Source organism: Pseudogymnoascus destructans (assembly GCF_001641265.1).
Source record: "Pseudogymnoascus destructans isolate 20631-21 unplaced genomic scaffold scaffold_20, whole genome shotgun sequence".
NCBI classification, from domain to species: Eukaryota; Fungi; Ascomycota; class Leotiomycetes; order Thelebolales; family Thelebolaceae; genus Pseudogymnoascus; species Pseudogymnoascus destructans.
Genome location: NW_020167539.1, coordinates 596283 through 799479, shown reverse-complemented (window position 1 = coordinate 799479; position 203197 = coordinate 596283). Strand labels below are relative to the sequence as shown.

At 49.2% G+C, this 203197-nt stretch overlaps 51 protein-coding genes and 3 non-coding genes across 54 annotated transcripts; 25 read left to right on the top strand and 29 right to left on the bottom strand.

Moving 5' to 3' along the window:
- Nucleotides 1-19695: 19695 nt before the first annotated feature.
- VC83_07557 lies at nucleotides 19696-19785 on the bottom strand (the record flags this gene model as incomplete). The annotated part of the gene is made up of 1 exon: nucleotides 19696-19785. It is a non-coding gene; the product is annotated as a tRNA-Phe (tRNA).
- A 1320-nt stretch (nucleotides 19786-21105) lies between these two features.
- On the top strand, nucleotides 21106-23795 carry TOS1 (target of Sbf). Its single transcript, XM_024471124.1, has one exon. It carries the CDS (start codon nucleotides 21393-21395, stop codon nucleotides 22728-22730), a length of 1338 nt encoding a protein of 445 aa, XP_024321434.1. The 5' UTR covers nucleotides 21106-21392; the 3' UTR covers nucleotides 22731-23795.
- Nucleotides 23796-24377: 582 nt separating this feature from the next.
- On the top strand, nucleotides 24378-26240 carry VC83_07555 (uncharacterized protein). The gene is made up of 2 exons (XM_024471123.1): nucleotides 24378-25778; nucleotides 25837-26240. Exons 1-2 carry the CDS (start codon nucleotides 24423-24425, stop codon nucleotides 26116-26118), a joined length of 1638 nt encoding a protein of 545 aa, XP_024321436.1. The 5' UTR covers nucleotides 24378-24422; the 3' UTR covers nucleotides 26119-26240.
- A 407-nt stretch (nucleotides 26241-26647) lies between these two features.
- On the bottom strand, nucleotides 26648-26755 carry VC83_07554 (the record flags this gene model as incomplete). The annotated part of the gene is made up of 1 exon: nucleotides 26648-26755. It is a non-coding gene; the product is annotated as a tRNA-Ala (tRNA).
- A 544-nt stretch (nucleotides 26756-27299) lies between these two features.
- On the bottom strand, nucleotides 27300-31880 carry HMG1 (3-hydroxy-3-methylglutaryl-coenzyme A (HMG-CoA) reductase isozyme). Its single transcript, XM_024471122.1, has 3 exons — nucleotides 31443-31880; nucleotides 28044-31279; nucleotides 27300-27993 (listed from the first exon to the last, which is right to left on the bottom strand). Exons 2-3 carry the CDS (start codon nucleotides 31205-31207, stop codon nucleotides 27651-27653), a joined length of 3507 nt encoding a protein of 1168 aa, XP_024321514.1. The 5' UTR covers nucleotides 31208-31279; nucleotides 31443-31880; the 3' UTR covers nucleotides 27300-27650.
- Nucleotides 31881-44866: 12986 nt separating this feature from the next.
- Nucleotides 44867-46577, top strand: VC83_07552 (uncharacterized protein; the record flags this gene model as incomplete). Its single annotated transcript, XM_024471121.1, has 3 exons — nucleotides 44867-45429; nucleotides 45481-46356; nucleotides 46383-46577. The coding sequence occupies exons 1-3, from the start codon at nucleotides 45010-45012 to the stop codon at nucleotides 46575-46577; spliced, it is 1491 nt and encodes a 496-aa protein (XP_024321425.1). The 5' UTR covers nucleotides 44867-45009.
- Nucleotides 46578-47019: 442 nt separating this feature from the next.
- VC83_07551 (uncharacterized protein) lies at nucleotides 47020-47807 on the bottom strand. Its single transcript, XM_024471120.1, has 2 exons — nucleotides 47476-47807; nucleotides 47020-47410 (listed from the first exon to the last, which is right to left on the bottom strand). Exons 1-2 carry the CDS (start codon nucleotides 47577-47579, stop codon nucleotides 47098-47100), a joined length of 417 nt encoding a protein of 138 aa, XP_024321506.1. The 5' UTR covers nucleotides 47580-47807; the 3' UTR covers nucleotides 47020-47097.
- Nucleotides 47808-57966: 10159 nt separating this feature from the next.
- On the bottom strand, nucleotides 57967-58530 carry VC83_07550 (uncharacterized protein; the record flags this gene model as incomplete). Its single annotated transcript, XM_024471119.1, has 1 exon — nucleotides 57967-58530. One exon carries the CDS (start codon nucleotides 58528-58530, stop codon nucleotides 57967-57969), a length of 564 nt encoding a protein of 187 aa, XP_024321426.1.
- Nucleotides 58531-64938: 6408 nt separating this feature from the next.
- On the top strand, nucleotides 64939-66965 carry PEX13 (Peroxisomal membrane protein PAS20). The gene is made up of 3 exons (XM_024471118.1): nucleotides 64939-65361; nucleotides 65428-65958; nucleotides 66023-66965. The coding sequence occupies exons 1-3, from the start codon at nucleotides 65301-65303 to the stop codon at nucleotides 66754-66756; spliced, it is 1326 nt and encodes a 441-aa protein (XP_024321479.1). The 5' UTR covers nucleotides 64939-65300; the 3' UTR covers nucleotides 66757-66965.
- Nucleotides 66966-67132: 167 nt separating this feature from the next.
- VC83_07548 (uncharacterized protein) lies at nucleotides 67133-68486 on the bottom strand (the record flags this gene model as incomplete). Its single annotated transcript, XM_024471117.1, has 1 exon — nucleotides 67133-68486. The coding sequence occupies exon 1, from the start codon at nucleotides 68285-68287 to the stop codon at nucleotides 67133-67135; it is 1155 nt and encodes a 384-aa protein (XP_024321480.1). The 5' UTR covers nucleotides 68288-68486.
- Nucleotides 68487-68633: 147 nt separating this feature from the next.
- On the bottom strand, nucleotides 68634-70049 carry VC83_07547 (uncharacterized protein). The gene is made up of 3 exons (XM_024471116.1): nucleotides 69460-70049; nucleotides 69103-69399; nucleotides 68634-69053 (listed from the first exon to the last, which is right to left on the bottom strand). Exons 1-3 carry the CDS (start codon nucleotides 69693-69695, stop codon nucleotides 68804-68806), a joined length of 783 nt encoding a protein of 260 aa, XP_024321521.1. The 5' UTR covers nucleotides 69696-70049; the 3' UTR covers nucleotides 68634-68803.
- Nucleotides 70050-70282: 233 nt separating this feature from the next.
- Nucleotides 70283-72641, bottom strand: VC83_07546 (uncharacterized protein; the record flags this gene model as incomplete). Its single annotated transcript, XM_024471115.1, has 4 exons — nucleotides 70283-70729; nucleotides 70779-71330; nucleotides 71387-71843; nucleotides 71896-72641. 4 exons carry the CDS (start codon nucleotides 72639-72641, stop codon nucleotides 70283-70285), a joined length of 2202 nt encoding a protein of 733 aa, XP_024321522.1.
- A 495-nt stretch (nucleotides 72642-73136) lies between these two features.
- On the bottom strand, nucleotides 73137-73457 carry VC83_07545 (uncharacterized protein; the record flags this gene model as incomplete). The annotated part of the gene is made up of 1 exon (XM_024471114.1): nucleotides 73137-73457. The coding sequence occupies one exon, from the start codon at nucleotides 73455-73457 to the stop codon at nucleotides 73137-73139; it is 321 nt and encodes a 106-aa protein (XP_024321519.1).
- A 691-nt stretch (nucleotides 73458-74148) lies between these two features.
- On the top strand, nucleotides 74149-77721 carry RCO3 (glucose transporter). Its single transcript, XM_024471113.1, has 3 exons — nucleotides 74149-74698; nucleotides 74756-75028; nucleotides 75079-77721. The coding sequence occupies exons 1-3, from the start codon at nucleotides 74577-74579 to the stop codon at nucleotides 76442-76444; spliced, it is 1761 nt and encodes a 586-aa protein (XP_024321520.1). The 5' UTR covers nucleotides 74149-74576; the 3' UTR covers nucleotides 76445-77721.
- On the bottom strand, nucleotides 77625-80083 carry VC83_07543 (uncharacterized protein; the record flags this gene model as incomplete). Its single annotated transcript, XM_024471112.1, has 2 exons — nucleotides 79503-80083; nucleotides 77625-79445 (listed from the first exon to the last, which is right to left on the bottom strand). The coding sequence occupies exons 1-2, from the start codon at nucleotides 79830-79832 to the stop codon at nucleotides 77625-77627; spliced, it is 2151 nt and encodes a 716-aa protein (XP_024321413.1). The 5' UTR covers nucleotides 79833-80083.
- Nucleotides 80084-80637: 554 nt separating this feature from the next.
- VC83_07542 (uncharacterized protein) lies at nucleotides 80638-82312 on the bottom strand (the record flags this gene model as incomplete). The annotated part of the gene is made up of 8 exons (XM_024471111.1): nucleotides 80638-80686; nucleotides 80746-80981; nucleotides 81050-81174; nucleotides 81239-81473; nucleotides 81545-81814; nucleotides 81870-81995; nucleotides 82057-82216; nucleotides 82263-82312. The coding sequence occupies 8 exons, from the start codon at nucleotides 82310-82312 to the stop codon at nucleotides 80638-80640; spliced, it is 1251 nt and encodes a 416-aa protein (XP_024321518.1).
- A 1981-nt stretch (nucleotides 82313-84293) lies between these two features.
- Nucleotides 84294-86097, top strand: VC83_07541 (uncharacterized protein). The gene is made up of 3 exons (XM_024471110.1): nucleotides 84294-84813; nucleotides 85309-85592; nucleotides 85644-86097. The coding sequence occupies exons 1-3, from the start codon at nucleotides 84552-84554 to the stop codon at nucleotides 85707-85709; spliced, it is 612 nt and encodes a 203-aa protein (XP_024321410.1). The 5' UTR covers nucleotides 84294-84551; the 3' UTR covers nucleotides 85710-86097.
- A 5814-nt stretch (nucleotides 86098-91911) lies between these two features.
- VC83_07540 (uncharacterized protein) lies at nucleotides 91912-95025 on the top strand. The gene is made up of 3 exons (XM_024471109.1): nucleotides 91912-92390; nucleotides 92440-92523; nucleotides 92575-95025. Exons 1-3 carry the CDS (start codon nucleotides 92265-92267, stop codon nucleotides 94156-94158), a joined length of 1794 nt encoding a protein of 597 aa, XP_024321411.1. The 5' UTR covers nucleotides 91912-92264; the 3' UTR covers nucleotides 94159-95025.
- Nucleotides 95026-97060: 2035 nt separating this feature from the next.
- On the top strand, nucleotides 97061-99409 carry VC83_07539 (uncharacterized protein). Its single transcript, XM_024471108.1, has 2 exons — nucleotides 97061-97681; nucleotides 97770-99409. The coding sequence occupies exon 2, from the start codon at nucleotides 97839-97841 to the stop codon at nucleotides 99306-99308; it is 1470 nt and encodes a 489-aa protein (XP_024321399.1). The 5' UTR covers nucleotides 97061-97681; nucleotides 97770-97838; the 3' UTR covers nucleotides 99309-99409.
- Nucleotides 99410-99472: 63 nt separating this feature from the next.
- Nucleotides 99473-100369, bottom strand: VC83_07538 (uncharacterized protein). The gene is made up of 2 exons (XM_024471107.1): nucleotides 100119-100369; nucleotides 99473-100003 (listed from the first exon to the last, which is right to left on the bottom strand). Exons 1-2 carry the CDS (start codon nucleotides 100270-100272, stop codon nucleotides 99666-99668), a joined length of 492 nt encoding a protein of 163 aa, XP_024321398.1. The 5' UTR covers nucleotides 100273-100369; the 3' UTR covers nucleotides 99473-99665.
- A 161-nt stretch (nucleotides 100370-100530) lies between these two features.
- VC83_07537 (uncharacterized protein) lies at nucleotides 100531-101419 on the top strand. The gene is made up of 2 exons (XM_024471106.1): nucleotides 100531-100749; nucleotides 100807-101419. Exons 1-2 carry the CDS (start codon nucleotides 100654-100656, stop codon nucleotides 101395-101397), a joined length of 687 nt encoding a protein of 228 aa, XP_024321414.1. The 5' UTR covers nucleotides 100531-100653; the 3' UTR covers nucleotides 101398-101419.
- On the bottom strand, nucleotides 101420-103816 carry VC83_07536 (uncharacterized protein). The gene has a single exon (XM_024471105.1). It carries the CDS (start codon nucleotides 103216-103218, stop codon nucleotides 101623-101625), a length of 1596 nt encoding a protein of 531 aa, XP_024321405.1. The 5' UTR covers nucleotides 103219-103816; the 3' UTR covers nucleotides 101420-101622.
- A 263-nt stretch (nucleotides 103817-104079) lies between these two features.
- Nucleotides 104080-105607, top strand: LYS1_2 (Saccharopine dehydrogenase). Its single transcript, XM_024471104.1, has 3 exons — nucleotides 104080-104335; nucleotides 104388-104603; nucleotides 104662-105607. Exons 1-3 carry the CDS (start codon nucleotides 104302-104304, stop codon nucleotides 105522-105524), a joined length of 1113 nt encoding a protein of 370 aa, XP_024321404.1. The 5' UTR covers nucleotides 104080-104301; the 3' UTR covers nucleotides 105525-105607.
- A 270-nt stretch (nucleotides 105608-105877) lies between these two features.
- On the top strand, nucleotides 105878-107736 carry THG1 (tRNA-His guanylyltransferase). Its single transcript, XM_024471103.1, has 8 exons — nucleotides 105878-105914; nucleotides 105969-106058; nucleotides 106121-106252; nucleotides 106319-106363; nucleotides 106435-106607; nucleotides 106673-106761; nucleotides 106813-106917; nucleotides 106969-107736. Exons 1-8 carry the CDS (start codon nucleotides 105901-105903, stop codon nucleotides 107188-107190), a joined length of 870 nt encoding a protein of 289 aa, XP_024321403.1. The 5' UTR covers nucleotides 105878-105900; the 3' UTR covers nucleotides 107191-107736.
- Nucleotides 107357-108037, bottom strand: VC83_07533 (uncharacterized protein; the record flags this gene model as incomplete). Its single annotated transcript, XM_024471102.1, has 1 exon — nucleotides 107357-108037. One exon carries the CDS (start codon nucleotides 108035-108037, stop codon nucleotides 107357-107359), a length of 681 nt encoding a protein of 226 aa, XP_024321402.1.
- A 2802-nt stretch (nucleotides 108038-110839) lies between these two features.
- Nucleotides 110840-111332, top strand: VC83_07532 (uncharacterized protein; the record flags this gene model as incomplete). Its single annotated transcript, XM_024471101.1, has 2 exons — nucleotides 110840-111143; nucleotides 111223-111332. 2 exons carry the CDS (start codon nucleotides 110840-110842, stop codon nucleotides 111330-111332), a joined length of 414 nt encoding a protein of 137 aa, XP_024321401.1.
- Nucleotides 111333-113540: 2208 nt separating this feature from the next.
- On the bottom strand, nucleotides 113541-114970 carry VC83_07531 (uncharacterized protein; the record flags this gene model as incomplete). The annotated part of the gene is made up of 1 exon (XM_024471100.1): nucleotides 113541-114970. One exon carries the CDS (start codon nucleotides 114968-114970, stop codon nucleotides 113603-113605), a length of 1368 nt encoding a protein of 455 aa, XP_024321412.1. The 3' UTR covers nucleotides 113541-113602.
- Nucleotides 114971-115540: 570 nt separating this feature from the next.
- Nucleotides 115541-115965, bottom strand: VC83_07530 (uncharacterized protein; the record flags this gene model as incomplete). The annotated part of the gene is made up of 2 exons (XM_024471099.1): nucleotides 115541-115746; nucleotides 115806-115965. The coding sequence occupies 2 exons, from the start codon at nucleotides 115963-115965 to the stop codon at nucleotides 115541-115543; spliced, it is 366 nt and encodes a 121-aa protein (XP_024321400.1).
- Nucleotides 115966-116081: 116 nt separating this feature from the next.
- On the top strand, nucleotides 116082-116722 carry VC83_07529 (uncharacterized protein; the record flags this gene model as incomplete). The annotated part of the gene is made up of 3 exons (XM_024471098.1): nucleotides 116082-116241; nucleotides 116282-116623; nucleotides 116673-116722. 3 exons carry the CDS (start codon nucleotides 116082-116084, stop codon nucleotides 116720-116722), a joined length of 552 nt encoding a protein of 183 aa, XP_024321499.1.
- A 395-nt stretch (nucleotides 116723-117117) lies between these two features.
- VC83_07528 (uncharacterized protein) lies at nucleotides 117118-118155 on the bottom strand (the record flags this gene model as incomplete). Its single annotated transcript, XM_024471097.1, has 3 exons — nucleotides 117118-117328; nucleotides 117404-117856; nucleotides 117957-118155. 3 exons carry the CDS (start codon nucleotides 118153-118155, stop codon nucleotides 117186-117188), a joined length of 795 nt encoding a protein of 264 aa, XP_024321467.1. The 3' UTR covers nucleotides 117118-117185.
- A 48-nt stretch (nucleotides 118156-118203) lies between these two features.
- On the bottom strand, nucleotides 118204-119005 carry VC83_07527 (uncharacterized protein; the record flags this gene model as incomplete). The annotated part of the gene is made up of 3 exons (XM_024471096.1): nucleotides 118204-118359; nucleotides 118396-118638; nucleotides 118697-119005. 3 exons carry the CDS (start codon nucleotides 119003-119005, stop codon nucleotides 118204-118206), a joined length of 708 nt encoding a protein of 235 aa, XP_024321500.1.
- A 428-nt stretch (nucleotides 119006-119433) lies between these two features.
- VC83_07526 (uncharacterized protein) lies at nucleotides 119434-123176 on the bottom strand. Its single transcript, XM_024471095.1, has 4 exons — nucleotides 122817-123176; nucleotides 122728-122766; nucleotides 122554-122676; nucleotides 119434-122500 (listed from the first exon to the last, which is right to left on the bottom strand). The coding sequence occupies exons 1-4, from the start codon at nucleotides 122899-122901 to the stop codon at nucleotides 119634-119636; spliced, it is 3114 nt and encodes a 1037-aa protein (XP_024321501.1). The 5' UTR covers nucleotides 122902-123176; the 3' UTR covers nucleotides 119434-119633.
- A 14772-nt stretch (nucleotides 123177-137948) lies between these two features.
- VC83_07525 lies at nucleotides 137949-138063 on the top strand (the record flags this gene model as incomplete). The annotated part of the gene is made up of 1 exon: nucleotides 137949-138063. It is a non-coding gene; the product is annotated as a tRNA-Met (tRNA).
- A 1880-nt stretch (nucleotides 138064-139943) lies between these two features.
- Nucleotides 139944-141280, top strand: VC83_07524 (uncharacterized protein; the record flags this gene model as incomplete). Its single annotated transcript, XM_024471094.1, has 2 exons — nucleotides 139944-140039; nucleotides 140417-141280. 2 exons carry the CDS (start codon nucleotides 139944-139946, stop codon nucleotides 141278-141280), a joined length of 960 nt encoding a protein of 319 aa, XP_024321502.1.
- A 3271-nt stretch (nucleotides 141281-144551) lies between these two features.
- On the top strand, nucleotides 144552-145781 carry VC83_07523 (uncharacterized protein; the record flags this gene model as incomplete). Its single annotated transcript, XM_024471093.1, has 1 exon — nucleotides 144552-145781. The coding sequence occupies one exon, from the start codon at nucleotides 144552-144554 to the stop codon at nucleotides 145779-145781; it is 1230 nt and encodes a 409-aa protein (XP_024321503.1).
- Nucleotides 145782-145882: 101 nt separating this feature from the next.
- VC83_07522 (uncharacterized protein) lies at nucleotides 145883-146323 on the bottom strand (the record flags this gene model as incomplete). The annotated part of the gene is made up of 1 exon (XM_024471092.1): nucleotides 145883-146323. One exon carries the CDS (start codon nucleotides 146321-146323, stop codon nucleotides 145883-145885), a length of 441 nt encoding a protein of 146 aa, XP_024321468.1.
- Nucleotides 146324-147593: 1270 nt separating this feature from the next.
- On the top strand, nucleotides 147594-148032 carry VC83_07521 (uncharacterized protein; the record flags this gene model as incomplete). The annotated part of the gene is made up of 2 exons (XM_024471091.1): nucleotides 147594-147970; nucleotides 148023-148032. The coding sequence occupies 2 exons, from the start codon at nucleotides 147594-147596 to the stop codon at nucleotides 148030-148032; spliced, it is 387 nt and encodes a 128-aa protein (XP_024321504.1).
- A 696-nt stretch (nucleotides 148033-148728) lies between these two features.
- VC83_07520 (uncharacterized protein) lies at nucleotides 148729-151057 on the top strand. Its single transcript, XM_024471090.1, has 2 exons — nucleotides 148729-148980; nucleotides 149035-151057. Exons 1-2 carry the CDS (start codon nucleotides 148837-148839, stop codon nucleotides 150637-150639), a joined length of 1749 nt encoding a protein of 582 aa, XP_024321505.1. The 5' UTR covers nucleotides 148729-148836; the 3' UTR covers nucleotides 150640-151057.
- Nucleotides 151036-153519, bottom strand: VC83_07519 (uncharacterized protein; the record flags this gene model as incomplete). Its single annotated transcript, XM_024471089.1, has 1 exon — nucleotides 151036-153519. The coding sequence occupies one exon, from the start codon at nucleotides 153517-153519 to the stop codon at nucleotides 151036-151038; it is 2484 nt and encodes an 827-aa protein (XP_024321389.1).
- A 343-nt stretch (nucleotides 153520-153862) lies between these two features.
- On the bottom strand, nucleotides 153863-154991 carry VC83_07518 (uncharacterized protein; the record flags this gene model as incomplete). The annotated part of the gene is made up of 2 exons (XM_024471088.1): nucleotides 153863-154573; nucleotides 154644-154991. The coding sequence occupies 2 exons, from the start codon at nucleotides 154989-154991 to the stop codon at nucleotides 153863-153865; spliced, it is 1059 nt and encodes a 352-aa protein (XP_024321388.1).
- A 1464-nt stretch (nucleotides 154992-156455) lies between these two features.
- On the bottom strand, nucleotides 156456-156773 carry VC83_07517 (uncharacterized protein; the record flags this gene model as incomplete). Its single annotated transcript, XM_024471087.1, has 1 exon — nucleotides 156456-156773. The coding sequence occupies one exon, from the start codon at nucleotides 156771-156773 to the stop codon at nucleotides 156456-156458; it is 318 nt and encodes a 105-aa protein (XP_024321381.1).
- A 95-nt stretch (nucleotides 156774-156868) lies between these two features.
- VC83_07516 (uncharacterized protein) lies at nucleotides 156869-157801 on the bottom strand (the record flags this gene model as incomplete). The annotated part of the gene is made up of 1 exon (XM_024471086.1): nucleotides 156869-157801. One exon carries the CDS (start codon nucleotides 157799-157801, stop codon nucleotides 156869-156871), a length of 933 nt encoding a protein of 310 aa, XP_024321380.1.
- A 127-nt stretch (nucleotides 157802-157928) lies between these two features.
- Nucleotides 157929-160420, top strand: VC83_07515 (uncharacterized protein). Its single transcript, XM_024471085.1, has 3 exons — nucleotides 157929-158832; nucleotides 158899-159485; nucleotides 159539-160420. The coding sequence occupies exons 1-3, from the start codon at nucleotides 158402-158404 to the stop codon at nucleotides 160198-160200; spliced, it is 1680 nt and encodes a 559-aa protein (XP_024321383.1). The 5' UTR covers nucleotides 157929-158401; the 3' UTR covers nucleotides 160201-160420.
- Nucleotides 160421-164703, bottom strand: RAD50 (DNA repair protein). The gene is made up of 4 exons (XM_024471084.1): nucleotides 164609-164703; nucleotides 164467-164552; nucleotides 160774-164416; nucleotides 160421-160722 (listed from the first exon to the last, which is right to left on the bottom strand). Exons 3-4 carry the CDS (start codon nucleotides 164095-164097, stop codon nucleotides 160474-160476), a joined length of 3573 nt encoding a protein of 1190 aa, XP_024321382.1. The 5' UTR covers nucleotides 164098-164416; nucleotides 164467-164552; nucleotides 164609-164703; the 3' UTR covers nucleotides 160421-160473.
- Nucleotides 164704-164849: 146 nt separating this feature from the next.
- WC2 (blue light receptor) lies at nucleotides 164850-166698 on the top strand. The gene is made up of 4 exons (XM_024471083.1): nucleotides 164850-165065; nucleotides 165135-165261; nucleotides 165315-166373; nucleotides 166434-166698. Exons 1-4 carry the CDS (start codon nucleotides 164979-164981, stop codon nucleotides 166580-166582), a joined length of 1422 nt encoding a protein of 473 aa, XP_024321385.1. The 5' UTR covers nucleotides 164850-164978; the 3' UTR covers nucleotides 166583-166698.
- On the bottom strand, nucleotides 166699-168667 carry VC83_07512 (uncharacterized protein). Its single transcript, XM_024471082.1, has 3 exons — nucleotides 168091-168667; nucleotides 167579-168029; nucleotides 166699-167524 (listed from the first exon to the last, which is right to left on the bottom strand). Exons 1-3 carry the CDS (start codon nucleotides 168171-168173, stop codon nucleotides 167018-167020), a joined length of 1041 nt encoding a protein of 346 aa, XP_024321384.1. The 5' UTR covers nucleotides 168174-168667; the 3' UTR covers nucleotides 166699-167017.
- Nucleotides 168668-169098: 431 nt separating this feature from the next.
- On the bottom strand, nucleotides 169099-169422 carry VC83_07511 (uncharacterized protein; the record flags this gene model as incomplete). The annotated part of the gene is made up of 1 exon (XM_024471081.1): nucleotides 169099-169422. One exon carries the CDS (start codon nucleotides 169420-169422, stop codon nucleotides 169099-169101), a length of 324 nt encoding a protein of 107 aa, XP_024321387.1.
- Nucleotides 169423-169937: 515 nt separating this feature from the next.
- VC83_07510 (uncharacterized protein) lies at nucleotides 169938-171384 on the top strand (the record flags this gene model as incomplete). The annotated part of the gene is made up of 3 exons (XM_024471080.1): nucleotides 169938-170011; nucleotides 170074-170122; nucleotides 170203-171384. The coding sequence occupies 3 exons, from the start codon at nucleotides 169938-169940 to the stop codon at nucleotides 171382-171384; spliced, it is 1305 nt and encodes a 434-aa protein (XP_024321386.1).
- On the bottom strand, nucleotides 169989-173783 carry VC83_07509 (uncharacterized protein). The gene is made up of 4 exons (XM_024471079.1): nucleotides 173724-173783; nucleotides 173139-173524; nucleotides 172911-173084; nucleotides 169989-172857 (listed from the first exon to the last, which is right to left on the bottom strand). Exons 2-4 carry the CDS (start codon nucleotides 173521-173523, stop codon nucleotides 171662-171664), a joined length of 1755 nt encoding a protein of 584 aa, XP_024321497.1. The 5' UTR covers nucleotide 173524; nucleotides 173724-173783; the 3' UTR covers nucleotides 169989-171661.
- Nucleotides 173784-173989: 206 nt separating this feature from the next.
- TIM10 (protein transporter tim10) lies at nucleotides 173990-174365 on the top strand (the record flags this gene model as incomplete). The annotated part of the gene is made up of 2 exons (XM_024471078.1): nucleotides 173990-174087; nucleotides 174158-174365. 2 exons carry the CDS (start codon nucleotides 173990-173992, stop codon nucleotides 174363-174365), a joined length of 306 nt encoding a protein of 101 aa, XP_024321498.1.
- A 563-nt stretch (nucleotides 174366-174928) lies between these two features.
- Nucleotides 174929-180833, bottom strand: VC83_07507 (uncharacterized protein). Its single transcript, XM_024471077.1, has 2 exons — nucleotides 177653-180833; nucleotides 174929-177599 (listed from the first exon to the last, which is right to left on the bottom strand). The coding sequence occupies exons 1-2, from the start codon at nucleotides 177871-177873 to the stop codon at nucleotides 175103-175105; spliced, it is 2718 nt and encodes a 905-aa protein (XP_024321492.1). The 5' UTR covers nucleotides 177874-180833; the 3' UTR covers nucleotides 174929-175102.
- On the top strand, nucleotides 178115-178379 carry VC83_07506 (uncharacterized protein; the record flags this gene model as incomplete). Its single annotated transcript, XM_024471076.1, has 2 exons — nucleotides 178115-178242; nucleotides 178319-178379. 2 exons carry the CDS (start codon nucleotides 178115-178117, stop codon nucleotides 178377-178379), a joined length of 189 nt encoding a protein of 62 aa, XP_024321418.1.
- On the top strand, nucleotides 178575-179928 carry VC83_07505 (uncharacterized protein; the record flags this gene model as incomplete). The annotated part of the gene is made up of 3 exons (XM_024471075.1): nucleotides 178575-178695; nucleotides 178751-178878; nucleotides 178933-179928. The coding sequence occupies 3 exons, from the start codon at nucleotides 178575-178577 to the stop codon at nucleotides 179926-179928; spliced, it is 1245 nt and encodes a 414-aa protein (XP_024321490.1).
- A 911-nt stretch (nucleotides 180834-181744) lies between the features above and the next one.
- Nucleotides 181745-183794, top strand: VC83_07504 (uncharacterized protein). Its single transcript, XM_024471074.1, has 3 exons — nucleotides 181745-182128; nucleotides 182216-182417; nucleotides 182481-183794. Exons 1-3 carry the CDS (start codon nucleotides 181914-181916, stop codon nucleotides 183582-183584), a joined length of 1521 nt encoding a protein of 506 aa, XP_024321491.1. The 5' UTR covers nucleotides 181745-181913; the 3' UTR covers nucleotides 183585-183794.
- Nucleotides 183795-203197: the final 19403 nt, after the last annotated feature.

The window sequence follows — 203197 nt, the reverse complement described above, 5'->3', positions numbered from 1 at the left end:
AACTTCTTCCTGATTTGTTTCCACGCATTGTTGTCAAAGAGCTTCGTCTGGCTAGCTGACCGTTGAAACGGTCCCATAGTGCTATTATGGGAACTGTGGGTGTATTGCTTAGTATGCTTTGCAGTAGGTCGACAGGCTAGTAATGAGTTGGTAGATCCAGTAGAATTACTACTTCTACTACTCTGTTGAAGCGTAGATGCAACAGTGTTTCGACAGTTGTTGTTCGACCGAAGCTGTTGAGTCAGGTCCAAATGACCATTCTCAAAGGATAGCGTAGTATCTGGCTGGGTAGGGAGTTGAGAGGAGGCCGCATTCATTAACCCCCCTGGACACGCTCAGTTTGAGACATTGAGGGGCTAGTTGTATTGGGTGTATCGTGTTGTAGTAACTGCAAGGTAGGTGAATTCATTGATGTCAACGGGGCTCCTTGAACAACCGAGTCTGGAGAATGCTGGCTTTGGGACAACCCTGGACTATTTGAGTCGCGTGGAAGGAGGTGGCCTAATCCATATGGGTATTGAGACCCAGAATTCCGAGCATTCTGTAGCTGGGAGTTTCCGTAGTTGTAATCCTCTTGGCTGTGGGCTTGCACTGCACCCTTAGCAATGCGTCTTGGTCGACGTGATGTCTTTGGCATAGTAAGGAACCTACAACCCAAGAATTAGCCTATCTTCTGTACATGTTCAGAGGGGGGCACAAACACTGATTGTATATTCTTATACACTCTGTAATTATACCATAATATATAGTAGTTTGAGAACACAGTATTGTGGTTGTACATGTATATTTCCAAACACTCTATTACGCGTGTGTGGAGCAAATATATGTGAGCACGTGACCCAAGATGACTAACACAGTAGTATTATCCAACTCTGTATGCGGCTCTTACTATAATATAACCCCCGTATTCAACAGGAGGTCTTCAAGCAACATATAGTGAATCATAAATGGACTTAAGCCCAGATACAACATATACAGCTGAGGATTTTGGCAATCCAAATCGTCGGCGAAGGCGCAAGTGGCCAACTTATAGTGCAAACCTTCGAAGACATGTTGCACATCGGACTACACAAATAGGCCAGGCAGAGGCTGTACGGAGACGACACCTGCAGCTTCCTATTCCTAATAATGAAACAAGTAGCATCCAAACCTGTATAATACCTCCCTCGCTAACATTAAACCAGCCAGAAGACTACTACACAATGTATGATAGTGACAGCAATAGTAGTCCTGCCTTTTATCTCCAATGATCAACCGGCCAACACAGGATCTAATATGCCAATTATGGAGCCAGGCTCTTCCTATACATGTTCAAAGGACGCTCTTTATTGTGACGATTATAATAGCATGGCTATGGGGGACAACAGCTCGGATAGTAACTCTGTAGAGAGTGAAAACACTCCCAAGATTCATTTTACAAGCAATGAGGTCATTGATCTATCTGCACTGAACCCTCGCTCAGCGCCAGTATCTGACTTTACAATGGCATTCGGACTCTGGTGCGATACACACCGGGTTACCCGGCAGACTTATAAGGCTTTACTCCAAGTTTTACGACTTCTTCCAAATGAGGAGTTTCGACAGCTCCCAGAAAACCTTTGCCAACACTCCAAAAGTGGTGCCGTCGTCGCCTTCCTTTACTACCGCTCCAAAGATCAGTTGTTGATGTCCGGATGGATAAACAGCCATCAGGCAATGCAGCAACGTCCCAAAGCTATATATACTTCTTTGACCCGCGGGTTATCGCTGCCACTATACTATCATCAACACTCGGTCAGCCAATACACCAAGGAATGGCCGAGATTGTAGACAATCCATCCGAGTTTTACCATTCCCGTGCATGGGGCTCTTCAATTCGGACCTGTGCAGCGACTTTGCCCTATATAAAGGTGGAGAGCCAATATTTCCCTCAGACTTTGTCCAGTATAAGTGCAAAAGTCAGACCTGTTGTAGCTCCACCTCCAAGCATACAGGGCAGGTAGTGTTTGTTGGGCGTGATAGACGGGAACTGTCTACTACTATCAATACAGTACTCCTTCATATCAGGCCTTTATTGCATCAGAACGACATACTATACCAGTCCCGTGGACTACAGGAGGAAATTAGAAAGCTGTCAACAAGTGAGCGCATTATTGACAACGAGGGTTTAGTCTGGGTCCAGCCAAACCAGGTATTACACCGTCGACCCGATATTAGCATCCAGTGGGGTGATGGTACTATACGGACACCCTGGCAGTTACTAAGATCTTTACCAAGGCCCATGGCATCGTTGATATCCAGAAGAGTACACCAATACGTGGGGGGCTAGAGATTAAGCAATACGGCCGAGAGTACCTTATGGCTACAGTTATGGCAGGAGTACTGTCACTGCCCCTCATTATGTTTATTGACGATTTTGGACTATACCGCAACATGTACCGCTCAGTTACTGGAGTATATATGATGCCAGCTGGGCTTGGTATTGAGCAGCGACAAAGGAGCATGAATAGTCATACTCTAACCCTTGGGCCCCATGGTTCTCAGCTTGATGCTACAGTATCGGTCCTCCGAACATGTATAGGGGCCCTTGAGCGTGGAAGCCCAATGGTTATTAGAGGAGTAAAGACAGTAGTATGGGCCCCGTTCATTACTATTCTAGGTGATATGAAAGGGCAACAACAGTCAGCTGGTTTTCTTTCCCCAAGGGCTAACCTCTGCTGTCGGTTCTGTGATGCAAGCCTTGATACAAGGGCTGATCTCAGAAGAGATATTGCACGCCATGGTCGGTTCCACTACCAAGTACAGGACCTACGCATGCAGATGGATAAACTTACCTCAAAGTCAACTCGGTTACAATTTGGTCACCGACATGGGTTAGCTGACCAGCCATCTGCCTTACAGTCTGTAATACCAGCACTTGACATTATTATAAGCCGCCCCCCGATCCAGCACACAGTGAGTTCCTTGGTATCGTTCGGAGACTATATCCAATATTATATGGGCCATTGCTAACTCCAGTTGCCCAGGTTGAGTTTACTAAACAGTTCCAGACATATACGTTCCCGCCTGGCTGGAGTCGAATCCAATCACCAGAGAAGCACATACGGTCCTGGTCAATGAGCGAGTGTGGGAAGGCGTCAATTATCGTGCCATTAATACTTCGCGGTTGGCTAAAGACTATCCATATACGGCATACGTTCCAGCTAGCCCTTGCCCGCGAATGTCCAGTGACACACCGGCCTATACATACCAGAACTGATGTAGATTTCATTGTCCGTGCCTTTGGTCATATTGCACGGAGTAATTCCTTCGTGTCCTCAACTAGCCTCACGAGTAAGGAGCGGCTAGAATTCCACAATGTCATATTGGAGGGGAGAGCTAGTTTTTTATGTCTTATGAAAGCTGCAGCGAAGTCGTCAGAGAGTGTAGAAACTAGACAACCTTCTCGTAGTAGGAGAAGCCCTGCGCTGTCTATCCCTCTATACTCGAATAGTTACGTCCAAAGTGGTTCCGATACTGAGACAAGTACGGACGACCAAGGCAACAATACTCAAGATAGTTCTTGTATTCCTGGTTATGCAGGCAGACTTCTGAATTACCATATTGCGTTACATTTTAACCAAATGATGGAGGAGTACGGGGTTGTCTGGAATACAAATGTGTTCTGGGGAGAGGATAAGCACAAGTTTTTCAAGGAGGCAGTTACTCGGACAAATCATAGACGACCCGAGCGTGACTTACTTATCCAGGAGTGTATATTCTCAACGCTACGGTATACTCTGTGTGGTGCCTTCCTCCACACATGTATAGAGATCTCTGCTCAGATTATGAGGATTCGGGACAGCTGCCCAGCTGTATTCGAAACCCTACTAACTGTTGCTGACAGGCGAGTATTAACATCACAGTCAGGGGTTCACCGGAATATACATTCTAACAACTTGCATATTGATGCCCGAGTACAGGGTGAGTTATCAAGCAAAGCATGCGTCCTACAGGAACTGCCTATCAAAGCTCGACAGTTTACCATACCCTTTTTAAATATGTTCGAAGGAACCCTTACTAAATATGGCTACCACTCGGTATTGTTTGGTAATACCCGTTTCCGCTGGTATGAGAAATTGACATATTCTATTATAGATAGTTCCCGACGGCGAACACTACAGCAGAATGATATAGTGCTAACTATTGACAGCACGTTTGGCAGGATAATTGGCTTGTTTACTTATGCCCCTAGTCCTGATCAGTTGCCCCACGTCTTCATTCTTATAAATAAGTTGGTTCAGAATAGTAACTCAGATACAGTGCTTAACCTTCCTATATTTACCCAAACCTCAGCCCGTCAAATTGTCACCCTGCCGCAACTTAAGGCAGATGAGATATATATGGTACCCTCTCCAAATAGCGAACTCTATCCAAATCAGTATATTCGTTGTACTTGGGACGTACGCTTCCAGTAGTAAGCGGATTGTCAAGCGCCCTCTATACATGTTCCATCACTTTGGTGGGGTCTATTGGCCAAATCAACCTCCGGATATCAACTCTCAACTTCTTCCTTCAACCACCACCACCAACAACAACAACAACAACAACAACAACAACAACAACATGTGCTGTCTGGCTGTTCTTTGGCCCTTGGAATAGCTTCGAGTAAGTGCAACTATCTATTACTTTGTTTATTTCCTTTTACATTCATCTTACTGACCAAACGAAGCTATCTACAAGCTGGTGTGAGGCCAACTGGCCAAACCTGGCCAAATATCGAAGAGCATCATTGCCAATACTCAAATTCACTCACTCCAACACCAACACACTGTGCGACCAACTTGTTTTACCTCATTTCCACACCAACAACCTCACTGGCGCTGTTTTGAAATTCACCCGGGTGAATTGAAGGTGAGAACCCTAGAATATCCCGAACATGTACAGAGGCATGGTTCTAATACCTCTAGAACAATTACTATGTCGACCACACCCCCTTCCAAACGCGCAAAGACGCATGGCATTCCTCAGAAATCCGAACCAAAGGCTCAAAAGGATCCAAACCCATCCGGAAGCAGCTCTGCAAAGAATGAGGTAAGGTGCCCCTCTCTGAACATGTACACGGGACTAATACAGCAATAGACTTCAAGGAAGCGCGCTGCAGCCTTGCAGTATCAGGTGACAAAGTGGGCACCGGGGAACCCACTCAACGACATGTCAAGGCTGGCCGAATCGTCAGTTGCTGGATACCTTGGCTATACCGACACCATCCACTTACGCCACCTGAAATGGTCATGGCCTGTAATGAAGGGAGCAATGGTATTCGAAACCACTCTGAAGAACAAGCTACAGACCAATGCAACTTCCATATTGGAGGCTTCAATCGACGATGCTGATGCATATGAATTTGAGGCCAATATCGACACTCTTATTTCAGCTTTCGATGCTCGAACCGAAGAGGACAACGCAGATACGGAGAACACAACCCGAGCACTTACACTGCTATTTGCTGGGATTATACACCACGTTGCCAATGCCCTTGAAGATATGGACCTATTGACCCATGACGACCCTGAGCTAAAGGCGCAGTTTACCAATCTACGCGTTCATCAGTCAGGTGTGAAGGGGTTCTTTGTCCCAGCGTTCGACATGAAGGCAGTGCTTGCCCCTACACTTGGCCCGCTTGTTTTACATAGCGAGCATGCCATGGAGCGGTATTCAAGAGCTTATACGTGTATTCGCTACCTACTTTATCATACTACAACGTCGAAGTTTGCTACGATCAAAGGCAAACTTACAAAGGGCACCTATTTCGAATCTGGAAGTGTACTTCAAGACAGGCTCCCATCTTGGATGGGCAGTGATACTGTGGTTGAGATTCCTGGAGCGACTTCCATCATTGGTCTTATGAACCAAGACAAGCACATCCCACTCCAGGTTACCCTCCAGTTTGTCCATGAGGAGGGAACAGACGATAATGAGGATCTTCTGCGTCATATGAATTCATACCTGAAGCGAAAGAAGATCCGATTGTTGAAGGACAGCGTTGACTACAAGCATGAGATTCGAGACTTCGAGATCGCACCCCAGTGGCGTGATCACCTACGCCATGAGCTTCTGCTCCCGCGGCTCAGATGCGACTTCAGCACCCTTACCTTGGTCTCAACTACTCTTCCTGATACAGACTGCGGCCCTGTACATGTTCCAGAGGAGGGCTCATGGATCATCTACGACAATGACAATCCTGATGTTGTTATACCATGGACTGATGTGCTCGACATCCTTCAATCTGGTACCTGTTTCCGCATCGACTATTCCCTCAAAGTTGTTGATGCAGATGAGGATGGGCCGTATCCTTATGAGTTTGATGGGGGCCCTATCCAGGTTTGTAGCATCAACGAGAGCACAATAGCTACAGTCAATAACGCATCTACTGGAGAGACTACTACCGGAGAAGATTTTACAGCCGTTGTAGGCCCTTCGCCTCCACTCCCTCCCACTCAACATGACATAAAGGGGAAAGGCCCTGAGGTCCCAACAGGTCCACACACAGCGAAGATGATGCGCGATAAACCTGCACTATCATACTTGGAAGGGGTCCTTTCAGGATCAAACCATCACGGGATCCGTGGCATGGTAACTCCTACGAAATTGTTTGGTGATTGCAACTCTGCAGAATCGCAAGCATGGCACCTTGGTGTCGACGTATCAACCCCAGCTGGCATTGAGGCATTTATCCGAAAGGTTATCGGTACTCTACGTGTTGCTAATGTTGCGCCAAAGAAGGCCCTAAACTTGGCTGGCCTGCCTTCAATTGTTCAGCAAGAGATTCAGAGTGGAATGGCTGCTGCCACTTCTACAACTCTAAATGCAGACGTAAGCATCCAACTCTGTACATGTACAGAGACACCACTAACGCTAATTGCGATATAGCTTCCAGTAACAAGCGAGGATGCAACAAGTATGGAAGACTTTTATAAGATGCAAAAGCTCTTCACGGGGGATGAGTCCCAGACAGGCCCTCCTCTCGAAGCCTGCCTTATAATCGCAGACGCTCATTTCGACACATGGCATGATAAGGAGCACACTCTTGCCAAATATGTTCTACGGTCACTCCCAACAGTACAAATCCGGCCTCTTGGCCACCAGGTTACCGGGTTCTTGTGGATGATCCTCAAAGCTTACGGTTATACACACGCTCCAACAAAGGAAGGGCAACTTCAAGCCGACGAACTTCAAACAGCTCGCACATATGGCGGGGTACTTGTCGATAATATGGGCTTGGGGAAAACCTACACCTCATGTTTGTATCTCGAGTGGGTCATCCAGTTCTTTACACCAGAGACGCCAGGTAATTACAGACCGCACTTGATATTGGCGCCAGCTGGGCCGGTGATAGAGCAATGGAGGCTCGACATAACAAAGAACTTCAAGGGAATCAACCTGATCCTTGCATACGGGGACTCGCCACCAGACGGAGCTTCCTCATTACGGTGGATTTCATCCAAGGCAATGCGGAGCCACCCCCATAGTCCGAAGAAGTTTCCGGCCGGTCTCCGTTTTATATTTGACCAAAACAACCGAATGGCTGCCAAGACAGTAATCCTTACGTCTTATGACACGCTTGCCGCTCGAACACTTCAGAAACCGCGTCGACAGCCTGGTGATACTACCCAGTTTAAGCCGTCAGAATGGATTGGAAGATGGAAGGGTGTCTTTCACACCGTTATTATGGATGAAGGCCACAAAGTGCGAAATCCTCTAACTAACATCCATGTGGCAGTTGCAAGGTTGAACGCGCGGCATCATTGGTTTATTACTGGTACACCAATTCAGAATCAGAGCTCTGTAAGTCAGACCACTCCTGTACATGTACAGAGCTAGGCTAATTGATAAAAGGATATTCTTGGACCTCTCAACATTCTATGACCTCAGATATCAAAGTCCCTCTCTTCGACAGAGGAGAGATCTACATGGGTAGATTCACTCAACGGCAATTACAAGGACTTCGAGCTCCTACTTCTGCCAGATGTACTGCACACGTCGTGGAAGAACCTCATCGCTACAGACCCTTATCGTGTCCGAACACTTATCAACAGTAAGGACAAGACAACTATAAACAAGTTGTACAGATGCTTGGAGCAATTGCTTCTCCTTCGTCGGTCAACTGCAACATCAATCCCTACGGACTGCCACGGAGGACGTTTGTCGCTGAAGAATCTGATGCCGCCGTACGAAATTACCACTGTCCAGCTCCGAATGAACTCAGCTGAAGCTGCTGAGTACCAGATGTTTCATCAGTCCTTTGTAAAGGATTACGAAGAAGGTCTTGCGCTGTGGACAGAACAGAAACAGAGCCGTATTGATCCATCGTCAGAGATCAAGAGCTTTTTGTGTGACTGGCCCATTGAGGAAGATGACAGTTAATGCAGTTTCGACTATGCTAAGTCGATTTCACGACACCCTGGAGAATACAACGGTACGAAAGAAGCGACTCGATGATACAGTGGCAACCATCAATATACTTCGTACACAGGGCTTTACAGGTTTACAACTGGCGCACGCTACTCTGCGAGCTGGCGATCGGTTAATCAAGGACGCTACTGACCTTCTTCGCCACCTTACCTTTGGTAGTCCGAAGCTGCGCTGGATTTTGAAGGATGTGACAGATCATTGTCTCAAACAGAAACCAGACGGAGGACGGAGCAAACTGTTGTGTTCCGAGGACATCCCAGTGTCAGCATGGTTTATCGAGACAGTTCTGAAGTCAGTATACATTCGGGCAGAGGTTCTGCATGCTGGCCTTACCGATGCCCAGCGCATTGCGCTTATTCAGGAGTTCAACAACCCCCACTCCAACCTTACGGTCTTGATTATGATGTACCAGGTCTCCTCGCAAGGCGCTAACCTGGATGGAGCATGTCATCGTGTGTGCTCGATTACCACAGCTATCAACCTGCCATCAGAGTTGCAGGTACACTATCGACCTATCAGAGTAAGTGCCCCCCTCTTACCTGGAACATGTACAGAGAAGAGGTCTAATCGTTATATAGGTGTCTCAAAAGGAAAAGGTTACAATTGTGAGGCTCTCGGTTGTGAATTCTCATGATGCCTGGCGCGAAACCAAACAGATCGACAAGAGCATTATAGATGTATTGACCAAGCTCCAATCACCTATGTCATTCCAGGCTATTGCAGACGCATTAATTAGCAGTCGGGATGAAGTGTTGGCTGCACACAATTCCAAAGAGGGCCGAAAGGCGTTGTGTGGCCGAAAGATCCTACCATTGAAGCTTCGCGCTTGGGGCGAGGTTTCTATTCCTAAGGATCCTAATTTGGTTTCACCAGAAGAGGAAGCCTTGCCAGCGGGTCGGAACATGCGAAAGCGGAAGCGTGTCCTACAAGAGCTTGAGAATACCGATGATGAAGTTGACGACCTATCTCATCAACTTGAATCTGCTGATCCAACCTATTCTCCTGCGAAATACGACACTGATAACGATTCCAACCACAGTAATGCGGTCTCTGACAACAGCGACGAGGGGGAGGGTATTACACCAGACGAATACATTTCGGACTTCAGGAAGGCCTGGGTAAAGTTGTCGCCAGAGGATAAAGCCCTTTATGATCAAGACGAACTTGACTTCCTTGTTCTCCTAAGCATGGATCCAGATCATCTATATACGGGTCAAGAGATTCAAGAGTCTCTTGACTCCGCCATCACTGAACGAGGCCTGCGACTCGTTATTGCCCACCGTTCTGGACAAACTAGGACTGGCATGAAGGTGTCACCCCACATCAAGTACAATGCTCTACTCAATCGCAACGAAGAGGATGACGGGCCGTTTTCTGCCCCAGTGTACTGCACTGCTACCGACAAGGATCGGAGTGCTGCACTCCGTCGGTTTGTAAGGGGCGAAGCTGCTACAGCAACTCCTATTACAGCGTTGGTAGAGGAGGTTGCTGCTGCAACCATTGGTGACCCTGCAGCCAGCTCTGAACATGTACAAGAGCTTGCTCTACCAGAACTGATTCTTCCGTTGGACCCTCCGGTTGTCCATACCGAAGGAAAAGTCAGTGGGGATACCACGGATATTGATACCCATCTTTCCTCTAACAGCCCTTTGAGCGCTTGCCAAACCCCTTCAGGGTCAGGATAAAGCAAACAGCAGCAGAGTACTATTGTTGTTTGGTATATGGCCATTAGTGGAGGATCAAACGGTTACGTCTGGAATTACTTCCGACAGTGTATATTAGAATACAGTAAATAGAGAAAATGGATCCGATTCTCTCCTAGAACCTCCTGAAACTGCTTCCACTGTAAACTCTATATTGTAATGATATTATAACCCTGTATTATAGCCCTAACATACGCTCATACACGCTTCTGACTATGACGAAACTATTGTGTTACAATGTCAGATCTATTTTGTTATTATATCCCCAAGTATACTGTAATTTGATTCGCTCATATATACCATTTGGTATATATGAGCTTATCTAAGATACCAATAATAGTGCTGGAATAGCTCATTGTGGAGAGGTTGTGTGGGGCAACTAGTCCTGGAATTGTGCAGGCTCTATCACTCGGCCCACATATGCCCCATACAAGATTTACTCAGCATCCTATTGGACTCTGCTAGCAGGGTCAAAAAAAAACGGCCTCCGCCGGTAAGGTGTGTTTTATGTCAAAATAAGGGGTGGTTGCTCTGACCTGAATCCTGAGGCGTGCGGTGGCTACCTACCGAGGTAGCGCACCTCACTCGGAGTATATAGATTCCGTAGATTGCTTCACTCTAACAACAACAAAACAATCACATACACCAGTGCTCTGCTGTTCACCATTATTACTTTTACTTCTACCGCTGTACTAAGATAATCCACTTAGTTCAACAGGTTATGAGCCCGGCTAGCAAAGCCTAAGAAGTATTAACTCAGACAAGTGCCAATAGAGCACATACACTCTGAGATCGTAGGTCAAGTACGGAGTACATACACACCACGAAAACAAGCCCTACTTACAGAACCGACACAATCCCTCTTGTCTATGGCTAAGACAAGAGAGGAAAGAGAAGAAGAAGAGAGGCTAAGGCAAGAAGAAGCCGTAGCATTTAGAGGTTCATCACTACATCGGTCAATCCAAGCACCGCTCAACCAAGGAGAATCCTCAAGATCATCAAGATTGAATACCGACTTACTAGAGATCGACGAAGAAGACGACAACGATCAATTCTACAATCCTAGAAGCCCTCAATCAGAGTTACAAAAACCCCAGTTAGAATCAAAGAAACCACTATACATACCACTGCTACCAAGAGTCATAATGGGTGACGGCAATGGAGGTGGAGGTTGGAACAACCTCCTAGAGAGCATGAAGCTCCCGAGGAGAAGAAAACTATACAAATTAGAAAACAGCAATGGAGGATCTAGCAGATGCAAATGACCTTGTACGGTTCATACATGCTAAAGGCAGAGCGCCACCCTAAGCTGATGAGTTTGATGAGAAAGTTGACATCGATAAACTGACTACATGGAAGCTGTGGAAATCAGGAGATGCATCCATGAAACTAATTATACAAACCAATGTAAAGAAAACACCATCACAGCTAATCAGCACGCGGTAGGTGATTCTTCAGTCTCAATATGAAGGCACTAGAGCTGTGCTTAACTTTAACGCAATCGAGACATATACTAAGATTAAGTATGAATATTATACAAGCCTTGAGCAGTTTATTATTGGATTCAAGAAAGCTATTGAGAAACTTGCCAACCTTGAGATTCCGCCACCAGAAGCATGGCATCTAATACTCTTCATAATGGACTATTAGATGCCTGGCCCATTTGGGCAGAATGCCAGCGATCGAATACATGTAGTGATTCTACAAAACTCTCACTATCCGCACTCATTGAAGATATAACAGATGAGGCACAAAATAAGGATAAGAAGGGAGTGAGCCATAGTGCTTACTATAACGGAAAGCCAAATCCAAAAGGCAATTCAAAGTTCAAGGCAACCACAAAAGCCAAGAGTGGCAAGAGTTGCAAGAACTGCAATAATCCAAATGCGAAGCATGATCCAGAGAACTGCTTTGTATGGGAAGATCGAACAGGAAAGAAGTTTACGCCATACAAACCTACAAACAGAAAAGGATCTCAAGCAAACAGAGGAAAGAAGAACAGCGGTAACTCATCTGATGAAGACGAAGGGGATTGTCAAGCAAGCAAGAAAGCTACTCTATTCTGCTGCGTTCAGCTCAATCAGTCAAGGTCACCAATCCAAACAGGGACACTTTTCGACACAGGAGCAGAAACGCACATAGCAACCTCAATTGAAGCTTTCGATAGTGGCTTATATGCTACATCCTCAACTCTACAGTTAATTGAAACAGCTGGAGGAATTATAAAGCCACTTGGACAAGGCATAAGAACACTGCAATGCGCAACAGATGATGGAGAACACACTCTATGCTTGTCAAAGGTTCAATATCTCCCATGTAAGGATGCCTCCTTACCTAGATACTCGAAGAACCTGCCTCAGAGCTGTTATGGTCACTACAAGCATGAAATCTGACTCGGTGTGGTTTCGAACCAGTAGAGGAGTGTAATGGTGGGTGCACCAGATGTGAGAATCTAGCCACCCAAGGAAGGGATGAATTTACTAAGACAACACACTGTCTTAGAAAACAGAGCCAAAGGGTCTTAGCTTAGACTATTCCACAACGCAGCAATCAGGTGTGTGATGTAGTGAAGTGGTTCAGACAAGTTGCAACAAATGTTGAGTCTGGGAACTCAGGGGTAAGTCAGAGGTTAACACCTCACTGACTTTTCAGAAACAAGGAGTAACAAGATGAATGCTTGGAAGCTTGGAAAAGACGTGGAAGTATGTGATAGTCGATTTACTGTATTGTCTGCTTGCCCTTTCTTAAGGAAAGGGCAATCCTATTTATGCTAAAGGAGTGTAGTTCTCTCATTTTCCAAGACTTTCCATGACTTACCAGGCTTGGTAACTGTAGTCGACGTAAGAGAATCCCATAGAACCATCTCTTAGGTTCGTAGCCTATAGGAAGTAAAAGGAGGTCCAAGGTCAGAGTACCCCTATAGACAAATTATGTCATAGACAAATTATGTCATAGACAAATTATGTCATAGACAAATTATGTCATAGACAAATTATGTCATAACTTAACCAATCTTGTGGGTAACTAAAGAGCGATGACATGTAATGAATTATAGAGGTTCGTAGGAGCTTTTAGAGCTATCGTTCATGCTCCTAGGCCTCTAGTTGGTAGAGATATGTCATGTGGTAGTATGAGTGATGTCATGTAATGAATCATAGAGGGTTGTAGAGATATGCTATGTGGTAATATCGGCCCAGTAACTAAGGAGCGATGATGTGTAATGAATCATAGATGGTTGTAGCAATCGTTGAGTAGTATTGCTCTTGTTGTTGGTGTGATAAGCCAAAATATGTATAGTGACTTGTAGGTTTGAGGAGGAGATTTCCAAGTTTGCTCTTGAGTTTGATAGCAAACTGAGTGCAACGAATGTCAGTATGACAAGGAGCACATAGCGAGTTACACTATAGTGGGGGACGGTAAGGGTGTAGGGTTTAGGGTCGATGCAGACCTGTTGCGGTCGAAGGTTCAGGGCTAGGGTTGGGATAACCGAGTCGGGCCCATTTCAGGTACTTAAGGAAACAGACTCAACGGGGTTCCCCCTTCATCTTTTTTGTATCCTTCGTAGTAGACCTATAGGATAGCATCCGTTTAGCCTCCGACTCGCACTCTCATATGCTATTACTGTGAGCTGGGTGCCCTGTGTCCTTACATCCCAAACTGTGGGATTAACATCTTTGGAGCAAGAAAGCTCTTAAGATGTTAATCCCACAGTTTGGGAGATATTGAACTTTTGACAAGTGTAGAGTGTGTTCTCCATCGTCTGTTGCGCATTGCAGTGTTCTATTACAGACAAGAACCTTGTACTAAATAAGAACGGCTATGCAATGTTTAGGTTTGATAAAAATATGATGATAATTGAAGCATCGCAAACTTTTGCATTTCCAGCAATCACTCACAAGAAGGAGACATCTCACTCAATTCGACTATGGCACTGCAGGTTTGGACATCTTGGACTACCAAATGTGCAGAAGACTGCAAAGCTTGTAAAAGGCATGGTTATTTCTAAGGAAGAAGACCTCAATCCACAAGAACAGGAAGATGAGGATCTCCAACTTTGCGACCCATGTGAAAGAGGAAAGGCAAAGAGACATGTACGCAAGCAAGCAGCAGACAGGAATCTCAAACCATTTGATGAAATATACATTGATGTAGTTATGATTACTCCACAAGGAATTGGAAAGAAGAAGTATGCAATTATCTTCACAGAAAAGGCAACAACTGTTAGATGGGCCTACTTTCACACCACAAAGAATGGAGCATATAGTGCTCTTCTTAAATACCAGAAGATGGTAAATACTCAATTTGACAAAGTTATCAAGAAATGAAGAATGGATGGTGGAAAGGAATACAGCCCAAAGAAGCTTACAGAACTTGCAGAAGATCTTGGACAGATTGTTGAAATGACAACTCCATATAATCCAGAACAGGATGGAACCTCAGAGCCCTCAATTGGGATTATCTGCAAATGTACAAGAACAGCCATGATTGATATGGCAATTCCACAGTTCCTCTGGCCCCTTATACTCGACTCAGTTGTACACATCACAAACTGCATAGTGACTATCAAACTGCATTGACAAACACCTTATGAAGCTCTTATGGACAAGCTTAATCCAGGAAAGGATAATTGCCCATCAGTTGCACACTTCCGAGTCCTTGGATGCAAAACATATGTGCAAATCCCAAAGGAGCGCAGAGTTACAAGTGCGAAAATCGCAGAGAGAGCAGAAGTAGGAATTCTAGTTGGATATGAGGGAACTCACATTTTCAAGATCTATATACCAACAAGAAGAGGACCACTTGAAAACAGGATTGTACGCTCCTCAAATGTCAGATTCAATGAGGGAGGTCTGATTTCAAAGCCACTCCCAGAAGAAGAAAAGGATGAGGATGATGCATCTATCTCCCTGCCTTATAGAGCCAGGGGTGACGAAATTGACACAGAGCTGATCAAGAAAGTCTCTAAGACACAGGAAGAAGAGCATCATGAAGATGAAAATGAGCTCTTAGAATCTGAATCTGAGCAAGAAAACCAAATGCTAGATACTCCTGAAATCAATGAAGAAGACACAGAGCCACTGCCTGATGTCACAACTAAAAGAGCTCGTAAGGTTTATATCCTAAAACCAGAGTTCAATAGAGTTACTTGCAATCAGACTCGCAGTCAACCTGCTCAAGCTATGAAGCTCACATAGTCACAGAATCAAAGTTCGACTTTTAATGAAGCATACATTACAGCATATACAGCAGGGGCACATACATCGATCTATGATGATCCAAACTCAATTGAAGAAGCAAAGCAGAAAGCAGACTGGCTGGAATGGCAAGCTGCTATTCAGAAGGAATACCAAAACCTTGCTCATAAAGGGACACCAAATGCGAAGGCGATTCCAGGAAAGCTAGTCCTCAAAACCAGAGAGACAAGGATGTATCAATCGCAAAGCGAAAGGCTCACTGGGCTGCAAAAGGATTTAGACAGGAACAGGGAATTGACTTTGATCAGACCTTTGCTGGAGTATGCAAGATGCAATCACACTTACAGCTTACTACGGACTTGAAATAGAGCAAGCCGATGTTATAGGACCATTCCTAAACTCTAATACAGACACAGAGATTTTCATGGAGGTCCCCCTAGATTGGGAAATTAATGGGCGCATTTTGAAGAATGCACCAGAATGGATGTGCCTCTTACAGAAGGCTCTCTACGGACTTAAGCAAGTGCCTCGACTATGGCAAAGAGAGCTTACAAAAGCTCTATACGGACTTGGATTCTTAGCATGCGCAAGTGACCAGAGCATCTACTGCAACCTAAAGACTGGAATTCTTATAGTCACATATGTGTAACGCTGACTTCTAAACGATAGAAGACACAGAGGTTTCTTGCGTAAGGTTGACTTGACAGAGGAGGCAGGGGATTAGACACAAAGGCTTTCCAAGTAACACGTTACAGTATTGTAAAGAATACTATATTGAGTTGAGCACGAAGCTCCTATCAAAGGAAATACTATCTACTTATATAGTGGCGTCTGTAACGCTGACTTCTAAACAATAGAAGACACAGAGGTTCTCTTGCGTAAAGGTTTACTTATCAGAGGAGGCAGGGGATCAGACACAAAGGCTTCAAGTAACACGTTACTAGTATATAACAAATACTGTATTGAGTTGAGCACGAAGCTCCTATCTAAGGAAATACTATCTACTTATATAGTGGCGTCGTGCCTAGTGGACTCTTGGGAACTCACTCGAGTCCTCAGAGTCCTGGACTCTTAGGACTCTTCTCATCATCCTGCGAGTCCATCACGTGCCTAGTGGACTCCTGGGAACTCACTCGAGTCCTCGGAGTCCTGGACTCTTAGGACTCTTCTCATCATCCTGCGAGTCCGTCACGTGATACTTTCGGAACTACTATTCCCCGCTGCCCCTCCAGGTACCAGGGCCAGTCTCATGCGACCTCCCTCCTTCCTGTCCTGTAGTTGGCCAGCCTTCTTGTTCCGTCGTAACAGTTAGCACCTCACTGACTTTTCAGAAACAAGGAGTAACAAGATCAATGCTTGGAAGCTTGGAAAAGACGTGGAAGTATGTGATAGTCGATTTACTGTATTGTCTGCTTGCCCTTTCTTAAGGAAAGGGCAATCCTATTTATGCTAAAGGAGTGTAGTTCTCTCATTTTCCAAGACTTTCCATGACTAACCAGGCTTGGTAACTGTAGTTGACGTAAGAGAATCCCATAGAACCATCTCCTAGGTTCCTAGCCTATAGTGTCAGGACACAGGGCACCCAGCTCACAGTAATAGCATATGAGAGTGCGAGTCGGAGGCTAAACGGATGCTATCCTATAGGTCTACTACGAAGGATACAAAAAAGATGAAGGGGGAACCCCGTTGAGTCTGTTTCCTTAACTCCCGAAACGGGCCCGACTCGGTTATCCCAACCCTAGCCCTGAACCTTCCACCGCAACAGGTCTACATCGGCCCTGAACCCTATACACTTACCGTCCCCCACTATAGTGTAACTCGCTATATGCTCCTCTACTGGTTCGAAACCCCACCGAGTCGGATTCCATGATTGTAGTGACCGTAACAGTTCTGAGACAGGTTCTTCGAGTATCTAGGTACGGAGGCATCCTTACATATAGGAAGTGAAAGGAGGTCCAAGGTCAGAGTACCCCTATAGACAAATTATGTCATAACTTAACCAATCTTGTGGGTAACTAAGGAGCGATGACGTGTAATGAATCATAGAGGGTTGTAGAAGCTTTTGGAGCTATCGTTCATGTTCCTAGGCCTCTAGTTGATAGAGATATGTCATGTGTAGTATTAGCCCAGTAACTAAGGAGTGATGTCATGTAATGAATCATAGAGGGTTGTAGAGATATGCTATGTGGTCATATTGGCCCAGTAACTAAGGAGCAATGACGTGTAATGAATCATAGAGGGTTGTAGCAATCGTTGAGTAGTATTGCTCTTGTTGTTGGTGTGACAAGCCAAAATATGTATAGTGACTTGTAGGTTTGAGGAGGAGATTTCTAAGTTTGCTCTTGAGTTTGATAGCAAACTGAGTGCAACGAATGTCAGTATGACAATAGACAACAGCAAATATCATATTCCTAGTTACTCTAAGCCCTAGGTAATACTGTTTAAGGATCCATTTCTTTATGGCCTCTGTCTACACAGTAGAGAGTAGCTTATTCTAGCCCCCTTAGTGTAGGAGCTGCTAGGCTAGTCGGCTGATACTTGACTGTATCGTTGATTTAGGCACTTTGAAAATCTGACTAGCAGTAGTTGCTGTTTCAGAGGGGTTCTCTAGGAGCCACTCACGAGCATTTGATAGAGGAGTCCCTTCTATTAAATGAATTGCATATAACGTATTTCCCAATCGAACTGTGCACCCGGTCGAACCGTGCAAAATAACCACCAAAATACAACTTTGTAGGTATATTATAACAACAACCCTTTAAAACACTCTAGCTATCTACAGTAATTGAATCTAATACCTCTTTGCACGTACGAGCATTATGTCCAACTTGATTACATGTGCCACATCGTCGTGGTTTCCCTTTCCTGCGCTGACCCTGTGTGGCATCACCACCCTCCTCCTCCTGAGTTTGAGTACTCCGTACGAGCTCATCACCTTCCTCAATTGTCAAGCTTCACCTAATTGAATACGCTTCCTTCGCTTGCTTGCCCTTCGCTTTTTGAGCACATTCGCCTGCTGTAGCGCCTTGACTTCAGCTTTAAGGAGTGTAAATGAATGGGCCATTATTTGAGCTCCTTTAGCAAGCTGGTCAAATGCCTCATTTATTGAACTTGGAGAGCTATTCTGATGTCGTACGATTCGATTCTTAAGGTGTGTTGTTTGGAATTCAACTTCAGTCGCATTCTGGGGTGTCTTTGAGGTCCAAGTCTCCTTTTCAACAGGTGGTGGGGTTGGTGTTTTTAGTTGGAGACCAAGGTGCGAAAGGACAGTATTTGGATTGTACGGAACTAACCCTATAACTAAGTTAGTAGTATTTACTATAAAGATTATTATAATTACCTGTTGCTCGAAAGCCACTCTTAATATTCTGTGCTGTAAATGCAGCTTTATACGCTTCTTTAAAGGCAGAGAGGAACTCAAGCTTTGTGATATGGTGAATACAGAGTTGTACGAGACCCTCGACCTGCTTTCCGTATGAGGGCTTTAGTGGGCTAAAACACCCAACATCAAGAGGCTGGAGGAGGTGTGATGAATGTGGTGGCATACAGAGGGTAATAATTAGGTGCTCTTGACAATACTGTTGGAATTGGACTGAAATATGTGACTCGTGGCCATCAAGAATTAGGAGACGATATACTCCTTTCGTACGACTCTGAGTATGTTTCTCAAAATGCTGAATCCACTCAAAACCAATTGCATTTGTAGTCCACCCATTTTCACTTAATGTAATCACCCAATCGCGTGGGAGTTGTACCTCGTCGTCGTTATACCATGACGAGAGGTGGGTTGCTCCTTTGAAAATAATGAATGGAGGAATTGACCACCCGTACGAGTTGATTCCTCACGCGAATCAAGGTCGAGAATGTATCGTACGATAGCTTCCTCTTCTTGAGAAGTAAGCCTTTGAGTATTTGAGGGTGAGTTGCATTGGGGAGCTGTTCCTTTTATCCTATCACGAAGGGTTTGAGGAGGTATATCGTATGCTATTGCAGCAGCTCGTACGCTTCGAAATTGATATAATTTAATTGCTTGTATAGCTAAAAGAATCCTACCTTTTTGATTAGAAGAATAAGCTTGTGTTGGAGACATATTAGTTGTATGGAAGGAAGACGCGTTTTGGTGGTTATTTTGCACGGTTCGACCGGGTGCACGGTTCGATTGGGAAATACGTTAAATACTATCTAACTACTATGGACAACTATAGTAGAGGTTTTGTTGAGGAGTGGCGGTGAACAGACGCAGGTTCCGACGATTAACCATCTATCTCAGCTAGGCGCCCCCGCCAAAAAAGCAACCCTCCCGTCTCACCCAGCGCCAAAAAGAAGTGTTCGTTAGTCAAGGTGTTCCTTGACTCGCAGTAGTTTGCGGCTTCTGTGGATCGAACACAGTGCCTCCAGATATCGAACCGAAGTTATCTTCAGTCTGGCGCTCTCCCAAGTGAGCTAAAGCCGCTTGAGAATGATTGTTGTAGGGAAGTATAATGCGGACTATTTGGGCAGTGTGTGGCGAGGCAGTTGTGTGGGTTTTGCTGGTAACTTCGGAAGAGGGTTAGTGGAGTCATTGCGATTGGCCAATGGCCGATTACCGGAAGTTACGAAGCTCCACCACGGGCTACTGTACTTTCTCGCCGGGGGCGCAGGCAGTACCACCCCAAAGTCCAGACACACACATTCTGGACACACAGACACACATTCAGGACACACAGACACATATTCTGGACATACAGACACACATTCTGGACATACAGACACACATTCCCGGGGCTCTCTCCTGTCTTGGCAACCGCCTTTAATGCCGAAGTGGGGGGGAGTGGAGGGGGAGTGGAGGGGGAGTGTGGGAATGTAGGGGGTGGGAATGGAGGGAGTGGGTGGGAGTGGAGGGGGAGGGGGAGTGGGAATGGAGGGAGTGGAGGGGGAGTGGGAATGTAGGGGGTGGGAATGGAGGGAGTGGGAATGTAGGGGGTGGGAATGGAGGGAGTGGGAATGTAGGGAGTGGGAATGGAGGGAGTGGGAATGTAGGGAGTGGGAATGGAGGGAGTGGGAATAGACGGTGGGAATGGAGGCGTGTGTGGTGTGGGGTTGTGGATATGAGTGAGATGGACCACAGGCGCCAGGTACTGAAGAGAGAGGAGGGACACGAGGGTACCTGACGCGTACCTGACGCTAACATGACGCGTACCTGACACTAACACCACGCTAGACCCCTTCGGCACCCACAGCCTGTTCACTTCACCCACACTATTCATGTTTCAGGGTCACATCCCATCCAATCACAGCTCATCGCAGCCAGGAACAGGCCCATTTGGACACTAATCTCCCGTCTAATCTTGCACGAGCGCCCATCGCCCTCATCCAGCCTTCCACCCATCCAGCCTTCCACCCATCCAGCCTTCCACCCATCCAGCCTTCCACCACCACCCATCCAGCCTTCCACCTTCCACCACCACCCACCACCCAACCCTAAACCCACCCACCACCACCCACCAGCCTTCCACCACCACCCACCACCACCCACCAGCCTTTTACCACCACCCACCACCACCCACCAGCCTTTTACCACCACCACCCACCACCACCACCCAACCCATCCCCACCACCCATCCCACTCCCATCCCACTCCCATCCCACACCCATCCCACCTCCCTCCCCCCCTGCACGGTCCAGTCCAGAGTCAGTTTACTCATCCACACCACAATCCCACTTTCCACCCCAGTAAGAATCCTCTTTAAATACTACCCTCCCCTCCCCCCCCAGTCAACCTTTCCATCTTCCACCTTTCATCACCATCACCGAAACAAAACCAGTTTTTTGCGAAGCAGGATTCAAAGACTTGGGACGAGACACCAACTGACATTCACTCATTTGATGCAATAAGACAAACCGCTGGACGACGCATAGTTCCAAATCACACTCCTTACCGCCCACGAAATTAACGATCAATCGCTCAATCAATCACTCATCACTCATCACTCATCACTCATCACTCATCACTCATCACTCATCACTCCTATATCCTATATCCTATATCCCGTAAACCACACCCCCTATCCCACATCTCAAAATGCATTTCACCATGCGCATCGCCTCCCTCATCCTGGCCTTCGCCGCCTCCTCCGCCCTCGCCGACCAGTGCGCCTCCGGCTCCATCCTCGATGGCGGCAACTACTTCTGCCAGCTCGTCGACGCCATCCAGTACTCCAACGTCGGCCACGCCGGCTCCTACAACAAGGTGACTTCCATGGGCTCCGACGGCAAGTGCGCCACCACCCCCGTCCCCTACTCCGGCTCCCTCGCCCCCCTTGACGAGGAGGTCTCCCTCCACTTCCGCGGCCCAATCACCCTCAAGCAGGTCGCCGCCTACACCAAGACCTCCGGCTCCCCCAAGAAGCGCGACACCCACTCCCACAGCCGCCACGGCCACAAGGCCTTCCACGCGCGCGCGCTCAAGGAGTCCGTCGAGAAGCGCGCCGACATCGTGACTGCCACCATTGACGGCGTCGTCCAGACCTGGGAGAACAACTACTTCGGCCCCGGCGGCGCAAAGGCTACCGACGCCCCATCCCCCGCCGCCGCCGCACCCGCCAAACCCGCCAAACCCGCCCCTGAGGTCGCAGTCCCCGCTGCCGTCGTCGCAGCCGCCAAGCAGAAGCAGAAGCAGACCGCTGACCCCAACGCCGCCTACACCCGCAGCGGCTACTACGACGCCGCATCCCAGACCCTCGACGGCCTGACCTTCCTCGGCAACTACGGCGGCTCCGGATCCGGCATCTTCGACAACGTCTTCGGCAACTCCCTCTCCTACCTCAACTCCGCGGGCACTGGCGCCGCCGCCTCCTCCTCCGTTCTCGCGGACGCCCTGATCGGCAGCAACAAGGAGTTCGCCATCTTCACCGACAAGGAGTGCGTCGCTGGTGACAGCTGCGGCTACACGCGCCCCGGCTCCGTCGCGTACCACGGCTTCGACGGCGCGGATAAGGTCTTCCTCCTCGAGTTCGGCATGCCCTCCGACGCCACCTCCGGCTTCAACGCTGATATGCCTGCTGTCTGGATGCTGAATGCTCAGATCCCGCGAACCCTCCAGTACGGTGAGGCGAGCTGCTCGTGCTGGACTACCGGATGCGGAGAGTTTGATATCGCGGAGGTCCTGATGTCGGGGGATAAGCGCTGCAAGTCTACTCTGCACACCAACGCCCCTGGTGGAAGCTCTGATTACTTCGCTCGCCCAACCAGCGGAACTGTCAAGTTGGCGGTTATCTTCAACGGCGCGGATGGCACTGCCAACATCCAGAAGCTGAGCGATGATGCTACCTTCCCCGCCAGCTTGACCGCTAACCAGGTCAGCACCTTCCTCAACTCGGTGACCGGGAGCTTGTTGAGCACTTTCAGCGTTGCTGCTTAAATCACTTCCCCCTTCTTTTCCAGGGAGTGATGATAGGCTGGTGATTGCCTGTTCCTGCTTTGCTTTGCTTTACTTTGCTTTACTTTGCTTTGCGCCATGATATTTTTGCATGCGAACACACTGCTTTTCTCCGGGAACGCGGGATGGTGGCGGACGGGCCTGGTGTCTTTGATAACCCCCACCGTCTTGAAACTTCTCCGCGCGCGCGCACCCGAAATGGGTTTTGGATACAAAGGATTGTATGTATGGGGTTGGATGCCCGAGAGGTATATGGGCCGGGGGGGAGAAGAGATGAAAGGAGGTGGAGAGGTGGTGATCTGTGAGGCTTCTTCTCGACACGTGCGAGACATGTGGCTGTTTATATCCCATGGGGAGGGGCTGCAGGTTTACTATAGTTGTGTGAGAGAATTGAGAATTGAAAAAAGGTGCAACATGAGAAAAACCGAATCTTGTACTCTACGTGCGTCTCCTTTTCACTTCAGCTCCCCACCCACACCCTAAGCAAATGCATCGTTATATCGGTGCTTTACTGCAATGCTTCGTCGGCTTCGGTAAGGCTACGCTCGGAGCCGGACGGCTCTATGTAGCTAGCCCAAACGACCCTCGTCAAGAAAAGAATCTCTGGTCGCGCCTCACTCTTGCGTGGCTAATCTCACGAGATTCGCCGACGCCGAGGTCTTGCGACTAACAACTACCACACTACTTTTTTACCCATCTCAGGTGGCCTAGACTCGAAACCAGTCCTCCTTCTGTCAGTTGGATTGGTGAAAACCAACCTCTGTAGTGCCCTATCAAAGATCTTCTTGATCAAGTATATAGCGCAATGCAGCAATCAATCCAATAATTCCATCTGTATTCCAATGAAACTATGCAGTATCTATGACCTCCTGACCGCCGAAGCCTCGTCCGCCTTGTGGTTGTAAAGTTTTCATGCCTCGCGTGTGATTTATAGGAGCGTTGGGGCACTATGGGATTACCAGAGTTCTAGGGTCCAAATCACCGATTTTCCACGTGCTCGGCCCGTTTCCCCAACATAAGGTGGTGGGAGATTGGGGGATTGGGGAAAATGGGGGATGAGGAAATCGGGGAGATGGGGAGATGGGGAATGGGGAATGGGGAATGGGGGACGGGCTGTCGGGCTGTCGGGCTGTGGGGTTGCAATAGGAGATGCTGAGACTGTATGGGCCGCAAGAATATAATCGGCCCGTGTGAAATACTCTGAGTGCGTCATTACTCACTGGACCCCCTTACAAAATGTATCACTTTTCAAAACAACACCACGACCACAGCTTCATAGCTACAACTCTGTAACAAAAAATCGCTATAATGCATTAATATCAGGTCTACTATAATCAATGCATCAGGCTATAATGAATTTGATTGTTCCACGTGGAGTTGTGGTTGAGATGTGATGTTTTTGGTGAGGGAGATCAGTATGCCGCTAACACTCACAATCGGCCCGGAAGGAAATATTATAAACGGACCGTAACAAAATATGGTAAACGGACCGCATTGAGATATTGTAAACGGACCGCGCGAGTAAATTCGAAGTTAGCACAGGCGCATGACTTCGTGCTACTCTGCTTCTGTGCTGTCGTGCTCTGGCCTTATATACCCCGCCGGTTCCCCCTCACCTGCTTGTCCTCCACCCACTTCTCATATTCTACTCCTATCCTTATCACAACCATCATCATGGGGAAAGCTGTTACAGAAACCAGGGCCGAGAACCTCAATGCGCCCGCCGATGTCGAGCGCATTGAGGCGCCAATGACCACAAAGGCCTATTGCCTATGCGCCTTTGCAGCCTTTGGTGGTTTCTTCTTCGGATACGATTCTGGACACATCGGTGGTGTTCTGGGCATGAACTACTTCGTCCACCAATTTGAGAACCTGCCATACCCCGCCGCCAATGCCACTCCCGCTGAATCCGCTTACTTCGTTGTCTCCTCGTCTCACAACTCGCTCATTGTCTCGATTCTCTCTGCTGGAACTTTCTTCGGTGCCATCATCGCTGGTGACCTCGCTGATTGGTTTGGACGTCGCACAACTATTCTTTTGGGCTGCCTGATTTTCATCATCGGTGTTATCCTTGAGACCGCCTCTTCCACTTTCGCTCTTCTCGCTGTTGGCCGTATCATCGCCGGTTTCGGTGTCGGTTTCGTCTCCGCTATCATCATTCTGTACATGTCTGAGATCGCACCAAAGAAGATCCGTGGAACCCTCGTTGCTGGTTACCAATTCTGCGTTACGATCGGTCTCATGGTTGCCGCCTGCGTCGACTACGTCACCAAGGACCGCATGGACTCTGGCTCTTACCGCATCCCCATCGCTATCCAGTTCCTCCCAGCCATCGTTCTTGGCCTCGGTCTCTTCTTCCTCCCCGAGTCTCCCCGCTACTTCGTCAAGAAGGGTAACCTTGTCAAGGCTGCTGCCGTCCTTGCCCGCATTCGTGGCCAGCCCGTCGACTCGGAGTACATTCAACAGGAACTCGCCGAGATTGTTGCCAACCACGAGTATGAGATGCAGGTCATCCCTCAAAGCGGTTACATCTCGTCCTGGGCCAACTGCTTCAAGGGTGGACTCACCAACCCAGGATCTAACCTCCGCCGCACGATTCTCGGAACCTCCCTCCAGATGATGCAACAGTGGACCGGTGTCAACTTCATCTTCTACTACTCCACCATCTTCCTGCAATCCCTCGGCACGATCAACAACCCCTTCCTGATTTCCATGGTCTTCACCATTGTCAACGTCGTCAGCACCCCGGTTTCCTTCTGGACCATTGAGCGCTTCGGTCGTCGCGCCATCATGATCTACGGTGCCTTCGGAATGGTCATCTGCCAGTTCATTGTCGGCGCCGTCGGAACTGCCCTCCCCAACGATGACAACGCCACCCGTGCCTTGGTCGGCTTCATCTGCACCTACATCTTCTTCTTCGCCACCACCTGGGGTCCAGGTGCCTGGGTTCTCATCGGCGAGATCTACCCCATCCCCATCCGTTCCCGTGGTGTCGGTCTCTCTACCGCTAGCAACTGGCTGTGGAACTGCGTAAGTTAACTCCCATAACGTGCTCTGCCTGAAATTGAAGCTAATCATCTCCCTACAGATCATCGGTGTCATCACCCCCTACATGGTTGGTGAGAAGGAGGCCAACCTCGGACCCAAGGTTTTCTTCGTCTGGGGCTCCCTCTGTCTCTGCTGTCTCATCTATGCCATCTTCCTCATCCCCGAGACCAAGGGCTTGTCTCTTGAGCAGGTCGATCGCATGTTCGAGGAGTCCACCCCACGCAAGTCTGCTAAGTGGATGCCACACACCACCTTCGCTTACGAGATGGGTCTCACTGAGAAGACCCCTGTTGCTTACCACGGAGAGAACATTGAGGTTTAAGTGGCTGAGGCGTGTCGTTTGGGGTGGAATGAAATCGAGTAGACCTCTGTTCTAGAGTCTAGACTTTCCCCCTACTGAACAATGTAATTAATATAGATATAAAGCAAATAAACCTGGTACTATTAGAGTGAGCACTTTTTGTGAATTGGATGCTTTTAGTAGGGTAGTTCGGCCCGCCCTGTAAACTCCCAAAAGTGGTCCCTAGTAGCGACATATCTCGAAAGCGAATTTTGTCAGAAAAACTTAATGACACGACAGTACAAAAATTAGTACTTTATTGGAAAGGTAAGATATTAGTATAACAGCATTGAAATAGAGGGGATGAAAACGCTCTCCGTCCCCCTTCAAAGTTGCGAGCTCATCGACGTTCCTCTATTTTACATTCGCATCTCACTACTCTTAAACGGGCAAAAAAGACGAATCATCCCATCAAGCTTCCTCAAGTTCCCCCCCCTACCAGAAAAAAACTTATCTCTCTCCCACCGTCGAAATCCCAAAAGTAAAAAAATTACAAAAAAGAAGAAAAATTTGGAGCGGCAGGGGATCGAACCCTGGGCTTTTCGCATATAAGTATCATATCCAATCCTGAGAATGGGGTAATGCAAAGCGAACACTCTACCACTGAGTTACAGCCCCGTACATTTCTAGCGTGGCGGCGCTTGGGAGTGCTTTTATGAGGTGGTGGGTTTGGTGTTGTGGGGATCCGCTGTTTGTTTTTGGGTGTGGCGATGGGGATGGGGACGGGGAAAGGGGTGGGTGTAGGATACTCTAACTCTGTCGCGCAAAAGTTGGATTCGGGTAGGGACTGCGTCTTCGACAGGGAAACCAGCGACTCGATACTATCATTAAAGGAAACCTCTCTCTGGCATATCGTGGTGACCTGACCCTTGTTCCCACTGCTCTGCCGGTCGAGGTTCTGCTGTCGGCTTGTTCTCACTACCGCCTACGTATTTTCACCGCTGCCAAATTCTCATCACCGCCTACTTATTCTCACTGCTGCTAATTCTTGCAACCTCCCACTCCTATCGTCTCCACACGGGAATATCGCTATGGATATTCCTTCAGAGAGCCTTGTCCCTCTTTCAACCCTTCTGTAGCTATCTCTCAACCATGCCCATGTCAGCGGGCAGAGGAACTTCTTCATATCCGTCATCACGCACGAAAAAAACTCTCTGAATATACTTCTTCTCTTTTTCCCATTTCAATTACATCTTATTCTAATCTACCACCCCATTCGCCTTCAAATATATAATCTCCTTTTCTCTCTCCCTCAAACGGGTGAAGTTGCCCCCTCCCTATAAATCCAAAAACCCCCCCCGCCGCGCACGCTCAGGCACACAACCGTGCCTCCTGCGCCGCCCTCCGCACCACCACCACCACCGTATCAACATAGGGTTTCCCCCAAATCCCCGCGCCTACACGCTTCGCCGGCAGGAAAAACTCCGACAATATCATATACACCCCCACCCTACCTCTTTCCCCCGGTCATCGCCAGCAGGAAAAACTCCGACAATATCATATACACCCCCACCCTACCTCTTTCCCCCGGTCATCGCCAGCGTAACCGGCGTTGCCACCCCCCCCGGGGCAGGTGTACTACTCCTCGTCGCAGGCGCGGAGCGATTATGCGCCATATGGCTCTGGACCAGATGCCCCGCCGCAAGCGCCGAGCAGAGGGACAGCTCACCCGCCAGGACACCCGCAGCGACGATGCGCGCGAGCTTGCGCGCGTTGTCGCCGGGGTTGGTGGGGTGGGAGCCGCGCACGCCGAGGAGGTCGAGCATGGCGGCTTGGGGCTCGAGGATGGTGCCGCCGCCGAGGGTGCCGACTTCGATGGAGGGCATGGAGACGGAGATTTGGAGGTTGCCGCGGAGGCTGCAAAGTGTTAGTTATAGTCTCTAGAATGAAAGGGGAGGGAGACGTACTTCTTCATAATAGTAATACAATTACTACTCTCGACGTTCTGCGCGGGGTCCTGACCAGTTGCAAGGAAGATGGCCGTGACGATGTTACCAGCGTGAGCATTGAACCCGCCAATGCTCCCCGCCATCGCGCTACCGATAAGGTTCTTGCTAATGTTCAGCTCGACCAGCGCGTCGACCTCGCTCTTGAGGACCTTGCGCACCACCTCAGCCGGGATGATAGCCTCAGCCACGACGCCCTTGCCGCGGCCGTCGATCCAGTTGATAGCCGCTGGCTTCTTATCCGTGCAGTAGTTGCCGGAGACGGAGATGATTTGCATGTCGTCGAAGCCGCTCTCGGTCGACATCACCTTCAGCGCGTGCTCAACGCCCTTGGAGATCATGTTCATGCCCATTGCGTCACCCGTGCTGGTCTTGAAGCGAATGTAGAGGTAGGTGCCGGCGATGGCGGTCTTCATGGTCTGGAGACGCGCGAAGCGGGAGGTGGAGTCGAATGCCTTCTTCATGGTCTTCTGGCCGGCTTCGGAGTCGAGCCAGTTCTTGGCGGCGCCGGCGCGCTCGAGTGTCTCGAAGCCGATACATGGGCCGCGAGTCATGCCGTCGCCGGTGAGTACGGTGATGGCACCGCCGCCGGCGTTGATGGCCTTGGCACCACGGCTGGTACTGGCGACGAGGACACCCTCGGTCGTGGCCATGGGAAGGAAGTAGCTTTGTCCGTCGATAACGATAGGTCCGGCCACGCCGACGGGCAGTGGCATGTATCCAATGACGTTCTCGCAGCATGCTCCGAGGACGCGGTCCCAGTTGTAGTGTTCGTATGGCAGCTTGGAGCCCTCGAGAAGGCTGGTGGTGTGAGATGTAGCAGCTGTGCGTGCAACAACGGCACGGCGGATCTTAACTGCGCGGGTGGTGTCCTTGAGGGTCCTCTCCAGAGCGTAACCGGGAAGCTTGCCAGAGAGGGAAAGCTCGATGAGTTCCTTGTCGTCCAATTCCGGGGCGCGCTTCTGGAGAAGCATCTTCTCAATCTGTTCAGTGGTGAGGCGTAGAGCAGCTGAGCCATTAGCAGCAGGGGCCTTTGGTAGGATAACTAGATCACCCTCATCATCGGTGTTGGCTGGCGTGGGCAGGCGCTCCGTTGGACGCAAGTTATTGTCGTACTGGTTAGCAGCTGGGGCCTGACGGTCGTCGGTGATGCGTTGGGCCTTTTCGAGGGCGATAGGATCATTCGCTAGGATAAGAGTCTCGGGTTCCTTGATGGACCATCTTGCGGCATTGAAGAGATAACCGTTGAGGACAACGCTCAGGACCAAGGCAACCATAATCCATTTAGACAGCACCGGGTCTTCAAGGCTCTTAAGCAGGCTGTCGACGACTCTGCCGCCCATTCCGTAGTCGCTGGCGGATCCACCGTACTCGATGGAGTAGGGGCTATGCTGACCATGGTGCGTTGCATAGTGGATAGAGGGGTACTCGAGCGAGTACTTGATGGGCGATAGAACGGTGACGACGGTTGGAAGGCCGCTTAGCTTGGCAGTCGCGAGGATAGCGTCGAGGCCGTTGGAGGCCACCTTGAATGGATCGAGAGCGCTGAAACTGGGGGTAGCAATGCCAGAGACGGACGAAGCAGCCGAGCTGTTCTTGCTGCTCCTGAATGGGATAGTCGCAATGTTGATAACATTGCCAATAACAAATCCAGTAACCATCAGGACCTTAAACTTTGGGACGCTGGTATCCTTGACCTTGCGGCCAAAGATGTTAGTCTTGCCGTCAGACCCCTCGCCGTCTGGTCTTGGCCAGTCGTTGCTCTGTGCCACTTTCTCGGCAAGGCGCTGGCTAAGTCCGTCATCCTCGAGAGCTCTCCGGAGTGCAACGTGTCTCTTGATCCTGTTGATCTCGAGCTTGATGCTGAGAATGGAAGTGTAGAAGGTGAAGAGAAGGATGCAGTCGAAGAAGAGGATCCAGGCAGCGAGGAAGCAGAACTGCTGAAGCCCACCTTGAACCCCAGACACGGCACCAGCGATCAAAATTGCAATCTCAATAGCGTAATCCCTGACAATCTCGAATCCCTTCTCCTTGATCGCGACCTGGACAGCATGCTGGATAGATGGTGGCGAAGTGCCTTCTTTATCGTCGTTGCTGGAACCTGGGCTGTTAGGAACAGGGGCTCTGCGGCTGTCAACGGCGACGGAGAGGACGGCCTTGGTGAGGACGATTGCCTTCTCAAAGCCGATGGTGACAACGAGGAACGGCAGGCCTTCGGATAGAAGAACCATGTTGATTGGTACTCCCAGCTTCGTCGTGACGATGAGGCCGAAGAGGAACGAGAAGCTAGACGAGAACAAGACTGTCGTTGCGAGCCAGAAGTTGGATCCCATACGGCGCATAGAGAGGAATAGAGAGACGAAAGTCAGGTGCATCGCAATATATCCCAAAACCATGATGAAGATATCTAAAGTCTCGGCGTTCTTGAGGAGGTCGACAAACTTGGACCAGGCGTTAAGAGCCCAGAGTCTGACGCTACCATTGGAAGCTCCAGGGGCCCTGGCCGCCTTCATTATCCACAGCTTCTGTTCCTGGACACCCAAGCCTTCGGCCTCGTTGTCGACATTTGGGATCTCCTGAGCCGACGCGAGGAACTCTGGAGCTTGGGAATATGGGATGGAGAATGCGAGGGTGCTATCTTGCGAGATTGACGCTAGAGGGTTCGACGTAGATGGTAGCGCGGTAATAGACAAGTTGTTGAGAAGCGGCACGGTGTGGGAGAGCGGCGCATCGGGCGAGCTCGACGAGAGAGAACCAGGGAAGACAAAGGTCAGGAGAGCCAGACGCTCAGCCTCACTCGGGATTGGCGCATCTGCATCCTGCGCTTGCCATTTCCACGCCGTGTCCTTGCCAACGTAGAGCTGTCGGCTGCCCTCCACCAGTGAGCCCCAGTCGGCCTTTCCAGCTCCCGATGGGAATCCGTCCAAGCTGCCCTCGAGCAGGCCCATGTAGGTTGTGCTGGCGAGGAAGGCAACGATGACAACGCTGTGGATCGGGTGGATGCAGGCCTTGCGGGACAGGGCCTGCAGCAGGGGAGTGATATTTTTGTTCAGCCATCCGGGCTGGGCGTTGGCCTTTGTGTCCTGGGGCCCGCGGAATCGCGCGGGCAGCAGAGAGGCGATCATGATGTCGAGGGTAACGAGCACACTATGCTGAAGGCATGGACGTCCAAATCAGTATCGAGTAGGTGGAAACTACTGGGTTGGTGTTAGCGTTGAAGTCACCTCGAGGTCAATCACTGGGGGGCGAGAGTGATTCTTCAAGCGTCGGCGTGAAATGGGCTCCGCAAGCTCTTGCTTGGCTGGTCTGGCTGGTCTCTAAGGGGCTCAGGGAAGGGGGAGGAGTAAAGGAGAGACCTACCACTACCAAGCTCTGGCGGTGGTGTTTCTCTGTCGTGGAATCGGTGAAAAATTAAGATGCTCGCGAAACTATTCTCCGTTGGTTGATGCTGGGTTGAACCAGTGGCGAGTCTTGAAGAGGGGAGAACAAAGACGGAAAGAGAGGAGGGAAGAGGAGGGGAGAGGAGAGAAAAGAGCAGTGGGGGATCGAGAGGAGAGGGAGGAAGGTGAGGTGGTAGTTGGCTTGGGAATTTTGGGGGTTCTGGAGTGGAGGTGGAGAAGGGGGGGGGAGGTGGAGATACAGGAGGAGCATCAGATAGGGAAACAATTGCTTTCGGGCCGGATGGTGGTGGTAGGTGGTAGGTGGTTGGCGGTACTTAGCGTTGGGTGGGCTTCACAGCAGGGGATGAGGTACTACGGTGGCCTGGATAGGCGAGCTTTGGTGGGAAGTGACAGCCCTTTAAAACAGCGATGTTTACATGTACTACTACCCTTACCACTAACTTAGGTAAGTTAGTGGTAAGGGTAGTAGTACATGTTCAAAACCACAGTATGCTTTGGCTTAATAGGATTCGTCACCCTGCAAGGAAAAACAGTCAATCGATATGAACTGGTCCAAGTGCTCAGCCACACAAAAGTTAAAGGGGCGGCTTAGACTTCCATCTCGGCGTCAGGCACCACCCAGTGTGTCACGTGTCGATGTCGATTACGCTGCTTATCCGTAATCGCCTGCTGTTGTAATATAGCCGACTGTAAGAACTACAGCAGAAGTGGATTGATTCGCTTTTGCTAGTTCAACAGTTATGAGCCTAGGATGTAGCATATCAATATGCTTCTTTTGCTAGACTAATAGGTCGGTCGGCTACGACAAAAAACCACTAATCGGTGTTCCACTGACCACCTTACAGGTGGTCGGCGAAAGCGAATTGCATCCGGAAAGCGAAATTGCATCCCGCCAGCCAGATATCATGAGTATGTAGAATCTAATATAACCACTATCTAAACAAGTTGTTTAAAACAACTAAGTTATACAACCAATTAAGTGATTAAATTATTAAATAAATTTGACGCTATTCTTACTTTAAAACACCCCTGAATCCAAATTCTCTTCTGTCCTGTCTGTAAATATGTCCTCATCCAAACCACTAAATCTTATAAATCCAGTCTCATCTACCTGTGATCCCGACCACCATATTGTTGAAATCAATTGAATATTGGCTTCTTCTTGAATCTCTGACTCCTGTGCAATTTTTTCGGGATCAGGAATTGGATTAAGTAAATCAGGAGGCACCTCCTGCTTTGCTTTTAACAACTGGGTAACCTGCCGCTTTCTTAAAAGCTCAGCTTTGCGGGCCTCAACACCACAAATACGAAGCTCCTTTTTGACCTTATTCAAGGCTATTCGTGCTCTGAATTTTGACTTCCGCTCTTGAGTTTCCTTCTCCTTTTTAGCCTTGTCAGCTATTTTTTTCCAAGCATCTTTAGCTGTTAATGGACCACGACAACATTGCAGCTTTTGACCTTTGCCTTTTGCTGGTTCGCAACCTTTGTAGATAGTAAATCATACTGTAGGACAGCTAACTCTCCTTGAGCAAGGACGTTTTCAATACCGCGCGCCCAAGAATCCCATTCTCGTGCCGATGGACTTGACAAAAGGTATGGTATTTTGCCTGCCAATGCTGTAATTTGAGCTCTGAGTCTACAAAATTGTCAGAGTCTGTGGAATTTGCAGTAGGTCTAGAGCCTTTTCAGACAGTGTATATACCTTCATTTTTTTCAAGGCTTCTTTAGGGTTTATTGGCCACATTCCAGCTTCACGAAATGCTCCTATAATTGTGCCTTTTGTCATACTGACATTCGTTGCACTCAGTTTGCTATCAAACTCAAGAGCAAACTTAGAAATCTCCTCCTCAAACCTACAAGTCACCATACATATCTTGGCTTATCACACCAACAACAGAAGCAATACTACTCAACGATTGCTGCAAACTCTTCTACTTGTAAGGACACAGGGAATACGGCTCTCCGTAGGTGCATATGGGAGTGCGAGTCGGAGGTGATGCTGTATTCTATCCTATAGGTCTACTACGAAGGATACAAAAAAGATGAAGGGGGAACCCCGTTGAGTCTGTTTCCTTAACTCCCGAAACGGGCCCGACTCGGTTATCCCAACCCTAGCCCTGAACCTTCCACCGCAACAGGTCTACATCGGCCCTGAACCCTATACACTTACCGTCCCCCACTATAGTGTAACTCGCTATATGATCCTCTACTGGTTCGAAACCCCACCGAGTCGGATTCCATGTTTGTAGTGACCGTAACAGTTCTGAGACAGGTTCTTCGAGTATCTAGGTACGGAGGCATCCTTACACTACCCCCCGTCGTAAGAGAGTGCTTTGTCCGCAAAGCACGCCGCCCGCCTATGGTCCGGAACCCATCCGGGTAGCGTCAGTGGCTTGGGCGTTCTTTGTCGTGGGGTTTGCGCGCGTGGCCGCATTAGTGACAACCGCATTGGTCTGATGTGCCGGGAGATGGAAAAAATAATCCTGGAGCAGTACTACCGTATCAGCTCCGTCTGGTATGCAATTACTTTTTGTTTTCTTTGTTCAATCTCTAGCTTAGTGGTGATGGTCCGAATGAGCACCGGGAGGTATCCGCTACAGGTACGCGTCGAAAGTTCCCCATCGCGCAAGGAGGGTAGCTGCGCTAACCCGATTCGGGTGTCATTGTTGTAAGCCAAATCTGAGTTCAGAGCTTCGCCCACTTTCTCGTTTTTTTATTGCTTCACAACAACAACGCCCACAAACTGACCTCCGAGACCAGTAAGTGGCCACTCCCCGTCCGTTTCTTGATCGTCTACTAACTGATTGTATAGGATATCCACAATCTGAACGAACGAGTAGGTGATGGGAGCGCGTTGGCGCGCTGGTGATAACTTGGGCTTGGCTAACGGAATCGCAGATTCCATTCAAATCCAAAGAATCGACGATGCCGGTTCCGACCCCCTCCGGGGCCCTTACGGTTGCCTTCCGTGTGCTCTGTTTGCGCTGCCTTCGGGCCAAAGCCCGTGGGATCCAGTCCCACGACTGCGTCTGGTCCTCGACCAGTTCGAAGTGTGGGTACTGCACCGCGCAGCACTCGCCTTGCGTCCCGGTAGGTTTTCTTCTGGGGTTCGGTGTTTGGTTTGGTTGGCCGTTGCTGACTTTGGTGGAAGCTGCCCTGGTTCCTCGGGGAAGAGTTTGCGGCCCTCCTGGCCGCCGAAGAGGCCACCCCCCTCATCCTCGCCGAAGTCGTCGCCGCCGCCACCGAGGCCAATCGGGTGGCCCTCCTGGCCGCCCAGAGCGTGCCCAAGTTCCGCTCCGAGGCGGAGCGTGACCTCTACGAGGAGGCACGCGCCACTCGGGCTGCCCTCGAGTTGGGGCTGGCCGTGAGTATCCCCCCTTTCCCTTGTGACTCGGTATGGTTTTGATGCTGACTCTGGGCAGCAAATTCGGTCGTCGCTGCGCCGTCTTCGGACGGAACAGGAGAGCGTTCCTGCTCTCTTGGGGGAGTTGGTGGCTGCTGTGGGCAAACTGCCCACCGCTGCCGCTCCCGCGGTCGCTCCGACTCGGGGTGATGGAAGGAGGGAGGGGGAGGATGGGGAAGTTGGGGCGGCCTATGGGGCCTAGGTGGGGGAAGACCTTGTGTCGGAGGGGACTCGGGCCTGGCCCTTCGCGTGGGGTCACTTCGACCCTTCGTCTCTCATGGTGGTAGCCGCTTGTTGCGACACCAGTGAGACGTTTGGGAAGGGTGGCTCTTGCAAGGGTTACGGTGGTGAGTGCGCCCTGGCTCGGAGGGTATATTTAGTTTAGAGTCGCCGACAGCAATGACTCTGTTTCTTCCGCTTTGTCTTTCCCTCTGTGATTGTAGTTTTGTTCCTTTCCCGTCTCCCCTGCCGTAACAACTCCTAGTAGTTCGTGAGGTGGACCTGGTAAGTCTGGGTATTCCGTATGAAACTCTCTGAGTTTCTCGGGAGAGTTCATGAAGTTTGACGCTGGGTACCACTCCGGGTCCGGATCGTATCCGACCCAACTAACCCGGTATTGTAGTTGGGTGGACCCTTACGCCGAGGATCTTTTCCACTTCCCATTCCTCTATGCCATCTATCACTTCGCTGCTAGGCTCAGGCGGATCCTGACCAGGTAGGGGATTGTTCGGATCCTTCATAAGTACGTCTGGTGAGAACACATCGTGTATTTGAGAACCGCTAGGTAGTTCCAATCGAAATGCGTGCCCAATCCGTTCCACCACCGTATATGGTCCGACCCATTGTTGGCCCAGCTTGCGGCTAGGACGAGAGTTTTTCAAATTTTTGGTCGATAGGTACACTCTATCTCCTACGTCCCAGTCGATGGCCCTGCGGCGTCGATTCGCATGCTTTGCCATTTCCTCTTGTGCCTTTGCCATGTTTTCCTTTGCGTGGACCCATGCGGTATGCATTCGGTCTGCCACCGCCTTGGCCTCCTCTCGGTTTAGGGTCTCCCGGGGGTTGGTGCTTTTCAGAGTGTTCCAATCCCAACTCGTACGCGGATCGGTTCCGTACTTGAGTCGGTAGGGGGTCATGCCAATGGATGCGTGGGGGAGTGTCATTTGCACGCGGTCCATTATTGGGATGAGCTCGCTCCAGTTATCCTGATAATAGGATACGAAGGGCCTCAGTCTCTGATCGATGTATCGGTTCATGATTTCCGTCTGCCCGTCGGTCTGCTTATGATAGGCCGTTGACAGCTTAACCTTAACGCCGATAATTCGACAGAACTCTTGCCAAAAGGATGATACGAATTGGGGTCCGCGGTCGCTTACAATCGACTCCGGAGTGTGTCCGAATCGGTATATCCATTCGATGAACAATTGCGCCATCTGGCGGGCAGTTATGGTCTTGTAGCAAGGTATTGTCACTGAACTCTTTCCGAGTCGGTCCATAAACACTAAGATGCTATCGTATCCATGCTTGTCCCTTGGGAACTCCTTGAAGTCCATGGTGAGGTGTTGCATAGGGTACTCGGGTACGGGTAGTGGGTGTAGAAATCCTTGTTGCTTAGTGACATTGGTGTGAGAAAGCCGGCATTTCACGCAGTTTCGTACATACCGCAAACAGTCCGCTTCCATCCCGACCCAATGATACTTTGGGGCGAGCAATTGGTAGGTTTTCCTGCCACTTGGGTGTGCTGACGACACTTGATCGTGCGCTTCCCGGATCAGTTTCGTACATAGGTCAGTGTGGCGATTCACACATAGGCGGCCTTTGTATAGGAGGAGCTGGTCGTTCATCGCGAATCCGTCCGGTAGGGGTTGTTTCGCGCGAGTCTCAGTGAACGACTTCCGATTGTCCGCACATAGCGCTTCTATTAAATTGAAGGGCACCTGGGGCTTGGCGGTGTCCATTGAATTAATGGATGCTATGTAGCTCTCGGCGAGTTCGGTGCTGATTCGGGGGTGTAGGCGGCTTGGACCTAACAATACCCTCGCCCTACTATCAAGTTTGACTTTCTGCTGCGTTACCAGGTCTTGGTCTCTTCGGCTCAGAATATCAGCCTTCTGATTATTCTTGCCTGCGGTGTACGTGATGCAGAAATTGAAGTCGGAGAGTAGCTCCATCCACCGAACCTGTTTCGCTGTGAGAATCTTGGTAGACATGAAATATTCCAACGAACGGTGATCAGTGTAGATGTCAACTCGGTGGCGTACCGAAGCCAACTCGGGCCTCCATTTTTCAAAGGATTTCGCGATTGCGAATAGTTCCTTGTCGTGGATCTCCCAGTTGACCTCATGTCCGGATAGGACGTGACTGTAGAAGCTTACTGGGTACCATCGCTTGTCAGGGTGTTCTTGAGACAGGACACCAGCTACCACTCCATCAGAGGAGTCGGTCTCCAGCTTCGTAGGCAATTCGGGGTTGAAGTGGTGAAGTGCCTGTACCGCTAAAAGTTGTTGTCGCAATTCCTCGAACGCATCCTCACATTCGTCTGTCCACCGGAACGGCTCCGAGGGACTAGTGATGGTGGTGAGGGGCTTTGCTATTTTGCCGAAATTACGAATGAATTGTCTATAGAAGCCACAGAATCCTAGGTAGGACTTCACACCCGTAACAGTGGTCGGTCGGATCCAGTTACGAAGGGGTTCGATTTTGTCAGGGTCCGCTTCGACACCGGAGGTAGTAAGAACATAACCCAAGTATTTTGTCCTGGTGACGTTGAACTCGCATTTGTTCAAATCAGCTTGGAGTCCAGCTTCTCGGAGACGCTGTAGGACCTTATGCACATGGTCTATGTGTTCCGTAGGGTCCTCTGAATAGATTAGGATGTCGTCTAAGTACGCGGTACAGAAGTCGTCTAAGTATTGCATCAGGACGTCATTCATATACCGCTGATAGGTTGCGGGACCGTTCGTCAGTCCAAATGGCAGCACTTTGCACTTATAGGATCCATAGCGAGTCCGAAAGGTCGTGTACTCTTCCGAGTCGGGGTGCATCCGTATACGATGGAAGGCTTGTCTGATATCTAGCTTCGTGAAGATTTTTGCTTTCGACACCCGTCCTAGTAGTTCATCAATACGCGGGATGGGGTAGGGATCGTTCCGGGTGAGACCATTTAACTTCCGGTAATCGATGCAAAATCTTAATTTGCCATCCGCTTTCTTTACGAATAGGATAGGGGATGCAAAGGGGCTGTTGCTGTTGACGATGAATCCCTTTTCCAGGTTTTCCAGCAGGTATTGCTTGGTAGCCTTAAGCTCTTCGGTGCCCTGTCGATATAACGGGGAGAAAGCATTTGGTAAAGGGGCTTCGAGCTGTATCTTGTGGTCGTATATGCGGTGGGGGGGGATTCGATCCGATTCCAACTTCGAAAAGACATCGGTGTACCTCTGGTGCATATGCGGAAGCTTCTGCTGGATGAGGCGGAGCGTTTCTTCGTCCTCTACCAACTCCTTTTCATGAATGATCTGATCGATTTCGTAGATGCTAGTTTGAAAAAACTCGGAGTCGTTTCGCATCATCTCGTGGTGGAAAGCATTTGCACTGATTTCGCATATATGCATGGGCGTAAACCTATGTATTAGGGTTTTCTGCGGTGGGGGAGAAACCTCCTGGTTTCGTGGTGGGTTCGATGGCGTATCGGTGATCTCTTCATAGTCGGAAGTTATCACTTTCATTTCCATTGAACGTCCGCCTGCGCGGCGTCTGTCTTCGCGGTGGATTGCGAAATCCCGGCGATTCGCATCCGACTGGTATGCAGGATGTTTAATGGACGTTTCGCGTGAGTGGTAGGGCAAGGTGATCTCCTTGCTCCAGCTAGGAGTCGGCGGGTACTCCTTTGGCCATACTAACCGGCTCTTTGAAGAGTCGAGTAGTATTCGGAAGCGGCTGAAAAGCTTCTTCCCAATTATCACATCTTGTGCTCCGAGGTCCAGGAGTACCAAGGGGCAGTTATATATTCGGCGTCCTTCGACTGTTAAGTGTAACCGAATATACTCCGATACGTGGCCTTGGATTTTGCGCTGAAATCCACGTATGGGTGCATAGTAGGGTAGTTTCCGTATAGGGCTCTGAAGCGCTTTCGACAGTCGTATTGCGAAAGGCTTGTTAATGACGAGGTAGCCGTTTGCTCCTGTGTCTGCTAGGGACTTTGTTTGCACACCGAGTCCATTCATACTCAGGGTCGTGTCGACTAAGAACTGGGTGCCTCCCAGGAGTTCTCGTAAGTCTAGTCCTCGCAGGTCACATTTGCGTAGACCTAGGAAGGAGCCTTCTCCTAGGCCTCGTCGTTTTCCTCGAGGGACGCATCCGATTGAAGTTCCACGGCTTCTTCCCATTGTTCTGCTGCCTCGGGGTCGTTACGGTCCATTTCCTTGATAGTAGCGTTAAGGGGGCATTTGTCCTGGAAATGGCCGGGCTTGCCACACTTGAAACAGTTTCCTGAGGGCGCAGGGACTGCGGTTCTCGGACGTTCCGGTATGGCTGGCTTGGGGAGGAACGCGGTTCAGGTGAACAGAGTGGATGTGGCTCGAGTCGGCTTCGACGCTGATGACGTCTTTGCCGTATCCGTGGTACGTGTGGACGTCCTTGCGAGAGCGGGTAGCGGATTCAATTCGTTGTTCCGGCGCCGTTCCTGGTCGAAGGCGGTAAGTTCTCGTACCATGGTCTGGTATTCTCCCTTCCATTGGTTTTTGATGATCGCAACGCGGCTGCGGAATTGAGGAGTCAACTTGTTCCACATGTACCGAAACCATTCCGACTCGGAGACTTGTCCTGTGATAGCTGCACTTTGGAAACGAGCCTTGAACTCTGGGAAGGTTTCGCTAGCATGCCCTTTCTCTCCCATTTGCAGGTCGTCGAAGAGGTTCCTGGCCTGTTCCGTCTCGTTGCCTGTGAGGTAGTATGAACCTAGTAGATCCATCATCTCCTCAGCACTGCGGAACCCATGCGTAGCGGACAGGTATTGGGGCTCTAGGTAGGTCTTCACCAGGCCGGTCGTAGTTCCCCATATCAACGCTCTTCTCAAGATGTCGGTAAGATAGTGATCCTCATTAACTACGAGTCGGTCCCGAATCGAAGCGCTCCATTGTAAGAAGGTATGTTCTACCCCATCGCTGAGAGGAAGGATTTTCTCAGAGATGGTTGATTTCTTATAGCGATTCGGAGGGTCCTCGGTGTGCATTCGTGATGACCCTGGAGTCGAGGGAGAATGAGTGTTCCTAAGAGGCGGCAATTGAACCGTCTTGGGTGTGTTTCGTGTACGAGGCGTTCGTTGCTCCGTAACTTCGACTGTGGGTATGGGGGCGTCCACCGGCGGTGTCGACGGGATTCTGGTCTGGGATGCCGACAGGATAACTAGTAGATCCTTGACCTCCTGTATCTGTGCTTCGAGGTGGGCCATTCGACTCGGGATGTCTTCGGATGGCACAGACGTCGTAGCTGCAGCGGTGGTTTGTCTGGTAGTCATTCTGGGCAGTTGACCGTCGTTGTCTTGGGGTATGTTTGATGTCGGCTTTTTCGACATATTTGCCTCGGATGTGTATCAGTACCGATACGAAAGAGCTTGACTTCCGGTAGCTCGTAGCTATCAACGCTCTTGTCCACAATTTCCTCTGTGCTATGAGGGGGTTCTTAAGGATCTCGTATCCTATTTGGCGCCAACGCGTCGGCGACTTTACCAGCTTGTTCTGAAGAATCAAACCCTGATCCACTGGCTGTCCGTGAGATCTCTGGAATCACGGCTATTTGAAGTCGTCAGGTCTCTACTCCGAAACATCACCGAGTCGCAGTCGATGGTGCAACGGTAGTTCTCCTGAGTCGTTCCGTTGTGGATATTATTTAAGTACGGCCGTCCCCGGCAGGCGTGATCTTTTTTGTATAATGTAAGGACACAGGGAATACGGCTCTCCGTAGGTGCATATGGGAGTGCAAGTTGGAGGTGATGCTGTATTCTATCCTATAGGTCTACTACGAAGGATACAAAAAAGATGAAGGGGGAACCCCGTTGAGTCTGTTTCCTTAACTCCCGAAACGGGCCCGACTCGGTTATCCCAACCCTAGCCCTGAACCTTCCACCGCAACAGGTCTACATCGGCCCTGAACCCTATACACTTACCGTCCCCCACTATAGTGTAACTCGCTATATGATCCTCTACTGGTTCGAAACCCCACCGAGTCGGATTCCATGTTTGTAGTGACCGTAACAGTTCTGAGACAGGTTCTTCGAGTATCTAGGTACGGAGGCATCCTTACACTACTACATCTGTTTATGCTACATACATCACGGCATATCATTTGGACACTCATTGAACAAGTTATTAAGAAAATCTCCTCCTTAAGGGGGTGGGCCAATACTACCACATGGCATATCTCTACCAACTAGAGGCCTAGGAACATGAACGATAGCTCTAGAAGCTTCTACAACCCTCTATGATTCATTACACGTCATCGCTCCTTAGTTACCCACAAGATTGGTTAAGTTATGACATAATTTGTCTATAGGTACTCTGACCTTGGATGTAATGGTGGGTGCACCAGATGTGAGAATCTAGCCACCCAAGGAAGGGATGATTTTACTAAGACAACACACTGTCTTAGGAAACAGAGCCAAAGGGTTGTAGCTTAGACTATTCCACAACGCAGCAATCAGGTGTGTGATGTAGTGAAGTGGTTCAGACAAGTTGCAACAAATGTTGAGTCTGGGAACTCAGGGGTAAGTCAAGAGGTTAACACCTCACTGACTTTTCAGAAACAAGGAGTAACAAGATGAATGCTTGGAAGCTTGTAAATGACGTGGAAGTATGTGATAGTCGATTTACTGTATTGCCTGCTTGCCCTTTCTTAAGGAAAGGGCAATCCTATTTATGCCAAAGGAGTGTAGTTCTCTCATTTTCCATGCCTTTCCATGACTAACCAGGCTTGGTAAATGTATTAGAAATCAAGTGCGACCCACAACTAGCTTGCTAATTATGTAGTGAACGTAAGAGAATCCCATAGAACCATCTCTTGGGTTCCTAGCTTATAGGAAGTGAAAAGGAGGTTCAAGGTCAGAGTACCTATAGATAAATTATGTCATAACTTAACCAATCTTGTGGGTAACTAAGGAGCGATGACGTGTAATGAATCATAGAGGGTTGTAGAACTTCTAGAGCTATCGTTCATGTTCCTAGGCCTCTAGTTGGTAGAGATATGCCATGTGGTAGTATTGGCCCACCCCCTTAAGGAGGAGATTTTCTTAATAACTTGTTCAATGAGTGTCCAAATGATATGCCGTGATGTATGTAGCATAAACAGATGTAGTAGAAGAGTTTGCAGCAATCGTTGAGTAGTATTGCTTCTGTTGTTGGTGTGATAAGCCAAGATATGTATGGTGACTTGTAGGTTTGAGGAGGAGATTTCTAAGTTTGCTCTTGAGTTTGATAACTGAGTGCAACGAATGTCAGTATGACATTGGACCTCCTTTTCACTTCCTATAGGCTAGGAACCCAAGAGATGGTTCTATGGGATTCTCTTACGTTCACTACATGATTAGCAAGGCTAGTTGTGGGTCGCACTTGATTTCTAATACATTTACCAAGCCTGGTTAGTCATGGAAAGTCATGGAAAATGAGAGAACTACACTCCTTTGGCATAAATAGGATTGCCCTTTCCTTAAGAAAGGGCAAGCAGGCAATACAGTAAATCGACTATCACATACTTCCACGTCTTTTACAAGCTTCCAAGCATTCATCAGTTCAATTATATTTCAATGACGATAACTAATTGTACATACCTCTGTAATATATATAGGAAGTATTACCTCCTCCCCTGGTGCTACTCCAACACGAAAGCCAGTTTCGTCAAAGTTATAGACGTTTTGCAGCTGGATATCATGTTGGATACACCATGACAAATATACTGAAAACCAGTCCTCTACCGCTGAAATATCATGAGTTGTAACTTGAACTTGAGCAATCGCTTTCATTTTAACGACTCGAAAAAGGTTAGAATGGCTTTTTATAAAGCCCTGAAACCAGCGCCATGAAGGCGCTGGTTTCGGTGGTATTTCTGCTGCCCGCAAGTGGCCAATTGCTGCAAAAACCATTGCTCTTGATGCCCCGTAACCTGCATGATACGAATCTTCGACATATTTGTATATTGCCTTAATTTGTACCTCCGAGAGTATCTTATTTTGTCCTCCGCATTTAGAAATAGGAGGCGATATTGGGGCTTTAGCGGCTTTCAACTTCGCTCGTCGAGTATAGGAATTAAGCGTCTTCGTATTAACATTATAAATTCGAGCGGCGGTGATTGGCTTTTCGGAAGGGTTCTTGCAGAGGAATTCGAGGGCTTGGTCCATTATACAGAGCAAAATTATCGCAGGTGCATAGTTGAGAGTGGGAAACGTATATATTTGGGTGTAAATCTCTGACTCGGCTATGACGGGATGCAATTTCGCTTTCCGGATGCACTTCGCTTTCGCCGACCACCTGTTAAGGTGGTCAGTGCGAACACCCGACGATTATATAAACCTCATACTTTAAGTGACAATAAGCGACAAAAGTAGCATTAGCACTCGAGATTAGACTCTTGAACACGTTACACAACAATAGCTATAGGGGGTCATCATAATACCTTCCTACACGGAGTCTAGAAAGCTAAGGGGGTGTGTTATAATATAGCCGACTATAAGAACTAATCGTCGTGACCAAACTTTTCGCTTCGCTCAAGGTTGGAGTAAGCAACATGCGCCACTTCACATGAGAGGAAGCAAGTTGCGCCAACTCACAACTTGCATATGTTCACCGCTACTCTGTAACAAAACCTTTACCATAGCCACACGTAGTATTTTATATAGTAATTTAATCCAATTTATTTAATGGAAGAGACTCCACTATCAAATGCCTGTAAATGGCTAGCAGAGAACCCCTCAGAATCTGCGACTACTGCCAGTCGACTTTTCAAGGTCGCGCGATCGTCAATACGGTCGAGTATTGCCCGAGCAGCTCGACGGCAGCAGCAAGCTCAGCAACAGCAGCTACCCCAACACGGGGGTAAGAATAAGCTGCTATCTACTACACAAATTGAGGCTCTTAAGAAATGGATACTTGAGCAGTATTACCTAGGGCTTGGAGCTACTAGGAATATGATATTTGCCGCAGTCTGCAAACTCCGAAGCCCACAGCCCCCGCCATCACAGAGTTGGCTTACAAAATTTATTAAAAATGAGCTTCAAGAATGCCACTTTATTACTACAAAGCCAATTGCGCAGCAGCGTACGAAGGCTCAAGACGAGCCTACTGTTACTGCTTGGTTTCGCGACTACCTTGAGTTTGTACTACAGCGTAGTATACAGCCAGAGTCAATTTGGAATATGGATGAAACTGGCTTCCGGGTAGGAATCCCAGGTGGTGAGCGGGTAATTGTACTGCTAGTAGCAAAAGAGCTCTACACCCCAAGCCCTGAAAATCGTACATCTATTACTATAGAGTGGGAGGACCCAATTCCTGACCCGGAAGCCTCTGAAAGTGAGGGCGAGGAGGAGTATGAGATTGCGGGCGAGTGTGGGAGCGAGCGTGGGAGTGAGGATGGGAGCGAGCGTGGGAGTCAAAGTGATAATTCAATAGAGTAGGCAGATTATGTACCTTTACATACAAATTACTATGGGCTAGTACTTACTCTCAAAATCGTGAGTTGGCGCAACTTGCTTCCTCTCGCGTGAAGTGGCGCATGTTGCTTACTCCAACCTTGAGTGAAGCGAAAAGTTTGGTCACGACGATTACGGATTGATTCGCTTTTGCTAGTTCAACACCTGCCACTAGAAACACCCGATGCAGTTTAGTCTCAATTGATATGATCTTACCATTCTAGGACTAGCTAGGTACCCTCGTACTACCTTATCGTTATCCAGCATCCCTGCAGGGACTCCGCATGATTCATCCCCATCATCAGCTCCCCGTCAAACTTCTACACAATTCAAACAAAAATGTTGCAATAGATACCCCACATTCCCTCTTATTTTCTCATAATAGCCAATTTCTTCATTTATTTCTCTTTATATATATACATGGCCTTGACATTATAACCACACCCCACAATGAACGAACCATCAAACCCCGAACTCGAGTCCTTCCGCCAGCAGTGGCGCGCCGAGGTATTCGCGAAATCGAAACCCGGCGACTCGAGCCCCTCCAAGAAATCGACCCAGCCTCCCTCGAAACCGACTGCGCGCAGGCCATCAGTTGTCCCACAGGCTCCTCCCAGGCCATCCGCGGACGCTGAAAGCGACAACGAGCCCTCCGACGAGGATGCCGACCTGGTATCTCCCGCGCCCCTCCACCCTTCCAGCTTCGAGGTTTCCTCAGCGAGGTCGGCAGTCGAGAAAGATGTCGAGAAGTTCAGTGGCACCGCGACCAAAGAGCCCGAGTCGGCATTGGAACACTACGAAAAGGCCGCCGAGCGAGAATTACAAGGCAATCTCGGGGACAGCTTGACGCACTATCGCAAGGCCTTCAGGGTATGCATCCTATTCCCGCGCATATAGTAGAGATACTGACAACCCCCACAGATAGACGACCGCGTCGACCTCAAATACAAAAATAAACACTTCCCCCCCTCTGCCGGCCCCAAACCCACCACCACCAGCACCCCCTCCTCCGCCACCCCCGCCACCCCCGCAACCCCCGCAACTCAACCCACCTCAATCGCCCTCTCCACCCCCGACCTCCTAACCTCCTTTTCCTCCCTCCTTATCACCCCCGCCCCTCCCCCCATCGAAGGTGCCCCCGCCCCCCCCTGCCCAATCGCCACCCTCCCCGAAGAAATCCTAACCCACATCCTCACCGACCTGGCGCTCCTCGACCCGGCGTCCTTCCTTCGCACCGCACAAACCTGCAAGCGTCTCGCCTACCTCATCGCCACCGAGGATCAGATCTACAAACGCATTTGCCAGGGCCACGAAGTCGGGTTCGGGGGTATGCATTACAGCTGGCAGTTAGAAGTTAGCGTCGCCCCCCTCCCCGTCGCACTCGGCACCCTCGACGGCCCCCCCGCCGACGAAGCCAGCGCGGCTCCACGGGCCCCGCTCTTACTAAACACCCTCTACCCCTCCTATGCAACCATGTTCCGCCACCGCCCCCGAATCCGCTTCGATGGCCTCTACATCAGCACCGTGAACTATATGCGCGCTGGCGCCGCAGCCGCCACGCAGTCAACATGGGACTCCCCCGTCCACATCGTGACGTACTACCGCTACCTCCGTTTCTTCCGCTCTGGGGCTGTGATTTCGCTTCTCGGGACGCACGAGCCAAGTGAAGTCGTGCATGCCCTTCTCACCGGCTTGCTGGAGGGTAAGCGCGCGCCGAAAGGTAGCCCAGTTGCCGACGCGCGGAGGGGGCGGTGGAGGCTTGGCGGTGGGGGTGAAGGGGGGAGGAGAAAGGGGGGAGTGATGAGGCGGCCCTGACGATCGAGACGGAGGGGTGTGATGAGAGGTATATTTATAGGATGGCGCTGAGGGTGAAGGGGCAGGAGAGGGGGAGGGCGAGGCTGGGGTGGGAGGGGTTTTGGAATTGGAATCGGTTGACGGATGATTGGGCGGAGTTTGGGTTGAGGAATGATAAGCCGTTTGTGTTTAGTAAGGTGCATTCTTATGGGGTGGGGGTGTAAATGATGGCGGGGGCGGGGGGAGTTGGATAGATGATAGATGGAACAGGTGAGATTATGATAGATATTAACGACGTATATGATGCACAGTTACTCGATATTTACTCAACGCTAACTAGTTCGTTTACGTTATTCTAGCTTCATCTCTCCCGCTTCGTGTCTGTGTATGCTCATGGCTTTGATGGGTGATCATTATCGCGAATGGTTACGTCGGCCGTTGATATCCCGAGCCGTTTAAGGTGCAGGTAGTTAAAGGCTATAAGTGAGTTCCGCACGGCCGAATCCACTTTCTTGCACCGCGACTTTGCGGGGTTAACTTTCGCTGTTGTATATTTGCAAATCGCATACGAAAGGACAAGCCTCAAATCCACACCTCTAAACCCCACAGACCAAAAATCAAGCCTCCGGAGCACACACCTCAAAAACCACCGCCTGCCTCCTCCCCTCCCCAAAAGTCGGCAACACAACCCCCTCCCCTCTCCCCACCTCCCTAAACCCGCACTTAACCAACACTCTCATGCTCTCATAAGTCTCCGTATCCGTCATCGCCGTCATCGTGCGGATCGTAGGACGCAATTCCCCAAAACCGCCTTACGAACGCGCCCACAGACTCGGTAGCGTAGCCTTGGCCCCAGAAGGAGGGGTGGAAGGTGTACCCTAGCTCGACGATGGGGGAGAGGCGGAAGACGCCTACGATGCCGATCATTTGGGTGGTTGGGGGGGAGGGGGTGGTGGAGGTGGTGCGGAGGAAGACGGCGAAGTTTTCTCCATCGGGGACTAGAAGACCTTTCATCTGCTCTCTGCTCTCTTCGATTGTCTTGCGGCATCCGCGTGAGCTGGGGGGGATCAGCTGGATTGTGTTTGGGTGGTGTCTGTCTTGTTCTATGCCGTGTATACTAACCTCCATCGGGTGGCCTCTGGAAGTGACCAGATGGCGTGGAAGTCGTCTAGGTTATCCTCTGTGAGTCGCGTGAGCCGGAGATGGGGTGTTTCTATTTGATCCATTTGATAAGGAAGATTGAATCCTAGCTATGTGGGGGTTAAGATGGAGATCTTTGGGTAAAGCCTCACAGAGGCGCTTTAGGCAACATGAGGGTAAGAGTCAGATTAGTAGTGCTTATAAATGTGTGGAGGTTCGTATTCAGAGCCGCGTCCTTCCTCGCTAAGTTTTGGCGACATAGCGCGAGGGCGCTTAATTATCGTCGGACTCTCAATGTGAGAATTCTAATTTTTAGAGGCTGGTTCCAGCAACAATTGCGGTTGCCATCTAGTTTTATACAGCATGCTTAATTGGAGTGGCAAACAGTTTGCTTCTCGAACCTTCTCACGCACTCCCTCCCGTCCCTTCTTACGACGACTTTCAGCCCCATCCCTGGGATGACTGAAATTAGACCAGCCATTCCCGCGGTGAGGGCTAGAGATATTTCAGTAATTCACGAAGTTATTCGGAGTTGCGGGGCATCCTCCCGCGACATCCCTGCCTCTCCTGCATATTATCTCATTTCTCCGCTCCGTCTTGCGTCATTAGAGCGATTCAACAGTGTTTTACGGAGGTGGCTTTCAAAAGTTTTGTCCTACACTAAGTAGTAATGCCAAGATATGCATAACTCGTAGATCGTCCGTACTGTTCCCCTCACCTTGTCTCACCGATGATACATCAACTACATAGGTATCTAGATTATGAATGAATGAAGTCTATTCGCCCGGCTAAGCCTAAAGGGCCCTAGTCTATATTACATAATACAATTCCTTTAACGTACTCCACAAGCGAGCGGCGCACACAAGTAAGTGGCGCACGCATCACGAATTCTAACGCGTATAGTATCCTTTAAATCAATATGTCTCAACCAATTGACCTGCAATTAATCCACAAAGAGGGTCGAATGACTCTTGCACTCCAAGCCTATAAAAACGGCCATTTTACGAGTGTTAGAGGTGCTGCGGTCGCGTACGATCTTCCTGAGTCCACTCTGCGGGCGCGCGTTAAAGGACGGACCGCGCGACGCGATTTACGGTCCGCAAACCTCAAACTTACAGCTACTGAGGAGTTAACACTTATCCAATGGATATTATCTATGGAGGAACGAGGCCTACCACTTAGAGCTAATTCCTTTCGACAAATGGCAAATCTACTTCTTCAAAAACGGACTGACGCAGACCAGGATCAGACTCCTACAGTTGGCCAGAACTGGGTTTATAATTTCGTACGACAACACAACTCCCTCCAATCAAAATACACCCGTAAATACGACTATCAGCGGGCAAAATGCGAAGATCCTATGATTATTCGGGACTGGTTTCGGCTTGTATGGAATACAATTGCTAAATATGGGATTCAAGAGGAGGACATCTACAACTTTGACGAGACTGGGTTTCAAATGGGAGTAGTCACGACCGCGAAGGTAATTACAGGTTCTGAGCGGGCTGGCAAGCCAGTTTGCGTACAGCCAGGGAACCGCGAATGGGTTACTGTTATTGAATCAATATCTTCAGACGGATGGAGCTTGCCAGCAATGGTTATTTTTGAGGGCAAGGTTCATATATCGACTTGGTACACAGACACTTTGCCTTTAGACTGGACAATTGCAGTTAGTGAAAACGGGTGGACGGATGATTCTTTAGGCCTTGCTTGGCTTACGGACGTCTTTCAGAAGCATACAAAGGACCGTACGAAGGGGGTTTATCGGCTTCTTATTCTCGACGGACACGGGAGCCATTCGACTCCAGAGTTTGACCTATTCTGTTCCGAGCACTCAATTATTACGCTTTGCATGCCGCCGCATTCATCACATCTCTTACAGCCATTAGACGTTAGCTGTTTTGCGGTTCTAAAACGGTCATACGGACAACAAATTGAAAGATATATGCGGGTTGGACTAAACCATATTGACAAACCGGATTTCCTTACAGCCTACCTTTCGGCCCGCAAAGAGTCTATGGCCCTTAATGTGGTCCGTAGTGGGTTTGCAGCTACAGGTCTAGTCCCGTACGACCCAGAACGAGTGCTGTCAAAGCTTAATACTCAGTTACGGACGCCAACTCCACCTCTGCTTCTTCCTGCCCTACAAGACTGTTGGGTACCCGAAACGCCTCATAATGCTAGTCAATTAGAGCTTCAGGCTACAGCAATTAAGGGGCGCATTCAACGTCGTACAGCAGGTTTATCAAGTCCTACAGATCAGGTGTTCCAGCAGCTAGTTAAAGGCTGTCAAATGGCTATGCATAATGCGGCTCTTCTAACGGAGGAAAACAAGCAATTGCGGACCGAAAATGAAAGACAAAAGAAGAAGAGAGCAGTAAGGAGGTCGTATGTAGCTAAAGGAGGTGTTTTGACAGTCCAGGAGGGCCTAGATCGACTACAAACAGCAGATATAGATATTGTAGGTAGGGTTGCAGGTCAACCTACAGAGCCACAAACTCATGCACCACGGACGTGTAGTATGTGTAAATCACTTGCGCATACTGCCCGTACGTGTCCATTAAGGGAGGTTTCTAATTAGGGTAGTTCTATAGGGTTTAATAAATTGTATTGTTGTGAAATTAACCTCTAGAGTTATAGAATTCGTGATGCGTGCGCCACTCACTTGTGTGCGCCGCTCGCTTGTGGAGTACGTTAACGTATTCCACCAGTAAGCCGGTAACACGCGTAAGCCGGTAATCGCGTCGAAAATCAACCCACAAACCATCCGTAAATTACAAAATGAATTGAATTGAATTGAATTGAATTGATTACTTTGGAATTGAATTAATTACAATTAAGCTTCTGAGGGCATACTCGAGCATTATGCTCAACTGATGAACATATACTGCACCTAGGGGGTGCACGTATTCGTGGCTCTTGCAGAATGCTCGTTAGCTCCTCAACATGCTGAATATCAACCATTTGGGAGCGATTCAACCCTTCTTGAACTGTAAGAACTCCTCCTGTAGCTATATATGACCTCCGCTTTACTCTCTTCTTCTTCTGCCTCTCGTTTTCGGCCCGTAATTGGCGGTTCTCCTCCGTAAGAAGCACAGCACTATGCATAGCCATTTGACAACCCTTGACTAGTTGATTAAGTGCAACCTCTGTAGGACTTGGTGGACTATGCGTACGACGTTGAATGTACTCCTTAATCGTTTGTGTTTGACGCTCAAGCTCTCGAATATTATGCTGAGTCTCAGGGTTCCAAGGAGAGCTTTGCGGATGGTTTATAGGTGGAGTTGGTGTCCGTAAAGTAATATGAAGCTTTTCAAGTACGTAACTTGGATTGTACGGAACAAGCCCAGCAGCCATGAAGCTATTTCGAATATTGTTTGTATTTAGAGCCTCTAGTCGAGTACTTAAATAAGCTCTAAGGAAGTCGGGCTTGTCGATATGGTTAAGACCATTACGCATAAGGTTTTCAATCTGCCGTCCGTAAATCCGTTTTACAGCCGCAAAGCAACCAACATCTAAAGGCTGTAATAGGTGTGACGAATGCGGCGGCATACAAAGCGTAATAATTGAGTGTTCCTTGCAGAATAAGTCGAATTCAGGAGTACTGTGGCTTCCATGACCATCTAGAATTAGGAGTCTGTATACTCCTTTCGTACGATCTCTTGTATGCTTCTCAAATACCTCCGTAAGCCATGTAAAGCCAAGGGTATCGTTCATCCAACCGTTTTCACTAACACCAATCATCCAATTCAGTGGAAGAGACTTAGTGTACCAAGTGGATTGATGAAGCTTCCCTTCGAATATCACCATTGGAGGCGTGCTCCAACCATCTGTGCAAATGCCCTCAATAACTGTTACCCACTCCCGATTCCCTGGCTGGAGAGTAACTGGCTTTCCAGCTCTTTCAGACCCGCAAACCACTCTTGCGGTTGTGATCACTCCCATCTGGAATCCCGTTTCATCGAAGTTATATATATCATCATCCGTAATCCCATATTTCGCCCGTATATTCTCCACAAGTTGAAACCAGGCTCGAATGATAGTAGGATCTTCACATTTCGCTCGCTGATAGTCATATTTACGATTAAATCGTGATTGTAAGGTTTCGTGACGTCGTACGAACTTATAGACCCAATTCTGGCCAACTGTAAGATCTTGATGGTCCGTAGCCGTTAAAGTCGAGCTCCGTTTGTCGCGTCTTTCAAGGAGTAAATTGGCCATTTGTCATACGGTATTAACTCGAGGTGCTAGACCACGCTCATCCATTGATAGGATCCAATTTATAAGGCTAGATTCCTCAGTCTCTGTGAGTTTGCGGTGTACGGATCGTAACTCAGTCTTCAGAGCGCGACCGTGAAGACGATCGCTAGCAGTTGAATAAGGTACTCCGTACACCTTCGTAGCGGCTCTAAGGCTCTTAAATTGGCCTTTACGGAAGGCTTGAATAGCTAGGAGTATTCTCCCTTCTTTTGAAGCTAACTGAGAGCTCTGATGTTGAGACATATTGTATAGTTTACAGGTTTACGGATGGTTTGTGGGTTGATTTTCGATGCGATTACCGGCTTACGGGTGTTACCGGCTTACTGGTGGAATACGTTAGTGTTTCCATTGTCTCCTGAAGCCCGTACAAAACTGCCTCCTTCAATGTCTTCCAAAGCCACTGTCTGCCTTATTCAACGAGGTCTCGTGTGTAGTTAGTAGCAAGTGAACTTGAAGTTCATTCCTCCAAGTGTTCAGTGTCCTATTCTCGGCGACTGAAGCGAGACCTGCTAGGGACACGGGGGATTTTGGGGGTTAGTCGGGGTAAGGGAAAAGAGATGACATTTACTGTTGTGGGGTGTTAGTTACTTGTTCTATCTCCATGTCGAGTTGTCCTGTGGCTATGGCAAATTTAATCGTTGCTCTAACCGCGTCCATGTTCAGTGACCATGTCTCTGGGTCAGATGGTGCCTTCCCTCCTAAGTAGAATGAGAGGTTGCCTTTCCTGGTGTCTGTCTGTTCGAGTATCTGTGTTCGGTATGCTTCCCATCTCGTGCATCGGAAAAGAAAGTGCTTGACAGTTTCCCCTGCTTGGCCACAAACGCATTGGTCCGATTCTGCTGCTCCAATCTGGTGGAGGTATCCGTTGAGTTGTGACATTCCGGTTCAGAGTTGTGCCAATATGCTCGCTTCTTTCCGTTTGAGCGTGTCGTATAAGGTACAAGTGTGTTTGCCTGGCAGCGCTGTATCCATCTCCCTCGAGTATTTGCCTATCCCTTCTGGGAGTGCCTTGTTTCCCCGCTGCTTTGCTATTTCGACGTTTATTGTTGTGGACTTGGCCTGGTGTAATTTTTCTTGCATTGAGTGCCCTTGCTCAGTAGCCTGCCGGGCTTCTCTCTTAGCGCTCTTGCCTAACGTGAACTCCTGTGTCGGAACCCATACGGCGCAGAGGCGGTTACCTCCTCTCCTTTGCGGATCCCATCGTAGACTTGTCTAATACTGCCTTGACCGGACTGATGCTGAGGCTTGCTCAGAGCAAGTAGCGCGCCCTGACTGCTGGTAAATATGGTGATCTGCCTCCCTAGGAGACCTAGCGGCAGGCATCTCATCGCCATTGCTATCGCTGCCAACTCAGCTGTGTATGGATTTTGTTCAGTTCTTGTTCCCACTGTGATCGAGTATGTGGCAGGCCCTCTGTTGGTTGTATTGCTGGAGGTGTCTTGAATTGCTCCCCCCATCCCAACTATGCCTTTCCTCACGGACGAATTTGTTGCGATCTGTATGCCTACGGCAGAATTGGCGGCTTCTATTGCCTTCTCCCTGTCCAGCTCGATAGTCGTAAGCAATCGATCCTCCCACAGAGCCACCACGTAGGGTTGGATGACCTCCATCTGATCTGTTGGTGTCTGTTGGTGCCTGCTGGCTATCTTCTGTAGTGGGGAGGTGAATCTCTGGAATACTCTGGTGCCTAGCTTCGAGAGCGGGTTTGTCGTAGGCAACGTACGGAGGTTAACCCACAGTTTTGTTGCCCTTTCAGCGTGCCGTTCGTGTACTGTCCGTATGCTAGCCTCAGCTTCCGCTATGGCCGTCGCCACTGTCCGAAAAGTTCCTGTGATTGCTTGTGCTCCAATACTTTGGACCCTGTTCATAGAGGGCATTGTTTTCCATCCACATGCATGCATCCAGACATTGGAGGTGTAATCCACCACTGGCGCTACCGTTGCCCTAAACAGTTGTCTCGCAGTAGAGGGAGACACCATCCGCAGTCGTCTTAAAGCCATGGCAGCACGGAGACCTCTAGTTGCTGCCTTTGCAATGTGCTGCTTGTAGCGGAGCTCCGTGTCCATGACTACACCCAAGATCTTTGCTGTGTTGCTTGGTGTGACTGATTCCCCTTTAATCGTGAATGGTGTTCCGCGCGCCTAGTGAAGTGTACTAGTATAGTCTTCTCCCCTTCAAATGTGGCCCCACTTCGTCTCTCCCAGTCCATCGCTCTGTCGATTATGGCCTGGATCCCTTCTCGATTCGCTTCTGGTGATGGCCCCGTGACCCATGCGCTGTAATCGTCTACAAATGCCATTGATCCCCCACTTGTAGTCAGTTTGTGTTGAACCAAGTCGGCATTGAAGAAGAGGATCAATATTGGTGAAAGTGGCGACCCTTGCGGTAGGCCTGCTGTGGCAGTGGCTGTTGTTGAGAGGTGTGGCCATTGACTAGGATGGTTGCCATGCGTTCTGAGCAGAAGGCATCAATCCACCGTACTAGAGCCGCCGGAATGCCTCTAGCTGCGAGTCTCTGCAACAATCTGTCCTTGTACACCCCATTGTATGCGCCCTTCACATCGAAGCTAACCAAGCTAAGGACCTTCTTTGATCTCCAGGCATTGTAGATGTGTTCCTGCAGCAGCAGGAGTGCCTGTTCAGCAGAGCGTTTCTTTCTGGCCCCAAAGTGGTTCGTGGGGAGCAGACCAAACGTCTCCACTGCGTGCGATATTGTTTCAGCAACCACAGACTCCAGTGTCTTTCCAAGTGTGGAGAGCAGTGAGATCGGCCTCCACGCCTTTGCGACTGTGTAGTCTCCCTTGTTAGGCTTCTTCAGTGGTATGATCTTAGCATTTCTCCATTGTGTAGGGAGTTCTCCTCCACACATGACATATCTCTATCAACTAGAGGCCTAGGAACATGAACGATAGCTCCAAAAGCTTCTACAACCCTCTATGATTCATTACACGTCATCGCTCCTTAGTTACCCACAAGATTGGTTAAGTTATGACATAATTTGTCTATAGGGGTGCTCTGACCTTGGACCTCCTTTCACTTCCTATAGGCTAGGAACCTAGGAGATGGTTCTATAGGATTCTCTTACGTCAACTACAGTTACCAAGCCTGGTTAGTCATGGAAAGTCTTGGAAAATGAGAGAACTACACTCCTTTAGCATAAATAGGATTGCCCTTTCCTTAAGAAAGGGCAAGCAGACAATACAGTAAATCGACTATCACATACTTCCACGTCTTTTCCAAGCTTCCAAGCATTGATCTTGTTACTCCTTGTTTCTGAAAAGTCAGTGAGGTGCTAACCTCTGACTTATCCCTAAGTTCTCAGACTCAACATTTGTTACAACTTGTCTAAACCACTCCACTATATCATACACCTGATTGCTGCGTTGTGGAATAGTCTAAGCTACAACCCTTTGGCTCTTTTTCCTAAGACAGTGTGTTGTCTTAGTAAAATCATCCCTTCCTTGGGTGGCTAGATTCTCACATCTGGTGCACCCACCATTACACTCGGGTGCCGATCACATTGCGTGTTTCCTGAATAAGTTGGTGTAAGTTGCTAGTTGTGTCTCGGAGTGCTTCCTCATCCTGCCCTTCAACGTACACTGACACGATGAGTATCAACCGATCTGGCAGTCGCAATATTGCTGGTACCTGTTCTGCTTCGATGTCCCTCCGGATCCAGAGCATGCTTCAAAAAGCCCAGCTTTCCTGTCGCTGGACTGTGGCGTCATCTTTGTCCAGTTTGGCTGGCCTATAGGGACAGTGGTCGTTGTGTTGTCGATTGTCCATGCGTACGGTTCAGATATCGCTATCACTGCAAATTCCCTCAGTTGATCGTCATTCATGAGGCTATGCTGCACCGTATCCTGCTTCCGGACGTTCAGTTGGAGTACCTGTAGAGTACTATGCATCCTGAGAGTTGTGAGACACTCTACAGTTCCCGCTGAGCGATTCGTGTGGTCCTCCGCATGACACGCATTTCGGTATCACTGCATGACACTCACTATGGTGATGTCCTCTTTGAGCACACTTAGCACAGATTTGTGGTTGCGTGCACGAGTATGCCTTGTGCCCTGTTTCCTGACATCTATAGCATTTTGGCGGGCCGTATCGCGGCTCGAAAACCCTGGTGTAGGCTGACTCTCCTGCAACATGGAAGTATTGGTCTTGTAACAGTTGTGCCGCTTCGCTGCCTTTTGTGACATAGACCACCATCGATCCGTATGCCTTTGCCGTGTCTTTTCTGCTAAGCCATGTGATCTTGGCTATGTGCATGTCGTTCTCTTTCCCAAGAACCTCTGCAGCCCCAAGTAGCACCTTTCCCTCCTGATCAAGAATGGCTATTCGGTTGGCATTATCCACCTTCACGGGGTATAATTGGTCCTGTAGCACCCTAACGCCCATTACCGCAGTCTTCTCTGCTGCTTTCTTAACCCTTTGAAGTTCCGTTTCCTCTGCATGTTATCCTGATGCGATCCAAGTTCCTGGCGTCCTTAATCACCGCTATGCAGCGCCAATTCTCCTGTCCTTTCGTGGTGCAGATCTCCTCCTCAATCGCCTTTCTGACTGCTCCGGTGGATCGTTCTTCCTGAACCCCCGATGCCCACTGGTGACGAGGCTACCATATCACGATTACGATTACAACGACGATGGCGACGATGATGATGATAGACAATGATAAACGGCTCTTTGCCCTACAATCCGAGAATCGCGGGCTTTCCCACGTTGATGATTGACGAGAAAACGTCTTTCCACCCGTCCGATTGATTACAGGGCCTCTTGTTGATGTGGACTAAGCCTGCCTTTGAACACCAGACTAAGTAGTTCCAACTTTGAGCCTCCTCCCAATGTCTTATCGACGTTGAAATCCCGTCATGAGCTTTCGTGTAGTAGCAGCGGGATATACCAGTGTTATACCAGTGTTAATTCACACGCATCTTGCCCCATGTCATGTCTTTGGAAAGCTATTCTATCAGAAGGTGTAGAACTCCACTGCTTTGCCCAGCCTTCATTCTCTCTGTGTTAACAGTTACGTGAACTACATATTAGTTCACGTAACTGTTAACACTCTGAACTTCTTCCATGCTCTGAACTTCTTTTAACACACGACCTATAGTAAACGGCTCTGACACTTTGGCGCTGCGGTTGATGTACTGTATAACAAATGAATTTAAGGTGCAACGAGCGCTGCTCCTTGGGCGCCGACTGATATCGAGCAACGCCTGTGGCAAGCCTGAGGCAAGAGAGACATGGAAGCTTGACACCGAATTCATTCAGGCTTACGACAATTTCTTTGTCCTGGTTGGCCTATTATCCCATGTGAACTTGTGCCATAAACAGGCGAATGTCGCGTTGTCGCGCTTAGTTGCAACCTGTTTGACCTCAGTTACTCCAAGCATCTTCCTTATCAAAACACATCACCTACAATCTGTTTTTATCGTCACCTTCTTCACCTTCTTTACCTTCTTCATCTTCTACACCTTCACGCTGCTTCAAATTCCCAATCTACCTTTCTTTCTCTTCACATATTCCTTTCTACGTTGTCATGATATTGGCCTTCTGCACCCGCACTCAACCTCTATATATCATCACAACTACCCCAACCGTCTTCCTTGTCACAATATTCTGCACCATACTCACCCTCTACACCACCACAACTGCCCCGATCATCTTCTTCTCAATATTCTACTGCTATAGCGACTCCTGCACAACAAACCGAGGTCTGCGTTCAATGCGATCAGGAGTTTGACGATTGGCAAGCCTATATCAGACACATGATCGTGAGCGGTAATCATCCACACGCTTGTGCTACTTGTGGGCAAGAATTTCAGTCTGAGGAGGGTAAACAGACCCATCAACGCCAGGTTTGGACCTCCCCAGCTCCTCTATAACCATACTGACAGCTTCAGGCGCATCCACCCGACCAGAGTCTGATCTGCAGCAGCTGCCACAAGGAATTCACTCGGTGCGGGAGTTTAGTACATCATGTTGAGATCGATGGATGTCCCGTGTTTCGCAAACTGGCCTTCGAGAAGATCCGAGATGCAAATGACGACTATTACAAGAAGATGGGCTTACCCAAGAAGCGAAATACCGCCACGACTACTGATGTCATTGACAAAGCTCACACTGCTAATGCAAGTTGTGATAAGTACGTTCCATTAATTCTCATGTATGTATTTAAGGACGATCCACCTCTTAATGTGGTGGATCGTCCTTAAATACATTGTTCCTCTCTTTTTCCCCCAACTCTTGAAGCAATTGTACAGTACAGCGTGTCAGTTATTTTGGACGGCATGGTTCCCATCGATGAGAGGGTTCGTACGTTGCTCAGCAAGCTGTTCGGTGGTGTGCGAGCAACCTCTGCGTATGATGGGGAGGGGCTAGATGCTTGGATATCGGATAGCCAGGTCTGAATCTTTTCCGTCATTTCCGTGACCTCTGCTTTGAGTGCATCAATCTGTTGGGTGAACGTTTTCGTGAGTGTTTGCATTTGGGCTGCATGTTCCTGTTTCTGCTCCTCCATTGCCTTCAGCAGTAATGTGACCAGCTGGGTCAGCATTTTGAGCTGTGCAGTGGCAGAGATCGCCTTCTCATGGCCCCATTGATTTGGTGCTGCAGCTGTCGTTGAAGGACATTCTCCTGACTTCGCGGCGAGGGCCTTAACCTTCGTCGCCACGATACGTTCTTTGAAGTGCGAGCTGATCTCCAGTCGTTTCGATTGCAGCACCGCGGATGCCGTCTCAATTACTTCGATCGTATCCTCTGAGTTGCTTGACATCGCCCTAGATTGTTACGATATCAAGTGCGCCTTGCAGCTCGAGTGGGGGTTCAGGGGTGTGGGGAGCTTTCCGGGGTTGGAGCGAAGTTTTCAGTTGTGGAGTGAATTCTCAGAATGGTCTCGCTAAAGAGAATTCACTCCACAATAGCTGTATATAGATCGAGCCACTGCTCGAGTGCTCCTCTTCTCTTTCCTTTCTTCTCTAGATTGAGTTTAATTCATAATACCCAACTGGCGCCCTATGCCTTGGTGAACCGTGACATAGATCTCCTCTTGTTCCATTCCACCGCCTTCGGCGTCTGGACACGTTCTGAGCTCGACTGACGTGTCAATCCAGCACCCTCCATCGTCGTCCCTCTATCCTCCACACCACTGGCGAATCGGCTGCTGGCTGACGTGATTGCTGGCTGACTTCAAGGTATTTCTAACAAGTCTCTGGGTTGACAAGCTTTGGCCTGGTGTGTAGGATGTAATGGTGGGTGCACCAGATGTGAGAATCTAGCCACCCAAGGAAGGGATGAATTTACTAAGACAACACACTGTCTTAGGAAAAAGAGCCAAAGGGTCGTAGCTTAGACTATTCCACAACGCAGCAATCAGGTGTGTGATGTAGTGAAGTGGTTCAGACAAGTTGCAACAAATGTTGAGTCTGGGAACTCAGGGGTAAGTCAGAGGTTAACACCTCACTGACTTTTCAGAAACAAGGAGTAACAAGATCAATGCTTGGAAGCTTGGAAAAGACGTGGAAGTATGTGATAGTCGATTTACTGTATTGTCTGCTTGCCCTTTCTTAAGGAAAGGGCAATCCTATTTATGCTAAAGGAGTGTAGTTCTCTCATTTTCCAAGACTTTCCATGACTTACCAGGCTTGGTAACTGTAGTTGACGTAAGAGAATCCCATAGAACCATCTTAGGTTCGTAGCCTATAGGAAGTAAAAGGAGGTCCAAGGTCAGAGCACCCCTATAGACAAATTATGTCATAGACAAATTATGTCATAGACAAATTATGTCATAACTTAACCAATCTTGTGGGTAACTAAAGAGCGATGACATGTAATGAATCATAGAGGTTCGTAGGAGCTTTTAGAGCTATCGTTCATGCTCCTAGGCCTCTAGTTGGTAGAGATATGTCATGTGGTAGTATGAGTGATGTCATGTAATGAATCATAGAGGGTTGTAGAGATATGCTATGTGGTAATATCGGCCCAGTAACTAAGGAGCGATGACGTGTAATGAATCATAGATGGTTGTAGCAATCGTTGAGTAGTATTGCTCTTGTTGTTGGTGTGATAAGCCAAAATATGTATAGTGACTTGTAGGTTTGAGGAGGAGATTTCCAAGTTTGCTCTTGAGTTTGATAGCAAACTGAGTGCAACGAATGTCAGTATGACAACCTGGAAGAAAGCACAACAAAGCTCGAATTACTGTTGTTATTTGTACAAATGCTTCTGGATCAGATCGGTTTCCTCTATGGTTTATTGGGCATGCAAAAACACCAAGAGCTCTTCGAAACGTTAACATAGGATCTATGGGAGGAGTTTGGAAGTCAAACAAGAAAGCTTGGATGAATCAGTTCCTTATGGTTGAATGGTTACAAGCCTTTTACTTACATATCGGCACAACGAGGAGTGTACTTCTTACCATGGACAACTTCTCAGCACATATTGCTGCTATTGAAGCAGCTCCACCTCCTTCAAATATTCGAATTCTCTGGCTTCCTCCAAACTCAACAAGTCGATTTCAACCCTTGATCAAGGTATTATTGCCTCCCTTAAAGCCCATTACCATCGACAGTGGCTTGAATACATGCTTAATGCATTTGAGAATAACATGAATCCCTTCAACTCTATTAACTTACACTTCACTATTCGCTGGCTTCTTCGGTCCTGGCATCATGATGTTACAGATACAACAATATATAACTGCTTCCGAAAAAGCACAATGCTTCGAAACCCAATACAGCTTTCAATCCAATCTCTTCCAGCACTAGACAACTTGTACAATCAAGTACGAAACTCTGGGCAAATTCATGACGCTATGGATATTGCAAACTTCCTTAATCAAGTGAAGAAAATATACACGGTAGTGGAGAGCAGGATCAAGATCAAGAGGCATTACAAGAAGTTCTTTCACATTATACTCAAGATGTTGAGGATCCTGGAGCTCAAGATGATGACGAAAGCAGTGAGCAAGTCTTGCTGCCTGTGCCAACAACTCAGTCAGCTTTAGAAGCCACACAAGTTCTGATTGAGTTTCTTGAGGCTGGGAATAGTGGCGTATTAAGTACGGAGTATTTAAGAACTTTAGAACGGCTTGAGCAGCTTGTCAAGGTTAAGCAGGCAAATGAGGGCATTCAAGGCACTTTGGACAGTTGGATAACGTAGTCACGTGTATTTGATACCGCGATAATCTTGTTAACACAATATGAAATTATGGGATGCTATCCATTGTGTTATCGAGATTTTACTGTACTTAGAAAGTCTTTGTGTTTGATCCCCTGCCTCCTCTGTCAAGTCAACCTTATGTAAGAAACCTCTATGTCTTCTATCATTTAGAAGTTAGCGTTACACTAAGGTTGTAAGCGAGATTGCTGCCACCCACCTTAATGCTAGCTCTGTTCTAATGGCTGCAGACTATACTGCTAGACACCACTCCTACTGTTAAGTCCCACAGTATTAGGAAGTCTAATGTAGTAGACCTAGTCGAAAGCCATGATCTGGTTCTTAATGATACGACTCCTAACAGATCATTAAGTCCTTCTCTTTTGACTGCTCATTCTAAATAAGGCAGTAGCAGCTTTACTTCAGTACCCCTTTTACAGCAATGTTTTATGGCGTATGGCATAGTGGAGGATTCATGGTCATGAATGGATTTACTACTGTCATTGTATATTACAAAGCTGTAAATAGGATAAAGTAATTCATATTTGTCCTAGAAGATTATGATTTGTATATGACATGTATATGTTTATACATAAGGAACGATATTGTATTGAATTACTATGGAATAGTTTTGAAACAATCCTGTTATAGTGACGCTACAGCTCTTTCCATACTCTCTCATAGAGCACTAAGTGTATTAGCTTAGTTTTGAAGGATATTAGTGACATGGATACCGCTTAAGAGGCCTATCATAGTGTTGAATACTGTTATAGTGGAGATATTGTACTAGGCAACTAGTCCTAGACTGCTTTAACGAGCATCATATAGCCTACAAATCACCTATGTAAAATTAGGCCAGCACCCTATTAAAGAGTGCCATAAGCATCTAAAAAATGGGCCGTTGCCTATAAGGTACTACAGTCAACTCACGATAAGTCGATGTAGGGCGTGTTAAGTAAACATATCGAGTTAATGTAAATATCGAGATATCGAAATTCACATGACTGTTATTTGCCTTATGTAATCCACCCTTCTAGTGTCCCTTAAACACTCTGATTTACCAATTGAAGCTTTAGATGCCTTTTATAGCGTTCAAATGAATGTAGAAATGCCGTTGTTTCTATTGTCACTATGCTACTATTCCTAGATTCTGTGAACTCAATTAAGGTTTGAACGGCCTCTAAGACAGTCTGTGGTGTAAGCATAGGCGGCTGCACAAGCAGCTCATTCTCTTCCTCAACATCTTAAGGTTTAGAATTTGGGATATATTGTGAAATTATATCCTCTAAAAGTCCATCCTCGTCTAGCTCTTCCTCTGCCTCTTGTATGTCCTCCTCTACTAGATTTAGAAAGTTCGAGATATCCATTGCATGATAAATAAGGCCAGCTTGTTGTACTTGTTGATAAAGGTGATCCATATTTGGAAATGGGTGGATTAGAAGCTGAATTGGCTGCTATAGAATTGTGCTTTTCTGAAAACAGCTATAAATAGTCGTATTTGAAAGGTTGTAATTCTATGCTTGAATAAGCCACTGAAGTGCAAAGTGGAGGTTCATTGTTTGTAAAGGATCTTGTGTAAGGACACAGGGCACCCAGCTCACAGTAATAGCATATGGGAGTGCGAGTCGGAGGCTAAACAGATGCTATCCTATAGGTCTACTACGAAGGATACAAAAAAGATGAAGGGGGAACCCTGTGAGTCAATTCCCTCAAGTACCCGAAACCCATCCGACTAGCCCACCCAAATGATCACACGTGACCCCGCAGCTACCCAGAGTCTGCTCCTTAGAATGAGAGACGAGAAGGCCTTGTTACATCTTGATTATGTTCATATGCTTCTAACATATATTAAAGCCATGGCTGATGATAATGAGCTTTTAATGATGCTATGACACCTTGATCTAAAGCTTGAAATCGACTTGTTGCATTTAGAGGAAGCCAAATAATCTGAATATTTAATGGCGGAGGTGTTGAATCAACGGCTTTAATATGAGCTGTGAAATTATCCATTGTAAGTAGAATAGATTGAGTAGATCCAACATGCTAATAGAATGCACTTAGCCACTCTGCCATAATGAATTGATTTATCCAAGCCTTCTTATTGTGCCTCTAAACTCCTCCCATTACTGTGATATTAACTCTTCGAAGTGCTTGAGGTGTCTTTGCCTTTCTAATAAACCAAAGAGGAAACCGATCTGTTCCTGCTACATTAACGCAAATAGCTACTAATATTTCTTCTTCTTTAAACCAGGTAATCCTTGTTGTAAGAGAAGACCCTTCGACAAAGTCATTCTCTAGTATAAGCTAGTCTCACCCATGTTATAGATATCCTCCTCTTGAAAGTCGCTAGCAACAGTTTGAATAGCCCTCATCTCATTTTAAGTAGATGTTGGTACTGATCCAGCTTCGCCATGCCGAGTTCGAAATTGTATTTGATGCCGTTACTTAAATTTTGAGACCCATCTAAGGCTGAACTCTGGTGTTGGCTGCCCTTGGTTTTCTGGAATGATATTCCAGATCTGCTTTGCTTTCTGTGATAGGATCTCGCCAGATGTAAAGACTCCCCTTTCTTCAATTAGCTTCTGCCACTTGAAAAGGACTGTCTCTAAGAGTGGCCAAGCTATTGCTCATCGGCGAGAGCCTTCAGTGTTGGTTGAGATGAGTGGCGTACTGTCTAAGCTAGCAAATCGAGCGCTGAGTGATTCAGATACTGTTGATTAATTCGTATGTTATATTTGTCGTAGAACCAGGCGATTAGGGCTTTCTGAGACGGTCGAGGGCGCTGTTGTTGATAGTATGTCCGGAGAGCACGGCGCTGCTCAATTGTCATTGAATTGAGCTTCGTAGGCATTCTGAAGGCTGATCCAGGTGCTATCATAAGTCGATATCCAGGAATAGGGTTCCGATATCGTGGAAATCGGAAATCAGGTCTAAAAACGGACTGTGCAGGAAAATACGAGATATCGTAAATATCGGGTAATCGTATATCGACTTATCGTGAGTTGACTGTATTGATGACACCGCTTCATTGGGATCTCATCTGCTACTTATGATAGAGGGACATGGGATTCCACTCCTTCAGCCTTCAGTGCAGACTGCACCGACTCGCGCTGTACCAACTTGGCAACCAAGTCCGTATATTTAGGATACTTCCCCTTCATATCAATTCCCAACGATGCTCCCCAGCTATAAAAGACCTACAAGTACGCATCCACAGCTGTAAAGCTCGAGCCCACAGCATGCTTACTCGACAGATCTTGGTCGATGGTAGCAAAACACTCCTGAACAGTCAGAAGTGACTTGGCTTTGATAGACTCGTATGCCCGAACAATCTCAAGCTTGGTTTTGCCTAGAAGGTGCTTTTCTGGGACGAGCTGCCGTCATGATGGCAGGAGTCTCGGTGATAGTTTGGCCATCAATCGATACGACTGGGACTTGCATCTTGGGATTGATGTGGCAGAATTCCACGGGGTACCCGGCATGGACCTCCAGTTTATTGATTCGAATTCAATGCCTGCCTCGTTCACTAAACGAGGCAGGCACTGGCATCCCACATTATCCTGAACGACGTGAACGACGTTCAGGATAATGTGGGATGCCAGCGAGCATGCTCCGGATGAGTACCACAGCTTGATGGGTGCCATTTAGGCGGTTGTTATATAAATGATGGGTGAATGTTTTTTGAGGTAGATAATATATAGTTACTCTACTTCCAAACGCTGTAGATGAGCTTTCAGCAAGGCTGCTAAGCTTTCTTCTTCATTCAAGCCATAGTAAATGTGATAATGAACCACGAACAGCTTGTGATGTCACGTGTATTCGATCAGCCCCTTTAACTTATACTTTCGGCTCGGTGAATTAACTAGTCACGTGGATATACAACTTTTTGGTTGGGGATCCCCCACAATTGCAAACAGACCTCGGCCTGTTTGCCAGGCTAACCACATGGGAGATGACTAAGACACCAAACACGTTCTACCGGGGGCGAATCCCGAGGAACTTGGATCTTTTCATCATTATGCTGGTGATATCGTCTTCATCCACGCCTCGAACTTCATTTCTCTTGTATGACTCCAGTAGCGGCCAAGATTACGGCAGCGACATTGAAGCGACAGATACTCGCACAGCGAGCGTCTTGCGAATAAAAGAAGGAGAGAGAAGAGCGGCGCATCTGAATACTTGGTACACTAGGCATCTTCCCCACAAAACACGGCCATCAGCGAACGCCGGCAGGATATTAATCATCTGGCTCGCCACATCACGACATCGCAATATACACCATAGATTACTGCTCGACTACACTGAGCCGTAGATCTAACGGGTATACGTGCAAAGCAGCTATAAGCGCGAGCAAGGCGTAGGGCCGCGGCATCAAACGAAATCGAGGCAATGGCGAGCGCAAGCCCACCGAAGCCATGGGAGCGAGCGGGCGCTGGAGCGGCTACTTCTGGTAAGTTCTGAGACCGACACTTTCATCTTGGGATGCTAAAGGGACTCTGCTAACGCTGTCATTCAGTGATGCCACAATCGTCCGCACCATCGTTACCGGCAGTGGCAACATCAACAGCACTAACCACATCCGCACCGTTAATCCCACAAAGGCCGTCCACACTCGCGTCGACTGTTAACCAGAACGCATCGGCATACTCTCCATACGGACAGAACCGACTCGGCGCCTCGCCATACGGCAGCACCATGGGCGGAATGGGCGGCATGGGCGGTATGTCCTCTTACTCCTCACCCTACTCCCGCATGGGCGGAATGGGAGGGATGGGAGGCTACGGCTCCTCAATGTATGGTGGTGGAATGGGCGGATACGGAATGGGTGGAATGGGCGGCTACGGCGGGATGGGAGGAATGGGAGGCTACGGTATGGGTGGCATGGGAGGGATGGGAATGGACCCCAACGACCCAAATAGCCTCACCCACAGCTTCAGCCAGAGCACACAGGCTACATTCCAGATCATCGAGAGCATAGTCGGTGCATTTGGAGGCTTCGCACAGATGCTCGAGAGCACCTACATGGCAACACACTCTTCTTTCTTTGGTAAGCCCCCCCTACCCCCCCCCTACCCCCCTCCATCCACAACCCCCATTCTAACACTCCCCAGCCATGGTCTCCGTCGCCGAACAATTCGGCAACCTCCGCAACACCCTCGGATCCATCCTCGGGATCTTCACCATCCTCCGCTGGTTCCGCACCCTCATCGCCAAACTAACCGGCCGGCCCCCCCCCGCCGACGCCACCGCCCTCACCCCCGCGGCATTCGCCTCCTTCGAAGGCCGCCCCCTCCCCGACGGCCACCCCTCCCACCCCCCCAAGCTCTCCAAAAAGCCCTTCGTCGTCTTCCTCCTCGCCGCCTTCGGCCTCCCCTACCTAATGGGCAAACTGATCCGCTCCCTCGCCGCCTCCAACGAGGCCGCCGAGCGCGCCCGCCTCCAAGCCCAAGGCGTCCAATTCGGGCCCGACGGCCAGCCGCTGCCGGCTCCGCAGCTCGATCCCGCGCAGCTGGATTACTGCCGTGTGCTGTATGACTTCAAGCCGGAGTCGGGCGCGGCGGTGCAGGGTGTGGATTTGGCGGTTGCGAAGGGCGATTTGGTCGCTGTGCTGAGTAAGAGTGATCCGTTGGGTCAGCCGAGTGAGTGGTGGAGGTGTCGGGCGCGTGATGGGCGGGTGGGGTATTTGCCGGGTGTGTATCTGGGGGAGGCGAGGAAGGCGGGGGTGGGCGCGGTCGTGGCGGGGAAGGGGGCGGAGTCGAGGACGAGCACGATGAGTAGTGTGGGGAATGGGATGAATGGTGGTGAGGGGATTGAGGGGTTCCAGAAGAGCCAATTTTACTCGTAGGGATAGGGTGAGAAGGGGTGAGGTGTGATAGAATTGGGACTGCCGAGTGTATGAAGGGCATAAGACGGGATGGGACTGGCTCTATATATGGGGCTGGGTGGCGTTATATGGGGTTCGGGTTTGGTTATGGGATGGGCATGTGAGATATACTAATTCATATTCGAGAAGTCAGAGGAGATTTTCTATGTATTAAAAAATTCCGAATGATATCCTAGTTTCATGATACACGTGCCTTTCTAAATAATAACCAAGTGAGTGCTCCACGCTCGCGCACAAAGAAGTCCCCCATTCTAGAAACCCATCTGCGCCGGTCTTCTATCTATCCCTCCTCTCTTTGGCCCCAAGATCGTACAATTTTTCAAAACAACACGCCCAATTAATACCCCGCATTCCCACCTCCATAGCCCCCCCTCACAACCCTTACAAACCCTCCCCCTCCCCCCTCACTCCAACTCCTCACCCTCCCATACCCCTCACCCCCCCTCTCCCACCCCCCATACGGACTCCACTCCCCCCCCGCACGCGACCGCCGAAACCTCTCCCTCAGCCCCTCATCAACCTCCCCCGCCGCCCAACCACCATCATACATCCCGCGATACCCCTCCATCGGGCCCCCCACCACACTCGCCCGCCTCCACGCCATCGGATCTCCCATCACCCCCCATGAATCATCGACTCCTCTCGTCGTCCAACCCCACATGCCATGGCCTCTCACACCTCGCCAGAAGCGCTCGTACAACCTTCGTCCGGCCGCTCTCCTAGCCTCTTCTTCGATCCCTCGCTCATGAGCCGCGCGTAGAGCTTCAAGGAGGCGCTCCTCATACGTGCTTTGCTCTACGACTGGCTCCTCAAAGGGAGTACGAGCCTCAAAGGTGGGGCGAGGGGGTTTGTCGACAGTAGTCCTTCCCCTTCCACCACCAGGGCTACCACCCTTGTCTTTCTTCCCATCACCAGCAGCATCCTCCCCCTCCGTCTCCCCCTCCTTCTCCTCCCCCACAACCAAATCCCCCCCCTCATCAAAAGCCGCCTCCCTCCCTGCCGCCACCTCCCCATATCTATCATAAATAGCGCGCCTCTTCGGGTCCGAAAGAATACCATACGCCGCACTGAGGGCTTTGAAGCGTTCCGCAGCGTCCGGGTCGGGGTTTTTATCCGGGTGGGTTAGGAGAGCGAGGCGGTGGTAGGTGGTTTTGATGGTGGAAGGGGGGGCGGTGGGGGGGAGGGAGAGGAGGGTGTAGAGGGCTGTGTGAGGCATTGTTGGGGGTTGAGGGGAGGGGTGAGGGGGTTGTTGGGCTGGATGATGGAAGTGCTGGGTATGCTGGAATGGTTGTTGAAGTGGTTGCTGAACGTATCGAACGCCTCGAACAACAGGAACTGCAAACGTCTCCGTATCGACGACGTATCCGTAATTCGGCCACAACTGCTGCTCGCCCTGCGTCTGCGGCGCTCCGTGATCCTCGTTACAATGTCTGCACCGGTTTGCAGTGAAAGTCGAAGCAGCGGGAGCGCAGAAGAATGTGAAGATGTTCATGATGCCTTCTCTTTCTTTCGTTTCTTTCGTAGTGGTGGTGGGCTGGGGGAGATATGTAGGGTGCGAGATTTTTCCAAGTTTCCGGAGGGATTTGGGAGTTGGACAAAGAGCAGGGCGACGGGCACTTTTTGAGGATGGTGGTACGGGGGGGTGGGCATGGGGACAAGAGAATTTTTTGTTTGTTAGAGGACTTGGGGGGACGGGGACGGGTGTGAGGGAGGACAGGGAGTTGGCAAACAAGGAAACGGGAATGCGGGATGGATACGTGGAATGCGGATATCCCTAATGTAAGATCGTTCAGAATCACACGCAGCTCGCATCGTCAGTGTCCCTGCTGGTACTGTCTGGAGCCTATTATCACTTTGTATATTCATAAGAGTTTTGAATAGAGTAAAGTCCCTTCCTTGATCTCTCTTCTCGCTTTCCGCCACTACAAAACGTAAATGGCCACAAAAGGTAATAGTTACTCAGGGCCCGGCAATGGCCCATTGAGCCCATCGTCATCCTGGGGTTTATCTACGGGTTCTGTTCCTTCTCCCGAAGAGGTAATTGACGGTCTAATGTGTTGAACGCCAACGTCCGTGGGGTATAAGGCGAAAAGGCCGGTGTAGGTTGGATGTTCCTTAACTCCCACAGCTTCTCTCCCGCATCCTCGTAATACGGCGATAATTGCTCCTCCTCCTTCTTAGCCTTCCTCGTCTCCCTCATCTCCTCTGTTGGGAACATGGACCAAATGCCCAGCCCGAGGTTAAATGTGAAAAGAGCGCTGAAGAATTGTTAGTTGTGGAAACGTCAGGTTGGGCGGGGATACATACATTATGAGGATGGTGGATGCAAATGCTCCCTTTGCCATCTCGCAGTTGTGCTTGTTTCCGGACGCCTCAGCGACGCTGCAGCTTTTGGCGATATACCACGCAACTGAGCTCGGGTGCTCTGGGTCGGAATGGTCAGGACCAGCCTGGCCATACGCGCTGAAACTCCAGAGAGCAATGGCAATTATGTCGATTATTATGCTGACAATCGGGATCCACATGTGCATGATAAATAGGACGGCCTTGATAAGCAGAATGAACATTGACAAAACAGATACGACAATGTTGTAGTTGGTGATGCTTGGGAGCAGTCAGCACTCGGGTTCACTCGCAGCACAAGGAGTGGCAGTCCACACTCACAAATTAGACCAAACTAGCGGTGTCGTTGGTATCGGCCGATAGTTTGCGTATGCGTACAAGATCTGGTCCGGACTCGAATTGAAGCCCAGCTCGCCGCCGAGCTTCCATAGCTGAGTACGATAGGCGTCTGGGCTCGCAATACCGAATAGTGTCAACGTAGCGATGGTCCCCGCCAACTCAGCCACCATGAGCCCAGTCATAACCCAAAAGCACCTCCATTTCATAGAGATGAACATTATGGCGAGCGAGCGTGAAAGAGAATCAGGATAGCGACCGGCGATGGGCTGTCGGGCCTACGGACGCCGTGTCGTGATTATTTTGCGACCTTAGTATGCCCCTCGCTCGCTGATGAAGACTCATCAGATGCCGCTGTGGGAATGGACGGCAGCTCGATGGTTGATATCGACGAGAATGATGAACGATTGCGCACACATGGAGGAAAGAGGAAGATGGGGGCGACTGGCCTGGGTTATAGGCCGCAGAGAAATCGAAGTGTGCTGGCACGGGGCTGTAAGCGCCCGGAATGTGGTGACATGCATGCAGCCAATCAGGATGGGGTGTCTTGTGTTGAGGTAGCGCCCGTCTTGGAGGGGAATAGCCAATCATGTGACAGTTCAGCGTCGGTCCGCCGTCACCCGCATTTCCTGGTACTTAGGTACATACACACATATGATAGTCGTACTGTAACTTGGGGTTCGAGTTCACAGGAGATCTACACACCAATACAGTGTCTGATGCCAGAAAAGATCAAATAAATTGTCCAACTTAGCATACATAGCACATTCCATATAGACATCTCCAAACAACCACCAAACACCCGCATTCAAATCTCCCGTTCACGATTCGGCGGATCCTGCACCGGAATCGGCATAGCCACCCCACAATCCTCAATCCACCTTCTATTAATCTTCTCAAACTCACTATACATCGCAACCGTCCCCTCCAGCACGTTCTGCAGATGGAGCTCAGCATCCAGCAGCTCAAACGCATACAGGAACTCGTCCCATTGGGCCCCATAAATCCCATACCCGTGCTTCTCCCCCTCGGCGAAGATGCCGAGGTGCGCGAGCGGCAGGCCTTGCTCAACCATCTTCTTGGCGATGACTTCGTAGTCGATGACGCTGCGCGTGGGTACGATGAGGCGGTCGGCGCCGTCGCGTTCGTAGTTTGCTAGGTCGAGGATGTGGTAGTGGGTGCGGAGGATGGTGAGGGAGAAGGGGTTCTCGTTTTGTCCGAGGAGGGCGAGGAGGCGCTCGAAGTTGCGGTGGGTCTGGAAGGAGGTTTAGTAGATATGGAGAGGATTTGGTGGGAGAACTCACTCCGAGACCCTGCTCGATCCAGTGCCAAAACTGGTCTTGGTATCTGAATGCGCGGCAGCTGAGACCCAGTTGCGTGAGATTCTCCGCCTGGACTATAATACTCCCTATCTCCGCCAGCGTAAAGTCGATATTGTTATTGAGGACCTTCAGGCTTACGAGGGATTTGGCTTGAGCCTCGACGGCAAAGAAGAGGTCGGTTGACAGACCCGAGAACTCAACGGGGTTCAATGAGGGATCCCCAAAATCCCCGCGGATGTCCAGCTCGTCCAGCTCTATCGTGTCGCAGCGGAGGAAGTCCAGGGTTAACTGCTTCTGGAACACGTAGTGCCGCCAGTACCTGTAGGCACGCTCCTTGGCCTCATCGGGCGGCGGGAACGAGATTTTGAATTTCCGAAGCCGGTTTGGACCGGAAAGAATTGGGAGGTAGACGCCGTCGAGGGACTGGCAATCTTTGATTTCAAGACTCTCAATCGAAGCTGGAAATATGGCTCCCATAATGCAGTTGTGCATGGTTGCGTCGGTGCCTATAAGAGACAGATGGGTAACGCCATACTAAGATTCTCATAATGTCAGAAGCGGATATGTACTGGGGATGATGGGTAACTGACCTGTAGGTGGAACCAAGAGCGCTCATACGGCCGTCCATGCTCTCTCTTTTTGTTGTCGTCCATAAATTCATGGGATTTGGAACGGTCGACGTACAACGATTGCACATGCCGGGTATACTTCCCGACCGTCTCAATGATAGGTTGTACATCACGGTCCATCTTAAGAATAAGCTTGAGATTGATGTGGCACTGCGTAGGGAGTTCTTCTGACTCCCTATCCTTTGGATCTCTCGAGATATATTGGCATATGTGTTTCGCCACCGGCTCATTTAATATCCGGTGCGATTGATACAATCTGCCGGTAGTCTTGCTCAGGTAGAACCTATTCCATGCATTAATCATATACTCGTTGTTGTCAAACCCATTGTGGAGCTCAATCTCCAGGACCGTAAGCTTCTTGCAATAGTGGGAAATGGCCGAAAGGAAGGGTTCCACGACTCGGGCGTCGGATTGCCATCTGTGAGCTTGTCAGCATGCGGGAAACCGTTATGGGCTTGCTATTAACCTACTTAAATACCTCGAGGTTTGGCAAATATTTGAGCAACTCAATAATCCTGAGCCACATCAGACAGACTTTGTTGGGATCATATCCAAACATCGCTTCCATTTCTTGCAGGTGACCTTCGGTGCATATCTCTGCATACGCCTTTATTCGTTTTGGAGTTACCGTCGGTAACAATCCCCCCTCCCGGTCTTCGCGGAGGCGTTTTAGGAAGTGGTTGATAGATCTAGCTCGTGACAGGTCACGAACCGACCCAATATCCGTACTTGAGAATAGAGGGTCCTGACAAAATACCAGTTCCTTGATATGCCATGGGTTAATCGCCCCTCTAACGGCATGACCGCTTGCCGCTCGAGCTGCGAGGCCACCGAAATTGGTAAGGAAGTTGTCTAGTCGCCCAACATCTCGTTTATTCTCATAACACCCATCGAACGGGATGTAGAGATTGGTGCAGAAAACTTTGGTAAATGATGCTCCAGTTGTACGATTTAGCAGCCGACATTCCCAGGGATTTAGGGCGATAGCCCACGCGGCATCTCTTTCTTCATCATACTGGGCACGCAAGAAGCCCAAGGCTCGATCGAAAACCGACTCTCTAAACGGGGGACCGCATGGAAGGTTTGCCAATCTGTCAAAAAGTGACGCCTCGATGTTTGTCAGGAGCGTACGTTCCATATACTTAAGTAAATGGGTTACTGCAACCTGGTTACGCGAGTTGACCATATAATTATTTATATTTCGGAAAGGATCCATGGTGAGGGCCGTCGTTAGGGAGAATAAGTGTGAAATTCGACTTCTGTAAATCTACGAACAAAACGAAGATGGCAGAACGAATGTTGCGCATGGCCATGACTGCCATCAAGTAAAATATGAGATCTCCTACTCGTCGCCGCATGCGGCAGTTGAACAGTAAAGACATATCCAAGGACAAAGAGAGAAAATGTCTTCGCAACCGGCGTGCAAAGCAAAAAATGAACAATTACTCCTGAGAGATTGTGCATGCGGAATAAAAATATCTATTCTCACTAGCCTCAGGCTTTGGCCATATACTTTTGAGATCATGAAATGATCGTTGTGGAAACCACAGGAAGATATGCTGCGAGCGCGGTTTTGCAATAATAAGAAGCGGCGCATAATAACCCATTATCCCTTGTCGCTCCAGCATAGACGTAGGAAGGGCATGAGAGACAAAGAAATTGAGATATCCAGCTCTCAGTCATGTGATCTGAGGAACTGGAGTGTGATTCATCAAAAGCATTCCTCTGCGACATGTAGGAAAGTGGAGCCGGAAAGAAGTGGTGGCCGATCATTTTGCTCGCATGGGCGGGATTGGATGAATGGCTTCGCTTGACTAAGTCTGGGGATGTTTGTGGGTAGGGGACTCTGTTTAGGGACGTAGGCTGGTGAGATTTCAGAGAAAATAACAACTTGCATACGGGATATATGGCTATGCTGTGTATGACTGTGCGCAGAGAAGAGATATACTCGGCGTGGCTTCGGCACAACAAGGAAAGAGAGCGAGGTAGGATGAGGATCCAACTTTTCATGGTATATGACCAGTTCAGTCATGCGCCGGAATAGAGGTAGGGGTGCTGTATCCTTGGGATAAGCAATCCTACGTACTGTGCAGCGCTGCTCTGTAGCCCCAGAAAATCCTCATTTCTTCTTTGCCGCACTCACGACACTAGGGGCCGTTATTTTTGGCATAAAGGATGGGTCAGAAGTGACTGCTCATCAGGATAGAGGTTCACTGGCCTGAATGTGAATCGAGGCTGTCCTATCACCTGTCAGTAGCTCATTTCACACAACATGAACATCTAGGGATGGGGAGAGACTTGTCAGACTTGGACGAGGATGGGAGAGTGGTAGAGACCCCAGAAACGCCAAGTGGTGAGGAGAAAGGCAGGGAGCCAACCATAGTGGTTGGAGTTTCCGCCATGGAATGCTCAAAGCAGCCCGGCACGCACGGGATAATTAGGTAGTTTCTGTGTAGTAAAACGGTGGAAATGACATAGAGTAAACAGAGTCGGTGACGGATGCAAAGTGTGTATAGAGGAGAGTCTCTGGGGATGAGTGAAGGGTTGTAATGGTATGGGGATGTCTTATTATAGTAATTATGGTAAGTTAGGACTCTAATATAACGCCCGGTCATTTTATGCCGTGTGCCGGTTCGCTCGCCACATTCCATTAAATTAACGGCCATCTGTGCCCTTGTCCGGCATGCTCCTGGCACCTACGATCCGCTCGCTCCCTTCCTCCCCCCCCGCCAAATAGGCGTCTCGACCGTATTCCCAGAGACCCCCAGTTGTGCTTCAACCACTTCAACCATCAACCCACCTTCTCCTCGCCCCATTCGAAACAATCCAGGCAATCCCACCTGCGACACTATCTCTGGGAATCCCAACTATAAGCCTCGGTCGGTCATCTTCGGACCCTCTACCAGAGACTGCGATACAGCAACCCCGAGTACCCTGCGCGAAGAGAGAACCCTTCGCCTTCGTCAAGTCAGCTCAATGAGACCCTTCGTCGCGAAGTCAAATCTGATGCCCTCGAATTCAAAGACGCCGCTTGTTACGATCGGTACTGCTTCCAGTAACGGCCAATAGGTTGTAGGAGGGAAAAAATCGACACTGGCTACGCTTTGCGCGATACACACGACCAGCCGTTCGACAGGGCATCGCCGCGACAATGGTGGTGTTCGACTTGACAGCATGGCGGAAGCCCGAAAGCGCAGCCGGTTCCCCGGCGCCTGCGATCATGATCGGAGCCTTCGTCGCGTTTGGAGGCATACTGTTTGGATACGATACTGGGTAAGCGCTGTGCGCGAGACTGGCACATGGCACATGGACTGACTTTGGGACGTGTAGCACGATCAGCGGCATCATTGCTATGCGATGGTGGCTCGACCACTTCTCGACGGGCAGTAGGGACAGCGACGGCCTACTTTCTATAACGCCGACACAGTCGTCCGAAATTGTGTCGATACTCAGCGCGGGGACGTTCTTTGGGGCCCTACTCGCCGCCCCGATTGGTGATAGGATAGGGCGTCGGAAATCTCTCATGTTGGCAGTACTGGTCTTCGCATTTGGTGTCGCGATGCAGACAGCCTCAAACACGATTCGCATCTTTGCCGCTGGAAGGTATGCATAGGACGTAGCTCCCCTCTCTTGGCCAAGTTAACACTTTCTAGATTCTTTGCTGGCATGGGCGTTGGAACGATATCCGTGCTTGTCCCATTGTATCAATCCGAGATGGCACCAAAATGGATTCGTGGAGCGTTAGTTTGTTGTTACCAGCTCGCTATTACAGTCGGCCTATTTATCGCCGCAGTCGTGAATTACCTCACCTCAAATCTAGATTCCGCCAACTGCTTTCGGATACCTGTCGCCATACAGCTCCTGTGGGCTGGTATCCTCTTTATCGGCCTGGTTATTCTCCCCGAGACCTCTCGATATCTTATCAAACGGGAGATGCACGCGGCAGCTGCAGCGTCGCTCTCTCGAATTCGGCGTCTTGATATCACTCATCCGGCCTTAATCGAGGAAATAGCAGAGATTGAAGCTAACCATGCCTACGAACTCTCTCTTGGGCCCTCCACCTATCGAGATGTATTCCGCGGCGCGCCTCATCTCGGATTCAGGGTAATGACTGGCTGTGGCCTACAAATGCTCCAACAGCTGAGTGGCTGCAATTTTGTGTTCTACTACGGTACTACATTTTTCAAACGTGCCGGGATCGAGTCGCCATTCACGTACGGCCTCGTGACAACTGTCGTGAACGTCGTCTGCACCGTCCCCGGCATGTTTCTCGTCGAAGCCTGGGGCCGACGCCGCCTTCTCCTGGTCGGCGCTGTCGGAATGGCAGCGTCCCAGCTAATAGTCGCCATAGTCGGCACCGCATTTGGCGCCCAGCCTGACGACCATGTCTGGAATAAAGTCATGATGGCCTTCGTCTGCGTATACATAGCCTTCTTCGCCATGTCCTGGGGCCCTGTCGTCTGGGTTGTCACCTCAGAGATCTACCCCCTCAAAGTCCGCGCAAAGTCCATGTCCATTTCCACCGCCACCAACTGGCTCTTCAACTGGGCCATCGCCTACGCAACACCCCACCTAGTGAACAACGGCCCCGGCTACGCCGACCTCGGCTCCAAAGTTTTCTTCGTCTGGGGCGCCTTCTGCGTCGCATCCTTCTTCTTCGTCTGGTTCCTCGTCTTCGAGACCTCCAAGATCTCGCTCGAGCAGATCGACGAGCTCTACGAGCGCGTCGACCACGCTTGGCACTCAACCTCCTTCCAGCCTAGCTGGAGCTTCCAGGACATCCAGGAGAACGGGGTCGGGCAGGCCAGCAGCGTGAGTCTGGCGGATCGCACGAAGGCGCGACGGCACCAGTTTGAAGATTCGAGCACGATGCTGGGGGAGGTGCATACGCATGATCCAGAGACCGAGCACGGCATCACGCCGACACCTACGCGGAGCAGCCAAGCGACTAGCTCGGCGACAGAGACGGACGAGGATAAGATTATTGCGTCGCTGGGGAATGTGAATTTCACGTTCTAGCTTGGATCATCGGCGCGCTGTTTATACGCTTTCATTGCATTTAACGCTTAATACCCCATGGCCATGTCAGATCACCTCATCCATCTATCATCATCAACATTTACCGCCGCGTTTGTCATCACCACATATCTTCACTCCGACTACCATCCACATATCTATCTGTCCAGCTTTCATTCAGCGCGGCGCCAGTATATCTCATCATCTAACGGTCATTTATCGTCATATATTATTCTTTATTTTCGGGTGTTTTTGGAGGGAGTTTAAGGGGGTTTGATGGGGTTATGGACCTCGGGAGGCGGGTTGGGTCAGCTTCCTCGTGTTGTTCATGTTAGGCGCTGTTATCGGGTCGGGGATATGAATCGGACGAATGGGTCGCGGTAGGAGCGGTGTTATGTGGTGTGTTGTGACCCCTAATGGGAGGGGACAAGGGATAATTTGTCTATAGGGAGGGGTGTGATAATATAGTCAAATCTGGCTATATACAACAGACTCATTGATATCGTCTACTGTTATTTTACACCTTCTCTGCACAATCAGCCTTGCTTGTTTACGTCTCTTAGCGATCAAACCTCTGCCACTCCAGCTATCTTCGCACAGCCTTGCCCAGGCTTTCCCACCATAGACCGACAGGCCACAGTTGCAACTCGAGAATTCGACGACATTGCCTTCAAATTCCGAGGTCTAATAACTGCGAATGTCGACGACAACAGCCGCTGGCTGATGTCGTCGGAGCGGGTGGTAATGACAAGCTGGTGTGGTGACGAGCAGCCGGTGTGGAACCGAGAAGACGGAGTGGCGTCAAGAAAGCTCGCATGGTGGCCATAAACCAGCTTGGAGTTCACAAGTGAGCTGACCATCTGGTGTTGGTGTTGTCGTTGTCGTTGTTAACAGAGGGTCGTAGGTCGGAAGTTCGGAAACTATTTGTGAACCAGGTCACCTAGGTTTATGTACAGGGGTCTCTCGGAGGCAGTGTCTTGACGTTCTCTCCAACAGCTTGCTGGCAGGATTATGTACCGTACGTTGTATAAGCCTTTTTCATTTCTCCTTTTATACCAACCATCGAATTCCTCTCCGACTTCAGCTGCCATCAATATGTCCACTATGTGCCCTTGGATGATGGCTTCATATAACACACACAAGCGCCACCAAGTATCCAAAAATAAATCATTAACCTCACCCCCTACCCGCTCCAAGTTAACCACACAAACAACGACCCCGCTACCCACAGCACCCTCCATACGCTCTCCGCAAACTCCCTCCCTATCCTCCCCAGCGGCGTCCCCTCCTTCACCGCCCTCTCACTCCCAAACTCCCTACCCGCCTTCCCCTTCTCCTTCTCATCCCCATCCTCTTCCCAGGCAGGCGGCGCATACCGGCCCTGCGCCTGCACCGCCGGCAACCCGTAGCCCACGGCTGGACTCACACTACGCGTTCTCGCCGCTGCACTCCGCGGCGCAAGATGGCCGCTGAGTGTGCTCGAGGTGCTGCTCGTCAAGGAGTCTGATGACCTGTGTACCTCAGCCTCGCGCTTCGAGGTCGGGAGTAGCGGACTGTCCCCTTTCGACGGCGCGGAGAAGGAAAATACTGATGGTGGCAAGGTTGGCGGAAGGCCCATAGTCTGTGTCAGGACGGCGCGCGCGAGGAGGGCAGAGATGGTGATGATGAATAGGAAAATGTAGCGGATGAAGATCGAGATCTGGTTCGGGAGAAGACAGAGGTGAGTCTCGATCGTCGGTGCAGCAACATCGTTCACTGCGCCATGACCGCCTCCTTTTGTCCCCAAGGGGCGTCCGTCAGGGCCAATAGGGTTCCAGAGACTAGCCATAAGGAACCCAGGTTGGCGGACGCCCATACACCACGATGCACTCTTGACCGTGATTTCCCTCACGCGGCCAATAATCCCAACGCCCGAATTCACCTCGTCATGCACCAACTCGCAGTAGTCGTGGTCATCGCCACTGAAGACGTGCTGCACGTTTCCAATCGTCTTCAGCAGACGCGCAGAGTCGGTCTGCGATAGCACGTTCTGATACTGGTAGCCGCGCGATACGGAGATCGCGTTGCGGTGGTCGGGGATGACGGGGCCGAGCTGCCCCTTGGGCGGCGTGGCAGGGGGCCAGTGTTCGCGCTGCGGGCCGCAGGGTGTGCCGGGCTCGCGGTATAGCGGGACGTGGGTGAGGAGGATTGTGGGGAAGTCGTTGCTGTTCCCCTCCCCTGGGTCAAGGGGCAGGAAATCGCTCTCCTTCAGCACTAGGCCATCCGTATCGTGAATCGTCCTCGGGTGCCTAAGCTCCTCCGGTTCGCCTCGTATGTATCGGAGTTCCCGCGCTGTGGCACGGCGCTTGCGTGCCTGCACGCCAGCCAGGAACTCCTCTACCGGTGCGTAAACGTCCCGGTTGTCGACCTCGCTCTTATCAGCCCCCGCGCTCAGGCTCACACTGTCTATGCTGACGAAGGTGTGGTTGGCTATAATATCCACACGGTTCGCCTCCCCGAAAAACGCCTCGAATCGATCTCGCACTGGCATCTTGATCTTCGCCCCGAAGCCCAGATCATGGTTCCCCGGCAGACTCGCGATGATCTTGCGGCCCCGCTGTCCGGGGCTCGCCTGCGAGGTTGGGTTCCCCAGGTTAAATAGGCTGAAGAAGATCTTTCCAAAGCGCTCGTATTCCTGCATCCAAAAGTACTCGCCGTAGTTCTTCTTCCAGTATCCTACCAGCGCTGCTTCGTCCTTTGCACGCTGTTTTGTCTGCCACTCTGGGTCCTCCGTATCTCCCCGCATCGTCGCCCATTCCCTGCCCCCATCGAAGAGGTCGCCGAGGAAGAATATAGTGTCTGGCTGCAATTTAAGCTGCAGGTTCGTATATGAGCGTCTCAGGTAGTTATCCGCATGGAGCTCCGTAAACGTCGACAGCGGCCACGGCCGCCCTGTATATGTGTGCGGGTCGACAAGTTGCGGATCCGCGAGGAAAACAAGGTGGTGAGGCGTCGCAGCTTGAGGCTATCCAATAATTAGCATTAATCCCAGTTATAGTATCGCACCGCGGAAAGAACCCACCCATCTCTCCCAGTTCTCCCATCTGCACTGTTTAATCGCACTATGGAACGCCCACCGCTCCCCCCACAGCAACAACAGAAACCAGACAACAATAAACCCATTCGGCACATTCACGAAGCTGCGCAGTGTCAGCCGCCGCGCGGCCCGCCGTGCATTCCGGAGTGTGGTGGGAAGCTGTGCTATAGCTTTGCGAGGTTTGTCCAGGGTCCTAAGTGCCAGGAGAGCGAGATGAGTCGGAAGCACATTGACGATACGCGACACCATTGACGGAGGCTCTATAAAGTGGTTGCGCGAGGAGCGCGTCCGGAGGTGGTTGTAGTTGTTGCTCATGGCGCTATCTGCTCGCCATGCCTGTGGACCCAGCCTCGGAGCCGTGGGTGTAGGCTGGTGAGGGTTCGAGAAGAGGACAACGACGGTGTCAGTGACGTACAGTACAGTCTTGCGCGGCTCAATTCGTCCAGCGGGTTTCGTGAAGGAATAGATATATTATAGTAAAGACAGGTATCCAGGAAACAGTTGGAACAGAATTGAACGAAGCAAAGAAAAATGGACGAGGGTAATATTGCTGTTCTCGATTCGGGGGCCTGGGCAGGTCCGCGACAAGGCTGTCGACCCGTTTAGGTTTAATTGACTATCATGCATTTTATTTATATCGCAGTACGGAGTAATTCAATAGACAACCCCTAATGTGGAGACATTAGACCACTTTAGTTGGGAGAACAGTTGCGTAATAAATGCGGAATGGCTCCCAATATGTCAAGCCGCCACGCGGCCTCCACTTTCCGGATGCAGTAATAGAACTGTCATAGCCAAACAAAATTTTACACCCAAAATCATGAATTTTGTAACTAAATAGTTGTTGAGATATTTAGTTACAAAATTCATGATTTTGGGTGTAAAATGCGGTGGGCAACTCGCTTGGGTGGGCAACTCGCATGTGAAATACGTTACATAGCTATAATTCACGTTTGTAGTTCGTAATATTGCATTTATGAATATTCCACGCGCATTCTTAGTAGCTGTAGGAAGTCTGGCGTTCATAAGGAAAGTACGGGTCGTCACATCTGATAATGGTATTGCGCCGTCCAGGCGCTGGTATTCAAAAGAAAAAAATCTATTTGAGATACAGTCCCCCTTAGAAGATCCAAGTAAACGATTCAGCCACGTCGAATGTAGCCGATTGTCTGTGTGGAAAATTAGCACCAATCCAATCGAGATACGCGGAAAAGGAAAGTAAGCATACCGTATATCTGCGGATGTCGAGCCAACCAGAATCTTGAACTCGCCCTCCTCAGCAATCCAGGCCTTGAGGCGTGTATCGTAATATCCAACCGAGAGCTTATCCAGCGTGAGAACGACATCCTTCGTCTCACCTGCCTCCAGGAAGACCTTGTCGAACACAGCCAGCTCCTTCTCCGGACGCACCAGTCGCGACTTAACGTCGTGGACGTTGCCCTGTACGACTTCCGCGCCGTCGACCTTACCCGAGTTGGTGATCGGTGCAGATGGTCCACCTTGTCCTCCTCCTTCTTGTACCCGATGCGCACACCTCCAGGGCCATGTGTGCAGCCGATGGCCATCTGATTCAACAAGGGGCGGATCTCGTTGGTGAGTTCCCACATCAGCTCGTACGTGCGGCCTGTCTCAAGTTCAATCTTAACGACGACATCTTCTGAGCCATCGAACATGGTCTCGCCTTTGCTCAGTCCAGTCCCCTACATCCGCCAGTAGCTTACCGTCAATGTACAGACGTCCGGGGCCAACGCTGAAGAAACTGAACTTGTGCTTCCCAGTGTCTTGGGCGTAAGCTTTGCCCTGACATAGGCAGACCAGACATTCCCGACCTCCGTAGGCGCAGAGTCCCACAGCATAAGAGCCGTGCTTGTTCTTGTTTGGACAACCGTTTGGCTCCCCCTCAAATTTGTCGCCGGTGTAGAACTCAATGGTAACACCTCCTTCGCCAGTAAGGGCCTTGCAGAACGGTGTCGCCAAGAGGGTCCATTTGTAGATATCGCAGCCCAAAGCATATGTGACGTCCTTACTCGACTCTCTTTGAATGCTCCATAGGGGATTCCCTTTTGCTGAAGCCCATTAATATAAGATGCCGCGAGTTTCCCCGTCAGAAGAGGGTCTTCTGAGAATGATTCAAAATTACGGCCGCCGAAAGGGCCTCTGTGCAGGCATACTGTTGGCGCGAGGAGGACGTGTGCAGAGCGAGCCTTGGTTTCCTCTCCTAGGTGCTGCCCAACCTCATAGAGTAACTTTGTGTCCCAAGTCGCTGCCAGGGAGACACCACAGGGAAACAGTGCAGCCTATGTATTAGTCAGCTATAATCCTTCCCGACCAGATATAATGATGCATTCTCACTCTTGTGCCGGCCTTGAAGACTGCCCCGCAGGCTCCGTTTGGTCCGTCACTAGTCTTGATATTGGCAATGCCCTTGTTAGGGATTGCAACAGTCCTCCAGTGATCTGCGGCTCTCAACAGCGAGATCTTCGAGTTGGTTAGCTTTGTCGAACATATTTAGAGAACAACTCATGGAAACGCCACTCACCTGTTCCACCAGTGACAACGTAGCAGCCTTGGCCCGAGCATTTTCTTTTGACACGCCGAGATTTGCAATCTTAAATCCCTTCACAGCTTCGATAGACGACAGCTCGGACGCCGGCGTGCTGGCCGTTCTATGACTTGACGGCGAATGGACTTCGCAGCCTCTGGCAGTAGTAGCAATGGAATGGAAGGTCAACTCAGTCGGTCAACTCAGTCGTCACCTCTACGACCGGCGCCGGGAGATCCACAGTTTCCGTCATTATTCCTGAGGCTGATTTTTCGATTAATACAGCCACAAAGCCAGATTTTTACGTAGGATGGAGGCGCTGTTGTCAATAAACGAACGACTTTGCATATGTTGAATTTAGAAGTAAGGCACCATGAACACAGAGAGACGTTGATGGTAAAGAAACAGCGAGACGGTTCCCAATTGTCATATATAGCAGATCTGAAAGAGGTATCAAGAGGTTTTAATCAGCTGCCTCCGGTGCTGATATATCTCAAACCTAATGGTTCTAAACGGGATTTAAGTGGTTTCCTTCCGCCGCTATAGCCACCATACCCATGCATCTGACGGTTGAACATGGTCTGTGATGGAAAGTGCAACCTGCCAGCTAAGTGACGGTGAGGCTGACGAGAGGTCAGCAAGTGCAGGGTGGCAGGAAGAGGCCATGGCTCGATTCAAAGGCGCCTGCCTGCAATCAATTGGCTAAATCTGGTTTGCTATAGCCCATGCATCAGCCGAATCGGTGCAGGCGGACCGCCTCAGCGATGAAGCTCAAAGAATGTGGGGAGTTTTGAGAAAGTTGGGGTGGAAGGGGCAAGCTAGGATGTTTTGGACTTGATTGAGATTTCTCATCGTGGGCGATGGGGAAGAAGGGCCCAGTTATGCCGGCTGGCGGCATACAGCAGCTGGGCACAAGTGCCAGTAAGTTACCCGTTCTCATTGGAGCGAGAGTTGGATAGTCATACTCGGGTTACTGCCCGAGCGACCGATCTAGACATGCATGTCCCGGCTCTTCCAAAACTTATATCCTATCGCTCTCATAGGATAGTTTTCTGTGTAGCGCCCGCTGTGGTGCAAAAAGTGTGCGTTAGAGGGGTTCTGGTCTCTGGAATGATGGGGGGTTTTTTGCCGAACCCACGAGTCTGTGAGGCCTGGATGTACTCGTGATTTGTATGTAAGAGTTCATGCTGGAGAGGGTAGCATCGATGCTAGGGCCTGTGGAACGGACACGATGCATCCGAGAAGCGCACATGAGTGCTACGCACACACACCCACAGAATTAAACTTCAGCAACCCCATACTGTAGGTAAGTACATAGAAGTTGCACTGCACCGCCTGGTCGTGTCAAAGGAGGCACGCCAGCCGAAGGCTCTTTGTGACGAGGACATACATATGCGCAATGTATCAACGCAGCCCCATGAACCTGCCATTGTAGTCTGCTCGGGAATCACAAGACGTAGTCCTGACTATTGGGGAGTTGATCTCTCCTTTGTCCGGTAGGCCGTCTACCAGCGCTATAGATGAATGCAGCATATGTCGGTATGGGCGTGGATGGCACCACAGGAGAGCAGTTCTGGAATGGCCACGGCTCATGAGTCTCAGATGATGGAGATAACTATAAAGAAAGGTCAAATGTTTCCTCCTTTGGACGCTTGCAGTGAAAGCTGTATACAGCATAAACGCTGCGCCGCAGTCCATTCTTGCCCTGCATTCTTGCCCTGGATCTCCTCATTCCATGTTATAATATCGAGGCAGGAATGTCACTGCCTTTTTGCCAATGCTGGAGCTGCTTAGGTCTGCCGTGGTCCTCAGTCTTCGTGCCTCGTGCTCGTGCCTCGTGCCTCGTGCTTCCCGTCTCGCTCTCCCGCCTTCAATATAATATCAGTTCCAAATTCCCATTTCCTTGTTGGATTGTTGGGTTTGTTGGACTGTTTTCGCCAGGTGGACAACCCCGAGAGGTTCCCGTTAATATCGAGGACCAAAACGATCTAGATTGTGGAGGGAGTATAAAGGAAGGGAAGTTGGAGTTCATTTCCCACCCGCCGATGCGACTCTACCACCCACCAAAATACTCGAGTACGGTGGCACGCACGGCCAACTCTGCATAAAAAGGTACGTACCTATCAACCCCAACCTATCACTGGCTAGCTCTTAACTTTCCCAAAAAAACTTCCTCTTCCCTGTCTCCACGTGACTGATTATCCCAATCTACTTTCCATTGAGCCACTGCGGTTTCTTCGTCTATTAAAGCGAAGCAAATGTCGACAGAGAACGCGAGGGTCGTCTGTCATTGATTGCTTTGACCCGGGATCTCTCGGCCACTTCCTGGTCGCCCACGTTGCGGATTGCGCAATTAACATCCAAAACCCCCATCCTGCTCTCCACGCCAACCACAGCAAAGAAAATCATATCTCAGGACGTCTCGCCTCGATGTACTCACAGGCATCCATCCATCCATACATCCACCGAGCATATCTCTATCCACAGGCACTATGGCGGCCGCAGGGCCGAGCGGGCGGGAGGAGGACATAAGCCCCAGTCGCTCATACGCCATGGAATCGCATGAGCTCGCGCGCTATCGATCGCACTACAGCGATGTGACGTCTGCTCACCACCGGGCCAGCTCGCGCGCCCGTTCTCGACAGTCTCTGGACTCGCCACAGGGCCTGGCGCGCGTGCCCTTCGAGGTGAAGAAGTTCTGGGGGAGGCAGATCAGTGTTATCGTCGACCAGGCCCATAATCGAGATCATCTAGGTACGGAAACCCTCTACTCCCCGCTATTTCACTGTTTCTCTTTTTCTGTCTCGTCTCGGATCTGTCTCTTGGGTGTTCAGTGCACGCAAGGGTGTTATCCGCTGGCCGGGATTAAGATGTCTCGCCGCTTTTGCTTTTTTATTTTCCAAGGTACTGTTGGATGGCGGAGAAGCAACTTCCGCAGGCTCAATGTTGATCATTGAACTCGTGCAACCCAGCACGCAACGAATGACGACGCCTCAATACGGCCCTGCCATGCGCACTTCACTTCATCCGCGCTTCAATCTCGTGGTAAATGTTGCTTATTGGCCAAGCCGCGACATGTCTCGGATAGGATAGCTCTTCCATGTGGCCGTGCTCGATCTCTATCCTATTCTTGCTGTATTCCAATATACGTTTATATTTCCTCATCATTTCTCAGATCCCTCTGTTTCAGATTCATTTCCGTCTTAGCATGTACTCAAGGAGATGAGCTAGGCTAATCCGCTTTTGCAGCTCTCGAGCGTACGTTCCTCGGCTACCTCAGGACATCCCAGGCTCTATCCATGCTTGGCGTTATCATCTCACAGCTTTTCACTCTCCAGAAGAGCACATCGCCCGATCCGCATATCGGGTACTTCGTCACCGGGAAGCCGCTCGGGGCTATCTGTCAGGGCGCGGCGATGCTGACACTAATGCTGGGGACGTTCCGGTGGTGGAAGCAGCAAAATGCCATCACTCGAGGTAAGGCTCTGGCTGGGGGTTTCGAGATCACACTGATAGGTTTGTTGGTTCTGCTGGTAAGTCCATTCCTAATTCGGCCAGAGGAGTTGCTTACGCCTTGGGATCAGTTGTGCATCGTCTTATTCGGCATCCTTGTGGCGATTGAGATAAGAGATAGTAGGAGGGGGCGCTGAACATAACTACGCCTTGGATACGTCCAGGCAGCTGAGCCTCGGTCTCTACAAGGCAAAACTGAGGGGTATGTGTGCCTTAACCTACAGGAGACGCAAGTTTGCCCTATATCTCACCAGTGACTGTGGCCCATATAAATATCCATGGTGAGAGTGCTTAACCTGCGAATACCCAGGTGTGCACAAGTCCATAAGCTGATACGGAGAAGATTAAGCTTGTATAATCTGGAAGCGATAATAATGGACGGGTTAACCAAGCAGCCCGACGAGGAGAATATGGATTGGATACTGATGATAATAATGAGATTGGATATAATCGGGGAGTGTTGTTGAAGCAAAGGTAACAATATAGTACATATCATGTAGACTACAAAATGACACATCAATCACTATTTCACAAGGCTACACTACAGATGCACGAGATACCCATCTCATGCGAACTCCCCAATGCTCCCATGCTACGCTACAGCAGCGCTACTCCTAATCAATGGGACCACCTGTTCGCTTCGCTCCGCTGTGAGCGAAGCGAACAGGCCTGGTGCTGTCTATCCCAAGTTAGGAGGAGGTGGTTCATGTATGTACAGTACATATAACAGGAGTAGTGGCGAAGTGCATCCAGAGAAATCAAATTGGCCACATGCCATAACGTGGTCCATATGCGAGTGAAACACCCAAGCGAGTGAAACACCCCAACTACGACAACACGACAAAATGCCAATAAAATCAACTACAACACTAGAATATCAACTACATGCAATAAAATCATCGTCTGTAAGCACTTCTATAGGCATATTGTGCCCTACGTTGCCACATGTTCCACATCGCCGTTCCCTCACTTTAGTCCTCTTTGCACGACCTGCACCCTAGCGTGCTTCCTCTACTACTTGCTATTCACATCCCTTTGGTCGACAATAGCTTGTCCTTCAAATATAGCAAGTCTGCCTTCTTCTTGGATACGAGTTCTCTTTGCTCTACGACGCTTGCTTATAGTTGTGTTTGCCTCTTATAGTACTTCAACTCGTGCTCGTAGTAATACAACTTCGTGCATCATTTTCCTTGTCCCCTTTGCAAAATGATCGATTGCTTCAAACATTGCTAATGGAGACCTGTTTTGATGATACGCAATTCGGTTTTTAATATACTGCGACTTAGAGATGCTTCAACTAGGTTGTTTGGTGTCTTTAAAACCCAAGGTGCTTGTATGTTAATAGCCAGCCCCCTTAGGTGGTGTTGGAGTCCGTAACTGAACATTTAGTTTTAACAAAACACATTCTACATCTAACGGGACAAGCCCTGCTCTGCGAAACCCCCCTTTGATATTACTTTCTGTCATAATCCCTGAAAGGCCTTAACAAATGCTAGGATAAAGTCATCCTTTGTAATATGTGTAATATTAGCTTGTATAAGATTCTCAATTTGTCGCCTATATGCTTGTTTAAGTGGACCAAAACAGCTAACGTCAAGAAGCTAGAGTATATGAGCAAATGAGGCGGCATACATAGTGTGATAATGTTGTTATCCTTGTAGTAAAGCCCAAAATCCACTAACTAGTGACTTTCATGACTGTCTAACACAAAGATGTCATACTGACATTCGTTGCACTCAGTTTGCTATCAAACTCAAGAGCAAACTTAGAAATCTCCTCCTCAAACCTACAAGTCACCATACATATCTTGGCTTATCACACCAACAACATTGAACAAGTTATTAAGAAAATATCCTCCTTAAGGGGGTGGGCCAATACTACCACATGGCATATCTCTACCAACTAGAGGCCTAGGAACATGAACGATAGCTCTAGAAGCTTCTACAACCCTCTATGATTCATTACACGTCATCGCTCCTTAGTTACCCACAAGATTGGTTAAGTTATGACATAATTTGTCTATAGGTACTCTGACCTTGGACCTCCTTTTCACTTCCTATAGGCTAGGAACCCAAGAGATGGTTCTATGGGATTCTCTTACGTTCACTACATGATTAGCAAGCTAGTTGTGGGTCGCACTTGATTTCTAATACATTTACCAAGCCTGGTTAGTCATGGAAAGTCATGGAAAATGAGAGAACTACACTCCTTTGGCATAAATAGGATTGCCCTTTCCTTAAGAAAGGGCAAGCAGACAATACAGTAAATCGACTAGCACATACTTCTACGTCTTTTCCAAGCTTCCAAGCATTGATCTTGTTATTCTCTGTTTTTGAAAAGTCAGTGAGGTGCTAACCTCTGACTTACCCCTGAGTTCTCAGACTCAACATTTGTTGCAACTTGTCTAGACCACTTCACCACATCATACACCTGATTGCTGCGTTGTGGAATAGTCTAAGCTACAACCCTTTGGCTCTGTTTCCTAAGACAGTGTGTTGTCTTAGTAAATTCATCCCTTCCTTGGGTGGCTAGATTCTCATATCTGGTGCACCCACCATTACAAAAGAGGCGATATGCACTAGAAGTTTGAGATTTTGTATGCTTATTGAAATGCTAAATCCATTAAAGCCCTATCTCATTTGTATCTAACCATTTTGAGATGTTGTAATAACCTAATTACAAGGTACTATATCATCTTGATACCATGATGCAAGGTGAAATTTACCTACAACAACAATGGTAGGACGCACCATCCTATTAAACTAACACCCTATATTACTATAACCCATTCCTAACCTCTAGGCTGTGCCATTTTTGCTCAACTATGTCTTTTAGATGTTGTAACCATAGTGCCTATAGACATAATCCCTATTATAAACCTAGTTTCATCGAAATTGAAGATGTCTGACTCTATAATGCTATATTTTGCAATTATATTCTGTACAAGTAAAAACCAGCTATAAATAAGCTTAGGATCCTTGCACTAGGCCCTTTAGTAGTCATATTTCTAAAAACGGCACATCTATAGCTGTGGTTGTTGCTTTATAAAGTTTTCCGCCTAGTAGGTGCTAACCTTTAGCACATTACACTCTGTAAGTAGTCTACTAGCCATTTCTTCTACACTACTAAGCCTTAGTGCAGATTGTGAATCTAAGTTAAGAATGTATTAGATAAATGGAGCAATTTAGCAACTGAATTACTGTCACACTTTTAGCATGTGACAGTAACTAGGGCCCCTACCCCTCTAGTCCTAAATTAGTGCTAGACTCTCTAGGCTAAGAAATTGCCATATATGGCAATATCTAATTGAAGGTGCCTATACCCTACCATCACTACTATACCTATTGACGCTAACGATTAGCAGGGCTGAAATGGCAGATTTACTACCTGCCACCCTTAATGAGGCACTTAGAAGCCCTCCTCGTCAAGGCTAAAGACTAGCGCTAGGCGTTAGCACATAAGGAAGATGAGGGCGGGATGAGAGGGAGGTGCTCCTACTATTGCTGCTCGTCGTAGCAACAGCCTAGGCAGCAACAATGTATCGTCACTGCCTAATTGAGTAGCAGTAGCAGCAGCAGGTGCTACAAGTGGTTTAGCTAGTGTTCATTTATGAACACTAGTCGTTATGCCTAGGGGACCTACCCCTAGGTAATGCGTAGCGCCTGTTCTAGTTCATAGAACAGGAACTACATCAGCTGATTCCCCTGCTCTATATCAAGGAGGTGACTTGGCAGAGCCATCTAGCACCGACTACAGAGACTGCTTGTAATGGTGGGTGCACCAGATGTGAGAATCTAGCCACCAACGAAGGGATGATTTTACTAAGACAACACACTGTCTTAGGAAACAGAGCCAAAGGGTCGTAGCTTAGACTATTCCACAACGCAGCAATCAGGTGTATGATATAGTGGAGTGGTTTAGACAAGTTGTAACAAATGTTGAGTCTGAGAACTCAGGGATAAGTCAGAGGTTAGCACCTCACTGACTTGTCAGAATCAAGGAATAACAAGATCAATGCTTGGAAGCTTGGAAAAGTCATAGAAGTATGTGCTAGTCGATTTACTGTATTGTCTGCTTGCCCTCTCTTAAGGAAAGAGCAATCTGTTACGACGGAACAAGAAGGCTGGCCAACTACAGGACAGGAAGGAGGGAGGTCGCATGAGACCGGCCCTGGTACCTGGAGGGGCAGCGGGGAATAGTAGTTCCGAAAGTATCACGTGACGGACTCGCAGGATGATGAGAAGAGTCCTAAGAGTCCAGGACTCCGAGGACTCGAGTGAGTTCCCAGGAGTCCACTAGGCACGTGACGGACTCGCAGGATGATGAGAAGAATCCTAAGAGTCCAGGACTCCGAGGACTCGAGTGAGTTCCCAGGAGTCCACTAGGCACGACGCCACTATATAAGTAGATAGTTAGTTCTTAGATAGGAGCTTCGTGCTCAACTCAATACAGTATTTGTTATATACTAGTAACGTGTTACTTGAAGCCTTTGTGTCTGATCCCCTGCCTCCTCTGATAAGTAAACCTTTACGCAAGAGAACCTCTGTGTCTTCTATCGTTTAGAAGTCAGCGTTACACAATCCTATTTATGCTAAAGGAGTGTAGTTCTCTCATTTTCCAAGACTTTCCATGACTAACCAGGCTTGGTAGCTGTAGTGAACATAAGAGAATCCCATAGAACCATCTCTTAGGTTCCTAGCCTATAGGAAGTGAAAGGAGGTCCAAGGTCAGAGTACCCCTATAGACAAATTATGTCATAACTTAACCAATCTTGTAGGTAACTAAGGAGCGATGACGTGTAATGAATCATAGAGGGTTGTAAAAGCTTTTGGAGCTATCGTTCATGTTCCTAGGCCTCTAGTTGATAGAGATATGTCATGTGTAGTATTAGCCCAGTAACTAAGGAGTGATGTCATGTAATGAATCATAGAGGGTTGTAGAGATATGCTATGTGGTCATATTGGCCCAGTAACTAAGGAGCGATGACATGTAATGAATCATAGAGGGTTGTAGCAATCGTTGAGTAGTATTGCTCTTGTTGTTGGTGTGATAAGCCAAAATATGTATAGTGACTTATAGGTTTAAGGAGGAGATTTCTAAGTTTGTTCTTGAGTTTGATAGCAAACTGAGTGCAACGAATGTCAGTATGACAATATTCTCAGATGGTCATATATCAACTTTGGAGGAAATCCACATAAGAAACGCTAAATTACAGTTTAACAAGGTCAAACAGCAGAAAGTATGGCAGTTCAACAGAAGAAATCTCTCTTTCAAGTTATGTTCTAGGGTGTAATGAGTTCTGAAATCTCTGTCTCACGCCTGTCACTATCATAGATCCCTAAGAGCATTAAAGAATAGCGGCAAAATGTGTTGAAACTTCAGGAGATAAATACATACTGGCAAAAAAAGGCAGATGATGAGCTTTATAGGCAAGAACAGTTAGAACTCTTGAATATGAATATATAGAGACTTTGAACAGAGATATTCAAGAAGGGAAAAGCAAATGGAAACGGCCATGAAGACCATCACAAGAATTTGGGGATATAGAGAGTTGGAGCAGAGGAAGAGTTTTAGAAAGCCAAGAAGTTTCAAAGGGTGGGATTGATTGGTTTTTATACTGTGAAATGGTTTTACTCCTACTTCTCTTTCCTTATTTTCAGAAAATCAAATCATTGTAGATGACAATGTTAGTCTTCATTTGAAAGCACACTGTTCACTTGAAGATTATATGAAAAGAGAAGGAATTCACAGAGTAGGATTCTGGCCTCCAAACTCTCCTGATTTACATCCTACTGAGAATGCTTTTGATTATCTAAAAGATCAAGTTGATGAATATATACCTTTAAATGGAGGTAAGCTTGAGAAAGCTCATGCAAGAGTATTTCTTAAGGAAGAATAGTGGGGTAGTACTTGCAATGACCCACCCACCTCCTGTGCACAGACCCTGTAGAGTAGAGTGGGCACCTTGGCATTTGGTACGCCTTACCAAATATGTTACTGTTACCGTTACACGCTAAAAGTGTGACAGTAACGGTTGCTAAACTGCTCTAATGACCTCCTCTTCTAGTTTTGTTACTTTATAGAATTGGGCATGCAATCAAGTCGTGATTGAATACCGCGTCGTCGACGCATCAATGTAACATAACTGACGTTGTATAAGCTTGCAGCTTTCCGCGCACTAAGCTTTTGTCATTTTCCATAGCCTTAATAGCCATATCCATTGCTTTTGGTGGTAAAAATATGGTCTAGATGTATGTAGATGGGTGTTTCACTCGTTTGGGTGTTCCACTCGCATATGGACCACGTTATAAAATAATCAATACCAATACAAATCTAGATCCCCCTTGCCGTTCCGTTTCAGAAATACTGCATTACCTGGAATGGCGTGATAAGTTCGTTTACGTACTCGTACGTACAATTACACACGTTCTAGCCCATCGCTTAGGTACTTGTACCAACATAACGTGAGGCTGCTCGTGAAATGGGGTAATGTGGCGACGAAGGTACGACATCACCCATCAATTGGGGATCTGGCTTTTAAAAGCGACTACACCTGCTGTGTTTGGCTGGAGCTCCTCCGGCAACAAAGATTGGATCAACAACGAATATCACAGCTCGAGCCGTTCCTTCACTTCACCTGGACGAAATAATAAACACGCAGACCCAACCCGAGCAGCTCGCCACCATCCAGGATGGCGTGGACAAAGTCGACGCGGATTATTGTGATGCTGGTGATTGATATCACCTTCTTCATCATCGAATTGGGTGTTGGGATCTGGGTGGGATCGCTGGCGTTGATGGCTGACGCCTTTCACATGGTACGCCTCCTGGCGCTCGAGATGGAAGAGCTACGCTAACATGGGATAGCTGAACGATATTATATCTCTACTCGTCGGACTATGGGCTGTGAAAGCTGCCCAGAAGTCTAGCTCGGACAAATATTCTTTTGGTGTAAGTGTCTTCAACCCCGAAATATAGAATCGTGTCTGACTTTCCAAACAGTGGTTACGAGCAGAAATCCTAGGTGCCTTCTTCAACGCTGTATTCCTGATTGCCCTGTGTCTCTCTATCATCCTTGAGGCCATTACGAGATTCGTCAACATTGCGATTATCACAAACCCACAACTCATCTTGATTGTTGGCTCATTGGGCCTGGCTTCGAATATCGTGGGTTTCTTCGTTCTCGGTGGACATGGACATTCACACGGACCTGAAGAGCACGCACACGGCGACGAGGGACATACCCATGATGACGAAGTTAGAACAGCTGAGGAGGGACAAATGGGGATAAACATCACCTCGACCGATGCTGCTGATGAGACCGGGAGGGTTGCAGATGTTCTCCCAGAAGCTGCGGTCTCACAAGCCACACGAACTCCCAGACGCTCCACGGAGTCAGGGAGGGAAAGACGAGCCAAGTTTACCAGCTCCGATGAGACGGCCAGTACTTCCAATGGTAGCGATCTATCAGTTTCTCTAGGTAGATACAGCAATAAGTCGCTTCGCAACAAACGCCCCAAGGTCCGCTCCAGCAGCATGACAAGCCGCCTCGCGTCTGATATCAATATCCACCCCGCCAGTTTCCGCCAGGAGATCATCGAAGCAAGCCGCAACTCCCTAGACGACATTCAAAGCGCAGACGACCTCGAATCCCCCGGCCCCTCATCCCCAACGGGTGAGCAAACCGAGCCAAACGAGCACTCTCCACTCCGACCCTCTTCATCAGATGGCCTCAAGCCAGCCGGAGGTAACGGCTACGGCTATCAAGCTATCCGCCAGGACTCATGGCACGACGGCCACAACCACAACAAGCCCAGGGAGGATGGCGGCGGAGGTCACGGCCACAGCCACGCCGACCTAGGCATGCGCGCCATGGTCCTCCACGTCATCGGCGACGCCCTCGGCAACGTCGGCGTCATCGTCTCCGCGCTCATAATCTGGCTCACCGACTCCCCAAACCGCTTCTACGCCGACCCCGCCGTCTCCCTCTTCATCACCATCATCATCCTGCGCTCCGCCATCCCCCTAACCTCCGCGACTGCCAAGATCCTCCTCCAAGCCACCCCTGACCACCTCGATGTCAACGATATCAAGGAAGACATCCAGAATATCCCCGGAGTCGTCTCCTGCCATCACGTACACATCTGGCAGCTCTCAGACTCTCAGATCATCGCTAGCTTGCATATCCAGATCGCTTTCCATATCTCCGCTGAGGGCGGCGCGGCACGCTACATGGAGGTCTGCCAGGCCGTCCGAAAGTGTCTTCACGCATACGGCATCCACAGCGCTACCATCCAGCCCGAGTTCTGCCTCGATAGAGCGCACGACCACGGTGACGCCAACGGTGGAGGGTTGGACGGCGATAGCACCGCCCGCGCCACGCCAGTGGATGAGTGTCTCCTGGAATGCGTGGACGATTGCGTAGGGAAGAGCTGCTGCTCTACCAAAAGCCCACCGGCGACGCTTTCCGGGGGTCAGAATGGGGGCGGAGGATCACGGGGCAGTGTATCGCAGGGAAGCAGTAGCCACGGGCACGCGCACCCGGACTCCAGCCCTGACCACTCGCACGACGGGCACGCGCATTAGTCTTTGCCAAGTATTGGGTCTTGGAGGGATTTTATTGTTACGTTATTAATAACTTATCTTGGCATGAAAAGTCTCAGCTAGCTACAGGGCTGCATGGTTACAGAGCTAGCTGTGCTGATATGGTGCCACACACTCTCTTGTTGTTTTTCTTTACTTTTCTCTCCTACGGCAGGCGGCCACCGGCGTTTGTTTTTAAGCAAATTGTCGGGATAAGAGTTTTGGCGTTTTGGGCTGCGATGGTGATCTGCGTTTCAAAAAAAAAAGGGGGGGGGTAGACTAAAACTACTGTAGCGATACTTGCGGTGACTTAATACAGCATATTGCACGTCATGGAGTTCTTGTGGCCAACCACGCGTAGGGGACTGATTGTCGATATTGTCACCGGTAGGAGATGTATTGCTATTCGCGTTCCCTGGTGACTCTTCTTCCCCATTGCCCCCATTACCCCCCTTGTAAGCTGAGGGCCTTGCGAGTTCCTCGCCAATGAGGCTGGCGAAGAGTAACCTACTCCGTGCCGTGGATAATAATTGCTATGATCTAACCACCCAAGCCCTGGCACCTCTTTCAGGATTGGAGAGGCGGACGAAAAACCATGAGAAAAATGCGGGGGATAGTATCTGCAGGGGTCAGTTAATAAGAGGCAGTTTTCACATCCCATATTCTAGAGAATGTAAGAGGAAGCGCAGGAATTTATACTGGGTATTAGGCGTCTATTTCCTGGTGCTGGCGATGTTTCAATAAGGCTTGATACCTAAAGTAAGATGAGTGCTGAGAAGCAAAACGCCCCGACCACAGCTAGACGACGTGGCCGCAGAGAAAATGCCACAATAAGGGGCACAAGTCTGGCAACATGCACCTTCAAAGGCGAGCCTCTGCCATATAAACTAGCGATGGGAAACAAAATCGATCTCACTGTCGTTACTGGTTTTGTTGTCACTACTGATTCTCACCGTCGTTGCTGGTTTTGCTGTTACTACTGATTCTCACTATCGTTGCCAGTGTCTACTCCGCCGTCTCTAGCCGAGTCCCTCGAATGAGGTTAGAGAGGAGGTTGTTGGAGACTGTACACAGTAGTTGCGTCCATAATAGCACTACATCTGATTTTCTAACGTCATGGGCATGGGCCTGCCGTCATGACCGAGGAATTTATATTCGCATCGTATCCAAAGGTGATAATATCAAGCTTTCCCAGCTCCTATTTCCCCACCAGCTTCCCTTGCTGTTTAGACTACCTCTGGTGATGGCCGATCAATATCCCATCTCGCCGAATATCGACTTCCCCTGAAAATATCCCCAGTCGAAAAAGCAGCTTGTTGAGTGCTATCAAGAAGTGTTGAATCCTCGACCTGGAAGCAGGGATCAGAGCCCTGATACCGAAGCTGTGTCAGCCAGCTTCGTGATCCTCCGGATCCTAGATCTTCCGATTCTGAAGTTTCGATTCTGAAGCTCTAGGGAACGGACCGAAACCAGGGGGGTTTCAGGATCCGAGCCACGAATAGGCACAGGAATAGGGCCCGGAACAGTCTATATACTAGTCAGAATAGCTTCAATTATAAGAATATGCATTACAAAATTATCACTTCGGGCCCTACTGCTTCATGACTGTAGTTACGGTTTATGTTCTCTACCTACTGCTACGGATCCTACGGAAATTGTCCAATAAGAAGACCAGCCAAAAAAAATCCCGTGAAATGGAGCCCCTTAAACTTGGTGGACCTCAGTCGAATCGACCGCCACAAGCGATTGTTCCCCTAATGGATTGTAGGTTCGGTTATGGGGTATATATTCTTGATTTGCGCCGTGGGCGACTGAGGGGATGCTCGACAGTTGGAAAGATTCAGACAGCTATTACATGGGGTGTGTGGGAGGGGGTTGCTTCCCAGGACGAGGTTGTTGGAGTTGATGGAAGGGGTATTGGCGATATCACGAAGCATGTCCCTACTGTCGTTACTAGTTCTGACTGTTGCTGCCGGTTCTTACTGTCACTGCTGGTTCTCACTGTCCTCTCTGTTGCCCCTGTCAACGGTGAAAATATTATCACTCTCCTTTCCATCCAGGCTAATTCCCATGTATGACTCCATCACGTCAAGCGCGTCCTTCCATTCTGTTGATGAAGGACCCATCTGGGTCAAAAAAGTACAACATGTAAAGACAAGGGGGTATAATAGGGACTTACAAGAATAATAACTCGGAATGAACTATGAGGCCTTTCATCTCAGCATCAACAAGTTTCCCCCATCGCACGCTGTTGTCGACCATCTCTTCGGCAAGCGCCTCCTCTCAGTGACGGGAAGGCCATAAGAGTAAAATGTACACAGGATTTCGTTAGAAAGATTAGTGCATCCGCAAAAGAAATAAAAGAATCACTTAGGAGCAATGTTGTCGACACGACCACGCGGCCGGTTTCTAAGGTTGGGTATTCCACGAGACTCGTCCACCATCGAGGAGCTTGCCGATTCTCACTGTCCCTACTAGTTCTCATTGTCACTGCTGGTTCTCACCGTCACTGTTAATTCTCGCTGCTACTGCTGATTCCCTTGACCCTCGGTATGGGCGATGCAAGGATGAATTCCTCGAACCTTAGCATTTTTTCTTCGACTTTAGACCGTTGACAATATAGGATTCGACGCGCAGATTGGCCCACCTTCCTTGGCGTAAACATCGTCGTTTTTATCTTGTTCAGCGAGTAGCCGCACCGCAGGCGAAGCAGCCAGACTCGCAGCTGCCTCAAAACCCATCACAGTCACCCAAATAAAAAAACAGTCAACAGGATGTACACACACGTAGTAATACAAATTAGCGAATTAACTCTCTCTCTCCGCCTCGATGAACCACCACCTACATGCCCCTCTCCCTATCTATTTCCTATGCACCCCTTCCCCCGGTCTCCTCCCTCCCTATGCAATTCGACATAAACGCGTGAATGTTTTTTTGTCCCCCCTCCCTCCCTCCACACATGAAAAAACCTCAAACACTGACTACATAAAACCCGCTCTAGGAACTGAAAAGGGCCTCTCCGCCTGCCCGGGACAATCATCCAAGGGGGGTGAGGGGGACAAACAAAATACGCAAAAGAAAGCCAAGCACACAAATGATAAACCCCCTGTCGAGGCAGCTACCTAGCCCAAAATGCCTGGCAAGATTAATTAAGGTATCCCGCAAAAACAACCCTAACTGACCCTAAGTCTAAACATAGTTAGGGATACCATCATCGCTGTAACTATAGTTGGGGATAGCGTCATAGCCGTAATCTAGATATGAATATGAAATGTTTTTTGTTTTTGTTTTTTTTTGTTGGGAAACACATGCTATGATATCTTCCGTACATTGCTCGCCACTATAGGCAGAGTAATTTTTTTTTTTTTTTGCGAGAGTAGTTTTATTTTTAGGAAGAGCAGTTTTATTTTGTAGCAAGAGCAGTTTTATTTTTATTTTGTAGCAAGTTTTTTTAAGTCTGTATCATAAGTTAGATTAAACAAGTCTTCGTTACTTTTTTGAGGTTGTGTGTTCTTGCGAGCAATCTGTACGTTCTGAAATTCCTCCTACTTAATCAAAATTTAAATAGTAAATTCCTATTATTCAAATGGTTGGTTGAGGTAACAGTGAAAGAGGAGCAGTACGTCATTCCGCGACACGACACAAAGCACGACACAAATGCGACTCAGCGGCCAAAGAGGACCATGAGGTCGCCTAACCCTGAGTTTATTATGCCATCCCTGGATTACAGGGCAATAGACGGCTCATGGGAGGGTCTGTCTAGTGGGGGTTCACGTTCTGAAGGGAGTCGTCAAAGGCGGAAGTCGAGTACCCCAGAGAAACAACCAGACGCAAAGCGACGCAGCTCGCGTCAAGCTGCACAGAATGGAAGTCCTCAGAACCGTTCGTGTCCACCGGATGTCCGACGACCACAGCGCCCTGCCGAAGGCGCTGGGTCTGAGTTTCTGGAGATTATGGCCGGCCACGCCACTGCTATGTTATCATTTGTACTGGATGTTCTGGGGAAGAGCCTCCGTATACTCAAGACGCCCATCTCATATGCGCTTGCTGTTTGGCTGTTGCTCGGGCTCAGCATCATGATGCGGAATTTCTTCACTAATTTGATTTACTCTTCGCTATCGCCATTATGTCGTATCCCAAACACCTCGCTTCTTAACCTTCCATTCTGCCCCTCCGGTGGCTATGATTCGAAGTCTGGTCCGTCACCAGCGGCGGAGTTTGACCAGCTGATCTCCGTTCAAGGGAAGTTTGAGGAGGTGCTAGATGAGAGTGCAGCTGGGGTGTCACTTCCTATGGATATGAAGCGAGGGGAGGCGTCCATTCGAGATCTACGGCAGCTGGTGAGGTACAGCCAGTTGCATTCAAAGAACGAGCTTGTTTTGGAGTTCGACGGATTCATAGAAACTGCAAGGATTGCCTCGTACGATCTTCAAAAGTTCAACAGCCACATCGGAAGGGCTGTTGACAATGTGCTTGCTACAACCCGGTGGACAACGAGAGTGCTTGAGGGTATACAAATCCGAGATGCCTCCCAAGGAGCAATCAATAGTTTCGCCAACAGCTTTGCCAATAAGCTCCTTGCACCCTTTCAGCCCGTCAAGTTCACTGAATCAGTGCTGCTTGATCAATATATCAAACACACACAAATCGTCGAAGAGGAGATCATGAAGTTGATTGACGAGGCCCAGGCCCTACTGATGGTTCTGAACAATCTCGAAGACCGACTCGAAGTAATCCACGGCATCGTGACCCGTGACGGCCACCACGCCATCGCCCAGAGGGAAGAGCTTCTCTCCGAGCTCTGGACCATGGTCGGCGGCAACAGAGGAAAACTCAGCAAAACGAACCGGCAGCTCAATCTCCTCAAGCAAGTAGGAGTATACCGGAAGTCGGCCTACGGCCACGTCTCAGCCACCATTCTCAAACTGCAGCAGATTGGGTCTGGGCTTGAGGATCTTCGTGAGCGTGTCGGGTCGCCGGAATTGCTGCGGGATAGGATCGATATTCCGCTGTCTGTGCATATTGAGCATATTCAGCGGGGGGTGGAGAGGTTGGAGGAGGGGAGGCAGAGCGCGAGGAAGTCGGAGAATGAACATATTGCGCAGACTCTGGAGAGGAGTAGGATAGAGGGCACGTTGATTGGGATAGACTAAGGTTTTGTGTGTATAGGTCTTGGGGCGGGGAACGAAAGGGGGTCATTATTAGATAGGATACGTAGATACAACCATAAATTGGTTAAACTCTCAAATCAGAGTCATTTTATAACTGTACTTTGCTCTAGTTAGTGCCACATAACGACACTTCAGTCTTGTAAATCCTTATAGACACGATGCCCCGCTACGGCTCTCACAGCATTCAAGAACCCCATGGCTTATAGATACAAGCTTCACTCAATTGGGAGACTATCCATCCACCTATCCTACACATCCAACACGCCGCGCAACCCAAGCGCCATATAGAAATACAGTAAACAACCCAAACGCCCATCCATGCACTCCCAATCTCCCTCCCTACCGATGCCTATCCTTACTCAACTGCCCCTCATCACTCTTCGGGAACCCCCCCACCCTCTCCGCCTCCCTCAACACCGCATTCCCCTTCTCCCCCTCCCGATCCGCCTCCGGCAGTCCCCACCACTCCCTATGAAACTTCTCCTGCTCCTTCCGCCGCCTATCCTTCGCTTCGCGGTCTTTCTGTCGTTGAAGCCGTAGCCCGAACCACTCTTCTCGCGCGTTATCTTGCTCCGCTTGCGTGGCGTGCGCGATCATGCAGCTGTTCATCCCTAGTCTTTGGGCGCGACACGCAAATGGCGCTGTAAATGTTCGGCCGACTGCGCATTCTGCGAATTCTGGAGAGGGGGGGAAGAAGAGTTAGCTAGGTGCACACGACCTCCCGCCGCGGAGCTGGAACATTGACCCAGCAGACCGGGGCAGGGAGCAACAGCAGTAGGAGGGGAGACGAACCTTTAATCTCTGCCGCGCAAAGGGCGCGCACACGCGCAAAATATAGGTCCCGCACCTGCGTCTCCTGGCCCGCGGACAACGGGAGCGGGTTCCGTGAGGGCATGGGGAGGCGCTCTAGCGGCTCGGCCGGTTCTGCGGCTGGGAGGGGCGCCATTGCCGCTTGTGTGTCCGTGAGAAAGGGTCGCCTTTGCGGGGTGTTGTTGTGGGAGTGGTGGTGCTGGGTTGGATTTACATAAGTTACAGATATAATTGTCGCTGGAGCTGGAGGTGCAGGGGGAGGAGTGGGTTAGTTTCCGCGGCGGGGCGGAGAATTTGGGGTGTGGTGTGGGGCTTGGCGGGTGGTGGGTGTCCAGTAGTAAATTTTGGGATGGGCGATAAGAGAAATAATATATCGCGAGGTTGAACGAGCATTATTCAACTTCATACCCTTCGATTTCCCACGAATTATTACAACGAAACTCTTAAATACGACCCTCGAGTTAGTGTGTTTGGAACCATATAATTAGATCAGGCGACTTTTATACACGGAGCAGCCATGTCGTCGATGCGAAATGCGGTTCAGCGCCGCCCGCATCGCGAGAGAGGACAACCTGAAGAGCGCGCAAAATGGGGATTATTAGAGAAACACAAGGTAACCTCCCCTCTTCCCCCAACCCCTCATTACCCCATCTAACATGTCCCCTCCTAGGACTACTCCGCCCGCGCGCGCGACTTCAACGCCAAAAAAACCAAACTCAAAGCCCTCCGCCAAAAAGTCCTCGACAAAAACCCCGATGAATTCTACTTCGGGATGGTCTCCCAAAAAGGCCCCACCACATCCGGCAAGAACAGCACCGGGACGCTGAACGGTGACAAGGGGAACAAAGTCCTCGACCAGGACGCGGTGCGGTTGTTCAAGACGCAGGATTTGGGGTACGTGAGGACGATGTGGAATAAGACTGCGAAAGAGGTTGAGAGCCTGAGGAGGAGGGTGGTGGGGATTGAGGGGGAGGGGAGGAGGGTGGTGTTTGTGGAGGGGGAGGGGGAGAGGGCCGTTAGGATGGGGGGGCTGAGGAGAGGGAGGAGCGGGAGGAGGAGAGGGGGAGGAGGAGGGGGAGAAAAGGTTGAGGAGGGTGAGGGAGAAGGAGGCGGGAAAGTTGGAGGGGATGTTGGAGATTGCGGAACGGAGGTTGGAGGCGCTTACGGAGGCGGAGGAGGCGCTGGATTTGCAGAGGAAGAAGATGGGGAAGACGATGAGTGTTGGGGGGGTGACGAAGGGGGGGATGAAGTTCAAGGTTAGGGAGAGGAAGAAGTAGGGTGGGTGTGTATGATGGGAAGATGAAAATATTGATACGATTTCCTAGGTAGTTGAGCTATGGCCTACTTTCATGACAAGACTGTAAGAGTCTAAAAACCCCGAAGCTCCGTGTTCCCCATCCCTATCCATGACGCCTTACATCACGCTCTATGTACCAAAGAAACAATAAAACCAACTGCAGTCATCCAGCTGCTCAAATCAGCCAAGCTAATTCAGCCCCTTCTTCGTCAGACACCCGCTGATGGAAATAATCACACTCGCCAGCGTCTTCACCGTAAACGTCAAGACCCATACCACAAACTTCAGTGCCCAAAACAGCACCTTCAGCGCCCCCTTCGTCGGCTTCGGCAGATTCGCCTTCTCCTTATCCGATAGGCTCTGTTGGCTCTCGAGATCCATCTCCATCTCCTCAATCTTGGGCTTTTTCGTCTTAGCAGCTGGCGGCGCCGTCGTCGGCGGCGCCTCAAAGCGCTCGATGTTATGCGTCTTCTCCTCCGCTAAAGCCACAATCACGACCGCGCAGATTGCAACGTCAACGAGGAAGAAACTATCAATCCGCGCCGCCACCCCAGTGTCGACCTCAAGGTATCCGCCCCCCGACCCGTCACGCGTCAACTTCACCATAGTATGCGGTAGCTCCGGGTGCTCGAGCGTGTACTCGACGCGCGACCAAGCGGGTGACGAGGCGATGGTGACGCAGAACGGCGTCGACATGGACTGGTGCACGAGGTAATACTTCTCGGTGTCATTATCCCAGACCAAGCGACCGCATTCGAATTCAGCGGCTGCGCGGGCGGTGTCCTCGCTGGGGCTGTTGTTCTTGGCGACCATGTCAAGGGCCATGGCGGCTGCGGCGCGGGGGTAGAGGAGGGCGACTAGGCCATCACTGGGGGGGAGGCGGCGCTGGGGGTCTTCGAGGGCTGTGGTGAGGACTTCCACGCCCGCGGGGTCTTTGTCTTTGTTCTTTGAGCCGCCCATGAGGGTGGATGTGCTCTTTGTGAGGGCTTTGTTCGGGTCGTGTCGCGTCATTGCTACCAGGGCGGAGGTGGATGTTGGGTCGAGGCGGAGAGTGTAGAAGGGGTGGGTGGCGGAGGAGAGGGTGTGGACAGGCTCTTCGACTGCACTTGTCATTTTAAGACAGAATGAGCGGCCCTCGCTCGCTGATACCCTCCAGCCGTTTGTCACTTTCCACAGCTGCTTCAGCTCTTCCGTGGAGCATGTTGTTGGCGGCGTTGGGATCTCCGTTATAGCTCTACGGGGGCCCGTAGGCATACCGAGGGGTGTTCGACCCGACCCGCTGCCAGCTGCGTATGGGCTCCTACTGATAGCCGATTGAGGGATATGAGTGGGGCTGGTTTGTGTCGGATAATAGTCTTGTTGCTCGAGGGGAACATCGGGGTTATATCGAGGAAATATCGATCGGATCATGGGCTGTTGACTTGAGCCTGCCGCGTTATTTTGGAGCGGTGGCTTCGCAATCGAGCTGCGTGATGAATTGCTGTGACTCCTGACAAGAGTCGGGGCTTCTGAGAAGGCTGTTTGGGACCTTTGGATCTCAGATCCAAAAGGATTCGGCGAATTGCGGCCACCCATCGCAGATTGCGGGCTGCCGTCGAAAACAGAGTGCTTGTTGCTCATTGCAGACTGACGACCATCGATGGGAGCGTCAGGTGTCTTTGGGCGACTCGAAGAGGCATCTTCAGGATGTCCTGGTTGGATGACCCCACGTCGGGTGCTAAACTTCCCTTGGCTCTTCTTTGTTGGCGGGGGAGGAAACAACTGTAATCCCGCATTCGCAGACATCTTGATATATGTGTAGTATACCGGATACTAATCAGATGAAGGGAAGAGAAGACGACTTCCAGCGTCTAGGATAGGTATATGAAGAAGAATACGACAGCAGCACGCCCCCTCCATGAAGAACACAGAGCCACTTGTGGGAGATATATGAGAGAAAGCTGACAACCTACCTGGGGAATGCACACTTCGACATACTAGTGAGGGGTTCAAGGGTCGGGCGTTCGAGGCGCATGCACAAGGAGGCGCCTGCAACCCGCATTCCTTGAGACATTCTGCGGGATGGGACGACATGTGTCGATGGGCATGGTCAATGAGGACAAGGGAAACTCAAAATAGAAGGTCGCATTTGGCTGGGGGATTGGGAAAGGCGGATAAGTGGACGGAGGGGAGATGTGTCGACCCTGGTGCCAGCGCTTAGAGACATAATGTGATAGCGCTGTTGATTGGCTCAGAATTGATTCAAGCGCCCAAGGAGAAAGGCGGGAAACAACATCTTTTCAGTCTTTGGGTCTTTCAGTCTTGACCGTCATTCGCGATTCGCGATTTCGAACCCCGAGCTGACTGGCGCACTTGTGTGCATTCCTATTGATGGCTGCGTCGGTGACGGCGCCGAGTGGGAAGTGGTACGGTTGAGCTCTACCTAGGATATACCACGTGATCAAAGAGTGGTCTTGCATCACGTGATTTATCATTGCATTTGTCAAGGCAAGGCTGAAAGCAAAACCAGACGCATTGCTCAGTATGTATATCTTCCACCGTGCTTATCAATGCTCTGATGACAGTTATGTCTACATAAATGTACTGTAGAAATGATGATCACGTATACGTATTGTATTGAGTGTTGTGTGATGTTGTACCCGCAAGTTCTAAACTTCTAAAGCGACATATAATAATATAGTGAGGCAAATAAAGCAAGAAGCGGTGTCGGCGGGGTACTCGACCACAACCCGCCAATTTCGAGGCGGTGAGTCTGAGTCATGGCTGGCAGAATTTCCAACCAACTCGCAGCGCATCTCTAGGAGAGTCGTTTCTTTTGAACTTTTCTCCACGCAAAACAATAATAACCTATTCAATTGCAACCCCAAAATGTCTGGAATTACTCTTCATCTCCGCTCCGAGTGTATGAACCCCTCCTCACCCTCCCACAGACCGCAATTGCTAACGCCCCGCAGGCAAGGCGCTCGAGCACCGCTCCGCCCTCACTCCCACCACCACCAAGGCCCTCCTCGATGCCGGCTACACCGTACGCATTGAGCGCAGCCCAGAGCGCATCTTCGATGATGCCGAGTTTGAGGCCGTAGGGGCGACACTGGTGCCCGAGAACACCTGGCGCGAAGCCCCCGCCGACCACATCATCCTGGGACTCAAGGAGCTCCCAGAGGAAGACTGTGAGTCACCACGAGCCAGAATCAACACATTTATTTAACCATACTAACCGGAATCCAGTCCCATTGAAGCATGTCCACATCCAATTCGCCCATTGCTACAAGAACCAAGGCGGCTGGGAATCCGTCCTCTCCCGCTTCCCCCGTGGCAACGGCACGCTCCTGGACCTCGAATTCCTGGTCGACGAGCGCGGCCGACGCGTCGCCGCCTATGGCTTCCACGCCGGATTCGCCGGCGCTGCCCTCGCCCTCGAGAACTGGGCCTGGCAACTCACCCACTCGGAGCCCTTCCCAGGCGTCAGCGCCTACCCCAACGAGACCGCGCTCATTGCCGATGTCAAGAAGGCCGTCGCTGAGGGCGCCGCGAAGACAGGTAGCCAGCCGCGTATCCTAGTTATTGGTGCGCTGGGACGGTGTGGATCGGGTGCCGTGGAGCTGTGCAGGCGTGCGGGCATCCCGGAGGATAATATCGTGAAGTGGGATATGGCTGAGACGGCGAAGGGTGGGCCTTTCAAGGAGATCATCGAGAGCGATATCTTTGTGAACTGCATTTACTTGAACTCTAAGATCCCTAGCTTTGTGGATTACGAGAGCTTGGATACGGCGGATCGCAAGCTGTCGGTTATCTGCGATGTCAGCGCTGATACCACCAACCCCAATAACCCGGTCCCGGTTTACACTGTCGCTACGACGTTTGATAAGCCTACGGTCCCGGTTGAGGTTAAGCAGGAGCCTAAGTTGAGCGTGATCAGCATTGATCACTTGCCATCGCTGCTCCCGAGAGAGGCGAGCGAGGCGTTCGGGAACGATCTCCTCCCGAGCTTGTTGGAGTTGAAGGACTGGAGGAACGTCCCGGTCTGGCAGCGCGCGGAGAAGCTGTTCCAGGATAAGGTCGCTACGCTTCCAAAGGAGTATCTGCAGTAGAGAGTTATGGTGTAGATTTAGAGGGAGTTTGTAGAGTTTAGACAAAATGACTGAAATGAAATACCACACACTTTACATCCAAGCTTACCAGTTCCCAATTGACGTGTAACAATGTGCCGGTACCAGAAATCGGATATAACTAATTCTGAAATCCGATATCTATTTTTTCCCATATGCAATCCTTGATCCAATCCCCTAATTTTCAGTAACTCAACCTTAAGGGTCCATTCCCTTCATTTAGTCGAAAAAAGTTCCCGTGACTCGCTTCATCCACCAAACCAAAAAAGTTACACCAAAACCCATCACCCCGCCTCACCCCGCCATCACCAGCAATAAAATAAATTTACCCCTCCCCCCCCTCCCCGCTCAAATAAAAATGGCGAATTCAAAGTAAGGTCCTCAAATCCGAATATACTTGTTCACGGTAGTCTAACGCAAAGACAGGTATGAATACGTCAAGTCCTTTGAGCAGCCGGATTTGCTCTTACCAAACACGTGGATCGTGATACGTATCGATGGACGGGGATTCCATAAGTAACCTACCCCGACGCAGTATTTACTAGTGATTTTATTTGGAGATACTGACATGTTTGCAGGTTCTCAGATAAATATGCCTTCAAGAAACCTAATGATCGCCGTGCGCTGGATCTCATGAACGCGGCGGCGGAGAGGGTCCTGGTCGAGTTACCAGATGTCGTCGTGGCGTATGGGATCAGTGACGAGTATAGGTATGATTTACCCAAGCATAGGAGTTGAAGGGAGGAATATGTGTATTTGACTGACGCGGTGAACAGTTTCGTGCTTCACAGGTCATGCACGCTATTCGAGCGACGATCGAGGCAAGTCCTTATTCCCCCACTCAGCGGCGTTCTCAACGCTGCCAGTTGTGAAAATGCTGATATTCCCGCAGTAAACTCGTCACAACAATCGTCTCCATGTTCTCAGCCTACTACGTCCACCTCTGGCCCTCCTTCTTCCCCGACTCGCCCCTCACGTTTCCGCTTCCAGGCTTTGATGGGAGGGTGGTGCAGTACCCGACTGTCCAGAATTTGAGGGATTATATGAGTTGGCGGCAGGTTGACTGTAAGTTCTCTTTTGTCGGTTTGAGAGGGGGAAAGAAGGGGGGTGCTAATGGGTGTCTGTTCTAGGTCATATTAATAATCTGTATAATACGACGTTTTGGACGTTGATACAGCAGGGGGGCATGGATGCGAAAGCTGCAGAGGCGGAGTTGGCGGTAAGTTTTGCTATTTCTTGATGTTTAAGGTGTTTGGCTGATCAGATATAGGGCACACTGGCGGCAGATAAGAATGAGATATTGTTCTCGAGATTTGGGATGAATTACAATAATGAGCCTGACATTTACAAGAAGGGGAGTATAGTCTTTCGAGGTGTCAGTAGCCCCAGGCCGATGGCAGTTTTTAATATGCTTACAAGTTTCCAGTATGAATTAGTAGAGGCTACCACATCTTCGCCAGTGCTCAACGAAGAAGCTCTGACGGCCCCGGAAATGGCTCTATCAAAAACACAGGCGGAGAAGGAGAGGAAGGCGCGGCAGAAGGCAAAGATCGTCGTTCAGCATGTTGATTTCATAAAGGATGACTTTTGGGAACAGAGGCCCTGGATAGTATCTAATCGCCCCGGCAAGATAAAACCCGAGCCGTGAAATTCATACATATTCATCTGCATCCATCCAAACCACCAACCACATGGCTGTGTCTATATGTGCCCATAATAAACCCTCCTCGCCGAAACGCCTGCAATGATTCGCTAATGCTGCTCGAGTATCGCCGTAAAACATAAAATTCCAAAAGGGTAGACAGGACAAATGTCTAGTCTTTCCGCTTCTTCTTCTTCTTGTCGTCTTTTGAGGAGCGGGTATCGGAGGAGTCCTGGGACGCGGCGGCTGCCGCTTCGGCTTTCGATGCTTTCCTTAGCCGCCTCCGTTCTTTTCGCTGTGCTTTCGTCTCTACCGCGTCGCTTTCGTCGGAGGGGGTACTCGAAGATTCATTCGCGCTCGACTTGGCTGCCCTCCTCGCCCTCTTCTCCAATTTCCTCTCCCTCCTCTCCTCCTTCGTCTCCCCATCCTTCCTCCTCTTCTTCTCCGCCTTCTTATCCACCTTCTCATCCTCCTCAACCTTCACCTCCAGAACCTTCACCTCCACAACCTCCTTTACACTCCCCACCAACGTCTCCCCCCTCACAAAACAAGCATACAACCCCCCCGTCCCCACATACTTCCCCCCACCCCTCTTCACCATATCCAACCCCCCCCCGGTAACCGTCTGGACCACCTGACCCTCCTTGCTCGTATCCAACCCCTGCAACGACTTATCAAACGCATTCATCCACCACATATCGCTCGTCCGATGCTGCTTCTTCCCCACACCAAGCGTATTCTGCTTCTGCGACACCAGCAGCGGCCGCGCGAGCCCGATCGAGTCGCTGTGCGCGTGCAGCGAGTGGCCGGAGCCGCGCCAGCCTTGGGAGGTGAGTAGGGCGTGCGCGTTCATCGTGGTGCGTTGGGCGCCGCGGGCGTGGTCTGGGATGGGTTGGTAGATGATGGAGTGCGGATTGAGAGATAAGGCTGGGAAAATAAAATTTTGGCGGGTATCGTGATGGTGGAGCCTAGCGGCCACTGTTATCGGGGAGCTGGGCGCGCGTTGCTGGATTGGGGATCGGGTGGATGTCGTCGACGACCACAAGTGTGAAACGGCGGGATCGACGACGACGTTGCGGATGGAGTAACGCGGTGGTCCTCTACCGTTCTGCTTAGTTCATTGAGTATTGTATCTAACTATTTAGTTAGTTAGGCACCTTACAATATGAATCGCTCGTTTTGAAGTCAAATCAAGTGACCCCTATGTGACGGGCCACCTTCCATTCAGACTCTCCATACCGGATAACTTACGACGACGACAACGACAAAGGACACAAGTTAGATCAGTTTTGTTTATTTATATCTATCATACACTCCCCTATTATGTGACTTCTGGCTCCCCGCTTCATAACTAGGTATTAACGCACAATGTGCACCCAGCTCCACGTCTCCCCCGCTATATGTCACCTCAACGTACTGGTAGACTAAGAATAGTGTCACTTCTCGGAACCTCCGAAGAGGCAGAGAAGGAGAAAAGTAAGTTGTGTCTCTTCCGCATTGCTGCAGAAACACTAAAATCAACAAAGCCAGATCCAAACCCGTCCTGTTGATTTAACTCAACAAAGACAAGCCTCACCGCCTCCGGCACAACAGTTGACAATAGTGTGAATGAGACATCAACAAACTGAAAATAGTTACTCAATTGTTGGTAGGAAGAGGAGGAAGTGGTCTATCGGGTGGAGGACCAGGTTGGGGCGCGCGATATTTGGCCAGCTCCAAGGCAGACGGGAAGCTGGTACCTCCCTGGAATCCAACGCCGCGGTTCTCAAGAGGGGACTTGGCACGCTTGTGGCCGAGTTTGGGGGGAGCAAGCATCGCGCTGCTGCCTTGGGGGAATTCGGCTCCATAGTTCTCAAGAGGAGACTTGGATTTGGTCTTGCTGAGCTTGAGAGGAGCAGGCATGGCACTGAGACCTTCGGGGAATTCGGAGCCACGGCTCTCAAGGGGAGACTGAGATTTTTTCTGGCTGAGATTCAGGGGAGCAGGCATCGCACTGAGACCTTCGGGGAATCCGACGCCGCTGTTCTCGTAAGGAGACTTCGATCTAGTCTGGCTGAGTTTGAGAGGGATAAGCCTTTCACTGAGTTCTTCTGAGATTCCGACGCTGCGGTTCTCGAGTTGAGCCTTGGCGAGCTTGTGGCCAAGTTTGAGAGGCGCGGGCATCAAGCTGCTATCTCCGGGGAATCCGACGGTGGTCTTCCCAAGAAGAGGGGACTGGGAAAGAGTCTGACGGATCTTGAGTGGAGCGGGGATCACATCATTGCCTACACGGATAAAGCGACCGTTTGGATGGGTGCTGGTCTCTCCAGCGTTGCGGCCCGCACTGGTCCTTTTGGCACTGCGGATCGTGCTGGACCTTCTCTCACTGTGGCTGGTGCTGGATTCTCCAGCAGTGCGGCTGCTGCTGCCGCTGGTACTGGCTTCTCCAGAGGTTCGGCTGCTGCTGGCGGTTTCGTCTCCGATTCTTCGGCTGCGGGCGCGGTTGGCGTGGGCTTCTCTGTAAGCGCGACTGTCTCTGCCATCTCCAGCTGGAAGGCTTGCTTCCTCAAACCTGACTCTGGGACGTTTGTTCTCGTCGGTGCAGACTTTAATGCTGCCGTTCTCTCGCTGGAAAATAGGCTTTGGCTTGGTTAATCCTTCGTTGCTGTTGGCACGATCGGAGGTCGATGGTCTCTCGATCTCACTACGGCTGGGAGGAGCCTGCATCTCAACGCGGTTCTCGACGGCCACGAGGCGACCCTTGACTTGAGTGACAATGTGGTCGCGCGACTCCATGAGGCGAACCAGGACCTCGGCCTTCTTCAAGGCCTCTTGGCTGGAACTAATTTGTTGCGGGGTCAGTTTGTCATTTTGACGGCTGTTCTCTGGGATTTCGTCAGTAGGTTTTTTCAGGGCCGAGCGGCGTTCGACGCCCTTCCCCTTTTCGTCCTTTCGGTGACGGTGTGATCTCACAGGCGCAATTTCAGCTTTGGTTCTGTTGTCAGTGAGGTGTGCGGATGGAAAAGCTGGGTAGCTAAGGTAGCTCCCGCTGTTGCTGACACCCCTGATTTGGGCCATTCTCAGTGGATCCATCTCCATATCCTGATTGTTCATCTGAAGGCCATGGTGTTCCCGTTTGTTTCTGGCTGCCATGTGGGCTCTGTAGGCTCTGTTGGAGCCAGTCGGCACAAGATCCTCGTCATCTTCAAGATTTTCAAGCGCTGTCCGTTCTGCACAGCGTTCGGAGTATTCTCTTTCCTCGCGCTCTTGGTGTGCCTTTTCTCTCGCGAGGAGCCTGCGCTCCATTTCGTTGGGCACATTTTTTTGTGGGAGGAAAACGCTGGGCCCTCTTGTGCGAGGCTCTTCTGGCGCTTTTTTCAAGATAGGTTTCTTGCTCGAACTGCTGGTTGCAGCCGCGTCCTTTGCCTGTACTGCAGGTCCGCCCTTTTTGGCTTTCCCGGTGGGGGTACTCTCCTTTTGAGAACTCGGACTTTCTCCTGGAAGTTCAGGAGTGTTTAGCTTTTTTTCTGCCAACAGTTTGGCGCGATCGACATTCACGTGGTCGGATTCTTGGTCGGGTGCTAATGGATCATATATATCGTCCAAGCCCAAGCGCGTACTATCACAGGGGGGGTCAGCGAGCTGAAGAGCCGCGAAGTTGGATTATTTTACTCACATGGTAGTTTCACGCCATTTCTGTGCCGTTTCTTCTGCCATCAAGACGGTCCTGGCTGTCCATCTTGTTGCAACCAGGCCTATCATACTGTCCAGCATAACCGCGGTGACCTTTGTTCAGGTTAGCATCAACTGCCCTCGAGGAGGTAGTAGGATACTTACCTTAAGTTCCTCTCCAATAGTGCGAATCGAGCGGGCCAACCTCAGGCCATCTATTCTGTGGATTTCTAAATTGGTATATCCACGGAACATTACCTCTGATATGGTCTGCACAATTCCCGTGAGAGGCTCAAGAATCTTCAACAGTAAGTCAGCGCTCGACGCGAGAAGGTCCACCTCAACAAGAGGTATCAGCACATAGTGGGAACACTTACATTCTGCCAGAGCAGATCGCTCTCTTCCAGACACTCAACGATCAGTGCAGCCTCGTCATCCATATAGTGAAGGCGCAGTCGTTTGAACATCTCAGCGGTATTTCGAAGAACATGCGTTAGCACATCCTTCTCTCGAAAACCTATGCGCTGCTTCGTGCGCCTCCAGCCCTTTTTGGGTAATGTGATCTTCTTTGTCAAATTATAGGCCTTAGTGCTGTTGTATGCGATAGCTGCAAGGGCGTCGGCGACGAACTGGTTCAGATCCAGCACGGACTCGCTACGGGGAAGAGTCTCGGGATCGACGCCGAAGGTCTCGTTAAAGCGGTTATTGACATGAGCTGTGCCGAGAGTTGCGTTGTAGGGTGCCGATAGCTTCTTTCGGGTACCGTCCTTGTTCCTGACAGCGTCCTTCGGAAACTTCGGTGCCTTCGGTTCGGGCTTGGCTTTCTTGTCTTTTGTACGCTTGTTCAAGCTGTTGGTTCGATATATGATAGCCATTGTAAGGCTTTATGAAAATGTCTTGATGTTCTTGATTTGGGTAGCCCGTCGTGGAGCCTGTTGGAACTTGGAGCTTGGTGCCAGGGAATGACACGAGATACCACAAGGTGAGAAGATTTGTCAAGACTCTTGACCTACGAGATGTTAACTGGATGTTCTAGGAAGGTTCGAGGCTGTTGATGGCGTCCAACAAGAAAAAAAAAAGATAGGGGAAGGGGGGTTTCTTACAGTTGAATAGAACACTGACCACAGATCGTGTGGAGCAAATACCCAGACTGTGTGGATGAAGTATCTAAATGTCCAGGCTGTGAGTTGCTTTTGGAACTTTCACCTTTCTACTTGTTAATAAAGTGCTCGATGAAGGTTCAAGAAGACAGATGATATCTCATGGGGTGGAAGGAAAGATCGTTGAAGGGTGGAACTTACAAGTGAAACTGAACACGGATGGTGCTGAAGAAATACACAGATCGTGAGTTTCTTTCTCAGGTCTTCTCCTATTACAAGTTAACAAAGTGCTCAAGGAAGGTTTGAGACTGCTGATGATGTCTCGTGAGGTGGGGGCAGGATTGTTGAGGGGTGGTTCTTACAAGTGAAGTTGAACACGGATAGTGTGGATGAAATATCCCGACGGTGAGTATATTTCTTGAACTTGAACACTATACGCGTTGAAAGCGTGCTTGGTGAAGGTTTGATATTGTTGATGGTGTTTAGGAGAAAGAAAGGAGGTTCTGTGAAGGGGTAAAGAGGTGAGAGGGTGAACGTCACAAGTTGAACGAATAGATGAGGGGTGGTGTCGAGGAAATACCCAAGATCTGGGGTTATTCCACTCAACTACCACCCTCCAATGTGTTGAAAGGCTATTCGGTGAAGGTATGAAGCTCTAGATGGTATCTAGAAGAAAGAAGAAAGGTTGTTGAAGGGGTGGTTGTCGGAAACGGAATTGACCAAAGGTGGTGGAAGGTGAAATCAAAACAAGCTGCGTGAATTTGGCTTATAAAATTACCCAACGGAGCTAGCTCGAAAAGGGGGGGGGGGACTCGAGCTGCGATCCTTTGTTGCCGAGGAGTTGTGTTCACCAACTAGGCGGCAGGGGTTGTTAGGAGCAGGGGCGGCAGTACGGCGGCAGGCGTTGCTACGGCGGCACACGCTGAGAATCTCGCCGTGGGAATCTCGGGATACGGGGGTACTGCTCGCGGTCAGCTTCCGGTGAACGGTGGATAAGCTTCCGTACGTTTGTATCATTACTACGTCCATGGCGATTTCAGTTTGGTATTGTTTTGAAGAGGATCAGTCTACGTTGTGGTTGAGAGACGAATCTAGAGAGTTTTTATAGGGCTGGCCATCCTTGCGGTTTTGTTGGCTCCTTTCTTTTCTACTGTCTATTCACCTTGGGAATGCCTCTGGTTATTAAATCCCGATATTTGATTTAATGGCTCTTGTTTACATTCACAATTCAAAGTCCACTATATTCATTTTCAAAAAGTGTTTGTTTTGCAGTTTGGCGCGTGTTTTTTGTCTACGATGTCTTTATCGTCGGTTCTTACAAGGCCACAAGCGGAGTAGATAGGGGTCCGAGTACTGAATAGAAAATTACACCGTCCGTAAAGATATAACATTGAAAGGTTTGAAGAAAATATAAAACCATAAGCTGTATATATATTGGTTTAAATAGCCATACTTTCATAAAGGGCTTCAAGAAAACAAAGAATGACTGGCAACGTAAATCCGGATCCAGTTACACCTAATCCAGACTACACCACCAGGGGAAAAGTTACAATTTTATGAAAGGTTTCAGTAAAGATTTCCCCACGAAAGTTTAATTTATAGCCTGATTCTCAAAACTTTTCGCACTTCAGTAAATCCGGGTTGATTCTATACTACTTCTTATTGTATTACTTCTTCGGGTCCACGTACTCAGGGTGCTTCTCCCTGTACTCCCAGTCCTTCTCCACCATCCATGCGTGCTCCAGTCTCAACCCAACCTCCCGCAAGTTACAATCTCTATGGCCCCATTTTTCGGCATATATCAGCCGGCCGTGATCAATCGTCATCCAAAGCGCTATTTCAAAACCAACTGGATCGCGGTAATATGGTTCTCCCTGGCCACCTGTCTGGCGATGCTGCCAAATATTCCTTCCCTTGGGTGAGCGATACTTCGAATGGTCCATCCCCTCAAAGGTGCGCACGATAGCTTTGTACGATTCGTCCCCCCGAGTATACTCAGGCCATATTGAGTCTGCTGACTTGCCTCTCTTAGTTTTTGGCCCTTTTTTATCTATATCATAAGCTTCCGGAGGATTTGGATCAACGAATGATGCCTTTGGGCCGACTTTCTTTCGGTACAGAGACAAAAGATCAGAGATGGAAGTCCCAACATCGTTGATTTGGCCTATTTTCTTCTCGTCAACCCTGAATCCAGCCATGGCGAGTCGCTCGTGCATGTCACAATCAGTCAGGTAGTATGGGATCTGCGTATCCCACGCCCCCACCTCCGTATATGCAGCTGTGTTAACGAGTGCAAGGCGGTCGTACGAGAACAGAACTTGAGCCCAGCGTCCATAATCAGGCACTGTTGTATTCCGCAGAGCATACACTGCCTTCATATACAGAGACTCGAAAGGTTCTTCTTCCTCGAAAGAAGCAACTCCAACGTCCATGTGTGACCAGAAGTATTGGGGCCAGTGCTCTTTGAGCGAGACATATAAGAAGAAGTTCTGCAGCTGGGAGAAGGTGAGGAGAGTTGGTGTTGTGAGGATATTGACTCCGAGCATATGCAGTCGAGTATGATTTAAGAAGAACGGATTCTGGAGGCTAAGTTTCCTATGTTCGTTGGCATCCATTGTTCCAGTATTTTCGATAACATATATGTCTTCAGGTGGCCATCCCGCTGTTATATACGCCACCACTGCCTGCTGCAGTATTCTCCAGTTCCGAGTGAATCCAATGAAAAGAGGTGTCTTCTCTGGGACATGAGGTCGGGGAGGAGCATTCCAAGAAGGAATTGGAGGTAGTTCTTGAGCTGAAGCCGCAGCTTGCGCAAGGGGAAAGTTGTCGACCACCGGCGGGTCAATCTCCGTCAGGTTGGGCTTGAAGAGAGGATGTCGCGGAAGCTCGAGTGGCTCTACCAGATCATGATCCTCTACCACTTTTCGAATTCGGGCTCCCAATCCACGGTTATGAATGTTCAAGTAATATGCCGTGAGATAGACACAAAGCAGCGGCACGCCGACCAAGATATATCGAAATGATACTCGGGTCATGGCAACCAATTTACCAGTCGACCGGAAGCGGCTGGCTCGACAATATGTGATAGAAGCATCCAAAAGGTGAGATCTAACAAGAAGAGAGCTGTTTTTGCAATTTATATGATACGATATGGCCCGCAGTAGGCATATCGTACGATGAGGGTCACAGGGTACGCTACTCTGAGCTAAGAGGGTCGCAACTTCCCAAACAAAGGAAGGGTTTGTTTACCTGCACATCATGACGAAATAATGAGAGTGGCTGACAATACTAGCATCGACTAGCTTTCAGGACATGAAAGGAGGCAAAGCCAGGGCACTTTCGAAGCTTTAATCCTTTTTCTTGAAGCTTGAGGTTGGGGGGTGATGAAGCAGACAACCCCGAGACCATTGACCATACCTCAATACATCAATAACAGTATATTATTCTTTACGAACAGATTCATATTATACATGTCATATAACAGGTATTGATGTGGGTTGGTAGAGTTGAGTGTTTATTTGATTGACGTGATTTTATATAAACAAAGTGAGAATCTAATATACTTGTTTTACCTCACTGTTCACTTATACTTTGGCCCTGTTTATTTAATCTGTATCTGGAGTTTGGACCATCAGAGTCAGGAGCGAAAAGGCGACCCCAGCGGCTGCCAGGACGGTCGTCTTTCCGGTATTGTCATAAGCCGGTGCCACTTCGACCACATCACCACCGATGACCTTCAGCCCCGTCAGGCCATCCAAAACCGTGAGCAGTTCACGAGTGCTCCATCCGCCAGGTTCAGAAGTTCCAGTTGCTATGATTCAACTGTTAGCCCTCCTTCCACGCCCAGAAATATAATATATTGGAACATACCAGGAGCGAATGCCGGGTCGAGCACATCAATGTCAACGCTAATATACACCCGGTTTTCTCCAACACGATCTTTGATCGAATCAATAATGCCTTGAGCACCGATTTTATCAATATCCCTGGCTGTGATCACAGAGAAGCCGCATCGTCGGTCATTCCGCATGTCTTTCTTTGCATTGATCACAGGACATGAACAGAAGAATTCAAAATCATCTCGCAGTACACCGTCGATGTCCTCTCCGGCCTCCAGCCGGCGGCTTCTACAGCTCCACCAACGACATGCGCAAGATCGGCCAAGCGATGCGAAACTCCACCCCCCTCTCCCCCGCTCAGACCCGTCGCTGGCTCAAACCTCTAACCTTTACCGCCAACGACGGCGCCCTCGTCGGCGCTCCTTGGGAGACTACAAAGCGCCCCTCCCTGAACGCTCCGTCTGGATGTACACCAAAGGCGGCGACGTAGGCGCCTACTCCACCAAGACCGTCCTCCTGCCCGACTTCGGCATCGGCTTCCCCTACCTATGTACGCCGGCACGTATCAGTGCGCGGGGAGCAATGATACACTCGTCATCTCCGTTGACGCGAATCCGGGGCTGCTGGTCACGCAGTTTCTCATCAACGGCACGGATGCCGCCAAGGGGTTCTTGGCCATGGGCGACCAGATCAGGTTGACGCCCAGTGGACTGGTTAGCAAGGGGGGCGCGCGGATAGGGCTTAGGAGCGTGCTGACGAGGAAGCCAATACCGGAGGGGGCGTTTGTGAGGAATTGCGTGGATTGGTTTAATGTTGGGGGGACTTTGATTGGGGGGTGTCGATGGATGGGTTTGTGGCTAAGGTTAATGGGGATGGTACGAGGGCGCTGGAGATCGAGGCGAGGGGGTGGAGGGTGGCGTATTCGAGGGCGCAGCGGGGTTGGGGTGAGTGAGTAGGTGAGGGCTTTAATATTTCAGATATTTATTGAGTATTTTCTCTATGTTTGGAATTTGTGAGATGAACTTCGTTGATAATAGCAGTGGAAGTTTCTTTATTGCTTCCCCCATTATACTGTCCCCATTTTACTGTCCCCATTATACTGTTTTTTTTAAGGGGGGGATGAAGGACTAATTATGCCACAGCGTTCTATGGCGAGTAAAAGTACCCGCGCCTGTACGCGCTGAAGAAGAAACTCGATCCGTATGGCCTCTTCTATGCGCCTACGGCGGTGGGGAGCGAGGATTGGTATGTTACGGATCAGATTTAGTGGTTGCCGACGCAGAATGGGAGGCTTAGAATGGGAGGCTTTGCAGGGTCAGATGGTATATATATTGGGTTTGGAGATTTAAAAGATCAGTAAAGATGTTGCGGGTCGTATGCCAGCCTTCTCTCTCTCTCTCTCTCTCTCTGCTCAACCGACGACAAAGGGGGTGTATGGCACTGTTTCTCCATTGCCAATGTCCTGGCCCTTCCCTTGGTATCGCCATCTACTGACGTATGATTCTGTCTTTCCTGCGCCGCCATTACTCGTAGCATATGCTCCGACGAGCGTACCTGTGAATTCGTCAGTGGAAATATAACACCATTCCCCCTCCAGTAGGTTCATGGAAAGGAAATACACGCTCTTACCTGTGAACGGACCATCCCCACCGCTCAAGATCGTCGCAGGCGCTGTGCCCATAACCTCGACCTCCCTCGGCTTCCTAACCGACGCCGCAAAAAACTCATAATGCGTCTCATTAACCGCCTTAACGCCCAGCCTAATCGGCGCCCCCTCCCACCCCCTCGGCAACGGTCTAACAACCGTCTCTACCCCCCCAAAATTCACCGCCGAACCCGGCACATTCGTAACCCTGAGTCTCATATGCAGCCCCAACTCCTCCTTCCCCCTCTTATCACGCTTACCAGTATCCAGCATCACGATCCCCAAATCCAAATGCTGCGTCTGCGTCAAAAACGCTGTAACCCCCGTCTCCTCCTCCCCCTCCTTCTCCGGGGAGAAATCAACAACATCAACACTAAACACAAACCGCGTATCCGTCTGCACCCGCATAATCAAGCTCATTTCCTGCGGCGAAGTCACTGGCGCAGCGGACGTCAGATTCGCAACCGACGGGCGGATACGCAGGTATCCCCTGGGTGACACCGCAAACGCATCCTTAAGGGGGAATCGCCAGTGCACAGTGCACGAAGTGCGCCGGGATCTTGGAACCAGGGTGGAAATCAACAACATCCGGATCCCCCACAAACGCCACGCTACCACGCACATCGCGCGTGCGTTTCGGAAGCGGCCAGCCGCTAATGTGCCCCTGGACAGGCGAGAGGACGGGCCAGGCGTCGGCCTCCCATGTTACGGGGAACAGCACCGTTTCGCGACCCATAGGGTAATTCGTCCATTCCGGCCCTGAGCGAGTCGCCAGATCAGCGCCCTACCAGTTGCCGGACCCGTCCTGGAAGAGGTCTGCGTGCCCGACGGTTTGGAAGTAGGATTCTGGTTTGTATCGGGTTTGAAGGGGCGCTGGTGTAGGGGCCTGAGATATTTTTCGAGCGGGCGATGGCTTCGTGGTGGCCGAGCTCGGTGCCTCCTTTGCTGATCATGAGTACCCGTCTTTCTTGTAGACCTGTGGCCCATCTGGGATGAACTCTGTGAAGCCCTTCCGGATGATTGATGGGGGCCCGAGGGCGCCGGTGGTGAGGTCGATGGTCTGCTGGTGGATGCCGGAGAAGTGGAGGTAGGTCGTTCCGTCATCGTCCCAGAAGATGCTTGGGTCGATGTCGAGGAGGGGGAAGACGAGGGGGGCGCCCCAGGAGCTGCTGTCGTAGGGGTTGGTTGTTGTGAAGAGGTCCTGTGACCGCCCAGGGCGCTAGAGGTGTATAAGAGACTATAGCGTAAAACTTTCCCTTGTGGTAACGCAGCGTTACTGCCCAGAGACCGCCGTTTTGGGAGACGGTGAGTCCGATCTGGGGGACCTGCGAGGGGCGGGAGACGACGTGGCTTGCGAGGCGCCAGTTCACGAGGTCTTTGCTGGTGTAGATTGGCATGCCGGGGAAGGAGAGAAAGGATGAGGTGGCGCAGAAGAAGGCATTGTGATCCTCAGCTACATATATGCAGCTGGGATCGGAGTGCCATCCGGGCAGGATGGGGTTGGTGTAGGAGGAGTTTTTGGCCATTGTTGAGGCGAGGGTTGGGAGGATGAGGAGGGCACTGGAGATGGCTTTGAGGAAAAACATGACGGTGAGAAGATAGAAGTTGAGATGGAGGAAGTCGAACTCACACAGAGCTCATAGAACCTACTACAGAGCAAAAGTCCTGAGATTATACCCATCGCAGCGGCATAACTCACAGTTATGAACAATCCCACCCTGTACATTCTGCTAGTACATAAGTGATCCACCTCCGCCTCTGCAGGGGAAAATAAATTCCCACTAATGGCCTCCATGGTAAGATGGTTAAGAATATTTGGATATATCCTTAACTTGCCTGCAGATTAAACTTGCATCGCATCCCCGACCGACCCCTCCCCCGCCGGACTTTGATGAGCTCGCTGTTAAGGTTATTCCACTTACCCCGCATCCCCGACCGACCCCTCCCCCGCCGGACTTTGATGATGGTTTATATTAAGCAACCCGGTGGGTTTGGACCAGCTAGTGAGAATAGTAGGGATATAGAATAATGGAGTGTTTGTTTGTTATTAAACTGATGAGGTTAGTTGCTGTCAATGGCGAATGGGGTCTAGAAAAAGTCAACGAGTTTTATTTTCATCATCCTGCCATAACAATCTTCTCACTATCAACATCACCACCATAACCATCATCGCCAATAACAATCAATCTCCATACCCATCATCACTCATAAACATCACAACCTAATACGTCCTCTCCCCCTCCCATAGTCATCCCCCCGTCCATACTGCCCCGCCTCACCCCTCCCATAATTCCTCCTCTCCTCCCCACCACCATACCCCTCTCCCCTACGCTCATCCTCATTTCTCCTCCCCCCATCATGATGCTCACGGCGGGATTCCTGGCCATATCCACCGCCTCCACCACCACCGTACTCACGACGGGATTCCTGTCCATATCCGCCGCCACCACCACCACCGTACTCTTCACGGCGGGACTCCTGTCCATATCCACCGCCTCCACCACCACCGTACTCCTCACGACGGGATTCCTGTCCATATCCGCCGCCACCACCACCGTACTCTTCACGGCGGGACTCCTGTCCATACCCACCGCCGCCTCCACCACCGTACTCCTCGCGACGAGACTCCTGGCCGTAGCCACCACCGCCATACTGCTGCTCCTGGCGCTGCTCGCGACGGGGTTCTTCGTAGCCGCCGCCTCCGCCACCGTATTCCTGGCGCTGCTCGTGACGAGACTCGTGTTGTCCGTACCCACCACCACCACCGCCACCGCCGTACTCCTGGCGCTGTTCCCGGCGCTGTTCCCGGCGCTGTTCCCCATATCCACTGCTACGCTCCTCATGGCGGCTCTCCTGGCCATAGCCACCACCACCACCACCATAGCCCTCTCCCCCCTGCTCCCTCTCCCTCTCCTCCCTCTTCTTCCTCTCCTTCTTCTCCTTCTTCTCCCTCTTCTTACTCTTATAATCCGAGTCATCCCCCGACTCATCACCATCCGAGTCCTTCCTCCCTCCACGCCCCCCGCTATGATACTCCTTCGTCTTAACCTCCGTCTGATACTCATCCCCCCCCGCCGTGCGCCCCTGCCTCCACTCCTCAGTCCTAACCTCATTCCCGCGCTGCTGCTGGCGCTGCACGTGTCCCTCGTACGCCTGCCCGGACTGCGACTGCTCGTAGCGGGCGTACTTAGACGTCTGCGTCCCGCTCGGGTACGTGGTCTCAGAGTACTGCGCCTGCGCCGTCTCGTGCGAGTTGCTGCCGTACTCCGTGTACGACTGCGTCACGCCTCCGTCGCCGGACTCGTATCTCTGGGAGGACTTCTTGGTCTCCTTGTCGCCGAAGACGTCGCTGAGGAGGCCGCCGCCGATGCCGCCCGCGAGCGCGCCGACGATGCTGCCGATGGCTCCACCGCCAGCTGCCTCGGAGGCAAACTTCTCGATCTCGGAGTTGGACGATTTAGTCGGGCGACCGTAGCCGGAGCCTGCGGAGGCAGCTTCCTGACCGCCTGAGAGCGCGCCGACAAGATCGGAGATCATGCGGCCGCGGCCGGCGTCCTGGCCGGCAGAGCTCTTGGCCATGCCGATGGGCTTGCAGCAGCCGTGACCGGTGTCCACGACGCCTTCCTTGTGGTTCTCGCCGTTCTGGACGCCACTGCGGCTCAGCTTACCGCGGAGCTCGCGCTGCTCATCTGAGCCCTTGGATCTCCACCACTGCTCGACGATGCTGAACATTTGCTGGCGGCCGTCGGAGGCGCCGTCTTGGCCCTCGTGGCGTAGGGCGGGGTGGTGGAGGACGCCCTCGATGATGCGGGTGCAGGTGCGGTCGATGTCTTGGCGCTCGTCGTCCCAGCAGGCGATGAGTTGGGGGACGGCCCATTTGAGGACGCCGCTGGAGATCTTTCCAGCTGGCTCGTTGAGGATGCTGCTGAAGTGATCCTTGGAGAGCATGGAGTGGGTTGGGTCGGAGCTCTGGTCGTCCTGGAAGACGTTGTGCTGCTGGGCCTTGCTGCTGTTGATGATCTCGGATGAGCCCTCGTTAAGCTCGTTCTTCATCTGGTTGATCAGAGGGAGAACGAAGGGTGCCAACAGGCTGAAGACGAAGATGTTGACCTGGTTCTCGAGTTGCTCGATCAGTTCTGGGAGAATGGGGATCTTCTCAATGGCAGTGGAGATCTTCTTCATGAGGTTGTCGTGCCACTCGATGATGGGGTAGATCTGCTTGACACACTCTTGCATCTGGCGAGTAAAGGCCTCGGGCTCTCTGGGAGACACGCTGACCTGGTTCATCTGGGCGGTGGTCGCGTTGGTTCGGAGCTCCTCGGCCTTTCCAGCCTCGTCATTGTCACCGAAGATTCCGCTTGGGATCTTGTTAAGAATATCCCTCAAGAAGCTCGTGTCGGCATTCTTCCCATTCTGCATGGTCCCCTCGAGCTGCTGGATTTCGCTCTGGGTGGCCTTGTCATCGAATTCACCCATGACGGAGTGGAGGAAGTCGACGCCGCCGAAGGTGCCGGTCACGAGAGGGTACACGGTAGAGCGAGCACCTTGAAGACGGATCTGCGTGTTGCGGCCAACCAGGGGGAACACGTCAGTCTCGCCCATCTCGATAAGGGCAAGCTCGATGTAGTTGGAGTGAGCACTGAAATCTTCCAAGCAGTGCAGTCCGGTGCCGAGAAGACGAAGAGCTTCATACAGCTCAGCCTTGTTCTTGCTGCGCCCATAGGATCGTCCGAGTTGAATGCATCTCGAGAATAGGTTCCGGACATGGCCAGCAGACGTGGTAATTCCAATCTCCTCGCTCGCAATATAGTTCTTCATGCCACGTCGCTGATCGATTGCCAGTTCAGCGCGCTCGTCGACGGGGCCACGAAGGCGGCGGTCGTACTGGGTAGCATCAAGATTATCGGCGTAGTCTTTTGGGTTGTCGATGTGGTCTTCGGGGCGGTAGCAGCCAAGGCGTTCAGCGGTGACTTCGAACTCGCCGGTGCCGTAGCCGAACGTCATGAAACCGAGAACCCAGAGGAGGATGCGGATGGCCTCGGCGGAGACGTACTTGACGGTGCCGACATCAATAGCCTGGGCTAACAGGATGGGTTAGAACATGGTGTGTTAGGGGGGAGAGTGAAGAACGTACAGTAATCTCTCAGCCAGTTACCAAAGTAAACACGGGAAACGCTCATTTTATCAAACTTCTTGCCTCCCGCAGCGCGAGACATGGCAAGGAGGAGGAGGGTATCTTCGATATCGCCATGACGCCCTGGTATGGTTAGGGTGATGATGTTGGGACAGGTGGGTGGTGGGCACGTACAGTTTGTGCCCTCAATAGCTGAGGTCGAAGCGATGTTACCTGCATCTGTTAGGCCATGGCTCGAGGAGATGGATCAGCGGAAACCTTACCTGCGCCAAAAGCATGCGCGGGACGAGCGAAAAGGACAAGCAGAGCGACGGCGATGGCCAGGTTTGGGAAGTGGAAGGAAGGCATGTTGAGGTGGATAGCTGGTTAGGTATTGTTGGGATCGAGGGGTAAACAGCGGATAGAAGCCAGTCATGGAGCTGCAGTTAGATGCCAGCTGTGTTGTATGTAGGTATGGAAGTGATGGGGAGGTAGACGTAAGGGAGTGAGAGAGGGTGAGAGAGGGTGAGAGAGAAAGAGAGTGAGAGAGAGGGGTAGAGAGTACATAGAGGGGGTTTTCTTAACAGATGTGAGAATTCAGGAATTCAGGTGTCAACTATCTCGAGCTGCGCCTCGCGTTTCGGGTCGCGTTTCGGGGATCGGGGGACTGAGACCAATCAGGGACCAACTGTAATTAAGTATACAGTCGAGTCCCGCTAAGCCGATGGAATCTAGCCACTAATTTGATATCGACCTGATGAATAACGTAGTCGGCATGCGAGCTGTGTTTGCAAGCGAGCTGGGTTTTCCACCCCACCACTCCACATAATTCAATACATTAGCTCTTGAAATTGACTCGGATTAATTATACTCGTTGAGGGCATGTTCGAGCATTATGTACAGTCGATCTACATATACTACACAGTCTTACAGCTCATGTTCGTGGCTGTTCAAACCCCACCTTCAGGCTCTTGTCTACTCTTAAGAGTAGAAAATTTTAAAATTCAGTTACTTTGGTTTTTTAGGGTATTTCTGATACAATGCTTACGTGATCTCTAGTGCATGTTCGAAATTTGTAGCTAGATACCATGTGTTGTTAGGCGGGTGATTCTTCTATGCTACTATGTAAAATAACTTTTTTCTTAAGTGCTTTGAATCTAGAATTTCCTCAACTTCCCATTCGAGTTCACCATCTACAATGACTATAGATGATGGTTCCTAGTGTTAGCCACTTAATGCATCATTCGAATCAAGTCTTAAGAGGTTGCTGTGAAAGACAGGATGTATCTTCATGCTTAGTAGTAGTTCTAATCGGTATGCCACTTGCCTAATTCGTTCGAGAATCTTATACAGACCAACTTGCTTGTGATCGAGTTTCTTCAATGGCTCTAAGTCCTAATATTTCATGTAGATAGCCATACTTGATCTCCAACCTAATATCTTAGTGTTTCCTATGTTGATTTGTGCATGTCTCTATGCGAGTGTCATGGCCGTCCTTTGATATTTGTGTCACGACCCTTCGATTCGCTTTAGTCTCTAGTACTTATTTCACTATGTCATTCACTTCACCTGCTTCACTCACTTCGCTCACTTCGCTTCGCTTGCTGACCTAGATCAGCCCAAATGTTGACTACTGGCTTAGGCTCTCTTGTTATTGGCTTGCTGCACTAGGGCTCGCTTAGCTAGGGTTCGGTTAATTAGTGCCTTCGCTTATTTGGCACTAGGGATTTTTACTGTTATATAAGCACTTATTGCTCATGTCTCTTATTGATCTTTAGCTAGCAAATTATATACTACTTGGCCTTCTTGCAATTCCTCCTGCTTCGACTTACTTTGCATTCCCTTACTTCGAGTCGAACCACTTGGCCAACCTGTTAGTCTCACCACTTGACCCCTGTGGTATAAAGTATATGCTTTGGAGCCTGAACTACTATACCTTGTCCTACTGCTTCGAGTATCAAAGTCTTCACATTATACTTCGGATACTTCTGCAGACTTGAAGGTCAGCCTCAGTTCGAACTGTCCTTACAGCGAGTTTGCAAGAGTGCGATTTTGTAATGGTGGGTGCACCAGATGTGAGAATCTAGCCACCCAGGGAAAGGGATGATTTTACTAAGACAACACACTGTCTTAGGAAACATAGCCAAAGGGTTGTAGCTTAGACTATTCCACAATGCAGCAATCAGGTGTATGATGTAGTGGAGTGGTTTAGACAAGTTGTAACAAATGTTGAACAAATGTTGAGTCTGAGAACTCAGGGATAAGTCAGAGGTTAGCACCTCACTGACTTTTCAGAATCAAGGAATAACAAGATCAATGCTTGGAAGCTTGGAAAAGACGTAGAAGTATGTGATAGTTGATTTACTGTATTGTCTGCTTGCCCTTTCTTAAGGAAAGGGCAATCCTATTTATGCTAAAGGAGTGTAGTTCTCTCATTTTCCAAGACTTTCCATGACTAACCAGGCTTGGTAACTGTAGTCAACATAAGAGAATCCCATAGAACCATCTCTTAGGTTCCTAGCCTATAGGAAGTGAAAGGAGGTCCAAGGTCAGAGTACCCCTATAGACAAATTATGTCATAACTTAACCAATCTTGTGGTTAACTAAGGAGCGATGACGTGTAATGAATCATAGAGGTTTGTAGAAGCTTTTGGAGCTATCGTTCATGTTCCTAGGCCTCTAGTTGGTAGAGATATGTCATGTGGTAGTATTAGCCCAGTAACTAAGGAGTGATGATGTGTAATGAATCATAGAGGGTTGTAGAGATATGCTATGTGGTAATATCGGCCCAGTAACTAAGGAGCGATGACATGTAATGAATCATAGAGGGTTGTAGCAATCGTTGAGTAGTATTGCTCTTGTTGTTGGTGTGATAAGCCAAAATATGTATAGTGACTTGTAGGTTTGAGGAGGAGATTTCTAAGTTTGCTCTTGAGTTTGATAGCAAACTGAGTGCAACGAATGTCAGTATGACACTTCTGCAGACTTGAAGGTCAGCCTTGGTTCGAACTGTCACGGGTAGGTAGGAAGTAAGAAGGGTCGGTCGCGGGTCCGCGTCGGGGGCGCCCCGCTAGAGCGCCCTAGGCTGCCAAGGCCGCTAAGGGAGGCCTCGTAGCCTAAGGCCGCTATTAGGCTGGAAGACTGCAAGATGGCGCCCGGACCCGACTCGCAACCGAGACGGCGGGGGCCCAACCCCGAAGGAGTAGATAAGGTAGCTGAGCCCCCTATTAGTAGGGGCTCAGAGATTAGTCTGTTGAATACTATACTATTTGCTCCAACCTACGGTCTTAGCACACTGCCTACCTAAACCCTTACACGAACTGTCCTTACATCAAGACTCTTGTGATCTGACAAAACTTAGACTAGCATTACTGTGCCCTTGACTTCTGGTCTCCATGCTTCGAAGCATCTAATGATAGCGAGTAACTCCTTGTCATAGATTTCATAATTGCATTCTACAGCTGCCATCTTTTTCAAGAAGAATGCAACTAGATGTAGGATTCCCTTGTTATCTTTCTATGACAGTACCCTAGAGGAAATAAAATCTAAGGCATCAGCTTCAACATAGGCTGTCTTCTCTCTATCGAAATATCATAAGACTAGAGCTTCTGTGACAGTCTTTTTCAGAAGTGTGAATGCTTCCTGACATGCTTCTGTCCATTCGAAGACATGGTCTTTTTTCGTTAAGTTAACAAGTGGTTTCATGATGTTTGAATAGTTCTTAATAAACCTTCGATAGAACACACAGAATCTGATAAAAGCTTGCATATCCCGTAATGATTTTGGTGCTTTCTAATTGAGTATAGTGTTCACCTTTCTAGGATCCATGCGAGTTCCATTAACTCTAATGATGAGTCCTAAGAATTTTGCCTCTTGAACGAAGAATTCACATTTTGCTATATCTGCTTGTAGTCCTGCTTCTCGAAGCTTTTGCAGAACCATTTTGACATGCTTAACATGTTCCTCCTTACTTGTGCTATAGATGAGAAGATCATCCATGTATGCAGTGACGAATTTGTTTATGTATTCCATTAATGTTTCATTCATATATCATTGGAATGTTGCTAGGCCATTCGTAAGTCCAAATGGGAGAACTTTGTATTTGTATGATCTAAATCGAGTTTTGAATGTTGTTAGATCTTCGTCCTCCTCTGTCTGCATGCAAATTCGATTAAAGGCATGTCTAATATCAATCTTTGTAAGATATTTAGCACCTGTGATTTGAGCTAATGTTTTATCAATGAGGGGAAGTGGGTATGAGTCTTTCCTTGTGATTGCATTTAGTTTGCGATAGTCTACATAAAATCGAAGTCTACCTCCTGGTTTGCGTACAAATAACAGAGGTGAAGCAAATGGTGCTTTGCTAGCTTTAATGAATCCTTTAGTAAGATTGTCCCCTAAGTATTTATTCACAAGATCAAGCTCTTCTCGAGACATGTTATAGAGTGGTGCATGCCCTAGTTTCAAGTTCCCTTCTAATACAATGTGATGGTCTGCATATCTGTGAGGCGGGAGCTTGTCTACAGCCTGTTTTGAGAACACATCGAGATATTTATGGAACTCCATTAGGAGGATCAGTTTTGGGTCGATTTCCTTCGTTTCCTCCTTTGCTTGTTTAGCGAGTATATCTTTAAATGATACTGTAAAAACCTTAGCTCCTTTCTACTTCTGAAGCATATTGAATGGTGCAGCTCTAATCATTGTAACAGTGCATGTGTTTTTTGTCTTATAAGGAGGTTGGAGGGCTAGCTTGTAAGCTTTGTGTCATACTGACATTCGTTGCACTCAGTTTGCTATCAAACTCAAGAGCAAATTTAGAAATCTCCTCCTCAAACTGTTACAGCTACAGTAACATGACGTCATGGTTACAGGGCCAGGGCCTAGTAATGTGACGTGTGAGTCACAGGGGGCAAGCGGGGTAGGCTGCCATGTGACAGGGCTAATGGATAGTTGCAGAAACTAGTGGATATTGGATAGTTGAGCTATCCACAAACTATCCTGAATATCTAGCTATCCGCCAACTATCCAGATTACCCATGAGGCACGACGCCACTATATAAGTAGATAGTATTTCCTTAGATAGGAGCTTCGTGCTCAACTCAATATAGTATTATTTACAATACTGTAACGTGTTACTTGGAAAGCCTTTGTGTCTAATCCCCTGCCTCCTCTGTCAAGTCAACCTTACACAAGAAACCTCTGTGTCTTCTATCGTTTAGAAGTCAGCGTTACACAAACCTACAAGTCACCATACATATCTTGGCTTATCACACCAACAACAAGAGCAATACTACTCAACGATTGCTGCAAACTCTTCTACTACATCTGTTTATGCTACATACATCATGGCATATTATTTGGACACTCATTGAACAAGTTATTAAGAAAATATCCTCCTTAAGGGGGTGGGCCAATACTACCACATGGCATATCTCTACCAACTAGAGGCCTAGGAACATGAACGATATCTCTAGAAGCTTTTACAGCCCTCTATGATTCATTACACATCATCGCTCCTTAGTTACTCACAAGATTGGTTAAGTTATGACATAATTTGTCTATAGGGGTATACTCTTACCTTGGACCTCCTTTCACTTCCTATAGGCTAGGAACCTAAGAGATGGTTCTGTGGGATTCCTCATTCACTACATAATTAGCAAGCTAGTTGTGGGTCACACTTGATTCCTAATACAGTTACCAAGCCTGGTTAGTCATGGAAAGTCTTGGAAGATGAGAGAACTACACTCCTTTGGCATAAATAGGATTGCCCTTTCCTTAAGAAAGGGCAAGCAGACAATACAGTAAATCGACTAGCACATACTTCTATGTCTTTTCCAAGCTTCCAAGCATTGATCTTGTTATTCTTTGTTTCTGAAAAGTCAGTGAGGTGCTAACCTCTGACTTACCCCTGAGTTCTCAGACTCAACATTTGTTACAACTTGTCTAAACCACTTCACTACATCATACACCTGATTGCTGCATTGTGGAATAGTCTAAGCTACAACCCTTTGGCTCTGTTTCCTAAGACAGTGTGTTGTCTTAGTAAAATTATCCCTTCCTTGGGTGGCTAGATTCTCACATCTGGTGCACCCACCATTACATCCAAGTCCTTGTCTAGTGGCTGTTTGACAGTGTAGACTAGCATCTTTCTTAAGCTGTTTTGCCCATTTTCTTGAAATCTTCTTAGGCTTTAAGGAAGTCATCCTAAAGTTCATCTTTCTTCTTAGACTCATCTACTAGAGTTGTTTTCTCATTCATAGACTCATAGTCTTCTAGGTTTCGGTTAGCCATCTTAGCTTTTTCTTTAGTAGTGTGTACCATAGCAGCTTTGCTATTCTTTTTGTATTTAGTAGATTAGACTTGTATCGCTAAATGCCCTATTGTGTGGTTTGTCGACTGTAGGAGCCACTCGAGAGGAGCGCACTTCCCTCACACCTATATTCCTTGTTAAGGGAGAGTTGTGAAAGGTCTGATCTATGAAGTTGGTGATGTTCTATGGTGTTCTGTAGTGTTCTGTGGTGTTCTGTAGTGTTCTGTGGTGTTCTGTAGTGTTCTGTGGTGTTCTGTAGTGTTCTATGGTGTTCTGGAATCAACTTTAGGATATAGTTGTAGGGTTTCTAAAGAAGGGAATTCGAATTTCAGTATCAAGCAAAAGAAAGGAGATATTCAATCTTATGTTACAATGGTCACGGAGGTCAAGAAGCCAGTCTATTATAAGATATGCTTGGCAGGCTGTTCAAATTCTATATAGAAAGTCGAGCTGATATCTCAACAGCACAATTAAGAGCTATTAAGCAATATGATGCAGATTTGGAGGCATTAGATGTTAATGGTGTTACGATCGCTGCTTATTGCTGCTAGCGATTAGGGCAACAAGTACCCATAGTAGCCACTAAGGTTATAGGGAACTGGTAAGCGTACAGCTGTATATAATGAGGGATAGCCTTACTTCCTTCCTTTCTTCTTCTTCTCTCTTTAGATTCAATCTAGCTTATTAACCTCCTCCTCTGTTAGTGTCTCAGTATCATTATTCTAAGCCTGTGTTTCCTCATTAGGATTTAAGAATTTGGATAGATTTAGAGGATTAATTGGTGTTGAAAGAGCAAGTGGTATAGTTAAAAGTGTGCTTTTTCGAAAGCAATTGTATATTGTTATGCTTTGTAAGTAGATATTCCAGCTCTGTAAAGTCAATCAAATAGCAAGATGAAGGTTCATTAATTAAACTAGATCAATGTTAGAATCAAAGCACTATAACATAAATGAGTAAAGATTGAATAACTCTTGTTTTCTATGTTAATGCAACTAGTACTAACCGCTTTCCTGTTTAGAAAATTAGTAAAGCAAAGCAACCTCACGTAGTTTAGAATATCAATGTCTTAACAATAGGTAGAGAGTGGTGGTAGAACAAGAAAGCCTAGATAAACACAACTTTAATAAAGGAGTAATTACAAGCCTTCTATTAACATCATCTCAAACTATCCTTCTCTCTATAGATAACTTCTCTAGCCATTATTGTAGTCTTGAACTCAATCCTCTACCTCTAAATATTTGAATCTGCTTGTAACGCTGACTTCTAAATGATAGAAGACACAGAGGTTCTCTTGCGTAAAGGTTTACTTATCAGAGGAGGCAGGGGATCAGACACAAAGGCTTCAAGTAACACGTTACTAGTATATAACAAATACTGTATTGAGTTGAGCACGAAGCTCCTATCTAAGGAAATACTATCTACTTATATAGTGGCGTCGTGCCTCATGGGTAATCTGGATAGTTGGCGGATAGCTAGATATTCAGGATAGTTCGTGGATAGCTCAACTATCCAATATCCACTAGTTTCTGCAACTATCCATTAGCCCCGTCACATGGCAGCCTACCCCGCTTCCCACTGTGACTCACACGTCACGTTATGTGACTCACACGTCACGTTATGTGACTCACACGTCACGTTACTAGGCCCTGGCCCTATAACCATGACATCATGTTACTATAGCCATAACACTAGGTCCTCCTCCAAAAGGCCTAGTCCCTTAGGTCTTGCTGATTAAGGAATCGCTTACTTAAGTAGGGTGATGCCCACTTAATTGTCGAGCAGGTTGCGCTGCTTACCATGTCTTCTAGTAGACACATAAAAATCAAAGAACGTCATCTTCTTGCAGACCGTATTGAAAAGAACGGCAACCTAATGTCGCCATGTTCCAGCTGTCTTCACAACAATCGATTCTGTATCGTTGTTGCTGGTAGTCATCGTTGTAGTGAATGTACTCGTCGCAATTCCAAATGCAACGCTTGCGCCCCTTCTCCAACTGATTGGGAGAAGCTTCGAAAAGAAGAAGAGCGTCTTGAGGTAGAAGAGGAAGCGGCGGCATCTCAGGAGCGAGAGGCTCACCTCTGCGCTCAAGAAGCATATGCCCATCGCATGCGTCTTCGCAAACAGCAGAAGGCTCTCAAAACCCGCGGTGTTGAGATGCTGCGTCGTGGTCTGAAATCTTTGGACGAATTGGATGAAGCAGAGGAGAAGGAGTGTAGGGAGGCAGAGGTCAAAGGGACTCTCTTGCACAGCCCTTCTACTGCCGTTTCTGAGGGTGCTGCCCCTGACCAGGACCTTTTTGTGGCCCTGTCTCCTGGCTTCTTTGATCGCTTGGGTGTCGACGGCGAAACACCTCCAGTAGCTCTGGACAGCTAAGGTTTCTGACCGTTTCCCATGAATTGTCCGTAGGTTCATAATCTTTCCATTTTATCAAAAACTCTTCTTTGCGTCCTACTAACCTTCTGTCTAGGATCACTTCGACTTCGTATTCAACAATCTCATTCTCTGGTTGAAGTTCTGTATCTGTCGCAATTGGGGTATTTCCTCTTGCTGGTTCCAGTAGTGAGACATGAAATACCGGGTGTAGTCTAGACTTCTTGGGTAGCTGCAGTCTGTAATTAACTGAGCTGACTTTGTTCAATATTTTGAATGGTCCCAATTTCTTGAAGTCCAACTTTGTACTTGGTCGTTTCGTTTTGATATGTTTCCGGAGTAGGTATACTTTATCCCCCTCCTTGAAGGCATGTTCCATACTGCGCTTCTTGTTTGCGTATGCGGCGGATCGTTCATTTAAGAATTGGATGTCCGTCGCAAGTTGTTCGTGGAACGATTTCAGTTGTTCCACCACGATCAGGGCTTGTTCAGCTCGTGATTCATCCGGTCTTGGTTGCCTATATGCTTCTGGCTGGTAGCCGTAATTGGCAAAGAACGGTGAGACTTTCGTTGCTTCTGTCATCGCGCTGTTATATGCAAACTGTGCGATGGGTAAGATCTGAACCCAGTTATCCTGTTGATGATTGACATAGCTTCGCAGGTACTGTTCAAGGGTCTGATTTAATCTTTCTGTTTGGCCGTCTGTCTGGGGATGAAAAGCTGTTGACAGCTTATGATTTGTTCCCAGTAGCGCCATCAATGATTTCCAGAATTTCGAAGTAAAGAGCTTGTCTCTATCTGAGATGATTTCTTCTGGCATCCCATGATCAGCTAATATGACTCGAATGAAGGTATATGTGAGCGCCTCGGCGTCGCTAGCTTCTAGATATGGTATAAACTTCCCATATTTCGTGAGTCTTTCCGTGATGACGAGGATAGAGTCGTATTCTATTCCTGTTAACGGGTCCTTGGAGGGTGGAAGCTTGACGACGAAGTCCAAAGCTATTGATTTCCACGCTCCTTTTGGTACTGGTGTCGACTTGAGTTGTCCGTATGGCAGATGCCTATTGGATTTTGACTTGCTGCAAATGTCGCACTCTCTTACCACTGTCTCTACCTGCTTCCTCATACCTGGGAAGTAGTAGTGTCGGGTGATTCGTTCGAAGGTTCGTGTTACTCCCTGATGACCGTGTGCTGGTAACGAGTGTTGTTCTTGCACCAGCGGGCGTCTCATTTGACTTGGGACATACACTAACCCTTTGTATCGAATCAATCCTTGTTCGTTGATGGCGAAGTTGCCTTCGACTTTGGACAAGACTCGCTTGGCGCATTCGTCTGTTGCGTAAGCTTTCTTGAGTCTTTCCTCGAGTTCTGTATCTTCGATGACTGAGATCGTCGCTAGTAACTCGTTGTACTGTATTCCTGCATCTGTTTTCTTCAGAATTGCTCTAGGTCTTTCTTCCTTTGGGCCGGCGTAGTCGGTCCGTCTGCTGAGAGCGTCTGCTCTTGCATTCTCAGAGCCCTTGCGATAGGTTATCGTGAAGTTGTAGGCTGCGAGGGTTTCTGCCCAGCGGACTTGTCTGCGGTTTAAAACCTTGGTCGTGGTGAAGTATATGAGGTTCTTGTGATCCGTCCATACCTGCACAGGGTAGGTGGATCCCTCAAGATATACTCGCCACTGCTCAAAGGCAACGACAATAGCCAGTAGCTCCTTGTCGTGGATGTCGTAATTGAGTTCCGCGGGTGACAGTTTCCTAGAGTAGTACGCGATTGGTTTGAACTTACCGTTCTCGTCTGGTTGATTCAGACATGCTCCAATTGCGAAGTCAGAAGAGTCCGTTTCGAGGATGATCTTCTTTGCAGGGTCAAATGTAGCAAGGATAGGTGCTTCCGTGAACTTCGTCTTAAGTTCCTGGAAAGCAGCCTCTGCCTTGTTCGTCCATTTGAATTCGAGATCCTTTCTGGTAAGCTCCGTGAGTGGTTGAGCTACCTTGGAATATCCCGAGATGAATCTTCGGTAGAAGTTGGCGAAGCCTAGGAAGGCTTGCACTTCCTTGACCGTGGTCGGTGTTGGCCATTCCAACACTGCCGTTACTTTTGCTTGGTCCATCTTGATGCCGTGCGTTCCAATAATGTAACCCAAGAATTCGACTTGGTTTTTATGGAACTCGCACTTCTCTGGTTTGAGGAGTAAGCTGTACTCCTTTAGTTTCTTCAGGACAAGTTTGACATGCTTGACATGCTCTTCCTTGGTTGCTGAATACACCAGGACGTCGTCTAGGTAGACAATGGTAAAGATGTCTAAGTATTCGTGCAAAGCATCATTCATCAGTCATTGCATGGATGCGGGTGCGTTTGTTAGCCCAAAGGGCATGACTTGATACTCGAATAGGCCATAGCGGGTGCGGAATGCTGTTTTCCACTCTTCCCCAGCCTTGATTCAGATCAGGTTGTATGCTCCTCGCAGATCTAGCTTACTGAAGATCTTTGCTCCTTGAAATCTATCGTGTAGTTCGTTGATTAACGGCAGGGCATACCTGTCCTTGATTGTGATGTTGTTCAACGCTCGATAGTCCACACATAACCGTAGGGAGCCGTCTTTCTTTGGTACGAAAAGCACCGGACTTCCTGCTGGTGATGTGGATGGTCTGATGAATCCTTTCGCTAGGTTATCATCGATGTACTCCTTAAGTACCTTCAGCTCCTTTTCCGATAGCTGGTATATTGGTCCGAACGGTGGACTCTTGTCTTTCTCCAAAGGTATCTCGTGATCCCATGGTTGGTGCTTAGGAAGCGCCTCGTTCTTAGGGCCTTCCTGGAATAATTGCTCGTATTCCTTGTACTCCACCGGTATACTCGTCGGTGAGGATGCCTGGGCTAGGTCATCGAGCTCGGAGGTTGCACATAACTCCTTCCGGCCCTGGGAGGGTTTCTCCCATTGTCGCGTGTCCGTCCGTTGTTCACACGCGCACTGGCTCATCACAACTTTCTCGTTCCACCAGTCGATCTGGGGGTTGTGTTTCTTGAGCCATGGCACACCAAGGATGCACGCATGGTTGTCCATGTGCACGATGTCAAACTGAATCGTTTCCTTGTGCCCGTGTAGCATGACCATTTCCAATGGGACCGTTTCGTGGGTCACCATTCCTTCATTAGTCGAGATGGGCTCTCCATCTACGACCATTAACGGGTATGGTTCGGTTTTCAATTGTGTCTTGAAACCTTGCGTGTCTGCTACTTTCTTTGTCATAAAGTTGCCCGTCGCTCCTGAGTCAATCATTGCTCGGAGGTGTCGCTGTTGTATCTTAGCGACCACATATAGTTGCATGCCGCCTTCCGTGGCGCATAGCTGGTTCGTACTAGGCCTCTTCCTGTTGCTCGCCGGTGGCCTACCGTCGAGGACTCCTAGTTTTTTGACTCGTCCGAGGAAGGATAGTATTCATCCGCTTCCAATGGTGGTCCTTGGGGAGATCGTTTCCCTCGCTCTTCTGCTTCGTCTAGCAGATGTGGGTATTTCTCGTATACCTGTTCGCTTTTGATAGGCAAGTCCCCTTCAGACTGGCTTCGCCTGAGGGCGTGAACTTGCTCTGCGTCTCTGAAGTGTATCCTGGGCGAGGATCGGGGAAACAACTGATTCTGGTGTTTCTTTTTCCAGTGGAGCTTGCAGTCATCTTCGCTGCAATACTCCCAGTAGACATACGCATGCCAGGGATGATCAGTCTCTGTTGCGTCTGTCGTTGATAGTTCCCGCTGTCCTCTCACCCATGCACTATCTTCCCTCGGAGGCGTGGAGAACGTGTCTAGTTGCTCCATGGCTCTCCTTTCGATGCGTGGAGTGGGTCTCGCATTTTCCCGTCGGAGCATATCTCTGGCTTTCTCATCGTACTTCTCCAGGGCTCTCCTGCGGTCCTGGTAGTAAAGTTCGACGCTTTTCATATTCTTCAGTTTAGCCATATGCTCGACATCCTTCTCCAGTTCTTCCGCTTCTTGGGCTTCCAACTTAGCTACATCTGGGGACGTGCCAAGCAGCCTGCGGGTATTCGTTAGTTGGTCGTAGTATCTCCAGAGGTCATCCTTGCAGTCGTCCACCTTGCACTCTAACGGAAGTCCCTGTAACAGGTTCCCGTAGATGCCCTTAAGCGTGGGGATTCTCCTCTGGCCGCTGGGCTTGTCTCGTTCGGCCCTAATCTTCGCGTGGGCGTGTTTTGCCATGCGTCTTACTACGCTCTTGCACCGTGGACTCATTGGTTCCGTAGGTGCGAGCTCGTCGAAGGTTCCCTGTTCCGAGACGGTAAATGATTCCGCCTCCGACCCTTCGTCTGAGCTCTCGTCTTCTGGGGTGCTTTTGCCGTTTATTCCCCAGTCCTGTTTGCTCACAAATGTTGCGTTCAACTGTCCTGTCCCCGAGGCGTTGTAACCTCCCCGGCCTTGCCAGGTAGCATTGAGTTGTTTGCCGACTTTGCGTCCACTGTTCCCTTTCTTTGGCTGTCTGCAGTCTCGGGCCATGTGGCCTGGCTTGTCGCAGTTAAAACAGAGTCGTTCCTTGAATTGTCTGTCTTTCTTAGGGTCACGGGGTCATCCAGGTTTGAACGTGGCATCGAGTTCCATTGGGTCCGACCAACGGTTGTCTCGCGGGTGTTGATCCCGTCGTCTGCCCTCGTTTCCCCGGTAGGGGTAACTTTTCTTGGGCTTGTCATAGGTCCGACGTTCCTTCTGGAATTCGTATAGTCGATTGTCGATTCGGACCGTATGTTCGATTAGCGCTACCATGTCCGTTGGTTGTTGTTCCAAACGGGCAAGTTCCATACGTATATGGCTCTTCAGCCCACGTCGGTAGTGGCTGATGAGTGCGCTGGCGTCCCATCCTGTCTGATTGCCGTATCTCTGGAATTCTGTGGAGTACGTGAGGGCGCTGCCAGTCTGCTTAAGTGCAAACAGATGGTCTTCCGCGGTCTTAATCTCATCAATGTCTCCGAACATGCGTCGGATTTCCTTACAGAATCCTTTCCAGCTGCCAAACATAGTCTGCGTAGTTGCCATGCTTCCATTGGTACTCTCATATTTGAAATAATCCTTGAGGAATGGTTCGATCCATCGCAGGGCTTCCCCCCTAAGGTAGGACGCAGTCCACAGGGCATAGCTCTCCTGGGTGGGAAACTTCTCGTCATTGAAGTGCTGGTACAGTTCGACCTGTAGCAAAAACACCTCAAGTTCCTTTCGGTTGCTGGAGTAAGTGTCGGGCAACTTGACGCGTAGAGTTTCCTTGAGTTCGTTGACGGTGGGTGCGTCGGGCATCTCTTCATTCTCAGGCTTAGACCTCTGAGACGAAGTTGGCGTGGTGGGGGTTTTCCCCTTCGAACTGACGACAGACATGTTGCTTTGTGTATGAGCCAGTGCCTCGTAGAAGTGGTGCTCAAAGTGTAACGCTGACTTCTAAACGATAGAAGGCACAGAGGTTCTCTTGCGTAAAGGTTTACTTATCAGAGGAGGCAGGGGATCAGACACAAAGGCTTCAAGTAACACGTTACTAGTATATAACAAATACTGTATTGAGTTGAGCACGAAGCTCCTATCTAAGGAAATACTATCTACTTATATAGTGGCGTCGTGCCTCATGGGTAATCTGGATAGTTGGCGGATAGCTAGATATTCAGGATAGTTTGTGGATAGCTCAACTATCCAATATCCACTAGTTTCTGCAACTATCCATTAGCCCCGTCACATGGCAGCCTACCCCGCTTCCCACTGTGACTCACACGTCACGTTACTAGGCCCTGGCCCTATAACCATGACATCATGTTACTATAGCCGTAACACTGCTAGCTTCCTCCTAATTCAACTAGTCAATTTCAACCTCTTAATTAAGGAATTATACAGTCTTTAAAGCTTATTATGGTCTTGATTCCTAGCTGTGATTAGGTTGCAAGACCTCTAGATGGAACCGTTTGCTAAAACAATGCTGTTTCATCTATATTGTATATATCCTCCTCTTGATATTCTCTAGCTAGAGTTTGTAAAGCCTTTATATCCTCTTCTATAGACTTGCTAACAGATCCTGCCTTGCTGTGATTTGTATACTATTAGATGTTGTGTTGCTTCTTAAATCGAGAGAGCTAACTAACTAAGAAATTAGGTATAGGCTGTGTTAAATACTATGGAAGTTGCTGCTAAATCTACCTTGCCCTTTCCTTCAAAGCCTCTCTACTTGTGTTTCCAGCTCGACCTTCAATCTGCCTTTGCTAAGCGAAAAGGATCTCCTTAAGGTAAGGCATGTTCTAGTGCGAGGTCGAGTAGCTGTTATCGACACTGTCAAAATAGACTCTTAAGACTGTTGATTGACTAAGAGAATGGTTGTATCTGTCCTTAAACTACTGTTAACAGGCCTTTTGTGACGGTCGAGGGTATTGTCGAGAATGCCACTCTCTAAGTGCACGACGCTGCTTAATAGTGATGGGGGTCTATTATTGGATAAGGCGATTTTAGGTGGTAACGGAGCAATATTGATGATACCGGTCGTTGTATGTATTTTGAATCGGGACGAGAAAAAAAATCGCATTATCGCATTATCGCATTATCGCGAACATCGCCTTACCGAGCATCGGCTTAGCGGGACTCTACGGAGGTACGGAGCCACAGAACACAGGGAACGGCAAGGTCTTCACCGCCTTTTTCCACGTGAGCCACGCAGCCACGCGCCTCATCAATCCTCATAAGCGGCTGCCACTCAAACCAAACAGCTTTCGTGGCTCAGTTGGCTAGAGCGTTGGTCTCATATGTTGAATATGACGTGATTGATAAACAATCATGTGATGACATCCAAAGGTCGCAAGTTCGAGCCTTGCCGAGAGCAGTTATCTTTTTGCCTTTTTGCCTTTTTGGAAGGGTTCAGTGGAGGGTAAAGCAAGTTGCGGCACTTCATCTGTCCGTAGTAATTTGTATGTAAAGGTACATGCTCTACCTACTCTGCGAAATTACTCGGCCTCACTTTCCGAGGCTTCCAGTGCTGTAGCCCTTTCTTCCCGGATTGGTAGAGTAGGCGTAGGCTCTATAGGCTGTATTATAGGCTGCCAAATATGTGCTTTCTGAAAAGCAGATATTATAGTAGACTCTTGAAGGTCTGCTGCCACATACGTGTACATCTAATGGCTGTGAAACGTGTGCAAGATGTGATGGGAAGGTATATATGATAATGTTGCTCAAGTATCCATTTCTTTAGAGAGCAGCTTAAAAACTCGACTGGTAGTAGTGGCAGATTCCCAGGGTTCTCTGCTAGCCATTTACAGGCATTTGCTAGTGGAGACTCTCCCCTTGAATAAATTACATGGAATTAGTATATGAAATACTACGTGTGAAGAGTAGCGGTGAGCATATGCAAGGTGCGAGGTGCGGCATGTTGCTTCCTCTCACATGAAGTGCCGCAGGAGGTGGGAGGGAGTGAGATTGTAGTGGGAGGGGAGTGAGATTGTAGTGGGAGGGGAGTGAGATGGTAGTGGGGAGGTGGGAGGAGGGGAGTGAGATTGTAGTGGGAGGGGAGTGAGATGGTAGTGGAGGTGGTGGGAGGTGAGACAGCGTCACGTACAGTATGTACAAGTTGCTCTGTGCATGAAAGAAGGAAGGAAAGTAGAGTACTCGTAGCACGATGGAGGCTACAGAGACGGCACGTGATGGTTTGTGCGATTTACTTTCCGACTGTACTTTTTGGCCATGACAGTGATGCTGACCATCATCACTATGGCAGCATATGGCAGCATATCATGGCGCCTGTAGTCAGTGGATGGAGGTTGAGGGCGGTGGTGATAGACGGCAGGGTGAGTGGTGATGGAAGTGGTAGCGGGGATGGAAGTGGTAGAGGAAGTGATGGAGGAAGTGGTGGAGGAAGTGGTAGAGGAAGTGGTAGCGAGATGGTGGGTGCAGATTACCACTACTGCAGCCTGCCACCTCTCCCTACAGCCAACCAGCAGGCCCAGAAAGCAGACAGAGACGGGGAGTACCGGCCCCGGCCCTCCACCACCACACCACACCAATTCCCCTCACAGCGTGATCATCCACTGCAACTGCAACTCCCTCCCTCCACTGCAACCGCAACTCCCCCAACTGCAACTCCCACTACGAAAACTCTGCTGATGCTCGCTAACCCCTTAACGTAACCTCGCTAACCCCCTTAACGTAACCTCGCTAACCCCACCACCCACCACTCACCACCACTCACCACCACACACCACCACACACCACCACACACCACCACTCACCACCACTCACCACCACTCACCACCACTCACCACCACTCACCACCACTCACCACCACTCACCCACCCATTGTGCTATTAAACCCCAGCCACTCCCCAAATCAATTCAACACCCCCCTCCTTCCTCCCCCCCCCAAACCTTTCAATCTTCATCATCTCCAGCGCACCACCACCTCACCCTCATCCACCATCAACCACTAAACTTCAACAACACCACCACACACTACCACCACACACTACCACCACACACCACCACCACACACCACCACATACCACCACTCACCACCACACACCACCACTCACCACCACACACCACCACACACCACTAAACTTCAACAACACCACCACACACCACCACCACTTCCCCCGTCACAACACCACCACTTCCCCCATCACCACAATCATCACCAACCACCACCAACCACCACCAACCACCACCAACCACCAACCACACCACCACACCACCTCCACTCTCACCAACCACCATGGCACGACAAAGGAAAGCCGACGCCGAGAAGCCCAGAGATGGACCTGCCACCTTGACCATTGACGTCGACAGCTTCGTCCGCACAAGAGACTCGGTAAGCCCATGACATTCTCTCTCTTCACTTATCACCACTCCTCCCTCCCCCAAACCCCATCATCACATCCATGCCTCGTTATCGTCGCGACACCTCACCACCTCACCACAACATCCCTCGCGCCGCATTCACCACCGCCGCGCCTGTCGCTCGCTCGCTCGCTCACATCAACCCCCTCCACATCCCACGACGCGTAGCCCATTGTTTATCCTCCACACAGCGCGTCCACGCCAACACCCCCACAATCACAATCCACCCCCACTACTACCACCCCTGCACCACATCACTACACAGTCTCACTGCACCACAGTCCCATCTCAATACCCTTATCAGAAACACCTTAATTCAAAAGTACAGCCCACTAACAAACCCCCCAGGTAGTAACCGGCCTCGCCACCCTCCAAGACGCGATCCAAACCCTCTCCTCCGCCTACATCAAGCACACCAACGCCTACCTGGGCGACAACAGCGGCGTCGGGCTGGAAGTCGAATCCGCCCTCTCGCGCCTGGGCGACAACCCCCTCCTCGCCGGCCTCTCCGGCTTCCGCGCCCCCACCCCCGCCGTCGCGGCCCCCGCCGCAGATGCTAAGAAGGAGAAGAAGAAGCGCGTCCATGACCCCAATGCGCCCAAGCGCCCCTTGACGCCGTACTTTTTGTACATGCAGACTGCGCGCCCGATCATCGCGGGGGATCTGGGGCCGGAGGTCGCGAAGGGGGCGGTGAGCAATGAGGGCGTGAGGAGGTGGAGGGATATGGAGGATTATGATAAGAGCCTGTGGACGGGGGTCTACACGGAGAATCTGCGCCTGTATAATGCGCGCACGCATGCGTATAAGTCGGGGATTTTGGAGGCGAAGGATATGACGGATGACCAGGCGAGGGCCTATGCCGATACGCATAACATCTCCACCGCCCCTGCGGAGATCTCTGCGAACGACCAGCTGAACGCAGAGTCCCTCCTTGATCTCCCCGCTGCGGACGCGGCGTCCTTGCCGTCCTCTCCGGAGGCGGCGGCGGCGAGGGCGACGCCGAAGGGGAAGGTGAGGGGGAAGAAGGTGGGCGGGAAGGTGCTTACGCCTGCGCCGGAGCCGGCGGCTATTGTGCCCAGCAGTGCGGCGAAGGCGGGCAGCCCGGATAAGAAGAGGAAGAGGCTTAGTAAGAGGGGGGAGGAGACTGCGGTGGCCGGGGGGGAGGAGGATAAGGGGGGGAAGGGGAGGAAGAAGAAGGCGAGGGGAGAGTAGAGGGTTTCTGTCGACTCCCTCGCGCGCGTTGTCTCTCGGTTTGAGGTTATATGCTTTCCTTTGTTATCTGTTTTTTTCTCTTTCCTTTTGTTTACGGGTCACGGGGTGGTAGTCGGGGTATGAAGATAGGAATGGGTTTTGTGTTGATTGATGATGAGATGTAGGGTTGTGATGGTTGTGCTGGTTGTGCTGGTTGTGCTGGTTGTGCTGGTTGTGCTGGTTGTGCTGGTTGTGCTGGTTGTGCTGGTTGTGCTGGTTGTGCTGGTTGTGCTGGTTGTGCTGGTTGGGTATACCCGTTGTTGGGGGTTAAGGGGGTAGTGCAAAATGGGGGGGATATGGGGTATGGTGGAGGGGGTAATTGAGTGGTATAACTTACTCTGATGCTATATTGTGACTAATGTGGATATGTGTATGTGTGAAATTTTATGTGTGGAATGCGTGTTTGGCTTACGATTGAGCATACCGACTCCTGTACTGAGGAACCGGTCCACGCAAAGTTCTCATATCCGCACTTCGATTCGCAGCCGTTAACAGATAGCCGGGTATACTATATCAACCCCCCCAGAGACCAGTGCAATAGCCATTATCAAAAAATCGCTACTGAGATTACCACGCTTCCAGATGACAGGGAGGAAGGTTGTGGTGTCGCTTTGCAAACTAGGATGGGTGGTTTGGGCGCGTGGGGGTGGAGGGTTGGGGGGAGAGGGGGGTGCTGTGACGGCGGGGGCTGTGACGGCGGGGGCTGTGACGGCGGGGGGTTCTTGGTGGTGAGCGCAGATCGGATAGCGGGTGTCCCTTAGACGCACCCAGAGATCCCTAGCATATACACTATTCTCAATCTCCACCGAAAGCATTATCCTAACTACAGACGATGATATTAGTCCTCCATCCCCTTCTCCTCCCCCGGGGGAACGGGGGGTTGTTGCTGTCACCATCATCTTCTCCCCATCCCCCCCTCCTCACTGGGCTCTTCTCACCACCGGACCGCGTACTACCAATACCATCCCCGCATAACAACAACCGTCTTCGATGACCGCAGCAATGCCCTCCGTCACCTTGGGGAAATTCTTCCGGAGTGCTGAACGAATGGTGAGAGGCTCCATCTGGAATGGGTTGTCTAAGATCGGTACTTGAAGTTGATCTAGGGCCCCAGTTCGGGATCTCCGTGAAAACGAAGACCACACCATTTTAGATCAGCTTAGGCAAATATGCAGGTGCTGCGGCTGGGAATGGGGGTTGGTGCTGGCTTGGTGGCGAACTGGCCGGGGGGGAGTTAGAAACAGTTGGCACCCGCAGATCAAATCTCGGTGTCCACCAACCAGTTGCGCAGGCAGCATTCTCGGTTCTCACGGGGGGTGTGCATCATCGCAACTACAAATGATAATGATATATGAGGTATCTGAAGTGCTCACTCTAGTCTGCAGAAAGGGGTTCCAGGAAGCTCTCGGATTCCACAATAGTGGTGGGATGAGAGTGAGTTAGGGCTGTGGGGGAAAAAAATCTGGGGGAGTTCCTGGATATGCTTGGGGGGGGGGGGGGTGCTGTTGCTGTCGGTGTTCATTCCCGGGTATTGGGAACGTGATATGAGTCTGCTCCTCTTCCTTCGTTCGGTGATTGTCTTTTGGAAAACTGTCGTCTGCTACTGTGGCTAGTTCGGGTTTTGAGGAGGTTGGGGGGCAAGGGGGATGTACGGGGCTTTTTTTGTCAGGACGGGTTGGTGGTGTAGGCTTGGGGGGTACTGGTATATGGGATTGAAGGGAGATAAATGGCATTGAGGACAGCAGCAATGCGTGGGGAGTGGGGCAAGGAGGGGTGTGATCGCCAGCCAGTCAGTCACTTGGTCGGTGTAAATCTGGATGCAGGGCCCTACGAGGATAATAAACCTTTGTGGCGCTGTGGTGGAGCGGACGCTATGATCGCTGGAGAAGGGGGGGTTGCTCGCTGAGTGTAGGAAGAAGAAAGCAGTCTACTCCGTATGGGATTTATAATGAGATGATAAATTAGTGTGTCCTATTTTAAAAGATATGGATAAATTCTTGATAAATTACAATTCTCGAGAATATCAGACTCCAAACATCATAAAGCATGCTGTGATACATAAATGAAAAAAATATATAAGTTAAGTTACTGGTATTTCAACTCCATGAGCCAGCTAATTGATAACGACGATATATCGTCACTTTGTTCACCACGTTGGGCGGGTTGTTCCGCAAAATGCCCATTGGAATCGATAGCGTACATCCCTCCTCCGCAATCTACTCCGCGTCCCCCACGGTTGCGAATTTGTTGTCGATCCAGACAAAGTCCAATTGCAATTGCAATACCCACTTCCATCCAATATATTTCTAGGCGCACGGAGTTATATCATTATGTCCGCGGTGTATTGATCGAGTCCAGCAAAAACCCAGCGCGCGCACTCTGCCAGAAGGAGGAGAGATCGTCACAGGGCCTACCGCAACCCAGCATGAGCAGCCCCGGCGACCCCCCCGGGTTACCTACGCCTACATCCAATGAAACCTCGCGAAAACACAGTCGACTTGATGATGACGAGCAGCCGCAAAAGGTTCAGCGGCGGCGCATAGCGTGTCAGAGGTGTCGGGGGAGGAAGGTGAAGTGCGATAATGTGCGGCCTAGTTGCGGGTCCTGTGTTGAGTCGGGGCGTCAGTGTGTTTATATTGATGGTGGGAGGGAGAAGTCGCCGTGTGTAACCTGGAAATTTATTTTCTCATTTGGGTCTGCTGACGAGGTGTAGGGAGGCGTCTATTCTGGCGCAGCTTATGAGTCGGTTGGATCAGATATTGGCGGGGGTACAGGGGATAACTGCCTCACTTCGTCCTCAAGGTACGTGTTCTCAAAACCCCGCGCTAAGTTGGATCCATACTGACCAAATATATAGACTCTGTCCATGAGACTCGGATACAAGATCCAGTTTCCGGATCCCCAAGACACTCCGATATTTCCAGCAAAACGCCGAGCTTCCAGCAACCTGCCACGATAGATGATGCCCAAAAGGACTATCTCAGAATCCCCAGCACCAACACAACTGCCGACACAATCTTGACTTGGCCAATTTTCGCCGGCGAGTATCCCCCAGGGTATCTCATCGAGGCAATTCTTGGAAAGGGCGAGGATGACAAGGGTGACGCATTTGTTGTTCGACATGGCGAATTCGAGTCCTTGTCAGATGAGAGGATACCATCTTTAATAGACAGGTTCCTGCGGAATGTACACACCAAGAACCCGATTCTTGACGTTGATGCTTTAATTCGGTATGGACAGATGGCGGCTGCGAATGGTCCGGGGTGGGATGCACAGTCATGTGTTGTGCTCCTGGCTTGTGCCTTGGGTTCAGTCTCATATTCTTTCGAGACGTCCATTGCAAATCAAACGGAAATGGTGGCCGGATCAACACCCACGTCTGCTTCGGCAGGGTGAGTCGTGCTATGCTTTGGCTTGTCGGAGGTTGGGTTTGTTGAAACATACCATTCTTGGGGCGCAGTGTTATTTTTACTCTGCTGTGTATCTCATGTACACTTTTGCTCCTTTACAGGCCTGGAATCACTTCTGTCAGGCATCGACTTTCTACCAGCTCAGTTTCAGAACGTTATCCAAGGTGTCTGAGACCCCCCGTCTAGACGGACTGAGCCTGACGCATCGGAGACTGGAGCAGAGTCTCTACTGGTCTTGTTTCAAGTCGGAGTGTGAGATCAGATTACCACAGTCGGGGATAGCGAGTATAGAGTACCCTCATCTGTTCCCCTCGCCTCAGTCTCATTCGAGGAATTTCTCGGGAAGGACACTACACGGCAGTGAGATGCTGTCAGACCCTGGGTTGATGCAGGACAGCGATAAAGACCTAAACGAGGAAAAGAGCTGGTATTACTACCTCACCGAAGTCGCATTGAGGAGGATCAGCAACAGGATACTACGCACATTTTATCGCCAAGACCACACGGATTGGAAGAACATCCTGCCGTTGATCCCTATAGCCAAAGAATTCGAGTCGCAGATTCTGGTCTGGTCGGCTAATTTTCCACGGGCAATGCAATACGATGTCAATTTGACAGAGGGAGGGCCTTCCAGAGAACTGAGCTGGGCAACTGGGAATCGATTATTGGAAATGAGATCCTGGCTTTACCAGCCGTTCCTCTACCATGCCATACACGCCGATACGCAAACGGATCACGTTCGAGAGAATCCAGTCCTTCAGTCATTGGCTGAGGCGGCGATGGACTGTCACCTCGAAACTGTCCAGAAGCGGTGTTTCAGGCACCGACACCATGGGATCTGGTTCGATATCCGCGCCGTCGTGACGGCGGCCTTTAGCGTCATTGCGGCGGCTAAGAGCGGCAAGGTGACGGTTCGGGAGGAGTGGGCGGATCATATCCCGACTGTCATAGGGACCTTGGCATTTTGGGAGGATGAGTCCCCGGATCTAGTGAGGACACGACAGGTTCTGGAAAGGTTGTTTGTGGAAGTTGGGTATTTCAATACGCCGTAATGGAGAAGACGTTTGAATAAACATATCGTCTATTAGAAGTTTACACGATCTAAGATCTAAGATCTACTAACACATAGGGCATGCACCGTTTCCTAGACTCCTCAAGCACTCTCCGACCCGACACCCTTCTCGCCGCCATCGAGAACGACGGAGTCCGACTTGGGCGCGTGAGCTGCCGTCGACAAGCCACCCTCATCCATGAGCATCTTGAAGTTCTTCTCCGCGGCCCAGTTCCACGGGGTGTCGGCGGAGAAGAGGAGATCTATCTGCTCGAGAGTGCGCTGGTTGGACTCGGGGTAGAGAGCCCAAACCATAGGTAAAGTAATAGCGTTGGCGATACCGAAAATGTACAGGGTCTTCTCTCCGATGGCCTCGAACATGACGGGGCATAGGAGGGTCGGCCATCCGTTACCGATAGACCATCCAACAACACCGAGTGCGTTACCCTTTGCGCGGATGGTGAGTGGGAAGATCTCAGCTGGGTAGAGCCAAGGGACGGTCAACCAGGTGGCTCCGAACACGCTTGTGAACACGAAAACCATACTAGCCCCGGCCGCCCCGAATGCCGATTCGCTGCCGGCGTTGCCCTCGGCGGCGGCTTGGATAACCGATGGCGGAGAATCCGCCAGCGAGGAACATGGCAATGCCTTGGGCGATGGAACCTTAGTAAAGGGTCTTGCGGCGACCGATGCGGTCAAGGGTGAAGACGCAGACGAGGGTTGCAAATTAAACTGGTGTTAGGGATTGATAGGATATTATAGAGTACAGCGTTGACATATCATGTAGAAGATATTATTGAGACCCGAAATCTACTGACCGTTACGGGCATCAAAACCGGCCATAGGGCAGATGGTTGGGGCGTCTTTTGGGAACTTGTTAGTGCAGGTCTTCATCATGGAATTTAGATAGGGAACTTACAAACTGTAACACCAGCAATACCAACCCACTTCCTGCATAATCTGCAGCCAAATAACCAACTGAACACGGCGTCCAACGTGCAACTTTCCAAACCCACGGCCCGTAAAAATGTTGAAGTAGCTATCCGACGTAGTGGGTACAGTATTTGTTCGGAGTTTCCCCGAGGGGTCCCCGAACCAATGGGTTCGTTTGTTGCCAGCCAAGATCTCTCGGCGATCAGAGGCGGACTCCGAACTCCCCGATGCGCGGCCTCGCCGCGTAAGTACAAGTTATAACATTTGTGGAAGAAAGTAAAGTGGTCCGTCTAGAGAGGATTATTGTATTTAACAGTTATGGTTCTTGGTTTCCAATCTTCTTTCTTTTGTTATTTTATTTTTATTAAAGCAAAATAATCATAATGGCATCAAACGGAATAATGTCTTTTGTCCTCCAATAGGTTCAAAATGTGGTCTTTGAGAACAGACCAGTGCCAACAATCTCTCCGGAATCGAGCGATGTGATCATCCAAATCAAGCAAACTGGTATTTGCGGCAGCGATGTTCATTATTATAACCACGGATCCATTGGCAAGTTTGTCGTCAAAAGCCCCATGGTGCTCGGGCACGAGTCTTCTGGGATTGTCGTTGCCGCGGGATCTGGCTGCCAAACCCTCACTGTGGGCGATGCCGTCGCACTGGAGCCCGGCGTACCATGTCGCAAATGCCCTCCCTGCAAGGAGGGATTATACAACGTATGCAGCGAAATGGCATTCGCAGCCACACCTCCATTTGACGGGAGGACTACTGCTACAAGCTCCCAAAGCACGTCTCGTTTGAAGAGGGCGCTTTAGTCGAGCTGTTGGGTGTTGCGATTCACATTTCTCGCCAAGCCAAGATTATTCCCGGGAACAGCGTCATGGTGTTTGGAGCTGGTCCTATTGGACTCCTGTGCTGTGCTGTTGCGAGGACGTTTGGAGCTACTACTATTGTCGCGGTTGATATTTTGCAATCGCGGCTCAACTTGGCTCAGAAGACTTTCGGCGCGACTCATACGGTTGTGGCTGGGGCAGCACCGAGCAAAGAGAACGCTGCGCGGATAATCAAGGAAGCCAACCTGGGAACAGGTGCCGACGTGGCTATCGATGCGAGCGGTGCTGAGCCGAGCATTCAAACAGGCATTCACGTGTTGCGATCTGGTGGCACCTACGTCCAAGGAGGAAATGGTAAATACGACATCAATTTCCCCATCGGTGCCATTACCGAGAAGGAATTGACGGTCAAGGGCAACTTTCGGTATGGAAGCGGTGATTACAAGCTGGCGATCTCTATGCTGAAAAATAGACAGGTTGACTTGAAGAGTCTCATTACAGCAACGTCTAAGTTCGAGGATGCGGAGCAGGCGTTTAAAGACGTGGACTCTAGGAAGCCGGGGTTGATAAAGGTTCTCATGGAGGTGTGCAAGATGAATAGACATAGCTACGCCTACATGTTGATAGTTCTCGGATGAGCGGAATATAGTTGCTGGCAATCACAATGATGTTCAAAATCATAGAATTCCCAAAGTTCAAACTGCTAGCGTCAGGCGTTAGAAGTGAACTGCATATTCACAGGGTTCTAGTTCTTGGCTGGTCTTATAATCGGCAGTCTTAACCTCAGTATGATCGGCTGGCGCAGCCGCCACCAAGCATCTGGCGGGAGAGTTCCGACGCCTAGGTCTACCAAGACTGAAAATCAAGTAAAAACGAGAGTAACGACTCGTAAATCCCCCAAAAAAACGGCACAAGAAGCCGCATCGGACTTGAGGCCGAAACTCGCCCTGTGGCTTTATTGACTCGGGCGACCCGGATTTAATTCTCACCACATGAAGAGTCAGGACTTTTGACCCTCTTACATGTCATTTCTAGGTTGCTTGTAGCATCGATTGCGGCTCTCGCTCCTTTCTCCCCGACTGTCTTAGATCATGTGGAGAAAGTGTTACTCGTGAGTACGTGCATATCTGTACTAACCAAATGCGACGACAGCCAGACTTCTAGTCCATACATCGTGGAAGACGTGATTTTTTTAATTATGGGCTCTGTATAAAGATGGTCTCTTCCTCGATCACTCATCTTCTTTCTCTCATCTACAAACCCAATTAATCTTAAATTTCCGAGCTCACAATGTCCACAATCGAAGCTGAACATTATATCGGCGTCGACATAGGGACTGGGAGCGCACGGGTCTGCATCGTCGACCGCACAGGCGATATTAAAGCCGTCGCATCGAAGGACATTCGCACGTGGCAACCACAAAATACTTTCTATGTAGGCCGGCTTCAGCGAAACTCTATCCAAGGAGAAACTTGCTAAGATGTGCAGGAACAATCTACATCTGACATTTGGAGCTCCATCTCAACTTGTGTTAAACAGGCCCTGAAAGAGAGCAATGTCGACCCCGCCACAGTCCGCGGCATAGGATTCTGTGCTACCTGCTCGCTTGCCGTCTTCTCTGATGACACAAATGAGCCCGTATCTGTCAGTGGCCCTGACTTCAGTAAAGCCGACCAGAACGTCATCTTGTGGCTAGACCATAGGGCTGTCGAAGAGGCAAAGGTCATCAATGCGACAGACGATAATGTTCTAAAATATGTTGGCGGCCAAATGAGTGTCGAGATGGAAATCCCAAAGATCTTATGGTTAAAGAATCATATGCTTGCTGATGTTTTCGCGAGCTGCAAATTTTACGATTTGACGGATGCCTTGACCCACATGGCTACCGGGAAAGACACGAGGAGCTATTGCAGCACAGTATGCAAGCAAGGGTATCTTCCAAAGGGAGCAGATACTGGTGAGACTGGATGGCGCGACGATTTCTTTGGCGCCATTGGATTAGGGTGCTTGAAAGATAAGAAGTATGCCCCTCTTGGGGGTATTGAGGGGCAGAGAGGCCAATACCTGAGCGCTGGCGAGCTGGTAGGAAGCCTCTCTGAAAGCGCCGCAAAAGATATGGGGCTACCTGCCGGAATAGCTGTTGGAAGCGGCGTTATTGACGCTTATGCTGGCTGGATCGGAACTGTTGGCGCCAAACACGAGCCCTCTCAGGCTACCAAAGGTGACATTTCGGATGCATTCGGCCGGCTGGCTCTTGTGGGCGGCACATCGACTTGCCACCTCGTAATGTCTAAAGATCCGATATTTGTTAACGGAGTCTGGGGACCATATCTTGACGTACTGGTACCTGGCATGTGGATGGCTGAGGGTGGACAATCAGCAACCGGCGAGCTTCTGCGCTTTATAATCGAGAATCACCCAGCTTATGAGGAGGCAAAGAGCTTGGCGAAGCAGGGCGGAAAAGATAAAAGCATCTACGAATTCTTAAACGACCACCTAGCGGTGATGACTCGGAAAGCCGGCGCACCATCCGTTTCATATGTCGGCCGACATTTCTTTTTCTACGGCGATTTCTTCGGCAACCGCTCCCCACTTGCGGATGTGACCATGGCTGGTTCAATTATTGGTCTCACTACCGACCAGAGTGTGGATAACTTGGCCCTGCATTACTACGGCGCGATGGAGTTCATTTCTCTGCAGACCCGACACATCGTCGACTCAATGAACACCTCGGGACATTCAATCGGCTCGCTGTACATGTCGGGTTCGCAATGCAAGAACTCTATCCTGATGTTATTAATAGCCACGATCTGCGGACTGCCTGTGGTGATTCCAGAGTATGCAGGAGCAGCAGTCGTCCACGGCGCAGCTATGCTAGGCGCGAAAGCTGCATCCGCCAATGCCAGCGGCAATACTGAAGAGTTGTGGTCCATCATGGAAAGGATGAGCAAGCCCGGAAAGTTAATCCAGCCTGGCACAGATACTGTAGAGAAGGCTCTCTTTGAGATCAAGTATGAGGTGTTCTTAGATCAAGCCAAGATGCAGCAGCTATACCGACGGAAAGTAGACGAAGCTATCGGCAGCTGGAAATGATGTTAGAGTCCGTCAGTCATCACGATTACAACTAGGGTAGTCATAATCAGAATCATTATCACACATCACATCCATGAAACTACCCCCCTCCCAAAATTTAACAGACAGAACCCTCATTCATTTTATTTCGTTGATCATAATCATCATCATCCACTTCCCCCACAAACCCTTCTCTCTCATGAAGAGAAGACCGGGCGAAATCATTACACAGCCTCCTACTTCCTCTCCACCAAAATTGAAAATCGAGAAGAAACAGACAAGAGAGAAGAGAAGAACAAGAAAGAAGAGAATCCAGTAACCCAAACAACAGAACGCCCCGATAGCCCCTTCCGATCCCATATGCACGACAGACTCCAAAATAAGTAATACCACGAAACGAACCAAAAAAGCAACCCCCTAAAGCCATCCCCCAACCTCCTCCTTCTCCCACTTCCCCCCACCACCCTCTCCCAAATCCAGTCCGCCCAGTCTCGGCGCCTCCTCTCCCTTCTTCCCCTTCCTCGGGCTCCCACTCCTCGGCTCACTCCTCTTCCCAAACCGCACCTCACTCACCTCCCACCCATCCGCCAGTGCTGCTCCCACCCATTCGCGGAGCGCAACATGCACTCCGCCGTAAAACTTCTCCTTGCACGTCCTCAGACTCCCGCCCATGCAGCGTTCCCACCCGCTTATTCTCAACTGCGCGCGCAGCTCGGCACGCTGGGGCGCAGGAAGGCAAGAGACGATGCCGTTAAGAAGAAAAAGGTGCGAGGTGATGTAATTTGTGGCTTCCCATTCCACGCCGCCGACGTATGGGGCGGTGGGGAGAGGTGGAAGTGGGGTGGGGAAGTGGGTTTGCATGTATGCAAACTCATCATCCCCTGCTGCTGGGGGTTGGGCTGAGTCATCTGGCACAGCGATGACATTGAGTGTGTGCAGGAAGATCCAGAAGACTTCCTTGGTGACATTGACGACCTCCTTGCACCACACGCGGTAGGGACGCTCTTGGTGCATTTCCAGCACGAACGGCACCGGGCGTTCTTCCTCGGAGGGCATCGGGTCGCGGAGGTGTTTTATGAGGGTCTCTGCGCGCGCTTGGCGCTCGGGGAGCGGCGCGGATTGGAGGTATGTGAAGAGGAGGGAACTGATAATCGTTCTCGTTGAGAACTCACTCGGTCCCTTCTTGTTCTCATCAAAGAGCATAGCCAGCAGTGCGGGGAAGAGCGAGGCTTGTATGAGCGCCAGATGCGAGAGGGCGAGCGCGGTAGTACACAGCGCCTTGAGACAGAGGAGGGACTCATGAAGTAATGCGTCCTCGTGCTCCTCGCGCCACTCGACGGCCATGATACGGTGCAGTAAGGCGATAATCTCCATCATCCCGCCGAGGGTAATGAACTCGTCTGTCCAGGCGACGGTCTCGTTGCGGAGGAGCAGGCGGAGTTTGTGCAGCTTGCCGACCTCGACGGATTCAGGCTTCTGCACTTTGCGAAGGTAGGCGACGAAGTCCCCGGCTGAGTGGCCCTTGGCTTTGGCAATGAGGTTGCTTGCTGCGCTGACGGTGGCGGAGAGGGATTTGCCCTTATCGGCTGTGCTGTCTGAGGACTTCGTGCGGGTATGTCTGCTAGATGTCTCAGACTTTGTCTCAGCAGCGTTTGCTGCCTTCTTACTGGATTTTGAGAGTGTAAATCCAGTGAATGTGCGGCTGCGCGGCCGTTTGCTCTTTTGTGGTAAAGATTCAACTGTGTATGACCCACTAGTTGCGCTCTCCATGCTGCCAGCTGTTGTTGGAGGCTCTTTGTGAGAGGCTGCGGTCTCGGCCCAGTCCTGTCTTATGAAATCGATTTTCATCGTGTTGGCCAAGCTGCGCATCTTGTATCTCTGGTTCTCGGGTATATTTCTTCGGTCCAGCATGGCTTCGAACTCGGCATCGACGTCCCTCATATCCAGGGATGCTTCTGCCCCGGAGTTGTCTTCCTTCGGCTTTGCCTTCAAGTCCTGCTTGGATGGCAGCTTCTGTTCGGACTTCAGCACAGGTGTAGGTGCTGCGGGTTGCTTCTGGTAAAACTGCTCCGTTGGAGACTCAGTGGTGCGAGTCCCTTCAAAGCTCGCAGGCCCAGCTGGCCTACTGATATCCTGCACGATATAGCTGGCTGGAATCGACATGGAGTTTGGGCGTGATCCATCGCGCTGGCCCAATGTAGGCGGCAAGCCTTCCTCAGCAAAGAAAGCGTCGTGATCATCAGAATAGTGTTCGTTTCCTGTGGGCACGTTGGTATCATCCTCGAGGAACCGACCACCGAACTGCTGGGTGGCGAAATGCTGGCTAGAAAACTGTGTGTAGATTGGAGGTCGGGTAGGCGACTCCGGCGGCCTCGAGTTATTTGGTGGCTGGTTCTCCTTGTCTTTACTTGACATGAATCCAGCATCCGCAGCTAGCTTTTGGCGACTTTTGGAGGACCGTGGTCGTGTTAGAAGAGCTGCCAGATTGGTCGATGACTTTGACTTCTTTGGCTTGCGTTCTTTCTCCTCCTTGTGCTTATTTTCGTTGTCCTTGCTGGATAGTGACTTGAGTGAGATGGTGCTCAATGTCTTCTTGTGTAAGTATCGAAAGCCTTCCTTGTCCTTGCTCCGCTCAGCATCTTTGGACTTCCTTGGAGATGGTGGCTGTTCTACAGGCTTCTGTTGATTTTGGTTGATCTCCCCCAGAGCTCTGGAATGAAAATAATCGGGGGGGGACATTGTCGCAGAGTTTGGCTGGTCGTATCCAGGGGTAGCAACGAATATATCCGTTGGAGATGTCGATAAGGGAGCTCCTTTGGAAGGCGATCGCTTGTGCATGAACGACCGCAGTGCGGACTTCGTCCTCGTATGGTGGCGGGTGCTATCCGTGGGATTCGACATAGTGGCCATCTTTATTGATATGATAATATATTAGGAGAACACTCTTGAATTTTTATTTCATGATTCCCTCAGTCGATGTTTCAGATGTGGCGGTGAGTTGTCTCGACACTGGGCCGCTGGATGCGACTTTGTTTTGTGAGACATGGTTGTCATGACAACAACACATATCTTTCACCGAAGTGGTGGGGGAAGGGTTTAACGAACCACGGCGGTTGTCTTTCGGCCCAGGGACCACGTCAAACATTCCCTAGCAACCAGTCTTGCAATTAACGAATCTCCATTTAATAACATTGTATGCAACAGCGCGGGTTCTTTATATTTTGGTTCTAACTCAAAATAACAGCTACCAACTGAAAACCCCACGTGTTCTGTCGAAGCCACCTCTAAGCTGCCGCTCTGGCTTGACAACCTTTCCTTGGAGGATTGTATACTTGACAATGTTCTCGCAGTCATTGGGGAAAACTCTCGCAAGCCAGATGCACTGAGCAGCACTATACTCGACAATTTCAGCGCCAGCAGGCGTCGCTGGGACGTGAAAGTCGCCATTAGCTGTTGCCCTTTCTACGTCATCCAGGCCCCACGGGTTTTCTTTCCTGTACACCATCATATTGGCCGAATATTTGTGTCCACCAACATGGCTAATAAAGTAGATTCCCACACCGCCTGGCCTCTCATCATCAAGGTCCCGAAAGAGACCCAATGGCCGCAAATGCCTCTCCAGTTCTTTCCGTAATAGCGGCGCGCTCTGCCCGCAACGAGCATCTCGTGTTCTTTGCGAACATAGAAGTATTAACGCTTTGTGGGGGCACGGGCGAGCGACCAGCTCTGAGGCTGTTGGTAGCGGGTCTCGGAGTGATATAGGAACGGAATTCGGAACTAAACTCGACATAGTTGTTGGAGAATGATTGATGAAGGATGTGATTAAGTCGGGTACTGATGAAGGGGTGACATTCTCGACGATTGTGAATGCAGGGAGGATTAAAACTGTCGTCGGCTCCGCATAGTCATTGTGATGTGTTGGAGTCGGAATATTCGACGCGGAGAGCTTTAATTTCTGCAAGCAACCAGTTTGTTAGCAAGTTGATGCCTCACCCAGTAAAGCGAGGGCCAAGGAGGTATCTTACGCCATTACTTGGCTTAACGGAGGTCTTGTCAAACGCCTCCATTATGCTCCCCTTCTCATCCCCCACATCTCTTACCCAGTCTGTCTTTCCGGTTGCGACCAGGACATGAGTGCTCCATGCTTTAATATTCCCATAAATCTCGTCGCTTTCGTCGATTGAAAATTTCGTTGGGTACTTTATATCGCAGCTTGCGCAATCGTGGTTGCAATCGTCGCCATCAACAGCAGGATCGACCTTGGTAAATAAATCGTCAACCGCTGGTGTTTTTGATTCTGTCGCAGTACTTGGCTCCTTCAACCCCAGAATACTCCTCTTTGCATTGTCAATCAGATACCCGAAATCCGGCATCCTCGAGAGCTTGGCTTTCCCGTCGTGTAACACAAAAAGACGGTGTTATTGGCGGGGAAAGGGCGTGTGGGGGTAATCGCTTTATCTGATCTGGCGATGGTGATGGTGATGGCGCAAAAGGGATTATCTAATCACCGCCGCTGATCCGATCTAATCTGATGCACTATACAGGAGTTTGCCTAGCGCCGATGAGAGACCTCTGGAAAAGACACAGAACTCATAGCTTCTCGCGGCAGAATTGCTTACTATATATCACTGCATCCCAGTAGTGAAGATTTTCATGGTGAGACGCGTCATATGCGCTCTCGTCCGACTGGAGTCCGAGACCGAGCCGCGACGGAGCGTATTTTTGAGGTCATCCAACAACGCTTTGCTCTTAACTCCGGGGTCGGTCGAGGCACCCGGATGCGGCAGACAACCCGGGAAAGGTATCATCCGGCTTCTCGAACGGTGACGACCAATGTCCAGACTCGATCGTGACTTCCTTTACGTAAGGTACAAGGCCTTGCAGGGTACTCTAGCCACACTCACAAAAAGGAGACACGATGGATGGGGGATTTTATGTGCCTTGATAGTATGGCTCCAAATGTTCTCGTCTTCGCTGGTGCCCCAATGCCTAGCTCTTTGGACTGGGAATTTGATGCTCTTATTGAGAATTTCTTGCCCCCAATCAGGCAATTTGCCGGGCTAGGTTATGACGCACATCCTTCGCCACTACCCATAGCATCTCATGAACATGTGCGGTGGCGCTCTTTGAGGGCCGCAACTGAGCCGCTGGTATACAGTCAGCTCCAGGCCGGTGCTTCGCCGGGCGAAGACGAAGGAAATGTTGCCGCTCCTGCAGCTGCGAATTCAGCTCTTTCGTCTTTTGGCACTGATCAAAGCTTATTCTCTGCCCAGCAAGTTGATACGCAACCCCTCACTACTGAATATACAGAGGATGTTACATCTCAATTTTATGGAGACTCGTTAGCTGTGTATGAGAACCTCCCATCCTCCGCAATACCGGATCGTGGGCCTGAGGACGAGATATTACGGCCAGACGCAGAGGCTGGAACCACTGCGTCCAATGCCACTTCATTCTCTACCTCACTTGGGTTCTCATTCAACTCGCACTCAACCGCGCCGTCTAATTTGCCGGTGCCGGATGGAGGACGAATTAATGACTTGGGATATATCCCTAATTCAAAATACCTTCACTCAATTCACCCGCAGACCATGACAGTCAATATCATCGTTGGGATTATTTCAATATCACCACCTCGGAGCATACAAACTCGCGGAGGGTCCGCCGTTGAGATAGTAGAATTGCTTGTTGGAGACCAGACTAGATCAGGTTTTGGGATCAACTGTTGGCTTCCACTAAATGCTGTTTCGAGGCCTACAGGAGGCCATCCTGATCTCAGGAGATCTCTCAGTGGCCTCCGCCCTCAGGATATCATCTTGGTCCGAAATGTTGCCCTATCAAGCTTCCGTGGTAAAGTCTACGGCCAGAGCCTCAGGCGCGAGGTGACCAAGGTAGATCTCTTGTTCCGGAATAGGATTGACAGAGAGGATGAGGGTGGCTGCTACGGTGTCCGGGATTTGAATACTACTATCAGTAACGATACCCATCCTCAAGTTGGGAAGACAATTCGAGTAAGGGAATGGGTCCTTCGATTTGTTGGACATGGCGCGGGTGCGATTAGAAGGACTGACGAAGGCAAAGTGGAAGTGGTGGACGAAAAGCTGCCCCCAGACACACAGTGACATTATTTCACACTCTGCGTAAGGCCTACACATGCACTATCTCCTCAAGTGATTACAGCAGTGTAATAATATTGAGTTGTATACAGATACTCTTATCAAATGGAGATCACTATCTATAAATTACCACATCAGATCTTGGATTTCGTGCGCCAGTCACTCTTAGGCGGATCCGCATCGATCTGGTTCCACCATGGCCACACCGAAGGTGCATCTTTCGGCACTGTCCCCTTAAACTGTGCCGGCCGTTTCTCCAGGAACGACTTAATACCCTCCGCACCATCCTTGCTCTTGAACAAGTCCAGGATAACCCTGGAAGTGATCAATTGAGCTTCCTCAGGCGAATCAGGTCCACGCCAGATCAGATCCTTGTTCATCTGCGTGCTGACTGTGCTGGTGTTCCTTGCGATGTCATCAGCCAGCTCCAGAGCCCTCGGGAGGACCCTCTCTGGGTCCACGATCTCAGAAAAGAGGCCGTCGAGCAACGGCGAGGTGGACGGGTAGACGTCGCCCGTAGTAACAACGTGCATAGCCTTGCTGTACCCGAGAAGACGTGGGAGGAAGAAAGCCGAGACTGCTTCTATGACCAGGCCGCGACGGGCGAAAACGAACCCAATCTTGGCCTTGTTGCTAACAATACGGATGCTCATGGGGAGCGTCATGGTGATCCCAACGCCAACAGCCGACCCATTAATAGCAGCAATCACGGGCTTCGTGCAACGGAAGATGGATAGGGATATGATGCCACCTCCATCACGGTGCGTCCTGTCGGTGTCATCGCCGAATTCGAAGCCAATGTCAAGGTCTGCGCCAGCACAGAACATCTTGCCGTGGCCGGTCACGACGATGGACTTGACACGGTCATCTGCGGAAAGAATGGCGAAGGCATTGTTCATTTCCCGTGTCATAACCTCTGTGTAGGCATTGTACTTTGCAGGTCGGTAGAGAGTGATGAGAATGACGGGAGTGGGAGTTGGAGAGCTTGCTGGGACGTGGGAGACGCGAATCTGCGTGTATGGGACATCGGCATAGTTCGCCGGCGGCGCAACTGGAAGACTAGACATCGTCTTTTGCGGCTGAATGGTGAATAAATATAAAATTGTCTATAGATTCAAGTACAAGATCACCAAACCTCACCTTGGGCTACTCAAGCTACTATAGCTACGGTTGTTAAATAATAGAAAGCCGTAGTGTACCTCGGCATAGCATATGTCACGGTACCCGGGTTGCACTCCACCAAAACAACCGAATCCAGAATGCATGCGGGGTACGACGGTACGTACTTCTTGGCTTGGAGACGAGCCGTCGCTTCCTCAACATGCTCGCTCGTAGCATCACCATCACTTCACAACGAGCATTTGTTCAAAGAGCAACTAAGGGCCTGGTTATGTATGCTAGACATCCGCTTGCGTCGCCGTGGCTTTTCTCCTCTCTTATGACAAAGGGCGACGATGACGACGACCGAAGCCGTCTGTTGGTCTGTATCCATACGTAGGTAGAATACGGTAGGAGCAATTTCTTTGTTTCCTCATTTCTATAATCATATAGAAATATTCTTTGCCTGATCATTATATCCCACGTCGTCCAGCACCCCCTTCTCGATTCATTCCAATACAGTTGGCAGAAAAAACACAAACTTCAGACTTGCATTTTCATATTTCAAAATGAGCACCCCCCCCAATGGTCTGCCCGGTCGCCGGGGTATCAACCCTCCTGCCCCTATTGAGCCACCGCCGCCTGGAGAACAAATCGCCCCAGGCCCTCTAACTACACCTTCGGATGAAAGTCCCAGAAGTAGCCCGAATACACCCCCAGACAACAGCCCGCCACTTCCGCCGCCTGGAAGGGGAGGTACCAGACGTAGCCCGATTACACCGCCAGACAACAGCCCGCCACTGCCGCCGCCTGGAAGGGGAGGTACCAGAAGTGGCCCGGTCACAACGCCAGACAACAGCCCGCTACTGCCGCCGCCTGGAGGGGGAGCTGGCATAAGTCGCCCGATTACACCCCCAGTTCACAGTCCGCCACCGCAAGTGACCCCCCAGGAGAAAGGAGTGCGAATAGGAAATGTACCATTTACCATGCTTGACAGGAAGTAAGTGTACCAACGCTGTAACAGATAGTAAATGGTCATGTCAAATCAGCCTACTAACCAGACCAGATTTGGGAAAAAAGACCAGGACTTGCTTCAACAACAGATCGATGATCTACGTTGTCGGGGCGAAAGGCCAAAGCCTCCAAAAAAAGGACCCTATTCACATCTTCCCCCCTCTCAAATCAGACATGTTAAAGGACGCCCCGGGAATATAGTCATGGCTGCAGATGAAAACTTTGTGGTCCGACTCCTTGAACCCCCGCGTCATACGGATGGCCCCCAATCCGATGAGTTCTTCGATCATTTGTTCACCGAGGCCAATAAAATTACCACTAGCTTTGTTGTTGAAAACTTCGGGGGATTCAATATCAAACCTGACGAGCTTGAGGGGAAGCGCCCTTGGAACGAAATGAATGTCTCACCTCTCTTCGTAAGTCTGGCGGAACTAGTGCAGGATGTTGACCCTGATGACGCCAAGAGCTGGGACTCGTTGCTCTACTACGAGAGGAAACGATGCATGATGATAATGGGCATTATTGCACGCATCTTCGTTGATAAAGTGTTCAGCCCCCTTTTATTTGGATGCACACCAAATCAAGCCACCATGCTAAATGCACTCGAAACGGACATGGCTGAAAAAAACTCGCATGATGGTATGTCTCACTCCCCAACTGAGGTTTATTCCATCGAAGCTGACGTTTATTAGGATTTGCGCGCACAAAAACTCGCAGCAGGGCTATCCGGGAAGTTCTTGACGGCGCAGTATTACCCACGGACTTCTACGACGAAGTGGAATTGCTCTCACTGAACATTTTTGGTCTGCTCAACCCTATTTCCGCCTACCTAGAGAAATATAGGATTAAGCATAACTTGGAAGTGTCAATACCAACTCGCGAGGAACAATTCGCTGCACTGTTTGATATGGTCAGTGGCACAGCTTGGCTATCAATCTGCCGGCGACTTCACCCCGATCCCATCATACTCCGTATGTCGGAGCTTGGCGATGAGTTCAAGGAGGATCTCCATGTATGTGCTAATTATGACGAATACTGCACGAACAAGGCCAAGATCTTGAAACTTCAATATGATAGGCTCGGGCAGGAGATAAAGAATGGGGTTCTTAAACAAAAAAGCGCGAATGTAGAGGAGTTACCTGCCACTGAGATTTTGAAGGATAGGACGTGGTTGGTAAAAACAGCGGTATGGCCATCGGTCAACATTTACTCGCCTGTATATGGAGATGGAGCAGATGGTCAGGGTGGTGTTGCAGACCTCAGCATCCAAAAATGCGAGGTAGCTGCCCAGTGGGTAGTGCCGCGGAACAATCGAGCGTCAACCAGTCCTTCTTTACGAGAATGGGCTAAGTAACATGAGATGGAATAGGACGGGAGCCGGGTTATTCCTCTAGTGGATACAGGCAACAGTCTACCGGAGACAATATTGGCACTGTCGAGAACGGCGGAACATGTTTTGTTGCAGTTCAGTCAGAGTATAAGTGGAGGAGTTTAAATTTGATCGTTTATTTCATACGTTTATAAGATGTGGTATAGTTTGTCTGCAGTAGTTCAACAATATTTGGCCAGAAAGTAGCTTATTATTATGACGCTCCTCTAAGATAGCAATATAACTGCTGGCCAATTTCTATATGACCTCGGTGATTGTTTGCCTCTCAATGATGCTCTTCTGCTTATCGTCCCTACTAATACGATAGTAGTGATCGCAAAAATCAGCACACTTCATATATCGCAAGAATTCTTCATCGTGAGTAATGACAATGAGCTGGAAGTTGGACTGTGCCTGTCGAGTTCGGATGATACCGTGGAGAGACTCTGCAAGACTACGAATATTGTCGCGGTCCAGGTTAGTGGTAGGCTCATCCAATGCTATGAGCTATGAATAACAGTTAGCTTCTGCTGTTCTTTGGGACAGATGTTTACATACCCCGCAATTGACGCCGAAACATTCTGCGAGGGCAAGCCGAATAATGATACTGGCCAATACTCGCTGCCCAGCGCTACATCGGCCTCTCATGTCCATTTCGGCATCCTGCTTCACCATGCAGACTCGATAGTTATAATTACTCCTTCCAGCTGCATTCTCTGCGTCAGAGCGGATGAGAATTGTGTCGACATCAGTACCCTGATATGTACTTTGCCAGAGCTCTCCGGCGATGCGGTTGATCTCCTCCATCTTCAGGCTGTGGTACTTCATAATCGCCTGGTCCAAAGCAGTTCCATAGCGAGCCAGATCCTCGATAGCTGCCTTGGTGATCTCGACCTTAATGTGAGACTCTCGATAATTCTTGGCTGCATCCTTATACTCAGTCTCCCAATCAAGAAGAATGCCACGCAGTTCATCATCCTTTGCTCTCATGGCACCGAGAATTGGACCACGGTTTGCCAACAGTTTTTGATGCCTCATGTTCTGCTTTTCTGCCTCACGGCTGAGTCGTAAGAGATCTTCATTGGCATTCCGCAACTCAAGTTCCACAATCTCGGCATTCAATACATCCAGAGCCCGCTTGAACTTGCGGTATTTGATGTTGTCCGATATATTTCTCTTGATCCTTTCACTGTTGTCGATCTGCTCTTTTATGGCGTTGGCTTTCTCGGTAACATCTGATATCTCAGCGTCAATCCGCGATATTTCCCGTTCCAGGTCAATAATCGACTGCTCGCATGCTTTCAGCTTGCCTGGGCCATCATCATCAATGTAGTCTCGTATGGCCTTGTCTGCAAGTCTGAGCTTGTTCACTGTTTCGGATATCTTGAAGGATTCGTCTCCGACAGCCTTTTCTTTGGTTTTTCCCTCATTCCGAATATTCGTGAGCTTAGCTTCGGCATTCTTTATTTCTGGTTCGAGTGATTTGAGACTGCTATCAGCTCGATTTATTGCTTCCTGTTGTCCAGCATTGACTTCTTTCATCTCCTGTATTCGCTGTAATAGTTCTTCTTTCCTCTGCATCTGGTGATTGGCCTCGACCATTTTACTTCCCGCATCACGCAGGTCGAGCTCTAGCAAGTTGATACGAGATCGGGATTCGTCCTTCTCCTTCACAAGCTTGGCAATTTGTGATTTAAGCTCGTCGGACTTCTTGTTGCATATTTCCTGTTGGCTTTGGATATCATTGACGCTGAGATGGCTGCCTGACAACTTCTGTTGTGATGCAATCGAAGCAATTTGTTCCTCGAACCCAGTGATATCTGTCACGTATCTGACAATGGTGCTGACCGACTTGGCAAGAGATTCAATGTCTAGTTTTGCGGACTCCTCCTCACGCACGGAGTTATCTTGTCCCTCCAGGCGCTTAATCAGAGTGCTGCGTTGATCGTCAAGCTTTTTGATATCTTTCTCGAGGGCTGGAAGTTCCGCTGTACTAAGCCGTACGTGCGTCTCATACTGCGAGCGAACAGCCTGGGCATCACCGCACATATCCTCCATCTCTTTTAATTCCACCGTCAGAGTCTCTCTCGCATCTTTGGCGAGCTTGCTTCTTAGCTTTGATATGGTCGCAGACTTTTCTCCTGGCTGGAACTTCCGATCGCAAAGATGGCATTGATTTTCCCGCTCGGCGGTCTCTATGCACCCAGACCAGAACTTGTTCAAGTGAGTGAAGTTATCGATATCCGACTTGATGAGATCACGATCACTCTCCAGCTTTGAAAGCTCTGGTAGATAGTCTTCTATGGTTGGCAAAGCCTGGCCCTCGGGACTCAGAATTGAGTTAAGCACAGCCTTTTCACAAGACTTCATTTCCTCGAGCTTTCGCTTCCGGGAGTCTCGGGCAGTCAGTAGCTTAAATTCCACTTGTTGCATTTCCTGGACAGTAACATCACGCTGGATCTGTGCTTCTTGTGTGGCGGAGGTCTTCTGGTCCAGTGCATCCTGGAAGTCCGCGGCCAAAGTAGTGGCCTTCCAATCGTCACCAACAATAGAGGACAGCTTGTCCCCATATGTGGCTTTCATGGTGTCAAGGCTTCGCTGGCGGTCCTTGAGCTCCTTTCTATAGTAGTCGAGCTGGGCACGGTCTTCTGCCATACGGCTAGACTGCACGAGTTGGTCATTCAACCTCGATCTCTCAACTTCTAAATCTCGAAGCTTCGAGTTCTCCGACTGAAGAAGCTTATCCCACCCAGATTGCTCTGCGTCGTTGGTGGACTTGTTTAGCTTCTCTCGGAGTTCGCTAAGGGTTGATTCTAATTTAGCCTTTTCTCCTTCATCAATTTGGATGTTTCCGATACTGTCTTGCATGCTGACAATGCGTTTATTGTTGTCGGTGACCAATTGCCTGGCATTAACTTTATCTTGCGTGCATGCTGAGCGACGACTCTGTAAACTAGTCAAAATTGATTGCGCCTCACGAAGGTCATCTTCCAAGGATTGTTGGATGCGTTCTAGCTCTCGACTTTTATCCTTGGCAAGCTTTCCCATCCGGTCAATAAAGCTGTTTATTAGACCATCATCGATATCTCCTTCGTATCCTCGGACCTGATGTTTTCGTGCAGCTTCTTTTACCAGTTTCTCACGATCCGTAATCTGACGGTCATAGTTCTCCTTTTCTGCCTTGTACTGCCCTTGTTCGGCAAGTCTCCCAGCCTGTTTCTGTCTGCAGAGTCCAAGCTCCTTCCGAAGCTCAGCATAACTTTCCTGGTAGCTTTGCTCTTCGGCTCTGTTCGTTTCCATGGTATCTTCGGACCGTGCAAGCATGTCCTCAAGTTTCTGATCTGACTCTTGGAGCTCTGTGAGGTTGTCTTTCAAGTCATCAACGTCCTCGCGGCGACGTTCAGCTTGATAACGCTTGTTTTTCAATTCGTTAACAATGCCTTGGAACTCCTGAGCTTGCTTGGTGTTCTCCCTTGCGCTGTCCAGTGCAACTTGCATGTCTCTCGTAAGGTGCTCGCTTTCAGTGCGTAACTTCTCGATTTCATCTTGAAGCTGAATGGACTTTTTCTCTGCCCTTTCACCTCTGTCCTTCTCCGTCTTGTACTGATCCTCGAACATCTTGTGCTTTGCCAACGCGATGCCTTGGTTCTTTCTGACGGTCTTTATATTCTCTATCGCTTTGGTGTACTTCAGAGCTTCGAAAATCTCGTCGAACTTCCTCTTGAGCACCGAAGGCTCGCTCATGGGCCATAATGACTCGTCTTGGTGACAGAATATCACGGAATCCAGAATGGCCTCAGATACTCCCAAATACTGGGGCATAATCTGGTCCAACTCCGCAACCCGAGAAGATATCGTAGTTCGCTCGCCATCCTTAATCATCAACAGCTGGCCCTCCAAGGTTTTCTGTGATCTCGTCGTCTTCTTGACCGTGAGTTGTAAACTTCGAGTGACGACCAGCCTGGCGCCTTGTGTGCCCTTGAAGGATAATTTGACTTGTGCAAGAACCTCCTTCTCACCACAGAGCTTGGGGTCGTGAATGAAAGCTCCGCCTTTGCTGTTCGGAGGTAGTTGTCCCGTTGTAGCGTACTTGAGACACTCAATAATTGTCGTCTTTCCTGAGCCATTGTACCCCACGATGAGCGTTAATGGCGTGTGGAACTGTATCGTCTCGCTGCGTATGTTGTCGAAAGATCTCACCCTGTCAATATGGGTCAGCTACTGGCATCATGGGAGGTCCGCAATATATACCCAAGGATGGACAACTTATCGATTTTTGCTATAATAAACTAGTTAGCTGCCTGGAAGGCTGGCCCAGAAGCTGTATGTACATACACCTGTAATCCACTATTAGCGCGACGTCTTCAGCTATCTAGGAGAGGGTAAGCTTCACATCTTGTTTATTTGGCAGTTCTGCCACCACAGTAGCTATGTTACATGCCCATAGAATATTTGTTGTTGGGGGACATGGAGGCCGATATTGCGAAGTCAACGAACGGACGCCCTTTGATACCATATAGTACGTACATAAATGTATGCAAGGGTGAGACGGAACGCGACATCACGTGATATATTAACGCGAGGTGGGGGGTTGGTCTCAAGGTGAGGTTCCAGCCTAACTTCCCAAGGGTTGACAGATGTCGGTGATTCTTACTATAACATAGATGTATAAGTTATAGCATGTTTTATTTGTGAAATGCCCCCAGGTGATTCTGGGGTTTGGTAATATTTAAGTCAACTCTTGTGCGGGTTCACAACCCAAAATGCCGCCAGAAACACCGCCAGCCATAGCTATCCTGGCTAATGATTCGACCATGTACTATGGAAGCCAAGATGATAGAGAGTTATGTGTGGGTATTCAGGGCGCCGAAAGGGAACTTCGCGTTCAAAACTTTAGCAGACACTAATTACCCTTTTAGATGATCAATGAACAGCCCATGACCGATACGCTTGAAGAGGACCACGTCCATGGCCTTGGAGATATCCCTATTTTTGAATCCGGAGATCTTCGCCTTGTAGACCTAGGTGTCCAAGCAAACCAAGATGGTAAGGGGTGCTTTCCCCTTGAATATGAGTGCCAAAAAGTAACAAGGCTTCAGATGAAACCAGTGCTCCACAAACCTACAATGAGAACGCAATAAACGTGACAGGCGCCGGCGTCTCATCCACGTACTTTGCAACGCAATCCTCTCAAGCAGGAAGCACCGTAGGCAACGGATTCACCAAAAGTCGAACTTGGATGCAGCAGATCGTAGAAGAGTTGAAAGATCTCATTCACATCCTAGCTCCGGATGGTCGCGTGCTCTATATTTCAGACGGCGTCAAGCAACTGACAGGATATACCCCAGAGGAGATAATAGGTAAATCGATAGTAGACTTCGTACATCCAGACGACCGTTCCATGTTCGTCCGCGAATTTAACAACTCCGTCACAAGCGGAGATGTTCTACGGGTTTTCTACCGGTTCCGCAAACAAACCGGCGGTGAATACGCAGTTCTTGAATGTCATGGCCAGCCACATTTAACCAGCGGAGCTACGTCTTCCAGTCAAAATAACTCATCGGCCCCTTGCAGCGGTTTCTTCATGATGTCGCGTCCATACCCATCCAAAAATGCCGCTCTCCTGGACTCCTTCCTTGAACACAAAATTGAGAATGAGCGCCTCATGAAGAAGATCGAGTCCCTACGGCGCGAAGACGCAGAAGAGCAAGACGATTATCAACCTCAATGGAAGAAAGAACATGAAGGGCCTTGGGAGCAATATTCTTCACAGGAAAGCAACGCAGCCATGTCGGGTGGGATGGGCCATTCTTCTAGCACTGAACTTCTTGACATGCCGCCTCCAGGCCAGGGGCCATCGACAAACTCCGCCCACACACGGCAAGGTCATGAAGATGCAAATTCAAACTGCAAACTAGACTCTACAGAAGAAAAGGCAGTACTCTATGGGGGAGCAACGAACATCGATACTATCGAAATGTTAACCGGGCTCCGCTACCAAGACGGAGAACGCAGCCAGGGCATTAGCACCGGCGATGCCTCTCCCACACTTATTCGTGGAGATTCAGGCGCCAATCTACCAGTAGATAAGAACGGCAGGAGCGTGGACAAGAAGAAGAAACTCAAAACTGCAGACAAATATGTCTGTACGGATTGTGGTATGCACATATTAAGAATTGGACCGTGTGGATCCCATTTTGAACTAACTGACTTATCAGGTACCCTCGACTCGCCGGAATGGCGCAAAGGCCCTGAGGGACCAAAAACGCTGTGCAATGCATGTGGTCTGCGCTGGGCAAAGCAGGAAAAGAAGAAGTCAGGAGGGGGGTTCAATTTCAATAATGGCGGTGGGGACTTGCATTTATAATTTATGGACAGGATGGATATTACGGCGTATTTAGGGTATCGGCCTGAACATGACCCGGATGTCATTTCTAATAAAGTATGTACGGCAGGGTAATAGGGACAACTATTCAAGGGGATAAATATAATTATAAATTTCAAATCAACATGCATTCGTGCTCGTCAAATTCCAATAGACAGTAGCTATTCATGAGCCTACACACGAGTATTCCAATCCTTGCTCCCCCTCCCAGGATCAGCTAGCAAATTCTCAAATTCTCCGGCGCGCTATGCCGTCCCGCAAGACTGAAAACTATCACGAATCTTCCAACGCCCAGGGTATGAACGCCATGATATGCCACAGTGGCCCAGGACGCGAAGATCTAAAACAAAAGAAAACTGCGATTCGTGCAATACACAGTCAACACCCAGAAACACCATGCGTGTCCCAAATCTCCGCCTAGTCAATCGTCATTCTGCTCGGCTGTGGTGCTACCGGCCCTCCGTGCTTCATGTCAGGAAGCTCTGTGAAATTGTCCGTCTTTTCGTCTCCTCCGATGATCTTCCTCCTCGTCACAAACGGCTTGAGGCCTTTGTCGAAGTTGTGCATGCAAACACATGCGTTGGTGATTGTCAACAGAATGAGTATAATAGTCAAGACCGCAAAAATGGTGAGGGATGTGCGGGCTGGGCGGTACTGGGCCTGACGACTAGGTTGATATATGCGTACCAACTTAAAGAGGAAATACGCGAGTGCGGCGAAATATAGCAAGATGTTGATAATCATGCCGATTTTGATCTCTCGGCGGGTCCAGATAGCAGCCATGGCGAGAATGAGGATAGTAATCGGAATCGCGGCAATGGTTAGGTAGAATTCCACGTTTTGGCTGCTCGAGACAATGACGAGAAACTGTACAGTAAATCCAAGGAAGAAGAAGAAATCAAACTTCAGGAGTGCGATGTAAATCTGCCATGCGTCAGTTCGATGGACAAATTATGGCTAGAAAGTATGTTTCCGTACCTGGAATGTCAAGAATCGTCTCTTCATGCGAAGATCCGCACTGATATGCTTATAGATGGTCCAGGCAAATTCGCCGTACAGCTTGTAGGCAATAGCTGACATTACTGCTGTTCCCAACCCAATTATGACCGGGACTGCAACCAGGTAGGGGTGTATAACGGGCCATAGTAACTGGCCTTCAGGGAGGTAACTTGGGCTGGACAGATACAGATCCCAGACGGCGTCCTTGATCTGGCTAACCTGCACGGAGGAGTAAATCAAGATTCCCAAGTTATACAGACAAAGTCCGATGACTTGGATAGTGTTCTTCAACCGCAGGGAGTCGTAGACAAGGACCAGTTGATAGATGAAAGCGAAAATAAAGAGTGTGAGATAGGTCGGTATGACTTTAACTTTGGGTACTGATGGTAGATTTGGAGCAAGTGCCGTCTGAAATTTTGCGAAAATATAACTACATTGGAAGGTCAGTCAGAACCTCAGCAAACCACCCAACACTCCTCACAAAGACTTACGACTCCAAGCCCAGGACCACCGCGGCCTGAACAATTGTTACCACCATGAAGGCCCATGTCCACGTCGTGTTCGGCATATACATGTTGCCTCGGAAATCGGGCGTGTAGCCGCGAGCAGAGACTCTACGGCGCTGGCGGTGGCCAATATAAGGCGTGTATGCTAACTCTTCTGCGAGGAGAGAGTTTTGAGGCTCCGCTCGGTAGGCCACTTCGCCGGTGACGGGGCTCTACGAGAGAGCTCCTGGCTGATAGGTAGGTATAGGGTAGATGAGATGGAATCGGTGGATGATGCGATTATTTCGTCGATGTCAATGAAGGGTTGTTTGTTGTGTTGGCTTGAATATTGTCGACAAGTAAGTCGTGTATGTGTGGGCTTTTCCGTTGCTTGGTGCAATGGGTGCATATGGCCCTACATGGGACGGTCGAGGATGAAACGCAGATGGTTGTCGTGTGTTACGAAAGAATCGATGGAGCAAGCGGGCGATTTCTCGTAATGCGTAATGCGGGCGATAAAAAGAGAAGGTGACAAGACAGGAGTTGTATGGGGTATAAAGAGGAAGGAAAGAGCTGAATGAAGTTTGGTAGAAGTAGCAAGGGAGTGGACAAATAAAGATTGTGATGAAGGGTACCGTAGTTCGTTTGGTGGGGACTATCAAAAGTGTGGCTCAGGGCGGAGGATGGTAAGAGGCTGTGTGGCTTGACAAATAAGGGGGTTCAGGTTCACCGCCGTCCACAGCCATACCATGATGGGCTTGCAGATCTCGGGGTTGCAGCTCTCACGGTCCAGACGGCTGACAATAACTCGGCGGTTACTGTGGGCATTATAACACTCCTTGTGCTCTCGGTCAGTGGTTCTTACGCTGAAGAGGCTGTGGCATGATGGTATTTACTACTGCTGGCAATGACATTCTCTACTATGGGCATCATGGCATTCAGTGTTAAGTGTACCATACAATACGAATACTCCAGCAATCTATTCTTTAGTAATCTATTCTATTCTTTAGTAATCTAGTAGAGGTAGTAGAGATAGTAGAGATAGTAGAGATAGTAGAGATAGTAGAGGTAGTAGAGGTAGTAGAGGTAGTAGAGGTAGAGGTAGTAGAGATAGTAGAGGTAGTAGAGGTAGTAGAGGTAGAGGTAGTAGAGGTAGTAGAGGTAGAGGTAGTAGAGGTAGAGGTAGTAGAGGTAGAGGTAGTAGAGGTAGTAGAGGTAGAGGTAGTAGAGGTAGAGGTAGTAGAGGTAGTAGAGGTAGTAGGTAGTAGAGGTAGAGATAGTAGAGATAGAGATAGTAGATAGTACAGATAGAGAGTAGAGTAAGTCCTTCCAATCCATAAAGCCTCACCATTATACCTCTCTTCCTCAAGCCAAGGCGCCAGGCCATGTTCTCAATGAAAAGGTTCCCATAGGGAGTGCAATCAAAAATTCCGCGATCCAAGACCCCGAAGGATATTGGCCGATGCTCGAGTCCCCGATGTGCAATGGAGCTCTCGCATTAGGGCCGAGGATATTCATGAGCATCCTGGCCATCACAAGGTAAGTATGAAGAAGAAAAGAAGAGGTTTTTGGAAGGGGGGAAGCTGGATATTTATACCCAGGAAGGAGGTCCCTGACGCGAGCTAAGCGAATCTGAAAGGGGAAATTGGACAAGTGCAAACACAACAAACTTTTACTAGCGCGTGTTTGTTCAACACGGTACGTAGCCTTGTGGGAGGTCCGTCCAGCTATTGAGGCTCCCACAAGGCTGAGAGAAACATACTGTACTCTTACTTGCCTTGCCCGTAGACTCCCACCGCCTTGCGCCTTGCCAACACCTGCACTTCCGTCTCCAGCCACTGCTTCAAAACGCCATGGACGCCATGGATTTGACTGAGGATGATATTGCCTTCTTGAAGATATGCTCGTCCGGCGCACAGATAGACTAGTAAGCGTGCCTCGGCCTCTGCCTCGCCACTTTACTGGTCGCGTTCCTAACGTCGCCCTCAGTGCCGTGTGGCCAGCTCTGGTTTCCCGCCTCATATATAGGGTAGAGAAGGTATGTACAATGCGTGTCCTGTATTATATGATGTCGCGGCATACTTGAAGTCTTCATTGGCTGATGCTCTACCGTTGCAGGTCATTCCAAACGAGTTCCCAGTCCCCTCAGCGCCTCGCTCGCCATCGAGTGTTACAGCCTCCCCCAATACCATACAGTCACAAAAAACAGCGCCGTCGCCATCAGCCGATAACTCGAGTCAGAGTGTGGCAGACTTGGCTCAGTCGGCAGACAAGGAGTACATCACCCCAACGCCCACGCAGAATACCAGCACCTCCAACACCTCAACCAATGCGCCTGGCTCCCTCCATCCTCAACTCGACTCCCTACTCAGTTCTATAGTTGCGACACTCAACACTCACTTTACGTCATATCCTCCCCATACGATCCAGCGGCTGTCGGAGCTCATCTTACAACCAAAACTCCATTATCGGAGCCTTCCTGCATATCTGCACGCGTTCGATCGCGTCGTTCACGTCACATCCGGCGCGCATTTATACCCCCTACCAACACCAGTTCCCAATGCCAATGGCGCCAAGATCCTTACCAATGGAATATCCAGCGGTCCCGACCCGGAATCAGTATCCTGGGGTAATACAACACAAGTCCAGCCCAACCTCGGCAGCGACGAAAGCTTGGGGGGTGCTCTGCTCACTCCAATCTCATGGATCAAATCTATTTCGGCTGCCAGTAGAGAGGCTGCAGCTTCCGACATGGAAGGCGAGGTCAAGACGGAAGGGACGGAGACTATTGATGGCCCGAATGGAGCTGGTAGCATCGAAACGGTGTCTGTGTCGGTGAATGGCGTTTCATCAACCACGCTGGCTGCTGTTGGTGACAGCAACAGCAATGATAGTGGACTGCGGGCTGGTGGGGGTGTTACGCAAGGAGAGCTCTTGCGGCAAGAACAGCGCGCGGGGGTAGTACCCGCAACTCAACTCGCCCACATGCAGCCGCATCCCAATGGCGATGGCGAAGAAGATGAGACGCCGCATGCCCGTGGCCCTGAGGAGATTGGCATGGAGGACATGGGACCTCAAGGTCCGGGGAATAATCTGCGACATGGCATACAGGGCATCGATGTTGAAGCTGCGGTTGGGAGGAAAGTTGAAGCCTTTGAGGGCGAGGAAACTGAAGAGAAGCCTTCAACCCCAAAGAGGGAGGCCGATGAAGAGATTCAGACTAGTAGTAAGAGGGCCAAGGATGAAAACGATGGTGACGAAGATATGGCCGGTGCTACTGATGCTGGAAATGATAAGTAAAGGCGGGAGGAACTCATAGGTTCCATTTACCAATGATTTGCGGCACATCAGTTTTTATATGAAGTGGCTCCTGGATAAGGGAAAGGTCGCCACATATGACGCATGTCTTCAGCTCGTGCAGTTTAAATCGGATGACATGGAAGTTATTAGATTTCATGGGCGTTTTAGTTACTATGCGTGGGCACTTGCACCATTAGGGATCTTTGAATTGTATAATATCCATTAACTTGTTCTACATATACATATTGTTACAGTAATCTACACAGGATATCCCAAATCAGCTCTTGTATGAATCCTTCCCAAGACCCACAACATTCTTCAGGCTCCCAAACGCAAGAACATCGCTAATACGCGTCGCTCCCGACATCAACATACACAATCTATCAATCCCGCAACCCCACCCACCCGTAGGCGGCAACCCCCACTCCAGCGCCTCCAAATAACTCTCATCGATAACAGCCTCATTCTCCTCATCCTTCCACTGCACCTGCTGAACAAACTTCCGGCGCTGTTCGAACGGCGAGTTCTCCTCCTCATACATGTTGGCCAACTCCTTGTGTTGCACGAACAGCTCGACGCGAGCGGATACGAGCTGGTTGGTGGATGGGTCGCGGAAGGACTTTGCGAGGGGCGCCATGCATGCGGGGTGGTGTATTATAAACGTCGGGGAGTCGCAGGAGGGCTCGAGGTATATAGATGCGAGCTTGTCGAGCATTCGGGGGAGGGTGGGAGATAAGGGGAGAGGTTGGGAAAGTTCGGAAAATAGGGAGGCAACTGATTCTGCTGCATTGTCGGCTTCGAGGTCTGGGAGTTTGCGTCCGATTCGCTGCTCCAAGTCAGGGATGAACTCGATCCGTTGAAACGGGGTTGTGAACAAGTTCGTGTTCAGCGGGTCCAATGAGGTGAGTTTTGACGATATGAGTTCATTCACGTGGCTGGCAAGCCCCGAAAACAGGTCCTCGGTCATTTTGATAAGCTCCACCAGATCGGCAAAAGACTTGTAGAATTCACAGGTTGTGAACTCAGGGTTGTGCGTTGCATCGAGACCTTCGTTTCGGAAGGCAGGGCCAATCTCAAACACGCGGTCCATTCCACCCAGTATCAGCCTCTTGAGCCATATCTCAGGCGCAATTCGAAGTGAGAGGGTCTTTGTTGAGAATTCCGTGGCTACCGTGTTGAAAGGGCGTGCAATTGCTCCGCCAGCATCTTCGGCAATGATTGGTGTCTGGACCTCGAGGAAATCGTCTGATATGAGGAAATTGCGCAGATACTGAACGATGTGGGAGCGGAGTTTTAATGTATCCGCAACTTTCTGGTTGACCAGAATATCTGCGTGCCTATTCCTGATGCGTGTTTCCGGGTCGTCGAGGGTGCTTGGTAAGCTGGCCAGAGCAGGTGTGAGGATGACGGGGAGTTTCGTGGCATTGATAGATAGTTCACCTCTCTTGGTGCGAGTGGGCACACCTGTTATCTCTTATGGAATTTGTTATTAGATGCAAAAAGATGGGGGTTATCAAGCAGCCTACCAACTATATCTCCTCGTCTGGCAAGGTGGTAGAAGTCCTTAAACTGCTCTGCCTGGACGTCATCCTCAGTCTGAAGACGACGCAGATTCACCAACCCTTGGACTCGGTTCCCGTCCTGGACAACATCGAGGAATGCGAGCTTGGTGCCCGCAATTCGCGAGGAGTATAACCTCCCTAATACAATCAATCAGTCATGATGGACACAGGTGCTACGACGACTCAACATACCGCGAAGGGTCACATTGTCACTATCTCTTGATTCTTCGGGATTCAGCACGGCATATCGTTTCTTAAACTCTGCACAACTAACTGCATTTCTATCTGGCTGGATTCGTGGGTATTTTAGGGCATGTGCATTTTGGAGCTCCTTCAGGCGCTGCTGAAAATCATCGCTTTTTTTGCCAATTAAGGCTCCATTACTTTCTTCTGTGGGTGCACCAGCCTTGGTGCTATATGTGCATGTAGACCAGCCCGAGGCGCGGCTTGGTGTCCGTGAGAGTCCAGTCAGGTTCCTCCCTGTGGAGTAAAATAATATGTAGGCATCCTTCGTCACGAAGGACAGGTCCCTGTGCGTCCGCGGATACAACAACTTGAGCAATGGTCTGGCAGTCATCCTGTTGTAGAAAAGTGTTTGTTAGCAGAGCACTTTCAAGTCTTGAATGGACTAATTGTAGGCAAAATTGTAGCAAAATATCAGGAATTGAGATGTGAGATCAACCACCGTGAGGTGTCAGTCGCAACGGTTCTAATGTTATAAATGGTTCATCATATTGAATTGGCGGGAGAATTGAAGAAAAAACTTTAACAACATACCTAGATTAGTTTTAAATCATTGCGAGGTGATTGTAGAAATATTCAATTGAAAGAGTTGGATATTCGTGGAGAAATGTTTTATTTGAAGCTCTGATTTTTAGCGGCTCGGTTCAAGCTTCCAGGTTCCGGGTCTTGGCGCAATTATTATCGGGAGCTAATAAAGTTGCGTATGGCCAGCCTGAACATCATCAACGTCAAGTCACAGCCTCGCCGACACGCTTCTACACACAATATCAAATCCCCAGACTACTCCTTCGCTTTTCAAGATGTCTATGTTCGGAATCGGAAGGCCGCAGCCGTCGTCGGCGGAGAAGATCGCTGCCGCCGAGCAGGAGATGGACCTCGTCACAGACATGTTCAGCAAGTGCGTCCTGTCCCAGCAGCACACTACCCATTGCCTAATTTGATGACCCCTTTACTAACTACATATCCAGACTCTCGCGCGCATGCATGAAGAAGTGCATACCCAACGACTACCGCGAGGGCGAGCTGAACAAGGGCGAGGGTGTCTGCATCGACAGGTGCGCCGCGAAATTTTTCGATGTCCAGATGAAGGTCTCGGAGATCCTACAAGCGGAGGCACAGGCAAAGGGTGCTGGTGGTGGTCAGGGACCGGGAGGAATGGGCTTTGGTGGAATGTAAGAATAGGATATGGCAGCATGACAAGGGCTTATGGGCAATCGGGGTGATCTGGTTACTTCGGCTTTTGGGATTGACGCCTTTGGAGGCAGGGGATATATGTCTCCTCCAGGGCTTGTACGTCTTGGATTGTGGGGGGTCTCGGGGAGTGTTCTCTCGGATCCCAGCACTATTGTACAACTATATGTAAAAATTATGACATTGTCAAGCTTCATTTACTCCTCCGATTATGTTTATTTTGACCCATCTGCTCGTGGATGCCACCTGTACTGGTGTGGAATATTACAGCAGAGCATTAACTTGGTAGTATTATCGGGGTTCAGGTATTAATGCTTGTGGGTGGCTGGATTGGGTGCGTTTTACTATATTTCAATGCTATAAATACCCAGTATGCTTTCAATATGAGCTACGCGCCGCTCCTCTATACTTTTTATATCGGAGGGATGGTTATATGATCGTGGCATAGTGGCAGGATTGTATGGGTATTGCAATCGGACATATATTAATTGTCGGGGTTGATAGATTTGATCGGGAGTAATATTATTATACAATTATATTTTTATTTGCCCAACCCCCAAGGACGGGGCCAAATGTTCGATTATCACGCACAGGACTATTACAATGAAACCGCACCCTTTCCACCAAGGGGTCATACCGTAATACGTCTAACCGAAAGGAAATACCCCAGTATGAACCAAGGGTCAACTGTATCATTAAGTGATCTATATTACATCGCCTGGTTATGCATCCACCGTATGTGGCCCTATTCCAATCCCCGTAAATGTCCTAACTGCCCAATGCAGCCATCCCTCAGTCTGGAGCAGCTGCTCTAACTCTGTAGCGTGAGATTCGAGATTGTCAACCTGGGTCTCAAACTGAGCGACCCCATCTTCAACATCTGCAACCTTGGACACAAGTGCATTGATCTCATATTCCAATTTGGCATCCAGCACCTCAATTTTGTTTGTTCCCTCCACAAGGCGAGCGCGTTCTTCCGCCAACAGATCCTGCGAGCTCTCTTGGATATTATGATAATTCTCGCTGAGCTCGTAATATAGTTTTTGAAACTCCTCTTGGTCCTCCATGGCCTGGGCTTCGAGGGCCTCGATGCTTGCAACCTTGGATTTTACCCACTCGCTAACATTGATGTGTAGTTCTAGGACTCTATCATGTAGTCTATTCTCGTCCTTGGCTACATAACGTGGGCCAAAGGTATATTCTGTCCTGCCTGCAGGAGCACTTATATCTTGCCACTTCAAAACAGCCTCCGATACGTCGCTGAAGGACAAATGGCGGGGCCATCGAGCCTCGTTTTGGGTCTGCTCGTATACAGATTCCACATTGGCAACGCTCCTGCGCCTGTAAAGGAACATGTTGTCCGGACCGCGCTGTGTATCTCGGGGTGGCTCATCTAGATCTGCGTTACCGTTGGCGGACCCATTGACGGAAGGTTCAGCAGTGGCAACATCGCCATTGACAATCCCGGGCTTGACAGGTGGGGTGACCTTCTTTTCAACCCTCGATGGTAATTTGTCAGCTTGTGATGTGTCTGATCCTTGCTGAATATTGGCTTTATTGTCACTCGGAGGGGATTCCGAGTCTCGTACTCTAGCCGATTCCCGTGGTATGGCCGAAGGAGTTGTCGTTAATGGTGGATACTGGTCCTTTCGATATCCGCCTTGATACTCCTCAGGCTTGGCTTTCCACGAGAAGGCCTTTCCCATGTTCCCCGGTGTAGCGGAAGATCCAGTGTTGGGATCGAAGTTTGCAGTGCCGGGGGTAAGATAATAGGAACCCTCCCCTTCTATTCCTTCATCTTTTGAATGCCTGCTAGCATGGCCCCTTAATCCAACAGCGTCCTTTATACGCCCAAAGCCAGAGCGTGCATCATTCATTTTGCCCGTCACGCTCTTGAACACTGTTTTGCGGATCTGCGGATCCCTCTCATTTGGGGGCTCAGACAAGCTAACCGCCGATCCTGGAGATCGAACTGGATAGATGGTGTTTGCGGTCTTCTCCCTTCGCAACTCATCGTCATCCTCAACAGGGGTGGGTTCGTTTTTCCTGTTGGACCATACGTAACCGCCAGACGTATCCCGACTGAAAACCATATTTCCATTTTCCGGCAATGATTTCCCGAAGTTGTCTCCAGTTCCGCTCCTCTTTTGTTTCCCATACCATAGCCATTTTGAACGGTCGCCATGAACAAGTGATACCAATTGGTCGATGTCTAGGGTCTCTATGTCCCCAATACCAGCTTTGTCACGCGCTCCAACCATACCCATCATCATCTCACCACCCTTTCCACTGAGCTCGACCACTGTGGACTTCACAGCCTTTGGCACTGCCCAACCTTCACCAGCTGCGGCCTTTGCTGTGCATCGGCGTAAGCACGCAAGAGTCTGCCTATCAAGCCTGCGAGTACGCTCCAACTTTTGAGATTTTTGAAAGGAAGCGATGCCGCGTTTTAGACTGGTGATGTCGAAGGCATCCTTTGCGACAGGCGCACCGCAGTAATTCAGACGATTCCGAGCACCCATCAGCATGCCAATGAGGGCGGCTACCGTTGTTGGACCAAGGATGCCATCGGCTGGCTCGATATTATAATATTCAGACCCAAATTCAGTCCACCAGTCGTTGATGGCCCTTTCCGTAACGTCACAAAGTAAACCATCTGCGTATTCCTGCTCCAGCTTCCCAAACATCATCAACGCAACTTGACAGAGCTTTACCAACTCAATGACAGCACTGTATAGGTCGATCCGGTCGCTTGTTTTGTATAGTTGATGAAATTTGGCTTGTGTGGCGGCCACTGGCTGAGCGAGACTCAAACCAGACCGTCCTGAGCACCCCAGCCTCTTCAGATTTTCATTGACAATAAAATCCTCCCGATGGCTTTTGATATCACCATCTGGCACAGGAATGACGGTCAGAGCTGAAGGGAACCCGCTCAGATTTGTGACCATAAGCATCCCGAGAGTAGTATCCTTCAGCCTTGCGTGGAATTGGGATACTGCCTTGAAGTAAACCCGGAGGCGTGGAGACCAGACTTCTTCATTGGCCGGCACACCCAAGACTCCAACTAGAACGGTATGGGTAGGGTCTCCTGTAAAAGTCGTTATGAGGAACGTGGGATGAACGCGAGAGCATGCCCATTGCTCAACCAAGTATAGCTGGTAGCCTTTCAGCCCCCCCCGGCGCTCCAATACAACCGTTGCCGAGTCATCTTCGAGATATCTTTACTGGGTTAGCAGTTGACATAAATATTATCGCATCTTTGAGCGACTAACCTGAACGCTATGGGGTCGGTAAAGACAAATCGTCGGTGGGATGCAGTGGATCCCGACTGATGTGTATTGGTTTCTGGAGTGCCATAGGTTGCGTTGCCGTCAAGAGAAGCTGGCCCAGGGCTCTTTGATGAGCTAGCCTGAACTGAAGATGTCCCGGAGAGAGTCCAGTCTTCTTCACGGTGCAGCCGTGCGTCTGATTGCAAGAAAGAACTGGGTGCCATCTTTTTGGTTATGGCGGTGTGCCCAAGTCTGGGCGTTCGTCGTACTCAGCGAAGAAATTTCCTGTGAGCCTAGTGACAGGCCGTTTATATCAACGTCCCCTCCTTCCACTGTCGGTTGTAGAACGCTCAGGGCAAATGCTGAATAGCTCCTATCCGGATCATTGACAAGCATGTGGTCCGGGAGCGGAGATATGAATGCTTCGGAAACCTGTACAGTACGGACAAAAGCCACCTAGCTTTAATGGATGATCTTTTGGTGTGGCAAAAGCTCAGCGTATGGAACTGGTCCGTAGACGAACTCAACAAGAAAGGCGTTCAGTGTTTGGATATTGCATGGCGAGATCATGGAAGCTTCGAACTCGATTTGACGTATGGGTAGCATGTGGGGTACGTACCTCTTATCGGCGTCTGTGGCACGACACCAAGGTTCCTCTGACCCCAGTAGTGCGGAAGACGTCCCGGATCCAGAGCGGGTCCACGATGACCAGCATGCCATCAACGACTGAGGCTCTGGCAACATCAAATACAGAAGATCACTGTCCTCTGACCATACGCTGCACAAAGGACCTCACTTGCCCTTCAGATTGCAGGGTCATATGGCCCGATGACATGTATATCATCTCTTCAAACCCTCGAAGTAGATGACACCCTAGGATCCCGACGAAGGTGAACCACTGTGACGGTGGGGTAGCCATTTCAACATGGAAGCGCTTCAATTAGAGCTTGCCCGGCTGCAGAAAGACGCCTCGCTATCACAGAGTATTGAGGATGTCGACAAAGTCTTGGAGCAGCTGTGCAATGCACAGGAGGCAATTGCAGCAGGTTAGGAGCACCATCACAGGCATTCTACGTCAGCACACCGCTGACAGACCTCCAGACTCGAACACTGCGTCTATAACCCTTGCCAAGTTGCAGAATCCATTTAAACAGGGGCTGGATAGAGTCACAGATGACCTCAAGAAGATATACTCTGCGCACAATAAATATGGAAAGGCGTTGGATAAGGTGTGGAACCGATCGTGGCACTGGACATGCTCAAGCTAACTCTTGGTCTTCTAGAACCTATCGCAGAAGTCTCTTCCATCGGAAACACTGTCGACCGATTATGATGCTCTTGCTTCACATCCGACCCTTATCAACCGGGCTATTGCCATGCATCTCCTCCGCGAAGGCCAGTTCGCCGTTGCGTCTACATTCATCGAAGAGGCGCACGCGAGCCCACCGGAAGCAAAGCCTACCCCAGGAACGCCGAATCCATATCATGGCGATGAAGAGGAGTTTACATCTCTGAAGTCTCAGGAGCTGCAAGCGAAGTTCGCCAACATGTACGCCATACTTGGACATCTCCGAAAAAGGAACCTGTTGCCAGCCATTGAATGGGCCAGGGAGCATAGTTCCGAACTGGAGAAGCGAGGTAGCAACCTTGAATTCGAGCTTACCAAGCTACAATACGTTTGGCTCTTCCAAGGACCTCAAGTGAACGGCCTACCGAACGACTCACGGAATGGCCTTCCCGGGGCTATTACATATGCACGTGAAAGCTTTGGGCGGTTCCAGGCTCGCTTCCTCCGCGACATTCAGCAGTTGTCTGCAGCCATGGCATTTGAGTCGAACTTGCAAGACTCGCCGTATCGTCTCACCTTTGAAACAGACAGTGCTTGGAGCGAAGTTGCACAGTCGTTTACGCGTGAATTCTGCTCCCTACTTGGGCTGTCTGCAGATTCACCTCTCTACATCTCTGTCACAGCTGGGGCCATTGCACTCCCCACGTTACTCAAACTAGCGAATATCATGAAGGAGAAGCGGACGGAGTGGACGACGCAACACGAGCTTCCCGTTGAAATACCCCTGCCAAGGTCGATGACTTACCACGCGATATTTGTCTGCCCAGTCAGCAAAGAACAGAGCACTGAGCAAAACCCTCCAATGATGATGCCATGCGGCCATGTCGTCGCCAAAGAGAGTCTGCAGAGGCTGAGCAAGGGCCAGCGGTTCAAGTGCCCCTACTGCCCCAGCGAGAGCTTTCCAAGGGACGCAAAGGAGATATATCTATGAGAGGCACTCAAGGTATGGTATGGAGGCTACTACATATATATGTGTAGTATGAGGCATTGGGACGACTTACTCTACTCTGGGTAAATCCTGGGCTGGGCGTTTGGTGACAGGAGATATAAGTGGACCAAAGTGCCGACATACTCCGTTCACATCGAGCCCTGCAACAGAGATGCAAAGTCATGGAAGGCTGACTAAGGTGCCGGTTAGCAGTACTTTTGCAATAGTTGAGTCAAATTCAGATATGGAGTCGGTGGGTTACTATAGCAATGCAACTCGGACCGCATGGACCAAATACCAAATAGGGCCTTGGCGAGATCCGCTAAGAGGAGTCGGACATGTCTCAGCGCCCGAGGGAGGGTTGCATTTTCCAAAGTACATACTCCAGGCAGGCAGATATAAATCTTATTGTTATTGTTTTACATTTTTTCCTTGGGCAGCGCAGTCGTAGAGTTAAGAGTACAGCGCTGTGAAATATACCTGTGGTGTGCCACAGGTCACAGGAATCAACTCACGGCGCATCCATCGAACGTGCCGACGGTTCTGCCTCGCAAATGTCCAACTTGGGAGAAAAGGGGCAGTCGCTCGGGCGAGTGAGAGAGTACAGTAAGGCTCCTCCGCGCAGTCCCTCATTAGGTTGCAGATCCTGGTGGGCCCAAGAGTACCTGTAGATTCCTTTTTGTTTCACGTGTGCCGCCGCCAACAGGCTTGGGGTGCTGTGCGTCGTGGGTGAGGGCGGTGTAACGGTGGGCGGTAGGGGTGTACAGGACGAGTGGATAAGGGCAGCTGAGGGAGGCGGGTTTATGTAATTAAGAACGAAGGGAATGAGGTTGCTCGTGGTCATGTGTGATGATGTGAGGTAAGTGGCGATAGTGTGGTCGTGGTGGGTGGTGGATGATGGATCGGCGATGCACTCATGATGCAGTCCAGATGCCATCTGAGCACAAAACGGCGGTACCGTAGTCTCTTATACAGTACCAGTTAGACAGTACCAGACAGTACCAGACAGTACCAGACAGTACCAGACAGTACCAGACAGTACCAGACAGTACCAGACAGTACCAGTGGGTATAGCACGAATAGGGGTACATGGTGCCATTAGTATGATTAGTCCTAGACCTCAGCACTGACACCACACAGGCACCACCACTGACCACTGACCAGACCACCAATCACCACTAACCACTGAGTTCCTCACTGACCACCACTGACCACCACTGACCACCACTGACCACCACTGACCACCACTGACCACCAAATATTCCCTCACTGACTACTGACCATACCAAATACTCACTCACTGACCACTGACCACCTCTACCACCAAATATTCACTCACTGACCACTGACCACCACTCACCACCCACTAAATCCATCCCACCAAACAACTAACCAGCACTAAATCCATCCCACCAAACAACTAACCAGCACTAACCAGGTGGATACCTCTCCATTCAATTCAAACTAATTTAGTTTAGTATCATTTCTCTCAATCCGCCCTATCCCTCAACCGGCAATCTCCTGTCCCACATCGGCCCTAATCATCCCTAGCCTCGTATGCTTTTTACGCTTTTCGGATCTTTTTCTCCTCTTTGAGTCACTTTGCCCCATTCCGGCCCCATATACTTTTTCGTAATTTCCTAACACACACCTCCCACCTCTTAGCCTGACAGGCCCAGCTCCATAATCCCTGTCAGTACCGTCCCTACCTAAGCCCACTACTCCTGCTCTTGTCCACTCACAGCCCTCCATCATTGCCGATCTAATAAAACCCCGTCGCTTCCGTTACTTCGCTACATTTCTTTCGCCATCCACCATCCCTTCTCTCGCCATTCAAATACCCCCCCCTCGCGTACTTCTTCCTAAATTCTTTTCTTTTCTACTCATCCCAACCTTTCTTCCTTACCAAATACCTTTGATTTACTCCCATTTCCTCTTGGGCAGCTCTTATCATCTCTCTAATCCAATTCTCTTCAAACACCATCACGATGTCTGAGATCCAAAAGCCAGTTGAGGAGGTCGTCGACGTCGTCGACGCCGCACCTGCTGAGGTTGTCGTCGCACCTGTCGAGGAGGTCGCCCCCGTCGAGATTGCTCCTGCCACCACCGACGAGGTCACCCCAGAGGCCGCTGTTGAGACCCCAAAGAAGGAGTTCGACGGTGAGGGCGTTATCGGCTACAAGGCACCAGGTGGTTTCATCAAGTAAGTTATTACGCAGATTGAGATCGTATGATGCGAAATCGACTCATTTTATCACAAAGTTTAACAAAATACTAATTTACACATCAGGAAGCTTGCTGGTTTCCAGAAGCGTTTCTTCTGGTTCGGCACTGATGCCGTTGAGGTGAAGAGCCTCTCCAACTACCTCCGTGGCGAGAAGCCAGAGGTTGGCAACCACAACGCCGCCTGGGCTTCCCAGACTGGTAAGGGTCTCCTCTACTTCAGCAAGCATGCTGGAGAGAAGAGCGCCCCAGTTGGCCTCATCAACCTCGTAAGTGATTTATTAATTCACGTGCTTTACGCGCTCGGGACATCTACTGACAAATATTCACAGGCCGATATCACCGACATCAAGGAGGATGGTACCGTTGAGTTCTCTTTCGTCAGCAACAGCCAGAAGCACGTTTTCCAGGCCGCCAACCTCGTCGACCGTGACAGCTGGGTCGCTGCCCTCAAGGAGAAGTCCATCGAGGCCAAGGAGAGCACCGAGGCCATCACCGACAGCGAGGGTTACAAGGAGCAGCTTGCCAGCTTGAGCAAGCCTGCTGTTGTCGCCGCCAAGGTGGAGGAAAAGAAGGAGGAGAAGGCTGTCGCCGCTGAGGAGACCAAGGACGAGGACAAGAAGGAGGAGACCAAGGAGGAGAAGAAGGCCCGCACCAAAAGCCGCTCTGCCAGCCGCAAGCGAAACTCCATCTTCGGTGGATTCAACTTGGGCAGCAAGAAGGAGGAGGTCGCCGCCGCCGACAAGGCTGTCACCGAGGAGGAGCCAGTTACTGAGACCGCCCCAGTCAAGGCGGCTGTTGTTGAGGAGGCTGCTGCCCCTGTTGAGGCCCCTGCTGCTGAGGCCGCCGTTGTTGAGGAGGCTGTCGTCCCAGAGACTCGTCCCGCTGCATCCAAGCGTCACTCTTCCCTCTTCGATTTCAAGTCCCGCTTTGGATCCAAGAAGGCTACTTCCGAGGCTACCCCAGCTGTCCCAGCCAAGGATGATGAGGTTGTGACCAGCACCGAGGCCCCAGTTATCCCTGCCGTTGAGCAGTCCGAGCCACTTGCTACCAGCATCGCCAGCCCCGCCACCGTCCCCGCTGAGGCCGTTGTTGCCGGAGAGCCCGTTGCTGAGGTCGCCGCCGAGGCCACCAAGGCTGACAAGCGCAAGTCTGCCCTTCCTTTCGGTCTTGGACAGAAGAAGGAGAAGGTCGAGAAGGCCCTCGAGGCTGAGGGAGAGAAGGTTGAGAAGTCCCTCTCCCCATTCGCCAAGCTCCGCCAGACCGTGAAGCACAAGACCTCGACGAAGGCCGCCGAGAAGCCCGCTGTGACTGAGGCCGAGGCCCCAGCCGCAACTGAGGCCACCGCCGAGACCGCCGTTGAGGCCGCTGCTGAGGAGCCCGTCGTCGCTGCACCAATCCAGACCACGACCCCCGTCGTTTCCGCCACCGCCTAAACGATAAATTTATGAGTCCACATCTCCGTCGTTCTGGATCGCATCTCGTTACCATACCCACGATACCACCTTGATTTCCCATCAGGTCTGTTTTGTCATTGCATTTTCTGCTCGTGTTGATACCCCTATACCCAGGCTGTTTCTCTCATCTGCCGCTAGGGCACACTCACTCCATAATACTTAATATATTTGAGATTGTCCTGTTATATACATACTTCTCTATCTATGTGATTGTATTGTAATTTGTGAATGTTAATTTGGCAATGTACTCGGCTGTTAAGTTTGTAAAGGTAACATCGGTTGCTTGTAATAAATAAGCTTGTAAAAACCTCCGACGTTGAATCTGCGGGAGCCGGTTATGAGTTTGATTAGGCGCTTATAATAAGCCAACACAACCACCTGTTTAGATCATCCACAATTATACATAAGTTAACTACTGGCACAGGTAAATCATTAGTTATTAGTTCTACGAACTGCAGTTACTGTATTAATAGGTATTTAGATAAAAATTCCTACATCAAAATTGGCTGAGTGAGTCTAACTAAATATTGGAGTGGCAATGCACGTGACATAGAAGCCATGTGTAAACAAACAAACAAGTGCGCACATAACCACGCACGTGATAACATAGAACACGTGTAACGTAGGTCGTGGCGTAACTAAGCGGTCTAATGGCGTAAACGCCCTATGTACTTTTGCAGCTAAATTTCTATGTACAGATACTTATTGTTGCGAAAATAAAAGGACTTATAACTCCCTTCTTTAACTACCTTGCGGCAAACTGGCTGCTGTTTTTGGCTGGTTTTGGGCGCTACTTTGTGCAGCCAAGTTGCCAAAATCTCACGCTGCTCTAACGCTCGGGTCGCTGACGGCAAGACCCGGACCTAGTGACTAACACAGTAACACCAAAACCAGAGCGAGGTTGAAGGCAGGAAGCAGCTTCTCGTCTTTGACTTTGTAGCAACCGTTTTGGCCCTCAGAATATGGGTTCCCTCCAGCCCCTTGTGACTAAGTTAACGATGGCTTTCCTTATGTCTACCCTACCTTTCCTTCCCACCAAATCTCCATACTTAATGCCCTCCTCGCTCGCTCCTGTCTCTTTCCTCTTCCACAATACAGTTCCTTTGGAGCAGGTTCCTAACATCTCCTACGTCTCTGTCGTTGGCGTCGTCTCCTTTCTCTTTTTCACCAATGTCGTCGTTGCCGTCGTTTCCCTTGAATTAATTGGATATGCGGCGTCACCAGCTCTCACGAAGTTTCTCTAGCAGCAATGTGTCAGACTCCGAGAGCTGCTTTGATGAGGATAGCGTTATGGATAGCGACTCCGATACTATCCCAATAGATATTGGTACTGATGTAACGTAAGTCGTGGCGTAAGCGGCGATCTGGCGTAAGCAGCGATAAGTACCCTTATATACAACTTTGTATGGAAAGGTACTTCTACATCCAAAACTAAAACCTTAAATAGCTCCATGGATAAAAATCGTTAGGCTTAGCTGTTCAATATTTAGGTTCTATATATAGGCCTTTACCTAATATAAAAACGCTAGTATTGCTAGTGTCTTTTTGCAATGCTAATTTAAGGGTTAAGTTTTCCTCATACAAATATTTGTATGAGCAATCTTCTCCTACTAATAGAAGCATAATAATCACACTAGCAATACTAGCGTTTTTATATTAGGTAAAGGCCTATATATAGAACCTAAATATTGAACAGCTAACGTAGGTCGTGGCCATACCGGGGCCATGGCCATACCGGGATGGTGGGGTAAGCCACCCCTTCAAAATATGAGCAGCTTCAAAAACATTGAAAATAGTTCTACCATTACCATGCTAATTCATCTATATCACTGTCAAATAGCTCCGCCTCACTCCCATCATCAATTAGATCAATTATAGATGTTGTAACTTGTGGAGTTGTTGATATTTTCGACTTTTGTGATGTAGCTGTTGTTGCTGCTTCTGCTTCTGCTACTTGCGACTGCAACTCCTCAGTTGTGATGTGGAATTGACCCTTCAAAACTGCTCTCTTGCCCTTATTTTGTACTCTGCGCTTCTGAATAATTGAGCGCAAGTTATCTGTCTCCCTTTGTTGTAGTATGTGGCATGTATTGAGCCGCTCTGTCTCGTCTGCTAACTTATGAATATATCGCTTTGTAGGAGTGTTCAAAACACCACCACGACTTATTGTAGAAGAGAGAACTGTATTTGCTTTGTGAAGTGTCTGAAAATGAGGAGGACTGCTATTCAAAAATACTTTCTAATATCATGCTCTGTTGGAGTCCTTGGCCGTTCTAAGGGTGCATCTGTTGTAGGAAGTGTAGCTGCGCGTATGACTGTCTGTGGCTGGAACGGCTGTAGCCCACTCCCTCTCCAAGCAGAAGTTATATTTGAATTTGAAAATGCAGCTGCTCTTGCTTGTATGTATGCATCCATCCATTCTGCTTTCTGTATGCGTAGGAGCTGCGCCTCATTAAGGTGTGAGAGGGCTGTTGTGAGGTGTCTTTTCAAAGGTCCAAAAATTGCAACATCAAGTGGTTGGAGTATATGTGAGGTATGTGGAGGTAGTATAAGGAGCGATATGCGATTCTGTATGCAGTGTGATATGAGGCTCCCACTTATATTGCTGTCATGGCCATCACAAATAAGGAGCCTTTGTTGTAGTTGTCCATTTGGAAGTGTTGCTTTTGCTCTTGTAGAAGGCTCAAAAACGCGTTTTAGCCACTCATATCCATGAAGATTGCTTGTCCATCCTTTTGTATTTGCAGAGAAGTGCCATTTGCTTATAACATCCTTTGGAATCCAGCTCTGTAGTACATTCTGTCCCTTGAAGATAATGAGGGGGTCGGTGGTTGTTCCAGATGCACTCAACAGCAGAGACCCATTCCTGCCTTCCTGGATGTGCCTGAAAACGTGTCCTAAGTGTAGAATCGACTATAATTCGTGTAGATTGCATTGTTCCAATTGAAAACCCAGTCTCATCCATATTGTAGGTGTTGTAGTTTTCGATTTTTTGCTCTGTTGTGGGGCTCTTGTATGCGTCAAACCACCCCTTCAACACCTGCTTTGTGACCCCATTCATCCTTTGTGCCTCAACCCTTCTTCCTAGCTTAACACGTAAGTTAGGATGCCTCTGAATGAACCGTGGCACCCAATCTTGCCCAAGTGGTAACTTAGGTAGTTGGAGTTGTGGTTGTTGAGTTTGTGTCTGTTGAGTTGGTCGGGTCTGCTGAGTTGGTCGGGACTGCTGAGTCGGTCGGGACTGCTGAGTTGGTCGGGACTGCTGCTGAGCCGGTTGGTTTGATGGGGTCTGCCAAGCCACTAGTTAGAAATAGCCGAGTCTGCCAGTCTATGGCAGGTTTGATGGGTTGGTAGTTGACCTGACTGAGCTGGTCAACTAACTCTGTAGGTTGGCTCACCTGGGTTTGGAAGACCCGACACTTGTTTGACCGGACTTCCTCTGCAACCTCACGTAATATCCGATGGCTAGGAGCGTAACCACTTGCAGTAAGATTTTTGATCCATTTTAAAAGGGTCTTTTCTTGGGTTTGGGAGAGTAATTGATGTTTTAAATGTGCTTCTTTATGTGAGGTATGTCGCCCTTTAATGCGGCTAACAACTGTATCAGGCCTTAGATGTAAGGCCTTTGCAGCAGCATTTGCAGTTTTATATAAACCAGATTTTACTCCAGCTACTGCTTCAAGTATTAGAATATCGCGTTCTTGAGCTTTTAAACTCCGTTTGCGTACCATAATAATGGGGTAATTGATAGGTTTGGTGTGTTGGTTGATGGGTTTGATGGGTTAGTTAAGTGCTCGCTTACCTGACCAACCCGGTATGGCCATGGCCCCGGTATGGCCACGACCTACGTTAAGCCTAACGATTTTTATCCATGGAGCTATTTAAGGTTTTAGTTTTGGATGTAGAAGTACCTTTCCATACAAAGTTGTATATAAGGGTACTTATCGCCGCTTACGCCAGATCGCCGCTTACGCCACGACTTACGTTAGAGGATAATGCTGGGGGCGGCGACTCTGATACTACAGATGTTGACTCAGATGTTGAAGACCACCCGCCAGAGTACTACCTTCATCAAGAAGATGATGGCGACTCTGATGATGAGATTCAGGATTATAGAGACAGTACTCTTCGTCTTATTAGCGGAAGCAGGGTGTATCCAGTATATACCGACAAAATAGGTCTCAGCTCCCAGAGCAATTCTCTCGGAATTTATTGGAGGAGCCACTTGACGACGAAATAATGTCGCAATACTCAACGGATGGCACTGCACTCCTTGAACTGGGATTTGATGAAACGCGATATACGTTTATACTACTATCAAACCTAGAACACAGTGAGATAGTCAAAGTGGTTCTCCCCGATACTCTCCAAAATGTCATTCAACTTCTACATGTGCCCTATGCGCAAGAACTACCGGATGAGTCTTGGGAGATGGTTTCACAAACGTCCAATCTCACATCTGTACTGGACAAACTCAGGGAGACGTTTCCTACTTCTTGTACCAATCCACACTATGATCCATAGATACCTACTGAGGATGAAATACTCAAGCATGGACTTGACGTGGCAAGAACCCTACGTTATGTCTGCTTTCAGGGAAGGTTAGCAGATGCAGGGGCGGCGGGGTCACTGGCATGATCAATCTTCTGTAGAGAAATTCCAGCTATCGTTTCTGCTTAAATTGTTCAACTATCTTCCCAGTGCGCCATTTACTAATCTAAGAGTTGCGCAGGATGTTTATTGCCAGTATCTCGAGTCCCAAGCCGCATTCCATGGCCTCCTCATTTTTCGACTCCGAGGATGCGGAGCAAGTGGTGTGGTCTCTGATGAATCTGGTTGAAATTATCAGTTTCCATAGCTCAACAGGGAGAGGAAATATACCAAGTGCGCTTGACAACGGTGTTTCAGCTGCATTTCTTGAGCATCTCGTAGCTTCTTAATTGAACCTATAGTTATGTATTTTGTGGCCATCATCTTGAATACGCCCTTCGTTGTGTATATAATAACGTAGGTCGTGGCGTAAGTGGTCTAATGGCGTAAATGACCCATGTACCTTTGTAGCCAAATTTGTATGTGGACGTACTTAAAAACAGAAACTTTAAACCTAAATAACTCCTCTAATAAAATTATTAAAGTTTATTCGTCTTAAATATAAGGACTAACTTAACGTAGATCGTGGTCAGACCGGCTACATGGCCAGACCGGCTATTTCAATTTTACAGGTAAATTCACAAGCAAATTCACATCACGTGATATATAATTCAAACTTGTAATAATTACTTTAATTGACTTGCTAGAGCTTAACGTAAGTCGTGGCGTAAGCGGCGACATGGCGTAAGCGGCGATTCTGGATACCCCACCAAAATCCAGGTCCCGGCCACCAAACCACCAAGTTAGAAAATCGCAAATAATTCAATTACTACAGTGCCAATTCATCCAAATCGCTATCATATAGCTCTTCTTACCCTCTCTGTCTATTTCCTCAATTGTAGCTTCCTCTATAAGTCGTGGTGTTGTTCTAGGCCTCTGTGAAGCTGTTGCTGTTGCTGCTTCTGCTTCTGCTACTTGCGACCGGAGTTCTTCTGTTGAGATGTGGAATTGACCCTTCAAAACAGCTCTTTTACCCTTCTTTTGCTCCCTTCTTTTCTGAATTATGTTGCGCAAGTTATCCGTCTCTCTTTGCTGTAGTATGTGGTGTGTATTGAGCCGCTCTGTCTCATCTGCTAACTTATGAATATATCGCTTTGTAGGAGTGTTCAAAACACCACCACGACTTATTGTAGAAGAGAGAACTGTATTTGCTTTGTGAAGTGTCTGAAAATGAGGAGGACTGCTATTCAAAAATACTTTCTCAAAAATATCATGCTCTGTTGGAGTCCTTGGCCGTTCTAAGGGTGCGTCTGTTGTAGGAAGTGTAGCTGCGCGTATGACTGTCTGTGGCTGGAATGGCTGTAACCCACTCCCTCTCCAAGCAGAATTAATATTTAAAATTGCTTGTATGTACGCATCCATCCATTCCGACTTCTGTATGTGTAGTAGCTGCAGGCGAGAGAGAGCAGTTGTAAGGTGTTTTTTCAGAGGTCCAAAAATTGCAACATCAAGTGGTTAAAGTATATGTGAGGTATGTGGAGGTATTATAAGGAGCGATATTCGATTCTGTATGCAGTGTGATATGAAGTTTCCGCTTATATGGCTATCATGGCCATCACAAATAAGGAGCCTTTGTTGTAGTTGTCCATTTGGAAGTGTTGCTTTTGCTCTTGTAGAGGGCTCAAAAACGCGTTTTAGCCACTCTAATCCATGAAGATTGCTTGTCCACCCTTTTGTATTTGCAGAGAAGTGCCATTTGCTTATAACCTCCTTTGGAATCCAGCTCTGTAGTATATTCTGTCCCTTGAAGATAATGAGGGGGTCGGTGGTTGTTCCATCCATGCAGATACACTCAACAGCAGAGACCCATTCCTGCCTTCCTGGATGTGCCTGAAAACGCGTCCTAAGTGTAGAATCGACTATAATTCGTGTAGATTGCATTGTTCCAATTGAAAACCCAGTCTCATCCATGTTGTAGGTGTTGTAGTTTTCGATTTTTTGCTCTGTTGTGATGCTCTTGTATGCGTCAAACCACGCCTTCAACACCTGCTTTGTGACCCCATTCATCCTTTGAGCCTCAACCCTTCTTCCTACCTTAACACATAAGTTAGGATGCCTTTGAATGAACCGTGGCACCCAATCTTGCCCAAGGGGTAAGTTAGGAATGTGCTCTTGTTGAGTTTGGGTCTGTTGAGTTGGTCGGGTCTGCTGGGTCGGTCGGCTCTGCTGAGTTGGTCGGCTTGGCTGAGCTGGTCGAGTTTCCTGGGCCGATTGATTTGATGGGGTCTGCCAAGCCACTAGTCAGCTTAGCCGAGTCCTGGCTCCTGAGACTCGGGAGTTGAGCTCAGTCAGGAGTAACTTACAGCAAAGAGAGACAGATAACTTGCACAGTATAATCCAGAAGCGCAGAGAACAGAACAAGGGCAAAAGAGCACTTTTGAAGGGTCAATTCGATATCTCTACAAAGGAGTTGCAGTCGCAAGTAGCAGATGCAGAAGCAGCAACAACAGCAACACAAAAGTCGAAAACATCAACAACACCACATGCTACAACATGTATAATTGATTTAATTGATGATAGCAGTGAAGAGGAGATGTATGATAGTGATTTAGATGAATTAGCATAGTAATGGTAGAATTATTTGCAATTTTTGGTGGTAACGTAGGTCGTGGTCAGACCGGCTACATGGCCAGACCGGCTATTAGTACCATCACATACAAATTTGTATGTGGAGGTACTTATGCTTGCGAAAATTAGAACCTTAATAACTCCTTTAATAAAAATGCTAGAGCATATCCCTTGTATATATAGGAACTTTAAATAGTCATCTACTACATATAAAGACGTTACTAACACTAACGTAGGTCATGGCATAACGGGGGTAATGGCGTAACGGGGGTAATGGCGTAACGGGGGTAATGGCGTAACGGGGGTAATGGCGTAACGGGGGTAATGGCGTAACGGGGGTAATGGCGTAACGGGGGTAATGGCGTAACGGGGGTAATGGCGTAACGGGGGTAGTGGGGTCGGAACCACCCCATCAAACCTACAACCCTATTAACTACTACTACTACTATGCTAGAATGGTCCGTCAGAAGAGTATAAAGGCTCAAGAACGCGAAATTCAAATTCAAAAAGCTATATTAGCTATTAAATCAAATCAATACAAATCAATATATGCTGCTGCAAAAGCTTTAGGGCTACCAGAGGAGACCCTCCGCTGTCGCATAAATGGAAGGCACACACGTGTAGAAGCACGCCAGCACCAGCAACTCCTATCAAAAACTCAAGAGCAGACCCTCTCAAAGTGGATTAAAGAGCTTACTGGAAGTGGTTACGCTCCTAGCCATCGGATATTACGTGAGGTTGCAGAGGAAGTCCGGTCAAACAAGTGTCGGGTCTTCCAAACCCAGGTGAGCTGACCTACAGAGTTAGTTGACCAGCTCAGTCAAGTCAACTACCAACCCATCAAACCTGCTATAGACTGGCAGACTCGGCTATTTCTAACTAGTGGCTTGGCAGACCCCATCAAACCAACCGGCCCAGCAGCAGACCCGACAGACCCAGCAGACCCGACCGACTCAGCAGTCCCGACCAACTCAGCAGACCCGACCAACTCAACAGACACAAACTCAACAACCACAACTCCAACTACCTAAGTTACCACTTGGGCAAGATTGGGTGCCACGGTTCATTCAGAGGCATCCTAACTTACGTGTTAAGCTAGGAAGAAGGGTTGAGGCACAAAGGATGAATGGGGTCACAAAGCAGGTGTTGAAGGGGTGGTTTGACGCATACAAGAGCCCCACAACAGAGCAAATATGGATGAGACTGGGTTTTCAATTGGAACAATGCAATCAACAAGAATTATTGTGGATTCAAGCCTTAGGACGCGTTTTCAAGCCCATCCAGGCCGGCAGGAATGGGTGTCTGCTGTTGAGTGCATCTGCATGGATGGAACAACCACCGACCCCCTCATTATCTTCAAGGGACAGAATATACTACAGAGCTGGATTCCAAAGGAGGTTATAAGCAAATGGCACTTCTCTGCAAATACAAAAGGATGGACAAGCAATCTTCATGGATATGAGTGGCTAAAACGCGTTTTTGAGCCTTCTACAAGAGCAAAAGCAACACTTCCAAATGGACAACTACAACAAAGGCTCCTTATTTGTGATGGCCATGACAGCAATATAAGTGGGAGCCTCATATCACACTGCATACAGAATCGCATATCGCTCCTTATACTACCTCCACATACCTCACATATACTCCAACCACTTGATGTTGCAATTTTTGGACCTTTGAAAAGACACCTCACAACAGCCCTCTCACACCTTAATGAGGCGCAGCTCCTACGCATACAGAAAGCAGAATGGATGGATGCATACATACAAGCAAGAGCAGCTGCATTTTCAAATTCAAATATAGCTTCTGCTTGGAGAGGGAGTGGGCTACAGCCATTTCAACCGCAGACAGTTATCCGCGCAGCTACGCTTCCTACAACAGATGCAGTAATAGTGCGGCCAAAGACTCCAACAGAGCATGACATTTTTGAGAAAGTATTTCTGAACAGCAGTCCACCTGATTTTTCAACACTTCACAAAGCAAATACAGTACTCTCTTCTACAATAAGTCGTGGCATTCTCAACACTCCTACAAAGCGATATATTCATAAGTTAGCAGATGAGACAGAGCGGCTCAATACATGCCACATACTACAACAAAGGGAGACAGATAACTTGCGCTCAATTATTCAGAAGCGCAGAGTACAAAATAAGGGCAAGAGAGCAGTTTTGAAGGGTCAATTCCACATCACAACTGAGGAGTTGCAGTCGCAAGTAGCAGAAGCAGAAGCAGCAACAACAGCTACATCACAAAAGTCGAAAATATCAACAACTCCACAAGTTACAACATCTATAATTGATCTAATTGATGATGGGAGTGAGGAGGAGCTATTTGACAGTGATATAGATGAATTAGCATGGTAATGGTAGAACTATTTTCAATTATTTTGAAGCTGCTCATATTTTGAAGGGGTGGCTTACCCCACCATCCCGGTATGGCCATGGCCCCGGTATGGCCACGACCTACGTTACAGCCGTTCCAGCCACAAACAGTCATACGTGCAGCGACGCTTCCTACAACAGACGTAGCAGAACGGCCAAGGACTCCAACAGAGCATGATATTTTTGAGAAAGTATTTTTGAATAGCAGTCCTCCTCATTTTCAGACACTTTACAAAGCAATACAGTTCTCTCTTCTACAATAAGTCGTGGTGGTGTTTTGAACACTCCTACAAAGCAATATATTCATAAGTTAGCAGATGAGACAGAGAGGCTTAACACATGCCACATACTACAGCAAAGAGAGACGGATAACTTGCGCAACATAATTCAGAAAAGAAGGGAGCAAAAGAAGGGTAAAAGAGCTGTTTTGAAGGGTCAATTCCACATCTCTACAGAAGAACTCCGGTCGCAAGTAGCAGAAGCAGAAGCAGCAACAGCAACAGCTTCACAGAGGCCTAGAACAACACCACAACTTATAGAGGAAGCTACAATTGAGGAAATAGACAGAGAGGGTGAAGAAGAGATATATGACAGCGATTTAGATGAATTGGCACTGTAGTAATTGAATTATTTGCCAGAATCGCCGCTTACGCCATGTCGCCGCTTACGCCACGACTTACGTTAAGCTCTAGCAAGTCAATTAAAGTAATTATTACAAGTTTGAATTATATATCACGTGATGTGAATTTGCTTGTGAATTTACCTGTAAAATTGAAATAGCGGGTCTGACCATGATCTATGTTAAGTACATAAATTATCTAAGTTTAATAGTATTAACTTAAGCTCTAGCAAGTCAATTAAAGTAATTATTACCATTTGAATTATATATCATGTGATGTGAATTTGCTTGTGAATTTACCTCCAAAATTGAAATATAGCCTGTCTGGCCATGTAGCCAGTCTGACCATGACCTACGTTATGGCCATACCAGGAATCTGGCAACCACCACCAAATTGAGGGTCACATGACTAAAATGAAAACACTAATAACTTTTTTATTAGTGGCTGTATATGTTACGATTAACGTAGGTCATGGCGTAACGGGGGTAATGGCGTAACGGGGGTAGTGGTGTCGGAACCACCCCATCAAACCACTACCACCTTTAAAAAATTGAAATTGTTCAATTACTACTAGGCTAATTCATCTAAATCGCTGTCATATATCTCTTCTTCACCCTCTCTGTCTATTTCCTCAATTGTAGCTTCCTCTATAAGTTGTGGTGTTGTTCTAGGCCTCTGTGAAGCTGTTGCTGTTGCTGCTTCTGCTTCTGCTACTTGCGACCGGAGTTCTTCTGTTGAGATGTGGAATTGACCCTTCAAAACAGCTCTTTTACCCTTCTTTTGCTCCCTTCTTTTCTGAATTATGTTGCGCAAGTTATCCGTCTCTCTTTGCTGTAGTATGTGGCATGTGTTAAGCCTCTCTGTCTCATCTGCTAACTTATGAATATATTGCTTTGTAGGAGTGTTCAAAACACCACCACGAGTTATTGTAGAAGAGAGAACTGTATTGCTTTGTAAAGTGTCTGAAAATGAGGAGGACTGCTATTCACAAATACTTTCTCAAAAATATCATGCTCTGTTGGAGTCCTTGGCCGTTCTGCTACGTCTGTTGTAGGAAGCGTCGCTGCACGTATGACTGTTTGTGGCTGGAACGGCTGTAGCCCACTCCCTCTCCAAGCAGAAGTTATATTTGAATTTGAAAATGCAGCTGCTCTTGCTTGTATGTATGCATCCTGCTTTCTGTATGCGTAGGAGCTGCGCCTCATTAAGGTGTGAGAGGGCTGTTGTGAGGTGTTTTTTCAAAGGTCCAAAAATTGCAACATCAAGTGGCTGTAACACATGAGAGGTATGTGGAGGTAGTATAAGTAGCGATATGCGATTCTGTATGCAGTGTGATATGAAGCTCCCACTTATATGGCTGTCATGGCCATCACAAATAAGGAGCCTTTGTTGTAGTTGTCCATTTGGAAGTGTTGCTTTTGCTCTTGTAGAAGGCTCAAAAACGCGTTTTAGCCACTCATATCCATGAAGATTGCTTGTCCACCCTTTTGTATTTGCAGAGAAGTGCCATTTGCTTATAACCTCCTTTGGAATCCAGCTCTGTAGTATATTCTGTCCCTTGAAGATAATGAGGGGGTCGGTGGTTGTTCCATCCATGCAGATGCACTCAACAGCAGACACCCATTCCTGCCGGCCTGGATGGGCTTGAAAACGCGTCCTAAGGCTTGAATCCACAATAATTCTTGTTGATTGCATTGTTCCAATTGAAAACCCAGTCTCATCCATATTGTAGGTGTTGTAGTTTTCGATTTTTTGCTCTGTTGTGGGGCTCTTGTATGCGTCAAACCACCCCTTCAACACCTGCTTTGTGACCCCATTCATCCTTTGTGCCTCAACCCTTCTTCCTAGCTTAACGCGTAAGTTAGGATGCCTTTGAATGAACCGTGGCACCCACTCTTGCCCAAGAGGTAAGTTAGGGATTTGAGGTTGTGTCTGTTGAGTTGGTCGGGTCTGCTGAGTCGGTCGGGACTGCTGAGTCGGTCGGGTCTCCTGGGTCGGTCGGGTCTGCTGGGTCTGTCGGGTCTGCTGCTGGGCCGGTTGGTTTGATGGGGTCTGCCAAGCCACTAGTTAGAAATAGCCGAGTCTGCCAGTCTATAGCAGGTTTGATGGGTTGGTAGTTGACTTGACTGAGCTGGTCAACTAACTCTGTAGGTCAGCTCACCTGGGTTTGGAAGACCCGACACTTGTTTGACCGGACTTCCTCTGCAACCTCACGTAATATCCGATGGCTAGGAGCGTAACCACTTCCAGTAAGCTCTTTAATCCACTTTGAGAGGGTCTGCTCTTGAGTTTTTGATAGGAGTTGCTGGTGCTGGCGTGCTTCTACACGTGTGTGCCTTCCATTTATGCGACAGCGGAGGGTCTCCTCTGGTAGCCCTAAAGCTTTTGCAGCAGCATATATTGATTTGTATTGATTTGATTTAATAGCTAATATAGCTTTTTGAATTTGAATTTCGCGTTCTTGAGCCTTTATACTCTTCTGACGGACCATTCTAGCATAGTAGTAGTAGTAGTTAATAGGGTTGTAGGTTTGATGGGGTGGTTCCGACCCCACTACCCCCGTTACGCCATTACCCCCGTTACGCCATGACCTACATTACAGCTCACAGCTTGTCACAGCTTGTTACGGTTGTTACTTTTGTTACAGTTATTACAGTTATTACAGTTGTTATGGGGATTACGGGTGTAGCCTTAGCCACCAAGGTTACAACCGCTAAGCAGACAACTGTATGTTATGAGGAATAGCCTCACCTTCCTTCCTTCTTCTTCTTATTCTCTCTTTAGATCCAATCTAGATTACTTTTCCTGGACTGGCATCATGACCTCTATGACCATCATAACATAAGATTGAATCTCATTTCTTCATTAGCTCATCCTGAGCAAGAAACTAGAAACCAGCACAAACCTTCAAGCAACAGAACCCTCAAACCAGAAACCAGCACAAACCTTTGAGCAACAGAACCTCCAGAACCAGAAATCGAAACTCAGACCAACCAGAGCTACACATTGAACCAGAACCAGAACCAGAACACCAGAACATCAAATCCAGAAACCACAAGTCAACTCAAAGAACATTATATCAGCAGAATTAGACCTTTCCGTGACACTCCCTCAACAAGGATATAACCGTGACAGAAGTGCACTCCTCTTGAGTGGCTCATATGGCTGACAACTGCATAATAGGGCCTTCACCACATACGTGTCTAGGTCCTGATACCAACAAAGTCAGAAGAAGATCCTGACCTCGACAATTCCAAGGACAAGAAGCGAAGCCTGCTATAATGGCATGCGATGCACAAGGATATGTCCTTGTGCATCAGATCAAGGACAAGAAACCCAATCTACTACAAGCAATGAGAACTGCTTAGAAAGCCACACCTACAATAGAAGGGAAACACTACTCGAGGATCTAGAAATGTAAGGACACAGCACCCAGCTCACAGTAATAGCATATGAGAGTGCGAGTCGGAGGCTAAACGGATGCTATCCTATAGGTCTACTATGAAGGATACAAAAAAGATGAAGAGAGGAACCCCCGTTGGGTCAATCTCCTTAAGTACCCGAAACGGGTCCGACTTGGCTAACCTGCCTTCACCCTCACCACGTGACCGTGACTTGTCCGACTCAGATACCTTCCATCACTGAGGGAGAGGAACCCCCATTGGGTCAATCTCCTCAAGTACCCGAAACGGGTCTGACTTGGCTAACCTGCCTTTACTCTTATCATGTGACTGTAACCTGCCCGACTCAGATCCTTTCCATCACTGAGGGACAGGCATCCTTACACCAGAACACCAAGCTACCCTTCGCATTTGGGAGCTTAAAGACCTCTCAGTTGTGAGCACCTGGAGCCAAGCCCGAGAGAGGCTGCACTTAAATCCAAAAGCAGATGATGGAGGATTATGATCATGTCACCCAGCTCTACAATACTACCCTCCAGAAGAGTCAAGAGGAGAAGGCTACATATGATGACAATATCAGCCAGCTACAAGAGGTTATCCAAGCTCATGAGCAGACAATGGCAGGACAAGCTGCTGTTGTGAAATATCTTGAAAATGAGAAGTCAAAAAGCAGCACTACTTGCAATAGAGAATCACACCAGAAATCCACTAAGATCCCAGACCCTCCTACTCTCACAGACGGAATAGAGCCAGCTTGGAGCATTAAGATAAAGATGAAGCTCGAGGCAAACCTTGACCATTTTCCTACTCCAGACCTTCAAATGGGTTATGTGCAAAGCAGACTAGGTGGCAAAGCCTCCTCTCACATCAATCCATGCCTTCGATCTACTCAGAACAAGTTTCAAACTGTAGTGTAAATGTTTGAAGTCCTAGACAGAGTCTTCAGTGATCCAGACCGCTGCTTTACTGCACAACGTGCTTATAGAAAGCTCTTTGGGCAGAGTTCCAGAGACTCACTGTTGAACTGGATTACTCAGAGAAGACCCTCATTGATGACCTCTGCCATAAGGTTAATACGAAGATGCAGACTGCTTTAATAGCAGAGATAAATCCAAGCTCTCTCCATGCCTTTGCACAAAAGTGCTTACTGATTGATCAGAATATCCAGCAACTTCAAATCCAAGATGCTCGCACTGTCCCTCGAGTTATTCAGCAAGCCTTTCACAGCAAGGCTAAGCAGCCTACTACAAACCCACCTGCTGGCTTTAGACCACCAAGACTATATCGTGCACCACATCAGAACCCTGCAACTGAGAAGTTAATGCAGGAAGGCCGCTGCTTCCATTGCCAGCAAACTGGACACTGAGCTTATGAATGTCCTACCAAGAATGCTCAAGTCCATGAAGTTAGCACTTATGATGCTCCACTTTTGGGAAAAGAATAACCTTCAGACAAGATGTCACTGAAGGTGTCATGACAGCCAGAATTGCAACTTCTTCCTCAAGCTTTGGATTAGATCCAGATACTCCATTCATAGTTACTTGTATGATAGGAAAATCAAAAATCAAAGCACAAGCTCTTATCAATACTGGAGCTACTGGAGGAAACTTTGTGAATGCTGTTGACGCAGAACGAATTTGTGAGATAGAGGGCATATCACCAATAGAGCTTTTAAAGCCATGCCCTATTTAAGGCTTTGATGGAACAGCAGCCTCTCCCATCACTCATGCTATATACCCTCGCCTACAGGTCCAAGACCATGTTGAAAGTCTATGCCCTCTATTCATCACCACTCTTGGGAAACATTCTGTCATTCTTGGGAAGGCTTGGATGAAGCAACATGGAGTTATACTTGATATGGTAAATGACCAAGTCATATTTACTAAAGGTCATTGCCAGCACACTACACCAACGAATACTCAAAATCCGAAACCTACATTACCCCAAGTCAATAAGCAAATACAAGATGACAAAGCTTGGAAGCCAGCCCTCCAACCTCCTTATAAGAACAAGAACACATGCACTGTCGCAATGATTGGAGCTGCACCATTTAATATGCTTCGGAAGCAGAAGGGAGCTGAGGTTTTTGCAGTATCATTTAAAGATATACTCACTGAACAGGCAAAGGAGAAAGTGAAGGAAATCGACCCAAAACTGATCCTCCCAAAGGAGTTCCATGAATATCTCGATGTGTTCTCAAAGCAGGCTGCAGATGAACTCCCCCCTCACCGATATGCAGACCACCACATCGTCTTAGAACAAGATTCGAAATTAGGACATGCGCCCCTTTACAACATGTCAAAGGAGGAACTTGATCTTGTGAAGAAATATATTGACGACAACTTGTTGAAAGGATTTATTGAAGCTAGCAAAGCTCCCTTTGCCTCTCCTGTCCTTTTTGTCTGCAAACCAGGTGGCGGACTTCGATTCTGTGTTGATTACTGCAAGTTAAATGCCATTACAAGAAAAGACTCATACCCGCTACCCCTCATTGATGAAACATTGGCTCAGATCACAGGTGCCAAATATCTTACAAAGATTGACATTCATCATGCATTTAATCGGATCTGTATGCAAACAAAAGAAGATGAAGATCTCACTACCTTTAAGACGAGATTTGGATCATACAAGTACAAGGTCCTCCCTTTTGGCCTTACAAATGGCCCTGCAACATTCCAGCGATATATGAACGAAACCCTTATGGAATACATAAACAAATTTGTTACAGCATATATGGATGATCTTCTCATCTATAGTGCATATCGACCTGAGCATACCCAGCACGTGCAAATGGTTTTACAGAAGCTCTGCGAAGCTGGACTACAAGCAGACATTGCAAAATGTGAATTCTATGTCCAAGAAACAAAATTCCTAGGGCTTATCATTGGAATCTACGTCATGAGAATGGACCCTGCAAAAGTCCAAACTATACTTGAATGGAAAGCACCAAGGTCGCTCCGAGATACACAAGCCTTCATTGGGTTCTGTGTGTTCTACCGGCGGTTTATAAGAAGCTACTCTACTATTATGAAGCCACTGGTAAATCTCACAAAGAAAGGTCAAATATTCCAATGAAACCAAGCCTGCCAGGCAGCCTTTGAGTTGATTAAGAAGACTGTTACAGAAGCACCCATGCTATAACACTTTGACTGGGACAAAACAGCATATGTGGAAGCAGACGCCTCAGACTATATATCCTCGGGAGTTCTATCACAGAAGGACGGCCAAGGAGTACTACACCCCATTGCCTTCTTCTCAAAGAAAATGACACCTGCTGAGTGCAATTACGAAATCTATGACAAGGAGCTACTGGCCATCATTAGATGCTTTGAAGCATGGAGACCAGAAGTTGAGGGCACAGCAATGCCAGTACAAGTTTTGTCAGACCACAAGAATCTTGAATATTTCATGAGCACAAAAAAGCTTACTAGGCGGCAAGCTCGATGGGCAGAATTCCTCTCTTGATACAATTTCCAAATCATATATCGACCTGGCAAGCAGAACAGAAAAGCAGATGCGTTAACTCAAAGACCAGGAGATAGACCAGAAGGGAATGAAGAAGATGACCATCAAAAACAACAGCTTCAAACCCTATTACCCCTTGAGAGACTCCATCCGGATCTCGCACAGCAGCTAGAACTCAAAAGTCAAGGGCAGGCACAAGATGCTCAACTTGCACCAATCCTACCACAAGATCAAAGCATCCATGACCAGATTCAAGCTGCGCAGCTCCAGGATGAATTATGCAAGGATACAATCTGAAGACTACAGAACAACGAGTGAGATAGCCCAAATATAGCCTTAGCACATTGCGAAGAGAGAAATGGACTCCTACTCTACCAAAATCGAGTTTGGATCCCAGAAGACGTCCGAGTTAAACTCCTTCATGAGGTTCACGACCAGCCAGCAATGGGACACCCTGGAATTGGGAAGCTGATTCAAATCATTAAGAGACAGTACTACTGGCCCCGGAAGGACAAGACTATCACTCAATATGTGAGGAATTGCCATACCTGCAAGAGATCAAAACCAACCCGGGACGCATACAATGGACTCCTACAACCAATCCCAATTGGAAGCCAACCATGGAAGGACATATCACTCAATTTTATTACAGGATTACCATTATGTGAAGGAAACAATTCTATCCTTGTAGTAGCATGCCGACTTACAAAAGAGCGCCATTTTATCCCATGCTTTGCAGGTAAAGAAGGCACTACAGCAGAAGCTACAGCGAGGTTACTACTCTAGCATGTATGGAAACACCATGGTTTACCAAATTCCATCATCTCAGACAGAGGGCCCCAGTTTGTAGTTGTAGTGTGGAAAATCCTCTGCAAAGTTTGGAAAGTTACAATCAAATTGTCTACAGCCTTCCACCCAGAAACGGACGGGCAAACTGAAAGGTTTAATGCAGAACTCGAGCGATATTTACGGGCTCATGTCAACTATCTCCAAGACAACTGGGTTGAATATCTTTGCATGGCTGAATTCACAGCAAATGCCCTTCCATCAGACTCAACAAAAGTTAGCCCATTTTTTGCAAACAAGGGTTTCGAGCCAAGAATGAGCTTTGATATAGAGGATAGCACGTTCCAAACTGCCCTTCAAGAACATAAGGACATAGCTCAAAACATGAAAGATATTTGGGAATTCCTACAAGACCAGATCGCCCTCTCACAAACCCGAATGGAGCACTTTGCAAATCAAAACAGGAAGCCAGCACCAAGATATAAGATAGGAGACCGAGTCTGGCTTTCTACTCAGAATATAAAACCCAACGACCCTCAAAGAAACTTGACCATAAGCAAGTTGGTCCATTTCAAATCCTTGAGCAAATTGGGAATGTTACATACCGACTCCAGCTACCACCAAGCATGAAGATACACCCTGTGTTTGATAACAACCTCTTACGACTTGACTCAGATGATGCTTTACAAGGCCAGCACCATGAACCACCCCTGCCAATCATTATAGAAGATGAACTTGAATGGGAAGTTGAAGAAATCCTAGATTCTAAACTCCTACGGAAGAAGCTGTTCTATATGGCAGCATGGAAGAACCACCCACTAGACAACACTTGGTATCTTGGTATCCTGCTACAAACTTCAACAATGCACCTGAACTCACACAAGCTTTCCACCGAAAATACCCGCAGAAGCCACGATGATCTTACTCTTGATCAGGAGATCAATCTTACTAGGGGGGGGGTAGTGTTATGATTACAGCTCACATCTTGTCACAGCTTGTTACAGTTGTTACGTTGTTATGGTTGTTACGGTTGTTACGGTTGTTACGGTTGTTACAGTTGTTATGGGGATTATGGGTGTAGCCTTAGCCACAAGGTTACAACCGCTAAGCAGACAACTGTATGTTATGAGGAATAGCCTCACCTTCCTTCCTTCTTCTTCTTCTTCTCTCTTTAGATTCAATCTAGATTACTTTTCCTGGACTGGCATCATGACCTCTATTGTCATACTGACATTCGTTGCACTCAGTTTGCTATCAAACTCAAGAGCAAACTTAGAAATCTCCTCCTCAAACCTACAAGTCACCATACATATCTTGGCTTATCACACCAACAACAGAAGCAATACTACTCAACGATTGCTGCAAACTCTTCTACTACATCTGTTTATGCTACATACATCACGGCATATCATTTGGACACTCATTGAACAAGTTATTAAGAAAATCTCCTCCTTAAGGGGGTGGGCCAATACTACCACATGGCATATCTCTACCAACTAGAGGCCTAGGAACATGAACGATAGCTCTAGAAGCTTCTACAACCCTCTATGATTCATTACACGTCATCGCTCCTTAGTTACCCACAAGATTGGTTAAGTTATGACATAATTTATCTATAGGTACTCTGACCTTGGACCTCCTTTTCACTTCCTATAGGCTAGGAACCCAAGAGATGGTTCTATGGGATTCTCTTACGTTCACTACATGATTAGCAAGCTAGT

Coding starts and splice junctions, on each gene's coding strand:
- VC83_07507 (XM_024471077.1), bottom strand. CDS start 177,873: ATGGCACCCAGTTCTTTCTTGCAATCAGACGCACGGCTGCACCGTGAA. Junction 177,600..177,652: donor ACCGACCCCATAGCGTTCAG/GTTAGTCGCTCA, acceptor AACCCAGTAAAG/ATATCTCGAAGATGACTCGG.
- VC83_07551 (XM_024471120.1), bottom strand. CDS start 47,579: ATGGATCAAATAGAAACACCCCATCTCCGGCTCACGCGACTCACAGAG. Junction 47,411..47,475: donor CCAGAGGCCACCCGATGGAG/GTTAGTATACAC, acceptor GATCCCCCCCAG/CTCACGCGGATGCCGCAAGA.
- LYS1_2 (XM_024471104.1), top strand. CDS start 104,302: ATGTCTGGAATTACTCTTCATCTCCGCTCCGAGT. Junction 104,336..104,387: donor TCTTCATCTCCGCTCCGAGT/GTATGAACCCCT, acceptor AACGCCCCGCAG/GCAAGGCGCTCGAGCACCGC. Junction 104,604..104,661: donor GGAGCTCCCAGAGGAAGACT/GTGAGTCACCAC, acceptor ACCGGAATCCAG/TCCCATTGAAGCATGTCCAC.
- PEX13 (XM_024471118.1), top strand. CDS start 65,301: ATGGCGAGCGCAAGCCCACCGAAGCCATGGGAGCGAGCGGGCGCTGGA. Junction 65,362..65,427: donor CGCTGGAGCGGCTACTTCTG/GTAAGTTCTGAG, acceptor GCTGTCATTCAG/TGATGCCACAATCGTCCGCA. Junction 65,959..66,022: donor AACACACTCTTCTTTCTTTG/GTAAGCCCCCCC, acceptor AACACTCCCCAG/CCATGGTCTCCGTCGCCGAA.
- VC83_07512 (XM_024471082.1), bottom strand. CDS start 168,173: ATGTATATGCCGAACACGACGTGGACATGGGCCTTCATGGTGGTAACA. Junction 168,030..168,090: donor GTGGTCCTGGGCTTGGAGTC/GTAAGTCTTTGT, acceptor CTTCCAATGTAG/TTATATTTTCGCAAAATTTC. Junction 167,525..167,578: donor GACGATTCTTGACATTCCAG/GTACGGAAACAT, acceptor GACGCATGGCAG/ATTTACATCGCACTCCTGAA.
- VC83_07547 (XM_024471116.1), bottom strand. CDS start 69,695: ATGTTCATCTCTATGAAATGGAGGTGCTTTTGGGTTATGACTGGGCTC. Junction 69,400..69,459: donor CCGCTAGTTTGGTCTAATTT/GTGAGTGTGGAC, acceptor ACTGCTCCCAAG/CATCACCAACTACAACATTG. Junction 69,054..69,102: donor GCATCCACCATCCTCATAAT/GTATGTATCCCC, acceptor ACAATTCTTCAG/CGCTCTTTTCACATTTAACC.
- RCO3 (XM_024471113.1), top strand. CDS start 74,577: ATGGTGGTGTTCGACTTGACAGCATGGCGGAAGCCCGAAAGCGCAGCC. Junction 74,699..74,755: donor CTGTTTGGATACGATACTGG/GTAAGCGCTGTG, acceptor TGGGACGTGTAG/CACGATCAGCGGCATCATTG. Junction 75,029..75,078: donor CGCATCTTTGCCGCTGGAAG/GTATGCATAGGA, acceptor AACACTTTCTAG/ATTCTTTGCTGGCATGGGCG.
- TOS1 (XM_024471124.1), top strand. CDS start 21,393: ATGCATTTCACCATGCGCATCGCCTCCCTCATCCTGGCCTTCGCCGCC.
- WC2 (XM_024471083.1), top strand. CDS start 164,979: ATGCCGCCAGAAACACCGCCAGCCATAGCTATCCTGGCTAATGATTCG. Junction 165,066..165,134: donor AAGATGATAGAGAGTTATGT/GTGGGTATTCAG, acceptor TTACCCTTTTAG/ATGATCAATGAACAGCCCAT. Junction 166,374..166,433: donor ATATGTCTGTACGGATTGTG/GTATGCACATAT, acceptor CTGACTTATCAG/GTACCCTCGACTCGCCGGAA.
- VC83_07520 (XM_024471090.1), top strand. CDS start 148,837: ATGTCCACAATCGAAGCTGAACATTATATCGGCGTCGACATAGGGACT. Junction 148,981..149,034: donor AACCACAAAATACTTTCTAT/GTAGGCCGGCTT, acceptor TAAGATGTGCAG/GAACAATCTACATCTGACAT.
- VC83_07538 (XM_024471107.1), bottom strand. CDS start 100,272: ATGGCGCCCCTCCCAGCCGCAGAACCGGCCGAGCCGCTAGAGCGCCTC. Junction 100,004..100,118: donor TTGCGCGGCAGAGATTAAAG/GTTCGTCTCCCC, acceptor CCCCCTCTCCAG/AATTCGCAGAATGCGCAGTC.
- VC83_07540 (XM_024471109.1), top strand. CDS start 92,265: ATGGCGTGGACAAAGTCGACGCGGATTATTGTGATGCTGGTGATTGAT. Junction 92,391..92,439: donor TGGCTGACGCCTTTCACATG/GTACGCCTCCTG, acceptor AACATGGGATAG/CTGAACGATATTATATCTCT. Junction 92,524..92,574: donor CGGACAAATATTCTTTTGGT/GTAAGTGTCTTC, acceptor CTTTCCAAACAG/TGGTTACGAGCAGAAATCCT.
- RAD50 (XM_024471084.1), bottom strand. CDS start 164,097: ATGATTAAGGATGGCGAGCGAACTACGATATCTTCTCGGGTTGCGGAG. Junction 160,723..160,773: donor GTTTCGGCGTCAATTGCGGG/GTATGTAAACAT, acceptor TGTTATTCATAG/CTCATAGCATTGGATGAGCC.
- VC83_07537 (XM_024471106.1), top strand. CDS start 100,654: ATGTCGTCGATGCGAAATGCGGTTCAGCGCCGCCCGCATCGCGAGAGA. Junction 100,750..100,806: donor GATTATTAGAGAAACACAAG/GTAACCTCCCCT, acceptor GTCCCCTCCTAG/GACTACTCCGCCCGCGCGCG.
- VC83_07555 (XM_024471123.1), top strand. CDS start 24,423: ATGGGGAAAGCTGTTACAGAAACCAGGGCCGAGAACCTCAATGCGCCC. Junction 25,779..25,836: donor GCAACTGGCTGTGGAACTGC/GTAAGTTAACTC, acceptor ATCTCCCTACAG/ATCATCGGTGTCATCACCCC.
- VC83_07504 (XM_024471074.1), top strand. CDS start 181,914: ATGTCTGAGATCCAAAAGCCAGTTGAGGAGGTCGTCGACGTCGTCGAC. Junction 182,129..182,215: donor GCACCAGGTGGTTTCATCAA/GTAAGTTATTAC, acceptor TTTACACATCAG/GAAGCTTGCTGGTTTCCAGA. Junction 182,418..182,480: donor CAGTTGGCCTCATCAACCTC/GTAAGTGATTTA, acceptor AAATATTCACAG/GCCGATATCACCGACATCAA.
- VC83_07526 (XM_024471095.1), bottom strand. CDS start 122,901: ATGCCTTCCTTCCACTTCCCAAACCTGGCCATCGCCGTCGCTCTGCTT. Junction 122,767..122,816: donor CGCGCATGCTTTTGGCGCAG/GTAAGGTTTCCG, acceptor TAACAGATGCAG/GTAACATCGCTTCGACCTCA. Junction 122,501..122,553: donor TAACTGGCTGAGAGATTACT/GTACGTTCTTCA, acceptor CCATCCTGTTAG/CCCAGGCTATTGATGTCGGC.
- VC83_07539 (XM_024471108.1), top strand. CDS start 97,839: ATGAGGTCGCCTAACCCTGAGTTTATTATGCCATCCCTGGATTACAGG.
- VC83_07509 (XM_024471079.1), bottom strand. CDS start 173,523: ATGACTGCCAGACCATTGCTCAAGTTGTTGTATCCGCGGACGCACAGG. Junction 173,085..173,138: donor TGACAATGTGACCCTTCGCG/GTATGTTGAGTC, acceptor TGATTGTATTAG/GGAGGTTATACTCCTCGCGA. Junction 172,858..172,910: donor CAGACGAGGAGATATAGTTG/GTAGGCTGCTTG, acceptor AAATTCCATAAG/AGATAACAGGTGTGCCCACT.
- VC83_07515 (XM_024471085.1), top strand. CDS start 158,402: ATGAGCACCCCCCCCAATGGTCTGCCCGGTCGCCGGGGTATCAACCCT. Junction 158,833..158,898: donor TTTACCATGCTTGACAGGAA/GTAAGTGTACCA, acceptor TAACCAGACCAG/ATTTGGGAAAAAAGACCAGG. Junction 159,486..159,538: donor TGAAAAAAACTCGCATGATG/GTATGTCTCACT, acceptor GACGTTTATTAG/GATTTGCGCGCACAAAAACT.
- HMG1 (XM_024471122.1), bottom strand. CDS start 31,207: ATGATCGCCTCTCTGCTGCCCGCGCGATTCCGCGGGCCCCAGGACACA. Junction 27,994..28,043: donor TGTATTACTATTATGAAGAA/GTACGTCTCCCT, acceptor AACACTTTGCAG/CCTCCGCGGCAACCTCCAAA.
- THG1 (XM_024471103.1), top strand. Junction 106,762..106,812: donor CTGCAGAGGCGGAGTTGGCG/GTAAGTTTTGCT, acceptor GATCAGATATAG/GGCACACTGGCGGCAGATAA. Junction 106,918..106,968: donor GGAGTATAGTCTTTCGAGGT/GTCAGTAGCCCC, acceptor ACAAGTTTCCAG/TATGAATTAGTAGAGGCTAC.
- VC83_07536 (XM_024471105.1), bottom strand. CDS start 103,218: ATGTCTGCGAATGCGGGATTACAGTTGTTTCCTCCCCCGCCAACAAAG.
- VC83_07541 (XM_024471110.1), top strand. CDS start 84,552: ATGGCGGCCGCAGGGCCGAGCGGGCGGGAGGAGGACATAAGCCCCAGT. Junction 84,814..85,308: donor CCATAATCGAGATCATCTAG/GTACGGAAACCC, acceptor CCGCTTTTGCAG/CTCTCGAGCGTACGTTCCTC. Junction 85,593..85,643: donor TAGGTTTGTTGGTTCTGCTG/GTAAGTCCATTC, acceptor CCTTGGGATCAG/TTGTGCATCGTCTTATTCGG.